Raw genomic sequence first — 288,358 nt, 5'->3', positions numbered from 1 at the left:
ATCTGGGAACCATGGAAGCCGTCATGTGGGGACCGTCAATGTCCGTACCAAATTTCGTGGCACTGTTGCGATGTTTCAGGCTGAATCAAAGGGGGTGGACCACGTGGTGGCCAGACTGGCTGATAGACCAAAACTGCCATCCCCTGAGTGCAAAAGAAAATTTATATTTCATCTACTGCGTAGAACTCTAATTCAACTGAATGTTTTGATTATTGGTATCAGAAATGATTGAAAATGCACCCAGGAGGCAAACATGCACGCTAGCTAATCCATCACGGACTGACTGATAACACAGACAGCAGCCATTATAAAGAGAGTGGCTGTCCCTCAAACATTTCAAAATTAGCGCAGAATTGGCCTTTAAAGTTCATTAACAACAGCAATAAATGGCCCCATTTCAATTAACTGTTGAACAAACAAAAACGGTGCTGTCTGGGAAAAAGTGGAGCGATAAATACCTCCCATATGTGTTCCTCCACTGAAACTAATGAATTGAAAGCAATTTAATGGAGCAGTGAGCAGAACAGACAGGAACAGTTCAACAGCAGGAATTTCCTGAGCAAGGAGAGTGGTGAATATCCTGTGTATAAATACAGATTTAAAGAAAATATGCAGAAAGAATGCACGTGCATTTGTCTGACAAACAGAGCAGACCACAAAATTAAATGAGGATGTAACATAAATGTAGGTTTATTTTAATTGGCCAGTGGTCTGTTGAGCTGTCTTTTACATTTTGATACAACGCAGCATTAAATTCATGTCCATCGCAGGAACATAACGCTTTTTGTAGATTTTTTTTGACCTGGAGATACTTGAATGTAATCATTTGTACTTTTGTAACTCTACATTGTTTGTAAAAACACATTCTGACTGTGTTTGCTCTTGCGACAAGGACTGTGCTGAACTGTATCCTTGTGGGAAGTCTCGTTTATGTGTTTGTTTGTTGCGTGTATCGGTTTTAACGTGTTTGCGAGTGAAGTGCTGCAGTGTACAGCTTTGTTTTACACTGCGGTACAAATGAAAACGGGCAGCACATTTCGGCACAGCTGAAATAAGAATAAAACCACAGCTGAGTGCTTTGTCATGCAGAATAATTTTATTACAAAAAGATTTTATACAAATTTAACTGCATAATGGCAATGAGTAGTTGTATTTATTTATTGATTTATTAACACTTGACCTATTACCCTTTATCTCATCTGGGGCAAGGAAATGGCTCAACTCATCGTGTATCATTCAGCAAAATAATTAGAAGGAAACATTCATTTTAGCACCATTCCTTTTCAAGAATGTTGACCATGAACCCATACATGATGTAATAACAGTATCATCTTAATAAATACACATATTGTACACAAAGCAAAAATAAAAACTGTTGCAGTTCCACCAAACAAAAAAAGGACACTTCGTTATGTTTTATGTAGCAACAACAAGAAAGAAGATGAAGAAAAGAAAGAAAGAAATGGAAAGTCCAGTGAATTTTGGAGTTGGAATATCATAATATCGCTGTGACTGTATATATCTCATTTTTCATACACTTTTATGTATGTGTCTTTGGATTTAAGAGATTTTGTCTAATCAGAGGGACTGACCAGGTGGATCTGTTGCTTTTAATAAAATAATTTTAAAAATGTTTGCAGTCAAATGATACATTTGTCACTTTTATTGTCCTGTTGGGATCAGTTGTTGAAGCAGAAATCTTCCACATTGTTGAGTTTGATCGTCTGAAGTTCCTGGCTGTCCAGTAGCCGGTAGCTGAAAGACACTCGGTTGACAAACCTCCCGCTGGACACCATCCTCACCACTGTGTTATCACAACCAATCTTCATGTGAGCTGCGGGAGGATGTAGAGAAGTGGCAGGTCTTAGTTCAACCAGCGGTTTTGCGTGAAGAGCAAGGAGGGAAGGAGATCATGTGTACTCACTGGGACCAGTGAAGGAAATGCAGAGGTCTGTGACGGGCAGCAGCTTCGACGTGTCAATGGCATTTCCTCCCAGCAACTGCACAAAATCTCCAGATTCTGCACATCCCGGCATGGACCTCTGTGGGGACCCGCAAATGGCTTTTTAACACGTGGAATATAGTATACTTTGAAAGGGGTGAGTGGAGTGACATTCAGTTTATCACAGTGAATTAAGTGGGTAGAATTTAACTGTGCCAGGATCTGAGAGCTATGCAGAAAAATACAGGTGAACACAATGAAAATTCAGTATATCCATAATGAAATAATGACAATCCTGTCAATAAAAGACATTTTTTTCAAGACCAAATTAGATAGAGTCAGTATGTCCCAAAGAGTATGGTAAAAACATTCAATGCATTTTTGTGTTTGTATCCAGTGGCACTCGAGTCTCTAAATATATCATTTTGTCTGTTTAAGCGACATCATATTATTCCCCCTTTGTTTTAATTTTCCTCTGATCAAAACAAACCCATCTTTACACTTTCTTGACAAGGCAGCCTCGCGCACTCGTGTGGATAGCCACTGTGCTCTCCAGAGAAGTAACTCTATGTCATCAGAAGACCGTAAAAAGTCATATGAGCGAGAAGGAAGGTTGAGCGTAACGAGCACCTGAATTTGAGACCGGAGACCGCAGTTCATGTCCTCTGATGTTCCTCTTCAACCTCTTCAACTCAACAATGCCAACAATTTTTCCCTAACATTGAATCTGCTTTATCTGATTTCAAGGCCACTCGGGAGCTTCAGGAAAAGGCTTTTAAACACAACACTGACATATTATCAGATTTTAAGTTGATGTGGCAAATTGCAAACAGTTACCTATTGAATTTAATGTAAGTCAAATATTCACTCTTTTAGCTCTATTTTTGGTCTCCACCAACTCCTGAGGTATAATATCTTGCTCCTTAGCTCCCAAATGCTCCGCTGTGTTCACAAGCTAACTGCCTGTCTACAGTTTGGTGCTGAACAGGTAGTGTGCAGTGGGTTTATCAGAACTTTTCCACTGAAAACAGCTGCCTGCTGCAGCTGGAAACAGAAAGCAAGTGAGAGTGAACCAGAACGGTATGGCTGTAAAACCAAAACAATGAGCTAAAAGATGATAAAATGCTCCGTAGAGCTGAGGGGAACTGCAGAGTTGGGCCATAGTTCACTGGGGGTTGGTCAGTGTGAGCAACTTTTCACATTTCACACTGTTGATTGTTGATATAAAATGTTGATTTTGGACCTGTTTCGTCGTAAAGGTATGAAGACTTGTCTCTGTTTCGTTTACTCATGCCTTTCTAAATAATAAAATAGAATTATAATTTTTTGCAAAAGAATGTGGTGAGTTAAAACTATAATAATAATAGATATAATAATATCAGCACGCAGGTATAAGATGAGGGTAAAGCATATAAATACAACAGTATCCCGTCAAACAATGGACCTTGAGGCAAATCTCTTGTTAGAACTGTACTTAACATTAGGGGTTTTTGAAGGGTCAGTTCAATCAAATCACAATCGTTTCCAATGCAAAAATTACTTTTTACTGAAAGTGGATGTTAGTATGTATCTGGGGCATTTTTTCCTCTAAAGACACGTTACTGCTGTGTTTGCCTCATGTCATTTTTTCCTGCTTTGAGCATCCTGATCCGAAACTTCTATTCTTCTCCACTGTGTGGGAGTGGTGGCAAAAACCTTGAGACGGTGGGGGGAAGAATCAAGAGCACTAAGGTAATATCAAAACAGATACTACGACGCAGAAATCAGTGTTTAATGATTTTGCTCACCTTGGGGAAGTTGCTGTAGTGTCCCAGGCTGAACTCTGAGATGTCGATCTCCACTGGATATATGATGGAGAAGCTGCAGTTTCTGTGCTGCTGCGGGATCACCATTGTGTAACTGCCCTCTGGTGACTGGGACATGACATTACAGGCTGCAGACAGACGGGGAGGGAGGTTACGAACATGATCTGTTTGACGGGTGCTCAAGTAGAGGCACAAGAACATGCACGTAGCCACGCAGATGGGCACACACACGGGAATAATTTATGTGCAAAAGAGTGACGCTTTGTTCACTTTGTTCATATCTATGTTGTTGTAGTTTTATTTCTGATGATCAGAGTTTTAGCTTTTTACAGAATTCAAGTCCGGCATTGCAACTTTAAAGTAGGAATAAAAAGTTATGATCATTTTGAAAAATCATTGCACAGGTTTAGTAGAAAAATCAACCAATTTGGGATACGTTTTTGGCACTTAGGTTTTGCCCTTTCCTTACATGTTACTGTAGGACAGCATTCGCAGTGTGGTCCCGGTCCAGATCCCGAAACACAGCGTTGATGCGCTCGATGACCAAAGCACCTTGCCGGGCTTGAATTATCTCCACAGACTCACACAGATGGACCGAAATCTGAAATGGCTCCATCGCTGTGCATGTATTCATCTTAGGCTTTATTTAGGATTATGACGACAGTCTACTTACGGAAGGGGTTGATGTGTTTCCTGACTGTCAGAGTGAAGCTGCTGCCAGCGCTGTGAATGCGGAAGAAGACCATGGCCACGTTCTGAGAGGAGCGCACGCCTCTCCTCGGTGATCCCGAGTCGCAGTAATCCACATAGCGCTCGTACAGAGGCAGTGGGTGATCCTGGGAGCTGGGGAACTTCTCTCCTTTCATCACCCAGCCGTCAAACACCTTCACGGGACACGCTTTGTTACATTGTGTACCTCCCGCTCCCGCATTGATAAGACAGCATCCAGAGTGGAACGGCGAAGGAAGAGTTTCATTGTACAGGTGCAAATGACAACAACTTGACTCGAGTTGATATTTGTATTTAATGAGTAGTTATGGTTGATCCTGCTCTGTGGGAGAGACACTGAACTCTAGGTTTAGACCATCATGATATGTTCGGCACGTAGAGAGCATCAGCATGCAACCGTGGAGGAGGGATTTCAGGGCAGGTCGCCTTAAGTAAGCAGGTTTGTATCCGAGTGCCTTATGTTAAAGGAGCTTTTTGTCTAATCGGGAAGTGTCCCCAAGCTTAGTCGGGCAAGTTAACCGACCCCAGTGTTTGGCGGCATGAAAACAAGCACAGGCTGAACCAGAAAAACAAAAACTAAACTCACATTTCATCACCGGTGATTACTAAACATATACAGAGTTATATAATAGACCTAAGAAGCTTCCATGCAACATGAGTTAAGGATTTTACAATTAAAGTCGAATGTACTTAGATAAAACATCACTGCTATGTCGGCTTCCTCCTTTTAACACCTGGTGAAGTTTTGATTTATTTATTTTTTTATCAGAGGAAGAAAAAGGGAGTTTAGTGTCAGAGGCCGGTAGTTTACCGTGATGAAGTCCCCTCCCCTGCAGTCGATGTCCACCTTGTCATAATCCACACTGATCACTTCAGTGGGCTCTGCCATGAGGAAAGCCGCACAGCTGAGCTGAGGATGCTCCGCTGTGAAGGTGAACTGACCCTCCACTGCGACCATGTCCAGGCAAACTGGGAGACAGACATGGATTCACGTGTGAATGTACTGGTTCAACCAGACTGCGTACAAATCATAAACATAACCACTAGAGAACAGTGTGAATAAGATGTATTTTGATTTAGTTTCGTTAATAATTTTAATGATATTAATAGATTTTACTGTATTTTTTCCTTTATTTTCCCTTCTTACTTTATCCACTTGTTCTTTCTCTAATGTATCTAAATCAATGAATTTCACATGTTCTGTCAGTAAAGCTTATAGAACTTGGAAACAGCTGTAACTGAGAAAGAGTCTCTCTTTTCCTTCTATTATTTTATTTGGATTAAAGATAGTGTAGGTGAGAGATAGATACGTGCAAGTTAGTCTTTATATCTCTCATATACACATAAGAACTGTACAACAATCGTGTGTCATTGCAAGATATAGGCTGCAGATTTCAGATGACTTACGTAAAGGTCGACGATACATCAACTGCTCGGGTGTTTCTCTCCTGAGTTCCGAGTTGAAAAATGAATATAATTCATCTTTTGAGATCTCGTTGTTCTGCAGGAAAAAAAAAAATGTGTGTGTGTGTGTGTGTGCAAAGTTTAACAGGAACTTACAACTGTGAATCTTACAATGAGCGAATAACAACCAATTCAAAGAATGTGAAGGTGTGTCCCGACGCTTACCTCAATATATCTGGAGTCTCCCTTGAGGACAGACAGACACAACACCAGGAAGAAGAGCTGCTCTCGGAACGTGCGCTCCATAACGCGCATCTCTGTCTAGAAAGCGCACCTGGGCGGAGAGAGTCTGAGCTGCTCTGCCCCCGGCGCCGCTTTTTATAGGACCCAGTTCGGCAACGACCAGCTGACACGGTCGCAGTCGCCCACCGTGGACCCCACACGCACACACACACACACGCACACACACACACACCTCCCTCCCTCCCTTACCCAACCGATTGCGTGGTTGTGACGAGAGCAAGGATGGACAAGTTGAGAGACAGAGACAGAGACAGACAGAGAAGGAGAGGTGGGAAGCTGACGCCAAAAGAGGCTCAAACAACACACAAAAATCCGAGGTTTTCTTCCCTCCGACCGTCTCAGGCAGCAGCTGCAGTCCTGCCACAGAGCTAATCACAAAACAACTGATCCATAATGTACATTCATCTGAATGTCACTGCACAGAATTTTGATTCCCACCTGCCACTTTTCCGACTGGTTGACAGGTTATTGACTGAATCCAGCAGAGCAATATAATTTCAGTACTCCTGCTTGACATCGGTTGGGCCGCCTGGCCCCCTTTTCACGAGTCACCGTATGGTTTAGTTGAATCTAAATTTCACAGGTCACCGTCTGCGAAGGTGGCATCGAGGCAAAGCAGCCACTTACTGCAGTTTAATGTGGCAAAATGCTGATAACAGCAATGGTCTTTTGTATGAGAATTAAATATCTACAGTAACACGACGACTGGGAGAACCTCATCTGCTGATGAAGATCATGTGATGCCATGAAGAACTTCAGAGCGGCTACTCAATGGACCTACAGCGATGAACTGTGCAGCTTAAACTACATTTTATTCAGTAAACAGGGAATTTATTGTATAGTGATCCCGTGATCAAAGGATTTATAGAGAAAATTGGCTTCGTGTAAATTCATCACTTGACGGCACATAGTCGCATTACGGCCCTCCATCATGGGGCCATAATTACAACAGGAAGTATTTTTACTCCTCTGTCAAAATTTTTATAATTAGAACAATGGCCAACGGGGGTTAAAGGTCAGGTTAGAATTTATTGTCGTTTCTCTCCATACACGTATATACAGTGCGAAGGTCCCAGTGGAATGAAACTGCAATTCCTCAGGGCTGCAGTCTCCACAATAAAGACAGAAAGACAACAGGTACAAATGAGAAGCAGGTACAGAAGGCAGTACAATTAGGTAATATACTGAAAGTGAGATGCAAATTCTGCTTGATATATTCGCAATATGTACAACATATGACACCCTCTGTAATTAGAGCTTTAAAAGGGGAAAAAGGAGGAAACCTCGAGAATGCACAGAGGAGCGTTCTCAGTGGGTACAGAGTAGACAGAAACAACAACCGTGGAGGTACATGATGGAGAAACAGAATAACGATATCAGGTAGACCGATTGCAAACGCATCGGAAGAATATGGATCAAGGCAGAGGGCGCGCAACTTCCAGGTTTCCCGAGCCATACGACAGCCTCGCTGCCACGGTGATCTAGAGAGCGGACGGACTATGCATACACACGGGGAGGCAAAAACTCAAGGAGAGAGAAAACAACACAAAACACAAGCACACTCACACCTATAGGTAATGTAGAGTTTCCAATTCATCTGCAGGCAGTGGGCCGTGGGAGGAAGCTGGAGCAGCTGGAGTGAATCCATGTAGATGTGAGGAGAGCAGGGGAGACGCATGTACACGTGGGATGGACATGGAGAGTGAAGTGTGTGTGTGTGTGTGTGTGTGTGTGTGTGATTGGGTTCAGGTCAGTTGTCCCAGTTGTCTGATAGTAAAACTGGATGGTGAGAAGTTTCTATTCACACAACAGCGACGTCCAACTCACGCAACAACGTGCTGCGATTCATACAGCGTTCACTTCCCGCCCGCGGCACATTCACTGAGCTGCTCTCGCGCCTGCCTCGTGTGACGTGGTCCGAACAGACCCCGGAAACCATGAGTGCTGTAGTCTGGCTCATTTTCGGGGGGGTGAGAGAACTCCAGTGAAACCCGGGAGAACACCGAACAAACATGGCGCAGTTTCTGAAAAATGCACTCATGCTTTTTTTTTTTTTTTTTTATCCGGGAGAGGTTAATATGAAATGTGAATAATAACGTGTTTCACACAACAGGACCATGACAAATAAAAACAATAAAGCGCAATATTTCTCATCATGCGGAAGAGATGTTGTAATTGTGTTTCTGTCAAACATCTGGTTCTCCTTTTGAAACGACATTTCAGCATTTGTAAAACATAATCTGCTTGTTTACTGGCATGAAAAACTCATTAAAATTCAAATTAAATGAGTGATATACTTTTCTGAGAGTCAAGGACACAGAGTGCTCGTCTTCCTCCTGTCTGAGCTCAGTCCCCGAGGTCTGCAGGTGCCTCAGGCTGCTGAAAAGGTCAGTCCATTCAAATGCAGAAATTGGGCCCCGGCGTAATCCGCGCTCTCGGTGGCGAGTGGCACAAAATGACATGTTTGCGTCTCCAAGATAAGCTATGTGTCCCAGTGGATGTACGAACCCAACAAATCAGAGCTCGGAAAAGCCATTAAAATATTTGTATTTACCTGGAGGGCGAATGGGAAAATCAGAAAGGAGCTTGAAAAAAAGTTTTAATTCGGTACGAAACAGTGTGAACTGCTCACAACCCCTACAGCCGCTTGCAGCTCCCGCGGGAAAGATGACTTCATTCGGAAAAAAACTTAAAGTTGAACTCTTTTGTTCCACTGTTAAATACAAAAACTAATTTAAAGGTTTCTTCCTTGTATTGATGCTGGATAGTTGGACTGAGCCAAAGAGCTCAAAAAAAGTTCTGCTCCTGTTCTGGCTCAAATTCACTCAGACTACCTTTTGGTTCCTAATACTAGGATAGAGGGTTTTTTTTCTCTCACTGGCCCCCCTGACAGAAACTGAGACATGATATTTTCTGTCCAGACTCTGGTTAAAAAAGGTGCCTATCACCGTACGGGACGGAAATATTTGAGCATATTACCATTTTAACTGAGAGGAAGCACGTGGTTAGTATTTAACCACAGATCCCATGACTCTTAAAGCTACAATTCAAGTTCCTCTGACAGCGCCTCTCCACATCAAGATATATTTTGGAGCATATTTCAACTAGAACATTTTGGAGAAAGTGCACCGGGGGTATGCTTGAGAGATCCTGGCTTGTCATCCTGACGTTCATGATGACACGACGTCAGTTCCTGCCTACCTTCTCACCGCTGCCAGTCGCCGTGTGAAGTGGGCAGGATTGTTCGATTGTCGGTTTCAGCAAAATACAAACAATAGGGACACATTTAGTCACAGACAATATTAAACACTAATTAAATTCAATCAAAATCTTGAACATACTGAACAGTGGTGCTTTGAAAGACATTTTGACATGCTTCGACGTGTTTTATTGTTTGTTTGCGTGTCTTGCGTGGTTTTTTTTTTTTTTTGTGCTTGTTTTGCCTTAACTCCGGGCTGCAATTGGATGGGATTTCCCAGGCCGACTACAGCCGCCGTCCTTCACAACTCTTTTCAGAGCTACTTTTCAAGCCTTACAGGCAGTGAGTGTCTGAGGGACAAAGGACAAAGTATTATTCCCTTACATATACTTCAGGAAACATCATCAAGGTCTCCTGTTCTGGCCACACACTCCTGGGAAAACCAACACCTTGTAGTGGATGTTAGTGATATGTATATGTGAAATTGTCCAATCAGGTTTTTTTTTTTACCCTCCCTACGTAGAGTTTTCAAACCGACCCCTGACTCTGGGATTCTGGACTGAATCTCTGACCAAACGGATGCTCGATCCCAGTCATTTATGAGAGAGGCTGCTGCTCGCCGTGCTCAGAGTGAAAATGTAATCTCTAAAATGCAACTAAACTACATCTTCATCCTCAGTTTAATTCATTTTATCAGACATTGGTGCATATATGAATGTACACCCATTTAGTCCATTTAGTAAACACCATTCGCCGGGTTAGAGGCATGAGACGTAAAGGTGAACCCAACCAATGCTTTGTAATAGTTCTCTTTTATTTATTAATGGTATGTTACACATGTCATTTACCATATTTCCTACAAGTATAGCTGTTTTTATGGCATGATTTATACACAGTAGACAAATATCAGGAACATTTTGTATTTAAAATCACAACACACTTTTCAGTATTTACTCTATTTTGAGCTATTTCCTGCCTCCTTGATGCAATGTGCATACGGAGTTTTATTTGGCTTCGGAGTGAATTTGCTGGAGATGCCGGCCACTAGAGAGATCCTGTAGCTTTTCATTTAGCCCTGAGAGGTCCGGCTGAATAGCAGAAGTCATCAAATGCTGGTGATGAAGCTTCATTAGGCTCCATCAAATCAGATGCTCTCCATTGTGTCCTCTCTGGATGTTATGTACGTTATCTTTTAGCGGCGTGGCCTCTGTCATAATTAACGTCCACTTTAGAAAATGAGTTTTTCTCAGATATGCTTTTGCCGTTGCAGGAGGAAGGATTCACAACTGCATGGGTCACAGCTCTTGGACAAAAATGCCTCCATATGGCCTGAGTTTCACTTACGTTTGGTTGTGCTCAATTAGGCATCTTCAGGTTATACTACAAATGCTTTCCTTCTTTTACTTCACTCAGCACAATCGCTCTGGTAACGCGCCATTGCATATAAAGTCGACGGAAAGACGCAAGTGGGCGCCAATGTGCACGGTGCGGCGAGAAGTGACATGAAGACGCGCCCCCACCCTTGCCAGTTGGACATGTTTTAACGTGAGCGAAAAGTTTTGCATGGCATTCTGCAACATCAGTGAAAGTCAGGAGATCACCAAAGTCATCGGGATTCATCCTCCAGGGACCATGCACGTCTCTGCTACATTTAATGGCAATCCGTTCAAATATTTCAGTCTGGACCAAAGTGACGGACTGACCAACAGACCCACAATGCCTCAGATAATATTGATTCATCAGTTACACCGACTGGAAATCTCGCTTCTTGCCCCCCCAGCTACCCTCTACCTGTTGACATTACATCTGACCCCCGCCTCGGATATGAAATGTGAATGAAACAGCCTTGAGCTTTCTGCTACTGACATTTCACCGATGTTTTCTGTTTGACGTGTCCTTCATCTGACCCTTTTTAGACTAAAACCTGATAGATATCATCTGAAAAACTTTACTTTTCAGATGAAAATTCTTTTCTTGTCAAAAGTTTATTTTGCAATTGAAACAAATAAACAAGACAACCGATGACAGCATCACACATGCCGATATAAATTCCGAAAATGCAGCCTTGCAGGGTCGTGAGCCGAACACTGTGACTGAGATGCTGTGACTTGACTGTGAGATTGCCTCGTATCTGCTCCCCGCGACACTGATAAACAACTCTCACATTTTTGTGGAAATTACATGCTAATGAAAACTCAAATCTTCAGTCTTCAAGTTGTTTCCATATTTTCAGTAACAAGAAAATTGCATTTCTTATCACACGATAAACTGTCACGCCTTATTGATAGTCTCCCGCTTGTACATTTTGATGCTCTCACTAATGTAAAGTGTGGGAGACGTAGGAAGGCAGCCAGCAGGTCCAGGTTTGATCGTATCGCGTCGAGCTTGCTGGCAAGCTCCGGCGCCGTCTCCTTCCATCGGCGCTGACACGCCAAACGCGCAGAGGCCTGCGAGGGCGATCTCAGTCGAGCCGTCGGATGAGAAAGGGTCATCGGCTCTTTGTTCAGGGTGTGAAAAAAAAAACCAACAACTAAAGGTTCCATTTCACGTCACATAGGTGCAGTAAAAGACACAGTCTGACATCTCATGCAGACTCCCAGAATTCCACGTTCCAAAAATGAAAGCTAACCCCACTTCAGCTTGGATAATGCGTGCAGTAGTTTCAGTCCGCAGGGCATCACTTTCATAGTCTCAGTCTTAAGAAGGGCTCGCCGCAGTCGTTTGTCATAATGGTATTGGTGCTTTCGTCTAGTAACAGCAGCAACGATAGTAGAGTCTGACAAATGATTCTCCTTCGGACATTCTCATACCAGATGTATATAAGTTCACGGGTTCCCACTAGAACAAAATGAGCAATTAATTTAGCGAAGTATTTTAATTTCCAATAATCATCTTGGCCGGTAAAATCACTTTGTAATGGAGTGGATTCCTAGGTTTAAAGAAAATGCCGTTTCACCATATATTTCAATGTCTGATGAGCTACAAAATTTGATTTAAAGTCATTCCATGTTGTTATCATCAACATTATAAGCAGCCTCTCAGCTTTATAGACACTGAACTGTGTCACTGATCTGCCCAGAGACGGGGTCACTCATCAGAGACTGCAACAGCAGCTGGAGGGTTGATTCAGAATAAACCACATTGGTCGTGGCCTTGTGTTATGCCACCCAGTCCAACAATATGACTCCCTGATGCGGTTTTCATCATTTTAGACACCAGTCTAGAAGGGTCAGCAGGATAAACTCAGTTGGTTCGGCCTTTTCATTGGATTTGCTGCATTTGAGAAGCAGATGAGTGGATGAAACGGATCAGAGAGTTGAATAACGCGCAAATTTGTTCACGGACGCCGACAGTTCTTTGCATCTTAATGCACATGAAGTGTCATGAACTGCAAATGTCACAGTAGTCAGGGTCCAGTTAAGCTCCTGGTGGACCCCGGGGTAAAAACTGTCCCCACAGTTCCTGGACTTGCTACAGTCTGTGAGTACTGTACGTTTCCCGTTGCGCTCTATTGACATGCATCCATTAGGTGCAGTGCACGCAGTGCAATACACGTGGCCGCTGTGAGCCCCAAAAACTAACCAGCGCTCTTATTCTGAAATACTATGCTACCTTGAGGGTTTGCCATGCGCCAATTTGTCTGTAGTGACTGCATGAAAACATAAATGCATTTGGGAATTTGCATTAAATCGTAAAAAAGAAACCAAAACAATTTTTTGAAACCTCTACAACATACGGCAACAAAATTTGGCAAAAGAGCTTCCTTTAATATTTCGGTTACATATTAATATTTCAGATACTGTGCTTGTGTGCTGCTTATTCCCAAACGAATGTGCAGTTAGCCAAATAACCACAATCTAACTGCAACACAATAAACCTGCAACCTTGGGGCATCTGGGGATGTGTGAATAGATGTGAATACGTGCCATCTTTGAACTGCGGTGCTCTTATCAACAAACTGCACATTTGTGACTTCTCCTTGAACCGCCCCGACTGATGACTGTTTTTTTTTTTTTTTTAATGCACAAGTGAAAGGTCTGTGGCGGCCTCATGACCTTAGACCCCACGTATGTATGCACACATGCATATATGGACCAACACATGCACAGGTAAACAAGTGTGAAAGCCTCCCTCATGCATCAAAGTGTAACATAAGCAGTCTGTGCCGTGTGTGTGTGAGTGTGTGTGTGTGTGTAAGTAAGACGGATTCAGCTCAGCCGTGCATAATTCAGATTTAGGGAAACAAAGGCCTGCTTATGTCATAACAGGGTAAGCTACACAATCTTGCAAGTTGAGCAGAAGAGAATGAAATCCAGCTTCCCGGTAAACAGGATGAGAGCGCAATCAGCATCTTCAGACGAGAGTCTCTACATTCACATTCACACTCACGCAGTTATACATCTGATAAACAGACAACAGTTGATACTGAGCATTCATTTCATCACCTCACTGGAAAATATTTGCCTGTAAGTCAGAAGAGATTGCTTTGTTTCAAGTTCATTGGATTCACCACCCAGCTGTCTGGTCTTATTTACACTTTATTACCGTCTCCTATGAAGATTTGTCATCTCATTATCTAAGTTCTTGTACGATTACTGGCCGATATGATTCACTGTCTTTTTTTAACCGTTTTTTTTAATCTGCACGTCATGTTTATTTTCTTTGTTGTGAGCTCAATCCGATGCCTTCGGTGCCCGGGGGGGGGCACTTTTTTTCATCACGACAATCTTCAGCTATGTCACTTGGTTGTGTTTTCTTATTTCCCTCAACACTTGGGCATCCTCTTTTTTCACACAATGCTCAACATTTTCTGATAACACATGCAGACGAGGAAAACCTGCTGACAAGTTGTAAAAAAAAAAAAAAAAAAAGAAAAGAAAAGAAAAGAAAAGAAAAAAAGGATCAAGAAACAAACAAAAAAAAATGGCTGTATGGAGCTGGTGTGCTGTTCTGATCTGCTGTACTTCTCATGCCCTCTGCTGGCCACCCGACGAGCCTGCGTAGGAGTCTTTCAAATTGAGCACTTAGGCTTTTCCATATTTGGTTTGATGATCAGACCTATTACACCTACACCGTCCTCTGATTAAAAAACAGATGAAATTAAACGAAAAAGCACCAGAAAATATCCCCTGGATTCTCTGCATAGCAGTCTGACAAAGGGGCAAACACGATCACAGTGCCCCGTCTGTGTTTGTATAGTAATGGTGCATATTTCACGGAAAAGCATTTCACGATAAACTGTGAAATTAAATAAAAACTATAATAATAAAAGAATTGTTCATCTCGTGAATACAAAGCAGTCCTTTCACAGCCCTCATTCTGACATGCCGCTCAACTGTGAATAGTAATTTGATGGAATTTGACCTTGCGTGGAGACAGCTTTGTCAACTGCTGTTTCCAAAAGAACACACACAGCAGCTCTGATGTTGCCAGATCGCAAAATGAATCTGTCAATAGTGTGACCTTTGATCTCCATGGAGAGAGACTGATTTGATTTGACTAACTCAGACTGCTGAAGCCTCATGTTAGCTTTGTCAAACTTTGGAATAGATTTTCTTTTTTCTTTTTTTTCCCACATCACTTACAATGTAACTGCTTTACAAAGGGATCTTTTCAGCCATTATGGACAATGGCGGCCACAAAAAAAAAAAACTGTGTCAGTGTACGTAGGTCATGTGGGTATTGTATTAAGGCAGAATGTAAAAAAAAAAAAAAAAAAATGTGAACGTGTTCTTTGAAGCCACTGAGTCGTCGCTGTGAATTCTGAGTTTAAACAGGAGTACGCTCGTACAAGAAATCCAGAAAATAAGAGTAAAGAAATCCTTTGAAGCTACAGTGGGTTGTGGTCAGCTGTCTGCCCGGTTACGGTTCACTGAGTCACATGTGTGCAGCACGTTCATGCACCACGACGGTGCAAGATCAAGGTTCAGGATCAAGCTCTACTGTCTGCTCGGTTAATGACGGAGAGTCCCCCTTCGGCTTTAATCAGCCTCGATATGCTAACACGCCGATTTTGAGCAGCTAGAGTGTTCACCATGCTCACCATCCTAAAAGTCAGCATGCTAACAGTTGCAGGTTGGGAACGCCATTGGTGTTTCAGGCGTCGTGTCAGCGGCCAAATGGTTGGGCCGACTGAAATTTGGAGCTGTTGGTGGCGCTCGCGTGAAAATTCAGAAGATCACCAAAGTTATTCCGGTTCATCCTGGGGGGGGGGCGTGAATGTATCTCTAAAATTTCATGGCAATCAATGCAGCAGCTGTTGAGATATTTCAGTCTGGAGCAAAGCGGCGGACTGACCATCTGACATTGCCATGCTTGGAGCCGTGCCTGGTGCCATGACTAAAAAAGTGTAAGGCTGCATGTCTAATGTATAATGAATCACATCCTACGCCTAAATATATTTCAGCTCCTTTTTAGACTCTGAATCTACAACCTGAGGGGAAACACACTGAACGCCGATTACACGGTATATCAAGAGAACGATGAAGGCTCGAGACCTTATTGGACAGACGCAGCTGACGGCCTGCCCCGGTCCTCCCCAGTGCCCGTAAAACATGGCAACCGTTAGATTTAGACGCCCCCTCATCTCTTGTTGATGGCCAGCCATGTCAGCACGCTTACTCCTGGTGCTGCACGAGTGCATTTTGCAGCTGCTGTTTTTCTCGTAGGTGCGTGCGGCGGTGGAAGAAGTTCTCCAAGCTTTTACTGAAGTGAGAAGTAGCCATGGGCCGTCACTCTGTAAAAGCGAATGCTCCGAGTCTTGAATTCAAAGTTTTGCTTCGGTAAAAGCACATAAGTATGGTCAACAAAATGTATAAAGAGTTCTCAAGGGTAAAAGTAGTCCTGCAGAATGGACCCGGATGAAACGAGCAGCATCTTAATGTCACAAGTGGAAGTGATTGAAACACCTTTTGTTTGGTAGTTTAATCCACAGTATAATGGTGCATCATATTTTAGAAGGTCGTTTTATTTTTATTGTTTTTTATGCAAGATCTTCAAAGTAACTAGTGACTACAGATGTCAGGCGTACAATATTTCACCATGAAATGCAGTGAAGTTAAGTCGCCTAATAAAGCAGCATAAACACTCAAGTGATGAAGAAGTGCCTCAGAACTGGGCTCAGTCATGAGAGTACTTCAGTAAATGTACTCAGTTACTTTCCACCACTGCTTATGTAAGATTCTTAATTCAAGACTTTTAATTGTAATTGATTGGGGGTTTTTTTTGTTTTTTGTTTTTTTCCAATTGTGCTGCTACTTGAACTCAAGTCCAAACACCAGCACACCCCGTCCACCACCACTGTCGCCCGGCGCTGCGAGGACACTAGGGCCGCACGGACACCGAGCCTGCCGGTGCAGTCCGAACCGGGGAGGTTGCGAAGTTCAGGGGCCGACATCCAACCAGCTGCCCGCCGCTCGGTACCTGTGGGTCCCCACGTTACACGGCAGCTATAAACACGGCCACGGGCTATAGTGTTACATATGTATTCACATTGGGTGTTTTGCAGGCTCAGGCTAAATTCCCCATTATTTTGATTTCATACTGAAGGACAGAACATCGTGGCTTAAAGACATGAGTGGACTGTCAACAGAGGAAAGTGCTTTATTTCCCAATGGACCACGGAAGGTAGGAACTTACTGCAGTTTGTTTTTTTAAAGAAAAAAGAAAAAGAAAGAAAGAAACGAAGTGTTGTTTCATGCTTCAGGGGGAAAACTACAAAATCGGCTCAAGAAAAGTCAAATTTGATCATTAAGTCAACGCATTTAGAGCCAAACCACTGCTGCACTTCGTGCCTGTTACTGATCTCTTATTAATGGACCAAAAAAGAAACGGAACGAAGCACGAATGAATAGAATATAAAATGACCGCCCGTGATGGGGATTTAAAGCAGGGTAAGTGGACGGGGGGGTGGGTGGGGGGGGTGATTGTGTCATGGAAAAAATATTATTTTAGAGCCTCGCTATAAGCAAAGTTGTCCTCTAGCAGTACCCTTATATATATAGTCAGGCTGTTCCTGCTGTAGGGTCTTACCTGCTGGAAATAGACTTTTGCTCTTTAGACTGAGAAAGCAACTAAGAAAAGGTTCAGACGTGGAAGCGTCAGAACTTTGGGGGGCTGTTGTTTCCTGACACTAAACAAGCAGCCCCCCCCCCCCCTGTTTATGATGCCCACAGCCTCCATGTGCCTAAACACTGTCAAAAAGGCTCGATGATATAGCTTATGGTGGGACTGGAGTGGTCGACAGCCCCCCCCCCCCGCCCGTATGCGCGGGGGGGGGGCTGGGGGCCGTGGCCTAACGTACAGGGGGGAGATCACCGGTGTCGTGTGTGGTGGTGGGGGGGGGGCGCTTTAGCCCCAGTGTGCGGGCTTGACAGGGACGCTGGTGGCTCACAGTTCGAGCCCCAGCTGAAAGCGAGCGAGGCCCTGCCACCAGGGGGCTGCCTACGGCCCCGACAGGAGACCAATTAACGGTGCCGAGCATGTTCACTGAGATCCGTCGTACACACTGCTGCCTGACACAAACAACCACGCTGGAGGCAGTTTATACTTATATGTTGCACGTATATACTTAGGTGTCGGGAAAAGTTGTATAGGTCCTTTACTGGAGCAGAGGTAACAAAACCATATTGTAAAAGTACACAGTTACATCCCTGCATGGACAAAGTAAAAGCACGTAAGTATTACCAGCAGAATGTATTTGAAGTATCAAAAGTACGGTACTGGCTGCAGAGAAATGGCCCCTTTCAGTGTTTATACTATAATGAACCCTGTTGTTGGAGTATTATTACTGATGTAGAAATGGGTGCACAGCATTTTAATGTTGTAGGTGGTGGCGACGCAGCAGCCTTTAACAGTTTTACACACTGCCTGGTGGTTTCATCTGCAGCAAGAAAAAAATGTTAGTTTGTAAAGCTGTAACTAATAACTAATAACTATAGGTGTCAAATCAATGCAGTGGAGCAAAAAGTACATGTCCCATTGAAGTATAAAGAAGCAGGAGATGTAAAAACTTAAGTACAGAACATGTATGTCAAAATTAAACCTATGTCCAGTGCTAGAGTCAATGTACTTAGTTACTTTCCACCCCTGCTTGAAGGATTCCTTTAACAATGTAACTTCTAATGTGGCTTTTCCTCTTTTACTATGTGCATCAGAGTTATAGGAAGTATTGGGACTTCTTTTCCAGCTCTTACTTCTAAGGTACCTGTCCTAAGTGATACCCCAGGAGATTCAGATAAATCAAATCAGACCTGCACCGTTGTGTGGTACACGTGGCGTAACTGGATGAAGGGATGCTTGCGGTCTTTTCACTGTCACTCACGAAGACGATGATGTGCTTTGCCAAAATCCCAACCAGGCCCGCCCATACGTATAGTGTTAAAAGCGCTTCTCTTAACTTGTTTCAGGGTAGAAAACAAAGTGTGTGTGTGTGTGTGTGTGTGTGTGTGTGTGTGTATGTGTGTGTGTGTGTGTGTGTGATGAACTGTGTTTATGTTGAGAGTCAAATTTCCTAACTTGATTCATACCCGTGATGTAGAGGAAATATTTAACAGCTCATATTACTCAGTCATTCAGGGATCACTTTATAATAAGGCATACGTTCCAGTGGGTTTAAACATCACTCACTTTAGCGATGGTTAATAATAGTTAATAATTACGACTTTATAATCAATAACAATCAAGCAGTAAGCCCATAAGATAAATGTTTGGTTTGTAAGTGTGTGAAAATCCATTTGGTTGGTGTGTACCCTCCATTTACTAACACCTTGCTAACATTTACAACTGCAGGTGTGATGGCTTATTAGAAATACGGAAACCAATGACCTTTGTGAACAAGTTACTAACATTTATGATTTGCATATTTAATGGCTAGTTAGACCTAATCAAAGCTGAACTAATAGATTTTTTTTTGGCCACTTGGGGGCAGCCGAAACAAGCTGTAAACACAACACTGACATATTGTTGCCTTTTAAGTGGCTATGTGGCAAATGATTGCTTATTTACACATCAGGCAGACACAGAGCAGCATTAGCGTACATTTGGAGTCATGTTTGTGTCCACCCGATGAACGTGAGTCCAATATTCGCTCCCCCTTTTAGCTCTGTTCTTGCTCTCCGCCCACCCAAATATTTGCCTCTTCAGTCGCTAAATGCCCCACCATGTTCACCAGCTCGTTTGGTGCGGGGCAGGCAGTGTACAGAGGGTTTATCAGAGCCGTTTCACCTGTTTCACGAGCAGTGGGACGAAAACCGAAACAATAAGCTGAAAGGCACCAAAGCGCTCCGTAGAGCTGAGGGGGAACTGCAGCGTTGAATGATAACGCCCTGCGTGTCCGCAAGCGATCCCTCTCATAGATATCTGCATTATGTGATTCACTGTGGATATGAAAATATTGATTATAGCCAGTTCAAAGGGTCAAGATAAAGCTGGGGTGATGGCGGGGCCGATCGGTTGCGCGTGGTAACCATGGCCACCACACACAGCACTGTTAAGCCAATCTGTTGAAGGTTTAATAAAAAGAATACCTGGCGAATTACTAATGTGTTGGCTACTTGGTCCTCATTTAGCGGTCACTGTTGCCTGAGTGAGTTAATGAAATACTCACGGCCTGACATAATGGCTCTTAGGTCTGCATGGCTCCGTGACTCAGAACGGGGGAACCGAACAAGACACGGATTTCTGCACCAAGGGAAACAGTAGTCTCAGTCCGGCTCTGCCGCCGTCCTGGAGGTGGATATGCACCAGCCAAAGGAATTTTCACAACCTGGCAACACCAACCATTGTTAATCTGCCGGTTTCAAAGTACAGATATTTATGTGACTATGTGCCAAGACTGTATGTTAGACGGGAGATCAAGGGGTATTATTTTACAGTTTGTCCCAGACTTGACAATGAGAGAAACTGATTGGCTGAACAATGCTATAGGATTAATCGGAGTAGTGTTGGCCCAAACGGTTATTTTCATTATCTGATAATATAGTATAGCAAGTTTTACTTTTACTTTATTTTAACTATTTTGATAATTGACGAACTGAACTGTATAAGACATTTTTCTAGAAAAATGCCGAACATTATTTGGCTTCAGCTTCTCAAATGAAAAGATTTGCTGCCTTTCTTTGTCACATATCACGGTAAACTGAGTATCTCTGCATATCGGTCAGGCAAAACGGGCATCGAAAGAGGTGTCCACTTGGACATTAGGGAACTGCGATGAGCAATTTTCATTATTTTCTGGCATTTAATAGGCCAAACGACCGATTAACCGAGAATATGCCCCTCAGATAAACCGGTAATAAAAAAATCATCAGTTGCAAACCTTGTCGTCTGAAAACCTTTGGTTCTCCCTTTTATAGCCTTACAGCACTGCCAAAGGTCACGTGTCAAAGGTCAGCCTGAATCCTTTTGTGACCCTCCACACTAAAACACACTTAGACAGCCGCACCGTTTTGAGAAATTCATGACACATAAGATTCTATCGAGACATCTAGATAAAAACATAGGCTTAAAGAGAAGGCGGGTAGTGGTTTCGGCAGTAAGTGGTTATTCCTCAAGCCCCCGTTACTTCGTACAGCATAGTGAGACCCTCAACTGAACCCTGGAGTCAGGGCATGGCCCCCTGGGAGATTAGAGGGTTATGATGGAGAGATAGAGCTGATATAATGTCAGTGTGATGCAGAGAGGGAGAGGGAGAGGGGGGTGGGGTGGGGGGGGTGGACCGTGGCCAGTGATCGGCAAGCGGAATAACTAAAGTAGAGACACAGAAGAGATTTCACGAAGCCAGTTACTCTCCACAGGCCAAAAACGGCGAGCGTGTCACAGAGGATGAGCGGAGATACAAAGCCGGATATGAGCAGCCAGGTGGTTTAGTCCATTTAGTCCATCTAGTCATTTTATTCATTAGTCCGGATCATTTCATAGATGCGCTAGCGGGTGGTACCGGCAATCACCGAGGTCGGGATTATAGCCTCGAACACGTCTTGTCCTAAATATGATGTCAAATTCCCAAATCCTACAATAGCGGAGGCTGAGGAGGAACCGGATCCACGGGACGCATGAATTAAACCCTCATCTGCACCTCACGTTTCCCTCCCTTAATGTGCTCCAACGGAGGTGTGTGGAGGAGAGAGCGATTCGAGCCCGCAGCCGATGCCCGGAGAAAACAGCAGCCTGAGTGCAGGCAGCTGCGGACGACAGGAAGGTGGTACCCAAGCGTCGGTGTTTATTATCTGGGATCTGACTCCGGAGGCGCGTCGCTGAGGTATGGGCTGCGCTCCCAGTATCCACGTCTCTCAGAGCGGGGTGATCTACTGCCGAGACTCAGACGAATCCAACTCCCCCCACCAGACCACCACCATCTCTCAGGGCACCGCGGCCACGCTACACGGGCTCTTCATCAAGACCGATGCGGCCGAGACCATCCCCTCCGTCATCACCTACCAGAGCCGGCACTCGCGCAACAACTCGTACCGGGATCGCAGGGAGAACAGCGGAGGGCACGTCTGCATCGAGGCCGAGACGCAGACCAGCCACACCAGCGTCAAGGTACGGTACGGCAGGGCGCGTTTAAACGAACCAGACACGCTGTGCTGGCACAGGCACGGCATCATCAAAATCACACGTGAGCAGGCCTTTGTTTGTTTGTTTGTTTTGTTTGGTGTCTGGGGAGGCCCGAGCCTGCTGGTCAAATCACAGTTCTGCAATTTATTCAGTCTCCTCTCATTCATCGTCTGGATCAAATGCTCCCCGCAGCCAGCCATTAGTGTGCAGGGGTGACTGCACTCTAATGTACCGCTGACATGACAGTGGTTGTGATGGTGGAAGGTTTGAGACATGCAGCGTGTTGCATCGCCCTCATAGTTCCACAAGCCCTATATAAACATCTCTAGTTCTTTACAACACGGCATGACGTGGTTGCAGGAAGATATATGGACACATATGGACACGCAGGGACAAGCATTTATTGATGCACGTTATTTGTCAGCGATCATAGTTCCTCCAGTGAAGAGACGTTTTATTATAACTGTATTTTGGTGTGTTGTCAGTCGTTGTCCGCTCCATACCACGGCCTCTCGAGTTCCCGCAGGAGGAGTTATAGTTGTCGAGGAAAACATGAATAAACGCTTACGCACACGTTTAAGTACATTATAGTGTGTTTGTTAAATGTTACACGCTGCTTTATAAATGCTAAAGAAGCGATGTCGAAGTGTAGCTGTCAAAACTTGATGTATAAAGAACAAATTGGACGCTACAGGTTTTGACCACTCCATGCGACTCGGAAGTTTGGAGGAAGTTGTCCCAGAAATCCCTTCTTTGCATTTGCCTCACCGTCAGCTCTCTCAGGAGCCAGTAGAGTCCAGACTCTGTGCCCTGCTACAAAAGTTTGTCCACGGGCATGTTGCTCATTGTCCCGGCACAGCCCCGCGCCCCTGAGACAAAGGTTCCCTGACACAGGGCCCACTGTCAAATGAGCACGGATGTGCACCCACTTGGTTTGGTTCCTAGGCAACAAGGCACGGAGAGTGTCCATCAAAGCGCCAAAAGTCCCACCGGACAGTATACGGTGCCGACAGCTTCTGCTGTTAATGCCGTAGCAGAGTAAAGAACCGTTTTTGTGCTTTTACGTGGCAGTTTGCCTCCAAGCTGAAGCCCGACAAAATGAGAGATGCCGTCCAGTTAAGCATGGTAGACGGTGGAGGTGATACGCTCTTAGCCCAATAATCTAAATAATCAGGTTATAAAGTAAAAATTAACGTAGTTATTAGGTTACCAGCTCATTACATCCATCATGGGAGATGACTGATGACCTAAAGCAAAAATCAACTAGTTTTGGAGAAAACAAAATAACCTGACTCACGGTGCAGTTACTTGCTTTTTCTGGAGCTTTTCAACCGCATGTTAAGGTCTCACTCCGCGGACAGAGTTCGTCACGACAAATGAGCAAAGCACGATGAAAACTTCAGAAAAAGAAGCCCACAAGTGGGCCCTGACGTTGAGATCTTCTTTTGTCAAGAATGAACTTTGACACACAGAAATCTACTTAGTCGTTATGTAATAGCTCATTACATTTAACATGGGAAATGCTCTTAACATATGATAAACCAAACTGATAAGTAGAAATAAGCTCGTAATTAAGTTAATACGTCAAATCTTCGTCTTAAAACATCCGAGTTAAAACTGAGAACGGCACAGTCCTGCTCAGCAGCTCTCATTCTGTGTTTGGGAAGTGTTTAAACTTGCGGAGTTGTGTACACGTCCTGTCATATAAATTGAGCTGCTCTTTCCTCGCTGATGGATCCCTCTCATGAGGGAGCATGTGAACAGATACTTCCTTATATTTATGATCGAACCCTAGAGGATATAGCTGTGTTTTGTTATGGAATAGTGCAGCAGATGATCATATCATCAGACCTCCAGAACAGATTAACCCATTCAGGCCCTAGATAAGATTTGGACCCTTTTACCAAACAAAAAACACACATCTTACAATTCTACCCTTTTTTGTACCATTTGATTTTTGTAAACTATACTTTTGGCGTTTGGTTTAAAAGCTGGTGTTATTTGACATTTGTAGATCTGTTTTTTTTTTTTTTTAAAATATAGTGTAGTTAATATGATTCTGGACTGAGCTTTTAGCCGTAGGCGCTCTACCAGTCCCAGGCTCTATAAATCCTACTTTTCATTTTTTTTCTTACATATGCTTGTTTTGTCTGGTCCCGGTATGGAGGAAAATTTGCACCGTGTGAGTCACTGGATTGAATGAAAATATTTAGTCCTCCCAACAGGATGCTCCCCATCAGCAGCTAAAATCACAGAACACGATGCAACATCTTAATAATATTCAAGTCCGGCATTTTGAGTACCTTTATACATTAGTGTCATGAGTTCAGGATGGCATATAGTGTGTGTGTGTGTGTGTGTGTGTGTGTGTGTGTGTGTGTGTGTGTGTGTGTGTGTGTGTGTGTGTGTGTGCGCGTGTGTGCGTGTGTGTGTTGGTTTGTCAGCTGTTCCTTTGCTCTCCCTCAGTCCCCCTCTCTCTCCGAGGACTGAGAGAGGATCAATGATACCATTTATTATTAAAACCATCTGCCTTTCCCTGCAGGATCTTGATCATCTGCCATAGTGTTGATCACGCTCCCATTGGTGTGTGTGTGTGTGTGTGTGTGTGTGTGTGCGCGCACTCATGTGTGTGTGTTTGCATGTTTATATAAACAAGTCATTTGTTTACCCCTCTGGTCAGTACGGCAGGGGTGTCAGCAGTCACAAGTGGAGGAGCTGATGCTGGTGGCCTGTACAGATATCCTCCCAGGGCCCCTTCCACAGTCACTGACTTATAAGAATATACAGAAGGGAGCATGAATAAGCAGTTTCTCAGCATCGATGCAACCACCTCTCGTCCAGACTTACCGAAGTTCAGCACAACCACAATACAGGTTCTGCGTCCTGAAACAGAAGTGAACACCTTAACAAACTAATTGAATGAACGCAGTCCTTCTAACCTGACGCTAGTTTTATAGAAAGTATCTTTACTGGCTTTTTTCTGTATTTGTTTATGTTGGCAAACAAAATGACATTCATTCAGAGTAGAAACGGAACGATAACACAAACAGCGTGTGGGACAGGTGACAAAAGGCACGGTTTCTCCGGTGGAAGAAAACAGGTCGGCAGCAAGTAGCAGCACGAAAGACCAATGTCATGATAAGAAGAAACATTAGTCAGTCAAAATCTGGTTGGAGATGGAAACTATAAGGTAACAATGGCAAACTCCTGTGGAACAATTGCTGATTTCAGCACATAGATTTTGAAAGATCAAAATTCGTTCTGATCTTGAATCCGTGGGCCCTTCTTGCACAGCTGTCCAGAGTGTACGCAAAGCCCATAGCCTTTGTGATGTCCCGAAAACAAGTCCGGAGCAGTGCAGGCATTGCATTCTCTCATGCATTCACATTTGCATGGTACCATTGTGTTACATAGTCCTCTGCTATTTGAGAGAGACCATGAAGGAACTGGAACTGCTTTCACACTAAACCCGAGAACTCTTTTTTCCTAACTGTATCCGTCCTCTCCAAGCCCAAGTTTTCACACTGAAGAAGGGGTTTCTCAAAAATGCTCTCCACAGAGAATAAATTTGAATCTGTTTTTGTGTGGACAAGGGAAAATTAGCTGTCGGAAAAATGCTGGCGTAAGTCCGCTCAGACACCTATGTGGGCTATTAAGCTGTAATATGAGGAAGACAGCTTTCTGGTTCCCGTATCCTCTCTGTGAGCATCATTTTAAATGCCAGTGTTGAAAAATCCTGAATCCTGCCCAGTCGGGGGCGGGCGGGACTTTACCTCGACCTAACAAGTATACTCAACACCCTGCATGGCAGATTACACAATACAGGTGTTGTCGCTGTTCATCTGTATTGATGTTTATTTTGTCTGAGAGCATGACGATCGTAAAACGGCGATTTGATCGACAGCACAAGCTCAGGGATACAAGTTAAGCTGGGTAACAGGGAACATTTCAGCGGCAGTCCAATCACCATTCCTTTTGCTTGTTAAAATGTCCGACAGAAGATAAATAGGTAAATGAGGCCACTTTGCGACTGTGGGTACAACAAGTGGCTACGGAGAGCAGCAGAGGACACGGCGGAGTTTTTAATGGAACATGAGACATTCTGATGTTTTAGCATTTCAGTGTGGACAGAGATCTTGACCTGTAAGGACGCACATCGTTTTAAGCGGTGTCTGGAGATGTAGCCGGCTAAGAGTGGACGTAGTCTGAGCCTAGATGGAAGAGGAGGTGTGTGAGAGCAGGCTGTGAAGTGGAAAATAGTTTGGATGTTGGACTGAGACAACTGTTTACATGCAAAGAAGTTCCTGTAGGTGTGTGTTTACATGCATGTTATCTCACTGGAGCACTGTCGGATTTTTTATTATTTATAGTCATGTTTCCATGCTCTTTTTTTTTTTTTAATTGCTTTGATCAGGGATGGTGCCACTTACAGGGTTTGAGGACACGAGATCTTTGTATTTCAAATTGAGGACTTGATTTTAAAAATGGACATCTGATAGTTTGTGCTGTTCTGTAGATAAAGTCTTAATTGAAGTTTGAGCCTGCTTGAGACTGATTCAGATGCTGCAGAATTCGGGGGAAATTCCAAACCAGATTCGTGCAAGGCAATTGGGGAATAGCAACCAATAACAAATTGCCAAAATAAATATTGAAATAATCAGGCAGAGTCTTGACTAGGATTAGCCTGGATACTCGATCATATGCCAGTGTATCCCAGCGTACCCTGGGCAAAAGTTATTGCAGCTCACGATACACTGATATTCACAACTTTGGGCAAACTACTCTCCAGTCCACATGCATGTCTTTGGACTAGAGCCCGACCAATACTTGTTTTTTGTAGGCCGATGCTTATGTCGTTATTTTTGTTGAGTTCAGTCTGGACCAGAGTGGTGGACCGACTGATCCAGATCGCCATACCTAGGACCATGGCTGAAAATGAACATGTCACTTCCCGTTGGTGGACAAACCATGCTATGGAGACACCGTTTCTAAATGGCCACAAACATATATTTGACATTTCTGTACTGACTGACTGTACCAACCATATATGCGTTAAGCTAATATCGGCCAATATTCCGGCCCAGCTGGTTTATTGGTCTCATTCTACTTTGGAGTGTGGGAGGAACTTTGAGCAGACAGGGGCAATCACTTATGATGGTTTACCAGGCTAAACACAATAACTGCACATTATCTAATAAAGCAGAGTAGAAAGTGTTAGAATAGGAGCTCTTTTGCACGAGAATCTTGAATTATTTTCAACGCTGAATGTCAAAAACCCATCAGAAAAAAGAGGCTTTAATCTGCAGTTACTGTTATGTTAGCTATGTACGGTAATGTCCTATTATTGGTAGGCTAATCATCAAATCTGAAAGTTCAGCCAAAAAGCCCGCTCACACGACGAAGCTAACCCACGTCAAAATATCAGTTGATCAGCGAGAGCTTATCACGTCTAAAGGATAAGAAAGATGGTAACTGTAGCCGTGTAGAGACGGAGGCTGACGTCAAGTGAGCCTAGGCCCTAGAGAAGGCCGCCTGCATCGCAGATAAGCTTGAGGCCTTGTTGCAAGGACTGCGATTCACGTAAACACCAAGGCCTGCCGTTAAACACGATGAGTAATATAATACGATGAAAGCCAACTGCTTTGTATTTATCTGGCATTATCCAAAATAAATCAAGTAATGTTTCACTGTCGGTTTAGATACAGACGAAAGTGACACAATGCATAGGATCAAAAAAGAAGATTTAGCCCTGCCCCGAAGGCCACAGTGACGTCGTTCTGTATCATTTCTGATTTCTAAACAGTCTGCTGAGTTTCAAAGTACGAGCCTCACACAAGGTCAAGTCTTGATGAGAAATGCACCCCTCTTTGTCACTTCCTCAAAATGATTAGACATTGGCCTATGAATGTAAACAACCCTTTCTGTTCTCAGGCCGTAATGTAAACTAACTTGTCATCTTTATAATCTACAATCATTGTAAACAGTGAAAACACCTTCAAAAGAGTACATTAAACATACTCTAACTTTGTTAAGTTTATTGCATTCTGAAGAATAAACTGCGCTATTATATGTGAAATGAAACGATGGAGTAGGCCTCCACAATGAGAGCAGTGTTTAATCTGTGTCCTAACAATGTGTATACAGTATATCCAATGACATGATATACCTGGGCCCCTGTAAGTAAGTAAGTAAGTAAGGAAGGGCTTATTTATACAGGACCCTCCAAAGCTAACATTACGAAGTGCTTCACAAAAACAGACAATAGAATTAGCTGAAACGACTCCAGGAGGAAGGCAGCTCCACGGCACGAAAAGCTTTAGCAAGTTAGCAATTAGTTGAAGATCTGAGTCAGAGGTTTTCCAAAAGCGAGGCATGCCTCGCCAGCGGGGCGCAGGATTCGTTGGGAAGAGGGGGTGCAGAGGGTGAGGTGTGAGGCGAGGATACTGCTCGAGGTGAAAGGGACAGGTGCATGGTGCAGAGTCAACAGTTGCTGCAGCAGCTGTGACACACGGCTCAGTCAAATCTAAACACACAGACATGATAGAAGGATTTTTAGATTCTGTGTGACTCACACTTCCCAAGGTTATCTTTAGCTCCGACGTCCGTCACAAATCGTCTGTGAATCCGCTTGGAAATCGCAGCAAAGAAGGCGCTCCGGGAATGAACTCCAGACCTCCAGAGCTTGACAGTCCTCATGGTTTTAAGTTTTCTTCAATATCACAGTATTCCTGTGATCGTTGTCTGTGTATCTATGGGTAAACTGCAAACAGGGGCAACCAACGTACTTTTAACGGCGCCTAAACATCAACAAATATAGAGAGCTCAAGCCCATAGCTAACTCCCTGACTCCATGGCAACGTTATACATCCTGTTTGCGGCCCTAAATTATGGAAAACTGTACTGTGGTGACATGACAGTGTTGGTGGGGGGAGGGCGTAGTTGTCTGGTTTTTCTCGGGGGGGTGGCACAGTGTTAGATTTTGAAGAGAAAAGTCAATGCACAACATGTACCAGACTTACACCGCCAATGTACAGCACCATCTTACCAGACACTATCACTGTAATATTGAGAGTGTGGTTTGGATCTAGTTTCGGATGAGTTCAGTTTCTAGTTGAAGATTTTAGCTTATTATTAATGTTCATTTATTGCCTATCTGCCTCGTTGAGTGTCCTCACAGTATGTTTTAAATAAAGTAGATCTACTATATATGTTCATGATTTGAGCTAATCTCAAAAACATGTCTTTGTAATCTCACAAAGAAAATTACAACTGTCTTTCACTTTGGTTTAGTTCTTCTTTTCTCTCTTTCTTCCTTCTCTCAACTCATGCCTTTCTTCCGACTTTCCAAAAACTCTGGCATCTAATTTCTATCCACTTTCTCATCTCTTTTTGAATACCTCTCACCCCTTATCTGTCTCTCCTCACCTGCCTCTCTTCCGAATCCCTACGAATCAAGCGTACAAGCCCACTTTCGGCCTTTTCTCATTCTTCTCCACATCCGTCCATCTTGATTCTGCCACTCATCTTACCTCTCAAAGGCTCTTGTCTGTGTACTCTATCCTGAATCTTCCTTCACTTCCTTACCCCCTCCGGTCCATAAGGATTTTGTCACCCGCTCTAAGAAGAGATGGTGTCCTAGGACAACCTCCCCCAACACTTCCTCCATCATCTAACTCCACTGACCGATCTCTGTCCAAGTTGCTCCCTCAGTACCGAGCTGTCCCCATTTCTACCACCTTCCTTCCTGTTCTGTTTCACATCTGGCTGTGTTGTCCTCAAGTAAAACAGAATTGCTCGTTTTCTCATGAAGCCAACCCTCAGCCACACTGATATATTTGGAGTCTGTGCTTCTTAATTGTCGTCGCTGACACGCTCGGTCCCCTCAGTCTTTTACCTTCAGAACTGACCCATTAGCTGCTCCTTACTGACTTGAGGGATCTCCAGCTCGGCACTCCCTCAGGTCCTCTCTTAATTAATTGACCTAATTTCTTTCCACCGTTCGACCGTACCATGATCACTGACAACACTAAGAATCTCTCTATGCCTAAAGAGAAACAATTGTCATGTGAGGTCCACAGGATTTTAACGACACAATCCCGCAAGTCTGCTAACCTCAGCAAACGACCCCAGACAGACGCATCGTATCCTTGGGCTTCTCCAACCTTTCTGATTCCATACAGCCTCCCCTAGTGAGGGATATATGCTCTACATTTTGGATTACCACCTAGAGCAGTACAAAATGTTTAAATGAACAGTAAGTCCTCCGAATTCAATGACAATGTACCGTATGTATTTTGCAGTTGCCTTCTTGAGCAACAAAAGTCTGTGAGGCATCCCCGATCTGACGTGCCGTTTGGCAGGATTACATCATTTGTCGGTGACCCATCACTGTTGCAAAAATGATTCTGATCTTGCGCTTCCGCGGTAAAGGTTCGGTTAGGTTTAGGTACAAAAATGTCTCTGTTTGGGTTAAAATACTTGGTTAAGGCTAAGGAACGATCTCCCGTGTCAGAGTCTGACATTTTGCAGACGCATCCAACCAGCGCGACCACATCCCTCTGCAGGATTTGTGGTTCTATAACAATGTCACGCCACTTCCTCCTTGGCTGCTGAAGAGCCATAGCTTAGAGCTTACTTATGATAAGGTACTGCCAGTCACTTACCACTTCCTTCAGCTTGCTTAACAGTAGAAGACGTAATCATTGTCTTCATTTGAGGATTTTTAATGTGAGGCAGCTCCAGGAAGTGTTTTGTTTGTATCAACGGCATAAAAACATCACAAACAGCCTTCCCACACCTACTTCCCAATAGCTGTTGCTCTCATGCTCCAGCTGTGCTGAAATTCAGGCAGGCCTGTCTTTGATTTGCATTCGCAAAAACAAAAAAAAGCCCATCTCTGCACAGGAGATGAGGCATACAGTATTACTGGGAACATTATGCCGTCATATTTTAAGACCCTGAACAATTCTATTTCTCAGTCAGCTTGTTACTATGAGTGATTGGTTCTACAGGAACAGAACAATTTCTGCATTTCTCAGTTCATCCTAATGTAACCACACCCACGCAGTCCTGATCAAGCAGATAAAGTTTCTGAGGGTTAAACTCGCAATACATATGGTCTAAGGATGTGCTTTTTCTCTGGTCTTTCACATCCAATAATGTTCACTTTGCATCTGCTCTTTAAATCTGAAAAGGTGAAAGGCCCAACACGGGAAAATATGTCTAATGGCGTCATAGCCAGTGTCTGTGTGTGTGTATTATTCTGAGTTTACACGGTTCCGTTTTTCTCTGCTTTAACGGATTCATTTCTTTTAAAATGGTGTTGTTGTTTATTCCACATTTCACCCACAAGAGGTAGACAGAATAATGTGAACACTACATAAAAAAAGTACTTTAAAACTAAGTCACCATCACGGTCCCAAATGGGGATCTCTACATGCCAGTTCGTAATATTTGTCAACCTTGTTTATACTGTAGTTTGTGTTGTTGTTTTATTATATTGCTCTATTAGTTTGTTCATACATGAAGCAACATGCATGGTACCCAAAATGAGGCTATTGAGGTTTTTCTCGTGTAGCGCCCAAAGGCTGTTGATGACGTTAGTGGTTGGTAGTGGCTAGTTGAGACTAGATGTGGGTTGAGGTAGGTCCACCTTTAAGCCTATTTACCACTGACAAATACTACTGCAATGACGAGATGACCAACTCCTGTCTACCTGACTGCTTTGGTCATACAGCTTCTCTGTGGCTGTGAGTACAGTTTGTGCGTAGCATCTATTATTATGGAGCTTGTGCCTCAAGTAGAATTGACTGACCCCCCCCCCCTCTCCTCTTTTTGTGGATACCTCATAGATATTTATCTTCAGCTGGAGAGAGACCTTAATCTGGAGGATTCCCCTGTGGGTTATGAGTGTGTGTTTATGAATATGTTACCGGCAAAAACAACATATTCTAACAAAGCCCCCGCAGTGAGAAAAATGACTCGCCAACACAGGACTCGCGGAAAAATAACCGTACAATTGATGGTTAATTCCCTGGCATGACACGGGGCTGATGTGGCGTCCACGATGATACAGTATGTTATGGTACACAGCTGATTCACTGTGTGTTTCAAGTGCGGTGTAAGGGACATGTGTGTGCATGCATATGCTCGGAGGAGGCACATGTAGCTGAGTTGCTTATTCACACCAGAATGACGCATGTGATTAAGAGGCCTGTCGACGCCGCCCGGACAAGCTGCAAAAACACACACATATATACGGCACAGTGTGCGATGCTCCCGCAGTAGGATTATGCAAGTAAACCTATCAGTTCAATCTGTGGCTGGCTGCTAATACTTTCTAAAGAGGGTTTTCAGCGGAGAGCTCCATTCTGGGCGCTAATACGGCATGTAAATATCCATGTGTACAGCGTAGGAGAGGCGATCACTGAATCTGAAGTAAAGAATCCACGTGTGCGGGTATTTGTTGTTTTAGGAGGTTATTTCTATCCTGTTCTACTCCAGACATCTGCCTTTCTAAGAGGAAGTACTTCGATTATTTGTCTATGAAGTCTTAAAACTGAAAGTAGGAAGTGAGAAAGAAGATTAAAGGTGGTGAAGTGCAACAGGGACAGACAAGGTTGCAATGTGCCAATATGCTTCTGGACATCAATGGTAAAATGGTAAGAAGTGTTCACAGCTTTTTTTCGGTTTGCGTGTGTGTGTGTGTGTGTGTGTGTGTGTTTTTATGTGCTCGGTTTGTGATAGTTATTCACACATTCTCATCTGTTGCCTGCAGGTTTCAGGTTCAGAAGAATGTGTAGGACCTATGAGACTGACTCAAGAGCCAATTCAGGTAAGAGTAACACAGACTTTGTAGCATCTGGAAATCATTTTACTCACTACTAGTGTTTAAGGGATGCTGTTTGATGTTAACAGATTTATTTCTCAATAGTATACAGTTAGTCCAATAAACATTAATGTCCTTCAGTCCGACATCAATTATTTGATTTTACCTGTAGAAAACAGTTTCCATTTAAACTAGGGAGCAATCACCATGAGACTTGTATTCTTGTGCTGTGTTCGGGTCACTCTAGGATTTTGCTGTTTTTCTACTTGGAAACCAGTTACTTTGAAACCAGTTATTAGTGGTAAATTCAGTAGGCTGTTGGAAGCTGATTAGCTGACCTAAATGTCTTTTAACTCCAATCTTGTATCGTAGGAGAACATTGACATAATCTACCAATAGAATCTTAAAGGACAGGTTCGCAATTTAGTCAGGTTCCGATATGAACAATGAAATAGGTTTTCGCTTGCTGTAATCATTCCTCCCGTTTATACGGACATTTAAAGATTTCTCCTAATGTGGTTTCAGTGTAAGTGATGGGGGACAAAATCCACGGTCCTCGTTCTGTGAAAAAATGCATTCAAAAGTTGATCTCAAGCGGTTTAAGTTAGTCAAATCAAAGGTACAATCTTTTTTAGTGCAAAAGTCCCTCATTAAAAAAAACATTGTGAGTCCAGACTTTAAAGAATATCTCCTGCAGGTTGTTTTGATTGATTTAAAAGGTATAAATACCAATTATGGATGGATTTGGATCCTGCGCTTCGTTTTCATAATATGGGCCAAGACTGGAACAATCCTAAGAAACACATGTTGCGCTGTATGACCTGTTTGCCGAGCTTGCATTTCATTAATTGTACAGTAAATTCATGGCTCTGAGAGGGTGTTGGATTTGCGTGAAGGTCAAGTGTTCACCTCAAACTGCTTACAGACACCTTGTCTGTCCGGCTCCTGGGGACAATCCTGCTCGGATCCCATCTTGCCCGTCCAGAACTTGAGAATATTGCAAGGTTAGGTAAGGTTGAGTCACGGATTGTCTGTGCTCATCCTTCTCTGGTCAGGGATTACGACATGTGCTAGTCAGATTTTGCCCTTATGTAAGAAAGAAAGTAAGAGCTCCTGGAGGTTACCAGCTGGTTGAGATGCAGGTACTACAAAGCATTCCTCTGTTCTGGCAATTTCTATGTCAGGAATCAGCTACTTTATTAGGTGCTTGTTTATTGCTTTGATTTAATTTGCTTTGGTTTGAGCTGTGCTGGTTTGTCTGATCTCCAGGGGTTTCTGAGTTCAGCTCAGTTCCCACTCCAGTGCAGTGATGTTAGAGGCCTGGCATGCCACTCATGTTCATGCTGAGCTACAGTATCCTGCTCTATCCCTTCAGCCCCCTCCTCCTCCTCCTCCTCCACCCAGTCCTCCTCCTCCTCCTCCTCCTCGTCCTCCTCCTCCTCCTTATTCACCATGCCAAATAACATCGCACCAGGACTCTCTGGCAGCGTGCAGGCAGGTGGAGGGGACCAGAGGCTTTATTAAAAAGACTTCTAAGATCTCGTCTCATGCCCCATAAAACCCTTAAACTGCTCTCCCAAAGCAGCACACTAAAGTTGTACTTCCAGCCTTCTTCTGGATCCCTGACCTAACCTGACCCTGTCCTGCTTCGCTCCTTCCACAGGAACGGAGAGATGAAAAGAGAGAGATAAAATGCTCAGCAGGAGAGAGTTATATATTGTGAGTTTTCTTTGACGTTTACTGTTAACTGCCTCACAGCCCTGGAGAATTTCAACCTCTCAAGATACCCCGTCCTGCACCTTATCTAACGATTCATGTGTTTCACTCACTCCACAGAGAAGTGAAGGTAGAACAGCACGCGTATATTTCCCATGCACGTACCTGCAGTGTATATATATATGTCTTGTCATTCTGCTACTCTAACCTTTTTGGGTACCCACTGTTGTTTTCCTAAAGGACGCTAGCATTATGTAGAACTTTCACTTTTTTTTTTTTTAATTTCTGAAACGATTTGCCTATTAATCGATCAGATCAACGGAAAATGAATTGGCAAAAATTTTTATAAATATTTGATTGTAATTTTTTCATCAAAACTGCCAAAAAATCACTGGTTCCAATTTTTTTTCCAATGTAAAACTGTGTTGGTTTACGGCAAAGTCCGATCAAAATCTCTCCTGGGGGGGTCCTGCACACGGTCAATTACTTGTCCTAACTTTATGACTTTAAAGTGCCCGTAGACCAACAGCACCGGGGGAAAGAAAACACCAATCAGAGGGCACCAGCAACACCTCCCTGGCATCCATACAAACAATGAGGACAATGAGCTCGTATTTTTAAATTTTGTTCATAATTTTCAGAAAGTGGCCTGATTTTTGGTGTAGTTTAATAACACAAAAACTTAAATCCTGAAAAAGAAAAAAAAAAGATGGAAAAATAGAAACACAAGATTCTCAGTGGGCCCCCTCAACGTTCGTGTACTGTACTATCACTGTGCGGGAGAGATTACACTCCCGCACAGATAAAGTGCTCAAAGCTAGTTAGCCCACTGACACCTCTGTGGGAGTCTCTCGTCGTCAGATGGCATCTGGCCTGGGTGTGCAAACATGGCGGATTAACCTCTGAACTCTGAAATTGTGAGTCAGCTCGCAGCAGGAGTCAGGCACCCCCGTGCCAACTGAACGCTCGCTGTAGGGTGTTTTCAAATAGACGGTGAGGCCAATAAGTGAGTGCGTCATTTGCGCAGCTAAGTATGTTAAAATCAAAAAATATGGATTTACTCTAAGGACGCCGTCACCAGGTAGTGGTGTAAACATAAGTTCATTTGTTTAGAACTTAACAGCGAGTTACATGCGAGGAAGTGTCTGTGTGTCGGAGACGGACATAATGGAGTGCAGCCATGTGTTTAAATGTGTTTGACTGGGCGCACGTCAGTTGGGGTATTAAGACCAACTGCGCCTCCTACCAGGCTTGTCGCCGGTGACATATTTGGGTGGCAGGTCAGAGATGTGTGTGGTCGGCGTCAGCCCAGGGTCGACTGGGTACTCTGTGTGTGGAATTTCACATGCTAGCACCATGGTTACACAAAGCAGTGCCATGGTTACACAAGCCAGCACGGGATCAAAGACTGTGGACCTTTCACAGGCCCTCACCAATACTAGCTCATTTTCTCCCTCTGTCCTCCTCCTCTTCTTTTACATCTTCCTCTCCTGCCGTTCTCACCTGTTCTTTTCCACGGTCCATTTTCAGTCTGCCCTATCTCCAGGTGTGAAGGACGGCGTAGCTAGATATCACACTACTCTTCCTGGTTTGAAAACTATGCAGGAAGTGTGGGGAGTCACGACTTTAGCTCTCGTCTCCTTTTTTCACCCACTGTCTCATTCGCTTTTCCCTCTCTCTCTGCTGCACCTCCATGCACTACCTCTGTCACTCAATCCTTTGTTGTCCTTAGAAGGAGTCAGAAGGTGATGCTGCTGCGAGGCAGAGCTGAATAGTGTTGGTTCTGGCTGCGGCCCAGCTGCCTGTGTGTGCATGGGAGCACGTGTGTCTCTACTGTACATGTCCTCCAGTGCTGTATTTCCTCACCACTGTACCAAAGGTGGCTGGTGTGCTCGTGGTCAAAACGCAGTGTGGGATCAAAAACACGAGTCCGCGCTCCGCAGGCTACAGGTCTGTTGGTGTGAAATACAGGATTCATTTGTGATTATGTGCAGCCCGGTTAAACGCTGACGTTTACATGATGCTGTCTGCATGGCTGTGTCATCCATCCATTTAAAATACCCCTATTGGGGATCGCGCAGAGGTGGCTGGAGTCTATCCCAGCGTGCACTGAGCAAGAGGCAGAGATGCCCCCTGCACAGGTTGCCAGCTTATCACAGGGAAAGCCAGCCAACAGATGAACGCGCTTACAGTTACAGGCAGTTCATACTGTCGTCTTCAATTCTCCTGAGATGTGCGTCTAGGGACCGTGGCAGGAAAAACCCTCATATAGTCGGAGAGAACATGCAAATTTCACACAGAGAAAACAGCAGAGCAGGCTGAGAGTGAAAAACCAGGACTTTCTTCCTGAGAGTTGACAAAGCTAATCACGTAGCCACCGCGTATTTTCTAGACATGAAAGTCAAAAACAACAACGAAAGACCCAAGTGAGTGAGGTGATAATGACTCAGCGTAAGTTATATACTCCAACGAAACCAGTCATCGCAGGTAGATGAAACATCCCTTGAAAAGACCTCGGAGCACTCTGAATTGAATGCCTCAAATCTCCCCGAATTTGCAAAGTTAGGAGACAGGATGCTGGAAAAATCCTTTAAATTGTTTTAAAACGCATCATTTTAAGAACAAATTAAGGAGCACAAGCAGCATTTAAGGCTTCACCTTGGTCTGTAAAGGATCCAATTCAGTTATTTTACCCCCTAAAATGACTCTTTCCATGTGTGCCTTCCAACTTCCATTTTACTCTGGACAACTTACAGGTCTTTTAAGGTATAAATTAAGCTGTTGACTGTTCTGAATATGAAGCCCATCCATTAGCTGTACCCGCTTATCCTTGAGGGTCTTGGAGGAGCTGGAGCTGATCCCAGCTGACATTATATAAGTCCCATATTTTTAAAGAAAAAACTCAAACCCCATAGGGTTTGTTTCCCTACATTCATAGCGGTCTGGCAGGCTAGCAGTGCAATAAGTCCTTGAGCTTTATGTCCAAAATTACTGAAAGGGTCTGACAATCAAATATAGTTCACCTTCGAAAGGGAGGCAGGTTTTAAAGGGTTAAATAACTCTGAACTGCTGTCACTTTGGAGGGTTTTGGAAATGAGCTCACTCTAATCACAAATTTACATTTTATTGGTCGTTAAAAAGGAGGTTTAGCAGTTCCACCAGTTACTTTTCAGCCTCATAAATGTCAGACAACTTGGTAGTGCTTCAACCTTGGTGTGAGTACTCTTTATTACAGCCAACGTCTGCGACGCTGGAGAATTTCCTGTCTGAGTAGTCAACGTGGCGTAGACCCACCAACATACAGTAAATATTCTATAATTATCTCAGTAGTAACATCCCCATCTCACCCAGACGTCCATTCCCTTCTGTCTCCTCAGGTCCTGCTGGTGTTCGCCAAGGAAGACAGCCAAAGCGACGCCTTCTGGTGGGCCTGCGACCGCGCTGGGTTCAGGTGTAACATCGCACGGACGCCGGAGTCTGCCGCGGAGTGTTTCCTGGACAAGCACCATGAGATTATAATCATCGATGGACGCCACTCGCGCTACTTTGAGCCTGAAGCTGTCTGCCGGTGAGCCTGAACTTTGTGACTGACGTCGCTCCTTTTGTATGGTTGCCTCCTGGCTTCATTTTAATGGACTGACACTTGCGGAATGTCCTTTCCTAGAAAATTACTTTAAAGAAATAGTTGGACATTTTGGGAAATACACTAATTTGCCCTCTTGCTTGGAGTTACATGGGAGGACTGATACCACACTCACGCCTCTACTGTAAATATGGCGATAATGGCCAGCAGCAGGTTAGCTTACCTTATAACAGAGACTGGAAACAGGAGGAAACAGCTAGCCTGGCTCTGTGCAAAGGTAACACAGTCCAACTACCAGCACCTCTGAAGCTCAATGATTAACAGATGCCTGACCAAGAAATAGTCTGGCACTGAAGCCCCTGTAGAACCACAACTTGATGTTTTTATACTTCAGTTTTTGTGAAGATTAAACAAAAAGGATATAACTTGCCTGTGAGCTTCTGAGGTGTTAAAGTCAAAGCGCTCATGGGCAAGTCTCTCCATTCAGCAGCCATCTTGGCAACGCCCCCGGGCAGCTATTTTGGGCTTACTAGACCAGGACCGTATCGAAGTGAATGGGGAAAGAGCCGTAACTTCAATTTCAGTGGTCACCAGGACACAAGAGCTACATGTATAGAATCACCGGTCAAATCTCATTTAAAAAACAAACAAAATGTTTGGTAACTTTGCCCCAAAATAAGGTTTGAAACGCAATTTTCCCACAGGTTGTACTTCTACTGCTCATGTGCAAGGTTTCGCTTGCGTCAGTGCAACAACACAGTTGGCTCGATATGTTACCCGTCCGGCTGTTATACAGCAGACGATTGATTGGCTTTTGGGGGGGGGAGGGGGCGGGATACGTGCCATACAACCGCCATCTTTGGCGTTATGGACTTTTCCATTCAAAAGGCTTTAAGTGGTTTCTCTCCTCTCCGATCATGCTTGGTGTTACGTGGGACTTTGGACAGAGCCGGGCTACCTGTTTCCCCCGAAATGTCAAACTCTTCCTTAAAGCATCTAGTCGTACTGTGATTCCCTCGAGAACTTGAGATCCCACGGTAGTTTGACATTAAACAGGGAGTTTGCGAGGGCTTCATCGACCAAAAGGGTCAGAGAACTATTGTAACAAAGAGCATGTCATTTTTCACTTCAGTCTAAAATAGTCAATGACTAAACTGAGGGTTTTTTTTTTCTTTTTTTAAACCCAAAAATACACAAGAATGTCCAGAGTACACGTCTAAAGGCTGTTGCACGGTATAGTGTACTGTAGTGGAGGGCTTGTTGGCGCCATCTGGTGTTCACTTAAAGCACCGCAGACATCGGCAGCCTCAAGCTGCACACTCCCAACATAGTCTGACAGCTGGAGCACTACGAGTTGCTCAGTTCAGTGCTTTGTTCTAAAAAGAAGCAGCACTGGACCCAGCATGTCGCCGTTCACAACAGGCTACTGAAACTCTGAGTGGCACTTGAGCGAGCTTGAACTACAGACTGTGAGTTTGTTGACAGGAAGGCTGGATGGTGGCCCAGGGGAACCAAGAGTGGTTCAGTTGTAGAAGCTTGCAAAAGATGTTTTTTTTTTTTTTTTTTGTCCATTTTTTTTCCACAGCAAAAGCCCCTGGCCACTTTTCAGAAACCTCTTTGATTGTAGAATAACCTCATTCACTCCCTTGTACTTGCCAGCTGCCAGTGAAGTTCACACTGGTAAAACTGGTCTGGGCTAAGTTTGTCCCCTAATACTTTCTGGTGCGCATGGGCTTTTCAAGGTTGATCTAGGAAGTATTTTTAGTCACGTATTTTGCACGAGTTTGTGCATCTTAAACTCAAGAAGATGTTGAACATGTCGGTTTTCATGTCAGGTTCCTTCTTTTATGAAATTTAAAGCTGACATTGAATAAAAAAATAAAAGATGGATATTCCTCTGCTTCGTCGTACATCTGTTAACAAACGATTTGCGTTAAGGGCCTTTTGAAAGGGGCTTCCCGTGGCTCAAAGTGTATAATGAATGTCCCATGGTTGTCTTAATGCCTGTGTGAATACCTTCTAGGCATCATTACAAGGACGTCTGTTAAACCTTTTTATTTATGTTTAAACATCCTCGCTTTTCACAGCCTCGGTATTAGGCTGGTGAAATGGTCGTATTCCTCTTTTTTTTTCTTTTAGCTGAGACTACTTCTGTGTTTAATTCTGTCATGATTTCTGCAGACTTCTGGGCTGTAGATACAGTACTAACCCATCCAAAGTTCTTGGTTACACTAAAAGCCAACACTATATATTTTGTAGAGTGATTCATTGTAAGTGCTTCATTATTTCCCCAAGTAAAGGAACAGATCCATTCATCTCTCCTGTCTCCTGATTACCACAGTTTGGCAGCCGCTCCCTGTTTGTCCGTTGCTCCTTCACTCCTTTCCTTGTCACCATTTCCCCCCCCCCTTCCTTATCCCCCATGAGGATCTCTGCCATAATCTGTTCCCTCTGTTCCTCATTTCATCCTCCATCACTGTCTTTTTTATTCCTCCTCCACCTCTGGGCCACTTTCCCGTACGTCCTGCCAGCGGTGTGGCTTTGTGGTCGAACCTCTGAAGCAGATGTTGTGTTTGGTGTTTCTGTGTTAAGCACAGAAATGTTCTGCCCATCTTTTGTGGCAATGACATCAGCCCCAATCTGCCCACATGTTTATCCTGTACCTGAGTCCAAGCCACTTCTCATGAGCTCAAAGTGTGGATGAAGTGAACTCCTGTTGACACTCCTGCTGACTTTAAATCTCTTTTAAATTCTCTTTTATTTCCAGCTTAATCCGTGCCACAAAGCCCTCGGAAAACACAGTCATTCTAGCCGTTGTGCCACAAAAGTGAGTCTGATTTTTAAACTACATAGTCTTCCATATAGTTTGGACTAACTACAAGCATGATTATGAAAAATGATTGTGGTTGCAGATGGTAATAATTATTTTCTGTCATTGTATAGACCGCCTGACCAGGACGAGCCATCTGTTCTTCCTCTCCTCTGCGCTGGATTTAGCAGAGTATGTCCAACAGCTTGCCTTACCTTGTGACTGTGTGTTTATAACAGACAAACCAAGGCCTCAATCTGTTATCTTTGTTTCTCATAGATGCTTTTTATTGGGCCTCTAAGAGACTTCAGACACCACAATAGCAGCATGTTGCCAGTTTTGAAAGAGGCACTTATTGTCAGCGACGTTTGATGGTGTGAAAATCATGTAGGAGGTTACAAAACAAGTCGCTACTGAGTGAATCCTGACTCATTCAATTTTCCACTCGTCTCTCTCCCTCTCCTTCAAACACCACTTAACCTGGTTTGGCCTCCAGAGGTTTGTGGAGAACAGCAGTGTGTCAGCCTGCTATAATGAGCTCATACAGATTGAACACGGAGAGGTGCGCTGCCAGTTCAAACTCAGGTACAGCAGAGGAAAAACACCTACACCACGCACCTACCGTGCAGTCATGTGTACGGTATATAGAAGGGAATGCTGGTAGTGAGGTTCCTAATCCTGTGTTCTGAGTTGCTGTGGCTTTATTCATCCACAGGGCTTGTAACTCGGTCTTCACTGCTTTGGAGCATTGTCAAGAGGCTGTGGAGATCACCAGTGAGGACCACATAATACAGGTAGGGACAACACATACATGCACATGCAAAAGGAGCACACCTCAAACCCTTCTCTTAAGGCATAAGGCTGATGATATTCTCATTTCTTTTATTGTAAACAAATCCAGTGAAACCACCAAAACCAACAGTGTGTTGATCTGTCTCTCAGTACTTTCTAATATCCCTGCCCTGTCTGTGGGCCCCAGGCCCAGTGGTTCCTACCAGAGACGTAAATCTTTAAAGACGGCTCACAAAAGTATACTGTTCATGTAGAAAGGAAGGCTAAACAATTTCCTAAAGCAGCTGGCAGTGTAGTTATGATCAAACATTACTCAAACTGGAGTGAATGTTTGATTTGGGACTGTTTTTAGCTGTGGATATGATGCACTAGTGAGTATTTACAAAAGCAGGACAGCATATGTGGAATCAATATAAAGTGAACTACAGTGCCCCTGTTTTTCCTACTTAAGAAACAAGTCGACAGTGAAAGAAATATAGGATATCAGGCGACCACCTTTTAACTTTAACGCCTTCCCGGTTCCGTCCCAGTATGTGAACCCAGCGTTTGAGCGGATGATGGGCTACCACAAGGGGGAGCTGATCGGGAAAGAGCTGACTGAGCTCCCCAAGAGCGACAAGAACAGAGCTGACCTGCTGGACACCATCAACACCTGTATCAAAAAAGGAAAGGTCAGTCGCCCATCCGCCCCTCCGTCCATCCGTCCGTCTGCAAAATAAGAGACGCCTGTTTCATTGCCTGACTGTTCTGTTGTGTCCGAAGGAGTGGCAGGGCATTTACTACGCCAGAAAGAAGTCGGGCGACAGTATACAACAGCATGTGAAGATAACACCTGTCGTCGGCCAGGGAGGGTAAGATATTCTTAAACAACCCAAAGCGATCACGTTAGAGGTGAGAAATCATTGTCAGATCTTTCTTCTTGCTCTCTTGCAGGAAAATTCGACATTTCGTGGCCATCAAGAGACCTCACATCGACAACAACAACCAGGTGAATCAAATGATACAGATACTTCACCTATTTCCTTTCAATTATCTTTTAGTTTTCTTTTGGGGACTGAAATGCTGTGCTCAGTGAGGATTTCAGTCTTCACTGGCTGTTTAGCCACGCCGTAATAAAGCCTGGAGGCTTCCTAAGACCGGTAGAGGTCCTTACGAGAAGTCAAGCAAGAGCTTTGATGATATTGTGGCAATAAAAATCTCAATCATTGATCAGACACGGGCTCATTTGAGTACATGGGGCAAAAACTCAAATCTGGAACATTCTTTCTTTGCCTGCCCTGTTCCAGCCCTAAATGAACAGTGCATGCAAATTAGCGGTACTTTGAAACTTGAGACCCCTTACTCTTAAAATCTGTCCAAACCGCAGATTTGCAGGCTCAGATGATAAATCCTCGGCTTACAAGCCTACGAGCAGCTGTTTGGGGAAAGAAAATGCTTCTTCAAAATTTAATTTGCAAAAGCCTTTGACTTTACTAGGCCCACTTTTGAGGATCACGGTAAGTTGGTTTTGCTGTTGTATAGCTTAAACAAATGTCAGTCCGTCAGCAGTCCTAATGCTGCAGTACAGCTTGGCCCAATCAAGCCCGGTAGAGAAATCATTGAGTCCAAATTGGACTCAGGCATTGATTGAAAACTCTGCTGGCAGTAAGTTTCACATAAATATTTCAAAACGAAGTGTAGGCCAAAATGTCAGATTTAAATACTCCAACACCGCTTGTAGCCTCGCAGGCTGCCAGCTCTGCCGAGGAGCGCGCGCAGTTACTGTGAAGCAGGTGTGTCGCTGCTCTCAGCTGGGTTCCAGGCCAATAACGTCATACTACGCTAAGCTAGGGCTAAGCAGCAGGATCCCCGGCTAAGGCCCGGAAGGGCTAGTAGCCCGGCGCCAGGGCTATTTATACCTCGGGCAGAGCTGAGCAGGGACTAGCTTTAGCTCGTTGCTCTCTTTCATCGTGTGTACAAGAGGTGAGTCAGCCGTTGGCATCTGCCGGCCAAAACCACATAGCACTCATTCCTGCTTGTTGGGATTGGGAACCCTTAGACACGGGTAGCAACTGATCCCATTCTGAAAATCACAGAAGTCCCCCCCCACAGCCTGAAGTGTGCGCTGTCAGACTGAATGGTATTATCAGGGTGTCCTTTTTTTTTTTTGAAAACTTCACTTTCACCACACATTATGGAAGGGAACTGATGCAAAGTAGGAACAAAAGTTTAGCATCCGATGACACGTTAAACTAAAGGACTTCCTGAGGCATATACTGCATCTTCACTGGGACGCCGTTATCCGTTTGACAACCCGAGGCCACAGACGTCCTTTCAGGGGACCACCGATCGGATACTGTATTCTTTATCCTGGCTTGGGACATTTTCCTCTCAGCACTTAAAACCCTGCATTATTCCTCCTCTTTTCCCACCCAGACGTTTGGCCGTGCACCACGGTTTCCATTTCATTGTGTTGTTTAGTTAGCAGTATTTGTGTAAGCACTCCAGACTTACAGCAGGTTTAGGGTGAGTTTTGTTTGTCTTTCCCTCTCAATTAAAGGCCATCATAATCTCAACTATTTCCCATCTTTAGTGAAGTTAATTCAAAATATGTTTTTTTTAGATGTCTGTTTGTGCTTTGCAGCCCAAGAAGCCCATTAAAATGCAGCCAGCTAAATCTGGCAACCTTGTATGTCATTAGAAGTGTTTATACTGTCTTAATCCTATTTACCCAGTATGGGACGCACTGGAGACCTGAGAGAAAGCAACTTAGAAATTTAGAAAGGAGGGCTATAACAAGAGCAAATGAGCAATTGTGTGACACTGACATGGATCCTAAAAATGAAATTTAATCATTTCGGCGAGCCCTCTCCCTATATCAAAATGAATTTTTTCTGATTTTGTGTATTGAATTAATGAATTAATATTACAGTACAACTGGACGTTCGCATTCGTCGTCACATAAATGTGCGGGATGCACTCTCAGCAATATGTTAAGGTGCACTGAGTCACTGGAAGAGGAAAATCCCCTGTAACCAGATTAGAGCCTCTACATATCCATATCTACACAACCTGACTAACAGTGTGAGTGTGACTAACAGGATGTACTGTACAAATTGTCCCCTGCATGAAAATATACTATTGTGAACATGTGAAAATGTGCTGTAAGGTTCGTAGTTACGGTAAATGTAGCTCAGAACCAACACATCAAAATATGTGATATTACATCTTATTACATTTATCAAATATCACTCATGTGAATCTTAAGCTGCCATTGAATACAGTCAAGTAATACTTTTTAAATTAGATGATGGTAAATGTTTTTGTCATGCGAATATATCAGAATTGGAGAGAGAATCTATAAAAAGACACTTTTAACATTCTTAGTTTTTTATTTATTTTATTTTATTTTTTTTGGCCAAGCTCCTCACAGAAACAATCGCCTGCTGATGACTGGACAGATTATTTTGTCTAATTTTCTGCATCTACAAAGGTGGAGAGCAGTAACTACAGAAACTGAGGAGTTGCAAATAAAAAAAATAAATAAAATAAATAAATAAATAAATAAAAAAGTGGGGTTAAAATTTTCAAGCTGGCCCGCGAGCTGCATAACAGATAGAAAGGTTGCAATGTCTATTGTATGTCTTTGTATGTATGTATGTCTGACTTTCTTGTTCCTTTAAGCTGTGTTTTTTTTTAATTCTTTTTTTTTAAGAAAACAAATTTTATTTTGATTATTTAAAGTTTATAGTTCACGGGTATTAAATGTATCGGTTTTGCTGTGTTTTTGTCACCTAGTAAAATACCTAAAAAATCAATATTATAAATTAATCTACCATTTAATGAATTTTAATATGATTTCAGGGCAACTGAACTACACTGAAATGCATGAATTCCACAAGAGTCAAAAGCTGAGATGGCAGTTTACCTTCTGCTACTCCGCTAAGCGTTTACATAGAAATGATAAAGTCAATTTCGACCAAATATGTAGGGCCTTTTTAGCTTTGCAGGGCAGTGCTGTCTTTACTACGTCATTTAATACTACATCATGATACTTTCCTTTACAGTCCCAGATCACAGTTTTACGGAATCCCCGACTGTTTAAAGAATTTACACTTTGCTGGAGCCGTGCAGCTTTCAGGTTGTGTAAGAAGAGAATGAAGTGTTGAAATATCAGACAGCTCAATGCAGATACAGTATTCGGTGTAATTAAAAAAAAAAAAAAAGTATTGTGTTTACCATTTGCAATTTAAATGCCCACTAATCAAACACGTTAATTGACTGTGCTGCTTTTGTAAAATGCAATAGGCTGTCGAGGTGAGATGAAAAGATATCTTCAGAGCATAAAGAACGTCAGATCGCTGGCTCACATTAAGTCTTTAGTCAACAGAATTAATCCTGCCAGGGTTTTGCTTTCAAGGGGCAGGGAATTTAGGCTGATTATATTCCTCACAGCCAAGGCGAAGTAGCACTCCGCAACTGTTTGGCGTGCTCCAGACTTCGACCTTAACCCTGCCCCTGCTCTCTGTCCGTCAGGTCTACAAGTTCAGCAAGGAGGAGCGATGCAGCGGGGAACATTCTCAGTCAGGTAACTCACCACAACACATTTCCTTCATGTTGCCAGAGTCTCTTAGCTTTTACTTGAAGATGTTTATCACAGACTTTAAAGACGACTGTAGAACAGCATGGTTTAGATTAGATTTGGGACCCTTGTGTACCACTGTTTCACTTCCTAAGAGTTATACTGTGGAGCCCTGAAACTGACAAAACGTAGCAAAGGGTCATTAGACAAGTAAAAAAAAAATATATAACCGCCTGTAAATCATATTTTTAGTTTATTTAAAATGGAGTGTAAAGATCAAGTCTTTAATGTTTTTAATCATTTGTCTATTCCCTATATTTCCCCATATAAAATTACATTCTCCTCACATTTCCAGTTTTTCTTACGCATATACCAATATAATGGTACAATATAATAATTATATTATACCAATGTAATGATATAATATAGTGACGCGATGGGCAGTTATATTCATGCATGTCCAAATGTGTAATATCAGTGGAGAGGTTGAGAGAGCTGTGTGTGGCCAGCTCAGACTGGCTGGAGTTAAACACACTCGGGGCCCTTAGCTTTTTCTGCGAGCCACCTAGCTGCAGCCAACTGCCGCCATAAAACCGCAGCAGCCACTTCCGCGTGGTGTTCCTCGTCCACACACAGCGCTGCACGCTGCCGTGTGAGCCCCTGTAACAGCAGCTGAAACATTTTAAAGGAAAGGAAGTGCCGCCTGGGGAAAGCAGATCCACAGCTTGATGTGTGCCAAGGCCGTAAAATCAAGAGGCGGAAGGTGCTGAAAAATAGATAGAAGAGTAAATCAACTAATGTATTTCTTTTACCAACTGATTGATGTTAAAGAAACAATAAAAAGCCTTTTGCTCACTTTTTACCAACTGATATCAATTATTCAGCCAAATATGTATTTTTATTGATATATTCTCTTATATTTGTGACTTGCCTGATAACCTTTTACTATATTTTCCAGTTCCCGAGCTCCATGCTAACCATCTGTTTTTCTTAAAAATAAATACCCTGAGATCTCTGAAATTATGATTTTTTAAATTTTAAATTTTTTAATGGCATTTTCAGAATCCTCAAAGACTCTCCTAACCGTCTGGATGAAATATCATTTCATCTTCTGCACATCTAAACAAACATGGAAGCCGGAAATGACATTTCTCCTCGCTCAGTTTGTGCGACGTGAACCAAAAACAAAACGTTATCAGCTGTAATTCTCTACTTTGATGCTACGTTGTTATTTTACATGATTATGCTGGAATAACACTTTTATATTTTCCCTGTGCCGTACAAAACTGAGCAGGGACATACTGTGTGTCATTTCCAGCTACCTGGGAACCAGAGTCGCAACTCGGGAAACGGGTTAAAAATCTTTGTTTTATCAAGCAGCAGACAGAATTTCCGTTCGGGGAAATACCTTAAGAAGTGTTATGATTTATGGTATTAATGAGGTTTTATGAATAAATATCCCTCTGGGTTTTTTCAAAAATGGCCCAGTATTTGTTTTTCAGAAAAACAGATGTGCTGATAATACATCAGAGGCACAAACTGGGGCAAGACTTAGAAGCACTTCACGAGCAACATATCATATCTTTGAAGTGAAACGAGCACTGAGACTCACCTATATCAGTACAAATCTGTCTCTCCCCCAGTCTGAACGTGTGCTTTACAGTTAGTGTCCATTACTTCCCCCCCACCTCTCTACAGAGTGCCATTCTCTGCGTCACCGGGACAGGAGGAAAGATTCGATGGACGCCAGATCGCTCAGCTCCCGTGGTAGTGACGGTAAGGCCACTCAAAAGGCACCATCCGTCTGAATGAACGGAGCTCCAGTGTGAGCCACTTCCGCAGAGGAGATACGCAGGGGGGGGGGGGCAGAAAAATGATAGGGGAAGATGGCGAGGGGAATGGGGCAAGTGTGCGAGGGAGTAAAGTCAGATAACCGAGGCAGGAACACAGCGGAAGAATGGGCCGATGATCGGAGATGGCAAATCAGAGAATGAGTCAGACTGTGTTATGGTAGGTACTGGAACTAAAGAGATCCTAAAGAGAGATGTCGTGGGCCGATGACATTACGTACCTCCCTCCTCGACTCACTTTGACGCAGCTGCTGCTATTTTCAGATATCTCAGCTGAGTGCTGCTTCTCTCTTCTCTAATCAAATTGTCCTTTTTCCTTCTCACTACATCACTCTTCTCATCTTAACATCCTTGACGTTTTTCCTCATTTCCTCTTCTTTTTCTTCATTTTCCATATATTCTTTCCTTTTTTGCGTCTGTCATTCTGTCATTCCTTTTGTTTGAGGCTAACAAATGCAGTTAAATTAATAGTAATTACTCATGTTAATGAATATGGGCTGGCAATCAATGAGACAGAGCCCCAGTTGTCATAATACACAAAATCATTATTTTCTGAATTACAGCTCCCAGTTTACAGAATCGAAGATATTCCTCCGTCGCCAGGATTCACTCCATGACGATCGAGGCCCCCATCACCAAGGTACGCTGCTTTCTGCATTCAGTCGTGCTGCACACCTGATGGTCCCACACGGAAAAAGCAATGGAAAAATTATTTTTGACATTTCCATTTTCAGTTTTTTTTTTTTTCCAATTGACCACTGTTTTTCAATTTTGAGCCTCTAGCAGACAAAAAAGATGTCTATTGTGCACTTTCAACGGGCTGCGTGTTTTTTATTTCTATTTAATTAAAAAAAAACATTTTTAAGTAAGCTGAAAAATAAAACTTTTTGCATATAATCTTTGTAAATCTAGATCATACTTGCTCATCTTCTGGTGCAGTGGCTGAACAGTTTCTTGGGTGCTGGGAAAAGTATTTCCTATACACTTGGCTGTTCAATAAGTTGCACCACCCCCGGTGATGAGACTGAGCTTGGCCAATGACCACATCTGTTTTTGTGCTTAAATTTGGCTTCGTTTAATCATTATTGGCTGTGTCCCCCTGGATTTATCAAATTCATCAATGTATGTTCACTGAAAACATCCTCAAAATATCTTAAAAAACCACACTGATGATAATTTTTTTTTAAAACAATACTTTATAAACAATACAACTTACACAATTCATGGGAATCTTAAGCAATTGGTTGGGCATGTATTTAGAGGAAAAAACAAAACAAAACGGTGAGATGTTTTTAGGGGGTATGTATTATTACACCATTCGGCTCAATACGCTCTCTGAAAAATTAAACTGAATCAAAACATTTCTTTGGGCCCCACGTACTTCAGCCAAGTGCTAGTGATGGTTCAATCGGGTTGAGTTGAGTACAAATACTTTTCAACATGACACCACGACACAAAATGCTCTCTAGCGAACAGTTGAGAGAACCGTTAAAGGCTTAAAGGAAAACCACCATCTGCAGAGGCCCCCTTCCAGTGAGCATTTTCATACTGAACCCCTTATGCAAGTTAATGCCTTCAGCACTTAAAAACACAAATTTCTCTTCAAGTGAAGAGAAATTACTCAGAGCTCATTCCCCCCCCACCAGCCGTGATCAGGTTTCAAATGTTGGATTTTCCCCAGGAATCGGCTTGTTCTGTGGCCCATTACCGGCCTGTTTCATCGGGAGACTCACGCAGTTTTCATTACAGCGCCTAAATGCGGACATGAGATCTGCCTGTTCAAATCCTTGCCACTTTTAAGCATTTCAGTGCTTTAGCCCAACACCACATATCCAGGCAGTGTCCATTAGAGCTGTTTTTACTGGCTTAATGTTGTTTGACCGAGCCAATAATGGAGGGTTTGCCACTTACAATTGCTAATAGGCAGACAAAACAACTAATACGATATCCCATTAGTGAGAAGATGTGTCACTGCCATGCCCTTCTTTTTGCCAAATGAAACTCACTTTCTTGCAGTCACCAGACTTGATGGACATCTATTCACACTTCAGATTTTTTTTTAAGAAGTCCTGCTAATAGGGAGCTGCAGTGGACAGAAACTAAACGCTTGAGGACATTTAATTCTGATTGACTACTAAAGGGAAAAATCTCAAAGTGTTAATAGGTATTATGAGGTTAAAATTAAATTAGATTTAGATATCACTGAATTGAAACTACATCCCAAACCAGAGTGTGTTTTGGGGTGAAACTCAACATTAAACTTTATTTTGTGGATGATGTACTTTCTTGAGGGAAATGAAATCATTTGCAGGCAAAGAAACCTGTCATTGTTTCTATGCAGTCTAGGAAGCTAAATTTCAGCATGGATTAAGTGTTGTGAAAGAACACCATGTCTTTGGATCCATTGTTCCACACCACTATTCGCAACCGGTGTGAATATCAGGGGATTCGTTACTGTCTGTGTTTGTGAACATCAGGTTTTAATGGATACAGTCAGAAGTGGTTCTACGAATTTTCCATGACCCCAGTGTGAAGGACTACGGGAGCAGACGCTGTGACCAGCACTAAACCCCGGGTCAAGCCATAGGCTGGGTCAGAAACTGATGATATAAAGTATCCACAGTATGTCACATTGTCTCAATCCCGGTGCAGGTCCTGTGATGGTCTTGTGTGTTTGACCAGCAGCTTTATTTAGCTGTTTTGCCCCAGTCGAGATTTCTCCAGCATCACATGCACATCTCCATGACACATGCACAAAGAAAGGAGCACTCTGTTAAGGCATGGCTTGCAGGGGGCTCTTTTCCCTCTTTTTTTTTTTCTTTTTTTGTGTGTGTGTGTGTGTGTGTGTGTGTGTGTGTGTGTGTGTGTGTGTGTGTAGTGCCTGTTATACAACAGAATAGGGACTTTTATTTTTCCCTCTTCCCCAGGTAATAAACATAATCAATGCAGCCCAGGAGAGCAGCCCCGTAACAGTGGCCGAGGCTCTCGATCGCGTGTTGGAGATCCTGAGAACCACCGAGCTCTACTCCCCTCAGCTCGCCTCCAAAGAAGATGACCCCCACACCAACGACCTGGTTGGGGGGCTCATGAGCGTAAGAGGCAGCGTAGATCTTCCTGTGGGCTCTTTAAACTCATTCATAAGCATAGGAGCTTGAAACACTTTATAAGGAAAGATTAGAAACAGTCTTTTTTTTAATCACATTGTAAATATTTTTCTTACCTCATGCATGTGACATTGAACATGCATTCCTGTTGAACAAAGAAATGCTTGGCCTCCAAACTCAAATCAAATCTGTATTTTCAAAGTGCCAACAGAGTCTTTGTTTATTTTATTTTTTATTTTTTTTATTTGTTGAATAAGCCCAACTATGAGGTGAGTCACTGCACACAGATGTTTGTCTATACTGAAAGCGAGTTTTCAGATCCATCAGCTGAGTGCAGCAACACCCAGTTAAATTATACATCAAATTATGCAGTTTTTATTTACTTCATACGATAAACGATAAGGCTGGTCAGATTCTTTCTTTTTTTGTCTATAAATCCCATTAAAATGAGTCGATCCAAGTAACAAGTAGTGTCTGTGTATACAGAGCATGATATGTCTTATTCCTCTGTGCAATCGAGCTCCACTTTTTCCGAAAACTGTCAGAAAACACATCAGTGGGCCACACTGTTGCACTGAGTGACGTGTTCCTTCGTGACCGTGAACACACACAGTTTATTTTACATACTAAGATCTGCTGCCAGAAATAGTCACGAGAACACCAAATATGAGTTAATCCGCAGATGAAAAACACGAATGCACTATTTACACCAGTTTGAGTCATCTCTCTTAGAACTACTCTGCCCAGCTATTTTCTGTTTTACTGCATAAATTATGGAGCTTATGTACTATTATAGTTGTAAGTAATTTAATGTTTCTTTTTGTCTCTCCAGGATGGGCTGCGAAAACTCTCCGGGAATGAGTATGTCTTCTGCAAAAGTAAGTTTCGAAGAACCAGTGAACCGTCCCATTATGCCCCCGACCACGTATCATAAAACGATATAATGACGCAATACAATCAGCTCTTAGCCTCGCACGCGGGAGGCGAAACCACAGGTGTTTTTTAACCCGGTGCGGCCAAATTAGACCTATGGTCCGGTTGAAGTCTGGCGGAGATTTGCCGGGAGTTAAGTGATGTTACCAAACCATGTGTACTGATAAAAGTTGCAGGTTGTCCAGGTGCAACAAGAGTAACAGGAAAGTGAAGAACACGAGACGAAGTATATTAAAAAATGTACTATTCACTCTCTAAAAGATGACTAAGATGAGCCGAACAGCGTTCAGTTAATGTTAGACTTAAGAACAGGTAGGAGTAAAGACATTTTACCCTTTGGCCCTCGTCACAGAGATTATGGAGCATGAGGTCTTCTGCCTTGGATGGATCTCGTGAATAAATTTTACGTACAAGGTTGTTATTGTCATGATGAGAGCTTCGCAACGTTCTCTCGGCTCTCTAGAGTGTGAATTCCTCCATCTGAGTTTATTACGTAACCCCATTATGATGATTAAAGTCACAAGAGCACTTAACGGAGTGAAGATCTAAATCAAGAGCCTGCTAATCCAAGAAATTGTCTTCTTGTTCCTCGAGCTTAAAACAGTAACTTTACCTCAGAGCTGCAGCTCCGTCAGCTGTAAGACAATTTTTTTAAACAATCTTATCACAAACAGTTTTTCTACCACAGTCTCCGAGGACTAGATTTACAAAGTGAGACACTTAGCCAGTATGTTTGCATATGTATGTAGATATTAGAGAACCAAGATTGGAACAGTCATTCATTATTTAACCGTCAAATCCAACACAGAGCTGCCTCTTGGTTTGCCCCCTTTTATGGTCAAATCACCTTGAAAACATACGTGTGTGCGTGTGTGTGCGTGCGTGCGCGCACTTCTTTCCATCTGACAGATATGAGCCAGAGCCAGCTGGCCATCCCAGTGACTCTGAATGACGTGCCTCCATCCATCGCCGAGATGCTGAACGATGAGGAGTGCTGGGAGTTCAACATCCTGGAGCTGGAGGCGGCGACGCACAAGAGGTACGAAGGAGGTAGAAACTGAATAAAGGCAGCCGAAAAGGAGGGACTGCAAATTTCTTGGGTTCGCAAAAGGCAACATATTGCTTGTTGCATGCGAATCATTTTAATCATCCCTCAAGCCGTTATTTGATCGCTACATTACACTACATTTGCATCCTCCAAATGGGAAGTTGATATATTCCCACCTTCAAAAAATTGCGTGAATCTCAAATGTGCTAAGGTCCTTGTCTATTTTCATTTAATAAGATACAAGCTCAACCATCAAAGGGATAGTTTGAGTATTTGGGAAACACACTTATTCGCATTCTGAGAGTTGTATGAGAAGCTCCATACCACTCTCATGTCTGTACTGTAAATAGGAAGGCTCAGCTAGCAACTGGCTAGCTTACCTTAGCGTAAAGACTGGAAGCAGCGGGTTGCCAGGCCCTCCATCAAGTCACTGTGCCTGGTCCAGAAACAGTCTTGCACATAATCCACCATAAACCACAACTTGTCCTTTTTACACTTAGATTTCTTTTGTTCGATTTTTAGCCCTTTTCCGTTTCCGGTCTTCATGCTAACCTAAGCTAACTAGCTGCTGGCGGGAGCTTCATATTTAATGGACAGACAGGAGTGGTATCGATCTTCTCATCTAAGAAAGCAAATTCCAGCCGAAGAAAGACAGCATCCTCGTGTCAACTACGGCAAGTCTGATGTCCAATTGAATCGGGGTGTAGGGATAAAGATTTACATCTCATACATCATGTGCAAAAAAGAGATGAGGATGCAGGAAGAAAGGATAACAAACATACTATGATGGAGCAAAAAGAGTAGAACACAAAAGTACGGGGTAAGGTTTAGGAAAACACTGATATTCTGCTTGACCACGTGCTGTCCATTCACCCAGTCCTTTGTGTGACCCCCGCAGACCGCTGACTTACCTCGGGCTGAAGATCTTCACGAGCTTCGGAGTGTGTGAGTTCCTGAACTGTTCGGACGCCACGCTGCGCTCCTGGCTGCAGCTCATCGAGGCCAGCTACCACTCCTCCAACTCTTACCACAACTCCACACACGCCGCAGACGTGCTGCATGCCACTGCCTACTTCCTACGCAAAGAGAGAGTCAAGGTTAGGAGAAAAAAAGTGGCTAGAGCCCGTGTAGCAGAGTAACAGTGAGAAGCGTCAGGTTATAATGGCCACACCGTGAATCTGTGTGAGTCAGCTGGTAGCCAAACGGCTAACGACTGAGCCCCTGATGAAGCCTGGATGAAACAACTGGAAATCAGCGAATGCTACGCTCCATTTCTTGCTTTAGTCGTGGTGAAGTTTTAAGCGGGTTGTTCCTTCCCTAACAGCTGTAGCATAATAAGATCCTCATACCTGCTTTAACAGCATATTCCACACTAAGTGAGCATTTGCCTGTGATTATTAACGTAAGTTTTACTTTGGTTAAAACACAAGTTAATAAAGAATTTGTGACGTCGTTAAAAATACCACGTGCTATACAATGACTACAAGAGAAAAGTTATTATATTCATACTACTAATATTATTAAACCTTTAATATGTTTCATAACTTCTACTGACTCCGTCAAGGGGAAGAAGTATAATGACAAGGACTTGGAGACATGTGACCACAGATAAAGTGGGTGTAAAATGTTTTTCTCAATTATGTAAAAGAGGGATACCTCCTCTGTTAGTCTTCTTGAGGTTTCTTGCCGTTTTGTCCCCTTGTTAAAGGGTTTTCTTTTAGGAGTTTCTTCTTATCCACACCGAGGGTCTAAAGGTAGAGGGTGTAACATAGATTCTAAAGCCTTTTGAGGCAAATTTGTGATTTTGGGCAATATAAATTAAGTTGACTTAACCTTCCCTACATACTGTAGCTTTTATTTAATAAAACACATGCTTACAAACTGCAAGAATCTGGATCGTGCACACAAACAAGGCACTAAGACAACAAAATAAATAAAAATAACTCTGGCTTCTGCAGTTTCCTCTTTGGGTTGCTGGACATGTGCTTGTTTGTAAAACGGTAAAATTGAATAGCAAGAGATGCAGAATGCATTTGTATACACGTATGAAATATTGGATGCATTTAAATGAGAAAGCATTTGTCTTCCATTGCATCTGAGCAAAGTATCATAACAGGTTTATTCTATTAGACAAGATGGCCGAGATACAAAAAGTGTGTCTCCTTCACTTCGCCGAAGGCCATATGTCCTAACTTATATCAACTGAATTTTAATGACGTGCATTTTAGGTTGTTCAAATGAATGCTACTAAAATTCAGTTGTTGATTTGAATGAGCTATAGCAAAAAGTCAAAGATGTAATATCCACCACACGGATTATACGCTGGCTGGTGTAAGCCGGCTTTGTTTTTGAACCTACTTATTGGCACTGTCATCCCAAACAGGCCCAACAGACCACAAAAGTCAGTCAACAGTATGTGTTTATGATTATCCACCACACCATACCATTTATCAACACTATCTCCACTAACTCACCGAGGTCGGGTGCAGTTCAGTCTGTGCTCATTGCAGTCCCGTACTGACACCGCCCTCTGTCTCTGGTGTTTTAATCAGAGCAGTCTGGACCAGCTGGATGAGGTGGCGGCGTTGATAGCAGCCACAGTGCACGATGTGGACCACCCGGGCAGGACCAACTCCTTCCTGTGTAACGCTGGCAGCGAACTGGCCATCCTCTACAACGACACTGCCGTGCTGGAGAGCCACCATGCAGCCCTCGCCTTCCAGCTCACCGTCCGGGACAGCAAGAGCAACATCTTTAAGAACATTGACAGGTCTGTAGTAGCAGTTGGTGCTGGGGTTACATTTTCCCTACACTCAGCTACCTGTCAGCGTACTACTACTGAACTGACCCTAATTGGTCTTTCTCCCCTCCACGCGCTTCATTGATGGCAGGAATCAGTTCCGAACACTGCGACAGGCCATCATTGACATGGTGCTGGCCACAGAGATGACCAGACACTTTGAGCATGTCAGCAAGTTCGTAAACAGCATCAACAAGCCAATGGCGGCCATAGAAGAGACCAGCACAAGTGTAAGTGTTGGTGGGATTTCTTTGTCAAAATTCTAAGGTTCAACATTTCCCTGAAAGTCCAGAAAAGACAGTAACACTTTATTTTACTGGTCCATTATTTGCTAATAATTTCTTGAAGGTTTCCTGGAAAGAACTCTGCAATTTGGTCTAATTATGGGGAAAATAGGCCTGTAGACATAGCTCTGAGATTATCAGGGTATTTAATTCTGTTGATTTCCAGAGTAATTTCTTTGCTCCATTGAACCCCAAGTAAATATTAAGTTATCATTAGTTTATCTGAAACTGTTGTTTTCCTGTATGATGAATTATAAGCTAACCTATATACAAAATTAACATTTTTCATGTTCAGCTAACCTTCTGTGCACTGACTGAAAGACTGCATGTTACACTAGCTGTGTCTCAGTAAATGTGTATGTAAGCAAACATACCAGCAGCATGTACTGAACACTGTGCATGCCTTTTTCTGTGTGTGTGTGCAGACGCTTATGTCTTTCACGTCTCTCCAACAGAGCATGAACAGCGACTGTGAGGGTCAGGCTAACATCAGGAACTCTCCAGAGAACCGCCTGCTGATAAAGCGGATGTTGATAAAGTGTGCAGATGTGGCGAACCCCTGCAGACCGCTCGAGCTCTGCATCGAGTGGGCTGGACGGATCTCGGAGGAGTACTTTGCACAGGTGTGTGGACAGCACTAGTACAGCTCGGTTTTAACAGAACAATAGTTAAAAGATGTGAGCGGTACTGTATCAGTAAGGGGGGGCAGGCAGATGTTTCTTTTGACCATTTTCACTGTCTCACTTTGCAGAATTTGGCCTCCGAACCTTCCAAGTCGCAAATTTAGCTTGAGTGTGCATTTATCTTCCCTTTTGTTACTTCATTGGGATCTCTCTGTGTGCGCCCTGCAGACAGATGAGGAGAAAAGGCAAGGGCTGCCAGTGGTGATGCCAGTGTTTGACAGGAACACCTGCAGCGTGCCCAAATCTCAGATCTCCTTTATAGACTACTTCATCACTGATATGTTTGATGCCTGGGATGGTAAGAACAACATTTTCCGTTGTGTACTCCGCAGTGTGTTTGCATGCCTCTCTGTGTCTCTTCTTTGCTTTTCTGCATGCGGAGGGTTTTATATGTGGTGTGTTAAGTCATTCCTTTTCCACTTCAGTTCCATGAAGGCTGGCGTGTTCCAAAAATAAAGTCACATACATATTTACCGTGACGTCAGTTAATTATGTTAGTAAAAGGTCAGGGTCACAATCAATGTTTGTGAGTCACCCAGGTGCTGCAATTGCACTGCTTTACAAGCTTGAATGTTTACTTTCAAAGAGCTAAGTACCTGTTGTTCCAGAGAAAGTAATTTGCTTGATGGAGCGTTCACACCTGCTTCTACTCTGGTCTTTGCCCCGGCATATGTTTTAAGTCCACTTTTAATGAACATTGCTTCAGATCCTCAGTTGATTGCAATTTTTCAGTCCTCCTCTTTGAAAATGATCTCAAGCTCACAAACCTCCTCCTTTAGTCCAAGCATTTTTGTTATTGTTCAGTAAACTTGCTTGTATTTCAAATGAAATTCGGTGATTGATCATGAAATTCATCCTTAAGCTTGAAACCAATGGTTTTAGAAAAAAAAAAAAAACTTGACTCAAGTCCCAACTTTTTTCCTAGACTGTGAGATGTTTACCATCTCACTGTTCCTCAGCAGATGGAGTTTGCTCAGGTTGCTGATGAAAACCGCGATATACAATTAAAAGGTCCAGTAAAAGCTAGTAAATGTTGTTTTTTTTTCCTTCTTTTGTCAAAGAAGTTCAGAGACTTTCTGACCTCCTCCAACTCGTTATACTCGCTTTACTGTGATGGGATTTCCATCATTTTCCGTCATTCACAAATTGTACATCAGGGTGAAACCACCAGAAAGCTTGTTAGCATCTTAAGCCATCTGTACATTTTATTTAAAGGAACATAATGGTTTACGATAACGTACCATTTTTCAAGCAAAAGCTTTGGCATTTCAAATATTTAAGAAAGTTCAAAGGCAGAAAACTAAGACTCAACAGCCATGCTATCAGCTCTGTGAGTCTATACTAAGGCACAGTGGTGCTTTTGAGCTAAATGCTAACATCAGCTAACATGCTCACAATGACAACACTAATATTTGGATGTATAGCAGGTAATTTTCACCTGTTTGAACCAGAAATATGAACCTAACGGTGGCACTAGAGGAGACATCAGGGGATCACCAAAGTCACAAAAATGAATCCTCTTTGCACCACGAGGATCTGGACCGAATTTCCTGGCAATCTGTCCAGTAGTTGGATGTTGGAAATATTTTTCTAAAAATGAAAAATGTCAACGTCATGATAGCGCAAGAGATAGTTAGTTGGTAGGTTTCATCCTCTGGGGACCACGAATCTCTGTACCAAATTTCATGGCAATCCATTCGTTAGATCTACAAATATTTCAGTCTGGACTACAGTGGTGGACTGACTGAACGATCAATTGCCCCATTTAGCTTGGGGGCATCCATTGTTGCTAGTCCACTTTCTATGAGGACTGGCACCAGCGCAGGCCCTCCCTGGTCCTCTGGGGACCACGAATCTCTGTACCAAATTTCATGGCAGTCCATTCGTTAGATCTACAAATATTTCAGTCTGGACTACAGTGGTGGACTGACTGAACAATCAATTGCCCCATTTAGCTTGGGGGCATCCGTTGTTGCTAGTCCACTTTCTATGAGGACTGGCACCAGCGCAGGCCCTCCCTGGACCCACCCACTGACATTTGTGTTTCCAGTTGATTAGAAACAGAACTAGCCTCTGGATCACTGCTAACATTACCAATTTGTTCAGCGATTCGAATGACCAAAAACAGGGTGGCACTTTAGTCAGGATAAAACTGAACACCTTACATTCAGATATTTACCATGGCCCTCCATCAGTGCCTTCAGTTATTCCTTCAATTTTCCAGACAGATTGCAGGATAGGAGGCGGCTGAGAAGGAGGAGGAGTAGGACGAGGGCAAGTGAAGAGAAGCGGGAAGGGGTAGCATGGTGCTCCCCATTCCCACTGAATTTCCCTTTTAGTTTAGTCTTCCCAAGAGGGAACTTGTTTACTGTCAACACAGCTCTGATGTCACGGAAAGATTCCAAATGCCAGTGGGATGGAGAGAAACTGCGAGGGCGGCAGGGGAGGGGAAGTTGGGAAAATGGTGGAGGGGATTGGGGTTTATGATCACTCAGTTCGGGGAGGGACGAGCAGTCGAGCAGAACCTCACCCCAAACACAAAAACACACATGCAGCCGATTTCAATTCACCAGGGTCACTGTCGGGTCAGCGCTGGGTCATTGTTAGTTTCAGAAATGCAGAGTGGGTCATCAGCAAGCCGGAAATGAGGATGTAAATAAAACGGGTTGAGTGGGTCATGCATGCACTCTTGAGAACACACATTCTGCAGACCAAAAGCCCTGTGTGTGTGTGTGTGTGTGTGTGTGTGAGAGTGAGAGTGAGAGAGAGAGAGAGAGAGAGAGAGAGAGGCAGAGAAACCTTTCAACAGTCCTTTGATGTGGGAGCTACATTACAAAGTGTACGTAACATCAGCCACCGTACATGAATTAACCACACACACACATCTTCCTGCCTAATAGTTCATGTGGAATGATAAAAAGGAACAGACTGGTGGCAGGTATGTCTAGTCAGGTGACATTTCACTGTAGGGGGAAATTCAGTGGAAGAGATGGGGGACAAAACCCGCAGTCCTCCTCTGTGCAAAAATGTGTTTAGTACAGACGAAGTCAATGAGGCCTCAGCAGTCTTGTGTTGGTCGAACCAAGTGGTTACTTGTCTGTCTTTTCAATACTGAAGTAGAAAATTAATCAAATTTCAGCAAAAACGTCAACCATTCTCTGGTTTCAGCTTCTCAAATGTGAGGATGCTGCTTTTCTCTGTATGTATATCAATGTAAACTGACTAATTTGGGGGTGTTGGACTGCTGGTGAAATTTCATGTCAGCGTGGCCCAATTTTTCACAGTTTTTTGACATTTCAATACTTGGTACTCTAATCAATAATTGAAAAAATTGTTAGTTGCAGCACCATAGAAATTTTCTCTTTTAGGTCTTCCTGACTGTTTTTTTTTTTTTTTTTCCCGCTGCAGCCCAGTGGATGATAGTATTACAAGTAGGGAATTTTATACTTAATGACTGTAATTTTATACTTTTAATGACTGTAATTTTGCAAAAATGCCCACTCGATTTGACTCAGATTGCTGAAAATTCGCATTTAAAGAGCACTTCGGTGATTTAACACTAGACTCTTATAACACTTTTGGACTCATGATTGACAGAGAAAAAAAAAATCAAAACTGACACAGCAGAAGCAGAGGTGTTGTTTTTTTTTTTTTTTTTATTCCACACATTCCTCTACCATGTCAAAACCTGGTGCCCAGATTTTTTTTTTTTTACTTCTCAAACTAAAGACGCTAAAGAGACACTAAAGCTTCATACAACTTTTTCACATATACAGGATTACTGCTTAAGACCTGTCGACATATGGTCATGGGAGCACTGTTTTGAGACAGACTTGAAAAAAACTGTGAACCTATGCTTTAATTCGAGCCAAGCATGATTATCTGCGTCCATTTATCTTTTCTTCAACCCACCTCGACTTTGTTGTGTATCTCCTCGCAGCCTTTGCCAGCCTGCCTGGTCTCATGGAGCACCTGTCAGAGAACTACAAGTACTGGAAGAGCTTGGACGAGATGAAGTGTAAGAGCCTGCGCCCTCCCCCTCCGTCTTGACTAAGTCCTCGTCACCTCCTTTCATCCATCACTCCGAGCAGGGCAGGACGGTGAACGCAGCCCTGCGGCGGAGCAGTTAGTCTCATCAGCTGTGACTCTGTGCCCTCGCAGTCCCCCCCCCCCCCCCCAAAACATGGCCCGAAGCTGGTCAGTCGAGGACTCTGAGAGCAGACGTCACTGACTGATGAACACTGAGATGCTGTTTCTATCTCAAATCACAGCCTCTTTTCTTGTGTGGTTCTGGCTGGAGGTGGCGTTCTGCCAGTGGAGAACAGGTTGTCATTTGAGGGCCCCGTCGATGCTCGGTTGCCACTTTACGGCCAGGTTAAGTATTCCTAAAACCACCTCTATCAAACAGTTTGGACCTCATGGCTCACCTGACAATCTGTACCATACAGTGTAACACACCAGAAACCTGCACTTTAGCTGATCAGGACAATTCCATTTTGAGCTCCCTCTTGCTTTGTTTGCGTTTCGGGTTTTTTTTTCTCGGTCGTTACTTTTCTTTAACCAAATCTTTTCATTCTGCATCTGTCTATTGCCGTTAAAGAAACACGGTGAACAACACGGCGACCAAAGCTCGGTGTACTGACTGAAAATAAGGACCTAAAGAGATCTGTTCATGCTCGTCAGTGAATGCCTGTGTACTGACAAGCTCATTTTCAAATTGCCTACTTGCGAAGGTGCTCAGCTGGAATTATTCACTCTCATGAGCTGCGGTATGGCCAGCATTATGAGAACACACTTTGATTTGTGTCCGGGACCAAATTCCTGACAGTCAGAGCTCCCTGTTGACCCCATTTCCTACAACTTGTTGGAAACATTTAAGAAAGGGGAGATCCGGAGACGGTCAGACAAGTACCGGGTTCCAGTCAGAAGGAGCGAACCGGCCAGCACGCAGGTTCTCTAAACGTCCCAGATACAGAGGTGGCATCAGAGAAGGGCTGTTCCTGTGATAGTTGCTGGATTTACAGATCGTGGAGCTACGTAACAGGTGGTGAAATATCTCGCCAAGACACATCTACTGTTACGGTCATCTCCTCTACATCCTGGTCTTTTGTGCACTGTGAAAGCAGCCGGTGGAGATCTTTGTCAGACCTGTAGGTCAGAACAAACGGAGGAACCGACTTGCACTGTATCCGAGCTGTCTAGAGGTATCTGATGTTACGTAGTGCTGTGACATCTGGACCCACAAAAGTCGAAACAAATCTGACCTGTGAGAATCTGAACGCCGGATATAAGCCTTCTATGTACAGTTGCATGGTGCACAAATCTTTAAAGTCTTTTTATAAGTACCTGTATTTTTCAGGCAGAATTGGACCTCACAGCAGCCTGACAGATGTAGGAAGGAGCAGCAGATCCATGTTTGGAGCCAGCTTGTGAAAACAGCAGCTGCAGAGCCAGCGTCTGCCTGCTGCTCCTAACACTAATCAGCTCCGCCTCTCACATGGTTTTTGTTAAACTGATTTGACTGCACTTCGAATCCTTCACCTTGCAGTCACTTGGCTCTTTTTATTCAGAATAAATCTCGTTGGACACGATTTTCAAACTCTTTGGATCCGAGGGCCACTAGCTCACGAGATTTCCATGATGCGTCTGCCCTCTGGTGACTAAATGGCAGCGTTGCAGAAGCTGCGCACTAACACACAAACGTGTGTAATGGTGCATCATGTGAGGGACGGCGATGAGTCAGGTCAGTTCGGCAGGAAATTCGTTATTACCCCACAAGGAGCGGGAGTAGAAAAGACCAGGATTTATCAAAGTTAGCATTTATAAACAGAAACTATCAGCTTTAATACTTGAGAGCTGGACCAGGTGCCGGTATTATAATACTTTTAGACTCAGACATTTAATTCATTCCTGTAGTTTTCAGAGCACTTCCATTGAAATGTTGACCATATGAAGGTGTGACAGTATTGAAAAGCGCCATCGCCTCACAGAACCATTTGAAATCAGGTCATAGGTTGCGAAAATTGGATTTGCGGATATTTCCATTACCTACCCGAGCTGCTCTCGTGAACCTGCGTAATTTCAATATTATTCATTACCGGTAGTCGTCCCAAGTCACCATTGGAATGGTGGTCATGAGTGAAGTAGGACATCTTGCTGTGTGTCCAGAATGTGTGTGTATATCCGGGAAACGCACACTACAGTATTAACCAAAGGCACAGAGAGCTCTTTCCAGGTGCCTTATTCTTTGGTCATCTTTACAGAAACGAGTATTTTTTTTGGTTGAAGCAGTTCCTCCTCTAAAGAAAAAAAGAAGCCATACACGTTTTAGGTGTTTAAACAAAAACAAGAAAATATGACTTTGTTCATGTTGCGTTACGGTCTGTGCTACAGTTTTGAGTTGACTTGGTGAGTCAGTGTTTATGGGTCTGTCACGTTGGTCCTGACGTTTTATCACTTTTGTACAACTGAGGTTTTAAGACAAGAACTGAATCTGTGGCAGCTGGCTCAAATGTGAATTTCATAATTGTTTTGTCCGCTATGGTTTCAGTTCACTTTAAAGAGACAGAACTGGTCACGTCCACGTTCAGTGTATTCACTATGACGTAGTATTTTATTGATGATCGAGGTCTTAATCAACGCCTTAATCTTGTCTAACTGTTTAGGTCTGCTATTTTTGCAATACACTGTAAACTACCTAATGTAACTGCTGTTCATGTAAATACTCAGCCAATATATCACTTTTGCTTTGCATTTTACAGTATTTGCGTACGTAACCATCGTTTTGGCTGTTACACGTTGCAGGGGTGATTTCCAAAATCTCTAAAAACAAGATTTTAATTTTTTACACTGACTTGAAACGTGGCTCCACCTCTGAATGTTTCCTGACTGATATCACTGATCATGAGAAGATATTTTTGCTAGATTTCTATTCACAAAGACAATTTAAATGTTTCAGACTTAACGTCAGATGAATATGCCTTTTCTGTGAGCAGCAAACGACTGGAATGCGATGACACGAATTCGATCAGATGACAGCCAGTCGCTTAACGCCTCGCGTTGCGTGTCCTGAGACAGAACCAGATTTTATAACTGCTTGTTACGTAACGATAAGCCTTCATCACACTCAGTGATTTCTATCTCCTCTCTTTCATCTCCGACACTGATGGCCGAGGCTGCGACAACGTGCCAATTATGTGTTGTTTTTGTATAATTCATAAACAGAACAATAATTAGAATGTGATGATGTTATATACGGTACAAAATATTTTTCAGAGAAAAATCATTATTGGCCATGAGAACTGTAACGTGTGTTTTGAAAGATTTTACTGCCTCATGCATAGTAGTGACAAAAGCTTTCTGTCGGTCACTTAAAAGCTACCATGTTTGTTTGAAAACTGTATTTTGCTCTCTCTGGATTATGATGTCTTATTTTGATGTTCCCTGTCAAACACAAAAATTGTATTGTGAGGCAATTAAAGCATTCTTTAAATAAGACCTTGTGACATGAATGGCAGCAGCAAGTTTAGAGGAATAGGTTGGGAAATATGCTTTGTCACTTTCTGGATTTTCATTTCCTTTCCGATTTCCACCTGCTTATCCGTTGAAAAAATATAAGGCTACAGGCAGAAGAGCAGAAGGTCAGTGTTGTCCGACAAAAAGTGCTGCAAAGAGGGTAAAAAAAATCTAGCCTAGCCTGGCTCTGTCCAAAGGTTAAAAAAAAAATAATAATAATCTACCAGCGCCTCCAAACCTCAACAATTAACAATTCAGACAACAAGGTGGGGTTTTACAGCGGGTATGTGCAGTACATGATGTGAAGTGACCTCTGGGGGTGCTGGACAGAGCCAGGCTTGCTGTTTCCCTATCTCCAGTCGCTGAGCTGAGCTGAGCTGAGCTGAGCTGAGCTGAGCTGAGCTGAGCTAACTGTGTCCCGGCTATAGCTTCATATTTATATCCTCTCATCTAACTCTCGGCAAGAAACCGACTAACGATGTCAAATACCACCAATCCAAGTGAATGCATGCATGATAACAGCTCGGACGGGAGTTGGGCAGACTCTTTGGGGTTCAGAATCTGATTGAGCTGATGCTACAAAGAGCAAATAGTAGTCTGGTCACAACAGGGTTTTTGGTAGATGGAGTGTTTGGAAGAAAAAACACAAATCTCTACAAAGAGACAGGTTAATACAGTAATATAAATTCAGTGGCACTTTATTAGGTACAGTCTAATGCAACCCAATGCAACCGCTGTGCCATAAAGTCTGCTTTTTATGGTTCCTAAAGTGTACTTTTCTTTTTTTTTTTAGCACTGAGGTCATAACCAACGGTGGTGTTGTACTGGACTACATTCTATTCAGAGGTGTTTCTAATATTCTGTCCCCCTCAGGACGACCAAAAATGAGAAACACCTCGATATAACGCCGTCCGCCGCCTTTAACTATGACCTCAGCAATAAACGTATAATTCAACGGACACATTTCCAACTACGTCAACAAAAACTGAATTTTATGAACTCTGTAAAAGGTGCGATTTAAGGAAGAGCTGTTTGTCTTGAATCGCAACAGATTGCACGGGTGCACCCACCGAAGCGGCCACTGAACAGGCCTCCAGCCCGTGACCCCGAACAAACGACTGGCATCACATCAACATCGGAGCACTGAAACACACGAGGCTTGAAATAAAAACACTACAATTTGTCTGTTTCTGAGATGAGGTATTTACTGAGTTTTTCAAATTTAAGTTAAGATACTTCTTTTCAGTCAAAATGCAGACGACCGTTTCATTATCATTAAACGCACACTACAGTCATTACACTAAATTCACATCATTTCTGAACAACATCAACCAACAACCTCCCTCCCCTCTTTTTTAAGGCAGCGACTCGTTACAGGTTACAGACAGGTTACAGTTCAGAGTCCTCCCTTCTCCTCCAGTTTTCGGAACAGTGCCAGGCTGCGGAGGTGGGACTGCCTTTCTCCGTTCTTCCACAAAATCAGCAGGTGGTCCGTCGAGCATGTGACCAAACCGTTCTCCCTGAAACTCACAAACATCTGAGGGAGAGCCAGAACGCCTTACTAAAGCGCTACTGTCACACCATTTTGAAGCAGAACGATGCTGTTATGTTCGCACATCATGAAATCGTACCTGCACGGCCCCCGAGTGTCCAATCAGGTCGCCTGTCAACTCCAGCGTCCTGATGTTGGGGACATCCGTGACCTTCTTCGACGGTGGACCGCTCTGTTTGTTGGACCGGCCAAAGGTCCACATCCCAAAGAACCCTGGGTTGATGGATCGAAAGAACCTTTTTTTTTTTAGCGTAATGAATTAAAGAGGACGCAAACAATACAACTGAGCCTGTAACAAAACCGAACTTGTTACAGATGCTATTACTCAACAAAACTGCTTTCACAGATGCAAAATGAGCAAGACCCTTAGAGTCACAATGACTACATTTATGTGAAATACAGCAGGCTGAGATACGCCAGTGTTTTAGTTTAGCTCCGTTTTTGGTCTCTATTAAATCCGGAGGGGAACATCTGGCTCTTCAGCTGCTAAATGCTCCTCCATGTTCACCAGCTAGTGTCTGTTTCTGTCTGCTGTCTGCTGCTGAGCAGGTAGTGGACGGCGGCTTTTTAGAGCTTTTTCTCAAAAAACAGCAAAGTTATGGTCTGGACTGACAAACAATGAGCTGAAACTCACTATAAAGCTCCATAAAGCCGCAGCTTTATGTGATAACTACTACTTTCACGTTTTCATTTGATACATTGCTATTATAAAAATACTGATTATAGCCACTTTAAGCTTCCCTCATCTGTCTGCTCCTCATCACCTGCTTTATTGGGAGGACTCAGGGACGCTGGAAAGGTAGTGTATAGAGCCTGTATCTAGAGCCTTTTCACTGAAAACAGCTGCCTGCTGCTGCTGCTGGAGACAAAGCAGGTGAGTGTGAAACGGTAAAGCTGTGGGTCATACAACCAAAACAATGAGCTGAAAGATGCTAAACCGCTCCATAGAGCTGAGGACAACTGCAGAGTTGGGTAAGGGCTCTTCACTATTAGCAACTCCTTTCGCATTACACTGTCCTCATTTCCAAGTCTAAGTTAACATGACCCGTTGTCAAAATGGCCACATTTACGAAAAACACGCCCGGTTTAAATATGCCAGATCTTTCCTCTAAAGACCACAGAAGATGCAAGTGAGTGAGAGAGACATAAAGCAAACAGACAGATAACTGGCCTTTGGTGATGACTAGCGGGTGATCTAATCTGACCGTACTCTCCAGCCAAGGTCTACTCAGAATCCCCACGGTTCTGAACCCACTGCAGACAGCTAGACCGTCAAAGACACAATGACTGCACAGACAAACACGCAACCCGCCCCGCTCAAGTGGGGAACACAGCCTCTCTGAGTGCCGGGAGAGTACACTTTCCTTTGATAAGCGCAATACCACAACTGGACTGCATTAGTGCACACCACACATCAAAACTCTGAACTGTAAACACACACTCAAGGCCAGTGGAGGCAATTTTCCTCAGTCTTTGAACTTGCTGATTCCTACTTACGTATGTGATCTATCACCGGAAATGACAAATCCGCGGGAGGAAATGGGACGACGGCCTACTGCTTGACGTGTCTGCATGTTAGGACAGAGTATGCGAGCTGCTCACCATCCTATCAGCAGTGCGACCTCTGCGCTCAGACCTGACTTTGTACGTTTGTGTTGGTCCTGTTGTGTGTGTGTCTGTCACCTGGAGAGGCAGGTTCAGCAGGCAGAGGTAAGTCCTGGATCTCCCACATCCTCACGCTGCCGTCCTCAGAGCAGGACATCAACTCGCTGAAACAGAGACAGTGTCACACCCACAGTTTAGTCTATCAGCTGCTTGAATAACAATCCCGAGCTGTTCTATTTCTAGGTACTGGTTCCATTAGGACACAGATATGCGCTGTATTGTACCAGGGCTCCTGCTTTTGCAGGCATCTTAATGTTTGTTTGTGTTGTCTGTCCATCTCCGGGATATATGGAATAAGCCAAAGCTTAGAAATTACATTCAAATCAAAGAAGATTTTTTACACAAAACCATGCATTAAATATGAATTACTAAGAGGACAGAGGTTCCTGTTTGCCCAATTAAATACAGGTGCCTTACTGCTGGCATCTGAAACAAGCGGATACAATATGAAGGCAATCCTGAAGAGCAGCCCTTTGTTTTCCCCGTCATCTTGGTGTCGGTGATGATGAATTTCATTTTCATGTACAGCGACCTAAAGAGTCCATTATGTGAAATAATCAGTTAAAGAGTCCTGATTTGTTATGGGTGTCTGAAGGTCATATATTGAGTTGGCTTTTTAATGAGAAAAGCTTTGTTTTGGCGAGATTTACAGAAAATTAGTCCCCTTCGTGATTGGAAAACTTCGGGTATATAAACTAAGTCTTATGATATGTTGTCTTTTTGACCTTGAAAGACACTGACACTGTATATACCAATCAATCAATCAATCAATGTTTGTTTAGTTATTTGTCTTCTTTTGTTAATAAAAGAACTTGATCATAATAAAGCTCAGGACACATGTTGATATTTGGTTGATATTTTGCTGGTTTTCTGGTTCTGCTGATTTTCATTTTTAAATATATCACAGTTCAAATCAGATACACAATATCCTGGTTTCCCCAACTGAAATTGGTGGTTTTTGACAGGTGCATTAAAGGCCCAGACAACGCAAGCTCACATTAAAACATGACAAAATATAAATAAACCAGAACAATAAAGCAGAAATACTGAGCTTTTGACTCAAAAAAAGAAAAAAATTAAATAGATATGTCTTGAAGATTTTCAGCTGTGTTTAGTAGGCCAGCTGCACTGCTATGCAATAAGGCTTGCAGTATGCAAACATACTGCAAGCCAGACATTTTGGGAGCCACTGGTCTAGACTACCATCATCATTTAGACTATTTATTTCTTCAAAACCAAGTGTGACCACAGGTTTCATAGTGCATCCAGGGAGAAAATTCTTCTTGCGCAGGCTGTCAAAGCAGATTATTCATATAAGCAATCAGCGGAAAATAAAATATGTACCCAAAGACAAAACTAATTTGAACTTAATCATACTGTAAACCTGATTTTCCATCACACTTTGGAGAAGGTAGAGACAAGAATTTGTAATACAAACGTATTACCTGTCAGATAGCAACATGGTGTGTAAGACGTTGGAGTCATGGGCAACCTTCCTGTAGGCCACCACTGTTTTGGTCAGAATGCTGTACACATACAGACCGCTGCCCACAGCTGCCAGGATGAGCTGCAAAACACACAAACGCCACGTTAGTTTATGGATCACAATAACAAAACAGCATATAATGTTCTCATGATACAAAAAACGGTACATCCACCCATCCTGTCTCCTTCACCTTTCCGTTGGTGGTCAGATGCTGAATGGACATCTCGCTGGGTTTGGGAGCCCCCAGCCGTATTTCCGCCTGGGCACAGGTTTGGGATTCCTCCCACAGGATGTGCTCGTACGCCAGAATGTTCCAATCGACCGCATCCCACAAGATCAACTCGCCCGCATGGGAACCACTCGCGAAGAGCCCGTCTGAGGACGACACGGCGACAACCGACAAAGCACAAACCGTTCAGATCTGTGTCGAACGCAGTCACTATGACCAAAGTGCCAGAGCTTCGTCAAAGAAACTGACCGCTGACGTTGATAAGAGCTCGAATCTGGTCCTGGTGGTCGGACAGACAGCGGACTTCAGCCACTGACACAGAGGAATCAGCAGAAACTGTCAGCCTGTAGATCACTGCAAAGAAGAGGAAATACAGATCCCTCTAAGCCAGACAGTTTTCCTCTATTGGGGCATGACGTATACTGTTAGTATTGAACCTCCTCGTCAAAGGGGATCATTAAAATCCTTCTCTTACTTATTTCTTTATCCATGGCAGCTGCTACGCAGTTCTTGGGCAGCTCTATCAAAGCGGTTACACCTGCCAAGTGCCCAGACGCGATGACAACATTAATCAGCTTGTGTGCAAACAAGCAGTGTCAGGGGTGAACATAGTTGGTGCAGCAATCAACAAACGAGAGGTGTTCTGTGACAGGTATTTTTCCCTTTGTTTTTCCCTCCTTACCGGTGTCACTGTGGTTCTGTCTGTGACACTGCAGCTGAAAGTCTTCGTTCCACACACACAGTTCCTCCCCACCGGAGACCCACACACACAGCTGCTCCAGCACCAGCAAACACTGAGAGAGACACAGATCCGGGTAGCACATGAAGTAAACATCTGCTTTTTTTTTTTTTTATTTGGACGCGCACGCACATGCACGCACGCCCCCACACACACACACACACCCACACAGGCAATTATAATTTTTATCTTAAATTATAACTGGCATAACAACCTTTAGTGTCAAACATGTTAATTGGTGTGTTATATATCTTGCAAACAACAACTTAATTGCCCAGAATTGGATGCCATAGAAGGAATATACAGGAAAATCTATTGTGATGGACCAAGACGTAATGTACATGTTCTATATTAAAATGTATGAGGCACGGCCTTAACATTTCTGCAGGTATGGTTACTGTTAAGGAATTTCTTTCCTGCCAAACTACTTTCAAGTTGAAAGATAACAAATATTTGCATGATGCTATTGGTGAACACAGAAAGCAGATGTGTACAATGCAGCTGTAACAAAAGGGAAACCGACATTACGTACTGATTAGAAGTCACACAAACGGGGTTTCTCGAGTCGCTGGCGAAATAGAGCAGCGCTACTGCCAATGCTGTTTAACAGCTACAGGGATGAAACTGGACGTTAACATAAAACTCCGTGGACCTTGCACTAATTATACACTTGAGTAATGTGAATTAAGTTTTAACCACTAATAATCTTCTTGTTTCTGGCCAACATTAGACTGACAATTGAGGACAGCGAGCACAGCATTCTGCGATACGGATTTTGCTCTGTGACATATTTCAATGCAGTGCTGGACGATCCTAAGAATGCCATCGTGTGTTACGCCGACACATTTTTCACCAAACATCTCGACTACCAACAATAAACCGGGAAACAGTGGAGAGATAATGAACCGCATCGAATGGTAAAATGCAGACGGTGAACACGATATCATAAACCCCTTTAATGCAAACCAATAGTCCCGCAGCAGTTGCTACCTTTGAGGAACTTACGTTTCTTTTCTTTTGGGAGAGAACCTGCAGAAAGGTGATCATTCAAATCTTATTTAAGAGACTTGAGGTTGCTGTGTTTCTCGCTGTACCGAGTTACATTATTTTATACGGTGTTTATGGTGCTTTGCCCAACCCCCTTTATGTTTTCAGTGTGTTTTACTTACATTTGTAGTTGGTTTGTTAAAATGCCCCCACAGCGATCAAAATAAATTGTCCGGGCAGGTGACTGAGTATGCTGCAAAACCACAGCTGTCATGAAAACTAATTTCCTTCACTTTCCCAGCACCTCTAATTGGTACTTCTGCGTATGGAAGGAAACAGTCATGTAACTAAAGCCCCTTTCAGACACGGAATATATAACATCGCTGGCTTCATTTGCCTCATTTATGTCACTCACACACAGGCATCTTTTACATAAATCTTCTTTTCTTCATGACTGGACTACTAAGGAAAAAGCCACAATGCTTTGGCACCTGTGGCACGACAGGGAGTGCGGTACAACAGTGGTGAGTTGAACGGTAATAACGTGAAAAAGGACGAGTGTTTCCTGCTCTCACGTAGCCTCCATCAGTTACGGATTTTACGACTTATTTTGATGACTGAAGCCCCCTTCTCACTAATGAATCCACTAATGCGTTTCTCCTCAGTTTTTTAATTGATTTATTCTGCAGGGAATAAAAAGAAATTCGACTGGGACCGTCTTTTATTCCCATTCGTGCATATGATGCACGCAAATCGTTTTGCTGGGTATTCGGAATTACATCAGTTGAAAAATCAGTTTCCTAGACCGATGCGATCAGAAGAAGAACCTCCTACACAACTTAACACTGTCTCATTCACAGTATTTTGTAGCACGTTTAACGTTGTTTTTTGTGCGTGTGGGTGTATAAAGGATGATAATGAAGAGGTTAATTTATTACATTGCTCTTAATAAGGTGTAACAAGATTCCCCTCTGTTCGCGTTTTACGTGTTGGTGTGCTGCTGCTGCCTGTACATTAATCTGACCGTCAAACTCAGACCTGTGTCGTGTTGGGAGTATTACGGAAATGTTACTAAGTCCGACCTAGTGCAAATCGCCGTTGTGACTTTGTTTAAGAGAGACTCGGGTGCTTATTGCAAACACTGCAATCGCATTCATGTTACGAGGTACATGTCTAAAAGGGGCTTGAAAGGGGTGTAGCAATTACCTTTACAGACGACTGAAGATCGGAAACGGTCTGAACCCTGTTGCCTGTATCCGGATCCCACAACTGACAAATAAGATTAAGGACAAATCAAGTTTGGATTACAAACAATCACATATGGATGAGTTTAGTATGTGTTTAAATGTAGGGGTGTTCGCTCTGTCTTTAGGTACGAGGATACACTGAGACTTCTGTCTGAGGAGGCGGTGATGAGGGAGGTGTGCGACGTGAGTCCATTATTACAGGTGAAGGTGGTTATGGCTGTTATTTGCTGGGAATGGCCCCTCAGCTCCTGCAGCCTCTCGCCGGTCTAACAGCCAGACAAAAAAAAAAAAAAAAATTAGCAATTAGCGCCACGGCGTTGGGTGCAACTTAAATTAGCACAAAAATAACCAACTTGCAACATACTACCTCAACATTCCACACCAAAACAAGGCCATCATCCCCGGCTGAGGCACATCTGGGAGAGATAAGATGAAAGGTATGATTTGTTCCTTGCAAGCAGACTCATGTGACACAGATACCTCCGGCGGAGATGTGCACTTGGCAGCCTCGTCTTTAGCAGGTTGCCCAGACAAACACTGCAAGACAGCCTCTATCTATGTGAGGAATCACTTCCCGTAGGTCCGTCTCCAGCCGAGAAATCTTAAAGAACATCTGTCCCGGGGCTTACCGCCTCCACTTGCCCCTTGACCCTCAACCATCCACACTACCTGTTCCCAAAATCAACAGACAGGATGAGTGGATAAAAAAAGAGAGATAAAATGAGAAGAGAGGAACTGTCGAGGATACATTTTCGGACTTCAAAAGCAATCCGGAGAGAATTTTCTGGCCTTTGCCCCGAATGTGGACCTGTGTGCGGAGAGGACAAGACCCAGAGGAGGGGGTTATTACTGGAGGCGACCAGGCATGAAGCAACCCCCACCTCCTGACCCACACACACAGACTTAGTTCTGTTATAAATCCCAATCTGACCACTTATGCAGACCCACTGTACCATGCCAGTGTGCAGCATGCTTCCCCAAAGCAGCGCGGAGAAGAGAGCAGGTGCAAAACCCGTAGGTATATGTGTGTGTGTGTGTGCTTGTGTGTATGGACAGCATTAAAAGGCTTTGGTTATACTGTGCTCTGCACACACAATCACATAGTGGTGATGATTGGGCTCTTGTCATGCTCTGTAAGTTTGCTGTAGGTGAGGATCTCCTGTCAATCACAGGGGGATAGAGGCCAGCCAAGGGTAGAGAGGAGAGAGGTTAGAGAGAAAGACAGGGCTGGGGGGGGGGGTTGTGGTCTGTTTACCTGAAGTCATCAATCTGCACCAGAAATCGAACAATGTCAAAATGTCCTTTCAGCACCTGCAGCTCAGTGAACCAGTTTTTGGGCTGTTCCTCGCCAATGCACAACACAGGGCTTTTCTGCAGACATAAGAGGGAAAGTAGTGAGACAAACAGGCTGAGGTGCAGAGGTAGACGGTGCAAGGCTGGAGAGAGCAGAGCGCGTACAGACCGTGGAGGAAAGTAACACTTACTCAAGTACTGTTCTTCAGTTCTATTTTAAGGGACATGTGTTTTACCAGAGTATTTCCTTCATACTTTTATTCCACGACATTCCAGGGGTATGCATCGTGCCTTTAACTGCGTTACATTTATGTGACCGCTATAGTTACTTTTAAGATTAAAATCCGTAGGGCTGCAACAATTGATTATTGTCAGAGGTTCGTCTACAGATTAATCTCTCAAGTAATTGAAAGAGAATAACTCATCTGAATACATTTAGTCTCTGAAACGTCAAACAATCGTGAATAAATGCACATGACAACCTCCCAGAGCCCAAGGTGAGGTCCTGAGAAGGCTTGCTTTGTCCAACCAACAGTCCAAAACCCAAAGATACTCAGTTGACAAAGATACACGACAAAGAAAAGCAGCAAATCCTTTCATTTGAGAAGCTGGAACTAGGGAATACTTATCAACTCTTATATTAAAACATAAAATAAACTTATAGAAGACAACGCATAGTTAAAGATGCCAGTGATGAAGCAAAATGATGATGATAAGTGCACGTGTGATATCTGAGTAAACTATTGTCGGTCTGTTACATAGGGAGCAGTGAATGGCTGAATGAAGGAGTGACTTCCGAGAAAGGGATTTGTTTTTTTTCCTCTTTCCTCCCACATTCATTATCTCACCACCGCTCAGATTCATCCCGTGACCCTTTGGCGGGGCCCCAGGCCCTATGCCAGGAACCACTGGTCTAAATGACTTAACTTCCCATAAGGTAGTTAAAACTAGCTCCACGGTGATGCAACAACGCTCTGGCAGCATTTCGCTGCCGTAGCTGCTCGAGCTGGAGCTATCTTCAACTACTTTCTGTCCGGCAAACTAGTCCGCCGGTTCGCAGCGTAGGGGTCGGGCCCCTCCAGAAGGGTCACACAATGAATCTGAGAGGCCGTGAGATGATTCATTGTTACAGGAAAGAAGAAGAAAAAAAAAACTTCTGATACACAAGTGTGTTTTCACATATTAAAAAAAATTGGAGTGCTTTGTTTTCGATAATTATTTTTCGATTATATCGTCAATTATCAGTGGGCACCTGCCTAATTCTGCACGTAGATTTTAGTCTTAATTTTTAATTTTTAATCTACAGAGCGGCCGCGGCTGTCAGATAAATGCAGCTGGTGGGCTAAAAAGTGCAATGTCCGCCCCCTTAAAATGCTGTGGAGTAGAAGAATAAGGTCCAAGCGTCTTAAAATTGAGCGCAAAGGTGAGCACGGCTAACCCGGCGTCTACGCGACATCTCACCTCCACGGAGCTCTGAGCCTCCCGCCCGCCGAGTATCCACCGAAGCATGGCTCCCTTCGTTACCAGCCGAGGTGAGCTGAAGGCACGGGATAAGGCCAGTTCACACAGACGTTTCTCCGTGGGTGGACCAAAACAAAAAAACCAAACAAGCAAGCAAGCTAGCGCCACAGGCGTGTGCGTTAACTTACCAGACATTAGCGTAAACAAAAGCGCTTTGGCCTCATGAAGTACCGTCCTGTTTACCGCCGGCGTGGCAAGACGTGGACACGGGACGGCCGGATTGCTTCACCCGAGGCCGACAAATTTCTGGTTTATACGGTAACGTGCAAGCTACATGACATAAAAGGGTGGATTTCAGTCACGACCACAACAAACCATTCATGTGACTCCAACTACGGAAGCTCTTGTAGGACACGTTTCCTTTCGGGCGGACTCATATTCGGGAAGTGATGGTAACAACTGCTGTTTCAGTTTTAAGACGGTGGTGTGAGGTTTTCAGAGCTCGACAACATTTGCCTTCGGGATGTTGTATTATTTTATTGTGTTTTCCTAAAACCTCACCTCCAGACATGGAACAAAAGTTCCACTGGCCAAAGAAGTATTCCGATCCCTCACTTAATTGAAAGTACAAGTACAACAGTGTTAAAATGCTCCATTAAAAGTTAAAGTTCCACTTTCAAAATCTTACCTAAGTAAAAGTAATCAGGCTCGTTTAATTAAAGTACTAAAGTAAAAGTATAAATTATGCAGAAAATTATAGTAATATACGATTATATTAGATTATCAAAATGATCGTTACTGATGCATTAATGTGTATATTTTTTATAATTTTTTTGCCATATTATTCTTTACTGTGTCCACAAAAGCAAAATGAACAAACGAATAAAAAACAGCACTCTGAACCAAGTTAGAATAAAGAAACAAAACAAAAAAAAGTGTGAGGATTTTTCAAGCTCAGGCCATGAAAAGGTCAACCGACTACCACAGTCATACGAAAAATCTAACATCAACAGCAACCATCATTATTATCATAATTTAATCCTCATTATAGTCAAATGTTTTTTTAATTCTGATCTACTTGTAGCTCAGTATGACAATGCATCACATTTTAAGCTCATCATATGATCTGGATGTAAAATCTGAACTTGTAAACTAACTATAGCTGTAAAATCAGAGTAGTGGAGAAAAAGTACGATACTTCCCCTCTGAAATGTCGCGGAGCAGAAGTGTAAAGTCGCACGGATTGGAAATACCCAAAACTGTGCTTAAGGAATGGATTCACTAAGTTACTTTCCGCAATTAAAAAGTTGAATTACCTTGTTGAGAATTCTTGAAATTGCATCTAGTTAATCTCCCTCAGTGAAAAATCCATAATCTATGAACGTGAAAAAAGTTTTGATTGAAAACAGTGGCCCAGTCAGCGTCTGTACAACCCATCCAATTGTCTTAAAAGTAACCCAGTTTAGAATTTAATTTAAGAAACATTTTTTACTGCAAAGTCTTTTGGATATTGTTACATTAAACATCAGAAACTCTCCACTCATGTAATCCTTTACAAGGCTTTTATCACAGAGCTATTATGGAATAATAATTTCAAAAGGAAGGAAAACGTTTCAACCCAGTTGTAATAAAGTGACTTTGATGGTCATCAGTTATCAGTCATTGCATGTCGAGACACTGGGCCGTGACCGGCCTCCACACTGGTTGTAATGTCACAAAATCAGGCTTCGTACGTCCATGCGTTACACTGAGATTCAGGGTGAGCACAGAGAGACTTCCCCCCTTGCAGCAGAGGAATGTGAAAACCGCCTCTTAGTGTCAAACTCTGCACATGCATCAGTCTGCACAGTGAAGTTCAAACATCCAAGAAAGGCGACGATGAGCAAGACGCTTTTTTAGGTAGAGGGGTCTTAAGTGCAGAGTCAGCGGTGTATCCTGTGCTTAAATTAGTGTCATCCTCCTTTTGACAACTAGATGGCAGTATGTAACAATCCCATGAGATCAGACAAGGTTCAAACCTCTATTATCCAGGCATAACCAAATATTTTTGCCAATTGTTCCCTCTTGTATGTATCTAAATTATGAGTATATTTCTAAAAAGACAAAAGCAAATTATTTGTTTGATTCTCCGGTATGATTTAAACATTCTCTGCCTACAGCTTCTCTCGCTTCCCCTTATTTCATCACTTCCTCCCAATGGGTTTTTTTATTAATGTTGACCTGCTCTGCCTCCACTTCTTCTCCCTCCACTCTGCATTCTCCTCCTCTCGGTGTCTCCCCCCCCTGTTAACACACAGATACACACACACACACACCAGACACGCAGTCACACATCACCCTGGCTGTGTCTACTCCTGCTCCCCCGATTGAGACGACAAGCAGTGTAGGGCCTGTGACCTTCATGGTGGCTCAGATCTGCGGCTGGCACTGATTTCTGATTTAGTGTCGATCCGCCGCGCTTGTCAGGGGCTGCGAGGTGCTTTCCATGTGGTAATAGAAAAGCTCAAGGGCAGCTGGAGAAAGGAGGAGGGTTGGGGAGAGGGATTGGTTGAGGTGGAGGGAATGGGTTTTAGATGTGACGATGGGTGATGCTCTGTTTGTTTAACTACCTGTCAGATATCTGAATGAATGGGTCAAATGTGTAGAACCTAGAGAAGTGTTTTGAGTCAGTGATATAATTAATTCAAAAGATGTGAAGGAATGTGATCCAGGTACAGAATGATCGAGACTAACGCTGGCATGTCTGTGAGGTTGTGCCTGGGCAGAGCTGTGCTTTGAGCTACATACTAATGTCAGTATGTTAACATGTCACAATGCTCACCCAAGTTATTGTTCTTTATCCAGAGGGGGGAGTGAGCGTCTATACTAAATTTCTTAGCAGTCCATCCAATAGTTGTCAACATATTTCACTAAAAATCCAAAAAAGTCAATCTCATGGTGGTGCTAGGGGGAAAAGAGGAGCACCAAAGTCATTGGGATACATTGTCTGCTAAACATCAATGCGTGTACAAAATTTTGTGCCAATATATCTGGTAGACGTTGCGATATTTTTCGCAGAATAAGCAAAACTTTTGACCTTCTGGTGGCACTTGATGAAAAATCGAGTCAATCAATCAAAAAAGTCAGGATGTATCCTCTGGGCACCGTGAACGTCTTCACCAAATTTCATAGATTTTCAACCAATATTTGTCAAAATATTTCACTATCAAGACAAATATGTTAACCTCAAGGTGGCGCTAGAGGGAAAGTCAGAGGTTCACCAAAGTCAGTAGGGTTCATCCTCTGGATACCATGAAGTCTGTACGAAATTTCACAGCAATCCATCCAGTAGCTGTCCGGGTATTTCGGTCTGGACCAGTGCTGGACAGACCGACAGACCGGAACAGACCAACGTTGCCATCTCCAGAGCCACACCGCTAGGATGATGCCAAGAAATGAAAAACCGGGTAAGAACAGAAGGGTAGGTATCAGGAAGAAATGGGGGGGGGGGGTAAGTGGTTCCTGAGTGCAGTGGCCTCTGCCCGGAGCAGACAAGGTGTCAAATATGACCAATGGCAGGAATCAGCTAAGAGGTGAAGTCATGATACGATGGCCACCAAAGCACTAACAGCACTAAAGAGCAATAGAAGCCAGAGCAAAGAGAAAAGTCTGCCTGCTCCCTCCTCCTGCACTATAGTGCCTGATCGCATCCCCCTATCTCCGGCCTGGAAGGAAAACAAATGGTTATGATGATGGAAAAGGAATTAAGCTGTAATTTAACAATGGGCCAACAACAGTATTCAATAACAGGCTCCCTCCCTCGCCGTTCGGAGGGGTGTTGTAGAAGAGCGAGGCTCATTCCTGACCAACACACTTCACTGTCCGTCTTTATCAAGCTCTCACTGTGTTCTGCTTTACCTACTGTGGCCCCTGCCTCCACAGGAGATCTGCACTCAGACCTCCATATGCATGGTAGCACCCTCATACGTCCAGTCACTGACACGCAGGATTTGTCCATAACTTCGGTCCCTTCCACATTAGGTTGTGTATGTTACGAACATTCATTTGCTTTCCATTCACCTTAAATGCTACCAACCTGTCACTGACCACTCTACGGACAAGGTTGGCGTTAATCCATATATGCAGTCTATCTTATAATAAAGAAATCCTACGAGAAAACCGAAAGCAACAATGTGTTAGTTGGTATTTTCTAGCTTCCCTACCCTGTCTGTGGCACTCAGACAGGGTAGGGAAGACTATTTGTCCTATTGCAGATGTAAATCCTTAAAAACAGGTTGCAAATATAATTTTTTTTTTTTTAAATAAAGAAATATTCTTGCTGGTCACTGTAGTTTTTAGCAAAACTTACTCAGACGAGTAAATAGTGTATTCACTGGGGACCACTTTTAGCCGCGGACTAATACACGTTCGGTGTATTCGTGAGTATTTATGGTAGCAGGATGGTGTTTGGTGTAAGTACAGTACAGTGCCCGTCTTCTCTGAGTGAAGGGACGTGTCACCCAGTGCAGTACAGTGTGCAGTTTTTGGTCCACTATGAAGCCCTGGGGCACGGAGGAATAAGATACATCAGGTTGTGGCTACACAGACAGTACCTGCCAGGGCGTGGAAACGGTTACTGGGTGCTGTAATCATTCGTTCTTTCCATAGTGGCCGTGAAGAGACGCCTTCCCGGCGGGACTCCGATGTAGGAGATGGGGGATGAAATCTACAGTTCTTTTTTTGTTTGTTTGTTTGTTTGGGGGGTATTTTTGTAAAAAAAAAAAATGCATTCCAGTGTTCCTGAGGCTATGACACTTCAGGAGTCTGAGTTACACACACATTTACCGCCTTTCCAGTACAAAATTCCCTGTAAAAAAAAAAAAAAGAAAAGTCTAAAGGTCTCAGGTCTCAGACTGCTTCATACAAACGAGCCCAGACGATACGGAGTCTGACTGCGCCAAAAGGCAAAAGCACTGATACCTGTTCAGAGTGACCACCGGGCCAACTGCTGGATTCTTGGTTTCAAAAAGTGGCGAGATTTTTGTGGACGCACTGATCCTGATGTTGGCAGAAGGGGGGTTCAGACGCTCTTCCTTTAAAGGGTCGGCTCACCCAAACAACCAAAATGATGAAAAACAAAGAGGATGTGTATCTGATTGGAATATATATATATATATATATATATATGGCACACGATCCAGAGGATGATAGTCTAAAGCTGACCGGGGAGGATGTCTGAGCGTGTTCAAGCTTCTGTCACTCTGATTTGTCACGTGGGTGTGAGTGTAATTGCAGTGTTTCAGTCATCATAGGTTAATTATCAGCCTCGGCCTATCACACACACACGCGTACAGACGCTCACGCCGTTTAGACATGGGGGGGGGGGGTGTTTTTGTACAATCCCAAAAGTTGGAAGCCTTTACATCAGGGCGATGTAAAGCTGCCAACTGTCTTTCAGCCCGTATCTTCCTCCTTTCTGTCCAACCCACCGCCCTCCTTCCCCTCCTCCTCCCTCCCTCGTTTGGTGACCCACTAATGTTCCGTTCATTTTCTCTTATGAATAGATAATGGGCAAAAATCAAATCTCTTCATTTGCATGTAATACAATTAAGACCTTTTCGAACAATGACAAATGGAGGGAGCAGCGAGGTGTCAGTCAGCGCCGTCAGCGAGGAGGCGGAGACGGCATCGGCGAACCTCTTCCATTTTAACGAAAATTAATAAAACCTTCAAATGGGATTTTCCCGCCGCCATCTGGAATAGCAATCACCAAGACACTCCTAGACTCTGCCTGTCAAATAAAATTAAAGCCCTCGTGAATTTGGATTCATAACGCGGACGCAAAGCCACCAACGTGCCCCCCTATCCACTAAAGCCAAAGGATCTGGTTTTTCCCATCAATAATAATGGGCTCCGTGGCCCCGTGCCGACTTCAGAGATCAATTTCTCTTTTTCTCATGAATTGGACTCAGACATTGGAAACGTAAACTTCGGAAAACCAGGCTCAGCTCAGCTGTTTCAAGTATGGGACGACTCCTGGCTTTGTGCATAGACATTCGTGCAGTCTCACGGGTTCAGATCATGTTTGCGTTGCAACCGATAACTACCGCGAGGACAGGCTCACATCTCCACAAACAGAGCTCACACGCCCATGTGTCCATCAAGGCAGTCTCCGGGCTGCTGTATTTGGGCCCCCCCCCCCAGTCTCCACGCTGGCCCCGAAGAGACCCCCTAATGCTTCCGGTTCCAGCTTCGTATTTTCTTACCTGAAACTCAACGATCTTTTTTTTTTGTCTCAAAACAAAAGACGAGGCAACAAACTCCACAGCCTTTGTCCTGTGCAAAATTCGGACGTTCAGCCAAAATTAACGGGAGGCCTCAGCGGTCCGGGTTAGTCGAATCGGGGGGGGGGGGGGGCATTTTTCAAAGTTGAGGCTCTTTAAGTACGACATTCCCAACACCGTGGCCGAGCTGCTGCGTACGAACGGCCCAGCAGAAGGAGGTTGATTTTGCGCTGTGTGTCGGAGCTTTGTCTGGATGTCGACGAGATCTCACATGTTGATTCACGAGCTTTCGAGGTGCCCGCAGACGGAACCGCGTGGCCTTCGGACGGAGACGGTAGTTTGTAAAGTCAACAGAGAGACACGAGGGCAGCCTCAAAAGCAAATCAGCGGATTTCCCGAGACGTCGAACTATTATTGGGATTTTGTTAAGATGATGGCAAGAACGTGGGCCTTTGCGATCAATTGTCCTGATTTCTGATACAATAAATGAATCTATGAATTCACATGATTTCATTCAGACATCCTTTTCTCACACGCATCTGTAAGCGTGGACGTAAAGGCGTACAAACAACACACGAAAAGTCTCTCTCTCTCTCTCACACACACGCACACACACACACACGCAGATCCACGAACGCACACGCGGGGGAAATTAACGAGCTCTCATTCATAATCCCGGACAGAGAGAGCCATATTCACCCTTGGATGGTTTATTGACTGATTTCATTTATTTGTGTGGAATAAATCGGAGGTAAACATTGGCTCGCTCTCGGATTTTCCACGACACACTCGCTGCACAGCATTCTGGGAGACCGATCCCACCAACAGCAGGGTCACCGATTGGCTACCTCGTCAGTGTGTGACAAATTACCCAATGAGAAATAGGTTACCCGTTTCCACAAACTAATTAACCTGGGTGATAGTGAAACAAATTATTACATTTATGTAATATTATTTCACATCTGTCGCTAGACTACAAAAATCTTTATCCCTGTGCTTCCCCGCCCTCTCGATTATAAACACATCCAGGCATCATGAACACCCCACACATACTGTATGGATCTATAGCACACGTCAGGTTTGTTTAATTTAAAGGGGTTATTCCAGTTTATTTCAGCACTTTGAAAATAAATATCAGTTATTATGACTATTAGCTGTTTACACTTGTTTGGTTTTTTTTTTTTTTTGGTTTTTTTGCCACATGCAATATGTTAACAAGCACCTGAAGCATTAGTTTCCAGCGTGGAGATCGGGACCCCTTCAGGCCTCAAAAGGTAAATCTGAGGGGTCATGAGATGATCCAGAAGATAGAAAAGGAGAAAAGAAACACATTTCTGTTACATGAATTATGTTCAGGCTCTTAATCTTTTCCTTTTTAAGGTGAAATATTCGATAGTTTTACCTCCTCGGGATTCTAAGAAATATTCAAAGATAACAGTCGTAGAAGGGAACGTGACTCTTTGGCTTAACTGCTCACAACTCAAATAAATATGGAAGGAGTTACATCAAATCCGCTGAAGTCTAGTCCGCTTTGACGATAAGGTGTATTATACAAAACACCCCTTTAAAACATTATTAATGCGTTACAAGAGAAAGATAACAAGACAAAGGTAACAGAATGTAAAGACAACATGTATAATATAAACAGTCGACAGTCCCAGAAAGCTCTTTGGAAAATAGATATTGGGGTAGTTTAAAATGCACGTGCTTCATACAGTACATGCTCACAAACGGCTAATGTGACCACTGTAGTTGGACCACTCCGAGAGCAAGGGCTTACGAATAAAAGGTCAAGTCTAAAGCATGGATAAGATTTTCCCCGTGGCACACAGGCAGGAAAGATTCACAGTAGCTTATGGGACAACACCAGCCGCTAGTACCAGCAGTACCCTTCAGTACCAGCAGTCGTACAACTCATTTTATCTGATAGAGCACATGGAGGTTTGGTCCTTGGCCTGATGGTTGTACAATCAAACAAACCCAAGACCCCTTTTGCGTTCCCGCTCAGGTTCCAAGAGTTTGATCTCCCGACGCAAGGAATCCCAAACGCTCTAAGTATGGTTCTTATAGCACGGCGGAAGATTGATGGGTGAGGTTCTGCTATTTTTAGATGAAGAGTAGGAACAAGAGGAATATGGGGTTTGATGGGAGTCTAGAGGGGGCCAGTATAAAACTGATTAACCAGGCTTTGTACCGTTGTAGTGTCATTTCAACTTGCAGTTCGATTTCGACCTGTGATTTACAGTTGATTAATTGGATCTACTCATTTTTCTTCATATAGGTTCATGTAGATGAATTCGTGTGAACTTTAAACATGTCCTGTGAAACTTAAAAGGACGTGTTTTCTTTGGGTTTTCAGTGGACCTTCACTCGTCAGCACCACCACCACCACCACCACCACCACCACCACTACCAAGCCTAACCTTCTGGTCCAGACTTGCCTTGTGTGTTGGTGCTCCCACATTCTTGTTAGCCCCTTACCGCTCCCCAAGTCGCCGGGTCCAGAAAGTGGAGTGGCAGTTTTCCCCAATAACCATCCAACTGTCTGGCCCGGCCAGAGCAGACGTCCCATTTGCCATCCGATTCTACTTTGACCCTTCCGACTGTTTGAGTCCACGCGCGCGGCGTTCAGGTCATCCACCCCTCTGCCCACCTCTCCAGCTTTAATCTGGTACGTTGTTCCTTCCCCCGTGCCGGACTAACAGTGACAAAACCCCCGGTGTGTAAACAGTGACTGCGTTGACCTAACAAGCTCTACCTGAGGTTCCATCCAGTTGCACCAGCTGACGGTGAAACCCACGTCTCTGCTGACGGAAATAGACCAGAAAAAGAAAATATGTACAAAAAACCCCCCAAAAAACCACTCTAAAGACACCCAGTGAGCTGTTGGGATAAAATCTAGTTCATCTGAAAATAAAATTAAGGGTTCATTTTCATTTTCTCATAAAATTGCTTCCATTATGACCAGAGAACAGCGGCTTTTTTTTTTTTTTTTTTCTTTTAGCTTCAAGAGTAAACACTGTGTGACTGAGGTTGTCTTAATTAAAACCTGATACAACGAGAGGGACACTGACACTGGATTAACAGATGGAATAAGCTGATGGGCCGAAGGTCACGCTTCAGTTTCACGAACCGTTTACGTGACCAGAACTACCTCTTCCCCACTGAAGCTTTCACCAAAAGGCTTTCATCCGTCATTGTCCACCACAAATATTCAACGGTTGGTATTTTTATAGGAATTAATAGATTCCCTCATACAAACCAGAAGAGGATGTGTTGGCATTTGAACCATGGTCAGTGACGCCAGTAGGACTGTTGACGTCCCCCTTTACTCACAGTCCTCCCATATTTTCACATTATTTGGGCAAGAGGCAGCTGAGCAGAGGCAGTGTGAGGTTTACTAGGCCTCTAATGACCTGAAGTTCAATGATCCGGTGACCTGTGGGTCGAAACCAAACAGCACAAGAAGCTACGCGGAAACACTCACACACAAAGTTTGTGCAGCACCTCAGCGACGGATCCCCGTCGGTTTGAGCGAATCGGGGAAAATCAGAAAAACAAAAGAACAGAAGCAAAAGAATCAGAAAACGGGATCCAATGGTTGATTTATGGATGATAAAAATGACGCTTTCGCAACCGTCGGAGACCTGAACCTGTCTCTGACTTTATTCGCTTCCCGACTGAAATTCAACACAGCAAGAATGTCATGTGGGACACCCCAGCGCCCCCGCGGACTTACTCTGAAGAAGAGAATTCAGCAAGAGAATTTACTAACATGGTGTGACGTGGTGTGTGAAGTATGTGCATGTTCAGCCCAAGTCGTGTACAACCAGAGCCCTTTCCCAGTTGGTCACAGACACGACGCCTTCATGTGCGCCTCTGTCTGTCATTGCTTTATTACCAACATATGAGCTGTGGGAAAGTGATCGGGATCTTTTCCTCACTTCCTTCAGGGGTCACGTTCCGGCCATTCGTAGCCGGCTACAAACCAGGTGACCATACGTTTGCCCGGGAGAATTTGAAACCCCCCCTGGAAACTCGTGTTTTTGGTTAAATAAATGTCAAGGGGGCGTCACTTCACTCTAAGTCCTCCTATTAAGACATTATAAGCAGTAGACAATCATTTCATAAATGGTTTATAAGCCATGACGATGTGATTGTAAGCAGATATAAGTGTTCATCAATGTATTAGTCAACAACTGTAAATCCTCCAATGGGGCCTCCGTGAATGGAGCCTGTAGTATCAACAGATAAGGGATGACAATACAGTAGAACATGGTTTTAATGATATAAAACGTGTCTTTATAGGAGAAGTTATAATTGTTGAGTAACGCTGTACATTAATAACCACTTTAAAATGTTCTTATGTCAGCACACAACTACCTAACACGCCTGTTGTAATGTTAATACACCGCTTCTGCTACCTGGGGCGACCTAAAGTAAAGTCTTATCCTGTCGTGAAAAGGTTCCCAGCCGCGGGATCGTCATCTTGTTTCGGGCCCTTTAGCACACGCGGGGTCACTCTGTTGTAATTTCGGCCCAACGACGCCAACATGAAGGGACGCACCTTTGGCCCCCCTGCTGATTTGTCCGTTCGGTCCTTACCGAGACTGACTCTGACAACTCTGATCTTGCCCAAATCAGTAACTGGGGATTGAATTTTTTTTTTTTTTTTCCCTTGTGGGGAGATGCTCCTTGGTGACGTACGGCCACGCTCCAGCGACCGAAAGCGACCCCTTGTCCGCCTGCAGAGAGAAACGCACGACTGGATGGCGATGGGTCTCTTACCTCGCTGTGGTCCACACTCCCCCGGGCCGGTGGTTTTTTACTCCGTGCAGGAAGGGGCAGAACGGGCGGCAGTTCTCGGGCGTGTAACACGCGGGCGATCCCTTTCGCGGTTTTTGAGGAGGACCGGTTCAGGGACCCTGGACCCAGAGGCAGAGCTGGAAGAAGACCGTTTAGTGCTGCATTACAAATTTCGCTTCATTGAAAGTGCAGAAGTATTGTCAGCGAAATGTGCCTCAAGCACCCGAAGTAAAAGTAATCATAATGCAAAATGAGCCCTTTGATTATAGTCTATGACTGGGTTATTATTATTATTATTATTATTATTATTACTGATGCATTAACATGCAGGCAGCATTTTGACGTTGTATCCGGTTGAGATTGGGCTCATTTTGATGACTAATATCAAACAGCGCCTCATTGATACACATTTTATAAACTTGTCGTGTGTTTTGTACATACATTTTACACTGTGGCAAAGTAACTGTGGCTGTCAAGAGAAACCCGTAGTAAAAGCTGCAATATTTCCCTGGGAAATGAGGTGGCGTGTAAGTATCAGGTAGCACTGGATTACTCAAGTAAAGTACAAATGGCTCAAAACTGTACTTGAGTAAATGTACTCAGTTACTTTCCCCAACTTCCCACGGGTTCTTGTTTCAGAGATGTCTGAACACAGACCAAAGTCCAGTTGCTAAAGAAAAAAAAAAGACTTTTACCTCTTAAATTTCACTTGATGTGTTTGATGCTGTGGATTTCTTAGCTTTGACGTGGGGCTCACGCCATCTCCCTCATGTCTTGACTTACTGTCGCGAGGAGATCCCTCAAACTCCTCATCTGGCACACGACGTCCCGTGGCTGGACAGAGGATCGGATTCTGGACTCGATGGCCGATATTTTAACCACGGAGGCGAGTTTGAGGGCGATCCGCAATTAGGTTTGAACTGGAGCTTCAACCGGGATGGGACGGTGGAGTCGGGACGCGCAAGTGGTACATCAGTGTGTTGGACCGGATTAAAACTGCATTTGATTTTTGTTATTTTTGAGAAAAACTGGAGGATTTAATGTTCCTGCATGGGTTGAGAGAAATCCCTCTACGTTTAAAGTGAAATAATCCATTTTCACAGCACAGCGGCCGGTGCCTTTGAAACTGCTTCAAGAAAGGAGGTTTGGATTCGTGATGTGACATAATTGAAAATGATTTTTATTTGATCATTTACATTTAATTGATATAAACATGTCCATGGAAACAAAAATGGTTCAAACATGTAAGAAAGTCAGATTTGATAATAAGCACAGACATAATTTTGGAAACATAAGTTATCACAAATCGACCAAATGGGAACAAGAGTGTTTCCGCTACACAAAACATCCTATATAACAGATTATAGTTAGAGTCAGTTTCCATGTTTTAATTTATAGTATTTCCCTTATTTCTTTATTTTTATTTATTTTTTGCCTTGGACAGCACATGCAGGCAAGTCCTTTTCCGTGGTGTCCTGATTCCTGCCAGATCAGTTCCCCCCCTCTCTCTCTCTCTCTCTCTCTCTCACGCTGTCGCTCTTCCGAACTCCCAGGCGTCTTGGTTTTAAGCACGTCCACCGTGCGTCCCTTTGGCCCCCTCCAGAGTTGCGTGCTGCGCAGCGGGTTTTGAAAGGGGAATCTGTTTTTCGTGTGTGTGTGCGCGTGTGTGTGTGTGTGTGTGTGTGTGCGTGTGTGTGTGTGTGTGTTTCAAAGTATCCACAGAATTTGTCTTCGGAAAAACCGCCAGTCACCAAGCGAACGTCACTGAAAGCCCTGCGACGGTAAAAGCGAGGGCTGCATGTGCCAAATAAATAGGTACTGGACAAACGAATAGGTTCATTTAAATAGACAAATAAATAGTCGCCATAGGCTACATGCGAAATAATAAATCATAGCTTGAAACTGAACCAGCCCTATGCTTGACCAAGGCCCACAGGCCTGGTGAATAGCTTCAGTTTTCCCTCTTGTTTGTGATTTGGGAGAGAAAAAAATAAAAATAAAGGCCAGATGTGCAGCTCTGCGGTTTGTGATGTGAACAAGTATCCTGCTTGTATTTTTCCCGGTGCGCCGTTTGGATGGACTGGATGAGTAAGAACTGAATGCAGAAGATCTCTGTGTGGGTGAAAGAAAAGCTCTTCGCCCTCCTGACTAGGTGAAACTCATGGATACTGTGTGCTCCAGCGCTTTGCGGCGCAGCGAGGCGATGCTTGTCCCTCTCCAGACGTCACTGTCCGGGGAGCTACACAGCTGAGGCGAGCCGGTCACGTTGGTCGGGCCGGATAGGGACGCGGGTACCATCCCCGGGAAAGTGGGCTGGTAGAGGTGTGACTGCAGCCCGGAGCCGTTCGACGACATGTTGGATAGACCCATGGAGTTGGGCGGCGGCCCGGCGCCGAGGCTGCACTGAGACAGGGACTGAGCCATGGCCTGCTGGCGGCCCAGAGCCGGCGGTAGCTGCAGCTGAGACACGCCGGGCATCCCTGCCGTGGCCCAGCGGGTGTCGTTGGCGTGGAAGGAGCAGAGGCTGTCGCCCATGGCGGCTGCTGCTGCCGCGGCGGACGGGAACTGAGGCAGGCCGTGGTGCGTCGGCAGGAGAGTGCCCGGAGCCCGGAAGACATTGGTGGTCTTCTTGCGCTTCTTCCACTTGGCGCGTCGGTTCTGAAACCAGACCTGCAGACAGACAGAGGTGATGAGTGACCGCTGACCGGTCGTGTTGTCAGAGCCGTAAGCCATAAAAAGCTTAGGACTTCAGCCAGTGATCATCGCCACCATGATGCCAACAACCGACGATAAATCAGATCCAGGAAAACACAGATTTATGCTTCTCCCAGGATCCTACCAGCTTCCATCAGCGTGGCTTCTGTCAACACTGCTCAGATTTATGGGTAAAGGTTCCCAATCCATACAAATAAATAAATAGCATGTGGGAACATTTTGTTTATATTGGGGGTTTTCACTCTGTATCCCGATCCTTGACACCGAGAACCGTCTAAAACATTCAGGATTTGGTAGAACAACACACATGACAATAAGGTTTTTTCCCCCCAAATAGTGGCATTTAAAAATAAATTAAAAAAAAAATTGTGTTACATTTCTAAAAAATCAGGGAAGAGTTTTGTCATTTCCAGTCAGTAAATCGGCAGCATTTCCTTAAAAAAATATACTACAGGTCGCATTGATCGGCTGCTGGCGTGTGAAGTTACGTTTTTAATTCGTGACAGTTTCAGTTTTGTGCAGAAATACCCACGTTTACCAACATCCCGCCAGCCCCGGTGGTTTTTAGCGGTTTCGGAAGGAGCCAATGAAAACCGCGCCGCGCTCCGATAATAAAGATAATGTAGCCGCCGTGACAAACAGTCTCGCTGGCAAACAGACTTTATTCCCGGAGTCCTTGAGCCGCTGCAGGTTCGGCTGCGAGCGGGCGTCTCCGTGATTAATGTGGAGATTTGGTTGAGAGAGTGGGGCGCGGTAATAAGAACGGGACAATCTCAGCCGCCCCCTCCCCACCTCCCCCCTTCGGCGTAGCCAGCCGTGAAATCCGGCCTGAAATGCATTACACTTCAGAGGAAAGAAAATGCGGTTCCTCATTCCGTTTCGGGAGAGACGGGGCCGGACGCAGTGGCGGCGCGTCCGGCATTGAGACGCTGGGGAGCAGTGACAGGGCCCCGTCGCTAAACCGACTCTGGTCCTGCCTCATATTTTCAGCCCTATCATAATAGCGGATGAGCGTCATTACACTAATTCTTATTTTATGTAAATAGCACAGAGAACCCGAATCGACCCGTGCAGGGATAATAATGATCATCGGGTTATTATTTCACATGCGAGCGACCCAAGTGCCTTTTGCCATTTGCTATAGTTAATAAGCCGGTGACTCTCTGATTCCTAATGTGGTTGGTATTTTTATGAAGTATTTGGATTTTTTTTTTTTGTGTGCAGAAGTCACTGGGGGAACCGCTTTATATCAGGATGAAGTACAGCAGGACAGGATGCATTCATCGCGACGAGGTTAAAAAAAAAGAAAAAAGTGTTAAAAAGGTTTAGAGGAGAAGCAGAAGCCAGTTTGATCCGAGGCGATTATAGCGCTGTAATAAAGCTCATCATCCGGTTCCCTCCAGATTAATTACATCAAATGAGACGGACACGAAATGCGGCGCAATTTTAAACCAGGCAGAATGAAAAGGCTGCGATCCGGTCGCCGCGTTGAAATGTCACGTCGCTGCGCAGAGTTTGATCTGAAACAAAACTGCCGCACGCAGACGTTGGGCGAAAACCGCAAATGAAATCGGCCACCGGTCAAACAGCGAGTCTGCGCGTCCGTTTTCCCTCAGTCTCGAATCTAGAAACAGTGACAGGCTGACGAGGGGGGTTGTCAGGAGTTTTAAGGCCGTGACAGGAGGAAAGGAAATATAAAAATAAAGATTCTCAAGCTGGGATAACGGCTGTCATGCTGAGGCCTCGGGATCTACAGTGTGCGGGGTGAAGCACGTGTCTAATCCACAGGGTCGCCGGTTCGAATCCGGGTGAGGGTTTTCGAGTCCAGACTGCAGTGGGGCCAAGGCGCCGAACCCACACACACACGCACACACACACACACGCACGCCTGAAACCCGTGTGTTGGAATCTTGACTCAGTAGTTGTAGAAGCTGGATCACTTTCCTCTAAGTCCCTATAAGAGGTAAAATAACAGGACCTGATGTAATCAACGCTCCAGCTGCGGTGTGTCGTGTGAAAGCTTTTTTTAAGGAATGAAATAAAATACAGAGCAAAACTCAGGGACATAAATTAAATTCTGGATTTTGCATTTAGTTTTCTTATTGTAGACAATTATTTCAGTGTAACCGAAAGCTGTTTTCTTTTTTTTGTTATTTGTGCATATGATTTAAAACACACCCATTAAGCAGGCATCGGTTATTATTTAACAGCCTACAATTAAAAATTAATTCTTTCCGTTTCTCCCGAAGATAAACAGCCGTTAAAAATCAGAAACGTTCATTTTACATCCATGAAAAAGTAAATTGCATTTTTTTAAATTATTATTATTTTTTTTTAGTTGGAGCAATTTTTACGTTGATTACTGAGAGGAAACGGGTTTTTTTTTTTTTTTTGTCGTTGGCGCGTTTCAAATAGCTTATATGCAAATCGGTCTGGATACATGTGGCAGCCGCTGAGACGCTCCGGCAACGCAAAGAGTGAACACAACGGTTCAGTTCAGAAAATGGGGACTCGAAGGGGCCGCTGCAGGAGCGTTTCCATTTCCCTGCATTCAAATCCAAATGTGTGTCCTGCATCTACTGGCTGCTTTTCCTGCATTACTGTCGTAGCCACCGGCTGGGAGCAGGTTCTTAGTTCGGCCTTATTTTTGGAGTTGGTGGAAATTTAGTTGCAACAAACAGGCGAGAGAGGGATTTTTTTTTTTTTTTTCCCCCCCGAACAGATTTGTTTTGAAATTCTCAGGCGAATTTGTCCTGCCATAAACTGCGGCACATACAGTTTGTCTGTTGCTGCTTTACACGTGTCTCTAAAATAACGTGTGAAATAAAGATGTGAAGCGGGAAAATGAGCCGTTGTTTGTCCCTTCTCTGCATCTGGATCGCGTCGAGGTTTGTTCTAACCGATAAATGTGACCCGTTCTTGATTTGAATAAAATAAAATAAAATAAAATAAAACAAGAACTACGTTTCCAGCCGCCCTACCTGCACTCTGGACTCTGTCAGACCGATCCTGAGAGCCAGCTCCTCCCGCATGAAGATATCGGGGTAGTGCGTTTTGGCGAAGCTCCTCTCCAGCTCGTTGAGCTGCGCCGGGGTGAAGCGGGTCCGGTGCCGCTTCTGCTTCTGGGTCTGCTGCCCTCCAGACTGGTTGGGGTTGTTGCTGCTCTGCTGCTGCTGCTGCTGCTGCTGCTGCTGCTGCTTCTCCTGCTCTTTGCTGTTGACCTGCACCGGGTTGCCTCCTCCGCCGCTGCTGATATCATCACCAGGGAGCATCGTGGTCCCCTCCACGCCGTCCGGGCCTGGGCCGAGCTCACCGGAGTGTCCCGGGTCAGGTCCCCCTCCGCCGAGCCTGCACTTCAGAGCCTCCCTGTGGCCCAGGAGCTCCGCGGCGGCATCCTTCATCCCTGCACAGACAACCAGAGCCGGTGAGATTTTTACAGGCAACACTTTCTCTGCAGGGGGGGAAAAGGACGTGGTTATGCATTCTGAGCTGCACACAAGCGAAACACTTTACAGGCAAGTGGGAGAAATCGTGAACAGTCGGAGCATCGTCGTGCGCCGGCAGAAAATGACACAAAAGCTGCACATGCACTAAACCGGCCCGGGTGCAATTTAACACACACAAACACAAAGGCGGAAATGTAAAAAAGCAGCTCTTTGAGGGAGACAAGTACAGCATGCGCATTACAATCTGCTCCTTAAATACTCTTAATTCAATTCGATCTCACTGATATCTTAGAAAATTGTTAAATCAAATTATGCAGTAATATAATAATAATAATTACTTTTCCAATGAATTAAGCGAGTTTAGTTCACTTCGGTCACATTAAGATAATATAAGAAGCAAATTGACAATTTTCTGAGCTTGATTCAAGATTAGAAGTGCCTCCAGCTTACAGTAGAGTTGAAGACCGGAGTTTGGTGATGATAACTCACCGAGGCGAGCATCCAGGAGGTCGGCATGAGATAGCATTGCGCACCGCTCCAGGGCGAAATGCTATTCCTAAAAAAAATCTCTATGACTTTAACCTATTTAAGAAATATATATGGCCTAAATGAAAGCAAATTCGGTTTGTGGTTAAAAGGGAGGTTGGTTGCATTATAATGTAGTTTAGAGAAATGGGGAGGCGCTTAACAACGGAATGAACCCATGAGCTTCTCCAAACGACGACCAATCAGAGCTGAAGCCTGAGGTATGTCAGCTTTAGCCCGGGACCCCAGCGCCCCCCCCGCCTCCATCCTCTCACACCCACAAGTTCATTCCTCCTCATTCCCGTAATTGGCTTTGATTTCTCCCCCAAATTACATCCAATAAAATAACCTGATTTAATATCTGCGTTGAAGGCTTCGACCCCGCTCAAGAAATGTTGGATCGCCGCGGTGTTTGTTTAATTGTGCATGCTGCTCTGCACGCGTTTGTGCGGGGGGAAAAAGCCGCCCGAACAGGAATCGGGAGTCATTCAGATGAGGAGGCGCTGAGTGGCCGATACGCTCCACGCGACGCCCCGGCGTGTGAGCTCGAGTCCGTCTGAGGCCGCGTTTAGGAGCAGTAGCAGCATCGTTGCCCCTTTCCTCCTCTTTCACGACACGTTTTAGTCTCCGCGACACCAAATGCCTCTTGGAGACCAAGTGAACCTCTGCTAATGTCCTTGATTTCCCAGTCAGCCAAACAACAAACTTTATACAATTCTAACCAGGCTAATTTTCAAGGCCATTAGGCTTTTATGTAATTAGTGCCAAATCTATACGCCTTTATTGCAAATATCAGAGTGGGATCAGTATAAATTAGTGGTAATTTACTAGTATTTAGGCCCAACTGTCAAGAGGGGAGGGTCCCGGTGTAAATGATGTGTGAGCAAATTAATTCGGCGGAAAGTGGAGGGAGTTTAACATGAGCTGTGAAAGCCCGCGTTTGATAGAAGGGACACAGTTAATGTGGCCGGGACGACGTGAGTGGCCTGACACCTGAATAGATACACGGGTAAACACACGATCCCGTGCGGAGCCCTTTGGAGGAGGGTTCCTAATCCCCGGGTTTTCATAATCCGTCTAAATTAAGGTTCGTGTTTTGGGTTTTTTTTTTTCAATGAGACAAGAAAAACCGTTCTCAAAAACCGGCTCCCCTCGTCACTGGATAAACTACAATTAGACTCAATTAGCACAACAGCTTTTTTGTCTCTCTCTCTCTCTCTCTCACACACACAAACACACTCACACAAGTCAGCCAAATATTTAAGGACCCCCCAAAAAAAAAAAAAAAAAAAAATCAGACATGCTTTAGACAGATGTCGGGTGGTTCTGAGAGAGCAGATTTATTTATTATGGGCTGGAAAAGTGGCACAAAGGAGGCGTCCGAGCGTGAACCCGGGGCTCGTTGGGGCTCTTTTCTTCATCCATCCCGGCTTCAATTGCCTCTGCTCATCTTTTATTTGTCCGCAATCTGGTGGCACGACCGACAGACCGGGAGGGAGGGATGGAGGGATGGAGGGATGGATGGAGTGGAGAGGAGTCTTGGGCGGGAGTCCGCCTCGGACGCATCGGGACGCGGAAGGGGGATCTCGTCTTTGCGCTGATGCCTGCGTCTTTCTTCAAAGGAGGAAAAGACGATGCGCGATTGGAGATATTTCCTGTCCTCTCCTTTGTCAAGGCTCCTCTTCCTTTTAGAAGCCGAACCCGAGGTAGACTTCAGGAGGTTTAAGACTGGAACTAAACGGTGCTGATTCAGACTAGGCTTTACAATATTTTTTTTTGGGGGGGGGGGTATAGCTCAACATACATTACCGGGTTTGTTTATTTTCCAGATTTACGACGAGATTAACTATTCGTACAAGTCTGCGGGCTACGATTACTCTAAGTAATATTTATGCGCAAAATTCCCGGTATCTCCCCGTGTTTCCATATTTTACGCAGCTTTTCTTGGCGCGCCGAGAGCCTGGAAGGATCATTTAAAATCATCACTTTGCGGGATGATGGATTGCGCGCCTCGTTTTACGGCTCTGCAATAGCCCCGCGGCTTTATGGCTGTACAAACAAACGTGAATGACTCCTCTCGCGGCGGCAGGTCATATTTAACCCAAACACCGACAGGAGAGGGGATCGTGGGACGTCAGGAGGCACGAGACATCTGTGCCAAAGAAGGGGGCTAAAAACACTAAAAACTTATATGAAGTCCTGCGATATTTTGTGAGATTTTTTTCTCGTATTTCCTGACCGAAAAAAGGGGCAACGTTTGTCAAGTTTTTTCATGGTGGATAAGTGTTTTTAATTTGTTTGTCTGTTTGTTTAATTGTTTGAAATAAATGCGTCTGAATGCTCCAAACAGCTCTGGCTGCCTGTAACGCAATTTAACTGGTTTAGTTGGTACAGACGGAATTGAATCTTGCGAGATTTCATGCTTCAAAACTTCACTCAATGCACTGGACACTTAACGCAGGAGTTATTATTATTAACATTAGTATTAGTATTATTATAGGTTCTTTATTTTATTTGAATATGAACCAATTTGTTATTTGATAAATTACCCACCCTGGAAGTCGGTATTCCTATTACATGCAATGCATTTAGTTCAACTATTTCAAAGGAATCCTTTCACTTAATAGTGTCAGTAGATTCAGTGTGTGTGTGTGTGTGAGTGTGTGTGTATAGAAGGTCTTTTTTTTTGAGGTGATAAGGCTGTAATTAGGGTAAACAAGGACCCAAAGCAGAGTTTGCTACATCTCTCCTCCTGCTCACATCAATCTTATGCATGATATAAATATAAATAGACAAACAAATTCGCCCCCTGCACGTTAATGCGGTGCATCTGAGTGGAAAGTAGACATTTTCACGCGTTGTGGAGACGAGGAGTGACTTTTAATAAAAGTGAAGAAAAAAAACACAACTGTAATACTACTGTAAATGGTGTGTTGGAGCGTCAGTGTCTGAGGACATTGCGTTTTTACCTCAGATCCCAGTGTGCGTGACTGCTGCTGGTGGACGAACAGTGGCTGGCTGGCGGGGGCTTGAACCTGTGACCTCCCGGTCACAGTACAGGCTCTCCGAACCGCTGGGCCCCAGTGATTTGTTTTTCCTTCCTCTCCGCGATCCGCCTTTGCAGCCTGTATTCACTCAATTAGAGATTTCTGAGGAGAAAAACAATCGATCTTCCATCTGCACAAGCCTCGGGTTTAACGAATGAGATTCTTGTTTCGTGCAGCTGATTTGGCGACAGTCTGGGGGATTAGGAGGAATAGGTCGGCTACTGTGTGGAAACAGGAGAGGAGCGGCTGCTGCTGCCGCTGCCGCCGCTGCAGCTCAGCTGCAACCGCAGCGGCCCGCTCCGCGTCCAGCCTGCGGCAAAAGTTTGACACGCACAAAGTTTAGCGGCGGCGCATCTGCGCCAAACGCACCCCGCCCGCTGCTGCGATGCGGGGCAACTTTCCCCGCAGTTACAGTTTATTTTTTTAATCATCGATAAACTGAAAATGGTGTCAGTCAGTGTTACGTTAAATACGCAGGATACCGCTAGACCGTTAACGCTCACGCCATCAAGCAGCGTTTTAAAACCGGGGATGGTTCCCGAAGAGCTAATCTTGCCCATTTTATTTACTGTTTGGTGGTTTAATTGGCTGTATAACAAAATCACAATATTTCGTGTGCCCATCAAATAGTCCCACACATAACAGCAGCTGTCAAATGAAAAGTAGTGGAGTAAAAAGTATATTTCCATCTGAATTGTAGTGGAGTAGAGGTATTAATAACACATTTAAAATACTTAAGTACAATTCTAACGTTTCGGACTTGACTTAAGTACTAGTACTTAGTTACTTTCCACAGCTGGATAAAACACCCTTTTTGTGCTTGCTCTCTCTCATTACCGGACTGAAAACGGCAGGTCAGTTTGCTCCGAGGTTATACTCGGGCCAATTTGTCCATTTAGGACCAATTCCAGGAGGCCCGCGGCTGGTTCCCCTGCCCAACTGGCAGCAGACAGGGCCAGGTCAGGTGATCCTGGGGCGAAGGGTGTCCAACCAGTTTTAAGAGAGGACATGCCGAGCACAGGAGGAGGACCTGCTCCATGGGAATATCGGAGCGACCTCAAAATACAGCTGACAAATCAGGCCACGAGGGATTTCCAGTCGTGGAGAGTAACCCCGTTGAAGCTAAATTCAGCAGAGTTTTGAGCTACTTGTTCTTTCCCTGACTATTTCCACCACATTTCAGACCGACAATATTTTTATGTCCTTTGACTCCGCCACGTTTATCCGACAGCTTCTCCGGATCAAGAGCCCACGTGCAAATCACGCGGCCCCAGCAGTTTACAGGATACGAGGTACTTCAATAAATGAAACCACCCAAACTAGCTGCATTCGCCCCACTTCCGCCGGCTGCAATAGTCATGAAATCCCGCTTTCGCCGCAATGCATTAGTCACAGAAATCCAATCACATCAGGACTTTGAACGGCGCCATTCTGCTGCCTAATGAGCCCCTTTACTTTTGGTACGCTAGGCCTGCATTTTGCCAATAATACCGCCTTTCACTTAAGCAACATTTCGAGCCCAGGGCCGGTAAGAGAGTATGTTTGCACTGCAGCGTACCCCTCGAGAACAGGATCCGGACGCTCCCCCTCCGGCCGCTACATGCTCACGGAGCACTCGGCAGCCCGCACACGGGGTCCTCTGGTCACATAAGCCCGGGTGCGGCGCCCCGCCGCCGCATCTCTTGCCTCAATTAGCGCCGCTGCCCTCTGTACGGACTCGATTAGGCCGTGATTTATCCGAAAGAAATATAATTATACCCCCAAATAAAATAATCAGCATTGAAGAGCGATTTCCTTAACGAGATGGAGCGGGGTAGATGTCACGGAGTAGCAGCGCCTCATTAGGGTGGTAATGAGACTTCGGGGTGATCCCGATAATTATCGAAATCTGTAAAATAAGGATCAAGTCAAATGTAACCTTAATTTGTCTGGCAATTCATTTATTATAAGTTCATTTATTAGCATGACTATTTAGGAAAGGACTACCTCGGCCTTAATACAAGGTGTCGTTATTTTAGGCCATTTGGATAATGGATGTAACTGCTGCAGGGACATCACACAGGCCTGTTTTATCATTCATGGCCATAACCAACATTTGTCATTTGACTGACAGGGTTGCCGAAAGTGCTCTTGTCTTTATTGTGGGTATAACACACACACACACACACACACACACAATTCATTTGGCTGCTGTTAACAGGAATAGCAGCAGGCGAGTACACTGTGCAAGTAAATCCATCGGTTAGTATTTGTGTCGAAATTATTAGCTGATTAATCCATGGAAGGAAAAAAAAATCCAACAATTTTGATAAGCGATGAAGTGTTTTAAGCCATTTTTCAAGCAAAAAAAAGCCACATATGGTAATTTGCTACCTTTCAGTAGGTTGATGACATTGTAAATTAAGTATCTTTGGGTTTTTTGGACTATTAGAAACTTGTGATGGGTATTTTGCAGTACCTGCTGACATATAGCAGAATAAACAATTAATCGATTAATCAAAAGAAAAATTGACATATTAATTGATACTGAAAATAATTGTTAATTGCAGCTTTTGTTAGTATTCTGGGATATCTCAGCATCAAGGGTTAGAGCCAATTAAGGTCCTGCAAGCTTCAGATGCATAAATAAAACGAAAGCAACATGAATTAAAAAAAAACAAAAACTGTCACTTCATAAAACACTGGAGCTTCTGCAGTGATCTGGATTTGTTTTTGTGTCTACAGTGGTGACCAATTCAAATCAAGCCAACAGTGGATCCATATCATTAAAATTGATGGTAATTACAAATAGATAAAAGATATATGTGTGTGTGTATTTAATCATGTCTATGAAGTCTGGGCTGTGTATTAATATGACAAAAAGCCTCCACTCCTCTACTGAAATAAACTCAAAGTTTATGATATTCTGGTGGGATTTTACACACAGCGGAGAAGCATTACCAAATGTGGTGGCATGTTAACAGTAAACAGTAGAAATAATTACATCAACAACAGAGACTTTGAATGTGTTCAGTTTGCGTCAATGGCTCCAAACAAGGCCTGATGAAAGGAATGAACATTTAAGCAAGTGAATCTCAGTGAGAACAGAAGCAGATCAGAAATCATCCTTCAAGCTTCACTGAGTCCAATACGTTCCTAGCCAGTTTGTACTCCTCCGATTCAGCCAAATCCTCTTCTGTTTCCTGGAAAGACACACACACACACACACACACACACACACACACACACACACACACACACATAAACACAGAGTTTTGTTTTGATGCTATTTTAGAGAAATGCTGCCATCTCCTATACCCAAAATGAGGAATTACAGATGGCTTAACAAGAATAAATCCAGAAGTCTTCCACTTTTTTGCAGAACTATCAACGTAAAAAACATATTTGAACAAACCTGTTTGCATGTCATTTCATTGTCATCATAAAACTTCATGCTTGAGGTCATATTCCAGTCAGTATCGTGTTACTGGGATCTAAATTTAGTAGTAAAGGGCTGGACCAGGTGAAAAACGTGACTGTATGGTGTCCATCAAGTGAGTGTGAGCTCCTGTGGTGGTCACCGCAGTGACAGCGCTGCTAATGAACTCTGATGAGCGTGCACGTATGCGCATGTCTGTCTAAAGGAGGAAGGGAGGATGAGTGATAGGGAAGTTGTCATGTTGCTAATTGCAGGTTAGCTCCTTCTGCCCACTATCCAAGGCTCATGTGAGAAAACCAACATGGCCGACTGGCTTAAGAGTTCCAAGTCGATAAAACAACTTCGAGATGTAATATTTGCGCGAGGGACGACAAGCCAAGAGGAGGACGAGCGCACCGCCTCAGCCTACCACCGGTGTTACGCTGTATTCGGTGACCGTTCGGATTCTGTGAGCTGTAATCAGTGAAACGGCGTGTTCCGCCTTCAGGCAATCTTAACTGCATAGTGCATGCAAAATATCAGTGATTCTTTCATTGATCTTCACTGAATGATAAAAGTAGAATTCGTACGATTTTTACTGTGTTGTTTATAATTTATCTTCTACAGCTTCGGCATCTGCAACACAGGCATTTGCTCTTCCCCAAGTGAGAAGCAAAGGCCGTTTTCCCCTCACAGCAAAAGAAAGAAATGGGTCAGGGCAGGGTTCCTGAACGCAACAGAGTAGATAAAATATGTGCTGAAAGCCCTACGACCCTTCAGCCCAGCAGAATGCCCATGATTTATGTTAAGATGGTTAATTACTGTAGTTTACTGTAGATTTTACTATAGTTTTAATTTCGCAGAAACAGTTGAAATTTGTTTTGATATTGCAGCTGAGTGAAATAAAAACAGTGTGTTATCATAAACTAACAGATGTCTTTATTCCCCACCAAACAAACTACTTAAAAAGATTCAATAAGGGATTCCAAAGGGCCTGTATTTGATAAAATGCTACTGAACTCCATCCCTACAAGTAACTGTGGCATTGTTTCTAGAAAGACATGTTGCTGTTGTGCAGCATACAATTTTTTATTTGAGCACCACAAATCCCATTCAGCTCCAATGTATTTGGGTGAAAGCAGAAATCTAAGTGGCAGACATTTTTTGCCAAATAAAAATGGAACACATCTCTATGGCAAGATACCAATAGGAATGAAATGACTAATATGGTTTTTGGTATAAATTGGTATGAGTAGTGTTGGAGCATTGGAAGTTCAACCAAAGTCCTTATAGGCAAGTCCCGCCGCTCGGCAGCCATCTTGGGAACGTCCCCGGGCAGTTGTCTCGGGCTAACTAGAACAGGCCCTTTTCTAAATCAAGGGGGAGACAGCCATAACTTCACTCTCAGTGTACATAAAAACCGCATGTATAGACTCGGTGGGGGGCAGGATATGTGTCTTACAACCGCCATCTTTGGCGTTACGGTCTTTTCTATTCAAAATACTTTAAAGTCATTTGACAAGAAATATAGTTTTTCATGTGTATTGAGAACCCATCAATAAAAGGTAGGTGCATTGGGAAATGTCTTCATGTGTTGCCTTGTTAATAGTACTGCATTCATGGAAGCTAGCTATCAAGACAGCAACAATAATGTAATGTCGTTTTGTTGTCTGGTTGGTTTTTCTTTCATTATCTGTGTCTATGGGAGTGTTTGCCTAAATCTGACATTAAACTGAAATCCAAACACAAACTCACTAAATGCAGCTCTACGGAACATTTTAGCCTCTTTATGCTCATCATTTCGGTTTTGCAGCATATTTGATGTTAGATGTCAAGAGCCATGACAACTTTAAAAGACAACAGTGTGTTAGGGTTTTGCATCTGTCAGCTGGTTTTGATGTTTTCCTGGCAATAGTGGCAAAAAACTGTTCATACCTCTTTACTTATATTTATATAACATTTATTATAATCTTTACCCGTCCTCCAAAATCAAAGTACAAGCAGTTAGTTATGCCTAGTCTCGCCTCCTTACGCCTGTAGGTTCCAGATCAGCCTTGTAAAAGCACCACAAAGCTGATCTGGAACTACTTCCTACCTTCCTGTAGAAGCAGAAAAAGGACTAAAAGACAGCCCACTGGATGGCAAAGAGCAAACCAGTTTGTGTGCAAACCGAGCGCAGTTTTAGAGTAGATTTACAAAAAATTGTTATTTCTGTCACCATGTGCCTATAATACAGTCACACCATGCAGTTTTTCAACAAGGCCATAAATTAGTTATAGTAACAATTTAAATGGACTAAGTTTCATCAGTACAGTTTTGTGCTGTTGTGAGATGAAAAATCGTTTTTACACTTCCACTTAATGGTGACCCAAGAGTGTTACGTACTAGTAACTGAAGCAGATCTGCGTGTGCTATGGCCAGACGGCGGTGGCAGTCTGGGATCATCATTCTGGACTCCTGCAACACCTCCATCTGAAACCACACAGAGACCACATCAGTGCCATCATCATTTTTATTAATCAGAGTACCCTGCTGTTATCATTTTTCATTACCCGTCTTCACAAAAATCAGCACATTACTGAACATGTATTTTTCAAGTTTAGAACATTAATTTAAACAGCCAGATACAGGAATATTCATTCGCTGAAGCCTTGTTCCTGACAATAACGTGCAGGGTGTCCCACATACACTCTGCTGTGGTTAACATCTCCCAACAAGCCGGCGGTATGAAAAATGTTATTGAGTTATCGATCGGGCAGGGAGTTGGGCAGCAGGGGACCACCTCGATCTGACTGTACACCTGAATGAATGAAGAAACCCTGAACCGAGGGCAATGTGATCAGGCGTAAAGAGGTATTACTACGCCTGGAGTGAAACTGTGTTACAGCCCGGGGAACTTTCACAGCCACGGCTAATGTGGAATTCCCCCAGCTGGCACCCTAAAGAGCAGAGAAGAGTTGGCTAACGCTGTCAGACACACTCACTCATGACAGATGCTTCCTCACCTAGCCCTCTGTCGAGCTGAAAAGTCAAAACATGGACTCAGTTACACACATGTACATTACACGGCTATGCACACTAACAGGCGCTCAGATGAACTCATGCACAGGCAGGCTGGAAGACTAACTGACATACTGAAAGACAGTAGACAACTAGTCGAGCTGGTTGCCATGTAGATGTGACAAGGTGAGCAAGACTAAGCGGAGGAGTGCTGAAACAGAGAAAAGTCATGGTGCCCTCCCAGTGCAGTGGAATGATCCCATCAGCGCCGGACAAAGATGACACTTACAGCGTATTGATTCCATTAAAATAAAAACCTCTAATCCATCCTGCCTCAGACCTCTCATCTCCAACCATAATCCATCTGGCCTCCCAATCTCCCCATTTAACACCAGCCAAGCCTGCAGCTCAGCCTGAGCCACCGCTCTATGAATGAACAAACAAAACAAAACACACACAGAATTTTAATGCTACCCGTAGACATAATGAGATGTGGTGTCTCCACAGCAACTCCTGCCTGAAACATGTAGAAGTGAAACCCAAATTAACTTGCTGGAGGAAGTGTGGCTCAGTACTTGTGGACCATGACCACATATTTTGTTACTGTCCATGAACTCAGCTTTTCTGGGACACAGTGGGGCATTTAATTTCAATGATACTGAGCTTTAGTATTGATGTTTTGTTTCTCTCTCTTTGGAGAAATGCCTAAAACGTCTGTGCGCATGTAATATTGGCCTGCTCAAGATATTTATGGCTGCAAGTGAAACCCCCTTCTTTTGGATGTTTTCAGAGACATGGTCAACTACAACTTACAGCCTGTAAATACAGAAAGACATAGGTCCATGCTAGCACCTCTATGAAGCTTTACTTAGGTACAGCGGTGCTTTGAGTTAAATGCTACCATCAGCACGCTTACAACCGAAAGTAGTGGACAAACGGAGATTTTCACCTGATGATGGCGCTTGATGAAAAATTAAGAGATCACCATCAGGGGATCACCAAAGTTATTAGGATCCATCCTCTCTCATCAAGGTCAGTACAAAATTTTCATTCTAATAGTTGTTGAGACTTTTCAGTCTGGACCAAAGTGGTGGACTGACTTACAGATGAACATTGCCAACCACAAAGCCACACCATGGGCATGGCTAATAATGCTGTGTGAAATGAAATTTTTATTCTCAGGAAACAAACAGTGATTAATGTCTTTTATTTAACATTCTTCTTTATTTCACCTTTTTGCCCCATATCCCTGTGTAATGAACTGTACCAATGTATCTGTCTGTGTAAATTGATGACCCTATCTTTAGGTTTTCTGTTTTCATTTTTCATTTCAGTCAATTTGAAATGTTATTTTAAAAAAAAAAAAAAAAAAGGAAAAAGAAAAAACCACACAGAAGTATCCACATACAGATAAAGTTAGTGTTTAAGATGCTACCAAGACATCAAGCAAGCTACCAACATTTGTATCACACAAATTTGCACACCCTGTACTGCTTTCTCAAGTGGACAGGAAAATGATGGAGGGCTGCAGGCATAGTGAGAGAGAATGGAGAGCAGGATATGGGCCAGTGATCTGTTAGGGACACTAAATTACCAGCATGTGTCAGTAATTATCAAACTCCTCCAAAGTAACATGATATAATTACATCTGCATCAAGCAAATTACAAAATCACTAATGATTCTCCTCTCAAAACCTAATTCTTCATTATCACTGTGGACTGACCTCATTACATGAATATGGGGCTACTCAAGTCATCGACATACAATTCACTTCCTAACTACGGGAGAGCAAAAACCCCTTTCACTTACTACAGCATCATAACAGTTGGTGATAAATGTATAATGCAAAGTTTTCAAATTAAGACACGTAATTGTTGTACAGTATCTAAGAAGCCAAAGATAGGACCCACGTACCTGTTTCTTGATGACATAATCATCTCCTGCCTCTGCTTTCAGGCGCTCAATCTTCTCCTCCTGCTGCTTTGCCTCAGTTATGTACGCAATCTCCTCTTTCGCCAGCCTGCAGAGAACAGGAAGAGAGGAAAATACAGTTCATAGTTTAAGGTAGTGACACAGGTGTTGTTCTATCAAACATGAAACATAAATGCACAGCCTCCCAGACAGATAATATAGGCCGAACCATGAAAAGGCGGGTGTGATGGTCATCTTTCACAGACAAGGCCATCTATCCTCATTCTCTCCAACGTTTCTCTGACTGAGGGGACACAGTGAGATCATCTCCCGTAGGATGGCAAGACACACACCTCCATATAACAACCAGTGAACACATCATTCCTTCTCACTGCTGCAGGGCCCACAGAATACTGGTATCCAAGTGGATATCAGCCTCAAATTATGCTTTGATATGAAATGTAGCTTACTATTTATACGGTGATCTAAAATCAACTTCTACAGATGTATTTGCATGAAAAATGTTTTATATCCAGAACAAACACTCACTATTACACTACATTATTTATAAAATACAGCTGCTTGATCGCTCCTTTGGACACATCCATGCACATTTATAAAAAATTTACAAGTCTTTCAAAAGGTCAGTCCAATCAAAAGCATCTGTGCTATCTTCTACGTGTAAACTATTGTGCCAGCTGTTTCAAAAAAAACTGCTAGGCCATAACACAGAGACATAAATAAAATGGAAAAATCAATATGCTTTCATAAGAAACAAGTCGTTAGCACGGAAATAACATTATCCCCTTTTAGGTTAGTATGGCAAAGTAGTTAGCAAACAGGTGCTTATTTACACATCAAAATTATTATTTATTTGTGTCCACCTGATGAATGTAGGTCCAATATTCACTCTCTTTTAGCTCAGTTTTTGGTCCCTACCTCCTGCTGAGGAAAATAACTGTCTCTTTAGCTGCTGAATGCTCCACTATGTTCATCAGCTGGTATCTCACTGTGTATGTGTGCGGTTGATGCTGAGCAGGTAGTTGACGGTGGCTTTTTAGAGCTTTTCCTCTGAAAACCGCATACGACGATGCTATGAGAGCGGTGAGAGTGAACCAAAACAGTGAAGTTGTGGTACAGAAAAATAAACGCTGACCTGAATCTCACTATCAAGCTCCATAAAGCTGAGAGGAGGTGCAGACTCAGCTGACAATTCTTTGTAGGTTCATCAATATGAAGCAACTGCTTTCACATTGTCACAATGTTTTTCACATTTTCATTTGATAAATTATCATTACATATCAAATCAGCTGCTTTAATAGCAATAAGACAAAACAACTGAGCGATTCTTAGTGGAGAGGTACCAGCAATGGGCAATAATGGTATTGGATTGATAATCAAATTAGACTGGATATATTACATAGATTTCATACTGCATGTGGATAATATATTTTTAAATGAGTAAATTTATGTTTTATAGGATATTTTTGTTTAATTTGAACATTTCTGGAGAAGGTTGAATGGATAAAGATAATGTCTAACACTCTGGGAATTTATAAAAACCTTCTTGTGATGAGTGATGATGGGGGGGTTGTTCTTTAAAATGGAGCTTTTAGGGATTCAACTGCAAGAAAAAATGGAATTATATATATATATATATATATGACACTGTCCTTAAAAATTAATTTCTTACATTTTCCTTATGAGTCCTTGTAATTGTAGAAACTTGTAAACAGTTCAAGGCTATGTTACAAACTGTAGGTACGTTTACTTGAACATCTGATCATTACATGAGTGCATCACTTAAAACTATTTAGAATCTTTGGCCAAATACAACACTGAAGACACTGTCTATGTCTCCACAGCCCAGAATGTCAAAGATCCAAATAGTCTATTTTTTTACCATTTCTATTTACACCACAGACTAGTCTATCTACACTATTCATTTAAGTATCCATGATTCTTATGTTTTTGACTACAAGTGCCATAAAAGAGAACATGAACCAGATGGTAACACATTAGCACAAGTAATTTATCCAAAATGTGTAAAAAAAAAAAAAAAAAAAAGATTGGTACAGTAAATAGGTTCTTTAATTAATTGCTGTCTTAACTTTTTCCTTGCTTATTTTAGTTTGAATTAGACTTACAATAATTTATAAAATATCACAATAGCTGTTTAGAAATTACAGCCATTTTTATACAGTCCCTCCATTTTCAGAGGCTCAAAAGTAAAAAAAAAAACAAGTTACTTATAAATATAAGGATTATTTTTAATACTTAGATGGAAATCATTTGCAGCCAATGACTGCCTGAAGTTTGGAACCCATGGACATCACCAAATGCTGAGTCTCCTCCCTTGAGATGGTTTGCCAGGGCTTTACTGCAGCCGCCTACGGTTGCTGCTCATTTGTGGGTCTTTAAGCCCTCAGTTTTGTCTTCAGTAAGTGAAAAACCTGTTCAATTGGGTTGACGTCAGGTAACTGACTTGGGGATTGAAGAATATTCCAGTTCTTTTCCTCATCAAGGAAAGAATTCTGTGATCCTTCACTTTAGTTGTCCTCCTCCCCATTATGTTTAGGGTCACTATCCATCCGTACTGTGAAGCACTTTCCTATTAGTTTTGCACCATTTGGCTACATCTGAGGAGATAGTATAGCCCTATACACTTCAGAATTCACCCTGCTACTTCCATCAGTGGTTCATCATCAATAAACACCAGTGACCCAGTTCCACTGGCAGCCATACATGCTCATGCCATAAGACTGCCTCCACCATGTTTGACAGATGATTTGTTGGCTTTTGATCATGAGCCGTTCCTTTCCTTATCCATACTCTTCTCTTCCCATCATTCTGGTAGAGGTTCATCTTGTTTTAATCTGCCCAATGCATCTGGTTCCAGACCTAGGCCGTTTTTTTCAGATTTTTTCTGGCAAAATCTAATATGGCCTTTCTGTTCTTGACTGTTACCAATGGTTTGCACCTTGTGGTAAAAACTCTGTATTTACATTCATGACGGCGTCTCTTGATTGTAGACTTTGACAATGATATGTCTGCCTCCTTGAAAGTGTTCTTGACCTGGCTAGATGTTGTGAAGGGTTTTTTTCCCACCAAGGAAAGAATTATGCGATCATCCACTTTAATGGTCTTCCAGGCCTTTTGGTGTTGCTGAGCTTGCCAGTACATTCGTTCATTTTAAGAATGTACTAAATTATTGCTTCTGCCATCTGTCTAACAAATTTGTTTTATTTTTTCAGCCTAATGATGGCGTCCTTCACTTGCATCAACATGTCTTTGGACCGCATATTCAAAGTTCCACTGAACAGCTACCAAATGAATATTCAACGTGTGGAATCAACTCCAGACCTTTTATCTGCTTTGTCATTAAATAAAGAGGGAACAGGCCACACCTGGCCATGAAACCGATTATCAGTCAATTGTCCAATTACTTTTGAAACCTCTGAAAATAAGGGATTATATGTATAAAAATGGCTGTAATTCCTAAATGGTTAATGCGATATTTTTGTTAACCCCTTGAATTAAAGCTTAACGTTTACACTTCAATCACATCCTGATGGCTTCATTTCAGATCCACTGTGGTGGGGTACAGAGGCAAAATTTTATGTTGTTACTGTCCAAATACTTATGGACCCAACTGTATGTATTTTGCTTATTTCCCCTTAATTCAGCCGTGTGAAAATATTCAGTGCCTTTAGATAACTCTGACTCTTATTGATTAAATTTAATTTGTTCTTCCAAAATACTCAAGGCAAGACTTTGCAGGAACACAATTCACAATAACTTCCACAACACTGATGATTTGTTTAATTGAATGAGTTTGATCAATGTAATTCAGCAAACCCTTTTCTTGACCAGTCCTACTGTGAAACAAAGTAAATTCTTAATTAATTTGTTGTTACCAATATACTTTTCAGATAGGTGAATTTCAGAATTTCTTAATTTTCAATTGTTAACACTGAGTTCCAACATAAACGGACACTGTAGGCCGCATGCCAGTTTCTCTACTTTTTCCAGTGTTGAGTAAACATGCAGCAGCCAGACAAATAAAAAACCTTTTGCTCTCCTTGTTAACTTTACCATGCCTTCCTGCTTGCACCTTACCACCATGCTTATCTGACTCCTTTATCCATCTCTATCGCCTCTCACACACACACACACACACACCTCCTTTTTAGAGATTAATTGATCATCAATTTAGTCCCTAATTTGGACCAAGTCAGGTGGTAAATGGGCCTCTTTTCCTTGATTGTTAGTGAAAATAGGCTTGACTACATTGATAAATTTTGATTATTTATCAATTACGGGCCAAATGGAACAAAATCTATTAAACAGATTCCGACCCTGATTGGCATAATGGAGTTTGAAAATATCACTATTGATAATGATTCCCAACTAATAGTCCTTTTCCGGCTGTGCCTGCTTATTGGAATGACAACACAAATTTCATTTTTCATAAAATCAGCTGCGTGTGCATAAGTGAGTGATCCTTCATTAATCATTTACATTACTGGAGACCCTTCCCTCTGTGTTGCACTACTCCTTGCTTAGCCAAGGAAGCCAACAGCACTCTGTCATATTTTACATCAATTACCACTTATTCTAATACAGTTCCATCAAGAGGCTTTTAAACAGGCACCATATGCAATAGCAGCTCCCTGCCTTCCACTCTCATTCTTGATGCAGAATGAGTGATGTCACCTGTTTAGAGTAAAAGAAAGTGGCAAAGAGGGGAAAAGATGGAGGAAGGAAGGCTGGAATAATTTGAATAAAACTGAAGGACAGTCTAATAACAAAATGTCCATTCCTCCCTTTCCAGTCCTGATGTTAATTTCTTATTTCTCCCAGGCTTGGAGCGCTGTGTGAATGAGGGGTGGGGTCGTGGCTGGTTTTAAATAGACCTGCCACCTCAGGCTTAATGGAAAAGGCAGCTCTCTGGAAAATAGAAAAAAAGGGAATTAGAGTCAGCCGACACACACACATTCGGCCGCCTCTTCTAGCACTGTATTTTTGAGCCACGATGTAGTCTGTGCTGGGACCGGAATGACAAAGGCAAATTACTGTTGTCATTTTATTAAGGGTATCCGCCTCGCTAGGGCAGAAAGCCACTGACTGGAATGTGCAAAAGCCACTGGAAATAGGCCTGGCTAAAAGAGCAGGCAGCTTTCCTCTAAACTCCAATATATAAAAGGGAGAAGGGAATGAAGAAGGCAAGAGGAGAGAAAAAGGAGAGAGAGATGGGAAAAAGACTGGATGGGAGGGACACAAGATTATGAAGAGACAGAAAGCAGTGACAGTCTGTACATTTAAACTTAACAGCTTGATTAAGGGTCCATGTCTTGGCAGTACTTTTGGCCTAGAGGGGGCGAGACGTATTATCTCTTGCCTTATGTTCAAAGAGTATACTCAAAAACATCGGCACAGTAGTTGGGGACAGTACTGGATGATGAAGTACACTAGTGATACTACTGCACTGCTTTTTTCTATACTGGACATTGAGTGACATTATCTTCTATGGGAAATCCAGCCTCCATCATTACCACCTCAGGGAGCCAGTTAGTAATCTGACCCTCATCAAAACACAATCGATAACACATTACAGAAACACCATTGACAGGAGGGAATTAGAGGTCTGCCTGATCGACGAGAGATACACTCAGACCATCATACAGACTACTATACTGAGCCCATCACTGCACCACACTTCATAATACCTACAATATTTTCTACTCCAGCATGGTAAATCTGGCCATTGTACAATTCAGATGCAAAATCAGAATGGATGCGAGGTCTATCAATTGGATGGCTTAAACTGGATGATGAGCTCAAAAGGTCCTAAATCAAAAGGCCTGTTCTGTAGCATACAAAATCTATCTAGACATAATGTACAAACCAAGCCGAATTTTTCTACAGTACAAGTTTTGATTATCTGATTTAGCACTGTCAAAATTGACAAAAATTATCTTTGACTATTCCTTCTAAAAAATTAAAACAAAAACAAAAAAAAACTAAAAAAAAACAACACATGGGTTCGAACCATTTGAATATCTTTTTTTTTTGGATATAGCTTGCATAGCTTGCATACAACTTTATCTCGAGATTCCGCAGCTTTGCCGTCAACTGACCAAAATCCAAAATATTTCCAAACGGGGCTTTTTAGATTGCTTGGAATGTAAGTTTTGAGGGGCATTTTTTCGCAAGTTTTTTACATTTAATAGACTAAACGATTAATTGAAAAATAATTGGCAGATTAAAAGATAATGACAATAATTGTTAATTGCAGCCCTTAAAATTTACTGCAGGACTACTGTATTGCATTACATCACCTCATAAAGGTGTTACAATTTTCTTTGTGTGTGCAAGTTAATGACTTGAATTCCCACACTTCACTGTAGTCCTTTAATATCACCCTACCAAGTGAGGTCTGCCAACTTAATTTGCATATACTGAAACAAACAATATGACTGCATGACTTGCCTGTCTCCAGGAGAACAGAAATGGGAGATTAATATAATTTTAACACAATATAACAAACCTGCAGATGGTGCTGACGTGTTATCCCCACATCAGATGCACCAAAAAAAAGGCCTCAGAAGGGTTTTTAGTGTTCTTTTAGGCTTACAGTATGGCCCTGATAAGCCTGGCATAGATGTGATCCTCTTGCCGTACAGATAAATTCAAGAGAAGTAGTCAAAAAATTTGTGAAAGAAGTTCATATTATACGGTTAGGGTACTACAAATGAATTAGAATAACCTATTTTTGTGTGGGAAATAAAAAAGCGTCATAGACTCAGTGGCCATTTTATTAGGTACACATGTAAAATCTAACAGCTCAGCCATAAATTCTACCTTTACCAAGATCTTTATTTTGATTGGCACTGTCAGAGGTTATTATTGAGGTTGTAGCTTGCAGTGGTGTTGAAGGATTTTATAATGTTTTGCTCATGCCGTTTATAAACATGAGGGCGTAAAAATATTATGACCATCTTTCATTATAATGCAGTCCAGTACAACAATACCACTTACTATGACCTCAATAATAAACATATAGTGAATTATCACCTCTCTGAAAGCGCAACAAAAACTGCACACTGCAGTCTTCCTAAATGTAGAATTTGTGGCAGATCTGTTGTATTGTGCTATACTTAATTGTATACATGTACCTGATAAAGTGTAAGGGGATTGTATTTTACAGTTTACAGGATATTCTTATGATGCACAGTAGTGTAAAAAAGTTTAAGGCATCTGATCGGTCCCAAATTCACTCTGCAGCAGGACAACGGACCCAAATATTCAGCCAGAGTCATAAAGAACTATCTTCTGTGACAAGAAGGACAAGGAGTCCTGTACCAGATGGTCTGGCCCGAACAGAGTCCTGATATCAGAGTCAGAGTGGGATTACATGAAGACACAGAGGATGCTGAGGCAGCCTAAATCCACAGAAGAACTGAGGCAAGTTCTCCAAGATGCTTGGAACAACCTACCTGCCAAGTACATTGAAAAAACTGGTGTTGTTCTAAAGGCAGTGATGGTCACAGCAAATACTAATTGATTTAGATTTGTTTTGTTTACTTCAATTTGTATGGAGTTCATTAATAAATAAAAAGTATTCATCGGATGACTTGTGTGCCTCACATCCATGTGAAGGACTTGCCACCTAGGCCATAACTAGCATTTAACAGGACACAATGAGAGGTCCCCTGTTGTTGCGTCATGACTGTGCAGATATTCCCTACATCACCGCAAATGTTTACCATCGGTTCAGACTGGGTGGGGAAAAGTCTTGCTATATGGAGCTAAAAAACAACAACAACTAGACAGGGCTTTGGTAAAAACAGCAGTATTTATCTAACGTTAGCACGGATATGTCCATGTGAGCATCACTGTGGCTAGCAATGGTTTATTTTATGTTTGCAACCACTAATGCTAATAAAATATCATATCATCAAATGTAAAGGAACTCGGCTACGAGTGACCATTTCCACGAGTGTATATGACAGTTTGAGCAACAATGCAGCAGACGTTACCTCACAGACGAGCCAAAATGCAACTTGTTCTCAGCAATGTGTTAGCTAGCTAACTAGCTCTAGCATGAGTCGACCAACGTTAGCTACCGTTACAAGTTAAACATTATTTATTTATTTATTTACGCTGTCTTCGAGAGTCCAGTGAGCTTTCGTTATCACACCAGAAACATTGCCTATGTAGCGTCAAACAACAAGGAAGTATAACTACTGCAAACAAAAGAATGCTGCCTAGCCATCTCGTCAATGACCGCAGGCCACGACAAAGCAGCGGAGTAAAATTAAAAACCTCCCGGGCAAACAGTCTCCCATGCGAGGCCTGGCTTCATGTCGAGCCCAGAGTTCCGCCCGGCTAAGCTAACTAGCTCCCTTTTGACATTAGAAGCTTCCTTGTGATGCAAAAATGACTACAACTGGTGGGGAAAAAACCAGCCTTACCGCTTTACGATGCCAGTTTTGATCTTAATTTGCCGTACTCTTGGATCTGCCATGGCTGTAGATGCTGTGTTATTACTCAGTCTTAACGTGACTCAGATAAATGCGCGGACGATGTGCGGGTGGAAGTCAGTGATGACGAGCTGCTCGCAGATAAGTCGATCCTTTCGGAGTGGATTATCGAGCGTTGGGATCAGAATGACAGGTTTTGGGGGGGCTCATCTGGTCCTTTTGGCTACATTTAGCTACATTTTTCCTGCAAATATGTTTATACAGTGGTGCAAATAGCCCTCTACAATGCAAAAACAAACAAAAACAAAAAAAAAACTGTATTCAAAATGTTGCTTAGGTAAAAGTACACTGTCAACAAAATTTACTTAACGTATCAAAAGTAAAAGTACTCATGCAGCAAAGTTAGAAAAGTTTCAGGGGTGAGCATTATATTATTGGATTTATATAACAGATGCATTCATGTTATGTGGCATTTTCATGTTGTAGTTGCTGGAGTGCGAGGCTATTATCACCTACTTTTATATATTTTGTGGTAGTTTGGTCTGTAACAGTGTTTCATGTTTTAGTAACTATATAATGTCAGACCAATGTTGTGGAGTGAAAAAGTACCATGTGGAGTAGAAATATGAAGTAACATAAATCAGAAATACTCAAGTACAAGTACCTCAAAATTGGACTTAAGCACAGTACTGGAATAAATGTACTTAGTTACATCCCACCACTGTAATTATACAGAGCAAACAAAACAAACAAACAAACAAAAATGAAAATAAGTTATCCATTCACTCAAGTCACTTGTGAATCATCAAAGAGCACAAGTGTTAGGACCCAGTGGAGAACACATGGAGGACTGTAGTCTTAAAACCACTGGTAAACTTTTCTTGACACGTAATTTATCCAGCTTACTTGTACTCCTTCAATGTCAGTATGTTATATGATTTATTCATAGTATTGGTGGACAGCTGTGTTAATCTTGTTTTAATCCTTGATGATAGGGTGGGTTGATGATCGCTGGATGTAAACAGGGTTTTATGTTATGCTGTCATTTATGAACATTGGTTTATGTAAGCTTGTGTGTGGGATGGGTTGCTGGGGGTTTGTTATATATCTTTAACATTTCATTATAGGTTTGATGAATCTCACTTACTTGTTCATGATTATGTCTGTGTCTGTTCTGTCAGACAATAAAGTTACAGTTGAAAGTTATAGTGACAGCTGTGTGCTAATATGAAGAGAAAACATATAGTAATTGAAAAAAAGATGTGGGAGAGTGATAACTAAGATTTGAACAAAGAAAAACCAAGTCTACAGAAAGCACTGCCCTTTTTATCTCTTTAGCAGGTGTAACAAAAACATGCGACCATAACCTCAGTGCTCTCTTTGGCTCTGGTGGAACTTCTGGAGCTTATGTTGATAAACCTGGGATAGATGGGTTCCTAACGGTACAGAAATGCAGTAGGGGTTACTTCGTCTTTTACCGGGAATGAATAAATGTTCCAGGCCAGCTAATAAAAGATAAAGAGTTTTACATCTATCTGTTTGTCCGTCTATTGAAGTGCAGGTACTGTCTCCTGCCTTTAGGCATGTTGACCCTTATCTGACAAATGTTCCCATAATAAGGGTCGATTAAGTAACAACCATTTTTTTGGGTAGTGGGCAGCAGTGATTTGGCCGTTGTTGCCTGCCCACCTCGGACCACCCCGCAAGAAAACATGGGATGTAAAATACATCAAGATACTCAGGAATCCGCGGATATTTTGCTCTAAATATTTTTTAATATTATTCAAAACTTAGTTTTCCAAAGTGAGATCCTAGTCTTTCAACTGAGCCCTAAAAGGAAATGCCTACTTTTTGGGTTGCACTTCTACTGGAGTGGACGATTATTATCACAGGCTACCTCAGAGTTTACTCCGCTGGTCTGGTTTACATCCCTTTCATTCTAATATAGCTAAATGTAACATACACCTATGTGTAGGTCTGTGTATTTATTTTTGCATTCACTTGGCTTTTCAAATTTAGTTTCAACGATCATTAAACTCTATATACAGACACATATTTGACACTCTGATTAAGTTAAGGTTTTATAAGACTCAGAATAAGCCAATTTCTTTATTCACACAGTATATCACTTAAGTTGAACATTTGACATGGCTTATAAAGCTGTATTACAAAGACAGCACATTCAGTATGATTTGAATTTATGTGCATCTGATATTGATTTGTGTGATCTATGAAAAAAGAATCAATTTCATAGTATTCTTCAAGGCTGCTTGTGTCATATAGTTATTTTTTTTTATTGCATTTGAGTCTTCAGCCTGCCAATACCATTAAAAGTTTATGTTACTCAACTCTGTTTCTGCACCTATAACAGTTTTAACACAGCGTTTTCCACAACAACAGAACACTAATTAAATGCAGTATGTTAAAGACACAACTCAAAGGTCTTAATTGCTCATCACAACGGATCATAACAGCGAAACCTACAAATGATGAGCAGAGCAGTTGTCAAGTGTGTAGTGGAGGGAGGAAGTTTATGCCTTTTCACATCCAGTGAAACCTTCTTGTAGCACGCAAAATCGTACATATTCCAAATTCTCTCCATAAAAAAAAGAAATTGTGCCTAACACGTCCTCACCCATGTATTTTGTCGTATAATTTGCGGTATTCTTCGATGGCGAAACCCATGTTTGTCGTGTTCTTTTCATCTGTCGGAACAAAACAAAAAAAAATTTACATTATCGCTGTCAGACTGAAGGACGTAAGAAAAATCCGACCTGAATGTGTTCGAGTGGTGCAACCATTGACAATCAGACCATAAGAACGAGCCAATGACGAAAGTGAGGTGGAAAACAAATATGATCATACACACAGTTTGTTTTAAGAAGGTGGTCAAGTGGCATCAAGAGCAGTCATCGGCGTTGGACTAGCACCGGTGCTGTTCCTTGTAATATGATTCATATTTAATACAATATCACTGTCTTTGGTTTCCCCATATCAAACCCCAAATTAAGTACAAATGGAAATATAAACCGCACATTTGATAGACCTCAGCAAATGTCTATTTTTCTTCTCCAACACAGAGAGGCCTATAGTTTATGTGAATACATTCATAATTCCACCAGCAGGACGACACAGCATCATGAAAGCCTGGCAAGTAGAAAGAGACTCATTAAATGTCGGATCTGCTTGTGTCACAAAACCAAATTCAATCCACAATAAGTTTTACATAAAAATAAACCTATATACTGACATGGAAAAGTACATTATTTGCACATTTATCAAGTGGACACTGAATAAATAACAGACACTAAAACACCTCTAAAGAGTTTATGCCCTATTTATAGGACAGTGGTGGAATATAAAATAATTAAGTGCAATTATGAGGTAGCTGAATAAAAATGTTGGGCTGAAAATAACCCAGCTCGGGGTTGGCTTGTGCATTGTGGACAAACCGAGCCAAACCTTATTCTGACCTGCCGTGCCGGGTTGGAAAACCAACCCAACCTATGGGTAATGATCATTTATAGGATACGTGTCTTCAGGCTGCATGGAAAGGATGTTGAAAGACCACACTAGTGTTTTGTGAGTGTTTTTGGGCCCATTTATAACAACTCGTGTGTACTTCACATTAATGCTGACCACATAGCTTATTGTATTACATGTTTTGATGTTTTCCCACCTTCTAGGAAACAGTTAGTTTCCATTCATTTCCGTGTCAGGCAGGGTGATAATCTGCCGGAGCTAGGAACCCCCCCCCCCAGTTAACAACTTCTCTGCATTCACTATTGTCCGAGTCACGTTCTTGTACCGTGGTAGTTCGGACCCAACACTGAACGCAGCTTTGGATAAAAAAAATATCAAACCACCCGCCGATTCGACACCGTTGCTTCGCGGATGGACGGTCCGCTGGCGCACCGGCGAGGAGCTCACAAAACGCAGACGGAACCATCGACCAGCAACGGGTAGAGGTTTGAATGAGCGCCCCCTCCGCCGGCTACAACACTCAAACGCCGCATAAACGTGGTGCAAATGCATCCGTAAGAATAGTCCAGTCACGAGCCATACTCTATGGCTACCGTAACACGTGCAGGGCACCCTTTCTGCACGACGAGTTCTGTTCCGTTAAATGCTTTGTGCTGACAATACTTTCATTTCGATTCGGTTTTCAATGCAGGCCTTTTACCTGTAGCGGGGTCGTTTTATCTCCATGGTTTCCTACCTGTACTGCTCCCTCCACCAGCTGTGAAGGAGCCTCTCAGTACTTTGTGCGTCTCCTTCTGAACACTGACATTTATTTTGTGAAATTATTGTTACGGAAACATGCAGGGCCAGGATCCCCCCCCTTTTAATAATTTGAACGAGTTGCCATTCTTTTATATTATACCGAGACCACATACGTTAACCTAGGAGGGTAAAAACCGGTTCATTCTCTCCCCCGCAACCGGGACGATCGAACGATGTTAGGTTTGAGATTTTTACCGCGCACCAACCGAGTCATTCCTTCACAAAATATCACTCCGATGCAAAAAGAGATATGAGCCTGCCCAATGTTTCTATAGATGTGTCTTCGTGAATAGAGCAGGGCGGAGGTTTCCGGGCCTGCATGCACCGGAGCTGCAGAGAAATCCTAGACCGGGCAGAGCTGGCGTGATTGCGCGCGAGTGGTGGGAAAACCCCGGGCTCTTTCCCCCGCAGCTTCATGGCCGCTGCTTATTGGTATTTTCCGAGTTTTCCAAACTAATAAGTGGCACTATCAAGCATTTGGAAGCGCCGCGGAGACTACAGACGGGCTGCCGCACTTAATTGATATTGAGCGAGGCGCCGGTAGGCGTGGACGGGGCCGCTGCTGGGTAATTTGCAGTTTAATCAGCGTTTGTAATGAGAGCCGCTGATTAGCGCGGGGTGGAAATAAAAGAGAGTTACAAGGAACGTCTGTCAGAGTCTGGTGATAATTCACGACTAATTGTAATGATTAGAGCAAACTGGATGACTTTGGAGTTTTCTAATGCGTTGCCTGTGCCCGTGCCTGTGAGTGTGCGTGTGTCCACGTGCGCTGGTAGTCTTTGTGTGTGTTGAATGTGAACATGCATCCGCTTGTGTGTGTGTGTGTGTGTGTGTGTGTGTGTTTGCAAGCCAGTTATAATCCTAAGAATCAGATATCAATCCACTTTGGCAATTTTCTCCATCAGAAATGGCGTAAAGCATCTGCGCGCATGTGAGTGCGTAATAGCGCGTGTGCGTTTGCGCGTGCGTGCGTGAGAGAGAGACAGAGAGAGAGAGAGAGAGAGAGAGAGAGAGCAAGGCTGAATCCCAGAGATTTGATTATCAAACAAAACAGCTAATTTATAACTGGGGAGGGGGGAGGATCGTTGATGGACTCTGCAGTGGCGAGGGCGAGATGTGTTCCTCGAGACGTGCCTCGGCCACTGCTGGAATAGCAAATGTGAAATTAGTGGGAAATGTGTGTATGAACGCCGTCGGTCAATTAGCGCGAGGCGAGAGGAAGAGGAGGGAGGAGGCGAGGAAATCAGCTGGTACTCTCACGGTGCAGATGAGAGCGCTCGCTCGCGCGCACATGCGCGCGCGCACGCACACACACACCCTGCAGCCTTCTGTCTTTCCTCTCCCTCAGAAGCCTTATGTGATTTCCTCTGAATTATAATAAACTTGTGGAAATAACATCTCAGGCTGTGATGGCGACTACAGAACTGTTTTATCATCGCATATTTATCTGGGAGCATTTCCTGAACCCACGTTAGCAGCTTTTATCACAGACCTTAAAGGGTCAGTTCACTCAAATTACAAAAAAAAAAAAAAAAACTCTGTCTAACGTCTGGCCGTTGCAGATAGCTTTACTTTTATTTGACCAGGTTTTGAGGTATCCATCTCTGACACTGGTGCCTCTGTCCCCCGTCACGGTGGAGGTGCATGTTATTTGGTTTGTGGTGCTCACAGAATGAAAAAAATATATATATATTTAAAATGATCAACAACAAGAACATCTACTTATAGAAGCACTTACTCTGGGTGACCATTAGAACGTAGCTCCGACAACTGTGGATTATCCACACTCAGGGACACTGTCTCCGGACAGAGATGCTGCTGCTGAAAGGTTCTTTTTCCCCTTTTCAGTTCAGTCTTTGTTGTCCCACATGGTACAGACACATTAAACCGGATTCCATCAGTAAAACAGAATTTAAAAAAAAAAGAAAATCAGTCAGAACAAGTAACACACAAGTGCAGTAAAAACCAATCCATGAAAACACGTGGTGGATGCAGTATTCAGACTTTACTTAAGTGTTACAATACTGCAAGATAAAAAATACTTCGGTACAAATAAAAAAATTCTGCAATTTGTAAGTAATGTCAGCAAAATGTACTTAAAGTAAGTAGGTGTTCACAATTGTAAAAATGGCCCCTGTGAGTGTTATACTATTAGATACTATTGGATTATAATTACTGCTGCATTAACGTGTAAGCATCATGTCAATGATGCAGTTGGTCACAGTGGAGTTAACTTTGTGTATTTGATACACTGTTGGGAGTTTAATCTATAACGGTGCAGCACATTTTATAGGAGGGTCTTGTGTTTTATATGTACAATCTCAATCTGTGAACTAAAGCGGTTAAATAAATACAGAAGAGTAAAAAGTACAGTATTTCCCTCTGGAACGTAGGGGAGTAGAAGTATAGCATAGCAGAAAATGGAAATACTCAAGTAGAGAACAAGTACCTCCAAATTGTGCTGCAGTACGGTACTTGAGTAAATGTACTTAGTTACTTTCCTTCACCGGTAAAAACACATGACAACAGGCAAAACCAACAGATAACACGTGAAAAAGGAAACAGTCTTTAAACAAGACTGTAAAACAGGGGCTGTTTACCTGTAGCTAGAGTGCAAATGAATTGCTAGAGTATAAATAAAGCGATGTTATTACACGTACCAAAAAAAGAATATGCACATGGCAATGGGAAGTCTACACATCTGCCTTAGAAAAAAAAAACGCCCTTAACAAGCAGCACCAGCTCACGTTGTTCAAAGCCTCAGAACCTCCAGTGCTGGTACAGATCCCAAAGTTTCCAGAGAAGAGAGAACAAATTTCCCTGACAGGGTCAAAGAGTGTAAAACAAAATGATTGATCAAACTTAAAGCTAAAGCTAAGGTTAAAGGAAGCAGCTTAAACTCTTAATCCAAGACTCTTCCATTGAAAATGTTTATGAGCGTGGAGAACTGCTCACCAGTAATTTTACTGGCTGCCTTTAATACCCGACTGTTCTCCTGTGTTGTTTTTTTTTTGTTTTTTGGATGGACTTCCAGGGTATTGTATGATGCTATAAGTCCAAAGGTTAAAACATGTACAATCAACTCTCAGTCAAATATGTCTTTTTTTTACTTGAGCAACCCGCTGGAGTCTGTCATTTCGTCTGTTAATAGCCTGAACATGTTTTATTTATTGTAAGACAGATTTACTTTCGACCATAACAACTTTTTCTTTCAAAGAATTTTTTAAAACTGTGAATTATTAATATTTTCAGTGATTTAAAGGCTTACCGACCATAAACTTACAATGAAAAGGGCTCAAAAACATGTAAATAGACTGTATTATAGTCTTATTTCTTACAATTTTCTGCTGTGTTTGTGTGTATAAATAGTGAAACAATATTTTTTTAGGGACTTGAAAATTTCTTTATTAATATTTTGAGTGAGTATCGCTAAAGATGTGCATATTTTTGTAAGGATCCGTGTCATTTTTCTTGTTTTTCTTCATCTTGGGTTCCTGGTGGCTTTATACTTTATTAAATTGACAAAGTGATAAGTCAGACTGGTAGCTGAGTTTAGAAGGTGCTTTAAAAAAAAAAAAAGATAAAAATGAGCCAAAATGAAGTTGGACTCTTAAAGAAAACATTAGTTGGTCTGCTTTTATTTAGAGCTGAATCTTTGACCTATAACTGTGAACAGCGTGATGACAGTGAGACCTGATTATTGACCTCTTTCTCTATTTTCAGTGAAATGAATCAATTCCTCACTTTGTTTCCAGGTGGCCCCCTGGATGCCCCCCTCTTCTCGGTGACACCTCTGGCTCCCGGGCCCCGTTTGGGTATATTAAAAATGCATAAGACCTCCCTGGGCACAGCAGCAGCAGCAGCAGCACCACCACCACCACCACGGATGACCTGTTTGGTATCAGGTGTGATGTGCCACTAAAGTGACCTTCTCCATCTGATCCTGCTGGTCTCTGCTATGCAGGGGAGACAGAGCTGGACAGGCCGGCGGCGGCGCACGATCGATTCTCCAGCGAGAGGTTATCTATATGTGGTATTTTAATGTCACGGAGTCAGGCCAAATTGATAGTGATAAATATTTGCCGGAAGATTAGGCGAGGGGAGTGTGTCGAGGGTGCTGCATCTCAGACCTGTAACCCCGGCAGAGCTGTTCCTCTCTGTGTCGGATTAGCCCCATCCATCCAGTGTCAATGGCTGTCTTGTTGAGAAAATCAGTGAGTAAACACGGCTGACAGAGAGCGAGAGCAGCGAGTGTGCATGTGCGCGTGCGTGTGTGTGTGTGTGTGTGTGTGTGTGTGTGTGTTAGGTGGTAGATGGGCGGCTGATTATTCATACAAATGGACTCCAAACTCTGCCTTGTCCCTCCAAAATGTGTTTTTCCTCTGTTCACCTCCTCCTCTCCTTTTTCTCTCCTCTCCCATATTTACTCCCCCCTGCTATCTCCAGAGATACCCTCCCAACCCCCCCCCACCCCCCGTCCTGCTGTTCCCACTTTGTCCCCCATCAATCACTGCGCCATTGTGTCCTGGATGTTATATAGAGTGACTTAAATTTCACCTCCTTCATCTCTATTCACTCCCAAAATCATTCTCCATGAGGGTCCAACACCGCGGCCGTGTTTGTGTGTGTGTCTGTGTGTGTGACGGTGTGTGTATCTGAAGGGGAAAGAAGAATGAGTTTTTGAGGAATAAACACACCCTCCGATGTAACAGAGGAATCATCTGGACATGTTCTCGCGAGCAGATTTCATCGGAGCGTCTAACCTGAAATTGAATGGGAATGCCTTTGAAACATGGCCGTGATGAAATTAACCCGAACATCCTCCAGTTGTTAGAGTGGATTTAAAGGAACAGTTTGACGTTTTAGGAAATGTGCTTAGTCGCTTTCTCGCGGAGAGTTAGATGAAAAGATCGATATCACTCTCGGGTCTGTCTGTTAAAAAATAAGGACTCAGCGATTCCGGAGAAGAGCGCCGGGCTAACTGTTTCTCCCTGTTTCCACCCTGTATGCTAAGCTAAGCTAACCATTTGCTGGCTGTAGTTCCAGGGTCCTGTCTGGGATTTAGACAATAAAAACACCCTTGGTTAAGTTTAGGGAAAGATTGTGGTTTTTGTCAAATGTAAATTAGCACGTTATGGCTGAGGTCGCCGAGAACTTTTTCTGTATTAAACCAGACCATGATCTTTCCCTGACCTTAACCAAATGCTGTGAGATTCTAACAAAAAAAGGTTTCATCATTTCCTGTATTATAAAGAAATGGTACTGCAAGAACAGACATTTTGGTGAAAAACAAACATTTTGTCCATTACATTCTGCTGGTATGTTCAGTGTCGGCATATTCGCAATCTGCCAAATACGTAAATTAATAACTGTTCCTTATCACATTAATAGAAAAAGTCAAAATTATGTTTCCTGTATGTATTTGCTGATGCATATTAGTTGTATATAGCCGTAATTTATAGGAGACAGGGTTGCTTCAGCATGAGAGCAAATAGGTAATCCTCAAAATGTTAGTTAAACTATTCCTTTAAGAGCCCTATCAAAAGAACAGGAAATCTGGCAAAAAATAAAAAAAAGAAATTCTGAATAATGAGGCACATTTTGGCAGGAAATAATAAAATAAGGTCAAAAGATTAAAGTTAGTAAGTTAAATACACTCATTTTAGTCACTATTTAGAAAACACAAATAGAAAATCATTCAAATTCCCCTTTGGTTGTTAAATATCATCTTTGCTGGATTTAACCTACAAATATTCTAACCAGGCAACGAATTTGAAAATACTTTCATGCCATCTGCTGACTGAGTACAACTTCATTTTTCTGCAGCAGCCCTCACAGTGAGCTGAAATTTCCTCCCGTGGTTAAATCCGCTGGAAGGGTCTCTTTTGCCCTCCGTGTAAAATGAAGACATCACATCTCCAACGCCGTCCCCGTATTTTATCAGGGGTCCCTGACAAATAGGGCCTCCCCGCTACGCTCGGATGGCCACCTTCATTCCGCACTTGGCTTGTTTACATAGCACCAGGACCATTTCCACGGATTAAACAAATCACTGCCCGAGGGGGACATCCATAATCCGCTAACGGGTCACCAGCAAGACAGTTATAAATGCCTGTGTCCAGTATTAGGGGTTTAATAGATGTCCGTGTCCAAGGATGACCTTCCCTGAATGCAGCACCAGCCTCTCCCTGCAGTTTATTATTGGATAGGGAGAAAAAAATTAAGAAAATAAGAGAAAAAGAAGCAAGGCTTTGTCACAAAAAATGTCATTATATTATTATTAAATGGCTCGTTTTAACACAAAAATTGGTATTTCTGGAATCAGCCTCACTGCAGAGGGAGTGGGACTCGGTGATGAGAACCCATCACCTTTTATCAGCTTCTATCACTCTCTGAAAGATTTGGTGACACCCCTGGTAATAGTGGGAGACATTTTTCCCACAAATAGAAAATGCCAGTGAAGAAGATCAGTAAAATATTGTATGGATCTCGGACCAATTTACTTCATCATTCCACATTACACTCTTATGAATTGTTCAAATTGGATAACAAGCGCTCAATTCACTTTATTATGTAAGTTAAATTAGACTTTGCAAAAAAAAAGTAGTTGCAGTGGCATTCAGTGGCTCCTTGAATAAAATGTAATTTGTGTGAGAATTTGTTGTATCTGTCACAAATATTCACAATTAGCGGCGGTAATTATTTGATAGTTTCTGCAATTATAGCTTAAACGGTTAAATTTGGAACTGTGTGGAGCCCTAATTGGCCTAAATGCGATATTTTGCATATTTGCATAATGAGGAAATTGGTAGAAAATTGTGTTCATTCATTTGTGAAAAATCCTATGAATTTTATGAATTTGAAAGGTCTGTTCCTGCAGTCTGTGACTTTGCTGGCTGCTCCCTGAGGGCCCCTGGGGAAAGTGGGGCACCGGCAGCAGGCCAAATGGAGGAGATTTGGAAGAGAAAGGCAGAAGAAAGGGGAAAAAGTGCAAAGGAACTTTATGTTTGCAGTCTGGGGCCAGTGAGAATTTAAATTAGGTAACAAAAAGCGCCGTTAGATTGTTATTGAAAGATGCTCAGGTAGCATTCAAGGGTCATTTAAGTTGCTACGACTGAGAGGTTAGTGACAAATGTTGGCTGAGAGATTGTTTTTTTTTGCTTTTTTTTTCCTCTTTGGCTGTTCGACATAAGCAGTGATAATGATAACATTCCCAGAACTGGAACAACTGCAGACACGAGTCTCACAGTAAATTAAGATTTTACTTCAACTAAATGTATAGCACCATTTCATTTCATGCCTTTAAAAAGCTTAATACATGTTGGTAAAGATCATGTTACTCGGGGCATCCTTCCATTTTCTATAATAAGTACAGGTATTTGTCGCTTTTAGCGCAGTGTAGTGTACTTTTCCTGCATAATTAGAGCTTTTGTTGCATTGGAACTGTTCTTTCTCATTCTGTCAATCATCACGTTTAACGCGTAAATGGCCGTCCACACCAAGAATGATCACTATAATGGAAACTACAAATATCACGGTATATCGTTTCAAAAATCGTTCTAACTCAAGTGGAGGGCTGAGTCCAGATCACAATTTACAGGGCGTCACGTTCAACGTGGCGGAGGACATTGCGGAGAGACTCAACTTTGAGGTTCACCACCGGCCAATTTTCCATTGCGGGGCTCCGATTCCGCTGGAGCACGCGGCACGAGCTTGGCGCCACTGTGTGGACGCTCACGTCGTTATCGTTATAGTTATCGTTCTTGGTGTGGACGGCCCTTAAATCTGGTAATAATCAATTTTCTGTTTTTTTTTTTTTTGTCCACACGTCCCACGAGAAGACCAAAACCGATCATGAATTGTTCCTACTGACAAGTGCTCTATTGCCACAGAGCTCCATAGCTGTCCATTAAAAACACATCAATGAGCCACACCGTTGCGCTGGGTGACATGTTCCTTCATTACCATGGAGATGGGCACAGTAATTTATTTCAAGTCAATTCCGCATACTCCATCCTGCTTCTTTAAATACTAGAGCGTCAAATGTGTATTAATCCGCCGATTAAAATAGTCCCCAACAAATGCACCATTTATGCCCGTTTGAGTAATGTTTGCTCAAAATCACAGAGCCCAGCTGTTTAAGGAAACTACTGAGTCTTTTCAGAACGTTAAACTACTTCAGTATGAATGAATGGGTTTAGGGAAGAGAGCAGAAAGGATAGGAGAGTCAGAGGGTAGCGAGAAATGGACTAACACATTGTTGGTTTGGATCTTTTCATAGGATTCGTTAACGACCGCGTGGCCCCGGTACACGGTGTCTCGCTGCGGTGTAGCTCATTTGTAGTTTTCTGGTGAAACAATAATTGCTGTCTTCGCTGAAAGTAACAAGCACAGTCTGCAGACTCACAGTATCACGTGCTCCGCTGTTTCATTAAAAGGGACAAAATCATTTCTTCGGCGGTGCATGTGTTTTTCTGTTAGAACACAGTCTGAAAATCATTACATGAAAAATGTTACGTGATCAATTATTTTTACAATTTACAAAGCACATAGCAATGATAACATCTATTTTCATTTTTATCATTAAATTCTGGCAAAACCCAAAAACATCTTGATGTTTTATTGTCGACTTGTGGAATCTGTAATATGTATTTCATCAAACCAAAAGCACGCGTATTCTGTGCACACCTGTTTTCGAGAGGTCAAATCTTCAGATCTCATTAGTTTCAAAGGTACTGACTCTTTGACACGGAGCCAGGGCCTATCAAGCAAAATGGGTTTTAGAAAGCGCTGTGATATCAGGTCAGTATCAGGTCAGATTTACTGTGGTACAAATCGGAAGCTTCTGCAGGCTTCACTACTCTTAGAAGCAACGCTTACACTAAGTCAAAGGTCGGGTGTTATTAGTCATTTTAAAAAACAAAACAAAAATCCTCTTATTTTCATGCCAAGTGTGGCTATTAAAGTGTGGGAAGTTTTGAGGGGCGAAGCTGGATAATCAGCAAATTCAGCAAAGCACAGATACCCCAATATATTAAAGAGTTGTAATGAAAAAAAAAAAAAATCAACTTGACTGAAACCACATTAAGTCACTGCCAACATTGGCAACAACATAGTTTTACCTCCCACTCTCCACAGAAGACAAGTTGAAGCTGGAGCTGAAGAGAGGCTGTCTAAGGCTTCCTGTCAGAGCAGGTCCGCACTGACACTCCTCTCCCACAGGTATCACACAAAATACTACACAAAATATAATAAGTAACCGTAAAAGAAAAAAAACCCCGTTATGCATGTAAGCTAGAGCTATTTTGCTTTTAAACATATTTGCTGTACTATCGTAATATACTATTCATGTAGGGATACTGTGGCGTGAGTAGCTATATTATGAAGGAAAAAAAAAAATCACAAAAATATAACAAAAATAATTTTTTGCATTAAGTGGGAAGATTAAAAGATTGTGATCAGGGTCAAAAGGGTAAAAGGTGATCAGGACAAAACGTGTTAGTAGCCCCCCCCCCCTTTGGCCTGGGATCCTTAGGCCCCTCCAGTGATCCATACATCCCTAAAGGTGACTTTATTAGCTCCTCACATCTGGAGAGGCAGCTGTGAGGAGCTAATAACGTTTCGTGTAGTATATTTTGTACAGCTAAGAATCACATACCATATACTTGTGGGGATCCCAGTAAACAATATCTGCGGGTTGGGTTGCGAGCTACTAGCTCTGAGTTAAATATGCAGCTCGTTGTAGCTGTTCGGTCAGGTGACTGAAAATTGTTTGATCTGCCAGTGTGAGGACAAGCCCTTCACGGACAACGTTTAACCGCCGCTGAAATATCACGCGGTCAAGATAAAAATTCAGATTTAAAGCCAGACAAATCCGTTCCTCTGAAACATGCATATTATGTCCAGATGATACTTAGAGCTATCCACCGTTCAGCCTCTCTGTAGATATAGGAAAAAAAATAAAATAAAAAATGGGCCCCTCAAAACTCAGATTGCATTATTTTCATCTTAATGAGAATCTGGTTGTTTATGTTTTGTGATTTGAGGATCATCCACATTAATTAGAATTTGACAGATCCAATTAAAATTGTAGGCCCATAATGATGTGATGGGGTTGCCACCGGGGGAGCAGCCTCAAAACAAACAGCACTAGTTTAATGTAAAGGTTGAGGGGCTGGATCACAGAGCCTTGAAGAGGAGGCACCAGTGTGTGCGAGCGTACGTGCACGCGGGCCTTTTTTCCCCATATAGTTGCTCTGCTCTGCCATTCCCCCAAAACCTCATAAAGCTCATAGACAATAATGATCCTGCCATGGACTGTAATGATCCCGCCATTTCATGGGGTATTACACTATAATGATGATAGTCCTCGACATTTGCATCCCATCCAGCCTTTAGCTGCCGAGCTGCACCTCCATCTTACCTGGCACGGGTAATTTATAGAGCAAAGGCGTGAATAAGCCGCCCTGGAATAATACAACCTACACTTAGAGTCAACCGCAGAGATTTATTACAGGACCGTAAACCCAAAAGGCAAATAGAATCGGCCTGCTCGAGTGTGTGTGCGTGTGTGTGTGTGTGTGTGTTTGTAGTCGGTGTTCAAGAATGAAGACATCCATGAAAACCCGCCAATGACAGCGAATGAAGGATGATGGGGAGGTGGCTGTGAGACCTGGGAGGGGAGGGGGTGACGTGGGTGGGGAAGTGGGTGTGGTTGGATCTTAAAGATTGTCATCTGCAAAGAAAAAAAAAAAAAAAAAAAAAAAAAGGAGTTAAGTAGGAAGGACCAAAAAAAAAAAGAAAAAAAAAAAGCTACCTTCACCATAAATATGTTCTTTGTCGGAGAAATTTTTCACCACCGTTCTCTGCAAACAGAGAGACACATGCAACACAAAGACGACACACACTCAAACACACAAAATCACTGGAAGGAGGGGAAAAAAACAACAACCCTGCGCGTATTTTACTCTGAGAGTTAATGGGAATAAAATACCTTGGTGGATGAGTGCAGATGTGTTTGATACAAATAGTCATTTTCCTATTTGCTGCCTCATTGAGCATGATGAATGATGGGAGTCAGGGAGGCGGCGTGATGAATGGCAGCACCTTGGCTCCATTGCATGCCCTATTGATTCTCCTTCTTTATTACTCCTACAACCCAGCTGGCTGCTCCTGCCCTCCCTACACTCTCTCCTCTCCAGTGGCGGCGGGGGGGGGGGTCTTCTTTGTACAGTAAGGCCCCACCTCCTACAGGAAGACTGTTTTGTGTGTGTGTGTGTGTGTGTGTGTGTGCGTGCGTGAGTGTAAACATACACGCCAACAAGCATAATGTGTATGTGTGCTCATGGGCTGCTGGGAGTTCATGGATAGCGGAGAAATGAGTTTTCTGATCAGCGGATTAGAGCCCAACAGTCTGTAATAGGGACTTGTCTGAGAGCTGCTTAGTTAGAGGGACCTCTCAGATGGCAATGAGAGGGCGGGGGAGAGGAAGTGGAAGCAACGTGAGAAAAGCACTCAAACTGGGCTTTAAAAGTGGGAATCAAGGGAACGGTGAGAGGACACGCAGGTGGACTTTCCACAACTTGTGTCGGGGATGAGATTATGACAATCGCCCCCATTGAAGCAGTCGAAAGGGAAGAACGTGTCATTCTCAAGCAATAAAAGTCCACATGTATTAGGAGACTATAAGTTAGGGGGGAAAAGATAGATGAGTGTTTGTACTGAATTTATAAGAAATGACTGAAGCTAAAATACATTTCTGTTAAAAAAAAATATAGAGCTGCAAAACTTAAAACAGGCTACAGGGTAGGATTCAGCGCTAATTGTTCTTCTTGTGCTGTATAGAGAGAGATGGTCTTGATGTTTGGTAAAAACCTAGATGGTGAAGACACCATCTCATGAAAAATAGCCACCGTGTAAAGCCCCCATGTGAAGTTAGAGATCTCTGTGTGCATAGCTACGTTCAGGTCCATTAGCCAGAGAAACGTGCAGGTTTACGTATCTGTCTGTCTGAGGAGGGTTTGACTGAAGACAAAGTCTATTTTATGTTTGATTGCTCATTATGATGATTTAAGGGCTACACCTTTTAATTTCTGATGAGTTCTTCTGGTTGGATGATTATTTCAAAAAAACATTTTTTTTGTTTTGTTTAGCTTTTTTCTTTTTCAGAAGAGCTCATTTTTTTTTGTTTGGAGAACAATGCAAAGTTCTTTGTTTGTAATATAATGTCACACGTAAACACTTGTGTTCTTCTCTCGTCGCTGTCTTACACTGTACGTCCCTGCGAGTACTGGGTACTTGTATGTGCATTACTCAATGGATGACATAACTAAGGAATACTGAAGTGTATTCGTGCAATATTTAACGTCCGAAGAATATCTGGTGGACGTGGAAAATCAATGAGGTTTTTGTTCAAGCAGAATTTCAGAAGTGTGGAGCTGGAGACATCGGGCTGTTGGTCGACAGAAGTTGGTTACTCATGCACCAAAATTACCCTCATGCGCAATCAGGGAAAACCTGGCACGGCTGCTAGTTTCAGTGCATAAATACCATATGTATATGAAATACAGCCAACTGCTTTAAGTCACATCGAAGCTTGTCAAGAAATATTAAAAACACTGCTGTTGTCTTTTTACAAATGGCCTTCCTATTGATGGTGAACTCTGCGGCTCAAGATGTATTTCTAATGATATTTAGTGTCACATCTACAGTACAGTCTCGTAAAAACTGACCGTGACGTACTAGTGGACACACACACACACACACACACACACACACAGCCGCTGGAAATACTCACTTACAGCACCAAATGTATAATCCGCCGCTGAAAATAGTCCCCCACGAATGCATTATTTCCTCCTGCTTGAGTAACATTTGCAAAAACTACAGTGCCCAGATGTTTCAGGAAATTGAGCCTTTTTAAAAAATGAAACTAAACATTGGTGACCGTTTTGTTTTTTTGTTTTTTAGAGATTTACGTCTTCATTACCGTAACACTTTGTCGTTTTTTTTCTTCCATTTGTTGACAGTAAGAAAATCAGAGCAACATTAACCTTATCCGTTGAAGAGTGATTGAAGGAAAGGCATTGTTAGATCATGGAAACGTCTTCATAAAATGAACGACGGCTCATTAGTAAGTGCTTTAGGACGTTTCATTTTTTCTAAAGCATACTTCATCTGTAAAGGGTGGGTTAGAGTCGGCGTCGAGGGGAGTTAAGTGAGAGGTAACACACGTGTCATATACAAAGCCATTTGAGTGACAGCCCTGTGTTTTCTGTCAGAGTGGAGCCTTTAGAAGATCAGAAAACACATCTTGTCAGGGACTGTAACCCCAGTCCCACTGGCTCTGTCAAAACAAAGGCCTGTTCATCCATCCGTCCTCTCATCTCAGTCCACATCTGAGGGACCGGGCCTCTGTCCCGGACAACAGCCCCCTGGGGTCCCGACGTGCGAGTGTGTTGTCGCCGGTTTGTCTGGATGACAGGGGGGGAGCCTCGTTGGCCTCACCCCGGCTCAGCGTGATGTCAGCGGCCAGGGGTTTGACGCAGAAGGAGATTGGGTGAAGGTCACGTCGGGACAGACGTGGAACTCGGAGACATAGTTGTCCCCGTCCAACTCCATTTCCAGCCTCTCTGTAGTATCCCGCCGAGGCCAAGCACGAAGTAGGCATGTCAGGTTTTGGTCAATTTCCTCAAGCACCGGCTGCAGAGCATGTCAAAATAGCCTGCTGTTCAGCAGAAAGTACATTTCTGTATGCATCATGTATACCGCGTTCAAGCGGGGTCAGTAAATCCAAATCCAATCCATGATTTGAAAAACAATACTCATTGAAAATAATGGGCAATCTCTGCAACTGATGAATTAAATTTCGATTCATTTCCTAAATGGGCTAGGTAGAGATAGAAATGATCCCAGCCAATAATATGCATACACATATTACCCTCTGAGGCTAGCACACACACACACAAGCACATACACACACAGCCATCCTCCTCTCAGCATGGCCTGCGCGAAGCTTCCCAGACTAAATTACAAATGTTTCAGTGGATTGGAGTTGCAGGACATAATGAAGCAGTGCGGCACGCTGAGAGGTAATTACCCAGCAGCACTACTGCCGCTCTGCAGCCCTGCGAGGTGAGAGAGAAGATGAATAGCCAAAGTACAAAACCACTGACCCCTCAAAAGTTTCATTTACCATCTCCCCCTTCTATCTCCCTCCCCCTGGTTTTGGAGAGCTTGGAAGAGGTAATCATCTAGGGACAGTTTTGGTAGGTTGATGAATGGTGTGTGTGGCTTTGGTGCTCGTACACAGACGCACACCTACTGTGTTTATCTGCTCCGGCCTAAACCCAGCCGAGCAGGGCTAGAGATGTGGAGCACGCTGAGCCTTATTGAGTCACCAGGGCCGGTTGAGTGGAGAGACAGGCCAGGGGAGGAGGGGGAGGAGGAGGGACGGAGCGATGGAGAGAGGACAGACCGCCCGGCTGGGAGACGTGGAGCCGATCAATTTTCCCCTCCAGCCTATCAGTCATGTCCTCTCGCTCTGTCCGTTTGTGCTGATGACACACTTTCTCTGCCCATCGGCCCATTTCCAGGCCAAGAGCGAAAAAGAAAAGTCTCGGTGTGTCTATTTGTCTTGAATGTGCATGTTTGTGCGTGTGTCAGTCACAGACGGCGAGAGAGAGAGAGAGAGAGCGCACACACACCTGGGGGGTTGTCCTAGGGATCAGTGTTGAAGTCGGGGGGGGGGGGCTTCTGTCAAAGTTTCCTCTCCCAGGAGCGCCAACGAGGACTGAGGAGCAGGGAAGGGGGGGAAAGCAGAGCAGAGGCCCCCTCAGGTGAGCCCGACTCAGCCTCCTCTCCCGGGCGTACCGGCGAAGGTGGCGGGATCCAAAAGCCTCGTCAATGCATAATGCATTAGAGGCCTCCCTCCACTGACAGCCCCCTCTGCCGCCTTCCACTCCAGCAGCCCGCCCGCTAATCAAAAACGACACATCCGAATGTCCAGACGCACACCCGAACACACACACGCACACACACACACGGGCAGAAATTTACTAATCAAAAAGTGTATTTCCTAGAGGCCGACTCCCAAGAGAAATCCAGCTGGAAGAAATTGGAATAATTTATTAGCTTACAAGTTTTCGTTGACAGTTAGCCCGAGGCTATTTATCTCAGTAATAGAGAACGTCTCCAATGTGGCAAAATTGACCAAATCAAACAGCTTTGATCAGAAAATGAATCTGGCAAGGCTGTCTGTCTCCGGGTGTCCCAGGAGGCGAGCGGGAAACAAACAAACCTGAGAGACAGAGAGTGAGAGGGGGAGATTATTTAACAAGTGACCGCGGGAGGGGAAGAGACAGAAAGGAAGAAGGAAGGAAGGAAGGAAGGAAGGAGTGAAGGAGTGAAGGAGTGAAGGATGGGCTCACGTTGCAAGTGAAATCTCTCACTAGAAATGATTATTCGTTCAACGAGAGGGGGGCCCGCGATATTTAAGACGGAGGATGCCGCTGGATAAATAATGTGACAACGGCGGAGCATCAAAGCGATCCGTCGAGTTTACAGTCACTCTTCATTGAGTCTCAGATGGCGAAAAAAAAAAAGGGTCCTGCTTTTTCGTATTACGGCAACGGAACCGCTAATTCACGGTGTCAGCTGCGAAAACAATGAAATGGGGGGAAAACCCAAAAAAAAACACAAAGACAAGTGTCTGACAAGAAAAAGTCCCGTCGACACTGTACAGCTCTGCCACGCGGAGCAAAACGCCCTCCTGCCTTCGGGCGGGTTCGGAAACGTCTCAGTTCAGTCGGAACACCACGATCTGCGCACCGCCGTCCGCCGTGGCGCAAACCCCAAACCCCCGGGAGGAGCCGCAGACACCTCCGAGTCAAATCTACTTCCACGCCTGCACGGCGCGTCTCTCTCTCTGTCTGTCTGTCAGCCTGTCTCGGCGACAGAGTTGCTGAGGGGGGAGCTGTACGACATGCCTTTGACACGATCCCCAGGCATGCCTCTCACAGTGAGGGACGCACTCGTTCGTCGGGGAGACTGACAGACGGTTCAAAGGGTCGTCAGGCTGACACCGAGAGGGGACGGTAAACACACCGCGGCCGTCTCAATTAAGCAGCCGGGCCCCTTGATTCACAGCCGTCACGCCGAGACGCCGGAGATGGGTCTCATTATGTTAAACGCGTGTCAATCACGCACGCCTCGGGGCAACAAAGTGAGGGGGGGGGCGGTGCTTGTAGAGAACTTCGGCCTGCTGTGTGGGTTCAAGAGAAAAAAAAAACAACCAACTGATGAATTACATATTTGCAGCGTTTGAAAAGATGAAATAAGCTCCACTCGGCGGGCGGAACGGAAACCTCGACTCGGGGCTTCGTCCTGTGGCCGCGCAGCCGAGTGGAGAAGTTCACGAAACGACGGCGCGTTCTTTTCTGCAAGTGGAAAGCCGCGTGGTAAAGAAAGAGTGATTGGATCACGGTGGGAAATTTCTCCATAGACCGGCATTATCATTGACCCCCATCCTCACTCCCTCCCCGCCTCCACCCGTTCTGCCCCGCACCTCCTCCTCCTCCTCCTCATCCTCTCCAATCTATCCGCCTAATGAATTTTTACCTGGCACAGACTGTTTTAAACTCCATTTGGACTTGTGCCTACAATTACCTCCTCAGAGTCTCCAAAGTAACTGCGCACGGCCTAATTAGTATGCATTATCAATTAACAAACTTAATAGCTGGCAGATTGATTGGATCCTCTGTAGAAGGGGGCAGAGCTGAAGCGAAACACGAAATGAAAAATCATCTCCCCCTCGCACTTCTCATTTCTCTTGCACACAAATTCATGCGCGTGTGTTTTAAGGCGGGAGCAGTTGCATTGGGTCGCACATGTGAGCACGTGGTGTGTTGGTTTTAATAGGTGGACTTTATGCGTCGTTGAAAATATCCTTAAAATATGGGAAAGTATGTATATTATCTATATATATTCATGTAGAAATACAGCGCTGAAGGAAATAATCAGATCCTTCACTTAAGTAGAAGTAGCATCACAACGGAGTAAAAATACTCCATCAGAAGTAAACGTTGTGCATTAAAAAACTTCAAATGAGCCCAAGTAGTCGACGTATTATCAGCGAAATGTACTTGAAGTCGAACGATACTTTATAAGCCAATCATAGGTTTAGTAGATCAAGTCTTCGGAGGATCCAGGAACTATTGCTGCCGAGCAGACGTGGCGGACATTTTGCCCTGTACGTAGCGCGAGGTCGAGCGGTAAACGCAGTTCAGTGGAAGAATAGAGCGAAATGCACTGAAAGTGTACTTTATGTAGAAGTACACGAGTATTAGTGGCAAAAATTACTCACAAGTAAAAGTGCTCATAATGCGTAAAAGCTACTATTTGTTATATTGTCATGATTAGTGCTGAGGCATAAATGTGTACGTAGTGTTGAACTGTTGCAGCTGGTCAAGGTGGAGCCGGTTTCACCGGCCTTGTAGTAGCAGTACCTCAAAGCTGCACTCAAGCGCAGTACTCGAGTAAATGTACTCGGCTACATCCCGCCCCTGCGCACCTATCGCCGGCTCCGCCGCGTCGCGCCCTTTCGCGCCGTCGACGCAGAGGCGCCGCTCCGTGAGCCACGCGGGCAGACGGCAAACGGAGACTTCCGGTAGCTTCGGCGCCGGGAGCTTCGCCACGGGCGAGAGGCGGATGGCGGAAGCTGCGTGGGCGAGAAATGCTTCCCGGGAGACGCACGTCAGGGCAAGAGACGCCGATTTGTCACGGAGATGGAGACGACAGTCAGAAGCGAGCATCCATTTCCCGGGCACCGACGTCGCCGTTGCATCTTGCTGTCTGGCATGAAAGTCGCTGAATGGATGGGAATGTCTGCATTTTTCACTCTCCTCTTAATTAATGCCACCTGCCCCCCCCCCTCCAAAAAAAAGCCCCCCCTTTTTAAGAATCACTCAGGAGAAGAAAACAGATCGTCTGCTGCGCTTTACCGGCCTGTGTCGCGAAGCCTGAAATAACTCAGCTCAGGTCCAACAAGTCTTTGTTAGAAGGTCTCGACTTAACCTCGGGAGATCATCTCCCTCTCTGCGTTAGAGCCACTAACTTTTGGCCACTTTCAGTGTAGCTCCTCGCCAACACTCCACCGGTCCAGACCTTTAAACTACAGTCGTGCGTTACGAGGGGGGGTAATCCGCCCTTCACGCTGCGCCTCATCCGCGGCACCAGGGCCCGAGGAACGCGCTCGTAAACGCTTTACCAAACCAGTTTTTTGACAGAGTCGTTCTGGGTGCAAATCGGCCGATGCGTCCTCAGCCTTAAGTGCCGCATCGATCCCCCGCCCGCGCGCTGGAAGGAGCCCCAACATTTTCGCCGGATTCCAGCGGTGTGATTAAAGAAAGCGCCTTATTTACATAAATATCAATAAGAAGACATTATGACAATTACCCGCCCTATTGGCCACAAACTTTATATGCTTGAAAATATACTTTATTTTCATTAGGAGGCATGAAATGCAGTCATTAGTGCATTAATTAAGGCCACTATAAACAATTATCTGGGTTAGTTTTTCAGTTATCCTGTAATGGGTCATTGTTGTGATAGAATCAACACCGGGGTGGGACTAATTTCTACACAATGCCACTTAGGACGGTACAAAGGGCGTGAATTCCTACAGCAGGAAAAACGAGCAAATAGAATAATGTTTGGTCTTTTAACGGGGGTGGGGGGGGGGGGGGTCTGTGGTAGAAATGGCTGCTCAGCACATCAGCAGTGGGGTCCAGAGGATAAAAAAACAAAAAAAACAAAAACAAAACCAAAAACAAAAAAACAATCCATTACCTGGTGCAAACACTGGTTGTCCAGATAGTTCATAGTGCGGTAATACAGTGGCAGAAATGTGCTGTAAATGCGGGGAAGCAGCGAAATTGAGGAGTCACATGCAATGAGTGTCACCTCTGGGGGTGGGGGTGGGGTGGTGGTTGGGGCAGTAGACTGAGGGGGGGGGGGGTTGGGGGGGTTTGGAGGGACAGATTCAGCACTTCCTAAAACGCTGCAGCAACTCTGAAGACATGTGAAAAAACTCATCTTTCCCTGAACATAAAAAATATCGTGGCGATGTTGAGGGTAGAAAGTCTGACATGGGGCAAAGGGCACAGGTAGTAAAAAATCAGGAAAAAGTGAGTGGAATGCGGATCAGAATGATCCATTTTCCCCCTGATTACTCGGTTAGTTGGTTTAGTAACAGAGCTAAAACAATAAGCCCAGTAACCAGATGACAGAACATTAATCTGCAGGTAAAGAATTCACCATTTCAGTCTTTCTTTTTCCAGCGAAAATTCTCACTTTCCTCCTTTTCTCTGGTTCCGGCCTCACAAACGGGAGGATTTGCAGCTTTTTACAGACATTTTTTCGTTCAGAAATGGAACATTTGGGGGTTTTAGCCTGGTCTTAGACCCACTGATTTACCAAGAAAGAGATATATACTGTCATATCTCTGCCAGAGCAGCATCTTCTCGACTTTCAATAGCTGATTAAAAAGCAGCGGTGGAAGTGGGATTCGGACGTTTTGCTCAGGTGAACGCAGCAATGCCAGGATGCAAAAATGTTCAGTCTGCAGTAAAAGCGCTGCCTTCAAAACTATTTCCCCAGCCGAGGTTCTGCCAGCGGCGTGTCGGCGTCTGTTACGCTGCTGGATTGTTTACCAGTGATGCGCTGACGTGCGAGCGGCGAATACGTGTTGCGCCTGGTGGCGCCTGAGTTCATCTGAACTTGCACACTGGCGGGAACGTTCACCTGGAAATGCGCTGAGCTCGTCGCAGGGTTTTTTTTTTTTTTTTTTTTTTTTGTGTGGAAGAAAAAACCCGCATCTGCGATTTCTGCAGTAGCTACAGACGCCAGGTGAATCGAGCGCAGCAATGTTTCCAGTGTAAAGTCGCACTGAATGGAAACACTCAGGTACGAGCACCTGGATATTATTCTTATTCTCATATTATGCCGTAAATGCACTCAGTCACGTTCTACCACCGATAAAGTAAAATAAAAAAAGCAGGTTTATTTGACCTGAGACTTAGAAATATATGAAGCGCAGCAGGTACCAAGCACAAGACAATGATAGTATCTTCCTCCAGCACCATCAATGCCAGGTCCCCACGGTGCATATTGTCTCTGGGCCACAGAAAGGGCTGTAAATCACAGAGCAATCAAGGGGGAGGCGCACGGGTCCCTGTCCAGTTTAGCTTTTAAATTGTGTCTAATCGACTGAGCGCACGTTTAAAAAGGCGCGAATGAATGACTTATCACTAGTGCTGATTCGATTTGTAGAGCTAAATGAACATTTGAGGGGTTGAAAATGGCTGAAAGGGCGCGTAGCACAAGGCAGGTGCAGCTGTTGTTGCCGCCGCCGCCGCCGCGGCTGCTGCTGTTGCAACAAATGAAGGAAAATAAATCCTGGAAACTATCAGAGTCAGAATCGGGACTCTACCAGCGACAACTGCACGGAACATCAGGGCATCTGCCGGAGCCGGGGAGGCAGAGGCGGGGGGAGAGAGAGCACGCAAGGGCACGCGCTTCACTCGTGTGCGTTAGCATGTGGCTGTAACAGCCTCCCTCATCGTCACTTTTGGTTTTTTCTTCTTTCTTTCCTTTTTTTTTTTTTTTGGTTCCCCACTGATGTATATTTCGTTGTCCGCCGGCTTAATTTTGATTTATAGTCCGTCCATAAATTAGAAAAATATGTTTTAGAATTCCATCCCGCGGAAAAAGCGGCCCGTGATGTCAGGGGATTGGGTGATATTTAAGATGTCAGAAATACATATTGGATTAGCGCGCTTTGTTCCCCCGCAACAGCAGGTGTTTAATCATAGCTGATGGCTGGAGCGAAATGCGTTAGGACAGGCCGGGCACCAAAAAACTGGAGCTGCGTTCCCGTCGCGATAAATCATACGGCCCAATGTTGTTATATTCACACTCAGATGCACCAACACCCCCCCACCCCAGCCTCTCGCTCCCACTCTGACGCGCGCGCAAAACTCCCAGGTACGCCTGCCGCATCACGTGCTCTGGCCGTGCGCCTCTCGCACCTTTGCACCTGCGGGTTAAATCAATTGATCAGCAGCGTAATTGAAGCGATAGTCCATTATCTGAGCCCGACGCGACGACAGTAAACAATTACGCACTAATATTCATTTAGAGCGGATTCTCTGGCCTAATCAGGATTTACACAAAAACACTCTGCTCTATAATTCGCTTTAAACACCCTTTTTTTCTTCTTGTGGCAGTGATAGGTGCGGTCTGCTGTTATTTCCTCATATTAGCACGGATGAGCAGTTGAGGACAAACCAAACTACAGGCCTTTTTAAGCTGATATAAATCTAAATTACATAAATTAATGCTATCCATCATGCTGAACTTGGAAGAAATAACACGAATTCACGCCTCTCTGGAGGTATAATTGATTTTTTTTTTTTTGGGGGGGTTGTTGTTGTTTTGCCTGTGGTGATCATGCACGGGAGGTCACCCGCCCACCTCTCGGTGACACCGCCTTTAGGACCCATCGCGTCGCCGTCAATCATCACCGTCTTTACTGTGCCCAGCGGCGGCCCGACCGAAGACGCGGGTTTCCCGGAGTGGATGAGAGGTGTGTGTGTGTGGGGGGGGGGGCTGCGGGGAGGGCGAGGGAGACGTTTAGGAGAGCAAACATTTTCAAGGTCACCCGGTGAACTGGAACCGGGGAGGGGAGATGCATGGAGAAAATAGTGCGTTTTGACACCAGCGCGCCGTTTGATTAAAAGGCAAAGTAATGGGTTTAAACACACGCACCGAGAAGGCCGCCAGACTCCGCTGGCTTTTTTTTTTCTCCGCAAATTACTTAACGGTGCAGTGATGGAAATAAGGTTGTAATGTTTGGTAATGGAAAAGAAAGCCTATATATTCTCTCTCTCTTTTTTTCTGGTCTTCTTGTTTTCTGACACACACGAAATAAATTGCCCGAGCTAATAACCATGGCGCGCGAGTTGCCTTTTCTTCTTCTGGATTTTTCTGTGTGCAGGAGCGCGTTGCTTTCTGGCCGTTCCGTTTTTACATTCGTTACCATGAACAAATAATGGTCCGAATGACGAAACATCAGCCTTGCAATGGAACATCAACAGTTGCGACTGGGTGAGACAAGGACCCGAAAGAGGAATGAATGAATAGTAGAGAGAGAAAAAGAAGAAGAAGAAGGGGGGAAAAGGGGTCAGGCGTCTGTTACAGGCTTGGGTTACGGGGGGGGCCCTAAACGCCTCACAGTGGGGCCGTGGTACCTGCAGAGTGGAGGAAACCGCGGGGCAGAACAAAGAGGACCGCAAAACACGCTGAAAGGTGATTTGATGCAGGCTGCGTGGGGGAGACCACCTCGAGGCCATTGGCTTCCGGAGAAGAGTGCTAACCGTGCCCGCGCGCCGGCGGGGATCCAGCCCGAGCGGCTCGCCGGATAAAGGCTTCTCATCGAACGCTGAGACTCAATAACCAAAGCACCTCGCGAAAGACGGCGGAAATCCGCCGAGGGCCCCGGGAGCCGCTGGATTTCTCCGCGCCCGCGATGGCCGCTCTGTTTATCCTGGAGCCGGCTCCTCAACGAGTCTCTTAATTCCTCCCTAATTCCGCGTGTCAGGGCCGCGTATCCCCGCCGTCCCGCCCAATGGCCCTTTGTCGCCCCGCTTTAAACTCTCCCCGGCGTTACTCAGCTCAATGACACACGGCAAATTGCATTTAATAAATTAGCTTAATGGATTCGACGATCGGTTAGCGGGCACAGTGTTTCCTCTGGTTAAGCAAAACATTTATATCCCACAATCTCTCTCTCTCTCTCTCTCTCGCGCGCGCGCTGTGTCTTTTCTTACAGACACTCTTTCTGTTTCCAGCACACGCGCGTGCGTGTCTCCGCAGGAACACCAACGTGCGCGTAATGAGGTTCAGAGTTTTGCTGATTCTGAAATCACCCTGATCCATTCCTGAGTTCAGACACACACACACACACACACACACACACACACACACACACACACACACACACACACACACACACACACACACACACACACACACACTGCTGTCTCACTTGGCCCCAGCTCTGAGTCGTTGTCTGGCAGCGAAGGAGTCAAATCTCCTCTTAATTTCTGCGTCATTTGAAACCTGTGCGTAAAGGTGATTCCGAAACATTTTAGCCCCATTTATCACCACCACCACCATCGTCGTCGCCCCCATCACCCTCCTCTCTTGAAGCCATGCTGACTGCACGCGGTTAAATGTCATGATGCCCCCCCCAAACACACACACACACGCGCGAACACGTCCCGCCACAACAATCCTTTATGGCCTCTGCATGTTTGGTTGCGCAAAACAATCTCATCGGACATTATTGATGTTACAGATGTTATAGTAATCAAATTATCGGCCTGTGAAGGGCCCCTCTGTCACCGCGCCGCGTGATGAATTATGGGAAAGGTCACAGCCTGCCGGTGCTTCATGAAGGGTTTGTACGGTAACGCTCAGGTGAGCGCCTCCAGGGCCGGCCGGGCGGTGCCTCTCTCACTCTCACACACACACACGCAGAAATACACACACAAGCACGCAGACACACACACACACACGCCTCTGGGGAAGAGGCGTGGAGATGGGGGTCACTTTTTTTCATAACACAACTTTACCTTTTGCATTTACAGGTAATGGGAGCTAAACTTCCCATGAGCCTTTGGCGCTCAGTGAACAGTAGTGCGGGGGGGGGGAGTTGCAGAGATGAAGCACGTGGCGCAGTCTAAAGCTGAAGTCGGGCGATTTTTCCTTACTGTCACCAGTGAACCGTGACCTGCTCCCACTGACACACGTCGTCTGTGCACCCGAAGTCGAATGTGCCTCGTTCTTCGGAGCCATCCGGCGCCATTGTTGCCCAGGAACTGTTAAAAAAAACGCACCAGCGCGCCACACCGTCGCCCTGGGTGACGTGTTGCTCCGCTACCATTCACACCGGCACCGCAGTTCGCTTTGAATCGATCCCGGGGACGGCGTCCTGCAGCTGGAAATCCTCGCTCCAGCGCCGGACCCGGTTCGAGGAGACTGCTAAAAAAAAAAAAAAAAACTACAGTTCCCAGCTCTCGCAGGAAATGACCCAACCGTTCTCTCTCTCCAGCCGGAACGCACGGCCACACAGTCCTGGTTTCGGTCGTTTCCACGGGTTTTGTTGACAAGAAAGACATAGGACAATGGCAGCCCCATCCTTCAAATGGGGAAAAGAAGAAAGAAAACGTGCTGCGTTCCTGAAAGCCCTAATCACAAAACGCTATTCTTGTCTCCTTTGCACATCCCTACGGTGCTGCTGTTTACACATTCCTTTGCATACATTCGCCTTCACTTTATTTACTTTTTTCCTGAACACTGATAGCTGGTGTCTCTGGGTGTTGGTGCTTATCTTTATGGGGGGGGGGTCTTTTTTTTGGATCTGAATCCATGCTCTAACCTGTAGCCTAACATGAACCACTACAACTTGTACTCAACCTATGGACAAATCAGTCGTAAAACGCAAGTCGATGTCGTGCTGCGACCAAAACGGGGCCTTCCCTCGTTGCATGGCGGCGTTTGCGCGCATCTGTGGTTGACATAGGATTCATCAGCCAACGAGTTTGATAATCGAGAAATTGTTTTAAGTCACTTAGCAGGTAGAAATCGCAGACCCCTGCAGAACCGAGCCTCTCAAATGCACAGCTTTGCCTCTTTTTCTCTGTTTTGTATTATTGGAAAATTGAATATCTTTGGGTTTTGGACCGGCGGTTGGAAAAAAAACCAGCAATTTGAAGATGTCACCCGGGGCTCCGTGCGAACGGTGATGAGATTTTATCCTCGAAACCATCAGTCGATTAACTGAAAACAGAAACAGCAACAAAGTAATCAATAACGACAATTATTGCAGCCCTACATATGTTCAAGTGGGAGTTGAGGCTTGTGAGGGTAAGTCGACCCCTTTACAACTCGCTGTTGCTCATTTGTCGTCGTTCAAGTTTCGTCTCGTGTTATTTAACCTCACGTCGAATTCGTTGCTCGTCTCACACTTTCTGGCCCCTGAAATGCGCTCCTGCCCCCCCCTCAGACCTCCGCCGCGCTCGGTCCCACGCCGCCCCAACCCGATCCTCAAACGGGGTCGCGCCCCACCGTGTATGCGACGCATCTCTACGGCCGCGAGGGAAAGGCCAGGCTCTGAGACACCAAGCCATCGGGGGGATGAGCAGGCGACGCGACGGCGATGGGGAAGGAGCCGCAATAAGCCGCAAAGAGGCTGCAAAACACCCCCGAGGCCGCTGACGTGTGTGTGTAACGAAAAACGCCCAAAACGTTGTTGCAGTCCGTACCGATCAACCGGAACTCTACCACAACTAATTCGACCAAAACGTACCCAAACCCGCAGTCTAGTTGGTGTTGAGGACTTCCGCTTCTCTTTGGTGCAGTTTTACTGGAACAGTAATGAGTCAATGAAACATCTATTTCATTACAAGGCCTCATCAAATAATCACATATATGATGCACTTTCTCGCCATCCAGACCTTTGGCTGGATTCGTGCCATACAAAACTGTTTGTTTCTTTTTGTTTATGTCTCAGTTTCTTTCTTTTTTTTTGTTAGTTAGTTTCTTTTTATAAAATCAATATATCATTTTAAGTTGTGGTTGTCAATAAGCCTGAAATTAGCTAGGCACTAGCACGCAATGCACTTTCAGACAGACTGTCTCCTGGAAGAGCTAAAGGCCTAATATTCACAGCCCCGGCGGTGGCTCCAGTGAGACTACAGGGGTTCCGGGTTTTCGGGAGACACGTGGCCCGGTGGACCGCTTCACCTGCCGTAAGGTTTGACAGGTTTCCCCCTTGCTGGGAGGTCAACCGAGAAATTGATTGTCAGGTGTGTCCAGCTAAGGAGATAAAAAAAAAAAAAAACAAACACATTCAGTTGGCTCAATCATCCTCGGTCAGTTTTTAACAGTGTGATCGAGAGTCTGCGTCTCCGGGTTCTGCAGTCGGACAGCGAAGGACAGAAACCGCCGGGACACTGATGTTGAGACCTGTCCGGCAAAGATTGTCGGAGTCAAAACAGAGGGACGCCTGTTGTTGTTTGCGACCTACAAATCCCGAGGAAGTCCATGATATTCAGGACCTGACCACATCACGACAAGTGGACTGTCATGGTCACCTTCAGCGCGTCGCTTTGCTGTCCAATAATCATTATTCAGTGTCCTCTACTCCTTCTGGTATCTGTCCTCTCAATACTTCATTAGTCATTTCTATGCTTTTGTACAGTTTGATTACTTTGTGTGTGTGTGTGTGTGGGTTGATATTTATGGATGAGTTTATTTATCTTTTTTTTTTCCTTTAAACCAATCTCACATGCGGTTTTCATCTTATAGTCTATGATTGTGATCTGTAGTGTTTATTATTATTTAGCCTCCTACTTTTTAACCTGGTTAATGAGCTGCCCTAAAGGATAAAGGACAGATGCAACCGACGAATGCGTGACAGCGTAATAAAGTAAATATCGTACAACCTATCAGCCTGATCCTGCAGTAAGTGTGCTCTGCAGTTTGCAGTACCTTTGAAAAACCTTGGGTGACACACCAGTGGCAGGTGATAACCATCACAAGGCAAACAGGCAGCCATCGAAACAAAACATTTCAGATATTAATTGTATTTCCCCCCTAAACGGAGCCTAAAACACGCGATACTGTTAATGTTAGGATCTAAAACAGATGGAGAAACCATCTGCCCGGTGAGACCTGCGCCAGTACGAACCCATTAGGCTACACATGCAAACAAGTTACGTCAATATTTCCTTTAAATGCTCGTAAATTCAGCGGCATGGGTTTTTCTCGGGACCCACGGTCTTTACAAAGGAGGCAAACTGAGTCTGGCTGTCAGTCCGGGCCACATTAATCCAGACGCAATTAGGTGTCACGGCGCTGCTGTTCCCGGTTTGATGATAGCCTTGGGCTGAGCACGGCGCAGGGAGCCCTAATCAGGAGAGTAAACTCCGCTATATTTCAATTTGGGAGGGCGCTCTTCCGCTCCGGGGGGCTGTGGCACCGGTGATAAATAAAACGCCCATTTACTCCCCCCGCCCCCCCCCCCAGTTCGCCCACCGCAGGCATCCAAACTGCGCGCTCGCCGCCAGGCCCGTAATCGGAGCCGCGCCGTCGGACGGCGAACATAAATCACGGGACCGGGAGCGCCACGATTAGGGATGCCAAGCTCAAACAAATGCGGCGTGTAACCTCGTCAGCCCGCAGAGCTGACGCGAAATCATCCTCAATGAGAAGCGAGAGAGAGAATGGAAGGAACGACACTTGTCCAAATACCCGAACAGGCCCCTACCCAACTCAAAACGGCCTCCTCCAAGCAGGGACCGAAACTCAAACAATCCACCCAACCAGGGGCCGGAGCACAGTTGTAATCTCTACCTAATAAGATTACCCGGGTAATCCCCCGGTATTATGACACATCTGTTGTTAACAAATGTGACAAAGGTGGCGGCACAAGTGGACCGGGCCCTGAACTCCTTTCAAATGTTAACCAGCATGTTCATGAAGCCGGTTAAAGTGTTAATTGGCCGATTGAGTCCATTTATCTAATCCCTCCGTCTCACCGCTGCCCTCGACCCCCTGTCCCCCCCCACCCCCCACCCCTCAACCCGCCAGTGGATTGGGCTGAAGTGCTGCGCACGATCTCTATTCAAATATTTCCGTATGACAACTGCTCGCGGGCCACTCCAATTAGAGGCCGGTCCCTCTCTATTGAAGACCGCCGCCCCGTGCGTGGTGCAAACAAAAGGATCTTTCCAAAGCATTTAACTCCCCAAAAGTGACTCGGGCCGACCCAGGACCCGCCCCTTCAAAGGCCACCTCTGGGGATTAGATGCTGGATTTAGGAGGAGAATTGGGGTTGCCACGCTGCCTCTCCCCCCTATTACCCCCCCCTTTCGCTAAAGAGGGTGCTGCCTGTGCGTGTTCAGCACCGTGGAAATGAGATGCGCATTTAAATCCGGGTGCAGGGTCTACCGCCTGCGGCCACGCGCTGCCAGGGAACCCGCCCGCCCGACACGCCGGCCGGCCCTGCCGGCCCGGGATTAATTAAGCGGCCTTCAGAGCTGCGGGAGAAAGGGAGGACGGGTTTGATGCTCTCTACATCTGTGACTTCTTCCAAATTCGCCCCCCCATGCAAAAGGGAGGATTATTAAATAGCAGATTAGCATTCAGATGAGCGGCCGCCGCGCTGTGGCGCCGCGCTGCGGAGCGGGACGGAGAAGGAGCTAAAGATGATTCTGGGGCTGCTGTAACCTTTTGGAGTCTGGGGGAGGAGGCCGACGACGGCCCGTGGCACAGTGCGCGCTCAGTGGGACAAAACACGGGTCTCAGTCCATTCACAGCCTGCTGCGTTTTGGTTCCGGAGCGGAGGCAGAAACGTGGGTCCCTCTGTCAGTGCACCTGGTCAGACGATGAAGAATCCGATTCCTCATCTCAGGACTCCAGTGACCGATTCATCTGTGGACTAATGTCCATTGGTAATGTCAGAACAACTGGCAAAAGCATCCACCACTACATCTCAGCGCTCATGGTGAAAATGATGGGTTTTCCCAACCATGACACCGGCACCCGGAGGTGTTCAGAGGTGGACTGCAACTGAGACGCGTTTACTCGAGTACTGTACTTCACTACAGTTTGACTTATATCCATCCTGTGCTTGTACTTTTCAGATTTAAGTTTCAGTTTTACAGGGGAAAAAAAAAGTACTAAGCTTAAAACAAATACAACCCACTTTAAAAAATTAAACCAGTGGTATTCGACCTTTTTGACTTGTGACGTCTGACCAAAAAATACTGCATCTAGCAGTTTCAGCAAAGACGCCCCCCCCCCTCCTGAAAAAAACAAAACAAAAACTTCTGAGATGATTTCCCTCAAATAATCTTTTGAGGCCTAAAGAGGTCAAATGATCCAACATTCCACTAAAAGGCAGAAGTTTTTTCTTCTTTCCTCTCCCATTAATCATCTAACGACCCCTCGGGTTTATCTGGTGACCCCTCTGGAGGGGCCCGACCCCTAGGGCGGAGAACCACTGGTCTAAGCTAGCTAACAGCATACAGAGTCGATAAAACCAGCTCCAGCTCGAGCAGCTAGAACAGTAAAATGCTGCTGAAGCATTGATGCAGCATTGATGGCATTTGTCACTTTACTGCAGAACAAGTGGTTTTACTTTGACACTTAAAGCACATTTGGCCTATGATACTTTTTCTGAATGGACTTTTACTTGTAATGGGGAATTCTTACGGCGGGGTATTGGGACTTCTACATAAGTGAAGGACCTGAGTGCTTCTTCCACCACTGAATATAATAAATTCATACATTTATCAGGCAGTTTTGCCTGATAAATGTATGAATTGGCGGCGGAGGTGGTGTTGAGTTGAACTGCGTTCTATCAGGGGGATGTATCTGTTATTTTGTCCAAAACGGACCTTCGATGACATTATATGAGATGCTCGTGTCATTGTGTCGGCCTCCGGTATTTTTCCTCAACCTTGAAATATGGACGAGGTGAAATCATTTCATTGTTTCTACTCAAGCAACTTTAAACCGGAAAAACAAGTGTCATGTCACCTTAAGCAGGGCGGAAACGAATCGTTATTTTCACTGTCGACCATTCTGCTGATTACGTTTTCCTCTCGCGGATAGGTCACTCGGAACGTCAGTGACACATTCCCGCCACAAGCTCCCAAAGCACGAGATGGGGGCTTCAGATTGCTTGTTTCGTCACACCCACACTCCAGGACCTCGAGATATCAGATTTACAATGATATAAAACGAAAGGGAGAAAAAGCTGCAAATTCAAATGTGAGAAGCTTTTGGAATTTTGTGCTTGACAAACGCCTTTGTTGCCACTGGCTAGTGTAGCTGTTTCAGCTCTAATCACAGTACGGAAGTGGTTTGCAATATTTGTCCTGTTGTGATAATATTGTAACTTTATTTAAAATTAATTCAATAATTTACACTGAATTGGTAAACTTAAACTTAATAAGATAGGATTTTTTAAAATAAATACTTATGACTTGTTAGCGTGTTAAGATACCGTTTTTGCATTTGTGTAGAAAATACGATGTAAGGATTTTTCATTGCTCTGTGAGCGTCATACAACAATTTCATAAATGTAAGATGCAGTTCGTTATTAACTGCGTGCCCCACTGCTGCACTGGTAGGTCAGTTATTGTAAACTCATGCCAAACATCGTTCAGTCTCGAGAACCTCAGAGTTTACATGAGATATCAAAATTTACAAATATACCAAATACGTCAGGCTGAGCTTTGGGGAGATGTGTCTGGGGTTGAATATTTCACTCAGTGCAAAAATAATACGGCTTCAACGACGAGTTAAAACGAGCGGATAGTAACGCAGACTCTCTGTAATTCTGCCCGACGGTGTGAATAGGAAATAGGATGATCTCTCTGACCTTACAGCTACTGAAGGAGAAGGAACCGGGGAAACTGTATCTTATGGGCCGATGGTTTTACTAAGGACAGCAACTAATGATTATTTTCATTCCTGATCAAGCTGCTAGTTAATTTGAGTATTTATAGATTTGCTGTTTTTTTCTATGAAATGTCAGAAAATCACAATTTCTCACAATCAAAATGTCCTCAACCCCAACGTAAGCCCAACGTCTTAAAATGTCTTGTTTTGTCCGACCGACCGTCTAAAACCCAAAGATCTTGAGTTTGCCTTCACAAATCCTCACCACCGAAAAGCCGAAACCACAGAATGTTTGGAATTTTTGTTTTTCAAAAAAAAAAAAGGCAAATGATTAAATGATTACCAAAATCTTTGCCTATTGATTTTCTGTCAATCAACTAATCGTTACCGCTCTTGCTTTTGGGCTTCAAAATGCAGACTTGCTAACCTCCATCTCAAATTTAAATTTGCTGGCACTACTGTACCTTTGCCCTCTGGTGTTTCAAACACACTCACCGAGCACTTTATCAGGAACACCTGTGCAACTGCTTATTTGTGCAATTATCCAATCAGCCAATCATGTGGCAGCAGTGCAATGCTTATAATCCTGCAGATACAGTGTCTCCTGAGTTTTTACTCAGAACGGAGCCAAAAACTAAAAAACATCCAGTGAGCATTAGTTCTGTGGACGGAAACACCTCGTTGATGAGAGAGGTCAGAGGAGACCGGCCAGGCCGGTTTGAGCTGAAAGAAAGGCTGCGGTGACTCAAGACAACCGCTCTTTACAACTGTGGTGAGCAAAACAGCAGCTCAGAATGAACAACACGTCCAACCTTGAGGCGGATGAACTACGACGGCAGAAGACCAGGTCAGGTTCCACTCCTGTTCAGCCAAGAGAAGAAATCTGAGGCTGCAGTGGACACGGGCTCACCAGAACTGGGGAGTTGAAGACTGGAAACACGTAGCCTGGTCTGATGAATATGGATTTCTGCTGAGGCAGCAGACGGTAGGGTCAGAATTTAGCATCAACGGCTTGACTCCATGGACCCAACCTGCCTTGTGTCTACAGTCCAGGTTGGTGGTGGTGGTTTAATAATGTGGGGAATGTTTTCTTGACACACTTCGGGCCCTTTAATACCAGTCAATCATGGTTTGAACACCACAGCCTCTCTGAGTGTTGGTGCTGACCATGTGCATCCCTCTAGGGGCCACATTTTACCACCTTCTAGCGGCTACTTCCAGCAGGATAATGCACCACGTCACAGAGCAAAAGTCGTCTCAAGGTGGTTTCATGAACATGATGGTGAGTTCAGTGAACTTCAGTGGCCTCCGCAGTCACCAGATCTGAACACATAGAACAGCAGCAGCATGAATGTGCAGCTGACAAAACCTACCCAGTATCAGAAAAATGCTCAGTGAGTGTTATGTCTTGATGAATAAATGAAGGCTCCACAAGACATGAGAATGGTTATTCATTATTATTATAGTCTTATTTTCTACATCCAACAGTCTTAAACTCAAAGATATTAAATTTACTGTCATTTCAGACAGAGAAAAGCAGCAAATATTTACCATTTCTGCCTAAAAAATGATTAACCATTAAATGGTTATAAAAATAGTTGTCAATTGTTAATTTTCTGTCGAACCACTAATCATTGCAGCTCTAATTATTATGGATCATTCAGGTACACAATGAGTAATGTCTTCTTAAAAGGACAGAAACTAATGCAAGTATGATGTAGTATGTAACAAGATCAAATCAGCCGATATGACTTCTGGTGAGTATGCAAATCATTGAGGGGAAAAAAAAAAAAAGGCAGATTCAGTTTTCTAAATGCAAGTGAATTCCTTGAATGAACGGTACATTCATTCAAAACAGGGACGCACAAACACAGAGGCACTCTGGCTTTTATAATCACTGAGTGGACGGAGGCTGATGCAGATGCAGAGTGTTCGCGGGCGGAGAGGCCCCGGCACTCTGCTCGCTGCGCTTTATTGTGTGCACGCTGTCGCATACAGGTCTTCATTAGGAGCGTCTGGAGACTTTGTGAGGGGCCTTTTGTGCGCGTGAATCACTGTGTCTTTTGCACCACTAATGTGCCACTATGTCAGATGGAGTCTGTTTTAGTGCAAGCCTTTATGGGGGCAAATTGGTGGCGTATAGGACAGCGGAGCACTTTAACAGCACTCACCTTCTCCTCACCCCTTTTAACTTATTAACTTACATTAACTCATCTTAACCTGTCAACAGCCCCGCATCTGTATCGCAAATAAATCACAGTAGTGGGTGTAGAAGAGTGTGTGGCGGGGAGCGAAATGTGTTTACCTCCGCGTGAATCCACACACTCAAGCTTTTTACCTCCTAGTCACTTTTAATGAAGCCAATCTCCATTTTGACTGTGTGATCACTTTTTAATGCACTTGAGTGGTTTTGAAAGTGCAATCAAATGGTAATTAAAGGCTGGTGGGTTTTTTTTTTTTTTTTTTTCCCCCCTTTCTCTTACCCACTGACCATAAATGCTCTTTCTCTCCGTTTCCTTTTGTGCATGCTTTCACTATAGGAGAAGCATGAGCATGAGTCACTTGTTAAATGCACCTGCAAGATGGCCCTCAGACAACTGTGCTTCTTTTAAAAGGACACAAAAATGGAAGGCAAACAATGTAATGAAAGCACAGCCTTTCAAAGAATCTGCAATGATTAGTTTTTCCTTGCTCTTTCAGTGACAGCGCGGTCTAGATCAGCGCGTAAACCCGTAAAGTCACGGTGTACTCTCAACAAATTTTTTTTTTTTAAAGAATATATGATGTCTATAAAGTTACATTTAATGCTACAAAACAGCTAATTATTGTTTTAATGTTATTTCTGGTAAAATATCACTTCTGATCACCAGATTCATAACATTCTCGTTTCACTGGGAAATATCTATTGAATGCTTTGGTACTTTAACCTATGTGAGTCAGAGCATAAAACAGAAGCATGTTTCGGTGTGCCCCCGGTTACCTGACAGAAACCTCTCCCCTCCTCGTCTCCTCTGGACAGCAGATTGATAAATGTGGGACACCAAGAAGGAAAGTGAAAAATCAAATCAGCGGAGCTGAATGTGTCTGTCCCTCTAATGAGCCGCTGATTGAACATTACAGTGGGGAAACATGTAGTCATTAGTCTCCATGCTCCAAAGAAGCATTTAAAAGAAACTTCAGAAGATGAAGAAAAAAAAAAAAAAAATCTAATTACAATACAAGAGACATAGGAATAGCATGAAGCATCAATTTAAGGATAATCACCACAATTACTGTTCCCATGGGTCTGCTGCAGTTACACGGTGATTGTTTTGGGGGAAGAAATTGTATTTGTGTGGCTATGACAGTTTTTTTTCCTCAGACGTCACGCATTTTCCTGTCATCATGCGGGTCTTGGTTGCGAGTGAGGAGAACATAATTTTGTGTTGCTAGAGGATTAACTGTGTTGCCGTCTTGTGAAATAAAAAGTTACAGAACCTAATCTATTTATGCAGCCTCAAGCAATCAGTTCTAGAAAGAGAGCGGCCTGCGTGCAGGTGTAATGACAAATTACACATCTCCTTTTGTTTTCAGCAAACAGTTTAAAGGGTCAGTTCACTCAAATTACAGAAATCTAAAACCTTTCGCTCGTCCTCTGGCGGTATCTAAACCATGAGAGCTCCACAATACAGTTACTGAAGAAGGGACTTTAGGTTCCATCCAAGAAGTAATAAAAGCTAGTTTAAAATCCCATTCACATTTGCCATAATGCAATTCACTAAAGTTTTTATCGAAACTACTTCCAACACTTTAGATGTTTTGGGCAGGTTATACTTGGGCTGTTCAGTATCCTCCTACGGTTGAGTCGTCATCACAGCACCAGTCTAGACCTTGTATGTTCTGCGTGTGTTCGGGTATTTTCTGAATATCTGCACAGTCTGTAGATTATCATTAATGTGTGTATAATAGTATTTACCCCTTTGTGTCCTTCATAGGTTTCGCTTTCATTTAATTACTAAGAAACTTACATGTTGAAAACTATGAAAAGAGGTTTGTTTTTTATGTTTTTTTTTTTTCTATTTTCTTTTTTTGTGTATTTTCAGGTATTATATCCACCTGGTTCTGTTGTAATTATTTAAGAGGACTAAATAAAATACTAATCATACAATGGGAAAAAAAAAAAAAAATTTCTACCAAAGAAATAGTCCCAAACTTGGAGCCCATAAAAGGTCATGGTGGGAATTTCGTTTTTTTTTAACTGCTTTTGCGTTTCCTCACAATACTTTCTATTTATTTGTTTTTCTTTTTAATATATTACACAATAATTATTGTTTTCTAGCTCTTGCAATTGTTTTTCAATCTGCTTTTGTACTATAATTCTCTACCTTTGTACTCATTGCTTGAAAAGTGCTCTATAAATAAAACTCATCATCACCACCACCACCACTACTACTGTGGCCACTCTTTATAGTTCCTGAGGTTTGGTTCACGCTGGAGGATTTTCAAATCTTAACCGACTTTAGAAACGTGGGAGACCAAAGACAGATTTAACCAGTTTTTAATATTCTAATCTTAGGAACGCACACACCAGACTATTCACTCAAGCAGCAGGACCACACACTTGGCGTTTATACTAAACAATTTCAGACTGGCGATACCAGGGACTTGGGAGCTCACAGAAACTTGAGTGATGGAACGTGACTCCAGAGCAAAAGAAACGTGGAGGCGGACTGTCATCGTCCGCTGGCTGCCCTTGTGTGCGCTATGTTTTGCACCGAAAAAAGAAAATGGGAGACAAAAATAATGTAAAGCCAGGATTATGAACCCCAGAGGTTACAGATGTGTTGCGAATAGCCTACACATCACAGGTGCTGAGGAGTAACTTCACCACAACGCTCGGCTTACACAACCAGTTAGTGTCACACCCATTAAAAACGAATGTGTCACAGCCATTGGAATCAAAAAACAACCAAAGCCTCATTCATGGGAGGAAATGGGAAGACATTTTGCAAGATAATGGAAAATATTGCAAGGGGAAGCTAAAGTAGTCCTGGAAAAAATTCCAGCCATAACTATTTTTTTTTTTGGTATGTGTGTAATTTGAGTGACCTGGGCCACGTTGCCCAGTAATGATCAAAACGCTCTAAAATTACTACCCCTTTCTCTCATGTGTCCCTAGAGCTGAGGGTGACGCTGAATACATTTTAAAGTATCTTTGCTCATCAAACTGTCTGTAAGCTGTGCTACGTATTAAAAATACGTGACAAAGCACAACATGAATTATGAAGGACGCAAAGATATGTACTTTATAATTCACAAAGTTCAGAAAGTACCCAAAATAAAGCTTCCTATAAATCTCATGAATATCTGACGGGAATGTCATTCCCTCATCTCCTCTGTATCAGCCTACTGTAACCAGGCATGTGGCCAACAACATACAGACCGTGATTAAAAAGAAAAGAGAAGATGCGGAACCCGAAAATATACCATCAGGGGAGCGTCATTTCAGCCGGAAGAGATGAATATGACAGACGGGAGCAGGGAGATGACGACGATAACAACAGAAATCGGCAGATCAGTCGCACAAATCAATTGTTGAATTAATTTGTGTGTGTATGTGCTAGTTTAGTTTTATTATTTTATTCTAAACTAATTTAAACAACCAAATCACCCGCTTTACATGAAATGTCACTTAAGAACATCAGTGTTCATAATAAAAGTATAGACAAAAACAATGAAAACTTAAACAGAACATGTAGTTTTTGGTTCCTCCTGCAGGTTCTGGAGCCTGTTAAGATGTTCTGAGCCTCCTACAATTGGGCAGGAGCCGCTCGTTTCTCTTATTTCTAAAAGTGTCTTCAGTTACGATGCTTTTGGGAAACACCTCTTAAGCTTGCGGAGGATGAAAACGGACCTTACTTTTGGCGTTTGTTGGTAGTAACTTGAGCTGGTTGTTGAGTGTCTGATCATGTGTGTGAGGTTGTGTGAGTCTATAAACAGTGGTTGAAAGTAAAGAGAAGCTACCACGATTAAACGGGCGTCATCAAATGTAAATTTAATATTATTGGAAGGACAGACAGAAAAATTCTGACTAATAAAGGAGGAAATCCATGACTGACACTGCCGCCTTTACCTATATGCTGTATCTGTGCCTGCATGTCTGTGGCTCCAACACAGATGAACGAGGGGCTGATCAGAGACGTGCTGGCTAATGAGAAGTTGCTCTCAGTGGTAAGGTCAGACAGGCGTTTCCTCAGCCCCCGCCCCTCAAGCCTTCCCTCCATCCGCTCTGTACTTTCTTCAAACAGAGACCATGATAAGACCAACTGAACGGGCCCCATCATGTCACTGTGCTGCAGCCCAGAGAGGGAATGAAATCAAGCTGTCACTGCACAGCAGTGTTGAGAGAGAGAGGTGAAGGGGAAGAGAGGCAGCCCCCTGTTCTCTCATTCCCTCCCCAGAGCCCATTACAGCAGGTGCCAGCAACGGAAGATGAATCGCGCCCACACAGACACACACCCTAGTGAATCTATCAGAATGAAGACGCCCAATTAAAAAAATAAAAATTAAAAACCTTTCCTAAAATGTGAGTTCATTTTTGCAACCAAGTTTCAAGGGGTGATATCTTGTGCAAACGACAAGCTACGTATCGGGTGTAAAAAAGATAAAGCAAGCTTAAGAGTCTACAACCATGCTAGCAGCTCTGTGAGGCTGTGTGTAAGACACAGTTGTGCTGTGAGCTAAACGCTACAATGACAATGTTATTTTTTTTTTTTTAAATCTCATGTAGAGACAGGCTGAGAAACGCGGTTGAAAACCAGGGCTTTCACATTGTATCTCCTTTGGACTTTTTTTTTTTTTAATTTAAAAATTCAAATTATTCATACATTCAATGGTTTATAATATCATACATAGAGTTTTAATGAAAAAGGAAAAAAAAAAACCTGAGTTAACAAATAAACTGTATGTTAGTCTTATTTCTTACATGTTTCTGCTTTATTTGTGGTATAAACAGTGAAACAATATTTTTGACAACCTTGAACTGCTTTTGAATAAATATCATTAAAGATTTGTATTTTTTTTTTTTAACATGTTGTAGGTTTTTACTTTTGGATTCCTTACTGCTTTATATTTTGTTATACTGACAAAATGATAAGTCAGTTGAATAGTGAAAAATATGTAGATAATAATATATATATATAAATATATAGATAATAAGCTTGAACACCAGAGGGTTATTATACTTTGTTTAGCAGGTCAAATTTTTACCCTCTCCACCATCTTAGTTTAGCGGGTTAGCATGCTAAAGTCAAATATATATTGTAAGTACTGAATAACGGATTCAAAGATGGCACCCGCTCACTCCAATGAAAACTGCTTGCGTTCGAGCGCATAAGCCAGAGTTTTCTAGCTTCCAGTTTGTTTTGGTTTTTTTATCCACATTGTGTTGCCCACTGCACATGTGCACTCGAGTAATAACTGACCTAGTTTGCATTTGGAGGTGTCCTGTCAGCAGTTTTACAGATGTTTCTTTTATAACTGTGGTCTACGGGGAAAATTCTTTTTGGGCTGTAGGGGATTTCTTCATTGCAATACCGCGAGGGGCCACTGGAATAAACTGGCCGGTTGAGTGGCGGCATCGCACCCAGCTTTTTTAATACATCCATAGCGAACATCTGCTAATTAGCACAAAACAATTTTTCGATCTGGTATTAGGTCATAAACCAAAGTATCAGGCAAATAAAAATTTGATGGCGCTAGATGAAAAGTCAGAGGATTACCAAAGTCATTAGGATTCATCCTGAGAGGACCATGAATGTTTGTACAAAATTTAATTTGCAAGCCATCTAATAGCTGTTGAGATATTTCAATGTGGAACAAAGCAGTGGACCCACCAAGACTTCCACCTCTAGACCCACGCTGTTAGCGCGGCTAAAAAAAATACCATCCAGGACCCTAACCATAAAACCAAACTGCAACTCAAAACTAAGCCATGCTGAGTCTAAACCCAATTTAAAATCCATCCCAGTCCTCACCCAAAGCCCCCGACCTTTAGAGACGTGATTGACCCTGTCCCTTAAAAATTATGTCCATATACAACTTATTTACAGCAGTACGTTTTTCCTTCATCCTGCACCGGGCCTAAATCCTGGACAGGATGTGCACACAGCTACCTTTCTGCATTTCTCTGAGGTGGGGGGGGGGGTCATAGTTCACTACTACAGAATTCACATCTACAAACCAGTTTCTCTTTTTGATACTGTTAGTATTCCGAGGTCGCAAAGGTCATTGTTATTGCAGCCGTAAAAAGAGAATGAAAAGGACCAAGGTAAGCTTCTGTTAATAACATTTACATTATAGTTATTGAAGTGAAACAAACGGCAGCTATTACCTGTTCAAATGAATGTGAGTTAATATACTTCTATTTGTCTCTAAGTTGTTAAATGAGTTGTTTCTGTGACTGGAAATGATAAGAAAACCTGGTTAAAAAACAAAAAAATGAATAACTCAGTTTGAAAGGGATTATTAAAATGAAACTAATCACCACCTATCAACAAACACCCATGGTAAGGTTCTGTTGTTTATTCAAACATGTCCACCACTCGCTGCTCTTCTCTTCTGTTTATCCTTATAATTAATTAAAAATAATTAGAATGTGGAACATTGTGCAGTGTTTTCAGATTCAGGGCAGGACTAAAGTGAGTGGTGGGTTGTCAGCAGCTCTACAGTAGTCCTCTGGTTTGTCTTATTTAATGGTGCATTAACTGTGGACCTGCCGAGACCCGCCGGTCATCTAACCTTTCCGTTTTAGTTTTATGCTGGTTGTCACTATATTTCTATGGTGCAAAAACAGGCTGGAGGAGTCCACTTTAAAATTCCTATGGCCTTGTTCAAATCCTGAATCCAGATTGTGTCAAAATCCTGTTGAGATGGACTAGAGTTCACACCTGATTCAAATAAGCCTCAATTCTTAAAGCAGATATAATTGATATTATATAATAATGTATTCTCAAAAATGATCTCAAACTGTACTCAAACAGACTTTTTAGTCCTGAGAAGATTTATCCGAAACACTTTGGTGATCTCCTGACTTTTCCTCTAGTGCCACCATTAGTTTGATATTTGCGGTCTTGAGTGAAATTTCAGTTTTTTCTACCTAACTATCGGATGTAATGTCATGATAGGAAGTTAAAGCCATCACAGCCCAATGTGGATATGTAAGTGGCAAGAAAACTGATGGATTCAGGCTTCTCAAATCGCTCTTAAAATGAGTTTATTTTCATTAGTATCATTTGCCTCTAAATTTACAGCAGAGACACGGATGAAAGTTGAATTTCAAGACATCTACAGTGAGCTGGGAGGAAATTTCCGGATTAAATCAGATTAAGTCAAAAATGTTTTTGCTATCTGATGGATAGAAGCGCGTTAACACCAACACGTAGGCCTGTTTGGGAACCAATATGTTGAGGGGAAAAAAATGAAAGCCATCCGGAGATCACGCTCATTGAATGTGCTGTCGTGATGTCAGCTACAGGAAGGTCCTGGTATTCTGTTTCGAGCCACGTTTTTCGCCTATAGGTGCAATTGAAACTATGCCGAATTAGGTATTAGCATTTCCTGTTTGCAGCGTACCCATGGATGCACAGACAATTGTCAGTGGATTACTTTGATGCTGAAGAAGACTTAAAAATTTGATGATTCTCGAAGATTTATGGAGGTTTATTCACGATGGACATCTAAGATAATGAAGTCCTCAGGAAGTTTTAATTCACACTGAATTATATCTACACGTGTTTCATGATTTGATTGAGCTATTACTCCAAGGAGGAGCTTGATTTTTGACTCAAATTCACCTTGCGCACTATCCTTGCCTCCCCTTAAAGCTTTCTCTGTTGGCTTTGTCCTGCTGAATGTCCATGTCTATTATGGACCATGTACTGTAATTTCGCGACGTTTAAAATCGCGTCAAAGAGAACAAAGAGTTAAATTACCAGGGACCACAGGGAATTATTTTATCCACCACAGCCCCCGGTGAGGTTAATCCCGTCCAAATGGAGCTTTGGGCTTGTTTCTAAAGAGTCCAGATTCTGTCAGCATGTTAGTGTTTTCTCTGTGACATTGGTCAAAGGGTGTGTGTGTGTGTGTGTGTGTCTGTGATTCTTTGAGCACAGCACTTCACCAGCAGCCGGTTACATAATCCATCTGATTTCTGCTTGTTGTCAGTGCGTTTCCTTTTGTGAAGTAACTTGTAAAATGTGTAAATATGTCTGAAAAACTTCTCTGTGGCCGTGGATCTGTATGATGTTGAAAAAAGTGAGAGAAGTGTGTGTGTGTGTGTGTGTGTCTGGCAGGCCTGTCACATCGCTCATGTGTGTGTGTGTGTGTGAGAATGTGTGTGTGAGAATGTGTGTGTGTGTGTGTGTGTGTGTGTGTGTAATGGGAACAGCTGGCTGAGGGAATGAGTACAGAGGGAGAGGTGATGGATGTGAGTGGAGCTACTGTGACAGATGAGCTAACAGGTGTTCACCACAGCCCTCAGAGAGACGCTATTTATGAGCCAGAAAAGACAGCCAGACGCAAAGCACACTACGCCACCAGCCTACTCAGTGCTAAAACACATCACGTACATCTGCACACGTTACTCAACAATCACCAACACTGCAGAACTGTCTTTAGGCGGTGGAGAGGCTTCAGTTTGCTAAAAGCATCTTTACTCAACAGTTGAGCTGAAGCTCTTCCATCACCTCCCCTGCACAAAATCACCTTCTACTAAAGAATATTAACATAAAGTGAATTTACGCAGCTGCAACGCACTTTACTCTACATTAACTTGGCTTCTTCAGTTTGCAGCCGAGAGACAATCCTGCTATCACCTTCTTCTACTGTTAATACTGGTTCCGCAGCCACAGTTTTCACAAATTGCGATGACAGAGCCTCTTTTAAACATTAATGTCATGGGGTTACAGCAGGAGTCAGCAGTTAAGTTAAGTAATAAGCCAGTTTTTTCAACAAGGTTTATTGGCGGGCCAATACTTCACAGGTGAGGCAGAAACACACGCCTGTAAGTTTTCACTTTTGTTTGCCTGTATCTTTTAATTCATTGAAGAATCACACTGGCTTATATAACAGTTTAGGACTGTATCTGAGGGGCAGATACCATGTTTCCTATTAGTAAGTGAGGGCTAACAGAGTAAGAGGAGCTTCAGCCCAAGAGTGTGCCTCTCGCATTCATTTCTTTGAAAAATATATACCGGGCAATGATGTAAAACCAAGAGGGTTGTTTGACAACACTTTAGCACTGCTCTCGGCATATTTCCAGAATTCTCAAAGACTTTTCTGACCATCTCGTTGAAAAAAAAAAAAAAATGATAAAGATGAAACATTAACCCAAGTTGGGACAGTAGCTCCTAATGCAGGCAGCTAGAAATGTATTTATGTAAAAAAGAAAGTATTTAAGACATTGGTATTTAACCCCCGCCCCCCAATTGGGGTTATTGGTTTATTTATTTGTTATTTATCTGGTAAATTTATTAGACTTTTCTCTTCACATGGGGGCATTGATTCTTATTACATGTTATAAGGTTTATTTCCTGAAATTTGAACCGCCTATTTACTTTTATCTACAGTGGATTTGTGAAAAATCATGTCAAGGTTTTTGACGTTGACTGCGAAAACGTCAGCTTTCCTCGTAGGGGCCAAATAAATTTTTCTCGGGGGGCAGATTTGGCCCACGAGCCACCGCTTATCTACTGCGGGTTTAAAGGCTACGACACCGTAAATGGTGGAAGAAAACACTGGAGAAGCGAAGGAAGAACATATGTCGGCAGGTGGAGTGACAGATTCATCAAAATCATGATGTCATGAGTACATGATTTGTGCCTCAGCCTGCCAATTAGCAAAGCTCACCATTAACGATTTGTGTTCCAGCCACGTTCAGCTAAACGACAATAAATTACAGCATAGAGATGTTGGAGTGACACAGTCACTAAATGCGCCCAAATCAAACTGAAGAGCGTTACTAGCAGCAAGACACAAAGCAAAAAAATTGTTTGTTTTAATGAGCTCACTTTTTTTTATTGTTTGGCAAAAGCAATACAGATAAAAAGACCCTGGTGATTCAAGTCTAATGTATATGTTTTGTATTCTAAATAACATTATTTCCATGTAGAAGGCACTTTGACAAATGTGATTTTGGGATAGTTTAAAGGTTGGAATGTAAAACTACATCAGGCACAGAGACTAGTTTTGTGTTACAAAAGCTTCTAAAAGGTTTATAAATGTGTGACAACGTTTAGATGGGTTGAACTGGCATGGATTCATTTTCTGCTTTTCTTGGCACTAAAGAACAAAATTCATCAGCGCGAACACAGGGTCGCTATGTTCGGGCACGAATGTCAACGAAAGACAGCCAGACACTGACGCTTGAAATTTCTCAATGGAGTATCTTGATTTGTAAAGACACTGAACAGGGGCCGATGGGACAGCCGTGTGCTCTCTCTCCAGAACATTCGTACGTAGTGATCCTCGGTCAAAACCGTAAATGGCATGACATTTTAATTGTCGCCACTGAGGTAAATGACCAGTAAGTTTGATATTTTAGTGATGGAGGAGTGTCATGCTCAGGTGTGACTTATAAAGGACGAGGTGGAAAGAACAGAAATAGTTGAGGGCAGTGTCAATTTTTAAAATGTATTAACACCTCTATGATGCCTTCTGTGTGTTTTAAAGGGGATCATCACTTTATTCAAGAATTTCACAAAGTTATTTCCATGGTTCAGGACAATGCTTTCCAAAGCGACATATCATAAAGTTAAGAATGGCTGCGTGAGCGCGCCATAGTTTACAGCTCTAGTTCTTCAGTTTCTGGATTTTAGATGCCTAAATTGTCCCAAACCACAGAAATAAATTGTATGAAATATTTAATTAAGCGCTGTTCCCCTTTTACCTTCACTAAAAGAACCTGGAATGAGGGGGGGGGGCTCTATGCTTGGGTGAGGGCTTGTTTGAGGTCCCGGAGCAACATGGACGCCATGACGCTCTTTTCTGTGTTGATCGTAAGCAGGGCAGAGGAGGACTCCTTCGTCTCCAGCGACACCAGGACCAGAGCTCCGCTGCTCACCGTCCGCCCGGCAAACCTGCAGGTGAATAAGAGCACGCGGGTCAGCATCGTTAAATTCCAGGACAGACTGACAGACGACCTGTTCTGTATGATGTGTAGCCTTAAAGGTGAGGGTTCACCCAGCAGTTTTCATTGGAGCTACTTTCTACTAAAGAAGTAGTTCCTATAAAAATGTTCTGTGGTTTAACTAGAGTAACAGGGACACTCTTCAATGCTGTGAGCGCCACAAACAAAGTTCCATTCGCCTCCACTGTATTGACTTTGGAGGCATAAATCTCAGTGAGATATATCTTAAAAATCTTGGCCAAATGAAACCAAAATTATCTGCATGGCTAGTTACCACTAAATGTAATTAAGAGACATTTTTTATGTAATCTGGGGGAAGCAAACAGTCAGAACACTGATCACAATTTCTACAAAGCTATGTTTCCATTCCACCTGCCAGCCACACTTTAGCTGCATTTTTGAAATATCTGCAAAAATAAAAATGTGAAAAAGGTGCGCTTCTGTCACCCTGGTTGAAGCAATCACTTAGGTTTTCATGAAAACGGAAAAGCGTATCTCAGCAATTTATTATTATTGGACAGAGTGAAGGTGAAAATTGGCATCAGTAGTTGAAAATAAAAACAAGGAAATGTACTTTGCATTTCTCGGGCATAATGTGACTAATTTGTACAATGAACCAAGCCAACGTCATTATTTCTATTATATTATGTTTTTATCCTTCTTATACAGAAATAGACATGACAAACGTTTAATTGCCAATCCCCTTATCAGTGAAAGACTTTCCAGTTAGAGCAAGTGTAAACCACTTTGGTATTTTACCAAAATGTCTCCTTTTTCAATTCAACAAGCACAGTTCACATAAATTACCTAGATGTGAAGCCAGCCAATGGTTGGCTACTACATTATTCAACAGCTAATGTATAACAAACGTCAAGCAGCTATGCCCAGGCATAACCCTATGCACTTAACTCACATTTCTCCCCTAAAGCGATAAATCCTCACGTTAGAAAATTCTGTAACACCTCACACCTTGTAATTACCCTAAATTAGTGAGCGAGACAAAGAAGGAAAACGATGTGACAGGAAATATAGAGAGCAGAGCAACAGACAGTCTATTATCCCAACTGAATAAAGAGCCATTAGGGGTGAGACACGCCCTTCATGCCAGTCAATCAGAATTTAGCCTGTTTTTATGGACTGTGGGTGTCTATGAGTGTGTGGGAGCCTTGGGACCAGAATGGGGGATGTTCCATCCCACCAGCTCCCTCTGGACTATTGGGAGAATTCTCAGTCCCCCGTTTCCTTGGATACCGTCCCTCCAGACCAGGGGCAAATCTGGGCGCACATGGTCTCCATTGAGAGTGCTAACAAGAGGCAGACAGGGGCTATGACCCACTGTGACCCTCTTTGAGGGTGACAGAGCTGAGCTGGGCCCCCTCTACTGCTCCCCTCTGGCCCCTCTGCATCTTGGAGCCTCACGTGGCTAACTCCCAGCCATCTGCCTCCATTTAGCACTACATCCCTGCAACAAAGGCCCCCCGCGGCAGCCCGCTTAGGCCTGACAAACAGCCCACAAAGAGCCCCACTTAGGGCTGCCTAAAGCCTGTGAAGAGCCCCCGCAGGACGGCCTGTGGACAGGCGCCGTCACAGGGCCATGCAAGGCTGTGCTGCGCTGCAGGAGCGACTAGCACGTCCACCAATTAGCGAGCACATGTTAAAGACGAGGAGGGGGGACACGGAGGGGACATGCATACACAATGAAACAGTGCTGGCTCACAAGCCTAGTGTGTCTGGGTGTGTCTCTGGGGAGCTGCTAAATTACCATCAACAGAGGGGAGGGAGTTTATCAGGGAGCTCTCAGGGAGGAGAGAGAGAGTCCTCCTCAGGCTTAATTAAAATATTAGCCACTTCAGCAGGAAACACAAGCCATTCAAGAAGAGGATTAATTTCTCTCAAAAATACCAACTCTTCGCTTCTTTAAATAATTCAGGGGTTGTATATCAATCAAAATTTAAAAAAAAAAAAAAAAAAAAAAAGACTAAGTGTGGAAATTCAGGATGTACCCTCTGTTGGGCTTCATTCAAACCTTAAAAATCCACAACCAAAATAATCCAGTTTATGCAAAAAAGGTGTTTTTCTGTCTCTGTTTACATGTGCCATTTAACACGCAATCATGGACTACATATAAACATACATGCTTGTCTCTTGTCCAGTTCCCTCAGCCCTTCTCTTGCCCCCAATGTAAGCAGCTTAAGGTGTCAATGTGCTCCCTGTGGCTTTGCTAATGGATTTAGGATATAAATCTATCATTTACTCAGCCAGTTAACACTACCCTGAAGCTGCTTTCATTTCGTCTCAGGAGACGCTGCTGTGGGCCTTTGTTCATGTGAGGGAATAAGAGCGGGTGAAAGAAACAAGAGCATGTTTTGATTGTGTTTGATTTCCGAGCGTATTTGCTTTGAATATTCTCGCTCTGCTGTTTGTGCACGGTCAGGTGCAAAGACCAGCTCCAAATCGCATCCGGGATCTAGAACAACATCAGTGCATTTTTAAAAGGATGAGAAGGGAAAGATTAAGGACAAGCGGGACTTAAACGGGTCATTGGTATTCTCCTGCACTCTTCACATACTGGGCTAAACACTGGATTAATTGCAGTGTATGGAAAGAAAAGCAAAGCATAACCCCTGGACTTAGAGCAGGCGGATTGGCATCGATCGGCAGGGCTGCAGCTAAGCATCACTCTCCAATTATCTGTGATTCTCCTCAGTGCAGAGAGCCGTGTGTGCCATCTGCCTCCCCTCCACCCTGCCACTGCAAACACAAAGTGGGCTTCACCTTTACATTCACCCTCACACAGAGAAGACACAGGCCGCCGAGGATGCGGCTCAGCAACCTAAAAATGCAGGACTTAACCCACAGCCACAGCAAGTCTACCTTCCCCCTGCATCTTGAGTAAACACTCAACCATGTGTCATTCTCTGGGAACGAGCTGGTCAGGCACAAACGTATGACTAGACTGCATCATGTTTTCACAAAAAAAAAAAAAAACAGACACGAAAAGCTGAGGCCAACTTTGTGGTGGCTACAGCTGGATGCTATTGTTCCATCCTGGTTCTTGGCCAGGTGGACAAGTGGAAGAATGTCCTTCAACTGATTGGTCAGCGAGGCCAGGGCTGAGCCGAACACAAGCGAGCAGACTCAGACCAGGCAGATGGCCAGAGCTATTAGCCCCAATTAGAACCAGGAACCCCTCACGCATCTCCAGAGCTCGGCCATACGGACAGACCACAGCGCAGCGCTCGAAGGGCAGGCGGACGTGAGAGGTAAGAGGGGACGAACGGAAAACGGAGGCTGAAGAAGAAAAGGGCCAAGATGGGAGGAGGAGACGAGAATTTACCCGAACAAGGGTTTAAGGAAAACGCGTTACCTATAACTGAGATGAACATCTACATGTTACTGCATGTTGCATCTGCATTGTTGTCCGAAAACATTGAGTCAGCTTCATGGTGCATTTTGTATCACCTGAAGATAGATCATATGCCAAACTGTCTGCTAAGCAATCTATAATGGAGGGACCAGGCATTTAGTTAGTCAGGTTATAAATGATAGTCAATTAAATTTTAAACAAAAACAAGAATTCAACTTCACTGAAAAGCGGGAAATTCACAGTGTTTCAAGAAACTTAATTTAATTATATCTAGGCATAAAGTAAAGAGAAAGCATAGCTTATAAATCAAGGTTTTCCGTTTTTCAGTTTTTGTTTTTTATTTTTGAAAATTAGGCTCTAACCGGAGAGATTGGCAACGCATGCAAAATTCGATCAAATTTGCTTTCAAACGGACTGAAAAATAGAGCACATTTATTCTATTCCGCCTGTTTAGACATAAACAAGAACAGCGTTGTCTACATTTGCTTTCCTGCTTGATTTATTGCCATCCTCCTTTCCAGCAATCAATTTCTGTGTTTCTGTGGCATCCCCCCTCCGCATGCCCTCGAAGCCTGTTTGTGAAAAGCAGTGCTGCACCCTGCTGATAAACAAGGGGAGTGCAGGGATGCAGAGGTGCAGAGGGGAAGGCAGGCTGTTTCTTTGTCGAACCAAACCTGTGTCAACCACAATACTGCAGTCTATAACACAAAGTACCTGAGGTCAGTTTAAGGCAAACACAATACGTGTCATAAACTGTGTCGTTCTCAGGCTTCACACCGCTCCATTTTTCTACATTAAACCCAAAGTCTGACTCTGCCGGGGGCAGAGACTTTGTGCGATCTTACCCGGATTAGAGAGTCCTTACTCTGGGGCACTGGATGGAGGTCACCGCTCACATCACATTTAATGACGAGTGACCTCCACAATAAGCTCTCAGTGGGTGTATCCTATCAGATCGATCGCTCTGCTCTGTGCACGTGTCTTATTCGAGGGATGTACGGCGGCAATACACAGTAAACACCATGACTGGAATAACTAAAGGTGCTGAAAGAATTAGTTTGATTAATCTAATGGTTGTTTGGCAAAAAAAAAAATGAAACAACAACAATTCTGATAATTGATTAATCGTTTAAGTCACTTATCAAGCAAAAAATGCCAAACAGTCTGTGGGTCCAGCGTTTTAAATGTGAGGATGTGTTGCTTTTCCCAGGTTTATATTATGGTAAAGAGACTTTATTTGGGTTGTGGACTGTTGGTCGGCCAAATATGACATCTGAGGATGTCACAATAGACTTTAGGAACTCTTTCTTATCATTTTCTGATATTAATGGTAAAAATGATCAAAAAATTAATCAACAAGGAAAATAATTGCTAGTTGCAACCCTCATTATTACACACCTCTTGTTCTCCAGGACTTGGTCTGGATCCAAAGTTGGGATGTGGGAAAGAGTAGTGTAGTGTGAATAGAGCCTCTGAGTACAGTAAGTAGAGTTGAATGATAACATTTCTTTGATCGTTCTGCAGAAGTTATGGAACAAATGGAAAAGAAAGCTGTTTCAAGTAAAACAAAAAAAATAAAAAGTAAAATACTGGACGATAGCATGATGAAAAACCTCCACAGCAGAAGTAAAAAGAGCATATTTTTGCTTTTAAAATGAGTTAAATGATCCATCGATTAGCAAAATTGTTGCAGCTATAATCATCATAACAAAACAATAATTATATAAGTTAATTATTTGATCACACCAAATTAAATATCCAGAACCTGCACAGTCGGTGGCACCAAATCAAAACCCTCAAAAAGCTAATTTAAAAGGAACTTGGAAAAACTATCCGGATGAATGGAACACAAAAGCATGCAATGGTGCTTCAAAGACAAGGCTGTGAAACCTGCCAGTTAAATTTGAGGAGACAAAAAACTGAGGATATTGTCTTCATATGGACACCACCGGACAATATGGAAGAGAGCGTCTTTATTATTAAAAGACTAGAGGGCAACAGTGGGAGACTGTCTTCCTCTTTAGCCATCAAAGAAGCAGGAGGGAGATTGATAGCATGGAGTCATTCAAGTTATTGGTTATTCTGAATGAAGTATGGGCTTATTGGATGCAGGCCTCTCCCACTGGCTAACATTGATTTCCACTCACTCTCTCAGCTCCCTGTGCCCTTGTGCTATGGTCTACTTCTTATTTTTTCACTCTGACTTCCTCACTGTCCCATATTTATCCAGTGTCTCCTACATTTTCCATCTATTCCAGGCTAAATCTATAAAGAAATTATCACCAAAGACAGACAGAAAGAGACAAGTAAGGGGGGGGGGCAGAGCATGGCACACAGGGATGGAGTGAAAGACAAAGAGGAAGTGAAAGACAGACAGCGGTGTGGAGGGAGAGACAGATGGGGGTGCAGAGATGAAGTGAAAGAGAGACAGAGCAGGAAACAGAGGGAGAGAGGGAGGTGTAATTATCTATCAGGTGTTCGGGTGTGCGTGACAGAGGAGGAAGCTCATTAACACACTCTGTGTACACCAATTACACAGCCAGGCTTCTCAGGGCATTCCCCTGGCATGTCTGTGAGAGGCTGAGCTGTGACACAGGCACTTTCACTCTCTGATACCCGCATACGCACTGCGCGACTCAGCTCAACATAAAACACAATTATGGCGGGCACGCGTAGCCGGGAACATTCATCTCATCCCTTTTAGGCAGAGAAAACAAACTCCACTCACAAATCTGTATGTGACTCACAAAACAGTGTTAGGTTTGATTTCTGGACCTGTGTTTTTAACGGACCTTCCTGATATGAGGAAGGTTAGGAAATAATTCTTGCTGTTGCCTACACAAATATCACATTTTTGTGGGGTTGAATTTGTGCCTTTGCATGCAATGAAAGAAGTTTTTACTTATCTTTATTATCTGTTTAATTTGAATTTTGCATATTCAAATATATGTTCTTACTCTTCAGTGTCCTGTGCTGTTTTGCACGTACTCCGGTCTCCCTTGAAAGTGAAATGTCAACCGGATTTAACTGATTAAATAAAAGGTATAATATATTTAATAATTACTTCCCACAGTGAATAATCCCAAACTATTAAGAGTCGACAATTTCTTTGTCAAAGATAAAGTGAGCCCTGCAACAAAGAGTGCTGCTTTAGAGTAGCCTAAGGTCTAATGCTAATGTCACACTACATCACACTACCCGAAACCAGCCTTAAACCTGAACCGCACTGGAAAATATGATCAACCTGAGCCTGTACCAACCTGGTGGATTCAGGGCGCTTACGACTGTTTATATGAGGGAAGTTCTCATTTTAAAGGAATAGTTTGTCATTCTGGGAAATACGCTTATCGGCTTTCTGGAGGGGAGTGAATCGAGAGGATCGATACCACCCTCGTATCTGTACATTAAATAAAATGCTACAGGTAGCAGTCAGTTGTCTTAGTTTAGCAACCAGAAGAGACTCGTGCTAGTTACTACTCTCAGCCAAGAAACTGTCCAGTGCATAATCCCCTGTAAAATGGCAAACTGTTGTTCTTACACATTTTGGATTTTTTGTTGGAAGGTGGATTTGGTCACCTTTGGACAGAGCCAGGCTAGTTGTTTTCCCCTGTTTTCAGTCTTTATGCTAAGCTAAGCTAACAAACTACTGTCTGTAGCCTTATATTTAACAAAAAGATACCAGACCAGTGTCAATCTTCTCTCCTTACTGTCCACCAGAAGGCAACCATAGGGCGTATTTCCCAAAATGTCACACTATTCCTTTAAAGATGTATGTTTCTGTTTCCTGTTTTGTTTTGTTTTTTTTAAGTCTGGACAAATCTCACAGGACAGCTGAGACAACCGAAACCCAATTCTGACAAAAAAGGAAGCCTGGTAGGCAAAGACTATAAGGCTCCCAGAAATACAAATACATAAAGTAATGACTAGTGATAGTAACTGCACTGTGAAGTCAACTGTACAATTTATATACAGCCAGGGGTCATTACCTGTTAAACCCTGTTCTATTTCTTCAGTTTGGAAAGCATCCCTACTATGGACAAGGCCTGTAGTGGCAAAACTGTAAACAGAGCCTGACCAAAACTACATTTTTAAGGCAGTTACCAAAACTAATAACAGAGTTTTAAAAATCCGGTACAATCATTTTTTATTAGCTTAATATATAAGATAAACAAAGATTTTTGCTTCTGTATCCCTTAAATTTGGTGATAAATGAATTGTGACCAAGGAATGCACTGAGATATTTATGGATGACAAATAAGCTTGTCAGTGCTCGCAAATGGACAAACAATGTGATGGCGACACTGTTTCTAAATAGCCTTAAATATATCTACCATACAATATTCTTGTTTTTTAGCCAACAAGTGCACTGACACCAATATCGTAAATCTGTAAGAGGCAATTATCCAGCCAATTTATCGGTCTGGCTGCTGATTGAGGATTAGCCCCAAAAATAACTAAATGAAGAGTTAGACAAGCAGCATATTTAACTTTAAGATTATGTTAAAACATATAAAACAAACTGCCTGACTACTGACAAAGCTGCATTTCAGTTAACAGCAATAATGTTCAGATGTAACCTGAGTGCGCTGACACCCCACCTAACTGATGGACAATAATCAAACATCTGACCAGTCAGGGACCTAAAACGAGTTCAAACAAATGGGGTAAAGTTTAAGTGGGTTTGGTATTAATTTTAGGTGACTGGATGACTATTCAGTTCCTCATCCGTTTTCATTTAATAACAGAATTCTATTATTTGAAACCTGCGTATCAAATACTAAATCTAGTGAATTGTGTCATTTACTGTGAAATCATCTCTCCTGTCCTTAATGCCTTCTGGGTGCATCTTTCCAATAGCTGACAAGAAATTGTAAACACCTGTCATTTAGTGTGAAATGCTCAGTTTCTGTCTTCACGTCTCAAAAGTATTTGACTGGTTTGGGATTAAATACATTAACCGTTGCAACTGAAGTTACTGCTGTTAGATACAATGCCTGTCAAGACACGGAACAAAAAACAAAACATCTCACGCTCAACATCAAGTTGCATATCACCTAAGTAACAGTAAATTGGATAAATAACACTGTCAGATAACCAATATATTTTATGACTTCTGTACTGTCAAAACCACGCATCTCCAAGACGTCAGTCTTTCGTAAGTTTTTTTCAGGTCATCTAAACGGTTTTAAAATGATTCATTTGGCTTTAGAAGTATTCAAATGTTCTCAATCCATAAAGAAAACACTCAAAATCCCAAACCCGGAGCTACATGGTTTTCAATGGACAGTCACAATATGAGAAACTGCATGAACATATAATTTTCTTGACTTCTAAAAAAAAACAATTGAGTCCCTGTGGTAAAAACAAACAAACAAACAAACAAACAAACAAACAAAGCCCTTCTGGACATCTCACCTGTGGATGTTCTGGCTGAACGAAACCACTCCTACGTTGGCCACAGACAGGACCTGCTTGCTGATGGCCTGGCTGGAGGTGTTTGCTGTTGCCATGGTGATGGTTTCCGAGGTCTCATTCATGCCCAGCAGCTTACCTGAGGGGATGCAAAACGTTAAGCCATGCAACAGGGACCTACACCAACAGAAGCTAAATTCTGCCATTACTGTACAGTCAATATATTGGTCCCGTTTAAACCAAGACTATTTATATGGTTGCAATATTTATATGAACGATTCCACAGTCAGGTGTTATACATCTAAAATGTCCATTAAATTCCTGTATAAAGAGTATTTTGGGACCTGGTTTCAGGACTGACACTCATGGAACAACGAGATAAAACAGATTTTGAGGATCAATAAAGTGGGAGTAGCTAAACAATAAAATGGTGCCTCCATCAATAATGAAAATAGAGTGGAAAAAAAAAAAACACTCAATTTAAGGCAAGGGGCAAGTACATGTGCTCTCAGTAATTAGCAGGTATATGAAAGAAAGAATGGAGATAAATACGCACAAGTTAGGTAGAAATAAAAGAGGTTTTAAAAGGCAAATATAATGAAGACCTGTTAGATAAAAGAATTAATTAAGTTCACTCAACTGGTATAAAGCAGCAACTTGCTAGAGAGAAAAAGGTCCAGCAAAGCAAGTTGTTCTACTCTATTCAATCCACTTTTTTTTTTAGTCAGTCTTTTTTTAGTCTTTTTTTTTAGTCTGAGTGCAAGTTGTATTCAGTTGAGCTCAAAACACAGCGAATGAAGATTAATTAAAGCAGAGGCAGCATTTAGCAGGCACTTAAGCGCACGTTGAGGGCTTGGGTACGAGAATGCTCTCAGCTCTCAATAGCTGCCGCAGTACGCAGCTCTACAGGTGTGCGTGTTTGTGCTTTGTATGTATTCGTAGGAAATACCATTAAGTGCTTCATAAGAGGCAAGCATTTTGCCTTAATGACTAAGATGAGGAAATGTTTATTAGAAACAGGCTAGGATTGTATTTTAATTCACAGAAATCGTTCATTAATACTGCATACAATAAAGAAGAAAAACACTGACTCTCAAATTTTAAGATTTTAAGATTCAAAATGGGGATTGTTATTAGGTCTGGTGATATTTTATACTTTTTTCTTATTGTCAACAAATCCCATGTAAAGACCAAAACCGACAATGAATGGATCGTAGTAAAACCAATGGTCAGTGTATCAATAGTCTGACAAAGTTTCTTCCTCTGTACCATGAAGCTCCGCTGTCGTCCAAAAACCTTTCAAAACACACAAACGATCCCCACCGTCGCACTGAGCGACATGGTGCTTCATTGACAGTGCTAGACCAATAAATCGGCCAATATAGCAGCCAGTATTAGCTTGTCGCAGATATTTCGGTATTGGTGTGCATGTGGACTGATAACAAGAAACTGCGGCTCAGAAATGCCAGTGCAGGTTTTAAGGTGAGTTAAGTCCACCAGAGTCTGTAAAACGTCCCCCTTGGTATGTATCTGTATCAAGATTGTTTATTTACATTACATATTGATGCTAGAAACAAATGACTATCGGCTGATAATATCACTATCAACGTTTTTAAACTCATAAATATCAATATCACTATCGTCAGGCTATATTCATTACATTGAACACGGGCACCGTAGTTTATTTTGAGTCAGTCTCACACCCACCACCCCTTTTTTTTTTTGCTCCTGTTGTTTTTATTTTGTTTTATTGTTTGTATTTTAAATTTGGGGTATTTTACTCTATTTTATTTTGTTTTATTTTATTTTAAATGTTTAATTTTACTGCCTAATTTCTAGTTCTTAACGTTGTAATCCTGTTGAAAACCATGTTAGCATTTTGGAATTTTTTTTGAAAAGTGCTGCATAAATAAAGTTATCATCCTCATCATCATTATTATTAAATTATGCCCCGTTTGCATCATGTTTTCTACATTTTCACCGTTTGAGGTTTGACTGGCGTTCTTTTAATTGCCATATCTTATTCCTCCCTCTTCTTCAGCAATGGTTTTTATGAGACCCCTCTGGATAATTAGCGCCACCAACTCCTAATAGTCGCATGACAGCAGTGGATTCGAAATGTGTGTTATTTTGCCCAACGTTTCTCGAAATCCAGTTAAAATTTGCTCTACATTTGCATAGAAACCCACCTATTGTTGGTTTTGTTTTTGCCACGGGATTATTTAATCAGGATATTATCATCAGATGTCAAATGGTGAAAAGATTACGGTCACTCGGGCACAGACAAAGGATACTTCTTTTATTTGAGACCCAGCAGTCTGAAACATTTGAAGAAATGATATTTACCGACAACAGAGAAGCAAAGGAATTAGTTCTACCACTGTGACTGAGACCACGCCATAGTAGTCGAATACTTACTTAAGATGTTCACTTAAACTCTGCAATTACCGCCTTGATGTTTCAATGGCCATCAACAGTATATTTATGATATAAGGAATGATTCAAAGCAGGTCCAGTGACTCTGAATTAGTAGAACAACAATTCTAGTTTGTACTTGGTGATAATGACAATGATCTTTAAACATGAGGAATTTTTACTTTTCCGAACATGATGCGAATTATAATTCACCTTGCTCCTTGGAGAAGTCCTGTTCCGTCATGGTACTGGGCATTAACAGCTCTCCTACGGCAGGCTGGATGGACACATTAAACTGGTCCTCCTTGGTGCTGAGGGAGAAAGAACAAGAGCACAGGAACAACAACTTATTTACAGGATGTCTAACAGAAAAACCTAAGCGGGATCCTTGTAAATTAGGACTTGTTCTCCTGCTCTGTATTTCAAATTCATCTTAATCTGAGTAAATAAAACAGAGCGTGTAGCATAGTGTGTGTGTGTGTTTTGTGCACTTGTGTGTATTTACTCTGTGTTTTGTTTGTTCATTAAGTGTTTCTCTTTTGATTGCTTTGCAAATCACACTCTGTGAATGGCATTTTGGGCCGGATTGATTCCCCAATCCCGAACAGATTTTCTGATAAGGTTATTGATCAGCTGAGCAGCGGTGCCAATGGCATTCAGCAGGCTGATTTGGGCTGGGGCTGATTACTGCAGGAATAATTGTTATCCCAGTGAACCGGGATCAATTGTGGCGGACGTCTCACCTGGGAGTGATGGCACAGAGCAGGTAGGAAAAGGAGAATTAACAAAGAACAGACAAGAGAGGAAGAAAGGGAAGGGAAGACGCAAATAAATTTAAGAGAAAGAGACAAATAGGGGAGATGTGATGATGAATCTGGAGACAGAATGATAGCAGTAGCAGAAAAAAGTACTGAAAAAGATGTAAAACTGAAAGTCTGAGAGAAAAAAAAATACACCTGACTTGATACGAGCTGATGTCAGGTTGTCTTACCACAACTGGAAGTTGGCTGCTTGTGTCGAATCGCTGAAGTCAATACCCATGGAAACAGTCACCGAGGCCTCTGGCTCCAGCCGCTCTGAGAATGGAAAAGAGGGGAGGAAAGAGGAGAGGAGAAAAGGAAGAGTGAGTGACAAGGGCACAGTGTGCAGCATGGGGAGGGATCGAGCAAAGGGAGGGAGGAGGAGGAGGAGGAGGAGGAGGAGGAGGAGGAGGAGGGAGGGCAGCAGCAGAGTGGAACAGACAGGCATCCACACCACTTGTGTTTTCTACTTCACAAAGCAAGGCCACCGTGTGTGAGAAATCTATCCTTCAATCTCATTCCCCCCACCTCTAGCCTCGGGAAAAAAAAAATAAAAAAAACACATGAAGGACTAGCATATTTCCAAAACAACAGGCTTGTCAAAGGGAGCATCAGCGTCAAGAGAGATGGGGTAAGGGAGATAGACATAGCGGGTGAAACACGAGTTAGAAGAGAGAGTTAAGCAAAGCCAAAAATGCTGAAGACAGAGTCTGGATAGCTGAATGCCAGAGGAGGAGGAGGAGGAGGGGGAGGTTAAGGATGAGAAGAACACAGACAGACAGAAACATCCTCCACGCTTCCCCACTCGGCCTGTGTTTCTCCCTCTGTGGAGCAGGGCTATTTTACTGTATAACTCTTTCCACAGTCGGAGAAGAGCAGAGCAGAGGCTCCAGAGGAAACCCTCCGAAAACAGAGCCATCATGGACTCACTTCCAATCCAGCCTTCACAGCTCCGCTAACAGGCTTCCTCTGCTTTTACCTTTGGTTTGGTTTTTTTTAAGTCTCCGTTTCTGTCTCCCTAGTCTTCTGTGTCAATACAAACTATAACATACACAATTTAGAATGTCGTCTGAAGTCACTTATTTTATGAATACATTTTAACAATGTCCATCAAGGTGTGAGGATTCATCGAGGGACTAAGTATTTTTATTCAGACTGCAAAGCAGCATTAATCCTTCTTTTGGTGTTTTAACATTTCTCCTAAAGTACTGAGCCAAACTGTAAGTAACAAGTTAGTATTAATGTGTGTAACGTTGCCTTCGAAGGAAATATGCAATTTGAGATTTTTCAAAGTCCGAAGCTTTACTTAAAACGCTACCTACCCACTTTGTGGCACAAGTTGTCAAAACAATATCTGTGTGGTCTTCTGCGCCGCTGCAGGTCATCCAGAAAGGTTTTTCAGAAGCTGATCATTTAAAGGAATCGTGTAATCTGGTTTATTACACCTTGGGTGTCCTTGTCATAGTTTTGAGCCATCATTTCCATCACTTATTAGAGCCTTTTTTACTCACCAAAGTAGTTCAGGATATTTGGGAATACAGCAACAGCAGTGTCCAATGGGACACGAAATACAAGCAGTCAGAAAAATCAGACAGGTTGTGACCAAGACAAAAGTTTATCTAGATTATCTACAGCACTGAAATGTCTGTAATAATCCCTCATTAGACAGCGAACCTGTGTGTGCACAACTACTCTAAGTATGCTACTCTCAGTCAGTCTGTTAACTGTGATGTGAGGTTTACAAAAGATCATTTTACCGCTCGTACAAATAATGTTTACAGCCTGATTCGTAGTCTGACAGCTCATCTTTCTCTCTCCCTCAGACTTCTTGCAATGTCACCGTGTTCCCAGATCTCCGTGATTACTTCGGTGGGTACCATATTATTATTACCGATAGAAATGATGGCCGACACAACGAACGTAAAAGCCCTGCTGTAATAAACCAGAACTGTCCCTTAAACTACAATAAAACTCACAAAACTAACTGGTGTTTTATTTCTCCATTTTGGTGTATGAAGTATTAAAGGCAGAGGAAATGTTAGTAACTAGTTGCTACAAATAAGTCAATTTGTTAATTGATTTAGGGACATGTCGCTGGACATAAACATTAAGCAAATCACAAATACTTTTCATTTTAAACTGTTAAATTACCCCGTTCGGATGGAGATGAGCAGCAATGGAACATAATGCACTTCGTGGATGCACCGTGCAATATTCCTCACTAAATACAAACCCTGTCATGTGTTATCCCTTATCTAACACACACATAACAACACTACATAAAGCTTTGTCTGTATTCATCCTCTGCAACTTATCCAAACCAACTCCAGCCACCCGCTCACAGTAGCCGGGCTCAATCGATCCAAATTACCCACTGTTTGGCTTCTTGAGTTCCTTCAATGCCCAATCAATCCCTTGCAATTGACAGTTTTAACGTGCTCCACCGCACACCAGTTGTGTGTGTGTGTGTGTGTGTGTGTGTCTGTGTGTGTCTGTGTATGTTCTCAGTCTGATATTATACTGAGTGTAATGATCATACCACAGTGAGACAAGAAATATGGCGATAGTATCAATCAGGACCAACAAACATACACTAACGAATAGGGATTATCTGAAGTAATATCGGCTGTTTTCAGGTTGGGAGAAGGGGATAGGGCTATTTGCTGAGCTGATAGCATTCAGCCTTTATAGGTTTTTGATAACATAATATTCATTTAATGTCTTTTAGAAAAAAAAACTGGGTAATATGACGCCTTACATCTGCAAAGTCAAAACTGAGTTCACACTGGCGTTTGATCCACTTGCCACCCAGCATGTGTGAGGACTGTAATCAAAGGCCAGCAGCATTTTATAGAATACAAAGAGAAAATGAGACTATGTGGTATCTCTACAGCCACATACTGCACCTTTTTAATGAATGTGTCTAAAACTGCCAGGCTGCTTTGGGGAACTGGAAAATGGAACAAAATTAAAAAAAAAAAAAAAAAATACACCTAGCAGTTACACTTTGAGTCCTATTGAAAATTAAAGACACAGATATTGAATAAATAAAGAAAATAAATAATAAAAGGTATAATAGTACCACTGGATTCCTCAAACATTCAACATCACTGTGAATAATACTCATTTTAATTTTAAATTAACTTTTAGCTTTATTTATTTATTCTAGACAGTGTTAGCTAAAGGGTTAGTGTGGAGTAGTACGTGGTTTATATGACGATAGGCATTGTGAGACAACAGGTATTTGTCAACCGTCAGAGAATTTGCAATGCCGTTTATACCAAGGACACTGTCCCTTTAAAAAGGACAGGCTGCTAATATTCTATTCTTTTGATAATCTTAACAAACCCGGTTAAAAAAACCAAAATCAACATCCTGTCTGTGGCTCTCAGCCCCGAGCCCATTCATTCCTACTGAAGACGTAAATCTTTAAAAACAGATCTTGAATGCGTATACATTCTTTTTTTTTCTTAAAAAAGGTAAATAGTTTCCTAAAACACTGGGCACTGCAGTTTTTAGCAGACATTATTTAAACAGGAGTAAATACTGCATTTGCTGAGGACTTTTTTCAGTGGCGGATTAATACACGTTTGGTGCTTTAGCGAGTATTTACAGCAGGGGGAATGATGAATGTTGGCTAGGCTCAGAATAAACTACGGTGCCCATGTTCATAGTATTGAAGCAACATGTCACCCAGTCCAGCAGTGTGGCTAATTGTTGTGCTTTTGTTAGTTAACATTAACATTCAAAGTCAATAATATAGAGGAATAAGATATATAAGGCTTTTGCTTGGCAGAAAACACTTGTAAGTAAATACTTGTTTTCATGGGATTTTTTAAAATAAGGAAAATATAGAATATCATAATCCTTATCCTTTAATATCTCATTTGCTGGCAATGTTACAAATCAATAATCATGATTTCTTCATAGCAATGTTGGGTTTTTAAGCTATGAAAAATATACCGTATAATATATACAATATACTTTCTTTTTTTTTCTTATATATTTAAAGACATGGCAACACTGCAAATTCTGCAATAGAGGATTTTATCCATATTTCACACTTCTAGTGTGGAGTACAAGGGTCAAAGATTCACTAAGGACACATGGTGACCATATTCTCAACAAAACAACATAACTCGTTGGGTGACAAGCAGGTAAATTTGCTAAGGACACTGTAACCTCACTACATAATGGATGTCTGGTGAATGGGCAGTGGGATAATTTACATGACGGGCACTTGTACTCACCGACGGTGTTAAAGCAGTGGATGTTCAGGCTTGCTGGGTTTCGGTCTCCTATATGGATCTCCTCCAAACTGTGATCTGAGCTGTTGGTCAGTGTGACCTGTACCGCCACCATACTGGGTTTGTACAGACATGGCTGCCTGGGGAAATGGTACTTGGCTGAAAGACCTTTTCCTGTCATGTGGTGAAGCAGCTCATAGGTTTTCACGGGGCCGAAAGATGGCGTGGTGACCTAGAAGAACCCATGAAAGAAAGGGAGTGTGATTTTGTACGGCAGTTGTGTGCAAACAAACAATGCTGACAAATAAATCAACCCTCTTGATTACCAGAGCAATAAACTGCAGTATGAACTGGATTGATCTATGAGAAAATAAACAGTGCTGACAACAACAGGCTGAGAGCAGAGGCAGAGAAAAACAGTACATGCAGAATATTGCTCAGGAGCTTAGAGCACTCCACATCAAAACCATGTCCAGGGACGCCTTGTGCATTACAGTGCAAATGAATGCAAGAATCTCCGGTCTTTTCATCACGTATATTCATGCAATTCACCATGTCCAATAAGCAGCCAGAATGCAGCACTTCTGTGTGGAGTGGGACCGAGGGTTGGCTGATAAACTCCCCTCCACCGCTCCTTTCATTAACTCTGCAGGGTAAAGAGGAGTCCATTTAAGAAATTTCCTAAATCAGCCCAGTTAGATGGAAATGGGTTGGGTTGGATCAAACCAGGCTGAATGAAAACAACCCCTCAACAACAATGAATAGAAATACAAGTGCCTACAAGGGCCAAACCTGACATTCGCAAGCCTTTTTAAAGGAGCTTTACCTTTTCAGAGGCAGGAAATTGCAGTACGTTTGAGAAATATGGAAAAGAAAGGAGGTGCTGGTGTTTTTTTTCCCTCCTAAAAACTGTTGTCTTGTTATTTAGATGAACCTTGTTCACACTTGGTGGCATTCAGTTTTTCACTTGATGGTGGCACCTGTCAGCTCTTGTTAGAAAGATTCGGTCAGCCAACACAATGCCAAATATACATACACTATAATATTATATATACATACACTATAATATTATATATATATATTTTCACAGAACGTGCATAAATAGGTGCAAAGACACACTTCTGCTGTATCTATACCAACAATACAAATTAAATAAAAACCATCACAAAAGTATGACAAGTATGAGAACTTTTCAAAGTCAATGAGGTCCTTCTGTCTTGAGTGACAGCACTAATCAGTTCAAAACATCAGAACTGATACAGATACAGATTTTTACACCCTCTAAAACACTTAGCACCATACACCGACACAGAGCCAACAATTAGACAGATGTATATCATCCTGGTGCAAATGAGCATGAGTTTAGAGACTGGAAAAAAAAAAAAAAATCATCACTATTCAACACTTAAAATTGTATTAAAAAAAAAAAACAAAAACAAAAAAAACAAATCCAACTTGCAAAGAAGTCACAAGAGTGGTGGGCAAAAAAAGAAAGAAATATCATGTAGCTCTATATGAAAAAACTACAAAACCTGTAGCAGAAAAACAGATTCGGTAAACAACAGACTTAAATGATTAAGCGAGGTGTGTGAACTAATTAAGCTAATTGAATATGACTAACAATGTGATATGAAGAAACACGGTGGAAAAATGCAGGCATGATGGCACAGCTCAGTGTTGAGTGGTGTCAGTGTACATTGTTTTACTGAAGCTGAACGCACTGCCCATGTGTTCTGACTTGGGTGAGAAATGTACGAGCCATCCTCAGACTTGTCACGCGGCGTGCGAGGATGAAGAATCGTTTTGACATACAACAAGAGCTGCAGAGACGAGTTTCAGTGTGCTCACTTTAGAGGGGGAGATTGTTGAGATGAAATCAAACACTCACTATCATTGTACTGTAGCAGCAAAAAAAAACAAAAAACAGGTTTGGCAGTTAAATTATGTATAAGATTAGATACCTGCAGTCCTAGGTAAGGTTCTTGTATGTCAACTCATGTTCATGGATAAAGCTGGCAATACTCTGTGTTTTTTTTCTTACTGTCAACAAATACTGTGAAGAAACCAGCAATGAAATGATCCTATACACAACTATCGCATGTGTAGCCAAAACTTGATGAAGTTTATTCTGATATTAAATGCACTGTTTTATGCTATTATTTGTGTTTTAAATTCATCATGGAAAACAATTTTTGAGTTGAGCCAAACTGTTGCACTGGGTGACACGTTCCTTTATTTCTTTATTTGCACCAAATAGGCATCAAAAGCAATTTTAGTGATGCAGATCCACCAAGTTGAAGGACTTATGCAAGACAGATTTTAAAAGGAATGGTTAAATTCAAAGCAGCAGAAGCCAAGATATCATGGTTTTTACTCCCTAGCATGAGCCGAGCATCAGAAACACTGGATCCTACTAAATTGCATCTTTCATTTCACCTTCCTTGCCTGTTACACAGCCTCATCTTCCAACTCCACGCCCCTTGTTTATGATATGCGTTTTCTCTCAAATATTTGCAGCCTCAAGACATAACCAGGGTTGTTTTCTTTTAAACAGCTCCCTCCAGAGAAGACATTATACCCCTGTTTGCACAGGCCCGAATAGTACCCTCCATGACGAGTAAACTGCCCTTTATATGTAAAATAGCGGAACACCCCTTTAATATTAACCCATGGCTAAAAATAGCACGCAACAATTAAGTGTTTACTCCTGTGTAACTCCAAAAGTTACATATAAATCCATGAACAACATTTTCTAAAAACTATAGCACCCATGAATTTTCTTTCTTTTATTTATTTTTTTAATATGTAAGTCTTCTGTAGGAAAAAAAAGTTCAGGCATCATATAGGCACCAGTATCAAACATTTTAAAACAACAGCCAGCCCAAGTCACATCAGACACACGAGTACACTCTCTGATAAACAACACTATCTCCCAATCCCCTTGACAGACTAGCAACATCTCTCGTGTCCAGACCGCCCAAGTGCCTGTAAAGGAGGTCAAACAAACATTTGTTGCTGTGCTGCAACGCCGCTGTGCCCTCACAGGCGCCCGTCACGCCACCGCCAAGCCTGCAAATTTATTGGGCCACTTTTGGATGTGTCAGAGCGGTCGGTGTCGATAAAGCTGGCCGTAATGTTTGCCACCCCATCACGACGGAGATTTACCTCCCTGACAGACACATCCTACTTCAAGGTCCTGTTTGTCGCCTCAACCCGAGCAGGCGGCAGCGTCAGGAGCGAGGAACAGAGACAGGACAGGGCTTGAAACTGCTTATTATCACCAATTTGACACAGTGGACAGTTAAAGCCTGACAAAAGTGCCCACACAAGCCCCTTCACCTTTCCATCCATTGTTGTCCTGTTACACAGCACAAGCCCATAACACCTCAAGTGTAAATAAGAGAAGAAGAGAGATGTAACCTTGACTCCTCTGTCAGTCTCCCTTTCTCTCTTTTTTTTTTTGCTTTGGCTTTGGCTCCCATTCTCCGCCCTGGACAGGAAGGAGGGAGGTGACAATGAGGGAGGAAGTTGATTGAGAGGCTCTATTATGCATCAACTTAAAGGAAGCTCCTGTGATGGATGACACAGACACCAGTCACCTTCAGAGCCCGGACGCCACGCTCCCAGCATCCTCTCTGGCAAATGACCTGAAAATCCCGCTGACATATTCAAAAGGGCTAACTGGAGCCGGGCAGCCTTGTGCCGTGAGCATAAGAAGGCCAATTTCAAAGAAAGGGGTGAGGGGAGTACAGAGATGTATGGGCATATATTGAAAATCCATTTCTGTTTTTCAGACACCATCTGCCTCCAACACCCTGGACACGATTTCATTATGTTCTACAAGAGTTGTGAGAATTAAGGTAAGGGACATGTGTTTGACTTTAGGGCCTAATTGTTCTCTTCAGTCAGAAGATGACAATTAATTGAGGGGCGTCACAAAGACCTTCACCGCAAATTGAATTAAATAAATGTTACTACAGCCATCTAAAACTCCTTTAATGTAACAAGAAGTCTCTCCAGCGCATTTAGACAGAGGTTAGTTCATTTACACTAATTTGTCAGTAAATTAGGTATTCTACAATGATTAATTTTGAAATTTTACATAAAAGAACATTAGCAATAATAGAGGACTCTTATTCAGAAACAGCAATGTCCTTCATCTAGCTGTGCAAGTATTGTACCTAACAAACTGCCGACAGTTTGTTTGAGTTAGCATGATATTGAACAGAACTAGAGCTACAACAAACCATTATGTTCATCATCAATTAATCTTCTGATTATTTTCTCAATTATTCAATTAATCATTTGGTCTATAACATGTTAGAAAATACTGAAAAATGCCCAATATCCCAGAATCCAAAACCCAAAGATATTCAAGTTACTATCATAGAAGATTAAGATATCCTGAAAATATTATATATTATAATTTCAAGTAGGTGGTACCAGTGAAATTTTGGCTAAAAAATAACTAAAGGAAGGTTCTGATCATCAAATTCAATTAATTTACTAGTAATTTCAGCTCTCAATAGAACCAAATGCATTCAGGTATAAAACATTAATGTACTGAACACATTCCAAAAATTTTTCTCTTTCCACGACATTTAAATTCGACCAACAAATTATTTAAAGTTTAGATAAATGTAAGTTCACTTTTGCATAAGAATCACAGATTCTTTATCCTTGTTGTTCTCTTAAATCACTAGTGTCGTGTGATATTTAATGTTACTGCCAAATGATAAAAAGTATTTCCATTTTCTGTTATTTTATACTTCTACTTTACTACTCCTGAAAAAAAAAAACTAAGATACTTTAACTCCCCTCAATTACTAAGTCCTGAAAGTCTTACAGTCTATTTCCGTGTGGGCGTTTATTCCTATTTAAGAGGCAATCTCTGCAGTTTGAGTGGCAGCGGCAGGTTTGGAGGGCAGGGGCTGCTATATTCGTGGCGCGGTCGGGGTCTTTCTACTGATTCATAATTAGACGTGAATCCACAGCGCCCACTACGGGGAGGTCATAGGGGTGAGGAGGGAGACGAGGGAGGAGGAGAGGGTGAGCTGGCGCCCGCCTGATGGACACCAAATGAACAAATTATGATGGCCCCCTCTGGGCGTGATGGGGTCAAACACCCTGTGCCCCACCGCTGACAGTTCAATTTCCCCCCAACGTAGCCCCATTCGCTGACTGCTAATTATGAATGAAAAGTTATCAGCCTCAGCCACCCCGCCGCACACACGGACAGCGGTCGGAAGAGGTTTGGGGTGGGGTGGGGTGGGGTGAGGAGGATGGGGGATTTAAGAGGCATTTGTGAGAGATCCTAATGTCAAAATGTTATTAGAGAGAGCGGTAGCATGCAGAAACTGGGGATAGGAGGAGGAGACAGAAGAGGAGGTGGGTCAAAAACAGTGACCAGGGTTAATCTAAATGCCTTTGATAACCATGCAGTAATTCTCTAAAAGGGCCAGAGCGCTCAGCTGAGACAGACTCGCTGCCTCTGTGGGCAGATTGCTGAGAAATAGAAATGACACTGGGGCCAGTGTGTGTGTGTGTGTGTGTGTGTGTGTGTGTGTGAGAAAGAGAGAGCTGATATTGTAAGCGTGTGCATGCTCTGGGAGGGGCGTGTGTGAATAAAGGTGAGGTTATTTACCCTTGTCTATGAATCCCGATGCCCATCATGTATTTATGCATAGAATTGACTCTAAATCAGATGTTGATGTACAAAAAGTTCCCTGTTCTAATCTGCATTTCTATTCTCTATTACTCCCTGGCCTTCACCTGAGGAGGAGAGAGTGACTAACAAGACTTGCGCTGCATAATGGCTGGCCTGAGAGCAGCTGTCAATCATACTGACTGACAGGCGGGCAGGACTGACGGGCAGACTCAGAATTTAGAGCAACTCACCACGAGGCTAAGAACAGCGCCAGAGCTGGGACATTTTAGAGGCCGTACATGCTCGGCTGCAGCGGCTGCACATTCATCTACATGCGGGCAAACAAACTGTTTACCATAACAAGTTAATACAGACTTAGAAAACTCTGTGACTTTTAAAGCATCTTTAACATGAGCTCCCAATTGTCTAACACCCACTAATATTTACATTAATTTAGGCTGTAAATGAATCTAAAATAAGCAGTACTGCTTAAATTTTACTTGCTTTTATCATTTTTCCATCTTTACGCCCTCTCACTTTCACTCAATGCCCGGAACTCTTCCAACTGCTTGTACATGGATTCTGTTACCTTTGGACGGAGCCAAGCCCGCTGTTCGTCCCTTCTTCCAGTCTTTATGCCCAGAAAAGTTAACCGCCTGCTGACTGTAGCTTCATACTATATCAACCCTTCAGACATGAGAGCGGGATCAATCTTCTCATCCAACTTTGGGCAAGAAAGAGAAAAAGCCTATTTCTCAAAACGTCTAACTACTGCTTTACCGTTGTAACTCTACGACCGCTACTTCCGTCTACTCTGTAGATATGGCACCCACTGCATGTCTGTGTGTCCTGGAAGAGGGATCCCTACTCTGTTGCTCTTTGTGCTGACTGACTAAAAAGGACAAGTAACAGCAAATGTACAACTCTGTTTTGAATTACGATGCGTTTGAGACTGACGAAGCAGCATATAATGGTTATCAAAATATTCTCAAGAAAAATATCAAGATTCTGGTGATAATCCAAACAGAAATCGGCACAAACTTAATTTGAAATTCACAGTATGAAAAGTGTATGTCAGAACAACTATGTGGTCAAGTTCCAACCTAAAAAATATCACTACTTCCAGTCTCACAGGACGGCCCAAATTTAGATTTCGGGCCAAAACTATTATGTGATTAATGGAACGAGTCAAACAGCCAAATAACTATTTGTCAAAAATTTTGATAATTGATTGATTGTTTGATTCCTCCAATTTTAAATGGAAAATCTTTGGGTTTTGGACTCTTCTTTGGAGAACTTTGTAGTCTGAATACTTGCCATTTTTCAGTTTTGTGAAATTTTAATGATTAATTAAATCTATATTAATCTACAAGTTCATCGTTAATGAAGATACTTAATATTTCTGAGTAATTAAATGTTAGCAAAACAAAATAAAATTAAAGTAAATTCTAAAATAAAAGCCCATATCAAACACTTGTGTGACTGCTGAACAAACAAGACTTACACCATCAATATTCTGATTAAAATTCTTAACACTTTCTGATTTAAAATCTTCAAACAGCAAAGGTACCACAGACCTACTATGAAACACAAAATAGATACAGCAAAAGCAGAAAGAATGGTCTGGACATTTTCCCCTCGGGGGAAGACAAGACAGGATATAAAACACACTGAACGTGCAGAGCCGCTCACATACTGAGGAGAGAAAGGAGCCGTCACACTAGGAAAGGTCAACCATCAGATATACACAACACGGAGACACAAGGGACGCAACATCTGACAGAGAGAGATGGAAGGTGACAGAGAGGAGGAGGGAGATAAGGGGGGGCAGAGTGGGTGGACTTATAGATGAGACACAGAAATAGAGTTCAAGGGTGTGGAAGAGCAAAAGACAGCCAGGGTGAGAAAGACAGACTATAAGAGATACAGGAAACAGGGAGACTAGTTGTACCGTCCTGACCGGCTATAAATATAAGTAGGCAGAAAAGGTCAATAGTTGGTGTCTGGAGCAGAAATGTTCCACGAGGGAGAGAGGCTCATTTCACCATCTCATACACTACTCTGCTGCTCTGTCAGTGTCGGACAGAAACGAACAACTGACTCTCAACAAACGTTGATGGAGGGAATGTCCTCCTGTGTGTTTCTAAGGCAGACGCACACAAGTTTACTAACCTGCATGGTGGAGGAGACGCTGGAGAGGGACAGGCCTTCGAGGTCGGACAGCAGGCTCGAAGAGAGGCCTACAGACTTTGGTGGGTTTGTAGGTGCAGGGGAAACTGAAGAGCCCAAAGAAAACAACAACTCAAGACAGGCACTTTAAGAGTTTTAAAGCGACTATGGAGCAGTGGCACACATTGCTGTTTACCACAGTGTCTTTTTTTGACAATGACACTGGTGGGCAACAAAGACTAGAATTTTCAAAATCCTGCATACAACAGCTTTAAATCTGCATCAACTGAACTGTTTTGGCCACTTGGAGGTTGCAGTAAAAGCTGCAAACACATCAACGGACATGTTAGCTTATAACAGGGGGTGGTGATTGGGTTCAATCAGTTTTTCCTAGCACAGTTTGATGGGGGGGTGCAGTTTTTTAAGTGTGGGAGACTTTTAATATGGGTTTTAATATTTTGTGTTTGTTTCAGTATTATTTTAATTCATTTAAAAATAAAATTCATTTGTAAAACTGTTTCAGAGTTGTATCTTTGGTCATTTTTTCCAATAGTACATAAGGACTAACTGTGTTACGGCAGCTCATGTTACTGTAAAACTCATTCGGTAAAACAGGATTCCTACGGGCAAACATATGTTCTGTGTTGCATTATAATACGGGAGATCTGATTGATGGCCTGGTTGAATTAAAGTGTTGTTGTTATTATTGTTGCCTATGAAAATATAATCATAATAATTACTGTTCGCCTACCACATATTTGTGTTTGTGAGACAAAAAAAAAAAAAAACCACACTGCCTCATAAAGTTGTGGCAATTGTATCATGAAGTATATATTTACACATCCAGCAGACACAGAGCAACACTGGCATTCTTTTGGAGCTGTGTCTCTGGCCAGCTGACAAATGTAAGTCCTATATTCACATTCATATTAGCCCTCTTTTGGGCGTCTTCAGCACAAGAGCAAAAATACCTGGGTCATTAGCTGGTAGATGCTACACTTTCTAATCCAGGAATTTGCTAACTTTCTTTGTCTGCCATTTGGTGCTGGGCAGGATTTTTTTGCCTGCATTTGTTATGTCACAGCTTTTTTATAGCCTGCTGTGGATGAAAACGGGGTTTGTGACCAGAATTTGATCGCCAGACGACCAAAACAACAAGCTAAACCAGACTAAAAGACTAGAACTGGGGGGGCAGTGCAGAGTCGGGGGATAATTCTCTTTGGATCAAGGGGTCGCTAGTAGTGATAAAAAGTGACGGCTTTCACATTACACTTTTGTGATTGGATCCGCCGTTTATATAAAAACGGTTATTTATTGGAGCGTTAAACCTAAAAATTACAACCCTCTGCTGAAGTGCTTATTATTGTGATAAATGTTGGAAACCGTGATTGACAGTGTCAAAGTGCAGATAAACTCACAGTCATCTAGATCAAGTAGTGAGACTTCTTTGTTGGACTTGACTCCCACCTAAAAAGCAAAACAACAACAACAACATGACGATGAGCACACAGAAGGAGAGGGTGTAATAAAAGAAGAGCAGACAGAAAAATGACAACTCAAAACAAAAGTACTGAAGTTGTGCGTTGTGCTATTCGGTGGATGAAATGTTTCAATTTCGGCGACAGTGTCTCTCAAGATCATGACACATTCATCCCCGAAAAACAGGTACTCTGCATTTATATGTAACATGTCTGAAATTTTCAATGACCAGCCATGCACAGTGTCGTGTCACAACCAATACACGCCATCTCATGCGACTGAGCCGGGTTTGTCAGCTGTTGACTTCTGGGAATTGCAACACACCACAACAGGCCCAATAAAAACGCATTTAAACATACCAGCGCTTTTATCACCCTCTCTCCACACCCTCCAAACCAACCCAAGCCCCATTCACGTCACATAAAGAACCATATAATTCCACTCTGCATACTCCAGGCTGAGCAGACGGGAGGAAAAAAAACAACAGGACAGACGAGGGAGTGAGGAATGAGAGCGAAAACAAAAAATAAAGTTAGAGGCCGCATCTTTTCAGATCTTCTCTGATTGACGCTTGGTGGTAGTAATAGAGACGGAAACCTTGTTAGTAAACGGAGGTCTGAAAGAGGAAGAGAGAGAGAGGGGTGTACAGACAGAGAGGGAGAGCAAGATGCATAATTCACAGGCCGTGTCCAAATGACAAACTGTATGAAATAAGAATTTCACAGTGCAGAAAAGGAAAGGGAGGGCAAGAAATAATGTGATAAGCATTAGAGGTAAGAAAAAGATGGTGAGGGGTGAAATGGAGGCAAATGAAAGACTTGAAGAGAAAAAATAAAGCTGATAACATGGAAGTAAAATGTTATCCCCCAGTATAAGGGTGATTCTAGCCACATGTGGACCTGGGGGGACAGCAACTGCCTGGGAGAACATGGTGTTAATACTAGTTTCTCCATCATCCTGTTTAAGATGATCATATCCTCCACTGGTTTAAAAATGATATGCTGTAGAAATATTGTAGAACAGCTTAGATCAGGGATGAACTCAACTCCTAGAAATACACTTACTTGTTATGTTGTTTAATATTTATGGTTTCAAAGTGAGTTTTAGCATTAGTATGCTCCACTCTCGTGGGGATATCTGATCAAGCCACCCATCAAAACATGCAAACGAAATATAAATCCTACAAGCCCGCACAGTCCTCTACATTTGTTATTTTTATACAAATCAAAACAAACAAACAGTGATAGACAATCACGCGACACATGTGCAAGACGTTTTTCATTTAAGTACGTGTAGGTGTTCATGAGTAAATAGTGAAAATGTTCAAAAAGCCAAAGTCTTGCAATGTTTAAGAAATTGTTTACAATATATATAGTTAATGCTTGTTCCGCTGGTCAGAGACATTTTGTGGCACGGCAATCCGTAAATCTCAGGTTATGGTGCTCAGTTGTTCTGTTTGTATTGTATTTTGTAAATATTTTTCGTGGATGTTTTGGGTGTTCAGTATCTATGATGATCTATAAGTCACATGTCTGATCAACAGACTGGAAACAACCTCAGACACCAGTCTAATGAAGGCAGTTCAAACGTCTAGTGAATAAAGCCTGGTGTAGTGGGGAAGAGCTGTGCAGCGCGTTCCGTTTCGGAGAGACTCGCATTGTGGCTCACACTGGTTTGCACCTTGTCGTATTCAGTCAAACCATCTGTTCATCCTACACCCATATAAACTCAGTGTACTACGGCCAACTAGATCATAATGTCACCTTGGGTTTGGACTTCACTTGGCTCTTCTTCTTCTGTACTGCGGGGGAGTCTGAATCAGAGTCTTCGTCAGAGTCTGTCTCCGAGCCGGAGGCGCTTTCAGCTGATGAGCTGCCGGCATGGGCCACAGGTCCATTACCGTTTTCATCTGAGTCACTGAAACAAACAGGAACAGCACAAACTGCCTCAGACATGGGATCAATACAAGTAATGGAATACAAGTATACAAAAAAACATTACTGCCCATTTATTTTGTTCAGCTGTTGAAATATTGCTTTTACCACATCATTTATATAAAACATGTACGGCTTCCATGAATATAATTTGTATAAATATTCAAGAAACCACATGGCAAAGCAAACTTTGTGATTTTTTTTCTTTTCCATCCGAACTGAAAGCTTGAGCTTGGCGCAGTCAGAACAACAAAGATTAATCTGTTTTTGTTTGTGAAGTTAATTCAATGTTGCATTCACACAAAAAGATTTTTCCCATCTTTCTCCTCACTCTTTCGCTTGCTCCGTCCCTCTTCAATCTGTCTCGATAATGAGTGTTTACTCCGCCTGCCTGGGATTTTCAGCCGTTAAATTAATGAGGGGAATTGTGACGGTAACTGGCTTTTTAACTTGGGCGATGATGAAAAGCCAGTATTAATTTGGCCTACAGATTTCATTTGCTGCGAACAGGAAAAAGTGATATAAATCACTGTGGGCCTGATTAGGCCTTGCCTGAAATGACTGGGCCATAATGAGGGCATTATGCTGTGTTTGTTGTGGAAGCACTGGGGTGAGCTGCTCTAATTACTGTGTGCATGTGTGTGTGTGTGCATCTTTTTGTGTGTTTGAGCACCGGGGTGAGTTGCTCTAATTATACTCTCTAATGGAGAGAACAGGGTCAGCCGGCAGCCTGTCACACAGCAAAATCAGGTACATTCTGTGTGAGTTTGTGTGGCCGTGAGCAAATGAAGTAGAGTGCATAAGAAACTAAATTTGCCAGTGTGTAAGAGAGACTGCGTGAGCATATCCAGTAGTAATGACCTAAATCTCATTCATTGGTAAAACCAGGCTGCCAAATGACCAATCAGAAGTCATTATCCATTAGCCATGTAAATGTGGGTTGCGCTACTGGAGGAAAATTCTCCTTGATTAGCTTGTTAATGGAACTCACACCAACGCTATTCTAGCAGCGCCGCCAGCTTGATTGTTAGAGAGTGGAATGAGGAGGTGTATATAATGTGCACTACAACAGGTGTGTATGGGCCACAGACTATACCTAGAAAGTTGGTATGAGGTTGTTTTTTTCCCTACTATCTGAAAACAGAGATGTGGATCAAATTGGGTAGAGTCTCGTTGTTTGGCTTAAAGAATCTGCTGACTAAACCTTGGTGGCGTTTGAGGTTTGAATAAGATTCCAGTCCAAGGACTAAATGTAGAATTTCCCTTCTAAACTTTTATTGGGGTTGTGTAGACAGTCAGTATTGCCTAAAATTTACTTGTACTTTTGTCATATTTATTTCCAATGTATTTGTTACTTTTACTTAATTTTTACTAGTTATTGATTAATCTGTATGTATACACCACTAATTTGTAATTGTACAATTGTTATTATCCTGAGTCAGACGCAGGATGCAGGACTAGGACTAGTTGCACTTATAGCCGCAATCCCGGCCTGTGGGTCAAACTAAGAGTATAACTTTAAATCGTGTCATTAAAATGGTCTCGTCTGTTTATTCGTCAAAGTATGCGGTTTATATAAGACAGGCTCTAGTGTCTCAGCCGTCTCTGCTCAGTGCGCAGCAGATGTCGAGGCTATAGGCTGAAAATGGCAGCAAGGTCACAGGAGGAAATGAAAAGAATACAACTGCATACAAGAAATTAACTAATGGGAGTTAGTTAAACTATCATGTTAACAACAAACAAGTGAATAATTACACCTGTATGACCCATGAGTTCCATCCACACACAGTAACAGCTAAAACTTACTAATAGTGATCATATACTATACGTATATACACGAACCATACCAAGAGGTAAAGATCAGATATAGGTCACAGGTGCACACAAGGCCAAACGTCTGGCTCCAGCGGGGACTAGAAATGGGTATGATTATTAAGAAAGATCCAGGCTCCTTTGTTTCCTCTGTACTGGGCGAAGAGCCATTTTGGGCTCAAAATGTCGTCAATTTGAACCAAAGCACATCATAGTGTTGCAGTTCCTTTCGGAGATTTCACAGTTATAGTTTTTCAGACCTTGGTTTTCCACCATTATCATATCTAATTAATTATCTATTAGGTATTGTTTCTTAGCTTAAAAACTGTCACACTGTATTCAAAACTTCCAGATGAGTTTCTTAATAGCGTTGCATTCACTGCCACTTGTCCCAAAAAAAAAAAAAAAAAAAAAAAAATCAAACCCCAAAAACAAGTGAAATACAAACATAAATTGCTGCAAAGGGTAAAGCTTGGAATTGAAGAGTTGTTCAGGAGTGTGCATCTAATTCTTTTTTCGCTTTGGATTTTATAACCATTTCTGAAGGCCCTCATCTTGTTTAGGACAAGTTTTTAATCTTTTTCAAAGTGTCACAAGGGACTCAGCAAAAGTTTACTTTGTTTGCCCATGCTATGGCTGTCAATACGGAAAAATGGTTACGGGTTTGAACTGGATGCGGCGAAAATGTTTGTGGGTTTAGGGAAGAAAAGTCCAAAATGAACAGAAGGAGGTATCGTGCCAGAAGGTGGGTCGTCATATAGGTTATAAAAAAAATGGCGGAAGTTTTGAACAGATGGAGGTTGAGCTTACTGATGCAGCAAAGCACCGATCACATTTGCTGTTGCCTACGACTCTGGTGCTTCTCACAAACACACACCTGTCTAATTAGCTAAGCCAGACAGAGAAAAATAGAAAGAAAAAGGTAACATCTGGCCACACCAAATTCACAGGGAAGAACAATGATGCTTTCAGAGTTTAACAGACTGGAGGGATTTCGCTGTACCTGTCAGCAGCAGTTGGCTTGCTTTTCTTCTGCGGCGCCTTCTTGGTCTTTTTCTTCTTCTTTTGCTCTAATTCGGATTCACTGGAGCTCTCTTCAGATCCACTTGAACTCTTCCCAGAATCACTGGAGGTCTTTTCGGACACTTCACTGCTTTCCTCCTCACTCTGACTGCCTGACTCTGTACAGACATCCATACACATATTAAAATATTCAACACTGATGAATTCAAGTTGTAATCCTCATATTTTCATGAAACGAAACCCTGCTTTGATACCATGTATGGTCTGTTCCAGTGAGAGCAATTCAATGTATTTACATTCTGTAATTACCATTCCATACAGTGGTAGGTAGTAATTTGCGGAGTCCGCCACTTGCATCCTTGATTAAAATTGCATTCACACGCACAAGAGATTCACAAGGAAATGATGCAGTATGTGATCCAGTGTTACGGTTTGTAATCACATCTCATACTGTTCCCTTTCACATATCTCAGAGCTGTATTAAGTTACTGCTAACTTACTAGCTGCTGCTAATGGAAACCGAACAATTCCTACTGCTGCTGCTGCCCGACGTTAAAAGCATTCAATTAAAGAATCATGGGATGGCTTTTATTGTGAAGAAGTCACGGAGAACCCACTGTGAAATCACCGTAGGCAGATACGCCCGTTGCTCCTCTGTTTTGATAAAGTAGGTGCTCAGTGAGTGTTTGCTGTGGTCTTAAACTGCACTTAGCGTTACCTCCAGTAGCCACAGGTTTCGCCAAAACAACCAGGACTGAAATCTTAAGGATTATAACTTTAATACACTGACACATAAGGGAAGTAGTATAACACTTTGTCACTCTCTAAAAAGGATAAAAACTACACCTTTAAACACACGGACAGAAACAAACCTTCACTGCTGCTGCTGCTGCTGCTGCTGCTGCTGCTGCTGCTGCCTTCACTGCCACTGCTATCAGATCCTTCCTCTTCTTTCTCATCTTCATCGTCTGAGTAGAACTTGTCATCAGATTTGGGTTGCTTGGCCTTCCCGACTATTGGTGCCCACTCTTTCACCTTAACAGATATGGTGGAGGGAAGTGAGGCAAGTTATATTACAGCATTCTGGATTAACAATTCAAGGGACAAGTGAACGTCCGTATTTTCAAAATATTGTCATACTTTATTCAGAGGAATTCTCAGATAGTGGTTGTTTTGTAGGCGTTCAATATGAAGAAAATAAATCATTCAATGTCTGCCATGTCATCAAAAACAGACATATGGACCCAGCTCAAAGTAAAGAGTAAAGCATCTAGACAGTAGCAGAGTTTGAAGAGCTGGATACTCTGGATATTCAAACTGTATGGCACTCAGTCTCTTTATTAAGATCCTCTGGAATTAGTCAATTAACCAAAATCATAATCACTTCTTGCTGGTATTTCTTTTGTCCAGGATAACACAAGTCAACTGATTTATTTTCTGCTAAATATGCATTACACTTAAAACTAGGAATAAAGTTTTTTGACACAGCTGCTTTTATTCCGCACTATTATTGTTTATTGTTTTATTAGGATCCCCATTAGCGGCCACAAAGTAACAACAATAAAGCTTGAGCTGGTTCTGCGAGAAAAAAAAAGGGGATCAATACTATCACTCAATGAAAAACAAAGCCCTTTAATTTTTCTAATTTTCGTTCTTTCACTTATAACAGGCCACAACAAAGTTCTTGTCTTTGAGCTGAGTGGAATAGGTGTGCATGTTAATTTTTCCAACACAGACTGATCCAACAAAACAAGGCATTTATGCATCTAACTTCGTAAACGAAAAGCAAACGTATAAATCGCTCAGTGAAAGTATCAATTATCAATTAGCGATCAATTATCTAATCAGAGCGGAGTTGGTCATCCGGTGGTGGGAAAAGAATCATGTTGGAAGCCGGTAAATGTCTTTTTCAAACACCAAATGAGTGTGCAGTGAGCTCAGACTTCATCGGACATAATAAAATGAAGCCAGCGTCATCAGTAAAGCCCCAATTGTTCAGGCTTCTCATTGGTCAAAGGTGCTACTGAAAGTTGAGGTCTGTTTCAACTCTCAGTTCTTTTAAAATGGAGACCTAAGTGTTTCTGTTTAACTCATTTTTATCTTCTGCTTTATTTTATACATTTTCTTAAAGGATACAGGTGGTTTTTTTGTTTTTTTTAAATATCATCAGCAAGTCCCATGAAAAGAGCACAACCGACAATGTGTTGGTTCATCATTTCCTAACCTGTTTGTGGCTCTCAGTCCAAATTCCATTGGTTCCTACTGAAGATGTAAATCATTAAAAATGGTAATTTCCAAAAACAGCTGGGTGCTAACATTTTTAGCAAATGTTTCTCAAAAAAGGTGTAAATACTGCATTTGATGGGCATTCATTTTAGCTGCATATAAACACACATTTGCTTCTCTAGTGAGTATTTCTGGCAGCAGGGCAGTGTAAGTGGGATTGACTCAAAATAAACTACAGTGTTTGTTCACAGTAACGAAGGAACATGTCAGCCACTTCAACAGTGTAGCTCACTGATGTGTTTTTAATAGATTTTGAACAACAATGGAGCTAAATGGTACAGAAGAATAAGACATATCAAGCTTTGGATACACAGATATTTTTCTGCAGACATTAGAAATTGGGTTTAATAGGCAAACAGCCATTTTCTGAGCTTTTTGATCGCTGGGCTGTCGGACTTTATATTTAGAGAAGGGTCACCCTGGATGATGTTAATGCCCTTTGGGAGGAAAGGTAGATAAAAATCCAATGGAAATATACCACTCATCATTGTTATGTCTGCCTCCAGTTCAGCTTGCCACTTCATTTGGTTAGTAATGCTGAAGAAGTGCTTCAGGGTGGGGACGGTCGTGACCTCTGATGTTATGATATACAATTATTAATGAGCCTTTTGAAGTGTGATGCTTGTTAGCTAAAATATTGTTTTCAAATTCTAGTACTTTACCATTTAAATAATAAATCTCTCACTTAAGATATTATCTCTAATGTAAGCAACATTGATAAAGAAATAGCATCATAATGAGAGCTTCTTGGTGGGAAGACTGCCATCAGCATCACTTTCATGAGATTCATAATGAATTGCTAAACTGCAGCAGTGAATGATGATGCATTTTTCTTACCACTACAGACACCAGAAGCCTTGACTGTCACAATATACATCTGCATTCTCTGTATTTCCAACAAAAAAACATATCACGAAGTAAACATCTTGTGACACCACCCCAAGTTTTAATGTCAAAACAATGAGGAACCGCAGCATTATCTTATTAATGTCCTCAGAAGAACAAATTTCTCTTTATGTCTGACACAGACAGAGAAAGTGAAAAGGTAATAAACTACTGTAACATTTTTGAGTTAGAATTAGGCACGTACGACAGGTAACTATGATAAGTGTGTGAGGAAGGTAGATCCCTTACTGGCTCGATGACCTCCACGGTCCTCACAGATTGGTCGGGAGCAACAGCCGGCCAGTCCGAGAGCTCCTGGTATCCAGTAGCTTTGATATTGAGACTGTGGGAGAGAGTGCCCAGTTGGTAACGGTCTCGATCTGAAAGTAGAGGAAAGAGACATGAAAGAATATGACAAAAAAAAAAAAAAAGAAGAAGAAAAATGAAGTGGGTTGAGAAAACAAGAGTGGTCAAAAAAAAAAAAAAAAAAAGACGGGGGGTGGCAGTGATATCAATGTGAGGGTAAAACAATTAAAAAGATAAGACCAAAATAGTGTTTAATGCAAGGTGAAGAAACGGGGCGATGGCAGTAACCTCAATCGGTCCTTAATGAGGAAGCCAGTGACTTAATGTGATTGTATACATTTAGACAGCTTTAATATAAGAGCTACCCCCCCCCCCAATATTACACACATGCATTTAGTATCAGTTCTCTGGTTGTCCGTGCACACCTACGCACATTCCCTCTTCTCTCTCCCTAGTGCTCAACAGAGGAAGATAATCCGTGTCTGTGCCTCGGGAGGTATGCTCTAAAAAATGTGCTTTGCTAACAAAAAAGAGAAAGAAAAAAAAAAAGACTTCAGTTGTGAATATTAAGAATGACAGGGCTGGTTAACGCTTTCCATAAACATCCAGTAGGTGCAAACTGCCTCGGAATTTTAATGTTGTAGGAGGCCATGTCTGTCCCTTTTGTCAAGGAGGGAGAGAGAGAGAGAAGAGACAGCTAAATGAGAGATTTTTTCCCCCTCTCAGTGTCTGAAAAAGGTTAGCATTAGCTCAATAATTTACCCATCTCATTAGTCCAAGGTAAAGGGGTCTGACCTAACTGCCCTTCAGAGAGACAGACACACCAGAATAATAAAACCACCGCCTGAATCAACTTTGCATACTGCTGGAAATGGAGCCGCTAGATGTGAAATAGAGGTCCAGTTAATATGTATTCAGTGATTCACTTACATTAACTACCAGACAGACGCGGGAGGAGAATTGTATTTAATCTTAAATTTTCAAGCTATTTGGAGGATTTAATGTTTCAAAATAAGGGGATAAGAGGTTGATATTATAAATGTATGAACTACCTTTGAAGGCAGACTCAAGCACCGGGGCTGGTTTGGGGGCCAGTAAGATGCGCCGAGCATACTTGTTGAGGGCTCCGCTCTTCTCGCTGGGGACTATCAGCTGTCTTATGAAGCGTGTTCGGTCTCTGATATCGTAGTTCTGGTCGTACTTGCCGAGGTTCAGGATGTACTGGGTCAGCAGCTTGGTCTGGGGGCGGAGAGGTCGCGGGGGTGGAGAGATTGGAGGGAAAAGCAGGATGCCATGTTAAGACGGCAGACCCGGATAAAGTGTTAGTGAGGCAAGATTAGTAGTGTGAATGATGTTTATTAAGGAACAGTTCCACATTTTGGGAAACACACTTATTCATTCTCTTTTGTCGAGAGTTAGACAAGAAGATCGATTCCACTTACACGTCTGTACAGAGGAAGTCAACGCACCCAGAATTATTTAAAGCATGTAATTAACCACAAAACCAAAACCTGTCATCTTTACATTTCTGTTTTTCTTCAGCTTAAGATAACAGACTGGTGAGCTTTAGAGGTGTTTGTAGGTGTATTTTCAAACTTTGGATACTTTGATTCCCCTGCTTCCAGTCTTTATGCTAAGCTAAGCTAAAGGCTTCCTGATTTCAGCTCTGTACTTCACACATAGATATGAGAGTGGTATCTATCTTCTCATCTAACATTTGGCAAGGAAAAAAAATGTGTATTTCCCAAAATGTCTAACTATCCCTTCAAAATCAGTGAAAACTGGAATATAGCAGAAAACCCCAGATCTACTATTCAACTGAGCATTGCCATATTTTCTCTCAATAACAATCTTGGTTCATAATTCAACCTGGATAAGTAAAAAAAACTCTTCCTCTGGCCCAAAATAGGGAGAAAGAGCAGTTGCACTGAATATATTACTTAGGCAGCCATAAAAACAAAACTTACTGCTGCTATGAAGGCAGTGTTATAACCCAAATCCTTTACAGTATTGACTTTGTGTCTCCCTATCTCCTCCCCGACACATTACAAAGAGCAAGAGGTTTAATGATGTGCTCGTCTGGGCTCATAAAACCAGCTCAGAGGCCAAAATCGTCCCATCTAACTGAATGGGCCTGTAGACACCAAGCTGCGCTAGGAGATGCCCCATTACGTTAAAGCTGTCTCAACCACAGCTCTATATTTAAACCAGGCGTTTAGCTCTGAACTGCAGAAGTGATCAAATACGGCAAGACAAAGCTGAGTCTTGTGAAAGGCAAAACTTAGAAAAAGCGATTTACAACCTCACATTTAGAGAACAGGAAGCTGATTTATCTCTTAGTTACCATGTACATTATTATTTCAAAAATCAGTGGCATTAAACCAGCACCACATTGGCCTTATGCTCGGGTCAACACAACAAAACTGTCTCGGTGCTGGTGTTGGTATTTTATTCATTACCTGTTTAGAGTTGGTCAGGTAGAGTTTGGCTGCTAGGTTGACTGTCTGCAGCTTGACAATGTCCTCCTCTGCTGTGAAAGACTTTGCCATCTTACGAAGAACATCGGGTGCAATCTTTGGCACCCTCTCACAGTACTCTCCCATCAGCCACAGGATGCTGGCTCGGGCCATGGGGACCTGCAAGTTTAGGTGACAAAACAATAGGCTACTGTGACGCTGTTATTTTGAACACTTGCTGATCTGTCCATGTTTTTACTTTCCCGCTGAACAAATGGAAATGGTTCAACAGTACAAATAATACAATGATGAATCGTACAGTGATGTTGTCAAAGAGCTTGGCCATGTGTTTGATGATCTCACTGTGCTGGGTGGGCTGAGTCTGAAGCAGCTTCTTGATCACCACCACACTCTCAGCGACCACAGTCTCTGCAGAGACAAAACAAGTTCTCACAAATCCCTTTTGACAAAAAGTAACTGCCGATATGTGCACTCAAAGAAGGCATTTTACCGTCTCTATTGGAAAGGAGCAGCACCAGACCGTTGAGACAGGTGTCTGTCACCTCAGAGATGTTGGTGGCACACCTGCCAATGGCCTGAATCGTGGCCGCCGCAAACGCCTTGTCCTGACTCTTCACATAGGTCTGAAAAAAGATGAGACCGAGGAGAAGTGAAGGTACCCAAAATCTCAAAGTTAAGAGAACTAACTCTTGACTGTTGATGTCAATTAACGGTGCTCATTAGGAAACTAAAACACACACCTGAAATTCCCTCAGGATAATGGAGATGTTGGCTTCATTGGCAAGGTTGGTCAGGATCTCCAACTGCAAAAATCATAAGGGAGATTTATTTTTAATGTCTAATAAGCCAGTTGTCGTGTCGGCTAAAGTCGAAAATGAGATTTTGAGCTTGTAAAATGATGTTTAGAAATCGTTTTTAAAGCCGGTGGTTGCATATAAATCTTTGTAAACCTGTGACAAACTGCATGAAAAATGCAAATTTGGAAATGTGAAGAAAAGTCTTGTAGTTGTACAAAAAAAAAAATATGAGAATGTGCAAAAAGTTTCACCTTTGCAAGTCAGTACAAAAAGTTCCATCACTTTTTGCCTTGTTTTTAGAGCCAAAAGCAGGAGCAAAATTCATGCTTTTAACTTAAATGTGTGTGCACACGTGTAACTTCACTGTCCCATGGTGTTAGAACTGAGTTTCACACACTTTTCTACTTTGAATCTACATTCAGTTGTTAGCAGAAGCAGTTATTTTGTTCTCCCCGTCTTTGTGCAAGCTCACCATTGATATAAAGTAATGTCTGCACAATTTTATTTATTCTACAGCTACCAATGTGCACATTCACAAACTTGAATTTCTTCTGCAGAGTTCTTTTCCGCAGCCTTAGAAAGGATGATGAAATTATTTCTGAACATCATTGCTCGAGCTCAAATCTTACTGACCCTTATTTGAGCACATATTGTGGGACCCTATGCACATAATACACAAAATACACTGGTAGTTACCTTCAGCGTTTTGATGTGTGTGGCATCTGTAGATCTGACATAGAAACTCTTCATGAAGGGATCAAACATCCCCTGTTTGACGATAATTCATGTTATTACACATCCTGTATCACTGCACGACACCTGTATTGTTCTGCTGTCCAAAGGAAGACTTACTTTTCTCTGAATGGACATTGTGGCGATGTTCTGAAGCACAATGTACTGCACCTCTCTTTGCAAAAGAGAAACAAAATAACATAATCATATATCAACAACACAGACACAGAGGTAGAGTGAACTCAGTGTCGAAGGAACAGGGTAAGTCATTCATCACAGCCGACTGGGGGGAGGAGGCAAACGGAGATGCAGGATATTTTTCGCATTACCTGTGGCTTCTTAGCAGTCGAACCAGTGACTTGGTGACAATGTGAACTTCATGTTTCGGGGCCAGATGCCAGTAGAGCTGAGCGACCGACATCACCACCTGAAAAAACAACAACACAGGCAGAAATGAAAAGGATTCAGGTACTTTACTGTTCCTTTTTAAATCAAACTTTTTTAGAATTGCTTTTTGAAAACGTCTTTGATTTTTCTCTTGTTTTTTATTCTTTGATATATGTTTTAATTTTCAACCACTTTCCAGAATGTGCAACCCTCTAACTGGTTATGTTACTATAACTTGATTTTATGCTTTTTAACACTTCGAAAAGCACCTTCGAACTCTTAAGTGCTTTATTATTATTGCACCACCTACAGTAAATTACCATCTGTCAACCGAAGCTAAAATAAAATACCGTCATTCACATGCATTTCTTAGGGATCTACTAAGGCACTCATGACATGACTCTATAAAAATAATTTTTCAGCGGCGCTGTAAATAGCCAGAGGACGTGTGTCCATCACTGCAGGCAGAATGAAAGGGTTCAGGAGTCTATGAAGACGGAGGATGTCACTGTGTTGTCGCGAGTACAGACACAGCATGTCCCATTTTAATCAACAATTTCATTTGGGGGCATTTTTCCTCCTGCTGCTACACAGCGACAGAGACCTTGAGTCTCCTGGGTGATGGAGATCTGCACTCACTGTGTTTTTTAGTTTATAGTGTGTGTATATATGTACACACACACACACACACACACACACATGTACACACACACACACACACCTATATACACACGTAAACACACACACATATACACACACACACACACACACACACGTAAACACACACACATATACACACACACACGTACACATATATACACACACATATATACACACATATACATACATATACACATACACATATACATATATATACATACACATAAACATACACACACATTCCTTTCTTCCTTCCAATGGGGGGGGGGTTGCACTATGGCAGGTATGTGCATGTATTCCTAGGTCTTTGAGTCATGCAGCATATACATTTACACACACTAGACTTCCCCTCACTTGAACAATGAATTTCCATCAGCTTCATGCCACGTGTGTGTGTTCATTCTACACTTAATGGTGTGAAGATAACTAGTGTAAGTCTGTGTTTAAGTGCCTGACTGACTCACAGCAGTGTTCCTGCTCTGCAGCAGGGGCTTGGTGTTCCTGAGCAGCAGTCTGTGATCTGGATCCATGATGTAAGGTTTGGCCTCCATCTGGCCTTTTTTCTCCTCAGAGTCAGAGTCATAGAACGCCTTCTCATTATTCTCATCAAACACGGCACCCTGAAGCATAAGCAACACAATACATCATCATCACAATACACTAATGAATTGAACTATTTCAGGAGGTGTACCCTCAAACATCCACCCCACTATGGAAGACATACCACCATGTTTTTCTACTGATTATTGTGCAACCTTCAGTTCTCATAGCATTTACATTTTTTCTTGAGTTGAAGGAGAAACTGGCCCCTGTGTTTTGAAAAAAAATATAGTGGTACGATGCATTTTGAAATGTTTTAAATTCCCAGTAGTTACACAATTCCCATGAAGCAAATTTTGTATTGACATCCAAAACTGTGAAATGGCTCAATTGTCTAAAAGTAATTTAAAAACACAAAGAGTGTAAATCAAAAAACCGGAGTTTTACTCAAATGTGAAAATCTAAATTCCTAAATTACGACTACAAAGCACTTTGTAGCTTCATTTCTCATTTTGCATTTCAATTTATTGATTTTTGGAATTATATTTTCAAAGGATGAGGCTGATGTCGTGCTATATTTTTCCTATTTTGAACAAATCCCACGAAAAGACCAAAACCAACAATGCTTGAGTCCATCTCTAAATACTTTCTGACTAATCCCACTGTTTCCTGCTGCAGTCGTAAACTTAAAAACATGGGTCAGAAATATATGGTTTAAATTTTTTTTTTTAAAAAGGCTTATCATTTCCTTAGACAGCTGGGTGTTAGAGTTTAAAGAAAATTTTACTCAAATAGGGTAAATAGTGCATTCATGGAGGACTATTTTCAGCAGCAGGACGGTGTATGTTAGACTGTGTCAAAATAAACTACTGTGTGTGTGTGTGTGTGTGTGTGTGTCGACGATAATGAGGTAAGATGTCAGCCAGTGTTTTTAAAATGTTTTTGGACACAACAATGGAGCTCTATGGCACAGAGAATTGCGATATATCATGCGCTGGATACACAGACAATATGTGTTAGTAGGATCTGTTCATTGTTGATTTTGTTCTTTTAATGGGATTTGCTGACAAAAAGAAAATTATGAAGTATCACCGGACTTATCCTTGAAGGTCAGATAGATGCACTAACAAAACAAAATTCAAACTGAGAAAGCATAGTCATGATTCTGACCCAGAAGTAAGTGTTTTATTGTTAAAGGTTGGTGTTAATATTCTAGATGCTCAGTGCCAGGTGCGTCGCTTCCTGTGGTGCACCCGAGTACAGGATAAGATACAATTCTAGGAAACGAACTGGGTAGTTAGAGTGAGCTGGAATTTCTACCATGTCTGGACAGCCTCCTTACTAATCGAAGATGTTCACAAAGTTGAAAATACATAAATAAATACATTTGGAGAATTGCCACTTTATGGATTCGGTTTTGGTTTTGGTCCTTCTGGTCCATGAGCGCCTCACCTCCTTCCAGGGACTGGTGAACTGCGTCCTGGCGTAGCGCGTCAGCATGGAGATGATGACCACCTGGCCCCACTCTTCCACATCCACCAGCAGGTTGCACAGCTTTCTGTAGTTCTTATGGATCAGGTCAATGCGATCTGGACAGACCTCTTCGAAGGCCATCACCACGCTGCCGGCCACCAGCTACAGAAACGATCAAAGGGAACGGAGATGAAGCAACTCACGAGGAAAATGCTGTTGTTTTATTTACTGTACTCCAGTATTGAAATACACACAAATGGAAGTTGTGAGAATGTTTAGCAGTTTACAAACAACAAGAACAAATACTTTAACTCTTAAGCAAGCAGTAATATACAGACTCCCAAGAAATAAAACACTGATTAACAGATATGACCCTGGTCAGAATAGGCACTATTACTGCACTTGGAAAAAAACAAAATGCCAATTTATGACTGCTTACAATGCACACAGTTCAGCCTCCAAGTAGCTAGATGACAATTAGAGGGAAAAATCTTTGAATTATTTTAATACAACCCTGTGGAACAAAGCCCTCATTAAGTGTTTGTCAGAACTTCCTCATAAATTGTACTTTTTCTCAGGTTCAAACCTCATTTTATGTTCAGTTCACAGGGAAGGGAATACAAGGAGGAAGCGGCAGCTGAGAGAGCCAGTAATCAACTATATTTTATTGGTAGCAGGAAAAAACCCATTTGGATGTGGCATGCCCCCCTACCACCCAAGTGCCTGCTGGCTCGCTCACTGACTGTGAGACTGAGTGAGTGACATGGCAGTGTATTAATATGCAAACAGCATTATCACAGGCAGACAAGGGTGAAGCAGAAGAGAAAGGGAGCAGAATCTGGTTTGCCCAATTAAAGTCTTCTGGCCCCTGGTAGCCCTGTGGGAACCCAGTGCATTTACCCATCAGCATTGTCATGAGCCTGCATTGATTGCGTGTGCATCTCTGTGTGCGAACGTGTGTGTATGAAATATGTACGTGCACGGATCCTGTCTGTAGATTCTCTAAGAAATCTGGGTCTTAAATCCGAACGATGACTAGCCTCTCTGACATTCACATTGCTAATACTGATGAATGAATCACCCGAGGATCATACAGCTACATTTTATGGCAGCACACTGATGTATGAAGTTATATTAATTGAGTGACCCACACAGAAATTTTATGTACATTCAAGGAATGACACTTGAAGGTGGATGGAGCTAGGGTAATTACATGTTAAAGCTAGCTTAATGCCAACAGTCTGCATGTTACCAGATGTACCATACCCTCGGCTGGCAGTTTATTACAGCTAGCTAAAACTAATACAGTCCAATAGAACAGCCCTGCAATAAATCCCTCATGACAGTTATTATGTTCAGTTTTTGTTGAATCGGTCTTTAGCGAGGTGCTGATTCAACTTCATAGTCATTTCGGAGGATGCAGTTTGTTATTTAACTGTACTGCATTGTACAGAGAGGTGTGTTCTTCAGCCAAGACTCACTAGTACGAATGGATTGGACAAAATAATAGAAACACTTGTCCTACAGATAATAATACAACTGAATCAACACCTCCCTAAAACAACAAAAACAGAACATTATAACCTTCATGAAGGGAGGATTTATTACAAGACTGTTGTATTAGATTGCTTTAGTTTTAGCTAGGTGTACCTATTAAAAGGGCCAGCTAAGGGTATAACTAGTGACCGGCAAGACATCGTGACAGCTAAAAAAGGTTTTAATGAGTATATTGAGTATATTTGGTTTTTACAATTTCTATCATCTGATTGGAAATCTGCAATTATTATTACACTGGCACGCCTCTGCCTGCTTCCTCTATGCTTACTGCATATTTCTGTGATGATATTTACAGTATGTCACAACGGCTACAAACATCCCACTATTCTAAAGATGCTGCAGCCGTATCTAATGAGTGTTCTTTAGTGACTTTATCTATGTGATTCTGCTCTAGCAGGACAAATAATGTTTTAGGGAAAGAACTGTGTGATCATCTAGCTCTCGGTTGAATAGACCTTTTTTTTCCCTTTTTTTCACAGTGGAAAAGACACAGGTGTAAATAATTGCGTTGTGCATACTAGGTTATGGAACAGAGCCATCATCAATTACATATCACTAGTTAAACCCGTGCTTTTCCTGCTGTGACAAGTCAAAATGCTTCAAATGCTGTCTGTTGGTACCTTGCCATTTAGATGGTTTTGGTTTTATTTGCCGGAGTGTTTAGACATCTGTCTCTGAGATTTCTGCAACCGCCCCAATACAAAAGGAGGTGAACAGGATTTGGTTTGTGGTGCTCAAAGCACTGTAAAATGACATTTAAAATAATTCAAGACCAGCATCTCTTTCCAACAATGTCCCCATTTCTCTGGATAATCCACTAAACACAGTGTAAACTACACTCATAGGGGATATTAGACAAGAAATGAAAACTGTTCACAGCAACCAAACATTGCCAAACAATGATGAGAAGCATTGTGATGGACAGTATAAATAAGACCCTGAAAACTGAGTAATACAGGCTTGTATCTATGTTAGAGTAGCTTCACAGCAGCTCATAACGCAGCAGGGCTTTTCACCTACTCAGAGTAGTCAATTACAGTATATACGTTCAGCATGAACTGGTGTGCATTTTTGCATGATGGCGTCATTCTCGCTTGGCATTCTCCCTAGGCCTCTGCTGTCTCTAAGGCTATTACAGACAGCACTGTTTCTGAGCATGTGGATCCTACCGCAAAGGCTTTGTGCATTCTCCACCAACTTCCCCCATTAGACACAGCTCCAAGGTAAACTACATGCACCATCAACAAAACTGACACCCCAATCTATGGAGTTCATACACCTCCTCCCCCTCCTCCTCCACCCTCGACCATATTATCTACCCTGCCTGACAAGCCGGTAATGGAAAAATCACACTAAGCAAATGGTTCTTCTAATAACAATAAATTTCCTATAAAATTATGAAGGGCCCAAACCGTTTCCTTGCATCTATTTTGCTATGAATTCTAATTAGGGTGCCAGAGAGGCAGAGAGTGCTGGGTCATCACGCCAGAGACAACGTGCGCCTTTTTGATTGATGGCCCGCTGTGGGGTCGGCCTATCCTCCCTGCGCTCACTCTTCTCCTGCTCTCTTCCCTCTCCCTCCTTTTACTTTTAAATTAATGGGCATCTCACCTAGCCCCTAATCATAGTACCCTCCGCCCCCTGCCCCTCCTTTCTGTTCTCATTTCAATTTTGCAGAAGGTGCAGGGGGGGGGGAGCATGGGAGGGATCGATCATTTATCTTGTAATGGCTGGATAATAGATCTATCACGGTAAAACAGCTGCACAAACTCCTATGTTGTCTCTGTCATCAGGCCTTCCCATTTTCTCTTTAAACCATCCTGCCTATAAGCAGGCCCCCATGTGTCACAGCCATTTAAGCAAACAGGCACATCTGTAAAGGTAAATGTCAGGAGGCCTGTACAACGCCAAAGCCCGGAACAATAAACAAATGTTTCCTTCTTTAACAGGCAGCATAGTGACATCAGCTAAATAGCATTTACCTGATTGAAATCACTGATTTGTAGTTAAATTGACTGAATAACATCACATATAGCAAAGTAGCACTGCTTTAAGACATCTGAAAAGCTTTCGGTTTTAAGCATGAAAAGATAAAGTAAAGGTGTCAAGGGAGATATTTTGACATGTCACAGCAGGACAAGTAAAGGGGTTTCTAATAACATTAGTAACGACTGTGTTTCTTTTAGGTGGGCCAGTACCAGCATACTGGCTCACTGATATGCCTTAGTAGGATACTTAATGGAACTAAACCATCAAATGAAAATTGACAAAAATTAGTTTCACTAAAACATCTGCCATGAAAAAGGGTCTACAGATATGGCAACCCATTACAGTAGCCTTGTCAAAGAGAGGTAGGCCTTTTTCAAAGCAGACATTTTGACTCGTCATAGCATGGAAAGCACAGGTGGAGTAAATACTGTTAATAATGGCTCCATTCCATTTCCAAGCCAGTAATTGAGCCTTCACAATACCTGGACCCTGAAACTGACACATCCAAATGGAATACATCCATCGTTATTGTCATTAATTACAACTTCGCTTTTCCTACAATGACAAGTCTACATATCTGCGGTGAAAAGGGTTAATAAAGGTGCAGTAGACTGGAATATATGAATTGTCCATAGGTGTAAATTGGTTTGTATGTCTCAATGCGATAGGCAAGCTGTCCACCATTGTCCACTGTCTATGCAGTGCATGCTGGGATTGGCTCAAGACCCCATTGACCCCTCAGAGAACAAGCAGTTTAGAAAACAAATAGATAGATGTTGCTTAATACACAAATACATTTCATTACCTGCTCACGGTGTCAATTCATGCAAGCGTTTTTTAATAACTTTGGAAATGAATTTCACTGGTACATAAATGTTTCAAACATGTCAATCTCTGAACAGTTTCCGTTACTGGGTGGTTCTCATAAGCAGTTTCTCCAAAGTATCTTCACACCATTATTAAAGAGGCACTCCAGCGATTTAGTCTTGCACTTCCTTAAAGTTGAGGTACTCAGAATGGATTTTAAAAAAAAAGACAATCAAAACAGCAAAGACTGAGATATCCTAACTTTTAGTCACTAGTATGGGTCCACTGCCAAAAGCACTGGGTCCTATGTTTCCCATAATGCAACCAATAGCAACTTTTTATTCCTGCCTTGTAAATGCGCACGTATAACTTCACACCTCACACGGCTTTTTGTTACATGTGTTTAACCTCCAAGCCTAAACTGAGACGACCCCGATGACATCATGGGTTATTTTCTCAGACTTGACAAAATTCCTGCAGAGCCACAGAAGACGTTACGAAACGGCTTTTAACAGGCTGAGGAATACTGCTCATGACTAGTAAACTGACCTTTGTGTGTGAATTCTGTGGAGCGGCCCTTTTCATTAAGATACATTTCCCCCCTTCAGTAACACACCAAGAACAGCAAGAGCATCTCACAGCACTGATTCAACTCCAAGACCTCCTCCCACAGTATTGCAGTAAACTGGCATAAAAGACCAAGTCCGCTGTTGTGGGACTTCTAAAATGGTACATAGTACAATCTTAACATCATAAAAATGCATCATTTGATAGCTATTAGGTATCCACTATGTTTGGGTTTTTCACCATTCATCACCAGCTTATAGTGCTTGTGCGTCTGTGATGATAGTGCCCTCTCCCTCTGTCCCCAGCCTCTCAATGTGGGCTCCAACAGGGAGAAGTCATCTGTCTTCGTTAGCGTCTGGGGCTAAATATGCTATGCATCTGGTACTGGGCTTTCCATCCCCCCTTGGCCTAAGCTGCTTTGTTTTGTTTGTATAATGATAGGTATACACTATGAATACATAATCACAACAAACTGCGCATGACTTGCACGAACAAACGCAACACACTGCATTCTGTAGCCAGCGTCTACATATTTGAAATTGGCATTTAAACACCCTTAGTATTCACTGTGACCTCCTCAAATTAATTTGCTGCCTACTGACTTCTAATGGGCTGCCTGCATTGTGTCTGTGACTGGCTAAACACAGAATTTGAGAACCCAACTCATTTACGGTCTATTTTGGAATAAAAAAAAAAAAAAAGGGAAGAGGTTGGCCTTTGAGAAAATTAAGCTGACACCGGCATCAGTGCGAAAATTCCTTCCAAATGGACACTTAACAAGGAGCATCTGAAGATGTGTGGGTTTAAGTGGGTGTTAACAAACCATGGCATTGCCGAATGAGCTGTGGGATGGAGAGCTGAGGAAAGCTAAGAGGAGAATCGCTTGACAGGGGCGCCCTCCAGTGGTCTGCATTCTCCAACATGGTATGTATGTAGTGTAGTGTACGGCACTTAATGCTAGGTCTGTACTCACTGTGCTTTTATCTTTCAGTAGTTTCTCTATCACTTCAATCAGCTGTTCCTTCTGGTCAGGATCCAGGCTGAAGACAAAAGAGGGAGAGGTTTGAAATAAATACATGTCAACTAAGGAATGGCAATTCACATAACATGAAAACTTGATGGACTTAAAATATTAAATCTTGCCCCCTCTGTGTGCTCAGAATACAGATATGTCCGGGTGCTTACAGCGGATTAGGGCCGCTGATTGTTTTCTTGATTAATCGAGAAAAACAATCATCAGATTAATTAATAACTATCTATGAGCGATTTTTTTTTTTCTCTGATGGAGGTTGTGCACGTAATCACTCCAAGGATCACTCATTCACTGCTCCCTATATAACAGACACTGAATAGTTTACTCTATAGTGAGCAAAAATCAACTGCTTTAGTCATTTTTCGAAGCAAAAATTCCAAACATTTGATGGTGAAAGCCTCTCAAATTTGATGATTTGCTGCTTCTCTTTGTCGTATCTGACTGCAAACGGGATATTTTTGGACAGCTGGGTGTATAAAACAAGCAATCTGAATATAATATCTTGGGCTTTGAGAAAATTTAGTGGGATCCTTTCACTATTTTATAGACAAAACGATGAATAATTAATCGAGAAAATAATCAGGAGATTAATCAGTAATGAAAATAGTTGCAGCCCTAGCATAGAGACTGCTTTTTTTTGTTCCAATTGTGGGAATTTTTAAGTTCACTATATTGAGCATAAAATTCAAGCTCAGGAATTAGACGGTCAAATAAAATGGTGCAAAGTAAATATAGTGGTACAACATGGAAAAACAGGGAGTGATTTCAGACCCACCCCCAGTCTTTTAAAGAACTATTCCCTGACATCAACCACTGAATCAAATACGCAACTGATCTGGTCAGGTTCAGTTTTACTACTTTGCTCATATTTCAAGGACTCATTCATTCTTTGATCTATGCCTTAGAAAGACTGATAATAGAGAGATAACGGCAAGGCAAAACCCTTTATGTCAACATTACCAAACATTTACTACATTAACTGCTCAGTTCCCTGCTCAGGAATGAATTGGTAGAGAGAGCAGGCTAAGCTAACAAGTGCAGCCACGAGTATTGGCTCTACCCACCGATTGCTGCAGTTTGTGTTGCAGCCCTGAGAAACTGTACCTGTAGAGCTTTTGGATAGCATGGGCCGAAGTCTTCCTGACATATGGGGACAGGTCAGCTGCAGCCTCCTTGATGGCCAGCATCATGATGGGGACAATGATGGGCACACGGATGCTGGACAAAACCCTCAGTGCACTGGCCCGGATGAACTGGTTTGGGTCCTGCCACAAAAGAGATGAAACCACTGTGTGTCAGTTTGTGAAGGAGTGTTTTCTGTATCTGAAGCATTTAACAGAATATCAAGGTTACAGATTACACAAAACTTTTCCAGTGGAGATTATGTACTACAACAACATTAATGTCATTTATAAAAAAAGAACATGGTTATCATCTTATCAAAAGGGAGCAGTCTCTGAAATGCACATATGAAGATGCTTACACACTGAAAAATATATGAAACATTCTCTAAATAATGTCAGTATTATTCCATTCCAACAGGTTCTTGGTGAATAGACTGGTAACAACATGTAAGCACGTATCCGTATTAAAAATGACAGCTTCTTTACCATGTTAGCAATAATGAAAAAAGAGAAAGACAGAGACAAGAAGTAGAAATGTTACCTTCAAGGCCCGCTGGAAGGTGCTGATGGATAGTAAAGCCAGGTCCTGCTGCTCCTCCGCGTACCTCACCAGGTAGACATATACGAGCTTCTTTAGCTGCAAAGGGCAATTAAATCACACACCAATAAATTGAACCAGCTGTAACAGGGAATTAATGCAGCACATGGGGAAAGCAATCTAGAAAACCAGCTGTGTTCCAAAACATGGGCAGGTTTATGTGAGAGGACGTGCTGCGTGTTTGTACATCCAATAAAAGATAAAAGACTAGGGCTATAAAAGGGAGAGAATGAACAATAATGTGCTAAGCAACAAAGAACTCCTATACCTTGATTTTTCCATTGGAAATTTGAGTTTATTATTTCAAGGGGTGGAAAGAGAAGTTGACAGAAAGTTTTCCTGTCTTGATATCACTAGCTTCAGACTCAATCCAGTGTTGTTTCAGGCAGAGAATGAGGTTATGTATTTTTGTTCCTTCCTGAAATTACCATTGAATTATTTGCCCCCGTCTTGTGTTTTGGCTTCCACACTTCTTCTTTACTCGCAGGAAAAAGCCTGACATAATATTTGTCCTGCTTACAAAGAGCCGAAAATACAAAGAGCCGATTGCTGCCTATAAGGCTGTGGATTTGTGGATCACTGAACTGGAAGAAAAGTGGCTATGAAAAAATGATGATTTGCTTGAAGTATTGATAGTTTAAGAACTAATTTAAGGTTGAGGTCAGGAGTAAGGTTACACTTTAGGGACAATCACCAAGAGCCTTATCCAGTAATCAGCACCATGCTTTCTAAAACAGAGAGTTTTGACCTGCAGCCGTGCACCACCGTTCTCAATCATCGTTCTGGTCATTACTACGGGAATTAATGGTATTACTCACTATAAAAGGAGACACAACCCATCTGCCCCCAGGGATCTGGTTTCTATGACCACAAAGTACTGGACTGACTTCATTTTGAACCATTAAGGTGACGATTAAGGGCTCTACAAGTGAAATAAGTGATTTTAGGTTCTTTTATAACTTCTCTACTTTTAACTTGAATATGCACTCGAGTGTATGCACAAGTGTGAGAAAACATGCAAACACATATTCATGTATGATATGTGGTTTTAAAATAATGTGCCGCAATGATTAAAGAAAATAAAGTGCACTCCTGTTAAATCACGCAACACTGTCAATAACCTGCATGCTCTTGTGCTGTTTTCTATTTAGTGGGGATCAATGGCAGCTCACAGTGACGAGGAGAAAGGGGTGATGAAGGTGGGAACATGAAGGTGGGAAGAGGCCATTTTTAGTGAGATATACTGTAGGTGAGTGGAGTTCGGAAGAGCTAGGAAAAGAAACCGAGAGAGAGAGAGAGAGCGAGAGAGCGAGAGAGACAGAGAGAAAACATAGTCCAAGACCTCACACTACCTTAGCAGCTGGTGTGTATGAGGTGGGAGAGAGGAGACGTGACTGTGGGCTCTCTTCTGCCAATTACATCAACCCACCTGCTACCCTACCCTGCCATGAGCTGCTTCGGCTGCATGCCTTGCACATAGCGCCCGGTTTCAGGCCCCCTGCTCACATGCTGCCCCTCACGCTACCTGATTATTCTGCTGCTGCTAATCAATATTCACAGGCTCTGGGCATGGGAACCCCTCTTGAGCTATTGCTTAGTGTTTTGGTCTTTCACTTGAACAGTCTGCCAAGGCTGGCTCAAGAAATTACATGATTTAGTGGAGTATTAACACATGCCCACAGTGTTTTACAATATGTTTATGCTGCTGCTGCACCAACTTATGATTTACGATAATAAATCTAGTTGCGCTACCATTGGTTGATATAGGGAAAAAAAGGTTTCATCACAGATCACTAGAGAAGTCAAAATTATTACAGCCAGATTTAGTGCTCACAAAAGGATAGCTGCAAAACATATTTAAATAATTAATAGTCTTCTAATGGCATATATCAAGTCTTATTCTGCCTTCTGGTTTAAGTAAAATGGCAGATCTTGGATTTCAAACAGAAGACAAAACATTGATCTGACCTACTTGTTAGCACAAAAATACAAAATTTAAGTCTGGAATTTTAAAATCCTCCACACAATTTGCTATACAGTCAGTTTAATAGTAGTGCTTCCCCCAACTGTTACAGAAGCAAAACTGAGATTGAAAGACTTCCTGCATATGACCTGGTCATGGTCAAAGCTAGAAGAGATGGAGAATACACTTAGGAAAGTGTTAAATATGGGATTTCATTCATCATCATCATCCAAAGGTACTCCCCTGAGTCTATTCTAACCTTAAATCTATTTCTTGCTTTTTGGGTTGCCCATGACAGCTGCAAAAATGTATGTCATCTGGATAACAGCAGAACCCCCCTACTCGCTTCACAACAGGTAAATAAACTCAACTGCATGTATGACGTAAGAGGTGCTCTTCAAATATTTCTATCGATTAGATTTTTGGAACAGTAGATGTGTAGATTGTACCACATTTCCACAAATGATCTTGTTTGTTTTTTCATTTTGTTGTGTTCTATGTTGCACTCCTTTTCATCTTTTTCTCTCTTTCCTTTGTAACATATTGATTCTGATTAATTACATCAGCCGTTTTTCTTGAGTAAAACTCATGGGAGTCTCTGCTTTTGTACTTTGTAAAAAACTGTAAACTAATGTTCCAAAAAATAATAATAATTAACTGAACAAATAAACACAAACCAAATTAAGGAAACGCTTTCAAATGAATTCAATTCACATGAGCCTACTGTTTTTCTGTATGAAAAATTTCCCCGTTACGTCATGCAGAGAACCCACGTGCTATGTTACACGAGAACTAAATGAATCATAACAGTGAACTATAGTAATAGGAATGAATATGTTTTCCTGTGATATATTTCTTAGCGTTGTGTCATACCTCGATGTTCTTACTCGCGACGTTCTTCACAACAGCAGGAAACAGCTCCGATGCATTTTTCCCTTTGGCAATCAGCTGAAAATAAAATTAGACACACAGCAATGGTTAGAGTAATTTTAAAATAAAGGTTTTGCGATTTGCCCAGTGTGTGAATTCCCATCATGCACTCACCCCAACGATCCTTTTCATGGCCTCCAGTTTGAGAGACTCCTTGTTGCTCTCCAACATCTCTTTAAGGTCTTCATTCCTACGGACAGAAAATATTGTTGGTCTTATTATGGTCAACATTAGACGGGGTGAGGACTGCTGAGGTGGACTTGAGTAATCAGCTTCAGAAGTTAGAGATTGACCAAAGGTACTGTGAAAGCTCCATGTCTACAACATCTGTGTCAGCTTCACAGATTACAGTCTACACCTGCAAGGGTCACACTGGCTCCAATGGCTCTATAGGAGTCACTGACAAAGCACCCAACCTAACAGAAAGAATGTTATCTTTACCAACACAACAGCTGCCTCACAACAATTTCTGTTTTTTAAATACCTCCGCACTCACATGATGACCATGCTCATTCCTCGGTTAATGCTAATGCTAACAAACAATGTCGTTGTAAAACTACACAGCAGGTTGTTTGTTCCACAAAGGGGCTTAACACAGAGAGAGGTAATGTTCGGATGGAAAACAAAAAATGGGACAGAGATACCAATGTAACCAATACCTGTCTACCTCTGTCGGTTGGTCCACCACGTTGGTCCAGACAGAAATTTCTCAACAAATATTGTATGTATTTACATGAAATTGGGTAGAGACATTCATGGTCCCCACGGGATTAATTTTAACGACTGTGGTGATTCTCTGACTTTTCATCCAGCGCCAGCGTTGGGTCAAATTTTAATTTGTACCATACTTTGGTCTATCACCAAATACCTGCAAAACTAATAACGTTCCCATCAGCCTCACCTGTACTTGGTTTAGCACTAACTAACAATTGTTGGCATGCTAACACGCTACACTGAGATGGCGTCATTGAGAGCATGTTAGCATGTTGAGGTTAGCATTTGATTAAAACACTGCTGCCGCTAGTGAAAGCCCCACGGATCTGCTAGCATGGCTGTAGATGTTTAGTCTTGTTCCATCATCAAGTGTGTCTTAATTCCAATAACTGCCACTAGAAATCTGTTAATCTTACAGGGACCTATTGCTAACTAAAATGGTTCTACAATGAGCTCTCATTTTTAAACAATAAATGTATTGTATTTTTCCTGTATTTTCTGAAATACAATAATCTATCAAGTAAAATAATCTGAACACCCCAACCGTTACTTGATCTTTTTGTTGAAAAACTCTGATGGCGATGTATCAGCCAACAGTAATTTTCTTAACATAACACATAATACACATAAGCAATCTTGACATGAATGACTTAGATTGTTTTTTGTGCATAAGTGTATGCAATTTAAGCAAGAGTTGATAAACCAACTTGTCAATGCCTTCTGGTGGGCAACAAGTGGGGACACTTTTTCTAAATTAGGTTAAATGTAGTTTGGCATTTTTTTCTATCTGATATATCTACAACAGTAATCTGAAGATTAAATGTGGATTCCATTACCAGGTTGAACAGATGCAGAATACTAAACAATTAGAATGATTTCAAAACATTATTTTTATGTATCTACATTTTTAAAAAAATGGTCACTAAAGAGACATGGTTTTAACTTTTTCAAACATTTTCTTTTAAATGACATTGCAAACTTTAGTATTCAACCGGCCAACATTATGAGGAAAAAATAACCGGACCTGAAACGTACAAAAACACACACAGTTTATGGTAATCTCACAGTTAGTCCAGTGGTGTGTGTGTGTGTGTGTGTGTGATCTTGCTACAGTACCCGGCTTTGTGTGTCTCCTTGGGGCTACTGTTGGTGTGTGTGATGGCCTGTTCTTCCTGACTCAGCTCAGCCTTCAGAGTGAGCTGTAAGTTCTCAGCGGACACCAGCGCTGTCCTCATAGCTCCCACTGCCTCCGAGCGCAAAGAGAAACCAACATCCATACCAGCTTTCCTCCACAAGAGCCCAAAAACACTTTCAACATCCAGTACTCCTTCTCTGTGTGTCTTAGCTGTCTTTAAAAAAAAAAAAAAGTCCACAAACCCAGCTGACTGTATTTCCAGCAACTCCAGAGTGGAACAGAGCTGTGGTAATTTATTTTCCCTCAGGCTGTGTTCCCTGTTCACTTGGCTTTACTCACAGTTGTCCTCTCGTCTCGTTGTTGTTCATAACTGTCAAAGCTGGGAAGGGTGGAAAACAGCACAGGCTCCACTGGCTTTGTGCCTGTCATTCACTACTCCCTTCCTCTTCTCTTGGGCAAAAAAGTCACAAGATTACCCACCAGCTCGCTAATGGCAACTCTTCCTTACGCTTGAGGGTAGTGCCTGCTCACTCGGGTAAGACCTCTCTCCCTCTGCTGAAGTCCATATTCCCTCTGAAACTACCTGGCAGTCAGCTATAGCCCAGTGATATCAAGCAGTTACTCCTCTCTTCTTATATATGAACATTTTCCTCTAGAAGGTAGCCTATCTGGCTGTGTTTGTGACTCTGCCAGTGTGTGACTGTGGTCACTTCCCTCCAGGGGAAAAAGGAGGTCCTTATCTACACTGGTGGGTAAACACTGAGCTACTTTTAATCACCTCCACTCTACAGTAATTCACTTTAGTTTGACAGCACCAAGAGCACATACAGTGCCAAGTTAGGCTGAAAGGGCCAACAGGACAGGCCTACATCAAAGATAATAGTACCAGGCTGAATGTCAGGAAATACCCCCTGAACACGTAAATGGTACGTTCTGCACATTCTTTGGGAGTAAATTACTGATCTGATTAAAAGTTTGCTGAAAGGAGACACCTAAACACACCAAACAGCCAAATATCTGCAGCACAGCTGGCTGATTATAAGATTTACAAATCTTTTTTCCACCACTACTGAGATCGATTATATATTATATACATTTACCTATGGCAGTTTCCTAATGAATGTTTATCATAAATGGGCCACAAGTGCATCCATCCAATTTAATGCCTTAGTTATATGTAAGGACAAAACACATTTAAATACATGGTTATGGTTTCTCAGTAATGCAGCTCTGTATTTCACTGCTATTTGGGGGAACAAACAAGTTCAGGGTTTATACTAATCACTGTGCTTGGTTTATGCAGCCAAATCTGTCCATAAACACACAGAGTTAGGGTTGACGGCAATTCCACTGGTCTCTTAAAGTCAAGCATGGTATGAAGGACAGCTGGACTGTGGAGACTAGTGCCTCCTGGTGGCCTTGAGCTGTACCAGGCGGCAGTTACTTTGGGTCTCAACATAGTACTCTATTTTTTTACTGACTGCCAATACACGGCCAGGGCCAGGAGATGGATTTTAGAGCGGGATTTTATAAGGTTGGTAAACAAGGTCCCTCTCCAGAACTGTATTACATTTGATTTTACTAAAACAAAGTTCCACATCTGCTATTTTGTCTTGAGTAAAATGCTGCATCTATTTTTCAGAGCACTGTCACGGATATTAATTCGTAGATCACTGGCAAGAAAAAATACATTCAAAGTGCCAGACAGAAGAGGGAGTGGTATAGGTAGTTAGGTAGGTAGAAATATGCCTAAGTGAAAACTACAATAACTAATTCAAGGCCTACCATGCAAATTCTCATTGTTCAACTTTTAATAACTTGGAGAGTTACAGGTAAACCAGAATAACTCAGTGAAACCCTGGTTAATTTGGTTAAGTAACTTTCTGACCTGACCTTTTATAGTAAAGATATTTCAACAGTGGGAGGTATGCTTCTCTAGCACAGCACAAGGCCTTCGTCAAGGGCACAGAAAACCGACGTGGTCTGAACACTGGACCGCATTCCTCCTTTGTTCAGCAATGAATGAATGAAGAGATGGAGTCAAATTTTTAAAAGATGGAGTCAAATTAAATTAATGAAAAACCAGGGCTGTATGACGCATTTTAAACCAGTGTATCACACTGAAATGAAAATAAATACTTCCTCACAATGTCTAAAGTGTTTCTCTCTCTGTACTATCTCTCTACAATAATTTTGAATTTTAGAGAGACAGTTGAGATTATTTTTGCATTATCTGAGAAACACTGGCCATAGCAACATAACAAACAACAATTAGAAAATCTGAATTCACATGATTCATGTAACTGCTGCCAGTAGCCTGATAACATAAGTTAGCGAGGGAAAGATGAGGTTCTATCAAGCCAATCTGCACCGTTTCAATCAATGTTTTTGCCACGTTTAACACACCACACACACACACACACGAAATACAACCCCATTAATTAGCATCACCTCCTCTGCATTCAGTCTTTTGCAGTGCTTCTAAGTTGAAATATAACTGCTTTCTATGTCGAAAATGTAGGAGTCTCTTAGCCAGTAAATTATTAAGCCAACATAAACCTCACTAATAACATCCTACCTCTACTGAAAATAACAGTTAAAGCTCAAAATCCTATCTTTAAATGCAGCTCAGGTAAATACACTATGTTCATACATCAAGTCCATACAACCAAACCGCTCAGGCACAGTGAAATATCTCTTTAGTCACAGATAATAAATTCGTCACATGTTTCCATGCCTCGCTAGGGCCTGACATGGAGCCCTCAGTCAGTAAGAAGAGGCCTTCAAGACTACAGAACATTTCAGGAATGTTGCTGTGCCTTAACATGTGATAATCATTCAGATATTTCAAATAAGAAAAACACAACTTGATTTAATTTTAGCTGAACAGGCTCTAAATATGTCGTCAACCGCTGAAACAAGCTGGGGCTAAGTTTAAATAACAAATTTGTAAGTTACATAAATGCTAATACTAAGAACAAATACTTGCCCTTGCACAGCACATTTATTAGGATGCACAGGCTTGGGTAGATGGACACGTGCAAACAGAAGCATCATTCATGCCCCTTGTATTTTCTTTCTGGTCCTCCAGCTTGGCCTAGAGGTAAGTAAACATATGACCTAGCCTTGCCTCGCCTCACTGGGTAGATGGTCACATGAGACAGCTTAGAGGTTATCGTTAGCATACTAAGCAACACTTAACACTATAACAAGACTCCATCTTAAATTTCATGGCAAGAAAAACGGTTGCTCAAAAAGAAAACAAAACAAGAAGCTGCAGTGTAACCCGACACAAAAGTCGGTCGGATTTTAGGAAATTTAGTGACACTCCACCCGCATTGCTTGTTGGAATGAGTACACAAAAGCCTACACTGAGTGTTTTAAACTGACTGAGCAGCTTGCTAGGTCTGCGCCTGAAGATCTGTTACGGTGTGTAGCTTCTCACCCAGTACAAGGGCATTAAACTGAAGCAGCAAAGGCGCATAATAACTGATTTTACAAGAAATTCCAAAACGCAAAGGATGTTTACGACAACGATTGGCCGCCCTCTAGTGTCAGGTTTCTGAGATGAAACTCAAAACACGTGACCAAAACATGCTGACAATCCAGTGTGAGTTTTAGGACAATGAGATTTTATTTAAAAATGGTTATGACAACATGATGCAAAAGATAATTATTCTCTATGACTGTTTCACCCGGAAAAGACGGAGAACCTTGGACACCCACGTGGCTATATCAGAAGCTGATATGGTGCGTTAGGTCCAAAGATCTTAAGTCCTGACAAATTCTCTTATTTACATTTACATATTCAGTTCAAACTGAATATGTAAATGTGAGTGCAGATAATTCTTTTCCTATCTATCCACACAGGCATTATGGTATTAAGGCTTGGCCAAGCATATAAAAAAGATTATTTAAAGCCAAATTCAAACAGCTTCAACATTTTGACTTAAATATGAATTCAGTGCAGAGCTGCATAGATTAGTCGGTAGACAGAAAAATAATCAGCAAACTATGTTGTTAATTGTTTAATCATTTTTAGGTCATTTTTCATGCAAAAATAGAAAAGGATGCCGTTTTCAGGCCCACAAACATGAACATTAATTCTTGCTTTTCTCTGTTTTAAATGATAGTAAATTTAATATTTAGGGGTTTTGGAACGTTCGTTTAACAAGACAAGACACCTGAAGATGTCAGCTTTGACTCTGAGAAACTGGGATGGACATTTTTCACATTTTTTAAAATTGTATATAGACTAAAAAATTAACTGATTAATCGAGAAAAATAATCTGCAGTTTAATAGATAATGAAAATAATCATTAGTTGCAGCTCTAACTGAATGCCTTACTGCTTTTCTATATAAAGCCCTAATCTTTGGAACCAAACAGTCTGTTACACATTTGTTTAAAAGGGATGAGTTTTTACCACTGAACAAATATGTGTGAATTACTAAATTGCCAGTTTGGTCACAGGCTGTTAGAGAAGCCCTGAGGAATCAGAATTAATCTGCAAATGTAATTTAGTGCAGTAATACTAATGCGCCTAATAATATGCCTACGATACACACTCATCCTGTCTATATCATGCGATGAAACCAAATGTACCAATCAATATTTTACCACTGATACCAGAATATTGGCTACAAGTTGGGTGATTCAGATCCACATTTGTATTCTGCACATATCTCTGACAGACATAGCAGGGTCATAGCATTTAAGTCTCATTAAAAATGGTCAATATAGCATTTATTTTAAACTGCGGATTAAACATGGGAGAGCTCTTATATACTAACGTCACCGCTTAAAAGAGGAACTTGTGTACAAGGTAAGCTCATCAGAAGTTGTGCATTAAATAAGCACAAACTGAAGCAAGACACCTCCGATTATGACCTAATGGCAAATGCTTCTTGTTCCCAGGGTCTTAGCTTATGGGGTAAAAGCTAGATAATGACACCTCTAATGACGAGTAACATTTTGCAATTCTCCTCTGGAAACATTACTTTGAGACATCTGACCACATTAGGATAAGGAATGTGGTGGCCAGTCCGATCCACCTGCAGGCTGAGATGTAAATCATTGCTCCAGTATGGTTCCAGTACCTATACGATGGCTAAGTTATGGTCAACCGCATGAAATCATGAGTGCTTGTGGTGGAAGGGTCACCATTTTACACAGAGGACTTCACTGTTCACTTGCAGTATGTGGATGTACAAAAAAAACCTGCCTCTGAAAAAGACAATGCGATGCCAACCTCAAAAGTGTAAGAAGCTCACTCCTTGATAAAAGTACAATGTACTGGGTTTGGCTAATCTGCAGCATCTCCTCAACAGCCTCATTCTCCATAATATGCACACTTTTTGCCTGCCTTTAACACTGTGAAGGAATGTGGAGGGCATGCAGTCTGAAGCCTGGGTGTCATTTCTGCTGATTCTCTGACGAAAACCACTACTGTAGTGATTGGAGACTCAGGGAACTGGCTCAAGATTTGTTAACTGAAGCTGATCTGGAAGACTCAACAGTCTGTGTCGTTTAGATTAAGTTAGACCTTTCCCAATGCTATTTCTTACTAACTACGTAAAGTCATAACGACAAATGAAATAAGGTTCAGAGGGGTTGGTGGCTTTGAATATTTTGTCAACACTTTGGGTCCGATTTTCATTTCATTTCATTGTGAAGCCATTTTAAGGAAAGTGAAGGCACTCAAATTTTCATAGTTTGCACATTACAAAAGAAAACGGGACTCACTTTCCTCTTTGCGTAAATCACACAGCTCACACAATCACTTCCCCTCCTGACTATGGTTGAGTCTACCAATGTCAATGGCCAGAGGAAGAGTACCAGCTCTAAACTGACAAAAGCTCTTGTCCTGAACTTTATACCCAGCATCTTCCTAGACTCACGACTGGGTTACAAACAGCACAAAGTGGTCAGCTGCTTGTTTTAGGTTATATTGTGGTCATTTGTTGTTAGGTTGTGTTTTATCAAACTGCTTTCTTTTTTTTTTTCCGTGTCAAGTAATTCAAATAAAAATTGGAAAAACTCAGGAACTGTAGTTCTTCTCCATCAAATGAGAACTGTGACATTGCAACCAACAATTACTTTCCATTATCAGAAGACCATTCTGACCATTCTAATAATAATAATAATTATTATTATTCTCTGAAGCCAAAGTGAGCACATTCAAATGTATTGCTTCGTCTGACCACCAGTCAAAAACCCAACGATGTTGAGTTTATTATCCTAGAAAACAAGTTGGAAATTAGCAAATATTCACATTTGAGAAGCTTCTACCAGTAAATGTTTTGCATTTTTGCTTAAAAAGTGACATAAACAATGAGTCAATTATCAGTATAGGTGGAAATGACTTATATCTCTGGACTACTGGTTGGTTTCTGGGTGACTTGGAAATTAATGAACCGTCCATGTAATTTATAAGTCGGGGTCAAAAGTGGGCCCAACTACAAAATATTAAGGGGGTTAATCCAGGGGTTAATCTAAATTTGCTCTCCTTTGCGAAAAGTGGGTTTATCTCGGCGGGTAATCACTGACGCACAGGGGTTAAATAGAACAATACCGCCGGTGTCTGATACACCCAAAACGGTCGTCTAATCATGGACATTTCTGATATTTAGGACACTGATATTTGACCGCACCACGGCAAACAGCTAACCGACATTCGCCATCGCTGCCTGGCTTGTTGATGCTCCGGGGTCGGGTCTTTCTGGCCTCTTTTCAAGTCAGCCTCGCGGAGAGTCAGCCCCATGTACTCGACCACAACCGTCTAACTTTACCGACAATGAACCTCCCTGACGGTGGACGGAACACACGCTGGGCTGTCTTACTTTTTAAAGTCAGCGCTGAAAAGTCCAAAGGCAGCTCCGGTGCTGGAGGAGGTCGGGGTGCTCTCCTGCCCCGCTTCCACCGCCGCCTCCGCTCCTCCCTGGTCATTGTACAAGGCCCCCGTCGACATGCTCGATAAGTAAACGTCTCCTGCACCTCTTTCGATCTACAAACTGTTCATAAACGGGAGAATATGTTGGCAGCGCACGAAGTTCCCGCAACGCCAAACTTCTCCAAGATTTTACCCAAACTTTTTTTTACACGCAGTAGCGGAAGTGTGAGCTGGACAAGTTGGTGTCACATGACAGGGCTTCAGCCGCGGACGGGTCATAGATCTAGAGCAACTAGAAGAGAAAGGTTGGTGATTGCTGCTGAAACTGCTTGTTTAGAATTTCTAGATCTATGGTCGAAACGCCCCGAGCCGGTTTGTTGCCAAGGTAGCAACGTTACTACGGCACTTATCAGACAGGAAGTAAAGTGAACAGAAAACGAATCCAACGTAAAATGCAATTGATTGCATTTTCACACAAAAGAGGACTGCAGATTCTGTCCCTTGCTTGGTTTTTGGATTAATTATCTGGGTACTTTAACGCTGTTTGGCTGGAACGAAGACTTCACATTATCTTGCCTTCTGTAGTGTTATTTTTGTAATATGATTTATGTTTAGTGAAGTTTTTTTTTTGTTTTTTTGTTGCAAGCTCCTTCTTGGTATGAGTTGGGATATGAGTACGTTGATTCATTACTAAGCATTTAAACCCTGGCAAACAAATTCCCCAAATGGTCCTCAACCCTAACCACGAGCTGAAGAGCGGTTTCTTCACAATTTCCTTAAGTAAAGGTACAAAACAAAGGGGGAATTTAAAAAGCTTTTGAGTCCCAAACACGTAAAATTATCCAATATTTCACAAAGAAGCAACATAAGTAAAAGTAGGCTACAAGAGCCGTCGATATCTGTAAATTTAGCTACGAGTTAGGAGGACAGATCTGATATAAAAGTTTTACTTGGGTGTACTTTGTTAGAGATAGCTCACTGCTTAGTTTTGTTTTGTTTTGAAAAGTAGGACGTGACGTTTCCTTACTTCCGCCTGGTTCTGTCACATTTGATCCGCTGCTGGTGACCAATCCCCCGACGCGGTAGCATCTTGGGACGCAGTCCCCACTTGACTTCGCCTCCGACCGTCTCATCACCTGCGTCCGTCCGCCTGAAAGAGAGCCTGTGTGTGTCTGTTTTTGTTTTTGTTTGTCTGTTTTTTTTTTGTTTTTTTTTTGGTAGCAGCTAGCCTATTTAAAACTTTGGTTTTAAATATTAGCTCCGAGACACATTGAACGAGAAGGACGCAAATACGGAGTATGTCGGATTTCGACAGCAACCCGTTCGCGGACCCGGACCTCAGCAACCCGTTCCAGGTAACGTTAGCTAGCTGAGGCAGCCACATTAGCGCTAGCTGCTGCGTTATTTCACATTAGTAACAAGTTACTCAGCCAAGCAAGACTAGCACTGGATAATCTGTCTTAAACGGCTGCGATAAAGCTACTGGCGGACTAAAAACGTTAAATCACTTTTTTTTGGCAGGCTTTACTTTTGATTGTCGCTTAATTTGAAGTGACTTTGGCTGACCGGAGTGACATAAAGTGCAAAGGTAATTGGTAGTGTTGTGCTAGACCTGCAGCTGTTATCACTGATTCAGAGTGCAGCTTGGCTGTGTGCTTGGTGTTTTAATCACTCCATGTCGTTTCCCTGTTGGCACCCTGTTTGCAGCACTCAGTTTTAACCAGTAACTGTTTACTCAAGTACTGTACTTAAGTACAGATTTGTATTTCCATTTTATGTAACTTTATACTTCTCACTCCACTACATTTCAGAGGGATATTATATGATTTTTATTCCTCTACGTTTATTTCATAGCTAGAGTTACTTGTCAGGTTAGGATTTTGGCATTAAAAAACACAAGTTTATAAAAATACAATGCATTTTTAAACATTAAACCAGTGTTTTCCAACTCTTTTGGTTAAATACAGTGTATGGGTTGTTAGCAGTTCCACCAAAAAGACACGAAATCAAAGAGAAACTTAAATAACTTTTTGAGGCCAAATAAGGTAAAATAATCCAGTACTTAATATTAATACAAATTTGTGTATCAGGACCTTTTCCTGTCCCATTAATCATCTAACGACCCATTAGATATATCTTGTGACCCTTTGGGGGGGCCCGACCCCTAGGCGGAGAACCAATAAACTAAACTGCCTGTATATGAAATAGTTCAGATCTGCAACAATCAGTCGATAAGTCAGGCAACAGAAAATTAATCTGCAACTATTCTGATAATTATTTTCTGACTCGCTACAACAGTAAAATACTGCTTACGCATCAGTATTATTTATTGCAAGGGGCTTTGGACAAAAGTCTCCCAAAATAAATGTAATGTAATATTAACAATCTTATAATGTCATGTATGATAATATATCAGTCACAGGGGACATTTTACTGCAGAAGTACTTTAGCGTTTGACTTTTAATGCACATTTTGCTGATAATACTTACTTACTTGAGAAAAGGCTCTGAATACCTCACTACTGCTCTTAACTTTCCACCTGTGAAATTCTTCCATTTACAGACTTTCAAAGGGAACATTGCGCACACTTTTTTTTTTTTTTTTTTTTTAACAGTAGATAAACTGCTGTTCACATGTTGTTCCTGTTTTCATGCCAGTCAGATTTCTGTGTTGTAATAGACTGGGCGTTAAATAGATAATTTAGTATAACCCTTAAATTAGGTTAAATCCCCATAATTGACTTTTTTAGACCAACCCAGAGATGATCATGCTGAGGGAATAAATCCTGATAACTGTCATTTGAGTGACTCTTACAAACTGCTTCTCAAAAACAGAGAATTAAATGACAGCGGAACATATTGAGGTTGTGTGGTTGTTGGTTTTTTATTTTATTTTTTTATTTTATTGTCATGCTTTCCTTAGGCTGTTGGCTTTATTTAGACCTATAGACAGCTATAGACAGTCTTGTCTTTACAGTGGCATGTCATGGTTGAAAGCATGCATTTGATCATGTGCTCTTCGGCCCTTCAGTGCCTTCCTCCCTGCCTCTCTTCGTCATCATGTCAGGTGTACTAAAGATGGCCACTGACGGCAGCAACTAATTTGCATTTTCTTTAGAGCTCAAAAGTTTAGTCGATCAATTGATTAGTCGGGCGACAGAAAATTAATCTGCAACAATTTTCTTCATCAAAAAATGCCAAAAAGTCCCTTTCTCCGGCTTCTCAAATGTGAACATCTGCTGGTGCTCTATGAAATTAAAAGGAATATCTTTTGGTTTTGGACTGTTGGCCGAACAAAACAAGCAATTTGAATATGTCAATTTGGGATTTGGGATATTGTGATGTGAATTTTTCACTATTTTTTTGACATTTAAGGGCCAAAGATTAATCAGTTAATCAAGAAAATAAGCAACAAATGAATCAATAATTGTTCCAACCCTAATTTTCATTATGGATTAGCATTCATTATACTTTAGATAAATTATTTGGTTTGTAAGGTCAAAAATAATAGGTGAGCTGCAGCTTTTTGTCAATTAAATCGTTTCATCAGTCCAAGTTCAATCAAAATTAATTGGAAGCTATTTTGATTGTCGAGTAGCCACTTAAGTAATTTTTCAAGCAAAACGCCAAACATTTGATGATTTCAGCTTCTCAAATATGAGGAGAGAGAGAAATGTGAAATGGACCACTTTTGCGGTTTTGGACTTTTGGTCAGACAAAACATAGCATTGAATAGGCTAATGTGCTGGGCATTTGTCACTGTTTGTAATGTTTTACAGACTAAATGATTGATCAATTGAGCAAGAAAATAGTTGGCCGATTGATCAGTTATGATCGCTATTTGTAGACTTAAATAATAGTAGTGCCTGTCAGAAGTTACCAGATTTATAAGTGATTTATTAAGGTAGTTTACATCGCCAAACAACATGTTATGAAGATATGATACGAAGAATGCACATTTGTTAAGACATTATAAGCACATCTGAAATTGTTGATATAGAAATGAATAAGATGAATAGTCAGGTAAACGTCCAATTCATTTTCTTTTGATTGAATAAGTATAAAATGCCGTTATTGACGATTACATTACATGGCCATAATAATTGATTTTCTCTCATTTAAGAGGCTTTTATTTATTGCATAAACTTAAAAAAGTAATCCGTCCACCATCTTTATCTCTCAGCGTGTGACGGCCAAAGATGCTGACGGCACAGTTTGACCATACAGACAAACAAAAAGTGAATTATTGTTGGGGCCCCCATTAACATAGTGACACGACTAGTGAACCCCTGCTGTTCTGCCATTTTTCTGTCATTCGTTGGCCCACACTTTTTGGCCCGAGGAGAGGTGGAGCTTTCTTCCCTACTCTGAGCTATCTTCAATAGTTCATGAAATCATATGGTGCCATCATGGTGACATGTGGTGCAAGGACCCACGCTGGCACCTCTCCTGCTAAATATCATCACTCCCAGTCATGCATCAGATTGTTCACTCTGTTTTGGCCTATTTCTCTGGATGTGGGCTAATTACAGAAACTAGGCTCCCATGTCAGTTAATGAAAAGCTCTATATGGAAGCGTAGATCAAACATTTGATGATCTCTGTAGCTTCACAATGCGAAATGCTGTAATTTCATGTTACGTACCGCAGCTTCACCTTTAAACACAGTACAGTAGGCAAAGCGTTGAACGCTTGGATAAAGTGTCATCAATTTATGAGATCTGGGCAACTGCTCATGCAGAACAAAGCGTGTTTTATTCTCGGCTAAATCAGGATCACGGTGGATACAAGTTCACTAGTTTGTGCTTTGTTAGGTGACAGGAAATCCATAACATTGAAATTAGTTTTCACACGGGCAGATGTGCAAAGGGTGGACCATGCGCGGTGATGATTGACTATAGATTTCAAGATGAAAACTCAACACTTGGTGAATATGCTTGGGTTTGTTTGGCTGTGCGGTAGGGCAGCATTAAACTTTAAACACGGCCAACCCTATGAAATATTCATGACCCTGGTCTGGTGACGAGTTGAAGCCTGCGTGTGTGTGTGTGGCAGTGCGAGAGAAACTCCTAGAAATTTTAAGAGTCAGAAAGACAGTGAGAGGGCTACACTGAGACTGGATTGGGGTAGCACTTCAGGAATACGCAGATTGGATGTTAATCTTGAGCTGCAATTTGAATGAAACTAGTGCCTGACTGACAACAGCTGATGGTAAGCATATTATAAAAAGAAATGTATGAAAATGTATCTTAACTGATGCCAGCAGGAGCAGGAATTTTACATGCAAATAGTAACAGAAGATACTAAATTATTTACTTTTTAAAGTTTGACCTCCTACACAGTAGTTGAATACGTGAACATACTGTAGTGGTACTCCAGTATTATAGCTACTCATCAGTAAACTATAGTACAGATGGTCTTAACAATGCAGGTCTGTGTCTGACAGTGGTGGAGGAAGAACTCAGATCTTTGATTTAAGTAAAATTAGCAATACCAAAGTATAAAAATACTCCTTTACAAGTAAAAGTCCTGTATTTAAAATCAGTACAGAAGTATTGGCAGCAAAATATACGTCAAGTATCAAAAGTGAAAGTACTAACGCAAAATGGCACCATTCAGAGTGTCATATTTCAATATATTGTTTGTATATTACCGGAGTCAGATGTGATGCCTTGACATGTAAGACGCGTTTCGGTGTTGTCGAGGTGGAGCTAATTTTATACAGCAGTATATCTTTACATCGTTGGTTAGTTTTTCTGTAACGACGCATCATATTTTGTAAACTCATCTTATGTTTTTATATGTAAAATTTTACTCTCACAAGTAACTAGTAACTATAGGTGTGGAATAAAAGTAGTCCAGTAAAAAGTACAATATTTCACTCTGAAATCTAATGGAGTAGAAGTATAATGTAGCAGAAAATCTGTATAGTCGAGTAAAGTACAAATGCCTTGAAATCAGTACTTAAGAACAGTGCTTCAGTAAATGTACTGATTTACTTCCACCACTGGTTTCTGAATGTTTTGGCTTCATCCTTTATTTCAAATTGTTCACATGGTAAAACCTAACATTCTAGGCTAGTCATGTCTGAACACGGTTGTTAAAATATGTTTGCAAATCAAGAATGTGGGTAAAAGGAATGAAAAGGGCTTTTCAGCAGTTTTTCCGTATGGCGCGGCAAACTAGAAAAACGCCAAATTTCCCTTTTTAACTCTTTCTTTAGCAGCCAGAAGCATTCGCCCCCCTACTGAAACTCATAGACTTGGCTATTTATACATGTCTTCCCGTGGAAATTATTGGAATCATCCCGTCTTTGCCAGTATTGAATTATAGGCCTGCTGCATTTTGAATAAAGAGGGCTGTTTGGACTTGATCTGACAGAATAATGGAGGGTTTTTACACATTGATGAGCCATTTTACTTTTACCGTAGAGATTCCACTGGTGTCCTTGATTAAAAACACGACTGTAGACATATCAAGATTGTGGTTTTCTCATAACAGACTTATTCATCACACTTGGGTAATTTGTTTGTAATGTTTTGTAATGTTCTCATATGAGATAATTTTATTCCGCTTTCTCAGGATTCATCAGTGACCCAAGTAAGACAGACGGGTCCCCCAGGGTTGGAAGAGTACAATCCCTTCACAGATGCCAAACCAGTGAGTGCTTTCACAGATTAACCAGTGAGCTCATACATCAAATAGTTTTGGACAACAGGCTTCAGAGGATTTATTTAGTTCAAAGCCAATCCTTGTTTTTTTTTTTTTGTTTTGTTTTTTTGACTTCCACAACGCCAATAGGGATGGAAATATAATGGTCACCATTTAATTAAAAATTTTGTTAAATGGGAAATAAGACAAATCCCTGAGCATGTATAAATCCCCAGGGCTCATCAGTCCTACATATTCTCCTAGACATGACAACCAGAGAGCTTTGTGACTGTTCTTTTTAATTGAACTGCACAAATCACCCAAAAACGAGGAACTGCTGATAATTCAGTCAGTCAGTCCCGGTTAATTGTTTAGCTCTTGTTCTCACTATTTTGAAATTATTTATTACCTACACTGAAAATAAAAACGGACCGTTTTAAAATACACAGTCCCACCTGGGGGACAGTTTGGCCTTGGTAGCGCTACTTCAGGTGTGTTTTGGTCCGTACCGGACTCAGTCTTCACACAACCTCGACAAATAATACATTGTTTTATAAGTCTCCTGATTCTGTCTGTGCAAATCATTTCAGGATCCTCATATCACAGCAACAGCTGTTGACACAGAATTGGTTCAGACTTGTGGCTATGGCTCCATAGTGTTTTCCACAGAAAAGGTCCAACTACAGACCTTATGTTCCCTTTTTTATGCCAAAAAAATAGACAAGGCCAAAAAAAACCTTTCTACCGTGTCTCTGCCACTGTAACTTTGGTTCAGTATCTCTTATTCTCATTCTGACTTTTTTGGTTGGAAAATCTAAAGGGCTGTAAAATGTGTTCAGATCTGAGAAGCTTAATGGGGATAATCAGTCGGTCGAACTGCTCACAACTTTAACCAGGGACGAGGTGTTACAAGCAGACACTGCTCCATTTGAAGGGGTCACCAGCCAAAAAAACAGTAAATTAGAGCAGGGATAGTCACCCTGGACCTTTGGGAATACTGTGTGTAACAAAATAATCTAAGCCCGCCGGTCCCTTTACTAGCTTTTTAGAGCTTTCTACAACTGGTTTATTTGCTGGAAAAGACTATGAGATGTGTTTTAGGGCTACAAAAAACTAGTGATCAAGTGCCATCATGCTTGGATTTGAATATGATCCTCAACTGGCTTTAATTCTTTAATTTTAATGTAAGAAGAATAGGTCATATCACATATTTATTAAGCTTCCACGTATAGTACAGCACAGCAGTTTCCGACTAACTGGAGGAATTATAGTGCTTATATTTTTCCAGTTACAACTCTGCTCTTGTATATTGTTATTATCCTGTTAGGGGTTACTGTTTATGAGACCAGTATTTCGAGAGCTATTCACCATTTTGAGAAAAATAACTTCCTCATTTTGGAGCATTTGAGAAATTATACCAGACTGTTGGTGATGTGTGTTTTTTTTTTTTTTTTTTTTTTTTGCAGTGTCACAGCATTGTGTCAGCTGTAATGATAACAGGGTTTCACTATAAATGTACGTATGCTTCCTCCATAGATGCCTGCAGGTATGGCACCCAAGACTGCTGCGCCCACCATCAGCGCACAACCCGCCATCATGAAACCCACGGAGGAGCCTCCAGCCTACTCGCAGCCTCAGTCACAGGTATTACTGACCACAGCTGGACCTCATACTGCCCAAAAACAGCTACTTATTCATTATTCTATGGTCCACTGAGAAATTGCAGGTTTCACACACACTTCTCTATATTGTCACCTTGCTGATATTATTGTGTGTGTAGGTGTAAATATATATAAGCAAGCAGACTCTAATGGTTTAGTCCAATATCACCAGGAGAGATTTTTTGAGTGTACTGGAGGCAGAAAAATGCATTAACACAACAGCTGGTTTCATGCCGAGTTTGTGGACCGAGAAGCAGCTCAGCAGGAAGCTGTCGCTATCTGTGACTGGGCTCTCTAACTCCAGGCAGACAGGAGATGACTTGTGATGCTGCATCTCGTTCGTAGGCAGACTCCTGGGAACATGTTGTTGTGATGTCTCTCTTTTACAGCTGTCCCTGTAGAGAACTGGGTTCATTCCAAAAGTACAAAAAGAATTTCTACTGAGCTGAAAAAATAGTCAGCCAAACAGTCTGACTGACAATACACCCTCCCGTACTTTTACCAGTGTATTGACATGTTTTGTTTTGTTGTTTTTTTTTGTTTTATATTGTGTGTGTGTTCGCTTAGCAGCAGACGCGAGCAGCTGCCGAGCTCTTGAGGCGACAGGAGGAGCTGGAAAGGAAGGCCGCAGAGCTGGACCGCCGGGAGAGAGAAATGCAGTCAATCAGTGCTTCAGGAGGTGAGCATCAGACTCCAGCCTACAGCTGCAGATCAGTACTGTCACGACTAAAAATTATACCGTGTTTATTTGGGGGGAAAAAATGACCTTTTTCATCAGGAAAAAGCTTTTTCTGTGGTTGGGACCAGAACATTATTTGGTTAAATCACTTGTTTTCCTCTGTCACACTTTTAATGACCACACACTTTTCACATAAGGAGACAAGATCTTAATTTAAAGGAGTAGGGTCAACTCTTGAGAGTTATGCGAGAAGATCAATACCACTCTCGTGTCTGTATGCTAAATATGAAGTTCGAAGCTGGAGGCAATTAGCTTAGCTTACCTTAAAGACTGGAAACAGCTAGCCTGGCTCTGTCCAAAGGTAAACAATCCACCTACCTGCACCTTTAAATGTTACTAATTAACACATACTTTGTTTACTTAACTAGTACACAAACAGAAATGCAAAAATGCCAAGTGGTGGTTTGACAAGGAGTTACCTCCTGGTACTATTTCTTGGCCGGAGGGAGTGACTTTCACAAGTCTTTTCATTACCATGTGGCCACCATGCAAGTAGCAACGATGCCATGAAGTCACTGCACACTGCCAAGAAAAGGCATAGGCAGGAATAGTTCATTTTTGATGTTAATTGCTAATTAGTCCAATTTAAAGATTTACCTCTGGACAGAGGCAGGTTAGATGTTTCCCCCTGTTTAAGGGCTTTATGCTAATCTAAGCTAATTGCATCCTGGCTCTAGTTTCATATTTATGTGTACAAACATGGAAGTCAATCTTATCAAATCCTACCAAATTCTCGGCAAGAAAGCAAATGAGCAAATTCCTCAAAACGGCTTGCTATTCCTTTAAATTCCCATAGATCCTTTACAGAGAGGACAGCTTACGGTTTCTATTTTGAACCACATTAGCCACAATAAACGGGATCTCTTCCATGTCTCATTACATAACAATAGTACATCACATCAAACGATGCTGTGTTTTTATTTATTTTTGACGCTGTTAACATGCACGCAAGAATCCAGTCAGGAAAGCAAAGAATGAATTTACTGCACTGCACATGTACTGCAGTAACCGAGTTACTGTAAATCACATGCTGATGTGCAGCTGGTCAGTGACCCTATTCCCCCCCCCCTGTCCCTGATAATATTTCTGAACCCTGGCCAGCTTATTTTTAAGTGGTAGGTTATTAGTGAATAGCCAGAAGAAGAAGATAAAACATGAACTCACGTTACTTTTAAAACTTTACAGTCACTCACAAGCTTGACTTGTATTTTCGGGTTTCAGGCAGGAAAAACAACTGGCCTCCGCTCCCAGAGAACTTCCCCATGGCCCCCTGCTTCTACCATGACATTACAGTGGACATTCCTGTAGAGTTTCAGAAGACAGTCAAGATCATGTACTACCTCTGGATGTGTGAGTAGTGGTTTTTGTTCCTTTATTACAGTGTCAGTCTGTCGGCCCACCACTTTGGTCCGCGCTGAAATAGCGATAGGATGAATTTCCGTGAAATCTTTGTACAGACGTTCGTGTTCATCAGAGGATGAATCCTACTGACTTCACTGATCCCCTGACTTTTCTTCTAGCGCTATCAAGAGATTGACATTTGTTGTTTTCAGATAAATGTTCGGACAAGTGTGTGATGGATTTTTGGGGGGTCGATGTTCATATTTACAGCTGCCATTCACACTTTTTTTGGCCTTTTCTGCCAAAATCCAACTCTTCCAACTTATAGAAGGGGGAGGGTTAAAAGATACAGTCTTTGTAAGTCTTCAACTGCATGCAATGCAATAAATGTCCTGGTTCCAGTTAATATGTGTGTCACAGTATCTGTAGATAGAGTTGTTCTTGGCCTAAAGACATAAGAAGTTTATTTTCAGTCAGGACTCTTGAACACGACTAGCCTAGTTAATCAGATCTAATTTGCTATCTCTGTCTTCATAAAACACAAAATCATTTTGGAAATGGCTAATAACAGATTTTTTTTTTTTTTTTTAATGATGATTTCTTCAAAAAGATACTGAATTAGGGGTCAGATGAGAAGATCAATTACAGTTGCAATATTTCAGGGAAACTCCGGAATAAGAGCAAGTACTTTTCCACCCTCTGCAGCCTTTGTAGCTCAGTCCTAGTTGTGCTTAAAAAGTCTGTGATTCAGGGAGTGAGTGGCTTCCACAGGAATTAAGTAGCCACATGACGAGGACATGTGTTGCAATCATGTGGCCTGATGAAGTGACTTGGTCAGGTGATTGCTTAAAGCTTGGTTTAGATACAGACCTAAGAGCAGTAGATACTTTAAAAGCAATAATCTTTCCTCCCTCCCTTTTTGTCCTTTAGTTTATTCACAGATTGGTATCTGATAAAAGGGATTTCATACTTTCTGTATTAAACTAAATAAATAAATAAACTCCCATAAGACAGGATCTTTTCCAGGCTCAAGTAGAGACCGATCCTGAGCACAAGTGTCTCCCTACCATCCACCCTCAGTTCTGGTATGTCAACCAGCAGGCTAATGTCATATTTCACACGGTGGTGTAAAACCCACTCAGTTTTACACACACTGCTACTGTACATGTACAGTGCCTTTAACTATGCAGTCACCATTAGGACCCTAAGAACAAATGTTAAAGATGAATTATTGAGTGTGTGTGTGTGTGTGTGTGTGTGTGTGTGTGTGTGTGTGTGTGTGTGTGTGTGTGTGTGTGTGTGTGTGTGTGTGTGCGTGTGTCTTATGTTCTCAGTCCTGCACAGTCTTACATGTTAAAATATTTAATCATCAGTGCTTCTTCCACTTCCATCATGAACTTGACTTGGCAGGACACTGGACACTCCAGCCGTCGTCCAGCCTACTTTCCAACCTCTGACATACAGTATACAGTAACGCACCAGGGCTACCACACTGTCCCACTTTCATTAAAAGCTCCATGCAGTTATTTACTGAATTTTTTTTTTTTTTTTTTTGCCTCTCTTTCTCTCTCTTCCTAATAATACTTCAGTTCACACTGTGACGCTGCTCGCTAACATGATCGGCTGCCTGGCCTGGTTCTGTGTGGAATCGTCACGTGGGGTGGACTTTGGCTTGTCGATCCTGTGGTTCATGCTCTTCACACCCTGCTCCTTCGTGTGTTGGTACAGACCACTGTACGGAGCATTCAGGTAAAGAATGCAAATGTATCTGCATAAAAGAAAAATGTTGTTCAGGCACTCTTAGGCAGAAACAAGGAAATTAGTTGTATTAAAAGCATTTTAAAAAAAAGTGGAAATATTAAAAACGGATTGATTACACAAGTCATGATATAGGCAATAGACTGGACATAAATAATATCTCATCACATAATAAAATAACCAACAAATACATAGATCTGTCTCATTGACATTAAAATTAAACTTCCAGTAGATTTCCCTTTATAGCAGTTCATGTAAATACAAATGTGGTTATCTTTGATGTACAAATTAATACTCCGCCACTGGTTGTTCATATCCTGTTTTTTCTTTTTCTTTCTGCAGGAGTGACAGCTCATTCAGATTTTTCATTTTCTTCTTTGTGTACATCTGTCAGTTTGGCATCTACGTTCTCCAGTGTATTGGCATCACTGGTTGGGGAGCCAGGTAAGGAAACAGGGCACGAAGAGACACGCAACACAAATATTTTAAGCGGCTTTGTTCGCGGGGAAGAAATTAGTATTATTGATTTATAAGATGCTCTTTAATTGCAGTTTGTCTTTTAAGAGCTGCAACAATGAGTCGATTAATCATTTAGTGGTTGAACAGCAAAATAAATCTGCAACTATTTGGATGATTGTTTAATTGTTTAAGTCTTTTTTTTTTTTTTTTTTTTTTTTTTTTAAGCGAAATGCTGAACATTTGATGGCTCCAGCTTCTTAAATGTAAAATCTCTTTTAATTAAATATGTTTATCTTTCTGACTGTTAGTTGCACAAAACAAGACATTTGAAGACATCATCTTGGGCTGTAGGAAAACATACTGAGCACGTTTTACTGTTTTATGTACCAAATAATTAACTGTTGAGTGATTTTGAAAATAATCGTTGCTTGAAGCCCCAGTGTGATTATGACAAAAATTGTTTCAAAAAATTGATTTGAGCAACATATGAACATATAAGTGAACATTCAGTTAAACTGAACTTAATAAGGTGATTGTTAGTAGCAGATGTTGAAAAGACTAATAGCTGGAGTTAGGTTAAAATAAATTTAAACTGATAAGGCTCCCTCCTGTTTTTTGTATTTGTTCAGATAATGTTTAAAATACTGATATCAAATCCGCACCCAGCACGTATGATAATAACCTTGAACTGAATGCATCGTTGACCTTATTGTAATCAACTTTGTAAATTTATTCATGCTGTGATGCTAAAGGATAAGCCTGGCATTATTCTTATATTTTCTTATTTTCAAAAAAAAATCTCAAAAGACCGAAACCAGCAATGTGTTAGTCTTTCTCTAAACCTTTTCAATCCTCCCTACCGTGTCCGTAGCCCGTTTGTTCCTACTGAGGAAATAAACCTTTTACCACAGGTCAAAAATGTGTACTTTTTTTTTTTTTTTTAATACTAAAACAGTTGGACACTGTAGTTTTTATTAAACACTAAATAGGCGGAAATATTTTTGGCGGCGGACTAGTACACATTTGGTTCTGTAGAGTATTTGGGGCAGCAGGACGGTGTGTGTGTGGGACTGACTCAAAATAAACTACAGTGTGTGTGTGTGTGTGTGTTCAACGCAATGAAGGATCATGTCACCCAGTGCAACAGTTTGGCTCATTCATGTGTTTTTAATAGTTTTTGGAAACAATGGAGCTCTAGGGCGCAGAGCCATGAGATATATCACGCTTTGATATACACACACACACACACACACACACACACACACACACACACACACACACACACACACACGACTTGTTAGTTCGATCAGTTTATCATTGGTTGTGGTCCGTTCGTGGGATTTGTTGACAGTAAATAAAATCTCCAAACATGTCCTTTTAATGACGTTCTTGTTCCTAGCGGGTGGATCTCAGCTTTGACTGGCCTAAATCACAGCATCCCAGTGGGCATTATAATGATCCTCATCGCTGCTCTCTTCACCTCGCTGGCCGTCATGTCCCTCATCATGTTCAAAAAGGTACCATAGATACACAACAAGCCCAGAAGATATTCAAGTAGAGTCTGCTACCACCCGTTGAGCCTTAAATCGCCTCTCCCCTTTCATCCTCACCAGGTCCATGCGATGTACCGTACCACCGGTGCCAGCTTCGAGAAGGCCCAGCAGGAGTTCGCCACAGGCGTCATGTCCAACAAGACGGTCCAGACGGCCACCGCCAATGCCGCCTCCAGGGCTGCGCAAGGAACCTTAAAGGAGCAGATCTGATTGGCCTAGACAGCTCGCTCGTATCTCCGTCCAACCGTCGACCCTCTCCTCTTCCTCCTCCTCCTCCTCCGCTCACAAGTGCAGCACCCAGCCACAGCTGAGCCGAGTAACCTGTTTAAACGCACGGAGAGTCCTTCAGGCTTCTGACAGTATCTGAGTGGTACATGTAAGGGCACCTCAGTGACCTATGATCTGTGATCTGAGTCTGAGAGAGAAAACCACTACTGGGATCGTTCAAACGGGGTCATGGCTCTCTCCTGCTGTCGCACTCTGCCCCGGCAACATTCTACACCCTCTTCTCTGACTCTGGGACCCCCTCACTCTCACCACTCAACCAGCGTGCTCAACCTTATTTTTTCTGTGTGAGTTTGCGTGCGTGAGTTTGCGTGTGTATGTGTGTGTCTGGCCAACTAAATGAATGTTTGTGTGCCTATTTTAAATGTCGGTGCCGCCTCGAGTCTTGTAGACGGTAAAGTAACTCTAAGTTACCTTGGCATTTCCCACCATCAACCATCGTAGAAGTTTCGTGCACCCTGTGTGTTCTGTCATTTCTCAACTTTATCAGTTCATCAAACGAACAAATGGAAGTCATCCAGTACTCTCTACTTGTCGGAGAATGCACATGCAGCAGAAGATTTCTTTTTGCTGTTTTCCATGAGTACACAACTTAACACTGCTGCCCCTGGTGGAGGGACTTTGTACTGCTGAAGATGAATGCTGTGCATTCCAGTTCACTGCCTTGCCTTCGACTTTTTGATCTGCTCAGAATCACCCAAAATCTCATCTGTTAAATATCAGAGACTCACTCCAGTGGACTGTAGGGCTAATGATTGTTTTCCTTATCGAGTAAGCCGCCAGTTATTATACTGATTCATCAGTTCATTGTTTTTCCGATTACGATGTCAGATGAAGGTGAAAAAATGCACAAGGAGAAAAATTCACAGTAATAGATTTGTCCAAAACCCAAAGATAATCAGTTCACAATGATGCAAGACAGAGAGAAGAGCAATCAGTCGCATGTAAGAGTCAGTTTCCACAAATGAAGCTCCGCCAGATGTGATGTAGGAAACACATCAGGACTAAGAGTGTATGCAACATGGTGACCATGTTGATGGGCCAAGGAGAAGACGATTATGCTGCACAAGTGATATGAGAGATTTCTTTCAATTATTTTCCCGCTGTGAAAAAATTCTCAGACTTTGAATTTATTTTAACTAACTGAATTCAAGCTGATCCGAGCCGTTGTCCTCTCCTTTCTAAAAGCACTACACAATTTTCAACAGCGACCTCTCCTGCCTTCGAGCAGTGTTTGATTCTCAAAAGATTTTTTACTTTGGGTGGAACATCACTTTAAAGTCTGCTCTAAAGTTTTGGTTAGTTTTTTTTTTTTAAATCTTTTGCCTATAATGATCTACACATACATACGAGTTGCACTTTAGATCCGCTCATTAGATTCTTTGTCTGCGCAGATTGAAGGATATTTGTAACATTGGCCTCACGCCTTCCTGCTCGTTAGTCTAATCCATACGTGTGACGTGCACCAGCTGAGTTCAGCTGAGAGTTCAGATCAAGCCTGCCTTTGGTGTGGTTTCCTCAAAATGAAGCTAATGAATGACACTGTTAACATGCACCAAGGGATCCACCCATCTGCATATACGTCTGCACGTTAATACAGTTTTGGAGAGGAAAGTTTAACTCGCCTCCAGCTCCTCTCCAGTGTTCTGGAGATTTACCTCAGTTGTACTCAGGATGTACTCTTCACTTGCATGACGAGGTTAAAAATGATACCAGATTGTACAAAATTAGACACAGACTGGCCCCTGGATTTGTGCTGTAAATTAATATATTGCAAAAAAAAAAAAAAGATGACAAAAATGTCCAGTAATGTTGACGTAATGTTCTGATAATTGCAATTTGAGAATTGTGAATTGACTATCAGTGAATTCCAGCAAAACCACAATCAAATGCCTCAAATCTGAAGATAGGGTCATTCTTGTGAGTCTTGTTCATTTCCAGTTTGTGGTCATAAAAAATGTTCGCATGCATTCTAACCGCTAAGATGTCTTGAATCAATTGAATGTGTCTTTCTCTAAATACTGTACGAGTTCGTGCTGCATCGGTGGGAGCTGCAAAGCGGATTTCACTGTTTGAATGTGTCTGATTTCTCTGTCTGTTGTGTCTCATGTTTAAGCCAGTTAAGCCTTTGTGAGGATGTGATGTGTATGAGTGTGAATAGAGTGGAATATGGGCCTTTTAAGTCACAATCTGTGCAGGGTCTGGGATCCTTCTTGAATTCCTGAAGAGGAGATTCATCTTCTTTTTTTTGTTTTTTTTAATTTGTTGAGGCTTCCTGCAAAATGCCTTGTTTTGATCTCTGCTCTTTTTGCCCTATACGTTTTTTATCTGTCGTCATTTCACACTGGCTTAATTTGGACCAGTACATCTTTCTGCCTAAGTACATTCGCTGTATGCAACGTGGGATTATTCCTTAAAGATTTTTGCTGTTATTTTTGACTTGCTTAAAAATAAAAAACAAAAACATGATAAATATGAGAAAGGCATTAGACTGCAATGCAATGTGAACTGTGCGATGTTCTGTTGATGAACTGTGGCTATAAGCTGTGCTTTATAATTAACATGACGTGGTAGAAACAGTGACGATGAAATTAAACTTTTCATAAGCATTGCTAACAATGAAATTTTAATGAAATTATTCAGAAAAACACTAAGGGATGTTTGTGTATCTTGTATGATTTACGGATGGTCGACGGTTTGCCCTACATTTCGATGTAATTTTAAGATGCACTCTGGTTTCACCTTCAGTCGCATGTTGAGTAGTTTGAGTTTTGTATATTTATTGTATCAACACTGAATAAAATTTCGTCTTCTGTATGCGTTTTATTGTTTCTCTTATATTGGTCTTGTGTGTGTGGTGTAAACATCCAGACAAGGCAAAGCTTCACGCTCGTTTTAAAAGAGACACCCATGCTCTTTGCGGATTGAAATGCACACACAGAATATTTAATAAAAGGGCTTGTACCAGCAGCTGAAAACCAGATGAGGTCAGTAGCTATCAAAGAACATGAAGTTCCCTTCATCCACTTGATTTAGGAGAATAGTCAGTCCTCATATTTAGAGTAGCTGCCAATCAACACCAGAATTAATTAGAAAAGTTGCAAATATTTGAATTAACTTTTGCAGTTGTGAAGATTGCAACTGAGAAAGTCACCATGCACGGGAATTGTGTAACCATTTCAATAAACAATCACTAGTGTAAAACGATGGAGATGACAACGACCACGAATGTCATGAAATGAAATCAATTATCAATACGTAACATGACTGTGCCTTTGTTGGGGACCATTAGCAGCTCATTTGTGAAGCGCTGCTTAAAACACCTCTGTCAGTGTAACATCTATACATATCGCCTCCGGGACGAACGTCCGTTGAACTGTAAAGTCACTATGAGCGCACACGACACTAAAAGCCACAAATCCACAGAGCCTCCATCATTACGCCGACTACTTTTGCAGTCAAGCTTGTAGTTTTTTTTTTGAATGGTGTCGTTGCTTTTATCACTTCACACGGGGGCGCTCTTCGCAAAGATGTATAGAACATTTTCAGATTTTAATTAACTTAGTAGGAACAGTCGATTTGATGCAGCAGCTGCCAACCTGAATTGTTTCCCTCTACTGAATCTGTTGAAATTACACGACAAGAACAACAACCAAAAAAAAAAAAAAAAGGAAAGAAAAAGCTGTTCTGCACTGGTGCGTGAGAATCCCAGGAGATCAGTAGTTTCAGAAATACTCCAACCAGCCCTTCTGGCACCAACAATCAAGCCACAGTCAAAGCCACTGAGCTCACATCTTTTCCTCATTCTGATGCTCGATGCGAACGTTAACTGAGGCTCCTGACCTGTATCGGCAGGTTTTTATGCACTGAGCTGCCGCCGCACGATTGGCTGATGGGATGATTGCCCGAGAGAGCAGGTGAACAGGTGTCCCTAATAAAATGTGATCTGTGAGCAGTGAGTGTATAACTAACTAATCTTAACTCAGCGCCTCCTGATCACTTATTTACCTGACTTGTCTTTTCACCTCCTGCATAGACCATGATTTTTTTTTTATTTTTTTTTCAGGGCTATTCATAGTGGCAGTGGCAATAATAGGCCTGTTAAAGAAGCTGTATAAAATAAAGACACACACACACACACACTCGGGGGGCGGGGTGAGGACTCCTTCGGTCTCTGCTCAAACAGCTCCTGTGTGAAATGAAGCAGAACAACACTCTCACAAAAGAGGAAGCTGGCGGCAGACCCACTCCGCCGCCAACAGGAAGGGGGCACAGAGGAGGAATAGCAGTCTCTCACAGACTCCAGGGCCCCTCCTCTTTAAAGGCTCCCATCCATATCAGGAGTGCTTGAAAACGGCAGCAGTCTTCCGCCTGCTGGTAGCTGCCTTTCCAGGCTGTGACACGGCCTTCCTCCGTTTGTCAGCTGTCACTTCGGTGAATCGCACTCGAGACACTGTGAAGCGTCTGGTGCACGTGATTCCATGCGCCTTGTAAGGCGAAAGCCCACAGGGAGTAAAAAACCGGAGGAAATGGGGCCGGGCGGAGGGAAGTCGTGGCCCGTGCTCCGACATGATAAAGCCACTAACAAACCTCAAACTTCAAAAGGACAACTCACAGCGTGGGTTTGAAACTGTTTTTCAAATCGTACAAAGCTTGGCCGCTACCTTGAATTTAAGCATTAGACCAGACTTTGCATCCTAGTTGATTGTTGAGATTTGAGGTCTTTACGTTGCGTTCATGTGTAAGTTTTTCTTCGCTAATAAATTTCGTTTTTTTTGGTGAGATCTGTCTTACGGCTTATTTTTGTGTCTCATTTGTGCAACTAAAAAGAAAATAAACTAATATTATTTTGAGCTTCAAAGCGAGACGACGTTCATTCATTCGTTTGTAATTTTTTTTTTCAGTCACTTCAGTGTACGCTTCCAACACAAGAGGCACCGGAACAAACTCTAGACACAACACTGGCATATTATCACCTGGTAAGATTGATGTGGTCAGCCGACACGGAGCCACATTATCGTTCATTTGGAGTTGCGTTTCTGGCCACGTGGTGAACGCAAGGCCAATATTTACTCGCCTTTTAGCTTCGTTTTGTTTTCCACCACCGCCTGAGAGAGGTATCGGGCTCTGTAGCTCTTAAATGCTTCACTATGTTCACCAGTGGCTCACTAACATGGTGTGTCTGCCATCTGGTGCCGAGCAGGTAGTGGACAGCGGCTCTCTAGAGCTTTCTCGCTGAAAACATCTGCCCTCTGTGGCCGAAAACGACGCCATGGACCAGAACAGTAACCTTTTCATCAATTACGGCCGCTTTAAGGCTGATTGTTGAGATGTCGGGTTAAGATTGTTATACATGTCCTCTCAGCTCTGGCGTGTGTGTGTGTGTGTGCCCGCGCACTTTGAAGCAGCATTCATTTATTTTTTTGGGCAAGTTACTATAACATACTATAACTATAATAAGAATACAAATTCAGACTTTCAGACTTAAAGTCCCATAAAAGTCTGTCCACAGGTTGTCAATACAACATAAGATATACAGATGTTATCGACCTCAAAAGAGAGAAAAGTGACCAGTCAGACTATCAACTAAGTAAACTTCCATTTCTTTGTAGTATTAACTTGTAAGACGCGAAATTCTCAAATGCAAATTTTCAGTGTTTCGGGATTTGTGACTTTGCTTGCTGGGCTGTGTTTCCCCTGCCCCGGGCCTGTGCTGATTGGCTCCTGAGACGCTCGTATACATGCCGTCCAATGAACGTGAGGGGGCCGCCTCGGCCGAAGCCTTCTCAACAATCGCCATGCGAGAACACATGCATTTCTCCTCTTCCGGGCGTGAAAGGAAACAAAACTCAGAGGCTCCGTCTGCCCTCGCTCTCTTCCTCTCTGACTCCTTCTGCAAAAGAGGAAAATGGGAGGCAAAACTAAGAGCCTCTGGCAGCGAAACAGGCCCGAATGTCAGATTGCACGATTTGTCATGTGCCTAATCTGGAAGTCATCAAGGTCTGTGTTTGGTTTGAGTGCACTGGTGGAGGAAGGCAGCCACAGGGATGTGCCAGAGGCTTCTCTGTAGTCCAAATGGAGGGAGGAACATCTGGGGAGGGAGTCGTCGATTTTGTAATCCCACACACACACACACACAGATACACACAGGTAGTACACACGTACTGCTGTGTGGTAGCTGGGGTAAGAGAGAGAAAGAGAGGCTAGATGTGGGAAGTGTATGGCTGTTAATATGAAAATATGAGCAGTGTTGGAAGAAATAGTCACATCCCTTACATAAATAAAAGTACCAATACGACGATGTAAAAATACTCCATTACAAGTAAAAGCCCTGCATGAAAAAGTACCAAAAGTACCAAAAGTGAAAGTACTCAGCCTGCAGAAAAATTGCCCCTGTTGCAGCTGCTCCAGGTGGAGCTAGTTTTAACTACCCTACATCCAGGTCAGTAGCCCAGGCCCGTGGACTTCACCTGTGAAATGTTGCTGAAGGAGACACACAATGACCACAAACCGTTTTGCGTCTCTTTCAGCCTGGGTTCTTGCTCCTATGGTGGAGTGGTTGGGGATCTTTTCGATGTCTGAGCCCAGGGTCCCACTGTCTCATGATCTGTCCATGCTTACAACTGAAAGGTAGTGGAGTAGACGTTAAGTGGCATGAAATGGGAATACTCGGGTAAAGCGCAAGTACCGCAAAACTGCACTTAAGTAAATGTACTTAGTTACTTTCCACCACTGAGTGTGAAGCACAAACACACAGAGAGGCACACATGTAGAGTTCAGTTCTGCATCAGTGGAAAAACTGATCACCCGCTGGCTGGAAAACGTACCCACCCCCACCTCAAGGGCCAGACCGAGGTCTCTGCACCAAACCGGCTGCTCCACTTGCTGCCTCTCCTCCCTCCTCCCTTTCCCCGCAGTGAAGCTTCCACCGGTTAAAAACTGAAAACAAACTGGGATTTTTGGGGTTTTTTTTCCCTTCTCTTTATTCGTTCGACAGAAACAAATGAGAACAGATAGGACACTATCTATGAGTCAACAGACTCCCTGAAACCAGACATTACAAGTAACAGCAACACTTCTTTTATGTGTCCTCATCTTTCAGTCCAAGTCTTTGTGCACAGATTACAGGATGTCTGCCGAAGGAGGACCGGGCAGAGACCCTTCGCAGGTCATCTCCCAGCTAAGGCTAGGATTGAGGCTCACTTCATTTCGCCTTTCTCCTGCAAAACAGGAGGACCGACAAAATGCACCGCACAGGTTCCTCCGCTCGTCCTCGCGCAGTCCGTGTTTCACCGATACATTTCAAGGGTCTGCAAACACATGAATCATTCATATAACAGTACATTCTGTAAGCTTTATAGGACATCCACTCCGAGCTGAAGGCCATATATTCTGTGAGTAGTTTATTCTGACTGTGTAGTGGTTCCCTTGTTGAGTTAATACTCAAACGTGGCCAACAGTTAACAGATCCAGGTCTACTGATTGTGGTCTGGTGACAAAAACACCAGACACCAGTTTTTTTTTTTTTTGGTTTTTGGTTTTTTTTGTTTTTTTTTGTTTTTTTTTTTAAAAGGCAAGAGTGACTTCATCAGCCCGGCCTGGATCAAGATGACCATCATTCTGTGATCGTAACTATGTACAAAATATATATAATCACACCTATTTACAGAGCATGTGGTGACATACGAAGCCTGTCTGGGCGCCCACATGGTTACACATGAATACAATAACAGACACAGCACCTCTAGTGGCAGAAAGACAAAGACACACGATGAGAAAAAAACTTGGCACTTGTAGATTTCTCCCACGTAAACACAAAACTTAAGACAAAATTATAGTCAGTCTTAGTGGTAAACAATGCAGAGGCCTCCATTTCACAAGCCGATCACATGAGAAAAGGCAGAGGAACAGGCGTTGATGATTATTGGCCTGCCTCTCTTCTTCTTCTTCTTCTTCTTCTCTTTTCCCCACAGGACTAAAGTATCTGAGCCCTCAGAGGAGGCAGATCAAGCTCTTGCCCTCCTCGATCTCTTCCTGGACCTTGTCACTGGAGGTGGCGATCTCGGCCTGCGCGGAGAAGACGGCGCAGATGAAGGTGAGCACGGTGCCGCCCATGGCGGTGTAGAAGGCCCAGCCCATGGAGCAGAGCCCGGCCCGGTACGGGGCCGCGTCGGGACCGCAGTACAACTGGACCTTGTCTGAACCCCAGCCAGCAGGATACAACATCAGACCCAGGATCAGAAACAGACCTGCGAGAAGGGACACAGGGAGAAGGAACTCAGCAGGCGGTAGCTTATTAAAACAGAGTGTACCCCTAGAGACTGCCGTGGTCATTACACCCCAAAATATGAGAGCACCAAACAACAAACTAGTGAGGCAGAAAGCTCCTTATTGACACTGGAAATAGTTTCACAACGCAGGCAATGCAGGTTTCAAAACATCGGATAAATCCACTTTGCAAATGTTCAGGAACAAAATGCATTAGAGATTTGACTTGAAACAGTTAGTCGACTGTAATGTCGATTAGTCAACTGACGCAAAGACATCCGGCGACTATTTTGATAATCCATTAATCGCTTTAGTTGTTTAGTTAAAAAATACCAAACATTCACACTCCCAGCTTCTCAAACAAGAGTATTTTCTGCTCTTCTTTCTCATATAATCATTGTAAACGATATATTTTTTAGTTCTGGACTGTCGGTCGAAAAAAAAAACGAGACATCTCGAGACGCCACTTTAGGTTATGGGAAGTTGCGATGGGCATTTATTCACTATGTTTGGACATTTGAGAAAAATAATCTTGCTAGCTGCACCACTACTCAAGATGCTTGCTAGGTCTCAAGGACACACGGAATGAGTGTTGGTGAAAAACAAGGAATGTAAACACGACTGTACGTGTTTACAGGAAGACGCCAAAGGGGACCTTTAATATTCATGGAGCCTGATCAGTAGCAGAGGTAAAAATGTAAAGTCTGTCCTGAGGGTGGTGCTAAAGGAAAGGCCATGGGGTCATTAATATGACCCCGAAGCAATAGGCCCTGAATTTTTCGCAACACATTTCAGTGCAAGTTTGCCAGTGGTTTAAGGCAGATGCAAAAGTTTGAAAGAATGACCAAATAATGTCACCATCCTCAGGTAAAATCTCACATAGATCAAATGTGCTTCATATGCTGAGGGACTCTGTTTATTGATGACTGCTGCAAGTTATCCATGGGGCCGCCACACAGTACATTTCCTGCCAAAGTGCCATCCTGGCATCAAAAGCATCCCATCAGGATGAAAAAAAAACAAGGTTGCACCACACATAAATGATTTCCTGATGACTGTCTGAAATGTGAATGGGGATAGTCACAAAAAGATCTCCAGAATGGCAACTGCAAGGCCGAATCCTGGCACACAATCCCGTCAGGTCCGTGCACAGAGGAGAGAGGAGAACAACAGGAAGAGGTAGCCGAAGGGCTTTCCCGCCTGCCCCAGTCCCCGGCCAACCCTCCGGCATCCTGTGTCTTGGTCGAAGGACGGGGTCACTTCCTGTGTTACCGTGACCCACTTCTACTGTCGTGCTGACTTGACTTTAATACTTTTATACTATTTTTGACAAACACTGCTCTTACAGATCTAAAAACAACCTTCTTTCTTCGACTAATTTTATGTCATGAGGTTTCTGCGGTTTTCACCATATGAAACTTAAGACTTTTAAACATTTTTCAAGACCACAGAGAATGCAATTCAATACCTTTTTCACAGTTATAACGGTCAAAGAATGACTTAAAGCAAACAATGAGACCTACAATTATTTATTGAGTACATGAATTTTCTGACATTTCTGCCACATTTTTGTCAGTACCACTCAGCTGTATGTGACAATAATTCCTAGTGATATAATTAATCAGTTAACGTAACCTGGACCCATGGATGAATTACTGAAGAGGCCTACGGGGTACGGACCCAGGTGCCCCCTGGCCCCTTTTTTTTAATGTTTCTTGTTTGAAAGTCAAAGAGCTAAATTAAAAGACTACAGAGAAAGGCAAGACTATCCCAAAGAGACTCAAAGCAACCACAAACAGATTCAAAAGACCCACAAAGAAGTGCAAAGCAACCACAGAGACTCCAAACGACCACAATGGGACGCAAAACAACAACAAAGAGCGGCCACTTCATTTGTTGTCATTATAAGTTAGTGAGCTTCCTGGCAACTGTCCGCCCCCGAAAGTTACAACTAATGTTACCGTTTACGACAGGCAAGAAAAATATTCCAGACTTCTGTAAATAAAAATTTAACACTTAATGCCTTCTAGGGCCTTCTCTTTCTAATAAGGCAACTGAATTGAATGCGTTTTTAGATACCCTGTTTGCACCGTTTCCTCTGCTCTGCAGTTCCTCCCGTGGTAGTGGATAGGTCGGCTGGCCAGACGAGGGGCCTGCCACCAATCAAGGCTCAGCAGGAAACATTTACAATAATAAAATTACTGATAATAAATGAACCGGGCAGGGAATGAGAATTTCAGTCTCGATGTTTTCACCCAACTAGCTCTCCTTCAACGAGTATGTCTCGCTGCCTTGCTTCATAAAAACAAGTGTGGAGGTAAAACTCACTCTCTCTTTTCATTCTCTCCTAATCTTTCTCTGACTCTCTCTGCTTCCTTTTCTTTCTCCTCCCATTCTCTTGCTCTTAAAGCACCCAATATCGTATTAAACAAGGAAATGAAAACTAGGTCATAAATTCTTTCCACATGTTGTTGCATTGCCCTGACGTCCAGACTGGCTTCAGTGATGGATTGAAGGTATGGTTTTAATTCCCAACCCCACCCCTCCTGAGACCCCCCACCCCCACCCCCCACCCTTCCACACACACACACAGACTCTCCTTCCCCAAGACTTAAGACCTTCTAACCTAATATCCCGCTGCACCCCACCCTTTCGGCCTCACTGTTCCCTCAGCACTGGCTCTCGTCTCGGTTAACTTCCAAACTGTCAATTCTTCACCATCAATCCATTTCTGATAGCCTCCTCCCCGCCACCAACCAACCAACCACCCTTCAGCCATGGCTCTGGGGGCTGGTTAGTCTGTTTTCCTCGCTAGTCCACTGCTCTCTGCCAGACTAAAATAAGGACGAACCATAAGGACTTTGGACCTTTCATGTAACGGCACCAGTGGGTCAAAATTTTTACTCTTCCGGTGACATATCTCAACATCATACCTCACTTATTATCTCAATAGTGGATAAACAGTGCTATGCATTATTAAAATAAGCCTAACCTCTAATACAACCGGTAAAAATCATATTTCTATTTTGAATGAATGGAATAGTTCTATTCCAAATATTCAGACTTAAAAATCAGAACATGACACACACCTACTGCAGTAAGAACGGCTGAATATTAAATATAACCTACAAAATCTGATGTGGTGAGACAATGTAAATTTGATTTGCGGTTTTGACAGGTCGCATATCTTCATGATAATGGCTTTTGTTGTGTACAGTAACTAAACTACTGCCTCTGAATTAAAGTTGTAATGTCGTAATCTACTGGTTGTAAAATGCTAAACACTGTAAGTGTTGAAGTAAAGGCTTTTTTATTAGCGCTCATTTGCATCTATATGTGGCTATTGTCATTATAAAACAACCAAACTTCCACTGTAAACACAGATATCCAGGAAAAGCTAGTAAGGATTGGGATTCCCATGTATTCATAAGTGAGATCCGGTGATTCTGCTTTCCTCTTTTATGTAACACAAGATATCTTGTGTCAAAGTCATCGCCAGACTTAATTCCTGTAAGGTATTGTTTTATTTTTCCTCATTTCCAGGGTGAAGCTTAGTCACTGGTTAAACCTGTGATTATTTCTGTGACTCACAGCTGGAGGGAAAGTTTATAGCAGGTAATAAAAGCATTGGACATTGAATGCACAAGAGTTAGAGACAGTTTTATGGCCGCGTTTGTTTGCCGTCTTGTCTGTAATCCTTTTCGACGTGAATGCAATTGAAAAGGGAATTTCAATTAATGTACAGAGAATTCTATTACAAGTAGTCTTTCTAGTGTGTAGGAAGTCTCTGGCGGCCCTAAAATGTGCGCCTGCAGGATACAAAGTTTACTCGACCTACCCTCAGCAAAGAGTCTGTTTTAGCCATTCGATTACGTAAAATAACTGGAATAGATTTATCTTCAGATGAAATCTTAAAACCACCTCAGCTTAAACTGACCGTCAGTCAGTTTAAGCTGTTTTTCTGATGCCATCTGTGGCATCAGAAAGTGTGTCAAAAGGGTCAAGAACGTCTTAAGTAAAAAGTACAAGTGACATCAGTGTGTGTGATGATTAGGTTAACGGGGTTTGGAGGTTCTCCAGTGCGATGATGTGACCATCCCTGGCAACGGCATCGCAATCTTCCTATCTGAGGTCAATCACTTCCCCAAACATCTGCCGTCTGGCTCCAGTTTTCTCATCACCGGAGGGCCGGCAGGCACAGTGGAAATAATGATTAATAGAAAAGTCGGTGTGGTAGTGCTGGTGGTGGATATCAGCGAGAGTGATATCATTCACAGGCCTCAGGGAAAGACGGCAGTCAAGTTGAAGACCCTCTTGCGCACTAACCGACTGACGATTACCGTTGGAGGAACAGACAAACCGAAAAAACCATCAGCAGTGACACTGTCAGACGTCAGACAGGCGGTACGCTGGGTCATATCTCTTCACGCGGTTGAAACGAGTACAGGGTAAAGCTCCAGGAGGAAGCCCTCCCATGTACTCAGCTGTTTGACGCCACTCTCGCCCCCTTTCCCCTTCCTCTTCCACATCCTCATCTTCATCCTCCCCACAATGAGGAGACTCAGCGGGGCTTTTCCCCACTTTCGTTACCTTAGCAATGTCTCCCAGACTCATAGCCCTTTACATGGATGGTAAATAGTGGGATTTAATGTGATGTAACACTACTGTGCCTCTGAGAGCTATATTGGACGTACTAAGCCTGAAATACCGCAACATTGGCTGTGACTAGAAACCATTTCTAAAGTTACAACTTGGCCATTTTATCCAAACTGAACCGAGTATATAAACCTAATTCTTGAGCGGCCTTATGGAAACAGTCGTATCCGCTGGAAGTTCAACTGTGTACTTGAAGGAATACTCCTCCAAAAATGTGTCTTCTTGTGGATCGAATATTCACTACCTTTGGGCTTAATGGATGACTCTAAAAAGTTTGTGGTTCTTACAATGGATTCCAATGGCAACAAAGAGTCACAGCAACATAAATAAACACATACATACATTTTTTTTTTAAAAATAGACACTCCAAAGTACTCCTAAGAGCATAAAACATAATCCAATATTATTCTGTATGTTTAGTATGTTCCAAAGACTTACTGTTTCTCCATAACATTCAGTGTCAGTAGCGCCTCCTCATAGCTCAGGCGCTCTGCCAAAAGGACCGTATTTAGCAATTTATTGGCAAAGCAATGATTGTTTTTTGACGTCAGGCCCAACCAATAAATCAGCCAATACTGGCTTGGCAAGGACATAAAAAGGTATATTATGTCGCTGATAAGTAACAAGAATATAATATAAAAATGTCAAAGAAATGTTTGTGGTAAGTTAGAAACAGTCACGCCATAGTTTGCTCCACAGAGAGCTCTGACAAGTTAATTATCTCAACTGTAATACATCCCACTCATACATATCGTGATCACAATTTAAAGGATTTTCATTCAAAATGTTTGTTTATGTTATGTGTTTATGTAAAAAAAAAAAAAAAAAAAAAAAAAAAGAATACCCACCAATATATTGTTATTGTACTTTTTAAACTCCATAGTTTCCTGTTTCATAGCGGAGGCATCCAACCTAATCTAAAATAAAGCTAACGTCAGAAGAAATCTTTATGAAAAGAATTTATATTAATTGAAGTACTACGCTTGTTGAGCCTCAGGGAAAACAATCAGTGGGTCTCACCACCTCTACTAATTAATTTCCTGGGGGAAAACCATGAGCTATTGAATATCAATATTGAAAATGACCACGAAAGCTCAGTATTGGTCTGATTATATTTTGAAAATTGTAAATTGTGAATCCAACCTGAACACAACTCTTGTCTTGTTTGCAGGAGCCATTCAAGCCTTAAGGTCGTCGGTATTTTGATACTAAAAAGCCTTTCTGCGGAGTATTCCTTTAAAAATTCAAGCAGTGGATTCTGAACTGTCTCATTGTAAATTTTCTGGAAAATCAGTTAAGAAACTGTTTGCGTATGAAATAAGCAATGTCTGACTTTGGCTAATCCAGCTGATTAATTAAGTAATTCATCACACTGATGCGTAAATCCTACACAAAATCGAATACTGCCTTTAAGGAGTCCTGCTCAATGATTTGCAACATTTCCCAAATTTGCTTATTACACTCAGAGATACAGTATTAAATCATCATGTCATTCAATCCTACATGTCACTGGCGCAACTATAGTCAGACAGGTGAAGAAAATGTAACCGGATATAGGCAGTAACATCTTTTGTGTCCTACACAAACGCGCACATGAAGCTATTTCAAGCTTATTGAGTAGACAGAGCCTTCCTGTTGCCATTCGCCATTCACTGGTTGAATGGATTTAAGCTGTGTCACAAGTCAGCAGGGCTGCACAGAGCTGGCTGTACAGTTTGGCATGTCCTTCACCACACGCCCACCTTTTCTGTTTGGGCCTGCACCAAATAAACAACTGTGGGGGGGCGGCCACAATCACCAGAGAGCTGAGAGCTACGGTCCGTGAAAAAAAAAAAAAAATGAGGAGGTTCAGCAATCTTAATCCCATGGCCTCCTCCCTTCTATAATTCACCACAGCGAGTCACGGTGGCCCAAGACTTGACCTCAGATACACAATCATAGACACAGGGTACACACCCTTCATACATAAACCCCGGTACGCGTGCGTGGTCGACTACTTTTTTGGCCAATCGGGTGTCAGAAAAGCTCCAACTGACTGGGCAGAAGGTAAATATTTGGGTGGCAGCTGCTGCCTGTGACAGCTTTTGTGGGTGGAAACAAGCTACCATGTTTTTTAAACTCCTGACTCCTTGGGTAAAAGTTCACCCAAGGCTCCACGAGAATCAAACACATAATTCAAGCAGTGGGAGTCGTGGTGCTCGTAATGAATGTGTTCATCTGAGGGCATAACTTTTCATTTACCTTGATAAACGGTGGACGCCACAGGAATACACAGAAACAATGGCTTTTATGACCTGATTTAGCTTTTAGATTCCTCTGTCCTCATGAGTTTAGAGCAAAACTCAAGCAAATCTTTCTCGTCCAGTCCCAAAACTGTAATTGTCTGTTGAACACTCCCTTTAAAATGTCGTTGCATTTAAAAAAATACAACATATCGAGCCCAAACTGGATCCTCATCAGTTACAGAGGAATTAAACTAATTCAGGTGTACATCGAAAACATATCAAGGAATTAAGCAGTTAGTTTGCAATGTCGTACTGATATTGTTTTGAGTGGGGCTCGGAGGTGTGTACTGATCCTGTGGTTGTGGCCACATCCGTGGTTGGGACTAAAAGTCAGGTTATGCTCGGACAGAATTAGTTTGTGAGACGTGGTGCGAGACCCTTTTCGGAAATCAAATGTGGTTATGGTTGTTCTGAACAGCCACACTCGAAGGTGGAGCTACACGGCGGCCGTCATACAGAGGGGGGGGACGTGAAATCTTTTAAATATGGTGATAACGTTGCACGTTTATTCACAGTCTCTCCTGGAAGGCATTCGTCGTGTTGCACTGGGTTGTAAACAGGGATAAACAACGAAAGTAGCTGCGTAAAGAGCGCTGAGAGAGAAGTTCAGTCAAACGGGTGGAAGGAGTCTCACCTGTGTGGAGGTAAGACTCCTTTCTCACCTCTACACAGCTGGTGTGAAGTGGGCATTAATATCAGATTGTCAGTTTTGGAAAGTTACAGAAACGGTTGGACGCTGCCCCTCCAAATCTGACGTCGGAAAGATACAAGCGGTTTGATACCTCTGTACCTGACCGAGAGCCAATTGGGGCTTGAAACCTTGTACGTTTTCTAATGTAATAACAGACAGAAATCTTAAAGGGAGCGTTCGCCAAGTCTTTGGCAGTAATCCCTCCTGAGATCAGTCAAAAACATTTCAGTGTGTGTTGTGTGTGAATCTCACCTGCGATCCCTTGCAGCAGTCCGCACACATTGAAGATGCTCTTCTTCATGATACTTTGGAAGCACATGGTGAAGACCGAGATGAACGCCACGGCACACAGCAGCAGGATCCCTGCTGCCAGGAAGATAGAAGTAGCCTGCCAGAACCCGCTGGCAATCTCCCCAAAGTGTACCGCGTACGGTCCGCACAGTATCCCACGCTGCAGGTGGGGCAGTTTTATGCAGCGGCCATAGATGCCTAGAGTGGGCCTGTAGGCCTCTCCGGCTGTGGTGGCCCCATGGGGGCCGAAGACGGCATCTGGGGTGCGGGGGAATCCCACCAGCCAGTCAGTGCTCATGAAGGCGATGAGCTCTCCGAACGCGGCCACAATACTCAGCAGAGTCCACAGCATGGAGCGGCAGGTGACAATGACATGGCACATGCTGACGGCGGCTGGAGTCTCCCTCTGTTCAGATTCGCTGTGAGGTGAAGAGGTGGACCGTGGGTCAGGTGCCCTCGAAAGACTGAGAGCTGAGGTGGTGATCCTTCTCCGGCGGAGATCCGAGAGCAAGTGAACACTTCACAGGAAGAAGTAGGTGACACTGCTGTACACGTAAGGGTCACGTCAATGATTCACAGCTTGCTGCTTCCTTCTTTTCTCTCTGCTTCTTTTACCTCTTATCTTCTGCTGGGTTTGTTTCGGCACAGCTGTTCCTCCTCCTTCAACGCACCCTGCTGCTGTCGGCTCGGTGTTCTGACTCTTATTCTGTCTGGTTTTTGGTGTCTACATTGTATTGAAGTTGTGTTCCCTGAGCCAGCCTGCTGGCGTCACATCAGACACACCTAAGAGATAGAGCAGAGAGACGGAACAACAGGGTGAGTGCTTCAATTGCATGTAGAAAAAAAGCTCTAAGTTGATCATTATTTTTTGTTCTCTCTTATTTTTGTTGTCGGAAGCAGAAGTGTGCAGAACGAGGATAGTGTGGAGGAGAAGCAGACAGGCGAGGAAGGGAGGGTCCTGGTGTAGATATTTAGGAGGGGGTCTAATTAGTTGTTCGTTTGAAGTGGGCCTCTTCGGTTTTCAGTGTGTTTATAGTAAAGGATTTGTGATTGTTGTACTCTCTACTCCCAGTGGATCTTCATGACTGAGGTTGTAATAATATGAAATAGTGAAACACAAAGCTTATATGCATGTCTGCCTTTGTGTGCATGTGTGTGTGTGTGTGTGTGTGTGTGTAAAGATGGGAAGGTTAGCATAGATGTGGAAACAGCAGAATGAGAAGCGGATGCAGACAGAGAGAAAAACAAGCCCGAGGCCTCTCATCAAGCAGCCCACACAGCTGACCTAAGGTCAGCCAACGGTTGATAACACAACGGCTGTCCGGCCGTCACATGACCGCTGATTACCCCAGTGAGATCATCCCTGCTGCACTGCACTGCACTGCACTGCACTGCACATAGTGACACTACAATGAGGAAGCAGCAGATAAGCTCGGTTCATAAAAGGAGTCTACTTTCTGACCATAAAATGTCAGAAAGTAATGAAAAATGCACATTTTCATCTCTCAGACGTCTTCAAATGGCAGTTGTCCAACCGACGGTCCAAAACACAGATATATTCAGCTGAAAAACCTCACAATGGAGAAGCTTGAACCAGAGAATGTTTGGTATCTGATCTGAATAAACAACTGTGACAATTAATCTACGATCAAAACAGTTTGAAGAAGAGCAATTCATTTTCTGCTAATCGACAAACTGATTAATCGACCCGGCCCTAACAATTACAAAAAGATATTTTTTCTGATGACAAAAAAAACTTAATTATGAATGAAGACAGACTTCTAGACTGGGTTCCCTATTCAAGGTCCCTCAGAGATTAGATAGTCAAAAAAATTCTTTGTAAATTCTAAAAGGTTTTGAGATTTTGAGAGACATTAACAAACCCCGGCAGAACATACATTAAAAATAGAAGCTGGATATCCAGAGAAAATCAAAAGATGCACACAGGCCTTTGTGCCCATGTTATAAATATACAGCTCTGGGCCAAGGCTGACGGTTGTTCCTTTTCTTTGAGTCTTTGTTATTCTGCTCTGGTTTCCTTACGGTCTCTTGGGAGTCTGTAAGTCATTCTACAACCAATGTCTGGCAGGGCAGCAGAGGGAGCCGAGGGCCGCTGTTGACACGTGTGCCGCCTGCACCGCGAGGTTTCCATCTCTCGGCCCCCGGTGCGCCCTCACAATGAGGCGCAGGAGCCCCGGTCGTCCCTTTGTGGTCACATCCCAGAGAGTATGACTCATGTGTGGGTGAGAGCATTACACAATCTTTGATCTTTGTCATCCTGTTGAGATATCAAAAACAGTTCTCTTTCTTTTTCCCCGTTCTTCTTTTCCAGTGGAGAAAATGACCCAGATCTGTGCAGATCTAAAGCAGAGTATGTTTGGACTGTGTAAAAAGATGAGATCATAAGAGCAGGCACAGACAACCGCCCCTGTGGATTTAGACCAAAATTAATTTTATGAATCACATGCATTCTCATTGCCTCACCATGAACAGATCCAGGCGCACATTCACTGACCCAACTTTTTGAAAAACTCAAAAACACACAAAGACCCGTTGACGTTTGGGGGAGCTGAGTCCCAGAGGTCCTTTGACAAGACTGATGTCTGACGTTAGGATTTAAGACAAATGGCTTTCCAGGCATGAGGCACAGGGCGCCCAAAGCTTTAAGTCCAAACATTTGCTGGCCAGTTGCGAAGACTAATTCCTCACTGACAGGAATATTGTTGTAGCGCCAACAATTCAAACAACCTGGGGAGATATGTAGCTTGGAAGACCCGAACACTTAACCTTTGCCCATGCTTTGCTGCAGTATGTTTGCGTCACGTGCCTGTTGGTTGCACAGTATCAACAAATAGGACTCCGTTTTTCTAAAGCTTCCTTGAATGTGGGTTAGTAGATCTAAAAGATGTCTGGGCAAGCCTGCTTCTATTAATATACCTAGTATTTATCACAACATATGCCCAGTCGTATGCCCACTGTTCTCAGACGAACAGATTTGAGGAGTGAACATGAACAGAAGTTTCCCAAGATAGAGTGAAGCATTGGAGTCTATATATGTGAAGCTAGAGGTGGATTTATGATGTCCTTTATACTCCCTGAGTAACCAGCTGGGAGACCGAGGATTATTTGAGTCTCAGTTTACATACACAGAAGAGTTTATGGCCCTCACATTGCAACCAACACCCCGTTGACCCTCCAACACTAATCCCCATTTGCGCAAACACTTAAAAGACCCCCTGCCATCTGACATATGCTCCCCCAAAGAGTGAAAATTTAAGTTGGACCTGATGATGACGCTAGAAGAAAAGTGAAAGGAACCCCAAAGTTATTACAAATCGTCCCGAGGGGGGCACTGATATTTACCTCCGCCCAAGGAGGTTATGTTTTCACCCATGTTTGTCGGTTTGTTTGTTTGTTGTTTGTGTATTTTTAAGCAGGATTATGTAAAAAGTACTGAACTGAGTTGCACCAAAAATGGTGGAGGGATGGGGCACGGGACAGGGTCAAACCTGTTAAATTTGGTTGCAGATCTGGTTAAAGGGGCAGATCCAGGAATTTTTTGCCTCTGTCCTTAACATTGTGAGATTGGGAATTTTTTCACCTCGGCAGAGGTATGGGTACCTCTGGGTACCGTGAATGTCTGTACCTACTGTTGCTTTGACCCCCTGGCAGAGCCAAAAGAAAGAGTCAGAGGATCACCAAACAGGTTACGATCCATCTTCTGGGCACCATGAATGCCTGTACTAAATTTCAATCCATCCAATAGTTGTCAAGACATGTCACTCAAAACCTAAAACTTCAACCTCATAGTGCACAACAGGAAAAGCCGGGGAATGACCAAAGTCTGTAAGATTCATCCTCTGGGGAACATTAACATCTGTATAAAATTTGGTAGCAAATTCATCAAATAATCATTGAGATATTTCAGTCTGAACCAAAGCTGTGGACCAGTTGATGGACCAACATTGCCAACTTTGTGGCCATGCCACTATTGTGGATAAAAAGCTTAAGTGCACCGCTCCTGTTAAAACCGTCCACTCAGCCTCTCTCTTATCACAGCAACAACAACAACAGCAGGAAACACCTTTCCACGCTGCCACTGACAGGAAACAATCTGCATATCTATGGACATCCCATGAGTAGTCACCATGGAGACTGTTTGTTTAGAGCTGGATAAGGGAGAAAGTCTACATGCTGACAGGGCATAAAGAGAGAGAGTTAAAAACATCAGCCAAACTTCTAAAACCTGTTGTGCAGCATCTGCAATTCGGCTGACTCATTCTGTTATATATTACCCAATGACAGACTCTGACATATCCAGCTTCCTTTTGGAAACCCTACATTTCCATCCCACACCTCTCTCACCTTATGTGACCCGACAGCAAAGCAATTTTAAAACAGAGGGAGCGCTTATAATCTGTGAGGAATCTGTTTGAATGAGAAGCCCCCGCAGCTACTGAAAGGGAATGCAGGAGATGATTGGTCACGGAGGACCTCAAATACTAGACCCGGCACACTTCCTTGTCTAATAGCAGCTCTAAGCTTAGGATAAACCACGTGGAAGAAAACGTACAACTACGCTCAGCAGGTCGGGGACAACCATGTAAATCAGTCACCTACAACAAAAGCAGAGCATCCATCTATTTTTGTGTTATTTCGTAGCTCCCGAGTAGGAGTTGGAGGACGGAATGAGTCTCTGCCTTCTCATTTAAGGAAAATTACAGACTTTAGTAGTAATAATAGCAGTCAATAACAAAGGGGTTTAGTAGTCAGGTTTTCCACAGCAAAAGGAGGCAGTCTTTCCTAACACTTCTGCACATCAGCTCAGCATCCTGGTGCTCTGTTCGACGCTACAAAGAGGTCGTGATTCAGACCGAAAACATAACATTTATATCCCTTTACATCAGCCCGGAATCCAGCTGGCAGCTCATATGAGTAAGTGACTGAAGTGTTCCAAGGAGACCAAGGAGTCACCTCAGTGGGTTAAATGGGAAATGAGTTTAAAACAATTAAGAAAAATAAGACAATAGTCCAACCTGTCTCCATTGGCCCGTGGATAGTCCAGCTCTCCTGGAGATGTGGCTTCTCTGCCCCGACTCTCCTCCTCTGCTCACACACTCTAATGCCTCTTTTCAGACTCCGACTCCCAGACCCTCCCACGCGTCCCACCTCCTGGACTGCCACAGTCTCCTCTGATTGGCCAGGCCGACACTGGAGCCACACTTCTTGAGAGGGTCCACATGGTGGCCATATTTCAGTGCTGAATGTGGGTTAAAATAACAAGAGCCGGAGCTGCAGAGGGCTTCTCTCCTCTTTCTCTCTCTCTCCATCTCAGTTTCTCGCACCTTCTCGCTCTGTTTTCGTTGCTCTCTGCACTCTTTCAATCAGCCAAGGCCAACATCTTATTATTATCAGGCTAAATGAAAACTGTATTTTCACTTCCCTAAAAAAAGAAAAAAAAACCTGAAGTCTGCACCCTTGAGTATACTTCTGCAAATAAATACAGTTGTGTTATTATATTGTAGGATAAACTGTTGGTATACTTGCAAGGATTTGACTTCTCTTTCTAGTTTGTTATTTGTTACACAAATATTTGTGGCACTTTCCATGTGAACAACACTATGAACGTCCTCCTAGAAAGCGTGTTTGACAGCATACGCCATTATCCCACACGTCTCCCCTTCCTCTCTGACGTCTGTCTTCCAGTGTAGCCATTTGAATTGGGTGTAAAAACCTTTGATTTCCGATGTGGTCCGACAGCACGTATTATGAACCACTTCTGACACAGCGTAAACAGGCCCCTAAAGGTCAGTGCTCTCTCACTCACACGGATGACTCAGTGGTCGAAATGATCAGGGAATCAAGATAAATAGGCGCCTTTGGTTCGATCATACGTGTAGGGAAAAACAAGAAAAAGCTGGAGCTGTTTTTCCTCGTTGCTTTGAGGGGGCAGAGAACAGTTGGAAATTTCAGTGTAAACAAAGACAGAGGAGACAGAACATGGATGTATTAAGAAAATCAGACAATGAGCGTCTACTTCCACAGACTGGCAGGAGAGAAGATCAAATCTGTCTCTTGGAGACACAGATGCATTTACACCTTTTCAACATTTGGCTAGAATTGCCTCTCGGATTTCATTACATTCGACTCTGTCTTGAATGCTTCTTGAAGGCATTTATGCTTAGCTTTTTTTTAGGATCAGATACCCATCCGAGAAGCAAGTAAAGTGAGTAAATGGAGTCAAGCTTGGCCCACGATTTAGTTTATATAATTGTACTTCAAAGTTTACTGTGAACTACGTTAAGTGTACTTTATGCTACCGAACTACTTTACAGTTATGTGTCTTAAATATACTTAAAGCCATCTTGCAGTAAACAATCACCAGACTCAGAGTACTACCTTCAAATGTAATCAAATGTTCTATTGTGTAGTCTGATCTGACAGTGTACTTGTAAGCTCGCTTTCAGAAAACTATCAAGTTACTGTTATTAGTTTGTACATAAAGTTTACTTAATGTTAGTACAAAGCTCGTTTTGGGCGCTGCTACCAAATAACCAACACACGAATCACAACACACACACAGATCCTGTTACCTCCTTGTTCAGTCAACAACAAACATGCAAGTAACACATCAGATGTTTGCCTGGATGCCTAGTTGACTGATAGAACAGATGGTTCACTCTCTGACCAATGGATTACCTTTCTGGCTGATAGGGAGCAAAGTGTCCCAGGACTGCTTACAGCAGCACTGGGCGCATTCAGCCAACACTGCAGCCAGCTACGGCATTCGTCTTGACTTGTGTTCACTCACAAATGACTTCCATATGAAGACGGAAAAAGGGGCCGCCTCAAACAGGGAGACGAGCCAATAGGTCAGCGAGGCACTAGAGCGCAGCTTGGAAAGCCAGAGGAAGAGGCCTTTCTTATCAGTTTGAATGGAAGTTAGGCCATAGCAGTTCAAAAACAGATCCTTTCAGCACAGACCTAATAAAACCTCTCCTCTGACCCATTTCTAAAAAATCCCGGTGACTATCCTATCCCTATTGCCGTGAAATGGACGGGAAGAGGTTAATAGGCAAGTTTAAAACGACACAAAGTCTCTCTAAAATGTCTAGAACTTAACACAAATGGCTTTTTTTAAGCAAAACAACGGACTGTTCCCTAAAACCTGCCCCCTTCGGGATACTGTTGTCATGCCTGTCAAACTTTCCCTTCTTGTGCAGCGGTTTACAATGTTAATGGAGGCAGATTTACAACCCAAAATGCTTTGTAAATTTTGAAAGAATAGGTCCTTGATTTCAGACAGACGCAGACAAAAGCAGCTTCTCATTTTGTGCCGGCGACCGACAGTTGAGAGTTAGTTGAAATTGACATGCTAATCAATTGCGGCAGACACACACATTCCTCATCCTTCGCCTCTTGTGGTTTTTTTTGTTTAGGGAAGGCTAAAAAAGACGCCACCCTCCAAAACTCTACAATACGGAGTTTCAATATTGCTAAAAGCCACATGTGCACAAGTTCAACATGTGGAGAGATCCAAAGCTGGACACACCTGCTGTGCCTAGTTAACTAATTGCTGTTCGGGTGGACGGTTTAGCGAAAGGTTAATTGCTTCTGAAATGCGTCAGTCAACTAGACTTTCTGTTTATAATCTGAGCCCTGCAGGGGTATAATTAAAAACACATCATGTATGTAATAGATGCAGGCTATGTTAAAAAAAAACACTGCACATTGATTCCAAGCCACAAAATGTATTCAAAAAGACAACGTTTCAATCCACGTCCGATCTTGGTCAGGTGAAATTCTTAAATAAATACATTTTATACAGTATGTGTGTGTGTGTGTGTGTGTATATATGTATATATGTAAAAATGTAATTCAAGAGGTTACATCTCCCATACATACATAACAATATTATCAATATTAACATTAATTTTATAAGGGAACCATAAATTGTTGTACAAAAAGCATCTTGAAATTTATACGAAACCCAAAAAAAGCCCCTTCAGAAAATCTGCACACATATGCACTGCATTTTACTTTTAACGTACGCAAACATGTGTGTGAGATGGTCGACAATATGAGGAGATAACGAGAAAAAAGTATACGTTATATTCTCAACCTGATCAGAAGCCGACTGTGAGCAGACCTAGTCCTCACATTTCGTGTTTGCGATTTGGAGATACGGATAAAGGTCAGACAGAGACCGACTACATATCGTCTTACAGACTAATGGAAGCCGGGCTGAAGATGCTGCTGGAGATTTCTCCTGGCAGCCTCGGCAGCGCCGACAAAGCGCAGACCCTCACATCAAAGACCAGAGGATCAGAGAGGACGGAGGAGAGAAAAGATCCTCAACAGACCTACTCCGAGCAGCACATCTGCACACATGTGCGCACCAAACACATGCCGGGCAAAACCATCATTCATACAGATTCGACAGAGTCCTAGGTAGAGTCTGGTTGTGGGCTGCTGCTCATTCGTCTTGCCTTGTCAGACTCTGATCAATAGTATCTTGTAGATCTAAAGAAAGTGCATGAGTGTGAAGCAAAGCAGGGTGACAGCTGACAACAGATAACAGGCTGGGCAAAAGAAATCCAATCATCCATTTAGCCAAGGCTGGTTTCAATAACAAACAGTGATAGATGTTTTAAATTTTAAAGGTCCTGAAAACTTATTGTCATAGTCCGCCCCTTAGTCTACTGGATGCTGTCCTATATGATACCGTTTTCCGTCACATGGGGGATGCGACTAACAATTCTTTTCATTATCAGTGAATCTGCCTGTTATTTTTCGATTATTCAGTTAATCATTTAGTCTACGAAATGTCAGAAAGTAGTGAAAAAGAAGCCAATCTCCCTTTCCGGGGTTTCTACAGACCACTTAGGACCATTTTAATACCACTAAGAATCTAATTAAATACCTGTTTCACTGTCATGTTGGCCAAAATATGAAAATAGGACTGAAAAATCAGTAGGGACAATATGGAGAAGGATTTTATCACACATCAGAACTTCATCAGCCAAAAATAAAAAATAATTAAAAAAAAAAAAAAAAAAAAAAAATCAATGGATGGATGAAGTTTTTGCTAAAATCGACCATTATACCACGACGACCTTCATAGCTGTTGTAGGAAGATGACAGATCTGATTGTATTGACTCAAACTCCTGCAGCACATCGCAAAATTACAGTGGAGAGTTGACATACAGCGGGGATCGGGTGCATACAAACAGTATCTGTGAAGAGCAAGCCCTTTCAGGAGTTTATACACTTACCTTGATCATGCAAAACACAGTTATGAACATGACTACAACACAAAGGGTAAAGTTGTTGTATCTCTCCACCTGTGACCTGGATTCAAATTCAGGTGCGCCAAAGCCCTAGTCTGATAAAGCAGGCGAGACTAAGTCAGGAAGGAACTGATTTTACACTACAGAAACCAAATGCTTTATTTTGGCTCGTGTCGACACATGATTCCCGGACGTGCCTCAGATATCTCGATGAGGTTTTCATCTCCACGTGTTTTCAATCGGAACCGCGCCTGCACGTGCTTGCGTCGCTCCGGCGTCCAGCCACCCCGGAGAGGCTAACACAGGGTCCGCTTATAAAAAAAGGCCTCTGTGGAAAGAGATGGCAGCAGAGGAGACAACATACGGAAAGAGATGGGAGCGGCGGACGGACGGACTGAATATTTGGCTCTGACGAGGAAAATAGTAATGACAGCTCACTGTGTGGTGAAATCGGATGCAGATTTCCAGAAAAAAAACTCCCAAGTGCAAAAACAAATGTCTAGACAAGGAGAGCATCTGATACCCGATGGTAGCATATGGATGTAAACAGTATCCCCCTCACATTTTATCTTTCAAATATGTCAGGCATTTCTCATCACCCCCAAAGAAGCACGTCATCTATGCAGTCTAAAAGCAGATCTGAAGTGACAAATGGATGTTGGGGAGCCTTCACCGCTACACATTTGCTTCTCCGTGCAATCAGAGAAGTCTGAGCTGAATTTGGTTGCCACAGAGGGAGCAGCTACGACCATATGGCCACTTCAAGGCCACAGCCTGATGGATGTAAAGGCCCATCAGCAGGCACGTGGAGACAGATGTTTAACATGTACCCACAGGGGGAGGTTCTGCGTAGACGGGGCACCATATATTTTCTAACTCACTGTCTGGGTAGGGCTGGGTGTTGTTTGGAATGTTTTCGATTCTTGTGCCGACACAATATCTGAGTATTAGTACAAAAACCAAAGCGACAATTGCTTCAACACCTTACTTTGGGAAATATTAATGTGCTTTTCTGTAAACCTCTTTTCTTATTTAAACAAAAGGGGGCAAAGTTCTCAAGCAGCCATTCAAGAACTTCATCTAAAAAAAACTAAAATCAGCCACAAATTTAGATCAGGAACTTTCTGGACGAAGAATAAGTCAAGCAGGGTAACAATCTGAACCAAGTTTTATTGCTAAACTACATAAAATCTCTACAGCACATCTTCAATGACAACCTCAACATCTCATTCATATTTTTGACACCGATCCATTTATGTAATAAGACAGCTGAGGTCAACAGACAGATAAATTTCCCCAGCGAGGTCACCTCACACCACTTTCATCCACTATAATCTTGTCAACAGTGGTTTTAGTTCACCGTATCTTGGTGAGGGGAGTGTTATCTCTTCAGCATATTTGCTAATTTATGAACTTTCTGGGGAGTACTGCTGGAGCATAAACACACGGTTGTGTTGAAGGTGAGGAAATCCCAACGCTGAGCTGCATGGGAAGCAAGACGGGAGCGTGGGAAAGAAAGACGGAGGGAAAAGGAATTACGGTGTAGTTTACGGAGTGTTGAACAGATCCCACGGCTCGTGGTCAGCAGGGAGTACACCTGCGAGAGGTGTGGAGCTGACACGTCAGCCGCAAAGTCACCGAGGACTTGTAACAGCTCCAACTGAAAGCAAAAGTTGGAGGAGCCGTAGGGAAATATGAAGGGGAAAAGAAAACAATTTCACCTATCCCCAGAGTCTTTTTTATTCCAAATACATAATATAAACACAGCATAGCAGTGCACACATGAACACATGTGGACCTGGGCGCACAAAACATGCAACCTCTATTTGATCTGAGTGTGAGCGGTTCACTGTTTCCCCCCTGGAAACATCTGTTTATACAATCTGACTGACTGTGTGTCAGTCTGGCCTGAGGGGTGAGGTGGCGCAGGAGTCACTCCGGTAGGAGGGACGGAGTAATTCAGCTTCAGCTGTGCCTTTGCAGGAGGACGGCGGAGGTCAACAATCCGTCATCTTCTCATGTTGACCAGAACATCCCCTTCGCATGGCGAGCCCACGCCACGAGGGCTCAGAGAGTGATGGAAAACAAAGACCGTCTGACACATCGCGGTCTGGCCTCAAAGTGGGTGGCCAACTGGACCGCCACAGACGAGGGGGGGGGGGGGGGGTTCCACTGGATAGCCATCTTTTGAAAAGATTGTTCTGTGCTGTTTACCACAAAATACTTTCTTTTTTGTCCCTGGTCTGAATCCATCTGTATGGCATCTCTGAGTAGTTAGAAATCAGCTCGTACCGTTTGAGATACCGAGGAACAACAAGAAGACAGTTGTTGTCCATCACAAAACAGCGATAACAACAGAGCAACAGTCACTACTGTTTGTTGTGTAAAAACCAAAACAGAAGAACCAGTCGTTGCATGACCCTCGTAACAACACACCGGGGGTTTTTTTTAGTTTGGGTATGAACATTTCTCCTTTCATAGATGCATATCGAACCAAACTGGTGTATTTTTGTACAAAATAAGGGAGATATCACATTTTTAGCCATGCTAGCGGCATGGCTCTAAGGACGGCAAGCCATAGGGACATATCCACAACGTGACAATGAGGTAATGCGAAATTTGTTTTCAATCTTCTGTTAAGTTGCTGTTGGGGAACTGACTCAACCTCTGAAGTCAGACTCTTCAGTACAATACTGGCTTGGAACAGCACTATGACACAATGATAACGTAATCTCGACAAGATTTAAGAAAAACGTTCGCTGTGAGAGACAGTCTATCTCAAGCAAAGTCTCTGCAAGTTGATAGTGAAATTAATGGAAAGAAAAGTTGCTGGACGGTAGGAACTCTAAAATCTTATGTTCCCCTTTGGAACATGGTTGGAAAAAAAGAAAAAACCGTCACAGTTTGTTGTTAGTGGGCTAAAACCACCAGTGAGTTTCTTCAATACGAATAAAGCCTGAGCCTGACTTCAGAGTTCTGGGCGTACGTGCAAACAGATGTAAGCTGAAGGAAAATGAAAAAATGCTCAATCACTAAATTTACTTTGAAAATCTGGTTTCTTCTTCAATAACGAACTGAAGAGAAATACAATGTAAGTTTTAAAAAGGAGTCTTGGTCAGGCTAATGTCGGAGATGTAGTTTTCATGCACTTGATCAATGTAAGTGCTAAAAAAAAAAAAAGAAAATATTCACCAGGGTCAAATCTCATTTTAAGAAATTAGGGGCTACATTCTTCACACCTAATTCCTCCGACTGCTGATGGACTAAGCAGCCCTGAGGAGCCCCAGCTATGCTGCTCCGTTTCCCACTGTTAGAGAACTGTAGAGTTTTAGGGGCCCTCAGGCCAAACACTGTCTCCATTGTGCTTAACCATTTCCAGCCCCACCTTAGCCCCGAAAACAGCCCCGGGGGTCCATAAAGGCAGGGGGTCGCAGGAGAAAAGTCCTTCCACTTCGGATCCCCTGCTTCTGTTTTCTAGGCCAGACTCAGGAAATCAGTGACTCTGCTGGGCTGGGTGGATGGTATTTGGCCCGCTTTTCTGGGGGGCTGAAACCATTGTTCTCACTGTGTTTTGTGGTTGGGATGAGTGCAGTTTAATCCTAACTTCCCTGTGGCTCTGACCTTCTGCTCCCAACCGAGTTTCCCACTGTAACGCAAAACAACACAAGCCCCACCCCCTCGCCCCGCAAGCTGAGACCTCGCTGGCTGCTTTATCCAAACGCCCCTGGGGGGCAGAGCCATAGCTGTTGTGGGCACTCCAGCCTTAACCTGATACTCTGCTCAAAATCAGAAGTAAGCACCGCTGAGGACCGTTGGCACCAGACTCTCTCTCTTGAGTTTCGGATAATAAAAGTCTCAAGTGGTATCATCCCCACTCTCAGGCTCTTGGCAAAACACATTAACGGCGTGTGTAGGAGGCCAGGGGATGAGCGATGGAGACAAACAAGGGGAGAAGCCGAGTGAAAAGGAGACGCTGAGGTTGGAACGAAGAGGTGGGAAGCCGAGAAATGAAGATGCGTGTTGCTATTGTCACACTGGTTTCGGGGGAGTAAAGTGAGACGTGTAAGTGCTTTCATTTGAAGACAAAGAGATGAGTGTTTAGGTGTCTTTTCTGATAAAAACCTCCCAAAAAGCTGTCCATGTCAGATCATACCACAACACTGCAGATATGGACACCACCGTCGTATCCTCCAGACACGACAGCTCAAATCTGTCTGAATTAGAGCTGACATGGCAGGATGCATGAAAACTGTCATGTCTCATATTTCCAGAATAAATGAGCAGCTACATCTTTGGATACCAGCCAAGGAGATATAGACAAACACAAGAACGTAAAGGAGGTTTTTATCCGACTTCCTGATTAAAATAAGAGTATTTGAATTTAACAGATTCAATCCAAAGATTAAGCCTCGGCATATTCCCATTGATCCTATGCAGAGCATGAAGACAAAGGAGGTTCAGGCGAAAACAAGTATGAGATAACAGGAACCGGACTGCTGACATGAAGTCTCCCTATTTTAGGAGCAAAATGACAAACGATTATTGTTTATTATCTTAGCGGGGGCTTTCCACTTTGAAATGACCTTCACAGGTGGTCTCTGCTCAATATCTCTCACTGCATTGTTTTCCTCCATATTGGAAAAACAGCCCCCGCCCTCAGCCCCCGACACCCCCAACTTCCTACTTCATCCAGATAAATATACCAGACCGATTTCAAGTGTCAGCATGGCAGACAATGAAAATACAACATGAACTTGACGCTGACACTGGGGTGACAAAAGTTTAACGAATATAAAACCTCCATGGATTAAGACTAAAAACCGTCCTTGGTTGCAGTCGGAGGTGTCCTGTCACCAGTTTTACAGCCGTCTCTAATGGTGTTTTGTTGTTTTTGTATAATTATTTCTGAGCCGCAGGGGATTTTTTTTCGTTACAATACCGCGAGTGGCCACTGGGGCAAATTAGCACTTTGTATCTCGTAATTTTATCTAGTCAAAATTTAGTGCCATAGTTTTGACTATAAAGAACATATAAAGAACAATCAGTTAAAATTAAGAAAAAAAAAATCATCCTGAGGTATTATTTATTAAGAGCTTCACACTCAAAAAACTCCACACCCCCCACAACTGTACACATGTGTATCACCCATTTAAAACAAGTGAGGAGAGGAAACAGAAAAAAAACTAAATTATAGAAACTTGGGAGGTAATAAACAGCTATTTTCAGTTTCACGGATTATTTTGTGTTCGTGTAGGAAGCAATTGCTCACAGTAAGAACTTGATTTAGGAAAAAAAAAAAAAAAAAAAAAGGTTTTTAGGGGCCTTTAAAGGATTGATGTTAGATAACACTTGCATGTAACAATAAGGGTCGTGGGAACAACTTGTATTTCCACTACTAACAGACAGGTGCCAGGAACCCCAATAATGTCATAGAGAGAAAAGCAGGAAACCATGTTTCTCTTTGTTTTGTTAGACTCCAAAAATTCACGGTTCTCCTGAGGAAAAGCTTTATACTGGAGTCACATGAGAGGAGACAAAGGGGTACAGATGAAATTTGAGGACAAATAGGCGATATGTTACGTAGACCTACACGTGTACAGAAATGACAACACCAACCTCTTGTGTGGGATCTCGCTGCGGACGCAGAGACAACTTTCTTCAGTTAAATCCAGATGGTGTAAGAGTCCCTTCCCGCTCTCCACAACCTGCAGTGACAGTACAAAGGATGCAACGATGAGTCCAAATCACAAAACCATACCATCTCCAGAGAGCAGCGAGAGTTCAGTCATTGTTGGCTCTCCAACAAAAATAAGCATCGTTTTCTCTTTGCTCGCTGGTATTTTCCATGTAAACCTGAGACCGAGGAGCAACTGCACCTGGAGAAACTTTTAAACTGTTTCACATGTTCATAAAAAAGAGGAAAAAAGACAGACGCTGATGTCTGCATCCCTCATTTGACATGACGTGGGTCCCTGTGGCAAAAGTTGCATAATCTTTAGCACAACAAAAAACATTGTATGTGTTTTATGTAATCCAACCAGGTCACTAAGTGGAATAAGTCATAAATCCTGTGTGAAAAGTTTCCCACATCCTACTTTTAACTCTGAAATCAACACAGGCCTTCTTATATTACGATATAAGTTCAGCTGGTTAATAAATAACTTTAAACTAACGTGAACTCAAAGCTTTATGTACAATACAATGCAAACTAACTTCAGCCTGATATCTGATGGGCAGCCCTGCTTGTGCTCCTCTGGTTGTGCTGGGGATGTGTTTCCTCACATATCCCTACCTGACTGTGGCTGACTGAGCTGATTTGCTTTTACTTATTCCAACTTGTTAAAAACTCAAGAGGCAAAAGGGTTTTTCCCAACATTTTGACATCACCATAAAGTGAAAATACAATGTGATTAATAAGTCACCGCCATCGCCTAGTCAAGTCTGGGAAATCTGAGCGCCTCTTATCTCGGGATCGAACTTAGTGACGGGATGATGGTCCAAACAGTAGCTACGCTCATCAAATATGTGGCATTTATTGTGTGATATAGCTCCTCTGTTCGTTTCCCCTGAAGAATAAAGCTTCACAAGCCAACATTTTTGTATTGGAGATGGATCAAATCACTAAATGTAATGTGACAGGAGTCGCAGAGAATTATCACCTGACTCTGCAGTTCCCCTCAGCTTTACAGAGCGTTTTAGCATCTTTCGGCACATTGTTTTGGTTTTGCGACCTGCTACTTTAATGTTTTGGTTCTCTCTCATCATTTCCAGCCATATAATAAAACATCAATTATCGTCACTTTATCCCATAAAAAAGGCATAATCATTTTTTCTGATGTTACTGGAGCTGATTTTTTTTCATGCAAGGCGGCCTGACTTTGCTATAAACCCTGTAATAACACTTAGAGTGGAATGTGTAACTCATTACTCCTACTTTGATACTGAGGAAAACTTTAAAAAGTTATTAGGATTGCTTTTTTTTTTTCTCTCTCTTTTTTGGTTTCCACACAGGTTTTATGGGTGTTTATTCAGGACAGCCAAAAAAGATAATGACATCCTACAAAAATGTAAGTCTTTCTGAATCTAACAAGACTGGGTCAAAACCTAGCATGTGGCTGGACTCGCCCTTTATCTGTTTGCTCCCCTCCTACTGTCTGTGCTCACATATGCAGGATTTTAATACAGCCGGACTCCTAATAAAGCTGTTCTCATTTACATGTTTCTTTGTTTCTGCACCACTAAAATTCTGATTATATAACCACCACATTGTCTAACATATATAAATAGATATATCATGTGGCAAGACACCAATTATTCCTTTAGAACTAATCAGTAAAAACTCAATAGGACCACTGACAGTCATCAAACATCTTACTGCTGTCAGCAGCAGATTCAGCTCACTCTGCCTGCTTTATACCGGAGCCACACATACGTCAGGCTGTAGATAATTAACCGATGGCTGACTCTCCTCCCTTTTGCTCGGCACCACTGAGGCCCTTTAATGGATACTGTCCAGAGAGAGCAGCGCTCGGCTCGGCTAACAGTCAGGTCAATAATCTGAAGGCAGCAGTCAAGACATTAACTGGATTGCAGAACGCTACGCGGTACCACTACCGTGAGCTGAACGGGCCGGATTAGAGGGAGATGACTGGTGGCTAGTCACAGATCATGGTTAGTTATATCTCAAAAAGAAGCGAAAGGTGGAGTTTTGTGCGGGTACATGAATGACATGTCACAGTGAAGGACATTTCTATGGCAACATATGACAGACAGTGCACTAAATCTATCAGTGGACTCCTCTGAGTGATCACTACAACCTCCTCAGGGACCCTCACACACACACACATGCACACACACACACAAGGATGGGTTTCCATTTTGGTTCCGTTTCCAAGTTGGTGACACATCCCTTATCGAATCTTTCATTCACAGTCTCTCTCAGATGGTCTGCGGAAAAAATTAAAAAATAAAAATAAAAGGTGATTTATAAACTCTAAGGCTTAATACTGGATTTTATTTTGATGTGACTGCCAACAGTGGTGCATTTGAAGCCACTCTTATAACAGTTTGTTGCTATGTCCGTGGTCCTTTTCACAGATCTCGGACTCTGAATTATAAGTCGGAGGCTGATGTGAACGGTTTTTCCCACCTGTCTGCTCATAGTTACAGTTTAACCTACATGACGGGAACGCAGCATAATTCAGCAACACAAACAGCAGCAGTTCTTAACTGGAATTAGATTGCTTTTTTTGTTTTTGTCTGCAACAGTATACACATCTGCTCTGTAATTCACTTGTCCTGTATTTTCCTTTGAGAAAAAAAATAAAAAAAATAAAAATCAGAAACCATAAAGGAGAAATTTATATTTATAATTTTTTGGTTTCATGGCGGCGAGGTGTGGACAAAAAGGCCTTGAGTTCCGTGTCGAAACACCAGCTGTATGCTTTGTTTTCATGTAAAGTGATGCTCTGATAAGGAAATTTAACATAATCAAATAAGGTACAATCAACTTAGGCATCAAGTTTATGAACAGTGGAAAAACAAGCAGTATTTCGCCACAAAAACTCTGGTATGAGCTTGAAATAATACAGTTCCCACAGGCGCCTCCCTGGGATCACTGTGACTTCCATACACTAATAAACAACACACCAACCGTAGAGCACGCCTGCAAATCAAGGTTCTTTCATTGAGTTAAGTTTTCGTACTTTTGGGTTGTCTTTTGGATTTGTTGGCCTTGCCATCAATAATCATGCATCGTGACGAGCAGCAAGAGCAGCATCACATCTAGCACCATGAAAACTTAAAAAATAAACAGAAATTCCTGCTTATTAAGCTTTTCAATCAACACAGTACGCAACAGTGTAGTCAGAATCTGCACACTTGCGTACTCCATTAAATGACATATTCGGTAACTCAAAGCAATACGAACTTTCGAATATAGAAACCAATGAATAATTTAGCGTGGCTCAATTAGTATATGAAACTTTTCTGGCGCCACAGAAAATAACAGAAATCATTTGCAATGCCAAATAAAAATTTTACAGCCTTTACCATGAGTTTATTTACTGTTTATACCGATGGACTCGCTCCACTTGCCAAGGGTGCACTAGAGAAAGTCTGTAAGTGGAACCAGAACCTCCGGGTTCTGCTGCAGAAGCGAGAAAACCTTGTAACTATGATAAGAAGTTATAATCCAGCTGTAGAACAGAGCCTGTCTCCGCAGCATGTTGCGTGGCTCGTTTCATTTAATTAGATAACGACAGGAGTTTTTTTTTTTAAAAGAAAATTTAATATCGTTGTTTCGTCACGAATTGGACTCTCGACGTGGGAAAACTGCTATCAGGGGTAACCAGGGGTGATTGGGTAAAACTTTCAAACGACATCTTATTAAGAACAGTCGTCCCAACAACAAAAAGCTGCAACGTGTGAACGAGGAATCATAATATCATGGTACAGTAGGTCCTCCTGCTCACTGTCAGCAGATTGAGTCGAGTTCTGTCCTTGCATAAATCTCAGCAGTGTAAATTCTCGTTGGGCATTTTCCAATTAGAGAAGTGGATAACACACAAGTTGCCACAGCCCAGGGGATTTTCCCCCAAGCATAACAATCCAGCAACTGTTTTTGGGGCTTTAAAGCAATGCCAAAAAATGGCCCACCGTGCATTAAACTTGGGATTACCACTTAGTTAAGGTTGCGTTGGATGCTGGTGTTCAGCTGTTGAACCTTTCCACAGCTGGGGCAGGCTATTATGTGGGGACTGGGGGATGTCTGTAGGTACGTTCAGTGCTGCCAGGCCCACCACAAAAGGGTCTTTCTTATAGTATTTAAGGGCTTTGGGAACAGGGGGGGCTGGATGGAAAGGAAGTATGTGGGTTGTAAACTATTAAAGGAATAGTTTAACACTTGGGAAACTATGCTTATGTGCTTTCCTGCCGAGAGCTAGACGAGAAGATCGATACCACTCTCATAACTGTCAAGCATGAAGTCACAGCCAGCAGGCGGTTAGCTTAGCGAGGCTGAAACCCGGAAACAGGCGGAAACAGCTAGCCTGGCTCTGTTCGAAGGCAAAAAAAGAAAAGAAAAAAAAGAAAATTTGTCTATGCCTCCAAAGCTCACAAATTAACACATTGTATCTTGTTTGTTTAATCTGTACAAAACCCAAAGTGTAAAAACGCCAATTTGTGGATTTACTGGGGATTATGTTCCAGACTATTTCTTGGCCTGGCGCACTGGAACCTACTGGTTCCTCCTTGTTTTTATACTTCAGTTTTTTTTTAGGGATAAACAAGTGAGATATAACATGCTAATTAATGAGCTTTAGGAAAATTAGTTGGCAACTATTTTGAGAAACAATTAATCTTCAAGTCATTTTTCAAAGCAAAAACACCTTAAGGCACCTTAAGCCTCTCAAATGTGAGAATTTTCTGCTTTTATATAATAGTAAATTGAATATTTCTGGCTTTGGGCAGGTGGTCGGATAAAACTATACATTTAATGACAGATTCTGTGATGGGCATTTTTCACCGTTTCTGAAGTTTTATAGACCAAAGGACTAATAGATTACTCGAGAAAGGGTTTGGCAGATTAATTGATACTGAAAATAATTATTAGTTAGGAGCATTTCTAGCTGGCTCTGGCCAGCTAGCCTGACCAGAGCCAGGCTAGCTGTTTCCCTCTGCTTCCAGTCTTTATGCTGAGCTAAACTAACCAGCTCTTGGCTGTAGCTTCACATTTGAAATAGAGTTTGAAGGGAAAGCCACAAACTACTCTTGAACGGTTCCTCTAAATGTTCCTGCAGCTTCACGTGCAGAGGCCAAGACTGGCAAAGTGTGGATGCTGTTTAATCTAAATCAAAGGTTGCTGTCTATCAAGGCTGTGACACATCAAGCACTAATATTGTATCTGGCAGCAAAGAAAGAGAAGAAGAGGATGAATCGGACACATCTTCCGCTGCCATCTCCATATGTTTTATATTCATTTCTCCAGTCCTCGCTTCCTCTCTTCACTCTCTGGGCAGTAATGAGAAGCATGTGAGGTAGAACAGAAAGCATTCTCATTAAAATAACCAGTTTAGAAGCCCCATCCCTCAGGCTAACGTACACAACACAGGTGTTAGTGAATGGAGCTGGGCACTGGCTGCTTCCTACCACTAATCACTGTAATGCACTGCTTCTGCAAAGTGTTCAACAAGCAATTGGGAGCAATTGCTGAAGGAGTCAGTGACCAAATATTTAAGGGAGTAGTGAAGCTCTGCAAATAGAGACAGATCAGGCACAGGAAAAAAGATAAGTGATCCTCCCCCGGCTGATCGGAAAGGTCAGATACAACATGTTTATCTAAAGTGCGGCTCGAAAGTAAAAAATGGATTTGGAATTGTTAACCACACGGCAACATCCGAATCTGGTGTTTACAAAAAACACAATACATATTGTCAGTGTAAATTGGTTTATATAACCACTTTTATCTTAAGAGTGGAACTGAATGGGCATTACAGCTGCTGTCTATTCATACAATACAAAACAGATTCGACCAACAATGACTTCATCATTGCACTCATCAGCCTGTGTGTGTGTGTGTGTGTGTGTGTGTGTGTGTGTTGTCTGTGTCACTGGAACATTTTTACAGGACTAGCGAACTGTTGCTGCATCAGCACCACAGAAACCACTCAGTGGCAGCACAGTGGATTCAGTGTCATACATGTGGAACAAGAGGACTAATATTTTTCACTACTGTTAAAACAAACACAAGTGGCAGCTCAGAATGATACTCCACTTTGTCGTGTAAAATGTACTGAATGTACCAAAAGGGCTAATTATTGTTCTCGAGAATAATACGCATTGTCTGTTCCTGCTCAGCTGGGCAGCTGTATTACATTCACCCCACATTATTTTAGGAGCCAGCATTGAGACAGAGGGGCTTTGAAAGCCGTGCCAGGAGCTCTTCAAAGGGAAGAGGAAAAAGCGTTGTGTTTCTGGTGCCTGTGCAGCTTCCGCTGGGTTGGGGTGCGAGCTGCGCCTGTTGGTGACTCGGAGACTGAAACAATGCTGTTTCACTACCTCGGTGAGGATAGTCTGTGTCCAGCAGACCGTTGCCTAAGCCCGGCACCCTTTAGGTATACGCCTGTGGAGCCTTCTGTTTCTTGCACGGCACGTGCGAAGTTTACCGTGGCAACGGTGGCAGATTCACCGTGGAAACCTTACCTTTTTAAACAATGCATCCCTGATTTCAGGCTGCGGCAAACGAAAGCAGATTTCTCATTTCTGGGTGGCCACATGAAAAGACAACTCTCATCTGCTGATTAAGCTAACATTAACTCCATGAGTTGTTTGAAAATGCTGTCACGGCTGGCTTTTTAATATTTCCAGCTGCTTCGTTTCGAAAAGAGAACCTTGTAAACTGTGCCTTGAATAGTCACTGGGTGGCTACGTATGTATCACCGCCAAAACGCTCAGGCTGTGATGTTAGCATCTTCACCAGTTGAAGAGACCTGTACGTAAAGAAGCATTGCTCTCGTATTGCAGCGTAAACCTAGTCAGTCCCGGCGTTATAAGTCAAAATGAAAGAGCAGACTGTAGATTTCAATCTAACATTACTGTGTTTGGGCTGTTTGGCTTACATACTTTTTGTATTTTCAGACAGTATGTTTTCAGTTTAACATTACAGGAGAGAGGGCTTTGATGATGAGGACTAACTGATGTTTTTGGCAAACATAATGGGAACGCTGGCCTGGGTTGCTGGAGTGTAAATTTTCCTAAATCCAATAAAGAGCTTGACAGGGCCGTGAACGTTGAAGCCTAACCTCTCATAGCATCCACATTCACCCAGTGGGGAAAGTCTACATGGTGAATTTGCTACTCGTGAACCAGCCTTTTTTTTTTTTTTTTTTAACGTAACCTGTAACCACACAAATACTCGGCCAAGGAAGTAACCCTCGATTACTACTGTAGGTAGTAAGCTACAGTTTAGGAAACCATTGATGTGCATGCTGAACACCAGACTGTCAATTTACATTTGAGCAGAAGATTCAAAGACACAGACATATAGGGATTTTACTTTATCCCTGGGATTCTTTAAAATTATCATCTGTACATGAAAATCGACCCTCGGTGACATTATCCCCCTTTTCAGTGACGTTACACCACTAACATCCAGCTCTAGCTCATCAGTTAGCCCCTAATTCCTCTGCCACAAAAAAAAAAAAAAAAAAAAAACACACACCACTTTCCACTTCCACAAAAAAACACTTAACACCGCAGCACAAGCCGGGCTATTAAAAAAGGACTTGGTCTGTAAAGGAAAAACACAAGGTGTGCTTTACTCCCCTCAGGCGCACGCTGATTACACACTCTGCACTAATGTAAAGATTATCCACACTCTATCCAATTTCCTCTTAGGTGCGTGTGTGTGTGTGTGTGTGTGTGTGCCTGCACGATGCATACATGGATGTTTGTGTGTGTGTGTCCTGCCTGTAACCCGCAGACCGCACACAGAATGACATCACCGTGCAGTGATTAGTCTGTTAGCTCAATCTGAAACACAACAGATGGCCGCAGAGCGTCATTCAGCAAGACTGGTTTATAAATCTTATTCAAAATAAACGCAAAACAACACATACGGAATCACAGAGGAGGAAGAGATTTAAAAAAAAATAATGACCTTTAACTGACTTTTAGTTCACGTGTGTGTGCTGTTTGCTTTGATCAGGAGTGGTGAAGTCATCGCTGAGGTCTCTCTACGTGATAAAAGACAGGTGTATTAACTGCTCTCTAATGTGGATGGAAGGCTAATTTTTCTGGACTGGATGCAGGCCAAGTCTCTCCCAGACATGATGACAGACATAATGTGCAAAGGGGTTTCGCATGAGTTTACACACACAATCACTTCTTCACACACACACACACACACGCCTCTCCAGGACTGTCCATGTGCTGCAGCCTGGCTCCCGTTCGCCAAATTGCGTTATCACGTCTAAAAAGACAGAAAGGCATCATCTTTCTGTCTAGGCCTCTGAACCTGTGAACCTTCAGTGATAGAGATTCCCGTTCAGCGTCACAGGCCATTGGCTCCCTGGAATCCGTCGGTTCTGCAGTAACAAGCCCATAACGGCTTCTTTAATGCGCCTAACCATCCTGAGAGGCGGATAAGATCACGCAAGTGTTTACATAATCTGGTTAAGTGCGTGCCTGCCATTAAACTGCCCGATTTGAGCAATGTCAACACGGCAGCACTGCACCTTAAAATCAGGTGCTTTCAGCAAACACATCGCATTTACAGATGTTTTTTGTAAAAGGCCGGTTCTCAATTACATGCATAGTTTTTCAATTACCGCTAGTTGTTATTTCAAAAATGTAAATGTTATTGATTATGGATGTAGTGTGGGTAAATACACCAACAACGCAATACTGGGTTAACTTTACCCAGTAACAGTGAGAACCGACTTATTTTTTTAAATAGTATAATATACTCATACTGTTTCTCTTGTAAATGAGATTTCAATCTCAATGAGATTAGCTAACTAGATAAAGTTTACATTATACTTTATAGATAATACTATATTATTCTATAATATATTCTACACTACTGGATATTGCTGTACTCTATATACACTATATAATCTATATACTATAGATAATATAGTTGTACCATATCATGTTATGCCATATCAGCGCATTTCACCTTATATTTTCTATTCCATACTATATTTTACTGTATTATATTACACCATACTATAGTATGCTAATAAATTATACTGTTTTAATTGCAAAATACACTATATTTTTATTTACGCAAGCAAATACAGAGTATTATTACTTAATATAATAGAATATTAATTTTTAATATAACATTTTGACCTCGCTGTTACTAAACACATCACTATGTCACCTCACTGACCCAGTACTGCACTGTTAGTTTATTTATATATACTACATAATTTAACTGCTCTTTTATAGTTTCTATTTTTATTCTTTTTTTATATATTTTTATATACTTCTAAGTATTTGTTTTTTCACTTCTCTAATCATCTGTAATTATTTCTGTCCATGGTGGCTGCGACACCTGTGTTTCCCCTCTGGTGATCAATAAAGGTTTAATGCATCTTATGTTATTACTGTTGATCAAAACAACTCCTTGTCTTGTCCTGTCTTTTCTATTGATTGGTACTGGGGGTAAAGTTAACCCATTACTGTGTTGGTGCTACATCGGCGCGGATTTTTAGTGTGTACGACGGGAGTGAATGGAATTGTGTTTGCGGAGCACTGAAAAGTGACATTTAAAAAAAAAAAAATCAATAGGAATGTTTCTTTCCAGAAAGAGTGTCCGTGTTACTTAGTCCACAAAACACACTGTCAGCAGTTTTCATAGGGACTATTTGTTTAGGGGAAAGAAGTTCCAGTGAAACCTGCCGACTGGGAGGTCCATGGATTATCCAGGGAAACTGTGACATTGTTTCTGGAAAGACTTTTCAATGTGGGTTTTCGACTGTGTGAGCACCATAAACAAACTCTCATTCACCTTCATTGTACTGAGGAGAGGGCAGAAATCTCAGAGATAATATACTTATAATAGATAAAGCCAACATTGGCTGCATTGCTAGATTCCACAAACAGTAAGTGAGGAAAAATGTGTTTTGGTTTTTTTTTGTGGCAGGGGGTTTCTGTCATTTGGGTGAAATGCCCCTTTAAAATCTGCTGTCCTAAAAACAACACATAAATCTTACGTTCTATTCTTTTTGTCCTTAGTTTAATGATGGTTTGGCTCACAATAAAATGGTGAGCACCAGATGTTTTCCAATCTGATTTGCCGGATTAGTATCAGCGCTGATTTAAGGACATCGTAAATCAGCCAGACATGAATAATGGATTTTAATTTCATTTTTTTTTTTGTCAACGTAATTAAAATTTGAAGTGTTTCTGCTATAAGTTACATTCATGCAGTCATGGTGGGCACGTTACCTCATACACAAACATTCCCATCAGCTCCAAGCCTTGAGGTGTACAGATTTTTTAAATTAGGGAAAAAGAGAGCACTGGTGTTGGATCAGCATCTGGTCTCAGCAAATGCCATGAGTTGAAATTATTATCAGGGGAGAGAAAAAAAAAAAAAGAAAAAGACAGTCACACACATAAAGTCACAGGCAGTTGTCTTAACACCTGAGGGAAACAAACGGACGTCGGAAGTGTGTGTTAAAGGTTTGTCACATGTCTATTGTATGTCCGCGTTTTGGAAAAGCTCCATTTTCCTTTACTAATAGAGAGCTGAGGTCGTCCCGTCACGTCTGGGCTAGCCTCCATTCCATTAGCTTCAGTAACTCAAACGCAAAATCGGAAAAACTACAGCTCCCACGGAATAAAATCACAAGCATGGCAGCGTGGGTACTTATTTCATCACAAAGTGGTTTGAGCCGTAAAACTCGCCAGCCCTCTCTTCTAAATTCATTCTCTCAACCCACTAGTGTAACCTCTGCTGTCTAGAAAGCACCGCGAACATCTAGGGTTTATCGGATATGGTGTTCGATAAGGGACGCTAAAAACACAAGTATCGAATAAACAACATTAATCAGATTGTTGGATTGTTTTAAGATTTAAACGCCATCAAGTGAGACACTTGACATACTGTTGAGAAACGCTCTGATCCAAGGCCGGATTTTTTAGCTGTTATCAATGTTTGAACTCTTAATGGGATTTTGAATGTGGTTTTCTTACACCTTTCGACTCTCTATGTGTGTGACAAGGTATTTTCAAATGTATCCACCCCGGAGACCGTTTACCAAAAGCTCTCGTACTGTGGATAGAAAGCCAAAGCAGTTGCCAAATCCCCATTAGTATGCGTATTATCTTCTTATATATCTTCTTATAGTCTTATATTACATAAATTGACTGTAACTCGCCAGTGTAAATGTTTAGGTAAGCTGACGGATGGATAGATGAATGGACGGAGGTCAGGGGCGGCTATCAACAAAAGATGATCACTGGGGCAGCTAGAGGAGTCATCTAAGGGAAGGAAGCGAGCCGCTGGAGGTTTGGAAAAAAGAGGAATGAGGGGGAGAATGAGACAGTCAGGGTGCTAAGGCAGCTCCAGACGCCTACCCCTGGGAGATGGATCACAGATGTCTGACCCAGGGCTGCTCCAGTTAATTGTGAAACAACAGCCTTACCTCTCTTTGTTTTTGTCTCCAGTTTTCTGCTCTTTGCTGTCTTCTCTGGCTGTCTCTTAATCACTCTCGGCCTTGTTTTCCTTTTATGCCCGTTTTCTGTCTCCCTCCACTATTATTACTGCCCTCCATGACTCACTTTTCTCGTGCCTGTATTTACTCTCCCTCTCCATGCAGCGAGAGACTCCCGGCCGTCTTCAGATGGCAAACACCACTTTGCCGCGCAGGGCCGTCCCAAATAACAACAGCAAACAAAGAAATGCCTCATTCCCTGCATTCTGGGGTTTTTTTTTTTTTTTCCCAAAGCAAGTATGCGTGTTTTGTAAAGGTTTTGGATGAGTCAAAGCAAAGGCCAATAAAAAGAATGACGGTTGGAAAAAAAAAAATGAAACAGTAGCACTGTTTTTCAACAGTGAAACACTGACTGCAGCAGAAACTCCACAACAACAGTGAACTATTGTTGCAAAGATGCTTTCCTGGCAAAAACAAAACAGCTTTGGACAGCGGAGATGTTATAACTTAGGAGAGAGGGGAAGGCGTCTCTTCAGCTGAACCTGAAACTGTGTCTGAGTTTATTGTTACCCGAGCCACGTTGGTGCTGATCACACCTGAGATTGACTCAAATAGGAAGTGGTTGGCAAAGTCCGGTTAAATTCAATTAAACCTATTCATATCAGCTCGGTGTACCGGCTGGACTTTTGGGATGTAGTCTGATCTGGTTTAAAGTCATGGCCTTGTGTATAAAATCTCTTAATTCACGCATAAACCACTGGGGGGGGGGGGGGACATATCGCAATAGGCAAATCTTGCGACTTTTGTACTGAGGCTTGTGTGCATGTCTGTGTGGTCCCACTGGTGCTGTAACATTATCCCTGCCCAGTCTAGCTGAGCAGTCACCCTCACCTGGAGAATCCTCTCGCTACAAATCAATTCACAGCTGCACAGGCCATTGGGTGAATCTGGGTGACAAGGGCCTCTCAGTGACAGAGTTAAGATTAAATGGAGATAGCCACTCAGAGTTTGCCAGGGTTTTACACAAGCGTTTTATACTAAACCACCAGAAGCGTTTTCACTAAACCCCTTCCCCAAACGGAGACATTTTAAGCTTTTCCAAAACCTACAAAAACATCCGGTTTGAAAATATGAACAAATAAAGCCTTTATCTTGCTTGTCCAAGTAAGCTCGGGAGTCAAACAGGGTTATGTTAACATATTAACAGTCTGATCTTACATTTTTCCTTGTAATACCAGGACTAACTAGCTCTACACTGCAAAACAAGAGCATTTCTGTGACTTTATTTAACCTACGTGTCTTCTACGTGGATCGTCAGCGGCTGAGGGTGCAGACCTTCTTGCCCGGGGACCCGTTAGCTTTAACCGCGGTCTTTTCAAGACATAATTTATGTCGCTATCGAGAGAATATTTTAGAATCAATTTCACAAGATTCTCGTTTTTAAATGTCTCAGCTGGAGACTTTTAGAAATCAGCAGGCGACAGCGTCTTCGACCAACTCGCGGAGTTAACGTTAGCTTAACTAGCTAGCTAGCTACAGTTGATCAAATCTGACAGCGACAGTTGACATTTTAGCCAAAAAAATCAACAGTTACCAGCTAGAAAGGAGAAGCCTGCTTTTTCCTACCTCTGTCTGAAATCAAGATCCATTGTTTTAAAAACTCCTCAGAAATTTAAGTGATAAATCCCTGTTCAAATTTAGCTGATATTTACTCATGTACTGTACTTAACTGCAAATTCGAGGTACTTGTACTTTACTTGAGTATTTTTTTTTCTTGCTATTTTATATTTATATATTCAGGAAATGTTGCATTTTTTGCGCCTGACCCTGCTGAGGCGAAAAATGCCCTAACTCGCAATGTTAAAGAAAGTGACAAAGAAAAAAAGAAAAGAAAAAAAAAATTCCTGGGTCCTCCCCTTTAACCAGATCCGCACAAAAATTGAATGGGTTCTGCCCTGGCCCACGCCCCATCCCTCCACCAAGTTTGGTCCAAATCAGTCCAGTGCTTTTTGCCTAATCCTGCTGACAAATAAACAAACAAACCTCCTTTGCGGAGGTTATAAATGACACGGTCTCATATGAAACAGCTCTACCTCAACCAACTACAACAACAAAATACTACTGACACATTACTTACACCAATGATTAATAATGATCTAATGATATAATATATAAAAGTGTAACAATTACAACTGCCACTTTTTCTCTGTAGAGTACATTTTCCTGATTATAATCTCATACTTAAATAAAATTTTCAATGCCAAACTTTTACTCGGAATGGATTATTTTTACAGTGTGGTACTGGTACTTTTATTTAACTAAAAGGGTCTGACTACTTCTTCCACCTCAGGTTAGCATTGTGGACTGCTTACGTAATGTGTGAAAACGGAAGGCTTGACAGGCAAAACAACAGTGGCTGAGGAAGCTAAGCGGTCATTTACTGTGAATTCAGCTAGTAATGTGAACGGGATAGGTCAAACCAGTGACCTGCCTTATATTTAGAATGAGTCACCTTCGTGAAAACTAGGTCTGCCAAAGCAGGAAGTAGACAAGGACAGAGAAAACATTATAGCTGTTGGGCCTGCTGCGCTCCGGCTACTTTGGCTGCAGCGGTGATAATGACCGGTGACAGTCTGCCAGTCCAAACCAAAATAGGGTTTCCATGGTGCTGGTGAAACCAGAACCCAAACACAGGGAATCACATCTCTGGTTGTGAGTAATGTGGGCTCCCAGCAGCTGGGGGACTTCTCAGCTGTGTGAGTTGGGCTGAGATTTAGCAGCAAACGCGAGTGAAAGTGAAAGGACTCTTGTCCAGCTTGACCAGTATGAGGCTAATCAGGGATTTTTCTGAATGAATGGAACGATACGCAAAATGAACGAACAAGTGGATAAACTGCAGTGACCTGATCAAAATTCCCCACAGGAGGAGGATGGACTTGGTGAGCAGACTGATTACAGACACTAGAAAGAATACATGTAGAAACATACAGAAGTTATAATCAGTTGCTGTAATATGGAGTGGAAAATGTGGGGGAAAAAATGTCTGTATATACCTAATCTACATGACAGAAGGCAGAATAAGACGTTAAGAGATGTAAGATGTAAGCAGCTCCCCAGCTGAGCTCTTCACGTCAGCTCGCTCCACTTTTCATGACCTGTTTTTAACTAGTGCTGAAGCGATCAGGATCAGTTTGAAACGCCAAATATTTGCTGCTTCCAGCTTCTTAAACGCGGAGATTCACTGTTTTTTTCTGTTTTATGTCACTGTAAATTAAAACCGCATTTGGTTTTGGACTGCTCTGTGGACAAAATAAGCTATCTGAACCTCTTATTTTGACATTTTTGAGTGTGTACAGATTTAACAAACGAGATGTGACTTCTTAATTTCAGAAACTTTGGCGATTCTGGTGGAAGGTTTGTTTTACTTTTACCTTTAAAACAGCAAACTGCTTGCTGCCTCACGCTTCATAATTAGCTTACAGTCTCAAGAGTGGTAAATGAATAAGCCCATGAAATAAACAGATTAAATTAAGGAAATAATCATCAGTTGCAGCCCTTCTTTGAGTTGGTAATAAATCTCTCTCTTTGTACACATTGTTTTCTCTCTCTGACATGAACTAGGAACCAAAAGTAACATGAAAGCAAACTATGACTTTCAGCTCTGACACAAACACAATGTGTTATCTAGTGTAATCTCGTTCATGCGGTTTAAAGCCTTTTCCATGACCTAAGCCAAACTGAACATATGATACCGCCTTATCACACAGTGTGCCTTTTGTGGTAGGTCATAATCTTTCATCATTAGCATGCAGCTGTGAGGGCCGAGTCCCAGAGAGCCTCTGGGTTCCAGCTTAATCAATATTCAAACGTGTCTGATACAACATTTGCCAGTGAGGAGAAAGGCTGGCTGACAGGGATGTAAACACGAGATGCAGCGCTGACCGAGAGACATAAACTCAAGTTAATGCTGAACACAACAAGCAGAGATTAATGAGCCTGCAGTTGCTCAGGGACTAGATAAAGCGCTGGAGGCCTTGCAGCTGCATAACCCACCGTCTGTCTGCCGTGCATTCCCCCGAGACTGACCCCCAGCTCGCCACAAAGGAACAAAACCCACTGCAGATTCTTTCTCCTCATTTCACCCGACAGGAGGGTCCTAGACTGCCCCCCCCCGTCCCGGCCTCCACAAGTCATTCTCTTCTTTGGATGCCTCTTTCTTTCTAAGGGAGGGTATGTTCCACACAAGCCTACAGTCAGCCCTCTATTGATAGAGTGGACAAGTGTAGGGTGAGGCCTTTGTTATTGCCAGGACCCCACCCTGCTGGTTTCCCAGTAAACAGCAGGCTGGAGAGCTGTTGGAGGAAGATGTACCCCCAGGAGAGGCTCATCTCCGGGAGCCACGGGGTGGGCCCCCAGGATGGAGAGGGAAAAAAAAAAAAAAAAAAAAAAAGAGTGACCAGGCAAACGAAGAATAGCAGGGGGAGAGCAGAGAGAAGGGTGATTAGCTCCAGCGCTGCCTAATCTAATCAGCATGCATGACTGCCCCACAGTGTAGCATGGAGGGGAGGGAGGGGAGGGGACGTAGAGGCCGAGAAAGTTTTGTCAAGTATCATTCGGAGGGCTATGCAGGGTTTGGAGAGTTGGGTCGGTTGTTTGAGAGCAAGAACAGAAACAGGAGGTCACATGGGAAAGGTCATCACGTAAAGGCTTCTGGACACTGTCACATTTCACATGGATGTGACGTGGCTCGGGCCTTGTTTTGCTCTCCGGCAAGCTGCACGACAACTCTCGACTTGCTGCAGGTGCCCATGAAAAGTCAGAAAGGTTGATCCTGAAAGCGGACGCACCGAGGTGAAGTGGTGAGGCAGACTATGGTTTTCAGGGCTCGGCAGTTAATCAAAAAAAGTACGACATTACGACTCTCTACCCAACCTAATTTCAGGAACGGGAGCACGGTAGATAAATGAGTGAATATTTAGTCCAATAACAAATTGAATTCCTTAGGCTGAAGTAAACAACGGGTCAGAGTTTGCTATGTGGGGTCACATTAGAAACGGGGTTGGCGATGTCCCACCTAGCAGTTTAAGGCAACGTAACTAGCCACAAATGTCTAGTTTAACTCTCAGACAAAATATAGTAAGATGTTTGTGAAGTGCAGCTCGGGACAAGAACAGTTGGGAAAGAGCTGGTGCAGAAAAAATAAAAGATTTTGATTTACAGCAGATGAGACACAGAGCCCCATTTTAGCTGGATTCAACTTTTTAACAAACAAACATTTAAAAGTTTGTTACATATCAATCACTCATAATTGTTGATTCTGACTGATTCACATTTTCTGTTTATTGTGGGATACAGAGCCGTCCACCGTGAAGAGGATCTCATGCACACGTTTATTTAATATGATAGTGTTTCATTAATCGTCGCCGAGCTAAATGCGTCAATCACAATATTGACCTCAGGTGATCTCGCCCCGCCCTCCTGAGGCTGCCCCCCCCCCCCGCATTCGAAATTCAAACTACTGTTTGAAAGTGGGGGGAAATGTGATATTTGATCTGCAATGATTCGTTCAAATTGGAAAGGAACAAACTACAAGTGCAGCGGGCCACGCACTGGTCTAGAGAGAGGAGCGTTAGTGAAAGGGCTCTGTCCACCCAGCCCACTGCATGCACTGTTGCCCTACCGGCTAACTAGGCTGCTGTTGTTCTCTTTGCGAACGGAAAATTAAGAAAAGTAGTGCGGGCCGAGCTGAGCAGATAAACCGTGACACCAGAACATCCGAGAGGTCTGGATAAAGAGTTGTGGATAGGAGAGGAGTAAGGCTGTTTGCTGACCTTGTATACGACACAGCGTGACCTCTACAATGTATTACAGGATACCGCTGGCTACGTGGCTTGGGTTCTAACTCATGTGAACTAATGACAGGTTGGTTTCAAGTGATCTGAACATGATCTTTTTTTTTTTCTTTCAAAAAGTGACATCAGACAACAGAAGAAAGTGTTCAAGAACAAAGCCTCGCGGTGGTCTCGCTCTTCCTGTGTGCCTTGCAGACCTTTCCAGAGCCGGTGAAAGAGCCCGTCTCTGAAGCATCTCTATAAAACAGAAACTAACTCAGACACACGGCTGCTTTTAATTCACTCAAGAAATACTCCTTTTAGGAGTTTGGAATGGAAAACCCTATAACGTAATGTGACCCAGTTAAGCTTGGTCTCAATTTTAAGTATGTCTTCCTCACATTACGTCAACTTTATAGCCAAATAAACAATCTTACCGTAACAAGACACGTATTAAAAAAAAAAAAAAAAACCTTTGCGATGTGTTGGTTTCATTAGAGCCCTTCCTGGATGCTCCTGTTTAAAAGTTTTATTGACCGCGCTCGCTGAGAGACAAAAGAATACCGTGGGGTGAGATAGTGACCCAAAAAAAACAAACCAAAAAAAAAAGCGCCGATTGCCAAAAACAGATGTTGCTGTCGTATGCACAAGTGCACCAGTTACAGTAGTGTGAAGAAATATGGTGCAAATAAACCAGCCTTGTTATCAGGGCCAGAGCGGGGCTTTGCTGTAACATGCTGTTTTTCCAGATTTCGGTCCCAGCCGGCCGGAGTCATCTGGTTCAACCTCTGACACAGGAGCAGCCGCTCAAATTAGTGGATTTCACACTTTGGTCATGGGGAGACTAAGGCCCTGGCTTTGGTTTCAAGCACACGCTGATAGTGCCCAGGTCTGATTTCCATCAGCAGACCTCTCAGCGATATTTACACTCAGAGACGCATAAAAGTAAGTGTTCGTTTCGGATCCAAATGCACGGAGAAGATGTAGCTCACATCCTCCACTTCTTAGTCCTCATTCCGGGAGAAATATACTGACCAACCCCATAAACTGTAGCCAGGATCCTGGAATCATGACATGAGCACTGCCATTAAAGCCCAGAGAGGCAGCTGATGTGGTCTGCATGAATGGGTTAGCAGTTAAACTTTTGTTTTATTTATTTTTTTACAGAAGTAAAAGTATTGCCAGCTGCATCATCTGCACCGGACAAAAAGCGAGGCTGGTAATATTTTTTCCATGCTTTGAAAGTTTACCAACCATTCTGTTTAGGGAGAGGAGAGGAGAGAGAGAAAAAAAAAAAAAACATTAAAGGAGTTTTCCAAAGCATCTGCGCTGCCAGGCTGCCAAGGGAGAGAAACTCAAGTATTTTTGCTTTTCTTGTGGCCTAAAAGGAGGAAAGGAACGATCTGCAGGGTCGTGATGAATGAAGGCCAGGCTTTTTTTTTTTTTTTTCTCTCAAACACGGAGCCCTGAGGGACCATGTGCACTGGAACATAAGCTCAAACCACTGGCAATCCCTGACAGCGGAGTCCAACCAACCGCCATCTTTAATGCTACTCACTCATTCACCGATGACATGAGCATCATTAAACATCTGAAGCTCAGTTGCACGCCTCTAAGAAAAGAGAAATTACAAAGAAATGGCTCAAGCTAATTACCGAACACGGACTCGTGGCCGAAACCAAGCAGTGCCGTCACTGCTGCAACTGCGCTGCCGGTCATAAAGTGACAACGATACATTGACCTACAGCAATTTAGCACATTCAAATCTACTATGTTAAACTTCAAAAAGCTATACTGACATCTACAGTGTTAATTTACGGACAGAGAGAGCAAAAGCCACATGGGAAAAGACAGATCATACGGCTCTGATCTTTCCAACCGCAATGAATCAGGGACTGAGGTTTGGTGGTGGTACATCTCTCATGAACACTGTGTCTATTAAAACGCCGGAATAAAGAGCATCACACGTGTGAAGAAAAAAAAAAAAAGAAAAAAATCAGCTGATTGTTGGGAGAGACATTCAGAACAAGCAAAGTAGGGCTTTCCTCAAATACATGGCACCGCCCCTGACTCTGGTTACACAGTGGTCCAGAGACTTCGTAGGTAAAAAGGTCTCTGCCCTCAGGAGACCTGTCTCTTTCACCCACAAACACCGGTTTACAGGTGGGACCAGTTCTCGGGTTCACTGTTGAAACACAACACGAAAAACAAGACCAGAATCTGTGTCGCGCTTTGTCAAGACCGCTGACGGACCTTCGCTTACCGACAATGGCAGAGCAACCTTAGAGCCACCAATATATCCAACTGGCTCACACGATAAATCAGCAGGTGTTCGGGGTTAATGATGCTTTTGATGGAGCTTTTTTTTTTTTTAAATGGAGAATTGAAACTCGGTTGCATGAGGAGCTAAGAAAATGACTCAGTTATTCGACTGCCAAAAACCCCTTTGAGCCTGTCACAAGAAAAAAAAAAAAAAACAAAACACTACCTTGTTCCAGATTCTCGGTTGTGAGGGTTTGTTGCTTTACTTTGTCTTATTTGATCGAAAGCTGAATATCTTTGGGTTCTGGAGCGTTTGCGGCACAACATTGACCTGAGCTCTGGGAAACTGCGTCGGGCTTTTCTCACCCCTTTCTGCCAATTTACAGACAAACGAGAGACTTAACGTTTCAGATGAGGGCCTGTTCCACCTTTAATAAGACTTTTACTGGGTAACAATTGACAGAGCAAAGGACAAATGGATCAATGAAAGAAACAAAATGGGTTTATGGGTTGAATTTTGCATTCAACAGGGGCTACAACCACTGCTTATTGTCCTTGGAGCTGAAGATCAAGTTGTTTTGAGAATCATTCATTTTAAGTCATTTTTGTGTAGAAATCCAAACATTTCCCCGTTTAAGCTTCTCAAATGTGAAAACTTGGTGCCTCTACCATGAAATGAAACCGACTGCTCCTTTGACAAAGGCCGTCTTTTGACGACTCGGGTCCGACTGAGGAGAAAACCCAGTGCCATCCTCGCACGCATCTGTTCTGTCGCACCATGTGCATTGTCCCGCTTGGTAACGCATGAGGGTCGCAATGTGCCGCGTTGCCTGGCAAAGCATCGCCCTGCTCGGCTTTCCTGCCACGAGTTTTCCGACCGAGCTCTGGGAGAAAGTGCCACAGCTAGAGAAGTGGAGGACGTTTGGTGGAAATCACAATATCTGTGTCTGACTTTGTCCATCGAGGACTTGTCTCGTAGCCGGATAATCTCTCTGTACTAGGAGGTGTTTGTTTGTGTTTTTTTGTTTGTTTGTTTTTTGAAAACAGCTGTTCTCTCCTGTATCCCCGGTTGTTTTAAGTGCCCCCGCTACTTACGTGTAACTGCTGGCTGTGCGATTTTGAAGCGACGCCTCTGAAATCCAGCAAGTTGAGGGATCTTGCCTGTGCCTTCCCCGAGGTTTGTTGCAGTTCAGGTCGGGCTGTCGGACTCGATCCTGACTCGATGGGGCTTGTTTGTTTTTCCTCCTTCTTCTTCTTCTTCTTTTCCCTCCTCAGTGTCCCTTCTTCATCCTCCACGTTTTCTCCGGGACCGCAGAAGAATGAATGGCTGGCTCCGTCCCCTCTCTCTCTTGCCCAGGCAGACTACTGTTGGGATGGGAGTGACTGCTCCGGTAGCTCCCTCCCCCATCCACCAATCGCTCCTTCTCTGCGACTCGCACTGCACTCGTGGTAATGAACGATCTATCCAGCGGCAACACCGTAGGTGATCGAATGCAACGCGAGCGACCGCCGCTGCATCGTCGGAGGCCGTGAAACGTGCAGCGGTGGAAGGGAAATTGAAGTGGAATCTCTGCGGTACTTGCACTGGAGGATTCGGGGTTGTTGCCCCTTCACACAGCCTGCTACATTTCGGAAGGATGCATAATAATAATGCATTATTATAGATTAAACTACCCAGCAGTATAGTCATTATAATTAGCTCCATTTTGGCCAGTCACAACAGGGAAAGGCTGCTTACACATGCATCCAAATTTTAAATAAATCCTGCATTTAATAATACACTCCTACAATAGGGTCCATTTTTCCATGTAATGAGGAGTTTTACTTTTCATACTTTGCCGATTATATCTCTGTACTTTTGCTTCTGCCGAAATTTTGAATGCACAACTTTTACTCACCGACGAATTAACTTCTTTGACCTCTGTAAAGGGACTGAACAGTTTTCCAAGCTCTGGAAATGCATTGTCCATTTTTCAGGTGGAACTGGAGGGGCACTCAGTGGAGCACATACCCCCTCCCCACCAAGGCCAGCGTCAAAAACCCCCCACCAGATTTCAGAGGAAAAAATTCAAATTCACAGTGAAGGATCCGGATCTGCCCCAAAAATTGGGTTCTTCCGGTGGCCCGAGCCCCATCCCTCCATCGAGTTCGGTGCAAATTGGTTCTGTGCTTTTTGCGTAATCCCGCTGAAAAAGAAAGCGACAGGCAGACACGACTGAAATCGTGACCTCCTTGGCGGAGGTAATGAAGAAATCCCCCCAAAAAAACCAAACTGCCTAAAGCCAATATTTCTCACACTGGAGTGTGAGCCCTCTGAATGACTCCTATGCAA

The 288,358-nt window shown here is 42.6% G+C and overlaps 8 protein-coding genes across 17 annotated transcripts; 2 read left to right on the top strand and 6 right to left on the bottom strand.

Moving 5' to 3' along the window:
- Window positions 1-1,648: 1,648 nt before the first annotated feature.
- Window positions 1,649-6,195, bottom strand: LOC120806585 (corticotropin releasing hormone binding protein). Its single transcript, XM_040157896.1, has 7 exons — window positions 6,106-6,195; window positions 5,884-5,977; window positions 5,288-5,445; window positions 4,421-4,631; window positions 3,730-3,875; window positions 1,925-2,042; window positions 1,649-1,834 (listed from the first exon to the last, which is right to left on the bottom strand). The coding sequence occupies exons 1-7, from the start codon at window positions 6,193-6,195 to the stop codon at window positions 1,680-1,682; spliced, it is 972 nt and encodes a 323-aa protein (XP_040013830.1). The 3' UTR covers window positions 1,649-1,679.
- A 15,448-nt stretch (window positions 6,196-21,643) lies between these two features.
- Window positions 21,644-61,052, top strand: pde8b (phosphodiesterase 8B). Of its 4 annotated transcripts, XM_040157422.1 has the most exons (22): window positions 21,644-21,925; window positions 32,718-32,774; window positions 37,862-38,052; window positions 40,835-40,894; window positions 41,011-41,068; window positions 41,373-41,461; window positions 41,592-41,670; window positions 42,199-42,339; window positions 42,431-42,519; window positions 42,602-42,656; window positions 46,193-46,235; window positions 47,928-48,005; window positions 48,643-48,719; window positions 51,007-51,171; window positions 52,016-52,061; window positions 53,026-53,155; window positions 54,063-54,261; window positions 55,717-55,934; window positions 56,056-56,194; window positions 56,704-56,871; window positions 57,100-57,229; window positions 60,872-61,052. In XM_040157422.1, the coding sequence occupies exons 1-22, from the start codon at window positions 21,644-21,646 to the stop codon at window positions 60,979-60,981; spliced, it is 2,604 nt and encodes an 867-aa protein (XP_040013356.1). In that variant the 3' UTR covers window positions 60,982-61,052. The 4 variants fall into 4 exon arrangements, with proteins under 4 accessions (XP_040013356.1, XP_040013357.1, XP_040013359.1 ...); XM_040157423.1 differs by lacking the exon at window positions 32,718-32,774; XM_040157425.1 differs by lacking the exons at window positions 42,199-42,339; window positions 42,431-42,519; window positions 42,602-42,656 and adding an exon at window positions 25,049-25,051.
- A 4,579-nt stretch (window positions 61,053-65,631) lies between these two features.
- On the bottom strand, window positions 65,632-75,534 carry wdr41 (WD repeat domain 41). 2 transcript variants are annotated; one of them, XM_040156528.1, is made up of 14 exons: window positions 75,294-75,534; window positions 75,106-75,181; window positions 73,607-73,722; window positions 72,719-72,767; window positions 72,489-72,617; window positions 72,311-72,373; window positions 70,061-70,172; window positions 69,854-69,916; window positions 69,628-69,732; window positions 69,340-69,524; window positions 69,109-69,230; window positions 67,682-67,767; window positions 66,078-66,211; window positions 65,632-65,983 (listed from the first exon to the last, which is right to left on the bottom strand). In XM_040156528.1, exons 2-14 carry the CDS (start codon window positions 75,151-75,153, stop codon window positions 65,843-65,845), a joined length of 1,353 nt encoding a protein of 450 aa, XP_040012462.1. In that variant the 5' UTR covers window positions 75,154-75,181; window positions 75,294-75,534; the 3' UTR covers window positions 65,632-65,842. The 2 variants fall into 2 exon arrangements, with proteins under 2 accessions (XP_040012462.1, XP_040012461.1); XM_040156527.1 differs by having other exon boundaries at window positions 69,340-69,538; window positions 69,630-69,732.
- Window positions 75,535-87,349: 11,815 nt separating this feature from the next.
- Window positions 87,350-97,913, bottom strand: otpa (orthopedia homeobox a). 3 transcript variants are annotated; one of them, XM_040157534.1, is made up of 3 exons: window positions 95,830-97,913; window positions 91,871-92,292; window positions 87,350-88,844 (listed from the first exon to the last, which is right to left on the bottom strand). In XM_040157534.1, the coding sequence occupies exons 2-3, from the start codon at window positions 92,288-92,290 to the stop codon at window positions 88,323-88,325; spliced, it is 942 nt and encodes a 313-aa protein (XP_040013468.1). In that variant the 5' UTR covers window positions 92,291-92,292; window positions 95,830-97,913; the 3' UTR covers window positions 87,350-88,322. The 3 variants fall into 3 exon arrangements, with proteins under 3 accessions (XP_040013468.1, XP_040013471.1, XP_040013469.1); XM_040157537.1 differs by lacking the exon at window positions 95,830-97,913 and adding an exon at window positions 92,786-93,075; XM_040157535.1 differs by lacking the exon at window positions 95,830-97,913 and having other exon boundaries at window positions 91,871-93,075.
- An 872-nt stretch (window positions 97,914-98,785) lies between these two features.
- On the bottom strand, window positions 98,786-112,856 carry tbca (tubulin cofactor a). The gene is made up of 4 exons (XM_040157538.1): window positions 112,694-112,856; window positions 104,220-104,325; window positions 101,690-101,776; window positions 98,786-99,089 (listed from the first exon to the last, which is right to left on the bottom strand). The coding sequence occupies exons 1-4, from the start codon at window positions 112,744-112,746 to the stop codon at window positions 99,009-99,011; spliced, it is 327 nt and encodes a 108-aa protein (XP_040013472.1). The 5' UTR covers window positions 112,747-112,856; the 3' UTR covers window positions 98,786-99,008.
- A 47,625-nt stretch (window positions 112,857-160,481) lies between these two features.
- ap3b1a (adaptor related protein complex 3 subunit beta 1a) lies at window positions 160,482-221,109 on the bottom strand. 2 transcript variants are annotated; one of them, XM_040157440.1, is made up of 27 exons: window positions 220,792-221,109; window positions 212,216-212,291; window positions 212,045-212,119; window positions 209,152-209,247; window positions 208,591-208,751; window positions 207,427-207,493; window positions 201,513-201,695; window positions 199,985-200,140; window positions 198,803-198,900; window positions 198,594-198,648; window positions 198,438-198,509; window positions 197,685-197,747; window positions 197,435-197,567; window positions 197,243-197,352; window positions 196,927-197,103; window positions 195,520-195,706; window positions 194,411-194,541; window positions 191,863-192,025; window positions 190,971-191,148; window positions 187,985-188,138; window positions 186,161-186,209; window positions 184,746-184,849; window positions 176,930-177,158; window positions 172,871-172,955; window positions 172,093-172,190; window positions 169,468-169,603; window positions 160,482-160,635 (listed from the first exon to the last, which is right to left on the bottom strand). In XM_040157440.1, the coding sequence occupies exons 1-27, from the start codon at window positions 220,917-220,919 to the stop codon at window positions 160,482-160,484; spliced, it is 3,318 nt and encodes a 1,105-aa protein (XP_040013374.1). In that variant the 5' UTR covers window positions 220,920-221,109. The 2 variants fall into 2 exon arrangements, with proteins under 2 accessions (XP_040013374.1, XP_040013372.1); XM_040157438.1 differs by lacking the exon at window positions 220,792-221,109 and adding an exon at window positions 213,932-214,645.
- Window positions 221,110-221,793: 684 nt separating this feature from the next.
- Window positions 221,794-237,075, top strand: LOC120806615 (secretory carrier-associated membrane protein 1-like). 2 transcript variants are annotated; one of them, XM_040157953.1, is made up of 9 exons: window positions 221,794-222,196; window positions 227,422-227,499; window positions 229,027-229,134; window positions 229,722-229,830; window positions 231,112-231,240; window positions 232,821-232,980; window positions 233,332-233,433; window positions 234,848-234,965; window positions 235,062-237,075. In XM_040157953.1, exons 1-9 carry the CDS (start codon window positions 222,140-222,142, stop codon window positions 235,209-235,211), a joined length of 1,011 nt encoding a protein of 336 aa, XP_040013887.1. In that variant the 5' UTR covers window positions 221,794-222,139; the 3' UTR covers window positions 235,212-237,075. The 2 variants fall into 2 exon arrangements, with proteins under 2 accessions (XP_040013887.1, XP_040013886.1); XM_040157952.1 differs by having other exon boundaries at window positions 221,795-222,196; window positions 229,719-229,830.
- Window positions 237,076-242,253: 5,178 nt separating this feature from the next.
- On the bottom strand, window positions 242,254-287,585 carry lhfpl2a (LHFPL tetraspan subfamily member 2a). Of its 2 annotated transcripts, XM_040156889.1 has the most exons (4): window positions 287,122-287,585; window positions 266,385-266,473; window positions 251,439-252,260; window positions 242,254-243,535 (listed from the first exon to the last, which is right to left on the bottom strand). In XM_040156889.1, the coding sequence occupies exons 3-4, from the start codon at window positions 251,857-251,859 to the stop codon at window positions 243,279-243,281; spliced, it is 678 nt and encodes a 225-aa protein (XP_040012823.1). In that variant the 5' UTR covers window positions 251,860-252,260; window positions 266,385-266,473; window positions 287,122-287,585; the 3' UTR covers window positions 242,254-243,278. The 2 variants fall into 2 exon arrangements, with proteins under 2 accessions (XP_040012823.1, XP_040012824.1); XM_040156890.1 differs by lacking the exons at window positions 266,385-266,473; window positions 287,122-287,585 and adding an exon at window positions 256,514-256,608.
- Window positions 287,586-288,358: the final 773 nt, after the last annotated feature.

Source organism: Xiphias gladius, chromosome 20 (genome assembly GCF_016859285.1).
Source record: "Xiphias gladius isolate SHS-SW01 ecotype Sanya breed wild chromosome 20, ASM1685928v1, whole genome shotgun sequence".
NCBI classification, from domain to species: domain Eukaryota; kingdom Metazoa; phylum Chordata; class Actinopteri; order Istiophoriformes; family Xiphiidae; genus Xiphias; species Xiphias gladius.
Note: the sequence above shows the minus strand (reverse complement) of the source record. Positions and strands in the feature narration are given on the sequence as shown.

Excerpts from the sequence above, each read along its gene's own strand:
- LOC120806585 (XM_040157896.1), bottom strand. The coding sequence starts at position 6,195 with ATGCGCGTTATGGAGCGCACGTTCCGAGAGCAGCTCTTCTTCCTGGTG. Across the intron at positions 5,978-6,105 it reads GAGACTCCAGATATATTGAG|AACAACGAGATCTCAAAAGA; the intron begins GTAAGCGTCGGG and ends TTTTTCCTGCAG. Across the intron at positions 1,835-1,924 it reads CATTTCCTTCACTGGTCCCA|CTCACATGAAGATTGGTTGT; the intron begins GTGAGTACACAT and ends ATCCTCCCGCAG.
- pde8b (XM_040157422.1), top strand. The coding sequence starts at position 21,644 with ATGGGCTGCGCTCCCAGTATCCACGTCTCTCAGAGCGGGGTGATCTAC. Across the intron at positions 52,062-53,025 it reads TGAGTATGTCTTCTGCAAAA|ATATGAGCCAGAGCCAGCTG; the intron begins GTAAGTTTCGAA and ends TCCATCTGACAG. Across the intron at positions 55,935-56,055 it reads ATCTTTAAGAACATTGACAG|GAATCAGTTCCGAACACTGC; the intron begins GTCTGTAGTAGC and ends CATTGATGGCAG.
- wdr41 (XM_040156527.1), bottom strand. The coding sequence starts at position 75,153 with ATGCTTCGGTGGATACTCGGCGGGCGGGAGGCTCAGAGCTCCGTGGAG. Across the intron at positions 69,733-69,853 it reads TGCCATGGATAAAGAAATAA|TGATCTACAGGCTGACAGTT; the intron begins GTAAGAGAAGGA and ends TCTTCTTTGCAG. Across the intron at positions 66,212-67,681 it reads TGCTGAACCTGCCTCTCCAG|GGTTCTTTGGGATGTGGACC; the intron begins GTGACAGACACA and ends CCATCAACCCAG.
- otpa (XM_040157537.1), bottom strand. The coding sequence starts at position 92,861 with ATGCTATCTCATGCCGACCTCCTGGATGCTCGCCTCGGTGAGTTATCA. Across the intron at positions 92,293-92,785 it reads CTCCGGTCTTCAACTCTACT|GGATGAAGGATGCCGCCGCG; the intron begins GTAAGCTGGAGG and ends TTGTCTGTGCAG. Across the intron at positions 88,845-91,870 it reads TGACAGAGTCCAGAGTGCAG|GTCTGGTTTCAGAACCGACG; the intron begins GTAGGGCGGCTG and ends GTCTGTCTGCAG.
- tbca (XM_040157538.1), bottom strand. The coding sequence starts at position 112,746 with ATGGCAGATCCAAGAGTACGGCAAATTAAGATCAAAACTGGCATCGTA. Across the intron at positions 104,326-112,693 it reads AAAACTGGCATCGTAAAGCG|GCTGGCGAAAGAGGAGATTG; the intron begins GTAAGGCTGGTT and ends TGTTCTCTGCAG. Across the intron at positions 99,090-101,689 it reads CAGATCTGCTTCAGTTACTA|GAAACAGAAGAGGATTTGGC; the intron begins GTACGTAACACT and ends GTGTCTTTCCAG.
- ap3b1a (XM_040157438.1), bottom strand. The coding sequence starts at position 214,092 with ATGGATGTTGGTTTCTCTTTGCGCTCGGAGGCAGTGGGAGCTATGAGG. Across the intron at positions 212,292-213,931 it reads AAGGAGACACACAAAGCCGG|GAATGAAGACCTTAAAGAGA; the intron begins GTACTGTAGCAA and ends TTCTGTCCGTAG. Across the intron at positions 197,104-197,242 it reads AGCTCTTTGACAACATCACT|GTCCCCATGGCCCGAGCCAG; the intron begins GTACGATTCATC and ends CTAAACTTGCAG.
- LOC120806615 (XM_040157952.1), top strand. The coding sequence starts at position 222,140 with ATGTCGGATTTCGACAGCAACCCGTTCGCGGACCCGGACCTCAGCAAC. Across the intron at positions 229,135-229,718 it reads ACTCGCAGCCTCAGTCACAG|CAGCAGACGCGAGCAGCTGC; the intron begins GTATTACTGACC and ends GTGTTCGCTTAG. Across the intron at positions 234,966-235,061 it reads CCCTCATCATGTTCAAAAAG|GTCCATGCGATGTACCGTAC; the intron begins GTACCATAGATA and ends CATCCTCACCAG.
- lhfpl2a (XM_040156889.1), bottom strand. The coding sequence starts at position 251,859 with ATGTGCCATGTCATTGTCACCTGCCGCTCCATGCTGTGGACTCTGCTG. Across the intron at positions 243,536-251,438 it reads ACTGCTGCAAGGGATCGCAG|GTCTGTTTCTGATCCTGGGT; the intron begins GTGAGATTCACA and ends CCCTTCTCGCAG.